Source organism: Rhyacophila brunnea, unplaced genomic scaffold, assembly GCF_057557595.1.
Source record: "Rhyacophila brunnea isolate RB1 unplaced genomic scaffold, BYU_Rbru_1.0 scaffold_6, whole genome shotgun sequence".
NCBI classification, from domain to species: domain Eukaryota; kingdom Metazoa; phylum Arthropoda; class Insecta; order Trichoptera; family Rhyacophilidae; genus Rhyacophila; species Rhyacophila brunnea.
In genome coordinates this window covers 766,523-1,049,408 of record NW_028233276.1, presented here as the reverse complement: position 1 = coordinate 1,049,408, position 282,886 = coordinate 766,523, and the positions used below count along the sequence as shown (strand labels likewise).

At 31.8% G+C, this 282,886-nt stretch overlaps 3 protein-coding genes across 5 annotated transcripts; 2 read left to right on the top strand and 1 right to left on the bottom strand.

The window, feature by feature from the left end:
• Positions 1-2,671: 2,671 nt before the first annotated feature.
• Positions 2,672-21,386, bottom strand: Brca2 (BRCA2, DNA repair associated). Its single transcript, XM_085956621.1, has 7 exons — positions 21,178-21,386; positions 12,071-19,961; positions 10,666-10,855; positions 10,020-10,218; positions 9,124-9,353; positions 6,365-6,669; positions 2,672-4,319 (listed from the first exon to the last, which is right to left on the bottom strand). The coding sequence occupies exons 2-7, from the start codon at positions 19,861-19,863 to the stop codon at positions 3,107-3,109; spliced, it is 9,930 nt and encodes a 3,309-aa protein (XP_085812747.1). The 5' UTR covers positions 19,864-19,961; positions 21,178-21,386; the 3' UTR covers positions 2,672-3,106.
• A 2,791-nt stretch (positions 21,387-24,177) lies between these two features.
• snsl (snustorr snarlik) lies at positions 24,178-44,216 on the top strand. The gene is made up of 5 exons (XM_085956620.1): positions 24,178-24,484; positions 39,044-39,124; positions 40,686-40,784; positions 41,608-41,678; positions 43,116-44,216. Exons 1-5 carry the CDS (start codon positions 24,451-24,453, stop codon positions 43,587-43,589), a joined length of 759 nt encoding a protein of 252 aa, XP_085812746.1. The 5' UTR covers positions 24,178-24,450; the 3' UTR covers positions 43,590-44,216.
• Positions 44,217-89,397: 45,181 nt separating this feature from the next.
• Positions 89,398-269,403, top strand: LOC147065069 (scavenger receptor class B member 1-like). Of its 3 annotated transcripts, none has more exons than XM_085956271.1 (11): positions 89,398-89,594; positions 137,678-137,779; positions 139,640-139,875; positions 186,849-186,940; positions 207,750-207,910; positions 209,470-209,614; positions 246,529-246,729; positions 251,729-251,965; positions 265,287-265,401; positions 266,439-266,734; positions 268,452-269,403. In XM_085956271.1, the coding sequence occupies exons 3-11, from the start codon at positions 139,731-139,733 to the stop codon at positions 269,262-269,264; spliced, it is 2,205 nt and encodes a 734-aa protein (XP_085812397.1). In that variant the 5' UTR covers positions 89,398-89,594; positions 137,678-137,779; positions 139,640-139,730; the 3' UTR covers positions 269,265-269,403. The 3 variants fall into 3 exon arrangements, with proteins under 3 accessions (XP_085812397.1, XP_085812398.1, XP_085812396.1); XM_085956272.1 differs by having other exon boundaries at positions 89,566-89,594; positions 137,678-137,757; XM_085956270.1 differs by lacking the exon at positions 89,398-89,594 and adding an exon at positions 91,756-91,878 and having other exon boundaries at positions 137,678-137,757.
• Positions 269,404-282,886: the final 13,483 nt, after the last annotated feature.

Below are 282,886 nucleotides of genomic sequence, written 5' to 3'. Positions count from 1 at the left end.
TTATTATTTTGTCCTGAAACCGTAAATTTCATAAAGTTATATAATATTGGCGTGTAAAAAATAGGTCAAATAGATTGTCCATAACTATTTCAAGAATATATTGCATACACGGGTTGTATCGTATCAAAGGTTTCTACTATCCCATACATATATAAGATAGTTCCAACTTTGATACCAGATGACTCGATTATAAATGTTCTGACTTTTGTATTATTATATTGTATTTCCAAGACCGCAAAATATAGTTTGTTTGATAAGTTATGCACGTTATCGATAAGATAGAAATTTAAAAGAGATTTTCAAAAAAGGATACGGTAGAACCTCGATTAGCCTGATTTGACCATGATCATTAGAAAAGGATATCTATGATGGTTGGAGCTTCCAAACATAATATGAAAAAAAAAGTTTTTAGATTTACGGTCTAACTATAATATAACCAGCAGACTGACAGATTTGACAACTCACATCGATCGTTGTGAACCTTGAATAACAATTACGCAAAACGATTCAGCTACCAATATGTGATATAAAAATATTGACATGAGTAATTGTACTCGTTTTATTTGAATGGTTTTTCACCAGAATGAGTCTTTTCATATTGCTTGTAAAGTAAACCAAAAATATGAATTGGTCAGATTGGTGGCAACACTAAACAATTTCCCTCATATGTTGCTGATTTTATTAATTAGCATGTTATTTTTGATTCGTATTGTCTGTTTAAATAATAAATAAAGTCTGGCAATTGTCATTACGTAAATGTCAAACTTGCGTTCTGTCGAAATTCGTACGCAAAAAATAGGAATTTATTCTGCCCCAGTCGACTTGTTAAAACAATTCAAAATAACATTTGAGTCTGCTCGTGTCATTTGCGCTTTAGGTAATTGAGGTTGTACTGTACTTAATATTAAACTCCGATATAAACACTATTTATAGCTAAATCCAGGTTCCATTTAATTACATAATTATATTAAATTAATATTTTACTAGATTTTATTCTAAGACTTACTGAGGTGCTACCTTTTTTCTTTGAAAACATTTATTTTTGTTACTATTTTTTCACTGTTAATCACTAAGTATAGAATTAGGGGGCGATGTATTGTCGTGTGTCAATCTCCCCCTTTAGAAAGATTGTTGCCAACACTTATTTATATTATGCAAACTGTACCTATATAATGATGAGAAAATTATCTTCGTTAGGGCTCATTTCGATGGAAGAGCATCAGAAGATGTATTTGGTTTCTGATATTCATGTAGTAATGTGTTTTGCCCTCTTCCCCATCTCTTGTGCACATTATAATTATTGATCATTGGATCTAAGTGATTCATTATAGGCATTCAAAATATAACTTGACACTTGGTTTTTAGAATACTGTCTCCCGGATAATAATTTGTTTATGGTTAATGATATATTTTTAACGGACAAGGTACCTTTGAATTATGGAGCATGGCTGCTAGATTAAAGCTAAATTTATTATAATAGGCACCGATTTCATTTACTAAGTAAGAAAAAATTGTCAATTGACGGTGCTCATAACTTTATGTGAATAAAAAAAATATATAAGTAGTACAAAAAATATAGTTTCGTTTGAAATATAACTAACTATCTCTCCATATTGTAGTTTGTTGAGAGAGGTTATGACCATCATTGTTATAGGTACAGATTTATAGATAGAGTATAAATTTTGTCCATTGTAAATTAATAGGTAGAATAAAACTAATTATTATAATGTATGTTAAGTTAAAAGAATAATAAAGTGGAAATTTCCTAAAACCAATACATTTTGTTATTTATTAAAACTACACCACCGTTTGTCCTTATAGAAAAAAAATGGTATTTAAATGACATTTTTCTGTGTCAAGTGTAACTACTTCGTTTCAGCGTTAGTTTCTTTTTTTTGTTCAAATTAGAGCAATAATATTATCTACCTTGAACTGCATGTAATCGTATCAGAAGAGGCAGGCCAAAATTCACTGGCCATGTGGAGGTACTGACAATTACCATATCCTTATGGTATCAAATTGGAAATGTCAGGTTTTCACGCTCCTGTTGATAATTAGAATGTAAAATTAATTCCATTCCTTCCATTTTCTACAGTTATTAATACTGAGATAAGTGCTATTCCTGACTACGTAATTTGTGGCTGTGCAAGCAGAAGTCGTTAACTCCAATTTTGCTTAAATTGAGATTTTAATGTCAGTATATAAAGTAAAACCTCTTAACTGGCAGAAGTCACTAATTTTACTTATTTACCATTTTTAAAATATCTCTGATTTTATTTTATGAGGTAACGATTTTTATTTGTTTAAAATTGTTAATATCAAGATTAAAGTTTAATGTACATATTAAAACACAAACTAGATAAATAACTCGAAAAATTAATATTTTACAACTATTTTAAGAATACAAAAATCACAAAACATCGATTATCTCAGAACGGTGTTTTGGGAGTTAGTGATTTCTGCTTGCATGCCCACAGTATATCTTCTGAGATCATACACAGTTCATTAACTGGTCTGTTTTCCCACGGTATTAATGTAGGGATATTTTTGTTGGTACCTGTGTCACTAGCATAACCTGTATGTAACCTACCTAGTTTAATCTCGGTAATTTTATGAAAATAGGGAGTTTCTAATCACTCTAGTATTGGCGATAAAAAATAAGTATTTATTTCATGGTATTTAAATAACTTTATTTAAAATTGGTAACAATAATTATTATAAATGTAGTAATGAATAATTTTTATTAAGACATACAAATTCTTATCAAACACAGTATGTATTAGGATTAACATTGAAGACACAATAGAAAGTATTTACAATTTTCTTATAACAAAAGGCACACTTGGACAATTTTATTTGTTAGAATCGAAATAATATGTAAATGTAAATAATTATGTATATTCTACATTGCTTTGTAACAATGTCATATGGTATATACTTGTAAATATAAAATAATACTTTTCTATGACTTTGAATGTTGGACAGTAATATTTTATTAAAAACATATAGATAACAATATTTCCAATGTTAATAAATCTCTTGAATTGTTGTTGTTAATAATTAATAATACAATAAAATAAGTTTGTTGGTATTCACTGCGCACGACCTAATCCAAACTTAGAGGAGGACTATACACAAAATCTTCTTTAAAATGACTTTCTTTATCTTTAGCGTTATCACAATTGTCAAAAAAGTCATCTTGGGTAAAATCATTTATACCTTTTACCGTAGAAACCTGTTCTTTGGCACATACATTATTACTATATACAGGGTTTTCTTCAATACTTGGATCAAATTTTGGAACTACAAAATCTTTTTTTAAGCCCTTTGAAACATTTAAAACTAGTGGAGATAATTTTGGAGGTTCGCCATAGTTTTTAAGGCGGTCGATCCTCGTTTCTACAGCGGTTGACGGACTATCACAATTATTATTTCTGGCATCATAATCAACATTAGTAACATAAGAATTGACGTTATTTTGCAATTTTAACGACATACTAACAGAGCTATTATTGTAACTATTTAGCGTTGATTCTACAAATGTACTTTCAAAGTCTAAACCCGATAGAGAATTATCATTTATATTTTCTTTTCTATTACTTATCTTATTGAAATTATTAACAGACATCATCATTTTATTCCAAGGTCTATTTTGATCGAATATTCTGTTAATATCCGATTTAAAAAAGACATTATTACTACAAGAGCTATCGTTTTTAAATGAATTCGTTGTATTATAAGTTTGTCTATGAAAACTTTCATTCAAATTAGAACAACATTCGTCAATATAATTTGCAATACCTCTCAGTTTTACAATTTCTTCTAAACTTCTTAAATTCTCGACAAAATGAGTTTTTCTGGGGCATTGAGAAAAAAGTGAAAATTCAGTTGCATACAGATGTCTCATTCGTTTCCTTGAAGTTTTCGGTCTGTGCTGTAAATTCGAACAGGCCAGAAACGCTCCGACTTCGATGACTTTCTCATAGCCAAATTTGTGTATACCACCCCAAAAATTTACAGCCATAAAATTTCTATTTTCGTCAGCCACATAAACAGTTTGAATGTTGGAAGGCACTTTGACGGGATCAGTTGTCGTGTCGGCAACATTGAATTCTAAACTAGAAGGAACAATTTTAAAAACAAATCCCACAGTGTCTACTTCGTTGAAGTCTGGAGAAAAATCCATTTGGTTCATTTCCTGGATAAAAGTACATTTTCTTTTTAATCTTTCCAATTCAGGAAACTTTTCCAAGTAATTGCGGTTTGTGACTTCTCTAAAAACGGTTCGTTTGTTTGCTGATATATGTAGTTCATCCAATCTAGAATGAAAATAAAATTAAATGTGTTATTAGTTTTACAAATTTTAAATTACTGTATATAAAAAATATAGTAACACGGGTTATCGCCGAGGTAGATGAAATGTCACACATCGCAAGTGGTAAATATGAGTTTGTCAATATCCATAGTAAAATAAACATTTTTAGCTGATGCATGCTTGTTGTAGCTATTTTTTGGGTATCATTGGAAACATTCCCCTTTTGTAATGAGTAGGGAATCCAATCCTGGCCAAAATTTTGATCCCGGGATTACAATTTGATGATCCCAGGATTGCCGTTTTTTTCGATAGTTAATATTATTATTTTTTTTATTGAAATAGCATTGATAAAATTGGTCAATGTCTAGTATAATTTATACTATTATTTAAGACATTAAATTTAATGTTAATATTGTGTATGTTCAATCTTGGAAATATATGGGTTTAAGGCGAAGTCTTCATTGAGCCTTTTTTAAAGAGGCACCTAGCGGAAAAATACGAAGCTTGCAATTTGAGACATTTTTTTGGTAATTTACAATTTCAACTGTATTAATGAATAAATATGTATCTGAAAACATTAAAAATAAAAATATTTTTTATTTTAAGTCAAAGACAAACTTACAATTGTAAAAAATGTAATAAAATGTGAATTTGTTCTATCGATCCGCACCCTATTATTACATATATTTTATGGTCATATTTATTATTAATATTTAGTTTATTAAATTTTCTAAGCATCACCTAAGCGATTTTTGACAAATTCATAGTTTTAATATTTTTTATATCTATTTTAAAAAACATCGATTTTTATAAAAAATATAAATGTGTATAACTTGAAATCCTTTTTATTTATATCAAATCAATTATTTTTATAAATATAAATAAAATATTTATATTAATATAAATAAAAAGGATTTCAAGTTATACACATTTATATTTTTTATAAAAATCAATGTTTTTTAAAATAGATATAAAAAATATTAAAACTATGAATTTGACAAAAATCGCTTAGGTGATGCTTAGAAAACTTAATAAACTAAATTTTAATAATAAATATGACCATAAAATACATGTAATAATAGGGTGCGGATCGATAGAACAAATTCACATTTTATTACATTTTTTACAATTGTAAGTTTGTCTTTGACTTAAAATAAAAAATATTTTTATTTTTAATGTTTTCAGATACATATTTATTCATTAATACAGTTGAAATTGTAAATTATCAAAAAAATGTCTCAAATTGCAAGCTTCGTATTTTTCCGCTAGGTGCCTCTTTAAAAAAGGCTCAGTGAAGACTTCGCCTTAATGGAGTAAATAATATTGTAATATAGATAATAATGTGAAAGTAAAACAGTTTTTTTTATTTATTTAAAAAAGATAACATTCATAAAATTTAGCGTAGAAACAAGTGCCTGCCTGCACGTCCTTGGCACTGGCGGCTAACCGTTCGTGTGCCAGAACGTCAGTAGCGTCTAGCTGGGTAAATGAACAAATTTATTATTTTTCTCATGTTCTCGCGATTGCGTATGACAAAAAAAATAGTTATTTATTATCCTCGAGCATCCGGCACTTCCCATGACATGTGCAGGTACATACACGTCACTAACATAATTTTGTACACATACTAATTGATTGTGATTGATAAAAAAATCAATCCCGAAGGTTTCGGTATTATGTTTACAAATCCCGGGATTCATAGGTATCAAAAATTGTCCGGGATCCCGGGATTAGATTCCCTAGTAATGAGCCACTCTAGTCTCTTCACTCTTTCCCAGCTTAGATAATATAAACTTTAATGCATGGTGTCTAACAATAAATTTAAAAAGTATACATGTATGAAGTATACATCTGTGTACATTGTACACATATGTTTATTATGTTTAGGTTTATTAACATTTCTTCAATAATTTTTATTCATTATTATTGAATCTCGCTTTTAACAAACAATAATCCGTATATAAAATACTTTATATTTATCTATAATTCACAAAAGCAGACTTAGTTCACTGCGATCATGTAAATACAGTTAAAAGATACAAAACTAACCTAATTCCAGTAGGTGTAGCCCCGTACACATCCAGATAAGCCCCTTCCCGCACCACGTGAGTAATGCCTTCATCAGGCCGCCAGAGAGTGAGCATGCTTATAACCGTTTCTTTCTTCAGCCTCGACTTGTCCGGCTTTAGAATGACAGCCCTGGCTTTGTGCACTGCGACAACCTTACGTGAGGACGTGACTCCGAGGTCGTCCATCATGGTCCGGACACGCGTGTCGATTTGATCGCGTAATTCAGCCGATCGCCGGGACATTGCGTCTCGGAGAGATTCATTCTGGGTATTTGTGAGGGAACTCTGAAAACAAAGCATTGTTGAAGTACACTTTTTTACATTATTAGTGTACTGTCTCTTCAGCTTAATTGAATAAACAAATGTAGTGTTTCTATATAGACATCGCTTTCCAAAGAGTTTAAGTTAATTCTAAGAATTGAAAATCTTAAGCAGAAGGTCCAAATAGATTGAATCTTCTATATAGACATAGTCTAAATATATAAAAGAAAAGCTGAAAGAAATACTACTAACACTAATGATTAAATTAGCTGTAAGTCATATCAAATTACACAGTACTATTGCAGTAGATTCCATACATCTTTAAATGTGAAGATATTGGCAAAATAATTCCTGAAACTTGGATTTGTTATGAATGGATGATGAATCATTATTATTTACATGAACAATCATACAAAATTGCAATACCTACATCGTAATAAAACGACAAAACAGATCAACATCGTTCAATGACCAAACATACAGAATATAATTTTTACTATGGCTACAATACCAATTTTTCAAAGGGGACAAACTGTCCAATGATTGTGCCATGAACTTGATACCGCCTAAACCATGGCATCCTCAGAGGATCCAAGGCCATGAGGCCTGAATCATCATTGGGCTGATTCATGCAAACATGAACAGATCGACTGCGAGGCAAATTTCTAGCCCGTAAGCTTAGATGTATGGAAATTTATAGTCACCCTTTTGCAAGTTCTACAAAATTTAATAGAATCAGTCTAGCCCTTAACTCTTTTACTCCTAGCTGATTTAGCCTAGCATATGCGAAAACTCCCAAGCGTTTTTTGACAACAAATCGTCGATTTAGTTTTTTTTAAATAACTAATTCTACACATGTTTTAAAAATTTGAAACTTTTTTTGTGTGTTCTCAATGGTGTATAAAGCAATAATAAGTAATAATATTGATAGTTTACATCAATAAAACAAAAGAAAAAAATAATGTATCAATATTTATTTAGAAATGAACGGATAAAACTATGTTTGAACAACAAAACAAGTGTGACAACATTTTTTTATTTATAATTGATATATCAAATTTTATAATATAATCTATCCTTATGTAGTAACAGAAAAAAAAATAAACATATTATTATTTCTCTATGAAATAGAATTTTTATAAAGTAATCAAAAAAAATCGTATAGTGTCAAGGTATTCAAGAATATTATTCAATTCACGAAATCGCAAGAGAATTCGATACAGTATCGACGACTAACTGATATGGAATGAAGTAATTTCAAAAAATAAGTCTCAAAGCACTAAATCATTTATAATATTATTTATATTCATGTATTTTTTCACCATCTTACCAAAAATACAGTGGCATCCATTGTTAGTTCAAAAATTACAAATTTCATTTTGTAATGTGATATATGAATCATAAAACAACTAAAAGAAATATCAGAATTTAAAATGTGTCATAAAAATAATGTTTTATTATTTTTATGACCCTCTTTGGTCTCAAGTTCGACAGCAGAGCAATTATGACTTGTGAGTTATTAGGGTATGGCATAATTATAAACAATGCCGACACTAAAATAAATGTTAGTCACCACCCAACACACAGTGAATATAATGCTTCGTCTACATGAACGAAATATGACGGGAAAAAATTTGGAATAAATCGTAAATTTGGTTCCAAACTTTCGGCCGATGGATCGGCCCAGATGGAGTTTTCGCATAGGTATGGTGGGCCGAAATATCGGCCCCGTGGGAGTAAAAGGGTTAATATAAATAAAATCCTGCATTTTTTTATACCTACATTAATTCTATAAGCAAGCCAAGTAAAACCTAGCGTCATTATAAATTCTATACTTAGTCAATTTAAAAAATACTTAGAAGCAAGCTGTAATTTTAAAGCCAATCAATAGCAAACGATTTTGTAGTTACCTATATAACTTAAAACAATTGTCAGCACAATATTTTAGATGCCAAAAATAGTAATTATTAAAACCTATCATTTTTAATATTATTACCTACATTTCATCCAATTTTGACCAATATTGGAAGCAAAGTTCCCAGCCATACAATGTACCTAATACCTAGAATATCTGATTTGGAATATTTTGAAAAAAAAATGTATTTGTATACCTAGTTCAAATATTTCAAAATATGTAGCTAACAAGCAAAGAAATGCAGAAGGTAATAATAATTCCAAGAAATTCACAGCCCCTTTCCAAAGCATGTACCTAGAAAAGGTCTGAAATATGAGACCTGAGGTACCTACTTACAAGCCAGGTACATATGCCAGAGGCTGTTTTTGTCATTTTTCAGAGATAGAATAATTGTGAATTGTTTGTTGTGTATTAATTATTACTACCTACTCTGCCCTACCAGCCCCTAATAGGGTCAGTCGGTTTTCGAACTCTCGAGGAGCGTGACGTCTTGCAACTTGTTATGCGCAAATCAAATCAGGGATCAATGCTAAACATAGATAGTATCTCAAAAATAATATTACCATAAAGTCCTGTGGGTCCATAGCTGATTCCATCATCATTGCCAGTTCTTCACCGGTTGCAGTGGCCTTCTTAACAACTCCTTTAGGATTCAGTATCCTTCTCTTACCTTGTCTGTATGACTGTTTAGAAATGTCTTTCTCCGCCTGGCTGTACAGTATTTCTACTCTGCTTTGAATTTCTGATTCTATTTTGGTGGAGTGAATTAGTTCTAGTTTATCGGACCGGGTTACTGAAAGTAAGAAGATCAGAATTAAGGTCACTGAAGAGAAAATAAGAGGAAATCGTATTGTAGTTAGAAGTAGAGCTTGTGATTTCTCGACTTTTATCTTTTCTCGATATTTGAGATTTCTTGAATTCAAGAATATTTCTTTTCTTGAGAATTCGACGTTGGTTTATTGATTACTCGACTTTTTTAACTTGTCCGGCTATTCTGCGAGATGAGATTTCTCAATTACAGCCTCTAGTTAGAAGGCTAGAATACGTAGGTAAATTTTGTATGATTAGTTGTGGCGATTAGGTGATTTCAAAAACAGAGAAGGTTTTGGTTATCAACTGGCGATTTTATCAGTACATTGTGTTATGACAAGACACGCTCAGTAGCTTTATAATGAGTAAAAATCGCTCTTCTAAAAATAGACAGATACCAGTGATGCAGAGCATCTCAAAAAATGATTGTACAAGTACAGTGTAATAATATTTTATATTTATAGAACTATGCATAGTCAGACTTATGTAAATAAGTGGGCTTATGCGTTGTGCATTACTTAAAATGGGAATTATTATGGAATGTTACTTAAAATCCTATGTAATGAGTATATAATGCATTTTTTCAACAGAATATCTACAAGCAAAAGTCATCACACACGACTGATGGATAAATAAGTCATATTAATACCTGTGTCGCCAGATGGCAGTTTTTCGATGTGCAATGGAGGATATACTTTTAAAATGGCGAGCGACAGGATCGGCGCTGGACCGGCAGCGGGCGTCGGATAAAATGGTGGAGGCCTTGAAGTCAAGGCACCCAATTTTTCAAAATAGCGAACTCTTCTGCATCCGTTGGCGTGGATTTTTAAACGAACCAAACTCAGATCCTGAAAGAAACGGTTATTATTTAGTATTGTGTTAATTTTCTACTTCACTCTGCAGCGATGATACAACAGTGATATACGCATCAAAATTATAAAATTGAGACCGAAGATTAAGCAACATTAAGATGGATCGTAACAAGGTGCGGTAAGTATGTTAAAAAGTTGCAACCTAGTATTTCATTCATTCAGTCAATTTGAGTGTGAAATATTCTGTACAACTGCAGGTGATTTTATTACCAACTTAACAATAGCAAAAATTCATGTCAATCTTTCAATAAGATCGCATGGGAATTCAAGGCAGGTGTGCCTCTATACACTCTACCCAATCCCCCCAAAATAGAGAATATATCAGTAAGGTTTCTCAAGAAATTATTAAATTACATTATTGGTGACAATATTATTTAATTCATGATGATATTATTCATTTACAAAAGTTTATTATATGATTACCTCAAGTGGTGATTTTCCATCCTGGCAATTCGTAAGCTCCGCACCATAGACAAGAAGTTTCGTTCCAACTTGGATCTTTTTATTTGTTACAGCTGTACATAGAACCCTGTCTATGGTGGCAATGACACAATACCAACCGTCCGTTAGTTCGATTTCAAACTGACAACCGTTTGAGGCATTCTTGGCGTCGCTGCAAAGCAATAAACAAAATGATATGGCTTTGAATTTTTTTGTAAGTTAAGATTTTCTAGTTATCATTTAAATATAGAATGTTTCGATATTGACCTGTTAAAACCTGTAATGTGCGTTTGTTCTTTTTATTTTAAAATATTTCTTCAAACACAACAAATTTTCCCACATATAAAAAGATAATTAAAATTTGATATATTTCAATAACTAGGTACCTACACAATTTTAAAAGAAATGTTGAAATTAGACAAATTATAATAAAAAGGTGTACCAGTTTTAGTAAACTATTGCAAAATTTACTTCAAAATTAAATCTGGTTGTTGGTCCATCTTTTTTTCTTTTTAAATCAATCCCCAATGGGTTTACTTATTTTACATCTTTTGAGGGTTACATGATTTATTTGTTGGAAATTAAAGTTATTTACAAATGTGAAATTCCGTCGTTATAAAACTTCTAAGTAATTAATTGTCAATAAAATGATAAAATCATTTAAACACACGAAATAGACCATTAGTGATATCCTAATATAATAAAATCAAAATATAAAGACATAACGTAGTCAAGAGTAAATAATCTAAGGTTATCGGCAATTATCAAATCAATATAACGATCGAAATTATACATTGGGAAATTTATTTTCAACTTTAGTCAGTACCACTGACAAAACCATTAGAATGACCCGTGTCGTAAACTTTCAAAGTCAACCAATGAAAAAAATGTGTTTGTGACAAATTAAAAAAAAAAACAACACATGTGTGAACAATGGAATGTAGATTCATCTACCATTAATTGGAAAGTTTTCGGACAATTACGCAACCCTCTATTCAATCAAATAGTACCGCATGATCTAATACTATTTTAAAGCAATATTTCATTAAAAAATTATCCATGTTGTGTGAATAATTATTGTTCATTGAGTGTTTAATTATTGTGATGGTTTGTAAACGGATAAAAACATTGAAGCTGAAACACTTTAAAATGGGTTCTATTTGTATTACTAGTGTTTTTGGTATTAAAGATTTTAAATAATGCCTAAATTTTATCAAAAAAAAAAATCATCAAAGGTAAGGATAAATGAACAGACATTTTGACAAGATTGTTTCATCAGAGGTTTTAATAGGTCGGTGACAATTTGCTACTTATGTACAGATACAAATTATGGATATAATGTAAATTATCTACTTGTATCAATAAAAAATAAATAAATATTTCTTACCTAATCATTTGCTCTAATGGAATTTTTATAATCCTCGATACGCATAGAATCATTCTTCTATTGGCAACATCGTCCTTTTCCAGAATTCTACGCAAGATTGGTCTTTCAGTTTTAAACAGCTCTCTGTCATATCTGTATTTTAATTGTTTTAGAACATTCGAAACTGTCAGGATTCCGTTTTTTATACAATCCAACGATCTTTCGTACGAAGCCAATTTCCAAATTATCCATTTGATATGGTTTAAGATCCAACCGTCCGGTATCAATTTCTTATCAACGCTGACGTGATTTTGAAATAAATCTTCAACAAAACCGACAGATACTTTTGTATTTGAAGAATCTAAATTTATATCAATTCGAAATCCTTCAAATATGAAATCGACACAATTTTCAGGTTTCAAATAAAGAACATCATTAGAAAGTGTGTTGTTCAATTTTTCACACACCTTTAGATGATTACATTTTAAATCTTTTAGAAGGGTTTTCTTATTTCCTCTATTTAGTTTTTCTTTTAATAAATCTCCTAACGTGACATCAATGGATAAACTTTCAGTGGTGGTTAATATCTTACATAAATTTGATGTTTCTTCAAAATTAGTTTTACTTTTTTCTTGTTGTGTAGATGATTTTTGTGATAACATCAGTTCAAAGTCCACATCGGTGTCTTCTACATTTCCAATTTTTCTGTAGGGCACTTTAAAAGTCTGTTTTTTCTTTACCGAACTGCGTTTAAATTGCAATATAGGACTGGTGGATGTTTCAGAAGAGGCATCGGTAACTTTTACTGGAGAATTTGACCCGGCTTCTACTTTAAAAGCAGTATCTTCATCCGCAAGGAATGCCATAGCACAATCAGATATCTCTTGAGTTAATCCAACAAAAGAAGAAGACATACATTGTTTTTTTGCCGGCTTTTCAATTTCTGAACCAGAATTAATCTGTCCATGTTTAGAATATTTTCTTTTGCCTAAAGTCGGACGTAAAAAGTCATTTTCACATTCAATTATGGCATCAATTGATTGGTCTTTCAAAGGGATGTATGTCTGTTTAAATTTTTCTGTTCTTAATCTTCTAGTATCAATTGCATCAGAAAATATATCAGTGGAGTCGAAAATTTGCTCAGGAGAATTTATAACTCCTGACAAAAAGTCATCATATGTTTTCATGGTTTTCTTAGCCAATGAACCTAAACTTGGCACAGCTGCTTTATTATTTTTGGGGGATTCATGAGATATTTTGACCTTTTTCCTATCGGGTATTGTAAAATCATTATCAAAGTCACTACTTTTAATCTTCTGCGTACGGGATTTAGTCAAGACATCGCTGCTATTTTTAAAATTTGACTTTGATTCATCAATACATTGTCGGTCATTATTGGCATCTTGGAATACGATTCTTGCCTTTGACATAGCTTGTTCAGATACAGTGACTTTTTTTGAACTGGCTGTCATGAATCCACAAAAGGACCCTTTTGCCATTATATCTTCAACTTCTCTACTCGACTGTTTTACAGGTACTTCTCCGCAATCAATATTATCAAAAATATTTGTTACTGCACTGAGTGCTTTCTTAGACACCTCAATTTTTTTATTATTAGCTGTTTGGAATCCAGCAAATATATTATTAGAAACTGTTTCATCTATTGTATCTGAAGCAAAAATGTCTTCAGGATCAAGATTAGATTGAGGCATTATGCTGTCACCTTTATCACCATTAGCAATATCTTTGAAGATACTCTTGGCTGCACTGATGGCTTCACTCGATACTGCAATCGTTTTGTTATTTGCAGTTTGAAATCCCACATATCTATTTGTGAATTTTTCTCCATTGTCAACCGATTTGAAACCAAATATATCATCATCTCCAAGAATTTTACCTTTTTCGATATCTCGTGGACCATAAATATCGTTAAATATACTTTTTGCTGCAGTAATTGCTTCACTTGAGACTGGAATAGTTTTGTTACTCGCAGTTTGAAATCCTTCAAATTTATTGTTGGGAATGACTTCTTTCATAGGCAATTTAAAACCAAATATTTCATCATCTACTTCATCATCGATATCCTTTGTACAATCGATATCGTTAAATATACTTCTTGCTGCATTAATTGCTTTATTTGAGACACAAATAGTTTTGTTACTCGCAGTCTGAAATCCTTGAAATTTTTGAGGAGGAAATTCTTCATTCTTCAAAGATTTCATTTGACATAGATTATCATCATCCACATAAGATTGTGGCACCATGTTTTCCCCATTATCAATATCTTTAAAAATACTTTTTGCTGCATTGATTGCTTTATTCGAGACACTAATAGTTTTGTTACTCGCAGTCTGAAATCCTTCAAATTTTCGAGGAAGGCATTCTTCATTCTTTGAAGATTTCATTTGATATGGATCATCACCATCTGAATCAGGCTGTTTTATCACGATGTTATCACTATTATCAAGATCTTTAAAAATAATTTTTGCTGCATTGATTGCTTTATTCGAGACACTAATAGTTTTGTTACTCGCAGTCTGAAATCCTTGAAATTTATGAGGAGGAACTTCTTCACTCTTCAAAGATTTCGTTTGACATAGATTATCATCATCCACATGAGATTGTGGCACCATGTTTTCAGAATTATCAATATCTTTAAAAATAATTTTTGCTGCATTGATTGCTTTATTCGAGACACTAATATTTTTGTTACTCGCAGTCTGAAATCCTTGAAATTTTCGAGGAAGGCATTCTTCATTCTTCAAAGATTTCATTTTACATAGACTGTCATCTTCCACATAAAATTGTGGAACCATGTTTTCCCCATTATCAATATCTTTAAAAATACTTTTTGCTGCATTGATTGCTTTATTCGAGACACTAATAGTTTTGTTACTCGCAGTCTGAAATGCTTCAAATTTTCGAGGAAGGCATTCTTCATTCTTTGAAGATTTCATTTGATATGGATCATCACCATCTGAATCAGGCTGTTTTATCACAATGTTATCACTATTATCAAGATCTTTAAAAATAAGTTTTGCTGTATTGATTGCTTTATTCGAGATATGAATAGTTTTGTTACCTGCTGTTTGAAATCCCTCTAATTTGTCAGTGGGAAAGATTTTTTTTTCAGTAGAGCTATTACCAAATATGTTATAATCTTTCACAACAGTGTCCTTTTCAATATCTGTTTTATCACTAATACCTTTAAATATACTTTGAGCGGCATTAATTGCTTTACTTGAAACTGGAATATTTTTATTACTTGCAGTCAGGAATCCGTCAAATTTACTAATCTGAAATTCTTCTCTTGTGACACGGCTCATTGCAAATATTTCTTGGTCAGCAATAGTATTCGGTACAGTACTTCTCCCAATATCCGTATTTTCTTTATTATTAGCTGTCAGAAGTCCCTGACAATTATTCACGGGTAAAGCAATTCTCTCGGCAGAATTCATCCCAAATATGTCATCATCTTCAAAAGCATTGTCTTCTGAAACATCTTTTGTGACGTCAATATCTTTAAAGATAGTTTTTGCAAAATTTACTGCTTTACTTGAGACTAGAATAGATTTATTACTGGCAGTTTGGAAACCCTCAAATTTTTTTGAACGGAGAACTTCTTTTTCAGTGACATTAATATATAAAATGTCATTGTTTCCAACAACGTTTCTGTCAATATTTTTAAATATACTTGCAGCATTTATTGCTTTATCGGGGATCGTTATAGTTTTATTACTCAGCATATTTTTATTAGGAATCGGATCATCATTCTGAAAATTCATTCCAAATATGTCATCATCTTCAGGAAAAAGGTCTTCTTCGGCATCTTTTCGAGTGTCAATATCTTTAAACACATTTTTAGCCGTATTTATGGCTTCGGCCGATACTTGAATCGTTTTATTACTTGCAGTTTGAAATCCTTCAAACTTTTTCATGGGAAATTTTGATTTCATTTCAAAAATCTTATCATTTCCTAAATCTTCAACAGCTTTTGCTTTCCCATCAATATTTTTATTACTGACAGTTTGAAATCCTTTAAAATTATTTGATGAACTAGTTTGAGTTGTATCTGTGTTCTTCTCAATTGACAGTTTATCTCCTGAAACATCTCTGTTGCAAATATCTCCAACTAACTTACTAGCAGATGCAACAGTTATAATGTTTTCATCTCTATTTACATCTACAATTCCACTAAATTGTTTTGCCAGACAATTATTATCATCCCATTGACTAGTTCCAAAAATATCTTCATTGAAATCAAATTCATTTGACCTGTTTTGAACAGTATCAATATCATTAAATATATTTCTTGCAGAATTTATAGATTTTTTGGAAATTGGTATCGGCTTCTTACTAGCTGTATAGAAGCCTAAAAATTTGTCTGTTGATTTTTCATGAATTTTAAAACTGTTCCCATGACAAGATATATTTGGCTGCTTTGCTCTATAGTTGCTAATACTTTGATTATCACTCTTCTCATCTGTTATTTTAAGTTTTTCTTCATTAGACATTTCAGAAACTTTATTATTCAACTGCATTGTATTAAATGTCGGACTGTTGACAACATTCATAATTTCTGGGTTACTAAGAGATTTTTTAAATATTTTTTTGGCTGCTTCAATATCCACATTAAAATCTGTACTTGTAGTATTAATAATTCCACAATTTGACGTTGATAATTGATTATTTGTAAAACTTGATTCAAATAAGCTATCATCGATAAAATCCACATTTTTATTGTCATTGTTAGAATTTTGGAAGACATTCTTTACTTTATTCATATTGTCATTTATCATTTGTATTTTTTTATTGCTTGGAAAACCATCATTACTAACAGGCAAAGACTTCTCGAGGATTGAATCCGACTCAAAAAGTTCTATCGCCTGATTCAAAATGCCTTTTTGTTTATTTTTCCTCTTGAGCTCAGCTACATCAAAGGTATCACTAGATCTGTTTTGTTCAGTTTGCGATATAGCTTCATTAAATTTCAACATTTTATCTTCAAAGGGAATCTCCTTATTTAAATCTTTAAAAATACCAACAGCTGCTTTCAAAGCTTTGTCAGAAACGGGTATCACTTTGTTACTGGCAGTACAAAACCCTTTAAAGTTGTTCACAGATGATTGTTTCTTGTTAAAGTCATTTCTTGCAGTATTGACACCTTTGGTGGAATTAGACATAACTTCATTGTCAGGAGTATTACACTCTTGGATATTATTTTCAAGCAGCAAGTTGTCGAAATTACTTCCAAACAATTCATCTTCTGAAAAGAGACTATTTATTTTACCTTTTTCTTCTTCGTCAATGTTTTGAAACACAGCTTTGGCAGCATTCATTGCCATATTTGATATTTTAATGTCTTTATTACTGGCAGTTTGAAACCCTTTAAAATTTATAATGCGTAATTTATTTTCTTCGGTTTCAGAATGTATCCTTAAAGCACTTTCATTATCCCTTTTCAAATCTGGTGTTAGTTCACTTTCATTTTTGTTATTTAAAAAATTACTGCCATTTTTTAAATTTTCCGAAATATCCACAGTTTCATGAAAACTGTTCATGTCTTTGTCTTTTAAAGAAGTGCCTGTATTACAGTCGAAGACTTCTTCTTCAAAATCGCATGTTGCAGTTGTGCAAAGAGACGTAATACTAACAGATAGATAACTTGAGTCAACACTGTTAACTACTTCTTTTTCATTGCAAACGGTGGCTTCGGGTGGACCAACTTTAGTTAAATTTTCATTCGAATTTTTGTCATTGATTTGTGACAAAAATATCGGACTGAGAGTGATATTTTCATCACTAAATACACTTGATTTGTCATCTAGTCTTCCTTCACATAGGTCTGATGGAATCCTTTCATGTATGGCTACATTCTTTAACTCCTCAATGAACAGATTCCGAGACGGTCTGACTCGTTTCTTGGATTTGAATCCGGGAGTATTAGAACCTTCTAACGTATTGTCATCTTTCGGCACAGTTACAGTCTGCTCAAAATTACTTCTTTGCAGATTTTTATTCTTGTAACTTAACATTGATTTCATAGACGCTGCCTGTGAAACAATTATAGGACTCGGAGGACGGTCATCGTCATCAGAAAAATGTTCCAGATCCAGTAAATTAATAAAACCAGAGTTACTAGTTTCTTCTTCATTAACTTTTTTTTCTTTGTAAGCCAAAGCATCACATTTGTCTTCTTGAATTTGACTAGTTCCACTGTTGATACTAGAGCAAAAGCTTTCCCAATCATCAGCATTCACCACAGCAATCGGTGAAATAATTAGGATATCATCAATATCTTCTTTCGAAGACGATTCAGTTACAATATCCATCCCGACATTTTTATTTGGAGGTGTGTTAATATTTAACAAATCTGTCAAATACATTTTTTTTTCCATTGTTTCCTTGGGTGGGATTTGATGAATATTTTCATCTATATCCTTTAAGTTGTCATTTGTATTTTTAGGAATTTGAGACATTGAATCACTCTCTGAAGGCATATATTCTGTCAATGGTTCCTCTTCTTCGGAATATAATTTGTAGGGATCTTTTTTGTTATCTATAACAGTCATTAATGGACTAAAATCTTGATTAACTGTGTGAAAGATATTGAGAGCATTCTTTGCAGCATCATCAGATATATTTATTCTTTTATTTCTAGCTGTTGTAAAACCACCGAAAGAAACGTCACTCTTATGGATAATTGATAGTTTATCATTACTGTGTGCATTTATTTGACTGGTAAAAGCATTATTCAATTCATTACATATTATAATATTAGCTTTTTTGTTAATGGGAATTTTTTGTATTGGGTTATGAATTTCATACAACTCTGATTCACCAATATTACTTTGGGTCATAGTTCTGTCAGGTATAATAACATTTCCAATGGAAGGTTTAAGAACTTTTCCAATTATGTTTATATTAGATTGCGGTTTATTAATGACGGAATTATTGGCATGACATTTTTTCCTAACTCTTGGTGATTTTATAACTAATGTTGGCATTTTAAATATTGTTTTATCATTTAAGCTTTCCGCGCTATCGAGTGTTGAAGCATTATTAATTAATCCTGAGTTTTTATGAACCACTGAAGAATCAGTCTCTAAGACATTGTCCGTGACTTCCTTGTTATGAAATAATTCTCTTCGATCATCAGGTATCTCAGTAAATGGCTCATGAAATGAATCATTTAAATCACACGTCTGTGTCATTTCGTTGCAGCTCATCAAATTCAAAATGGCATCTGCGTTATCAGCTAACGTCGCCAATTGCGTATTACAGCCCCACTGCGATTCAAACTTATGCACATTATCAGTAACATATGGATTGTCTTGACCAACATCTTCTTTATAGTCACAGAATTCTTGACTAAGTGTATTAAATGTCACAAAATCTTGTTCTCTTTTACTATGCGATAGAACTGCTTCCATTTTTCTTTTATCGACTTTTATAGAAGAAGTGTTACATTCTAATAAACTGACTTTGTCAACTAATTCTTTCATAATAAAAGTTACATTTTTTTTGGCGGCCAAATTACTTTTAGAACTCTTTTTATTTTGTATTGACTGCGTAGATTCTTGTTCCTTAAAGAGATACTTCAATTTCGCGTATTTTGAAATAGTTTCATCATCTTTTACCATCGATTCGTCTATGGAAAGATCTTGTTTTAATTTTGAAATATTTAAAACTTGCGCTGAGTGACTGTGTGAGGTCTGTGCATTTTCTATGGTTAAAGTTTCATCAAATTTCGAACAGCTTGGAAAAGATTCATTGTCACTGATATCTGAACAAATTAAATTATCTTCATCCATTGTGAACACAACTAAGTATCACAATCTGAATAATTTATTTTTAGAATTTTATTCTACAATTAAATTTTATGTATCTATACATCAATTGCATTTGTATCCTGAAATAAAAAAGAAACATTAGTGATATTGTGGGAATAGAAAGCCCTCAAAAGTTAACGAATAAGTATCGCTATGCTATAATTTGGGTTTTGGTACTTGTGTATTTTATGGTCTGATTAACTTCAGCATATATGCATGGGTAATTTATTGGACCAGCTACACGATAACATGGACACGCTACCAGTTACAGAGACTCAAAACTCAGACTGCAGACCCGGTGTTTGTTGAGTGGACTGTTTGGACATGAGTAAGTGATGCAGTGAAATACGGAACATCCACTGCAGCAGCAACGAGGCGTGATAAGATGATTGTCGTACTGGGGACAAGCTGTATATATGTACATCACCCGACAAAAAGAATGTGCAATGAGATGGGCTACATGCTGCGTACCTCATATTCCCTGTTCATGTACCGCCCACGCAGTGTACCACTCACTGTGCCCTGCCAATTACCTCACTGCGGTTCTTACTTCCGCAGCAGGATACTCGCATTGATTTCTCATGTTTGGTCTGCAAGTGGTTGTTGTGTGCATGCAGTTCAGTCGGAAGTGTTAGAGTTTGGTTTTTTTTTATGTTTCATGTTTTGACATTTCACTAAGAATATCAAATTCTGTTTTTGCAGTCGATAGTATGATTATTTGGACATATAACAAATCCATTATGTTAGCTATACAAACAGGGCTATAGAGCGCGCACTTGGTTTTTATGTATACATTCGAACATTATATTATTTGGACTATGTTTACTAGGAAATACAAAACAATTCTATGATAATGTTTAAACATTAGAAAAATCAAAACATCGAACATGTTTATAGTTCGTATTTTGGTGGGAAATAGAAGTAAATCATGCAATGCTTGTACACTTTATTTATTCTAAACCATTACTCAAATTATGTTTAAAAACAGACCAAATCAATATTTTTTTAGTCTGAAAAACAGTTCCTTAATTGGTGTGGTACAAATGCTATTAATTTATTACCTAATATTTTGGAACAGAATTAATATATAATCCAAATAATAAATTTGTGGAGATGTCCGCTATATTCAACAATTACTACACCATGCTATTTAACAATATACCTAGTTTGATTTGAATAAGAATATGGTATACTGTCAATGGTATTCTTGAAGGTTTACGAGAACTTAAAACATAATACATTTAACATTGTTATTATTGCTTGCTATAAAACTAGAAGAAAAATAACAGAACTAACCTTATCTTTTCGATACAGAAAACATAGAACACACAGAATGGACGAAACACTTATTTAATTGAATATACTTGGCACTTGTCAAAAAAATATCGTAATATTTCAATAGTTAAACATCCCAGATCTAAACAAGCAGAATATATTATTATCAACAATAAACAAACACAAAACTAAATAATAGCTATGTTATGACTTATGACGTACTTATGGCTGACAGTTGTTTGAGTGTTGCCATAGACTAATATACATTAGTGTTGCTATCACTAATTTAACAATAAGTGCGGGATTCAAAATTGTATTGTCTGGCTTATTTGAACACATTTCCTAAGCTTTCGATCCTCAGTTAGAAATGTTGAAGTAATAATTTATTATCGATAATAAAAAGATTAAAGCACCATTAAAACCATTGATTAATACAAAGAAAAGTCATCAGAAATATTTATATCGAATACAAGCAAATAAAAAAATAATATGTATCTTAGTTTATTACTTGCATTCAAGTAAATTAATATAGGTACCTATACCTACTTACTAAATCTTATTTTAAGCTTATAGAAAGTAATTATTTGACTTTATAGATTTTTGAAACACTGATAAAATAGTTCAGATGTAAGAATTTAGTGTATTGTCCGATAAAATAGGTAACAATAGGCCATGGGTTGTGGAACCAAAGATTCTAATAATAATAATAATAATAATATTGGTAATACTAATAAAATGAATAGGTAGTAGGTATTATGGTATTATGACGATGACTGTTTCTGTAGGGGTATCTACTTAATATTCCTGCAAAATAATTTAAATAAAACATAGCTAAATATAAGATTTACTGCACCAAAGAGATTGGAGACTTTTACTGCACCAACTTTTTTTAGATGTTAATAATGATAATAATTTAGATTTCTATAATAACGATCACGCTAATTAGCAGGAATATAAGTATATTGATAGTACCTAACAATAAATACCTACATACCTACCTAATAAAATAATTTTGGAGATGCAGAACATAAAATACTGCATAAATTTAATAAAATCATTATTTTCGCACAAGAGAGAGCTAACCGGCCCGTAAAGAGGTCAACAGCTAGCTTCACAGACTAAAACGACCCAGTACCAAAACGTCATATGTCTAAATACATGTTCACCTTGACCGCCTTAAAGTAATGTATACCTAGCGATCATCTTGCATGCAGGTATTATTCTTTGAAAACACTGAGGCACGGTACAAAGAGAAAGTGAATTTAATGCACGTCCGCTTTAGTATGGAAATCGATACGACTATCAATATGCTGTAAAGTTTATTTTCGTTTGCGCAATTTTTGAATGAAAAGTGAAGTTTTCTTAGTGATGTATAAAATACCAGTTACATTTCAAAGTCGTTAGTTACTAAAGGCCCGACGAAGACACAAGCCGATTCGATTCATAACTAAGAAATATACAATCATAAATCGGCCGGTGTTCAAATTTAGAACTAAGGTCATCACAGAATAAGTATTGAATGATAATAATATGTCAAATATTAGCATGTGGCGCCCCCACTCAGCGGACAACTTATACTGGTGGATCTATAATCATGAATTTATACCATGATGATAATATTATGTAAGCGTACTTCGTAATTTAGGAAATTTCACACTCGAATTATATCAGCCTACTTTACTTATCAGTTCTATATAAAATTTGACTATTTATTATTTGACGATTTATGATTAAATTATTTAATTACCCATACCTATAAAAAATAAAGTATCTTTGACAATTATTATTAATGTATGCTATATCCTAAACGATATATTCTCGATTATGACCAAAGAGTTCATCCAGCGCTCGAAATGGAAAATTAAGCGAACCGGAGTGTTCGATAATTTTCAGAAAATATTAACACAATTACTTATCTAATTTTATGTAGGTATATTGTGTACAAATAAGACGTGGTTTAGATTTTTCGTTATATATCTACCTGGCTAAGATGGTTATATTATTATGGAATAAAAATCTTTAGACTTGTGGCATGCGAAAGTAATTAGCGCCGTAGGTGAAAAACGGGGTTTACGATACGTCATAAATACTATTTTCACCATGAGCTCGATAAGTTTCGTATTCAATTTTAAATATGTAAGTACCTATATAATATCATAAAGTATCTAAGTGACTTTAATTCATTTTTAACAAATCACGTACCGGGACGCAATATTTTTTCCATGAGATGAAGCGATAATTTCATAAATTTCATGAACTGAAGCTGAGTTTCGGTACGCTCTGGTCATTTCGAGCGCTGAGTTGATCATGTTGTTTAAAAGTAAACTAAGCGATTCAAGGAAAATACAGTTTTAAAATAAAAGTCTATAATGAGAGAAAAATTGGCAATACGTGCATCAATTGCCATTAATGATGTTAATAGATTGTGAATAAATTAAACCTATATTAGTTACTTATGCGATTATTTCGCGCACCTAGTGGATAACTAATTGCTGGAAAAATACCGCCATACAGTGGTGCTACCAAAGGAGTGGTGCGAAACATAATAATATGTATATTGGCGGAAATACGTAGCCACGAAGAGCGAAAGATAAATAATTAGAAGATGCTGGGTAAGGCCTTCATCTAGTAATACATTTACCCTTGCTGATGAAAACCATCAGTTTTAAACTCGAACGACAAAAAAATATGCATCTATTAATGATTTCATTATCAATAGGTGGGTATGTAACAATAATATTATAATATTGGTAATGGGTCTATAGTAAGTTATATTCGATTGTTTACTTATGAACGTGAACTGCCCATCCCTAACTAGGCAGTATTGGACATGCCAACCAAATGTGCCTTTTATTTTACAGACTTAGTCAACAAAATTTAAACTCTCAGCATTGGACTATACGCACCATTATTGTTTGACAAAATATCCGATCGATGTATGAATATTCAATGTGTAAACTTCAATCTCCCGCCAAACTTAATTTGATTTTCAAAATTTATTCTTCATTAAAACTGAGGTTTAGTTCTCGAAGAAATTCGCAAACGGTAGTCGTTTGTAATTTATCTACAAATGCGTTTTTGACACATTTGAATTTAATTGGCTTTCGATTGTCATTCTCTGTCAATAAAATTGATCTGTTCTTTTATTATTATTTTATTTATTTTTTAAGAGTGAAGTAGGCATTAAAAGAGAAAGTGTAATTATACATAGTGTTTATTTTATTGTGAGATTTTAAATTCTTTTCTTTGTACAGTTTTTTTACAAGTTTAGTTTTTTTATGAAAGTTTTTCAAAATGTTCGTTAAATATGTTTTATTGCTGGCAACATGTAAGTACATACAAAGTATCAATCAATTAATTTTTACTATTAAGTACCATTTTTAAGCCATAATATTTTTTTAAAATAGGAAAATAATACAATACTCGGGGTGGATTAAATCAGCCGGGACACCAAAATAATCCCACGTCGAATAGAAAAATATTTATTTTTATTTTAGAGATCATTTAGTTACCTACCTAAGATGGCAAATGATACGAAAAATCGAATTTCATAATTTTATTAATGGCACCATTTATTAATTATATACTTACTTAATGTTTAATATCTAAGCTAAAAATACGAACTATGATAGCTGTATCTACTCGTACAAGGATATTATGAGATTATCATAAAATTATATTTTTTATCAGCAAATGAAAAAGTTTGATATCTGTGATTTAGGTATAGCAAATCAGTCCCTGCAAAATATTATTACATTATAATTAGTAGGTATCTACGTCATATTATTGATTACAAAAAGGTTCAGAGACTTCAACGATAGGTAAGACAAAAAGCCGCGTGTCGTAATCATGATTGTTGGTGTTTTTTTTCTTCATCATTTTTCCCTATGTAGAATTTATTAAAATCTCATCCTTTTGAATGTTTGGTCTTAAATCGTGTGTAGATTCGATGGATAAATGCAATACAAATCTTTATCTTTCCGACACGCATTATATCTAGTATGTAAGTATTGATGGGTGCATTGTAAGCGCAGCAGGCGAATAAATCTTCTTTCCATGAAGACCCTCAAAATTTGTATGATTTTCTTTCTTCCTTGATTTATCGCATATATAATATGTAGTAATATTATAATCTGCCGGCCTGCATATAATATTATGATGAGCTGTCTACCCCCACGAGACGTCAATGGTATACAGCGCTCGAAATGGAAAATTTTACGAACCGGAGCGCTCGATAATTTTACGAAAATATTAACTTAGTTAACTAATTTTATGTGTATTTTCCAAAAATAGTATGTTATGATATGTTTATATATTATATTATGTTTTTGTTATTATGGCCTATCTAGATCAAACGGTCAAATTAATTTTTAAACAAGACGGAGCGATAATTTTGGGGATTTTATGAACCAGAATGGCGCTCCGGTCCATTTCGAGCCCTGAATATACAAAATGACATTTCAATAATTTTATTGTATTGTTTCACAAAGAAAACTGTGTAGAGGAAGAACAGATTCTTCTGGCATTTTGGCCACGACGAAATCACCTTGAAATGGTGTTAGTGTCATTTGAAACTAAAGATACCATCACCTAAATGAATCGGCTGCACTACCATAAGAATCTGACAATATTCTACCTAGTACCTACCTACCTATTTCCAAAATAAAGTAGGTATGGTATTTATAGAAAGATGTTGGCTTATTTAAGTTTGGAGAACTTACGTATTATAAAGACAATTCCTCGTGGCTGTAGGTACCTATTTATCACCACAGAATTTGTAAAAGGCATTCAATTATGATTTGACATGTATATAGCACTACCTAACACGTAAGAATATGCGCAATAATTCATTGCTTCATTGATCACACTAATATAATGAAAAGTCTATCTGTAAGTAACGTAAGTAGATAGACGGTTAGCTAACCTCAAGTTACTCGTTTTTAGCTGCAAGATTTGACAGTCAAATATAATATATTTGAAACAATGAAATAACTCAAACGTATTAAGCAAAACTTATAAAATTAGATAATCACACGTTGCTTTATGCATTTAACCGAAAGGACAATTGACCGAAAATTCAATTTAGGTACCATAGGGACGATTCACTGCTAGAAAAAATCACTATCCATGAGCATAATTCGTCGAGAGACGTATTAAATTATTTTTTACTTTTATTACAGTCTTATTCTTAATAATTATAATACAGTCCGCCAAATTGAAATTATATGCAGTTTTAGTTAAAAAAAAACCTTTATTAAGCCATTTTTACAAATAAAAGCGGAGAAAAGTTTAATGTTATTTTGATATATTTATTATAAATATTGACACTCGTATAATACAAATTTAAAATATATTTCGTTGAATTTTTGTCCTCACACTGAATTGGGCATGGTGAATCGACTGTGCTGAATTGTCCTTAGTCGCTTTATTTCATACTATAGTCAGGCATGTCCAACTGCAAGTAGACTAAGATCTACTATCCAATATCAAAACTGGAAGTGATCTACCACACTACCCCATTGCCATTTTTAGACTTAAACAGAGGTGTTATAAATTAAACAACACCAGTCGTTTATCGTCACAACTTTTGGTCTTCTTTTAGGCACTCGTTCACTGAACTCGTTGTCAAACTGTTATCCTACTCTGCAAAGAGCCTATTCCGCGATTGCAAGATGAAACTATGCATCAGTTTAATGCCCCTTAAGAAAAGATCTTCTTTATCTTTTACTTCTGTGGGAGGCAGTTAGTGATGCAATACGAACTTCACGTAATAATTCTTTCCATTCAAAATTTTTATTAAATCATATTATTTTATTACAAGGAACTGAAAGAATACGGTTTCTACATTTTCAAGACTCAAATCCTAGTATAGTGTGATCCACCAAAATCCATCCCGCGATCGATGCGTTGGACATGTCCGCTATAATTTAAAAAAAAAATGTAACACAGGAACACATTTCGATTAGGAACGTAATCTGCAAACCGGCTAACTGTTCAGGAAGGAGAAAAAACTTAATAATTTAACTATCGAGCGGAATTTAACAATTCTAAAAGTACGCTTGGATTTTTTACACACAAATTGCACTATAATTAATACACTATTTTAACTTCCCTTTTATATATAAATATAATTTATATAAAGAGCGGAGTTGTTCCATTTACGATATTGGAAACGAACGATAACGCATTTATTTATAGGTTTAGAAGTTTGAAATTTTGTGTGAGCATAGAAAACATGCTTTATAACAAAATGCTATCAAAATCTAATTTTTTGTCAAAAAATGCAGTTAGCTGGTTCGCAGATTATGCAGTCGATTTGTCATATGATATTTGACGCAAAGGATACCTAGCATACTTTGTTCAGACAATCCGAGAAGTATCAACATCTGTATCTTATTATTCAAGGCAATATTTTTGGTAGGCGAGCTCTGGCGGAAAAATAACGTCATGCCTCAAAAGTTTCAGAGACTGGATTGAGCTCAGTACACGATCTCTATTCAGTGCAGCGACAGACATGAAAACTATTGCCGAAATCTTCGCTGACACTCACACGGTTATGGCACAGAAAGAAGAAGTGTCCCACATAATTACCATTTTGTATAAAATGACCACCGACATAATACTGTCAAAATTGATTTTCTTAAATCGTGATATTAAAACTATATAAAGGAAGTTGTAGAATATGCATTAATCACGTGGAATACCTAATCCAAATATATTGAATCGTCATTCAAATTGAGTGATATATTGTTTTTCCATAAATACCTATCACTGAAGCAAGTTTCAATTTAAATTTGTACGATAATTTGTTGTTTTAGAGGTCTTTTTTGCCTAATTTTCATATTATAATAATTGATTCAAGGCATTCATTGACATAACATGAAAGTACTTCAAGTAGACCCTTTTTAAGAATTTATAAAACAATTTTCATCATCATCATCAGGGGCGCGACAACCCGGTGCGGGTCCTGGTCTCCTCCAACAGCTCCCTCCACCTGTCCCTATCCAGTATGGCCGCTTTCCAGCTTGGTACCTCCAGAATACGGCAGTCACTGGCAGCTCCATCCAACCAGCGAATCTTTGGCCTCCCTCTTCTTCTACATTCTATTGGATTGCTGGACATAACTCTCTTTACCGGTTCATTGTCATTCATACGGTGCACACGACCTAGCCATCGCAGTCTCCCAATCTTAATTGATTGAACTGCGCTGAAATCTTCGTACAGCGCGTAGAGCTCAGCATTATATCTTCGCCCCCAATTGGTGCCATCCCTGATCGTCCATATATACGGCGGAGAATTTTTCTTTCAAAGATGTTCAGGGCTCGTTCATTTCGCAGAGTTAATGTCCAGGTCTCCGATACGTAGGTGAGCACTGGCTTTACAAATGTCTTGTAAAGAGTGCTTTTAGTTCGGCGAGATAGTATGCGGGACTTAAAATGTCTTAGTAGTCTATGTAACAGGCCAAAGTAGCATTTATTCGCAGACATGATTCTCTCGTTGATTTCTTCTGTAATATCATTATGTCGAGTTACAAGAGATACAAGGTATATGAAACTGTCGACCGTATCAAACTTGTATGCACCAATATCTAACTTTGGTGCGACTTCTCGTGGTGTGACATAGACAGGCAATAAAAATAAAACAATGTTCACCAAAACTTAACTTGCGGAAGTAGAATATATTAATATTTGAAGCGGTTTGGTTGAACACATTTGTTGCCAATGGTAGGTTAGTTTCGTAAAATGAAATTTCAGTTCAATATTGCCTAGAAGGAGTAATAAAATATAGTGAAGTTAGGCGTTTAAATTCCAGTTACCAGTGGCACTTTCCCTATATACGTCACAGTAGTCATCATCCATTAAAGTTTCAATTGAAATCGATTAGTCCTAGAAATAGTATTCAAAATGCGTTATCTATTGCGGAATAATTTTATAAAGTAGGTAGGTATCGACCAGTAGCGAAGGGTGGATGTAGGCTGTTAAAATCCGCCATACATAATGCACATTAAATTTAGTTAGTTCTTACGTATTTGTTTTTATTGAACTAAGACTATAATTTATAGATGGTGTTAATTTAAAAAAATCAATTAAGCCCTGCCTAAACCTTACCATACTAGTTTTTGTATACTTCGGGCGATACGATAAAATTCTGCATACTTTTTCATTCATACTTATTTGTTTTCGTTGGATTAAAATACAATATATCTATTACATATATTGTTGGTTCATTTTTTAAATTGATTAAACCCTGCGTAAACCAAGCTATAATAAATAAAAAATATTATTCGATCTATAAAATATCCAAAGTTATATATGATTTAATTGCATAATATTATAAGATATTCTAAATATAGATGAGTATTTTTTTGGTATTGTCTATTATGGCTTCGTTTTTGCGGGGCTTAATTGAATTTTAAAAACTAACCAACACCATCTGTAAATTGTAGTCTTATTTCAATGAAAACAATAACGTATGACAGACAAAATTATGTGTGGACTATTTATGGCGGATCTTAACAGCCTACCTCCACCATTCGCCGCTGGTATCGAGTTCTTGGTAAACCCAAAATATTAAAATATCCATTTCCTGCGTAAAAATATCAGGCTGAATCACAGGAAGTCATTTAAGATTCTATAAAATGATAACTTTAACGTTTATTGCAAAACCACAGGGACTGATTCATGTACCTATGTATGTGGATGCATATATTATTATCGATTATTATTACGATCGCTGCCGGTGTTCAAAATATTTATTGGGTACCTATGTAATTCTTCACGGTCAAGTAGTGAAAGTATATTTTAAATATTTAAATATTTCAAGGTCCCATAATAAATGAACAAAAGAGGTTTTAAAATCCAGTTCCGGCAGATTATTGCTCCAGTTAACCCTTCATCTCCGTTTATACAATGTAGAAACTATAAAGTAAACACAGAAATAACTCAAAAATCTGGAATTACAAAACATACTTTTTTCTGCTTTCAATTTTTCGGGTAGATACACACGGTGACATCTACTTACTTATATTATTTGTTCATATTATCGTAAAGATTTTCTGTCAGGTTTTTCTGTCTCTTCGGGGGTCGAAAGTGGACAGGGGGCGGATCCTTACTAGTTTTACTATAAGCCAATAATAATATGACAAAGTTACTATAGTTGTAGTATGTATAATTTACACTTATTGCATAAGTTTCAGATATTAATTTTCTTTATTATTTATTTTGATGTAGCATAGGTACATAAGAATTGAGTTAACGGGGTTAACATATCCGCCGCTTAGTTGGAGCATATGAACACCATGCGGAGCCTCCAAGAATCTCTGTCGCTAGCCAGTATTCTTGCATCGTTCCAAGACCTCGATTTAATACCTAAACAAATACCGATAGCCAACATTAACGCAATTTGATAGTCATTTCACGTAAGAACGAAAACTTTCGTCGTAATTAAGTAGAATACCAGTAGTTAATTTAGAAAAGCACATTGGCGCGAATTCAGTGGGTACAGGTTTAATTTCCGTCGGGTGTCGTAATTTTTTCAAAAATATTTTTTTCTAGTGGGTATTTATATATTTTGATTACTTACTTTTGAATATTTCGTTGAAGCATGAAGTTCCACAGTTGCAGCTGATCCTCTAGTTGGGATGTCTAAACAGTCACATCTCCCGTCTCCGACTTTTCTTCTTATATATATTTTCTTTCATATTTTCTTTCATTTCATTATAATAACTAGTTTCTACCTGAGTATATGCCGTTCTTGAAATTATATATGTAGTTTTATTTTAACAAGAAGAATATGTACTTCAATTAGAATTAAAATATCCACGTAATGAATAATTTTTCAATTTGAAGAATTATTTTGTTATTATTTTAACCCTTTAGTGTCCTGATTATCATGTATGAAAATGTGACTGTTATTATGTATTATTGCGTACCTATAAATTGTATCTAAAAAATATTATCTGATCGTTTAGTTTAGATCCAATATGTTAATCGATACAAGTTGTTACTAAGTTGTTACGCAATTTTTTGTTATGGCAGTGGAGCAACTTTTTGGGGGTGTTTTTTTATTGTTGTTTATTTATCAATATAAATAACCAATCAAAACGAGAATAATAGAGACTTTATAGTCAAGTCTTGATGTATCAAAAAACTAGATTAAATAACCGCCAACCAGTTTGATTTACAAAAACTTCACAAAGAAATTCTTAACTGACAATTGGCCAAAAAGATAAAAAAAATACAATACTTAGGTTATGATATTTTTATTTTGTTCTTTTTAAAAAAACATACAAATATTATTCATTGTAGCTGAAAAATACTGCACGGTAAATACGCATTGTTGGTACGTACACAGAAGGCGATTTTATTTGACACAGATGATGCAATCGATTCATCATAATATTTAAAAGTAGGCATCGAAAAAGTTCACACCTGTCATACAATTATTAAATTATACCAAAATCTTAAAAATATGCATATTTCTCATAAAATTAGTACAAAATCTTATTGAAATCAGGGCTCGAAATGGACCGGAACGCACCGGAGCGCCGTTCCGGTTCATAAAATCCTCAAAATTGCGTGGAAAAAATAATTTGACCGTCTGAGCGAAATTGGCCATATCCAAAATCTAACGCACTTATTTTTATAAAATATCTACTCATAAAGTTAGATACGTATGTAAATATTTTCGTAAAATTTTCCATTTCGAGCGCTGATTGAAAGCATAAAAAATCCTTGCGACTAATATGAAACAGGCTATAACATAAACACTCAAACAAATTCGTACATGCACACAACACTATTAAGTGTTATCATTGTCCTTTTCAATAATAATCAATTTTACTTAGAGGATTGTGATTGTAGGAATGAGGTAAATTATTAATATTTTTACTTGGTGCGTTGGTAGTTGGAGTTTATGGTTTTAATTAAATTTTTTATAGCGCCGAGCTTAAAATCGGTCAGTACCTCGGGCCTCCACGCTCGTAAACCTGCAACTGTTGGTATTGATTAAAAATTGTAATCCTCAATGGAAATAACTGTTAATGCAAGGTTTTTAAAGACAATTATTATTAATATGCTATTCATATTATGACAAAACTCTCAGCAGGCCTACATGGATTTGTGGACTGGAAACTGAAATACTGAGCCTTATCAAGAAAAGTTAAAACAAAGCTAGATTTAATTGAAAGGATGATATTGAGAAAACTCTTCTGAGCTATATTATATGAAGTTGACATGACGTGACGAGGAAAGTACAATAAAAACATATATTATACGCGTTGCAAGACAAGTGTTACATGATAAAATATAAAGCCTTGTTTAAATGAATAATTTTATTGTTGATGTATTACTATTTATTTCAATAAGAAACAATAATTATTTTCTACAAACAGTTGCATTCGAAGTATGAGCGATAACTAGCACTACGATCGAAATGTACAGTTTCTTGCCACGATCTGACTATATAATATCCAGTTAGTCCAAATCATATGAGATACATTCTTGTCTTTCCGTCCACCACACTACGTCTCCTCACCCGTTATTCAAACGTATATAATAGCGTAACAAACGTTAAGCGCACTTAACGATCGTACTGGAAGTATCACAGGAACAACTTCCATGACCATTGTTTGCGTGCACTATTAAATATTATATATATATATATATATATATATATATATTATGGTACATCCTCGATGAGAAAATACCTTATCGCTCGTCGTGAAATGCCACAAACTTTTTGAAAGCTGAAAATGTTTCCCTCCTAGATAACATGTCGTAGTGGACGACCGGTCCAACTGAGGGTCGGATCGAAGCTCTTCCCTTTCAAAGGATATATAGGGATACTCACAGAGAATGTGATCGGCATCCTGAAATTCGCAATGAAACCCATGCTTATTACTTACGTACCAGGGAATAAAGAATTAATAGGAACCGAAATACCTAACCGGTGTGGAGTAACAGGCAACCGATCTAGCGTGTGGAAGAATATGGGATAAACTTAAACACGTGCCAAGAATATGTCATTATTAATATATTCTTCGTTCTGACAACTGTCTCGGTTTATGCACTGACGCTAATTCAATATTGGTGTATTTGAAGATTGCAATACACACTATTGCACAGCTATAAATATTGTGTGTTTTATTTTCGTAGGACACTCACACATTCAAAACTCTGCTTAAAAATGTAGTGTATTGTATAGCTAACGTGACCACACATCCCGATTTTAGTTAGCTTATGCCCTATTCCTATCCATGGTAGCAATTTCAAAAAAAGGCGCGAAAAATCAAAAAATCGATAGAAAAGCACCGGTAGAAAGGGTCTTTTCTCTTATTTAAGAAAAACACGGTTGCAAGTCGCAGTTCTTAAAGCAATGTTAATTACCAAATAAATTTTAAGAAGTCCTGCCAAGAATTTCATTTATATTTGAAATCTAAACCAAATATACTTTGTTCTTCAGAAAAATATAAGACTAGATAATTATATAATTATTTGCACGTGTTCATTCTTGTTCTTTTCATTAATAAATAAAAACTATGAAGAAATTTAATATGCGTTTCCTTGAATACACAGAAGTACTATTACACAAGAATTAGTAGATGTCCTGTTTTGAGGAAAAATAATTACAAGATAAAATGAACTTTTTATATACTTACAACTTTTTAAAATTTTATGTTGAATTATTATACTCAATATGCTCAAACTTGTACTTGATATGAAGTAAATAACAAACAAACAAACAAACAAGCAAATATAGAATAGGTACTGAAATGTCATTTGGATTTCCATAGTAACGCACGTATACATTAATAATTTAGTTGCTAGGACCACCCACTTAGCAACCAATAATAGTGGATTGGATTGATTAGACGGACCGGACTTACTCAGTTAGTAAATGAGTGTGATCAAAAAGTTTGACTATAACTAGAGGGAGTCTTATGAAATTGCAGTATTAAAACACTCAATGTCATTTCTGGAATGTTTTTGTGTGGTAGTTTTACAGTCAGAGCAAATTTTATACTTTGTAAGTTGACAGATTGGAATTGAAACATGACTACATGTTTATAGCCGACGTCTTTATTTTCACTTTGCCATAAGAGTGATATACAAAATGATTGACAGTTTGCCAAGCATTTGATTGAAAATTCATACATGATGGTTAACCCATCACCAAGAGTGTCTTCATTTTTGTACTAGGGGCTGAAGTCGAATTCTATTCAGCTTAAAATTAATAAATAATTATCCAAAAATAATATTAAGATAATAAATGAAAATCTCATTACCCACACCCAGCGTTGCAAACTTAGCGTTTTAAGAAAAAAACACCCGGTGGCAGTGCAACCTGTCAAAATTATTATCGATGGATTTCTTCCGAAATAACTTTCCATACAAAACAGAATTAACTGAAAATGAATTCAATTCTACTTAAAGATGGCTAAAAGTATTAAAAGAATGCATTGGCATCGTGTTATGATATATTTTAAAAGTTTTAAATGTCTAGCTAGTCGGGAAGTTAGTTAAAAATCGATTGCAAGATTTGTACCGGACAAACAACCACTGGACAAATAAGAATACGAGCTAATAAAAATGTTGTAAAATAAATGGTCACGTTAGGTATAGCCTATCTGAATTCTTTTTATTAATCTGTGTTGTGTTACGTATATTATCCAAAAATAATTTACAGCTATTAATATAACACATATTAGGCTTTCTGGTAACCACTAAATAAGTGCCCATTATTAGTTGTCAAACTAGTAATAATTTTAGTCACACATATTACTCAAAGTCGAAGGCTTTAAACTCACTTATATTATTATTTTCTAATTTCCTTGAACTCTCGTATAAATAATATTGTCGAGATACCCGTGTAAACGACCTCCTAGAAATGTATTGGTTCGACAGCAAGAGTGTAATGAAAGAGAAGTAACAAAACTGTTTGACAATTAATATTCATTCACGATTGACCAACTTAGGCCCGTTTCAGACGGGATACCGGTGTCGCGCTCGATATAATATAGGAGGCTCGATATAATATAATTGGCTCTGGGGCGTTCGTAAACATAATACAAAGGCCCCTTTATTCGAATCCAATGGCCTCCTTATTATATATGAGCGCGACACCGGTGTCCCGTCTGAAACGGGCCTTATAGTCACTCTTCATATTATTCCATTAATATACATTTGTGTTGTACCGATTTGGGGCTCAGTATTTCAAAACTTTTCATCAATGAATATCAACATTAATTGTTTTTAATTAACCATTTTTTTATTCAACGAACAATTCACAAGATTTAAGAATGTAGCATTCTAATTATTGAACATACATAATTTCGAAAACACTTCTGAGAAAATATATTATAACCAATAGAAAAAATCTTTTTGAATAAAAGTAAGACCCCGCAGCAATCGAACCTGCATCTCTCGGATATCGCGCCCATGCACAAAGACCACTATAATACTAAATGAGTCATACTTAATTGCGACAAATTTTAACTAATTGCTTTTAATACTCATCGCTTTCCAAATTGAGCTACTATTGGCGATCGGTTTTTGTATTTTAAATCAAAGTAGGTATTACTTTAATTAACTAACCTAACCTAACCGACGTCAAGGATCACTCCAAGATTTTTTGTTGTAACTTACTTGAACTTGCTAATAATATTTTATTAACGTTTTTTTTATTCAACGAATAATTCACAAGATTCCGTATAGTTGAATGTGATTATGAAACTACACGACAGTATTGAATAATATAATGGTTATGACATGACTTTATGACTTATGAGTAGGTATTGAGTATGATTGTCTTTATTTTAATCTTATATTACTATCGAACATATCTTACAAAGGAAGCTCTAGGTAAGTGCATACGACGTAATATGTGTAATAAAGCACTTGTCATGTTGTTATATAAATAGACGTAGGTATGACCAGGGCTTCGAACCGTTATTTTTTTTCGTTTCGGTTTTCGTTCCTGTTCGAGTAATATATATATCAGTTCGGTTCTTGTTTTCGGTCCGAAAAAAATAACGATTTTTCCGGTTTTCGATTCAGCTCCGAGTGATAATGTAATGTTTTATTTTGTAAAAAATGTTTTTATTTGTATTCAAAATGTACTTTCTACCATTATTTAGAACATTGTATGGTACTACTTGTATGATAGCCGTAGCCATATATTTAAAAAATAGTATAATGTATATACAAGTATAGTATTATCAGTGGGGAGTAAGATCATGTTAACGCGCGTGTTTGAACGTGTACCGAACCAAAAATTAAATATTTTTTTTCGGTTCCGTTCCAATTTTTTTTCTAACAAAAATAACGGTTTTTCCGGTTTTCGGTTCAGTTCTGGTTTGAAGTCCTGCATAACACCATAAAAAATGTAACATCGTTTAATTTATTAGTGACATTACAAGTTTCACAAAATCACAAGTTCCGTAACGAAATAACCCGCGATTCCATTTATTACTTTTGTTATTCCATAGCAATATGAAAATATCGTTAGCAAGGTAATTAATTCTAAAGTATCACAAAAGCGGTAACGATCGGTTTCGATTCTCAGAGTAGGTATTGTCTACGTTTCTCGAATTGAACTAAGTAAAGTAATAATTATGATCGCCCATTATGTTTTTAATTGTCAATGGTTGTTAAAAAAAAGTTTTAACTGCAACAGACTGTCGACTGTTGCCATCAGCTAGTTTCATTACCGAGCTTTATTTTCTTGTAGTATAGTATTTATAGACATTTTACATGCATATTTTATAATTCATATTATATCCTATTATTAAAGCATATTTTTAAGTTTAGTGTTCACAATAATTCATAAGTATTTTTTTAGAATGATACTTTTTTTTATAAACTTTTGTATTTTTGTGATATTAATTTATCGTTATTATGAATCACCTAAGTATATAATTAGATGTAGAAAAACCAATACACTGCCAGTGATAATAGATAGCATCATAAAATATTAATATCTACCTACCGATTCACAGTTTTCCAACTAAAAACCTTGCATATTGCAACGTGGTTCCCACATAATATTTATTTATAAATAGTTATTTTTTCAATTATTTCGCATCTTATTATTTGAGGCTTCAGAAATAATGATTGTAATCTGTACTCAATGACAAACTAGTATTATCATAATTTGTTAAATAAGTGTTGAGTAAGATCTTTCAACACAAAATGAAATAATAGGTTACTCACATAATAAAAAAGGAACGTGTGCAAGATTTGAAGAAATGAAAATACTTCTCATTTTTTTATATCTTGCCGACAATTTATTATTATTAAATGCATCTATGCGGTTTTTTTGCCTATAGTCCAGGGTTTCATAAACTGTGAGCGTGAATAGGTGTTCCGCGAATTTATCAGAAGTGTACCCCAGTATATCAAAACAAACCATTATTGTTTTACTTCCGTTAAATACGACATATTTATGCGAAGCAAGATTTTCTTATTATGCTGCAACGAATTCAAAGTCCAGGAACAGGCTCGATGTCACACCAGATAGTTAGAATTCAACTTTCTATTATTGTGACTGCTGTCAAGAAAATCATCGATATCATTAAAATCTTCATTATTTCTATGCATTATGCCGTGACCACACTGGCAACAAGTTGCTGGGAACCTCGAATTACGAAATAAATCGAAATCATTGTTTTTTTTTTTAATTATCGATTATGTATTATTTATTTACCCTACAAAATAAACAAGGTGTCCCATTAAATTGTCATGATTTCCAAAGTATTGCATTGCAAGAAGAGTTTGGGAAATCCATACAACACACGTATAGTTTGAAAGAACTATCATGTCTCTTCGGAAGGGAAGAAATATTTGAGAAAAAATATTATAATATACATAATTAAGTAAAGGGACATAATTTGAAAAAAGTGCCGACCTTCAGCATGTTTCAATTGCTTTATTAAAATATGTCACCCTTAAGCAATACATTACATGACTTTCCCAATGTCACTAATCTAACATACATAATTTGAAAACACATAGAAAACTACTAGAAATTATTAGAAAAAAAAGTTAATTTCGTCGTAATTAAATGCTACCTACGTACATGGATTAGTTGTTAAGTTAGTTAAGAATCCAGTAGACGCGGGTTTGAACCACGCTGGGCATCGTATATTTTTTGAAAAAAATAATTTTAGTTAAATCATTCAATTCAATAAAGAATATTGTGAATTATTCGTTGAATAAAAAAGTCTGTATTTATTAATGTTTTTGATTTTATAAAAAAAAACATAAGTACTGGATTAATATTTTATAATGTAATTTATAAATAAATTGTAAATTAATTTCAATATGTATCAAACTTTAAAAATAAAATATATATATAAACCTAGAAAAGATAGGTACTGCAATGGTAAATTACACACATACAACTATCGAATACTAAACGGAAGGGCACAAAAAACTTATATATATATATATATATAGTATAGACTATAGATAGATTGTATAGTTATAGATTGGTACCTATTTCAAAATTACTAACACAGTTTTACCGAAGACCACAGACATGTAAATTCTGAAAGTATTGGTCACGGAAAATTGCTTAGTTCTTTTTCATTTGATTTTTTATGTAGTGAATTTTATTTGATTATTTAAATAAAATCAGGGCTCAAAATGACCGGAGCGCCGTTCCGGTTCGTAAAATCCCCAAAATTATCGCTCCGTCTCGTGGATATATCAATTTCACCGTCTCAGCTAGATTTCCCATATAATGTAAAAATCTAACACACTTATTTTTATAAATCCACATCAATTAGATAACTATGTTAATATTTTCGTAAAATTATTGAACGCTCCGGTTCGTAAAATATTCCATTTCGAGCGCTGAATAAAATAATATTTTCTATTGATTTCAGGTGCTGGAGCAGCCATTGTCCCTGAAGAGTTACCGTCACTGTTATCAGTGGCTTATTCAAATATACCCCCGATAAAGAAAGGTATTAACTTTTATCAACAATTTATACATAAATTATTATTAAGACAGAGCTATAATTTAATTAAGTATTTATATTTATTACTCTCCAAATTTTATAAGACTAAAGAATCTAATTGATGCTGTTCTGACCATACCAAATCTAGATTCGATATAAATATAAAGAATTTCAAGTTACAGACATAATTATTTTAATTTTTCGAAAAATCGATGTTTTTTTTAAAATTAAATAGGTATATAATAATTGTTTCAATCTATAAATTATTCAACAAAAAATGACACTGAGTAGAGAACTTAATAAAGTAAATTTTAATGATAAACATACCTATAAAATTATATGTGACAATAGGGTAAGACACTGTATTATATTTTAACGTTAAAATATTTAATTTTCTATTTAATGGATTTTAGATTTTTTCATTAAATTGCAAGCTTCACCTTTTACACTAGGTGTCGCTGATAAGCTGAGCATTCGCCTTAAAACGTGGACTCAACTCACACATAAAGAAAGACAAACACATTAACAAGGGGTATCAGCAACTTTTGAAGCACTTACCCCATGTGACAATACTGTACTTAATAATTCATTTAGGTTTTAAAATCGACAAATAATATAATATATAATTTTCTATGCCTAAACATACCTACGATGTACATATAAGTCTTAACTTTTATATTATTTCATGAAACATATTTAAATATTATTCTAAGCTCATTCTTCTTCATGCTGCCTCTTATGGAAGGTCAGCCACCATCAGGGCGATTTTTACTTTATCATCTGCAACCAGGAACAGTTCGATGAAGCTGCACTCTGTCGATCTTTCCTTGGATAGTGAGCTGGTGAATGCTGTACTTTTGTTCTCCTATACTGCAGTCGAGGTACTGTAGTTGTTTAGTTTTGATGTTACGTAGAATTCCCTAGCTCTCTTCATTTGAAGACACCACATTAGTCACACTGCCAGTCCAAGGTATTTTTAATATTAGTTTATTTTATACTCTAATCTCGTTGATACTTTTTCTTGTTGATAAAAATCTCGTAATTGGATAATCGACGTATTAAACCTTCAGCGAGTTTTCTCGAGACAGGCCGCACATACAAATTTTGCGAGATATCTAGTCCGAATTTCAACTAAAATTACTAGCCACTGTCAATTGATTTGCACAATCTAAATAAATTAACACACAGTGACATCTGTTTGAATAATTATGAAATACTAAGCCAAAAATAATTATCGGTCTACATTCTAATTGTGTCGTTAAAAATCTGCGGCCTGTGAGATGCTGCCATAGTAATATCGCGAGGCATGGAAAAGGTTAAACATAAAATATTTCTTCACCTGGCATAGTTTTAGACTGATGTAAATTATTAGGTAATTGACCAATTAAAAAAAATATACTTTCCATAAAAAAGATTGTTTTGAACTGCGGTTTCCGGTATTCAATATTGGAAAATTTGAAAAAAGAAATGCACCGCCAAAAACATCAAAAAACATCGATCGATGAGAAATGTTGATGGTATTTGAATTACTGTAAGTACCTATGTAAATCTATTTTTTTAATTTCAGGAACGGATTCAAGAGTGGGCTTCGGTTTCAGTCTGGGAAACCATGCAGACTTTCAAGTTGTCTTTGAATTAGGACCACAGAGTAATACAAATCCTTACGGTAATGCTCATTAACATTGTATTAAATTGTTAATTCTAATTTTATATGTACATATTTTAAATTGTTTAGAATATTAATAAAGAAATATTATTAAAGACAGGTAACATAGGCAAGTTTAAAATGTATTTAAATAAAACTGTATGTATGTATTATCAATATAACAGTAATTTTCCAATGCGATACAAAACATATTATACATATCGAAAGTTAAAAAAATAATGATTCATTATAAACAGCAGAGAAGAGTAAATTCGACAGTAAAATAATTGATCGAGAATAATTGAGAAATAGATGATAGATCCATACTCTGACTCCAAGCACAAATTAAAAATCAATATGTGTAATTGCCAGACTCAGGATTTGAACCTGGGACTTGTGACCTGGGAATCTGGAGATATTATAAACCGACGCATAAGCCGCTTGGCCATCGTGTACGAGACAATATGATAGATTAATAGATATTAAATCATACATAATTTTAAATATTTCATAGATAAAATAATATTTTTTATCTTTTTTGGTTTGGATTAGGTTGGGGTTACAATACAATTTCAATTAATACAAATAAGTATGAATTATTTTATTTCCGATCTCCACAGCGTATTTCCAATATTATGGTTTAGTCTAAGTAGGGTTTAATTGAATTTTAAAAACTAGTCAATACAACCTGCAATTTATATTCAATGTTGAATGAAAACAAATAAATATGACTGACTAAGTTTAGTGTGCACTACTTATGTTGAATCTCTTCAACGTACCCCCACCCTTCGCCACTGGTGTGTTGTGTATGATAAATAATTATGTTATGATTTCAATTTTTCAGGTCAAGCCTACCCTACTAGCAGTAAGAGACAGGCGAACAACAAAATCAATAAAACGCAAAAGAGACAAAAGGTGAAAATCAATTTCTCATAAAATAGTACATAATAATTGTTATAGTCAAGATATCTGTCAGTTAATTTGTTAGGATTTTTTTAATGTTGTATGTATTAATCCTAATCAAGCAATGTGCATGAATAATACATTATGAAACATAGTATTGGTTTTCTTAGAAGCGTAATTGAGGCTCGCTTAATTGGGAACATAATATATTTTCAAAGGGGCTTTAAGTAGGTATTAAATATCATTACAACACAACTACATTGCAATATTTTTAACAATTTAGGTTTATCCACTGACTTCTGTATTTCTATAGAAGGCCGTAGTTTATCGGATCTATGTATTGTTTCAGTACAATACGCAATCGCGAAGAATATTGAAAAATGTATTGAATATAAAATTTAGAAAAAGTGAAAAAAAACTATACAAGTTTTGCATTACCTTAGGCCTTAGGGCACAGACCGTCCACTGCAATGCCATGTGTCTGCAGCCTTAGAGTCGCAGTTCTTCTTACTGCCTCGAGCGCCAAAACACATAAACCTTCCCTTATAACAAATACTTCTTTATCATTGTCTGCTGATTTTATCATTTCAAAATTTTTATCAAAATGTAAAGTATAAAAATCATAAATTAAATTAAGTATAAAATAGATTTGTTTTGCGACCAGGATAAATGCCATCAACCGGTATGTTGACATACCGATATAACATATTATATTATCAAAATATTTTTATTAATTTTCCAACTTTTGGGGACTTACATAAGTTTGTGTTTTCAATATGCGGTATGGATGTCTGTGATGTAACACATCTTATCACTTTTCTTAGCTAATATAGAATTATGTACTTATATACATGTAACTAGCAGTCTTTGAAAACATATTGAAGCATCCATGTAATCTATGTAGGTGTAGATATTATAAAAACGTCATTAGTAGGTAATTATCACAATTATACTTTGGCTATTTAAGCTGGTGTTCCAGGCCGACTGCATAGTTATCTTATAGTAATCTCTATTATGATCTCTCTCTCTCTCACCAGTCCCTCACTCTGCGCTCCTCTTGACGTCTGGCAGGAGCGCTACAGAGGCTGAATGCCTACAGTAGTTTCTTTATAAGCACTATGGATACGTCTGGATATAGCGCATATAACTACGTAACAGACCCATATGAGTCTTCAACCTGTCAATCCATGGACTATATCGGGTTTAAACGCGTGCGTCATCTTCGGTTTATTTTAACCGGTCAAGAACCGGAAAAAATGTTTTCGATTACTTGAATACCCTTGAATAGCCTTTTCTTATTTCTCAGCTAGGTGCAAGATTTCACAACCACACATTATAGTGGTATCACAATCATGTTGTACAATACTCGGAGTTTTACACGATTATAGAAAGTATTGAAATTATAGATAAGTAATATGAAAAATTAATTCATAATATTGACATTTTTAGGTGGTGCCAGCCGAAACTGACGCTGGAAACTACCTCAGCAACTGGTCAAATAGCATGAAACAGCAGAAAAAACCAGCAAAACCTTTCGAACCTCTTCCGATACCTTCAGAACCTACAGCATCAGAGTCAATCGGCACCATTGATCTCAGGCAAGCCCTCGTCCAAGATGCCGGAGAAGTCGTATTGAAGCAGCCGATTCCTCAAGGAATGGAATCATATGTCATGACAAGACTGCAACAGCTGTACGGAGAAAAAGCAACCGATGGTTTGATCTCTGCACCAACAGGTGGCAGTGCGGATTTGCCACAACAAAATGGCGGAGATTCGAAACCACAAAATGGAGCAGTTATTCCAGTTGCTCCCACATTTGAAAGACTCGCTCAGTTTAATGTGGAGGAAGATAAGAGAAGCGAAGTTGTAAAGAGAAAGATCACAGAAGAACTTTCTGATGTCAGTTTGGATGATGACGAATAAATGAATATTCTTTAAGGCGAAGTGTAGTACCTACACTACCTACCTACTATGGTATTTCTACTAGAGGCATCTAGCAACAGATTATGAAGCATGCAGTTTAATACAGTTTACTGATAATTATTTACATTATAAAGTATTTTAATTAATCAATACTATAGATGTACCATCATAAATCGTCAGGTGTTCGAATTTAGAACTAAAGTCATTACAGTATAAAATGTATTGAATGATTATTATGTCAAATGATGGCATGTGGCGCCCTCACTCAGCAGACAACTTTTACTGGTGGATATATACCCAAAAATCAAAAAATATTAATATTATATATTCGACGATGTCCGATCCTAATAGGATCATATGGGCCTCCACATAGTGGAGGTTTTTGTTGACAGATTTTATTTTTACGAGAAACGGATGTCAGCCACTTACTCAACCTATTAGGTCCATACTCTGACTCATACACAAATTGAAAAACAATATGTGTACTTGCCAGACCCAGGATTCGAGCCTGGGACCCTCGACACTATAGGCCGTCGACCATCGTGAGTGTTAATATTATTAATTAGATAAATTTCCAAGTAAAAAAAAAACTTGTGCAATGTGCAATAATTTGTTAAAAGGTTTCCCCTCAATGTTATTTAATGAGTATTTTTATTAGTGTCATTTTTTAGAAACATCGGTTAATACAAAATATCTACATAAAAACGATGAATTATTAAAAAATCTTATTCGGTTTAAACTCCTTAAAGTGGAGAATTTATACAGTGACGTCCCGTGGGGGTAGGTAGATTGAGCGTCGCTTGGGGGCGGCAGTTACTTGAAGGGCGGCAAATCGAAGATAATCATTTAGAATATATAGAAATAGCTATCTAAGCTTAGTAATAACGAAAATATCTTTTCATTAAGAAAATCAGCTCACTGGTTTTATCGAGTTCGCGATATCTAGCTTACTTCCATTGCCCTTCAGCGTCCTTGGTGACCAGAGACGACACGTGCAGATTTGCGAATAATTAGTCTGATATTTTGTTAGTAATATATTCATACAACACATTTCTTAGATATTGGACTCATGAAAGGATGATACAAATACTGTATTAAAAAATGAGGCGGCATTATGGCGCTGCCTAGGGGCGGCATTTTATCTAGGGACATCACTGAATTTATACATTTTATAATGGTTATTTTTAAATTGTAAGTTTATTATTGGATTTTATTATTTTTAAATACGTACGTATAGAATAATTAAAATTATCAGTGACATGAATTAAATTGAATATCTCATTTCTATTGCCAGATGCACTTAGTAGCATTACACTTCCCGTTAATTATTTAGTTTTAATTTTAATAAAGTTTGTGAATTGTGATGGTTTTTTAGGGAATTATTATTGTTGTACCAAACAGTATGTGGGAATTGTTTCAATGTTATGTGATGGGCAAGTTCGTCCAAGAACTTCGAAATTAATTTATTTAAAATATGTATTTGGTATTTTAAAGGTATTATAAGTGTACCTACTGTGGTAATATTATTTAGTGATAAAGTTCCTAGGATACCTACATAGATTGTTTTATTGTTAAAACCAGTGGCGTGGTTTTCTTTGAGGGTATTTAGGTTTGTCAGAAAGCTCCAAATTTTTAAAACATGTGCGTATTTTTCCACAATCTAATTTTTTATGTAGAAAATGTAAGAATGCTCTGCAGTTTTGTATTAGCTCTTGTTACTTACTACAATTTTTAATATTGCCCCTACGTGCTCATCTCTCTCATGGGTACTCTCATTTTAAAGTCATGTGAATTCAGTCAAAGCACATTTGAGTGCATGGTGACTTGTAATTTGGGTAATTGCTCCTGAGACATTCCCAGTCATAAAAAAAATTATGCTTCACATACAAACGTAGGGTCCCGTGATACGGCCGATTAATACCGGGTGTGGTTTGGTGGGGCCATTATCTTCAACGTGTAAAAATCCTTGCAGCACAACTCTATTACTGTAGTTAATACTAGGTGGAGGTTTTAAAATCTGCAGTCTAAATTTTGCAGGGAGACTAAATTTGTCATAAAAACGAACAAAATATTGAATGAGACCGACAACCAATATGTGCGCAGGTACGTCAGATAGTTTTTAATGTAATTATTCCTTCGATATTGAAGAAAATCTTTTTTATATAGAGATATTGCATAATATACCTATATATAAGAATGAGACAAGAAATAAATTTTTAAGACTAGTTTGCATGCAATATAAAAATAATGCTTGCATCAAACTTGCCTTGCTGATTTTTTACGAAACCACAGAAGGCTTCATCTTTGAGGTAAACTGAATTTGTAAATTTAACAAAGAATAAAAAATGTATTCTCAATTTATATGCATGGGGTGGGGGGGGGGGTTACTGCCAAAATTTTGTAAGTCTCTAAATCATGTTATGGAGTAATTGCAATTTGAAGTGGGGCATGTCCTCTAAAATCAGGCAAAATGCTAGTTTCTTCGTGCTTTATGTGCATGTTCTATCGGATGACCTTGAATATTTTTTATAGCATACATATTTACACACATAATCTGCTGTTATCTCTAAATACCTAAATTATCGACTTACCAACTTTTGGCAGCAACCGTTTCTACGAAATGTTGTTATAATTTATAACATAAGGAAGGGGGCAGATGCGTTCAAACGCCACAGGTTTTATCCCTTCTATTTTGAATAATAAAAATATATAATTCAAAGAGGTGGTAAGATATATAATATAGTTTCTCTTTTGGTAAGGACTGTTTATGGAAAAAGTTGTACCCACATAATAACATTATTATAATAATTAATATATTTTCCCAAATAATGTATATAAACCCAATATATAGGCTTCCAGATTTTATTTTGTTTGAAAAGTTTTAATATATTAAATCTATATAATTGTAAATAATTTATGAATGAACTATTTTATATTGAAGCAATAAAGAGATTTTATAATGAAAAAGTTGATCATATGTTTGTTATTTTTAATATAAGCTTCATCTATAGAACGCGTTGAGAAATATTTCAGAATATAATATACACAATAATAATATAAACATAAACACTGCTTATGTTTACATATTATTATTTTTAGCAGGGTGTTTAATATGTTGGTAAGTCTGTCGCTGGATGGCAGTGTTTTAAAGATCGTTGGTTTGTGTCTTTGATTGAAAATAATTTGAATAATAGTATAACAATAATTATGACGAGAGAACATATATAATTATAGTATTATCAATTATAATATGTAATATCAATAATGAAATAAAATTACCTAATACCTTCAGAAGTTAATAACTAATATGCTGTATGTCTTGCGTGCGGGTAGGTATGCATGTGGATCCATTGTAGAACCCACATCCATATTATTATTATATTATATTTTATAGGCCAATGCTTAGCCCACTGGAAACACCCAACGGGAAAATATTATGAAGATTGCGATGCAATGCAATTTATTGAAAATGTACTTATATTTAAACAGTGATAATGTTATTACGTACTTATCTAAAAACACTAGAAAGAAAAGTTATATTTTTAAATTCAAACAATTAAAATAATGATATAAAAATTGAACTCGTTGAAGCACCTCTCATTGTATTATTACAAAATAATTATTATCCATTCTTCTACTTCTGAATCCGTTTGAGATGAATATCGAGACCTTGCTTTAGTTTTTCTAGCCCAAAATATTGTTTACCGGCTAATTTAAGAAATTCCGTTTCTAACCAAAGTCAGCAGCTTTTTCCGTTTAAGTTCTCTTTTAAAATAAAATTGTACTTATTTTTTCCTGGTAACAATTACTCCAATTCACGTGATTATCATTAATAATTTCTCGAGAAATATCTGGAAAATTATTTCTCGAAATAATCATCTTTACCCGTTATTTCTGGAGAAATTCGATCACAACTTCACTTTTGAATTTATTCATAACAGAAACCTGAAATTTATAAAACCAAAAACCCTATCGTCGATATATATAAATAAGTAGGTACATTAAGCGGCTGAAAAATCTTAACTTTCGTTTTCGCAAAAGTGTTCTTTTTGGCATATTATGTATTACGATGCAAGCATTGACTCAATGTATTGCTGATATAAAATTGATTTTTACGCGAATCAATGTTACGTGGTCCTATTATTTCTTGTGGATATACTCTTTATTATTATTGAAATGTCCAGAACAGATAGAGAAGAAAATATAATAGATAACACCATCACCAGAGTATTAAATTGCTTGTTACATCACTAGATATTTTTAGTGCCTATTACATCACGTACACATTTATTGGCAAGTATTTATGAAAGTTGTATGTATCTACTCAAGAACTATGATTAAAAATGTTTAATACACTATCATTATAATGGACACAATGATGTAGAACAGGGGTTTCAAAATCTTTTTCAACTAATGGACCACATTCAACTTTTGGTTGTAAGAGAAGACATCGATTGTAGAGAATATATTTTTATTATTTAAATCTACCAAAATACGTCAATTTAAAACTGAAATAAACGAAACAAACAGCATTATTTGTAAAAACAAAACCCAATGAAAAAACATTATTGAGTATAACATGGCCTCCACAAGGGGGGGGGGGCTGACATGGCCCTAGCCTTGTGGCCCGGGCTCGGGGGTGGGGGGCAGTATGGCGGGTCGATCAGATATGTGAGATTAACACACATAACAAATTTGTTATAATACTCGTAGTAAAACTACTCCATAATTCAAGAAGATGTATTAAAACTAAGTACTTACATAAAATCGCTAAAAATAAACCGAAGGCCCTTAATTTTACGTCTAACACAATTTTGAAAACGCTTCTGTTGTGCGTCACACATGCCATTAAGCTAAGCGATACGTAGGGGGGGGGGCTGTTTTTAGGATGTGGGAGACATGGAGTAAAAACAAAAAAAAAATAGATTGAATGTAACAAGCATAACGTTTGCGCATTCACTGTTCCTGAATGTCAAATTTCTTAATTGCAGATGATGCAATCGATTCGTCAGACGATTTAAAAGGGGCCTCGAAACAGCTTAAAGCAGTCATATAATTATTAAATTATACCAAATTTTTTCATGTTATTTTAACATGATTAATCAGTGCACCTGGCTTCTGCGTTTTTAAATGCGGTATTGGTTGGTTGGGTACACATTAAAAGGGTTCAAACTAATTAATATTTCACTATTTTTTATTACTAAATTCCATAAATCAACGAAAGAGCCTTTTTGTGTCTGCCTATCATTTATCGGTTATCGGTTGCTGGCCCCTGATGTAATATGTAACATGAGAGTTTATACACCCATGCCTATTTGACATTTAGAAAATAACTGAGATTTAAATAACATTTAGTTTCCAAAAATAGTGGGAGAAAGTGAAAAAATTTGTTTCGTAAGGAATTAGGACGTATTACAAAGCTGTCTTCTCTCTTATTATTTTAGTTGTCCAGTGACTTTGTTGTGATGTGTTGTTCTAAGTTTTTAAAATTAGAGAAATATTAATTCATTTTTAGCAGTTAGGATAATTAAGCGAAACATGTGTTTGATTTACTTAAATTGTTTAACATTCGTTTTAGTATTATTAGCATGTGAGTATTTTAATTTATTACTTTAAAAATATTTCAAAAACTACAATATAAATAAGTATATTAAAATGTATGCATATTTTAGGCATCGAAGCGGCCGTCGTTCCTCAAGAACTCCCATCAATACTATCAGAGGTGTACTTCGAAATTCCTCAAATTAAGAAAGGTGAAGTAACAGAATATAAAATTTAATAACATTGTATTTTTGGAAAATAGCAAATGAATCAAGTATTCACCAATAGATAAACAAAGTATATGGGAAGCTTTATCTCACCACATATCTAACTTTGTTTTTAATTTTTATTTATAAAAAAATTATGTGTATTCTAAATTTAAAAATTACAAGATAAAAAGAACTGTTTATACACAACGTTTTTAAATTTTCTGTTGAATCATATAAACTTGAATTGACTAGCTTAAACGATCAAAAAAATTTGTACTTGATAGAAATAATACTGAAATGTCATTTTGACATTTCATATTGATTTCCATAGTAACGCACGTATATATTATTTAATAATTTAGTTGCTAGAACCCCCTAGCAACCAATAATGGTATCGAAATAACTTTTCATACAAAACAGAATTAACTAAAAATGAATTGAATTCTACTTAAAGATGGCTAAAAGCTAAAAGTATTACAGAAATGCATTGGCATCGTGTTCTGATATATTCTAAAAGTTTCAAATCTCTAGCTAGTCGGGAAGTTAGTTAAAAATCGATTTCAAGATTTGTACCGGACAAACCGGAGATGACAGAGATGGTGCTTATTGAAATATGGGAAAAGATCGTAAAATTATGACAATTATACGATTGATGTCTTTGGGCATATTGAATATATTATTATTTGATATTATATAAATACGTAAATATGAAAATAAAAATTATTTTTCTTAAGAAGGTAGGCTTTAAATAATCGCCTAGTATGGAGTATTCGCCACTGCTATATAGTGATTTACCTAAACGCATTCTTTGATTACATCAAGCGGCTTCACGAGAGGTATCAATTTCTGTAACTTATCATTCAAGGGAAGATCTCTGGTAAACGAAGCAGAAGACGACAAAAAAAACGACAGCGACAGACAGAGAAAAGATACCCGAAATAATCGCCGATGTCCAATAACGGATATGGCATAGAACGAAGAAGATTTATTATGAATATTAAATTATATTTTCAGGCACTGATTCCCGACTCGGATTTGGCTTCAGTTTGGGAAATCATGCAGACTTTCAAATCGTATATGAAATCGGACCACAAAAATATTCTGTACCATACGGTAAGAATTGAAAACTTTTATATTGGTATATTATAATAGGATCTATAATATTTTACCAAACGAATGAATTCATATAGCGCCAGTTTTCTAACGACACAAGTAACAGAAAGACGAGCAAATTAGAAATATGTGATAATAATCAAGGTATAAAAAATACATGACTAATAATAAATGTTTTTTTATTTATTTTCTTAAAAGCATGTCTAGCAACCAAGACATATAAATATGACAAAAAATAATAATCTAAAAACAATATGTTACAAAGCACACACTACGTCACGCCAGTTAAGCTTTGTAGAACAGTCTCATAGTGTCTATCATTTACACCACAGATTCCTAAACTTTTCAAACAAAAAACCCGATCGAGCAAAAACACGTATGTATTACTTTTCAATGTGTGTTTGGATCCACAGTATGGACCTTATAGATTGAGCAAGTAGCTAAAATCATTTTTTTCATAAAAAAAATTGTTATTATAACCTCCACTCTGTAGAGATCCATATTAATATAATCCTCTTAAGATTGGACATGATGATGTAATGTAATATAAGTAATAACCATATATATTGGAGGAATAATGGAAAAAACTTAGAGAAGCTTTCCTCTATCAAGGGATCAACGATGGGTGCTGATAATGCTATTATTATAATACCGTACCTATCAGTGTTGCCATGTTTTTCTATGTTTATTACAGTACAACAAGGATAAATTTATAGTATTTTTGAAAAACATATAGTATAGGAACATTTTTTGTCTCAAATCCTTCAAAATTATAGTATTTTTGGCATATTTGCGTAAAATTATTGTATTTTACATTTTTGCGGATTCAAAATTATAAGATTGTACTATAATTATTATAGTAAAGTTGGCAACTCTGGTACCTATCCAAAAATCAATATATTGTACACATTTCAGGTGAAGAATATTCAGACAGCAGTAGGCGTCAAATAAAAAACAAGATGAAGTCGCGCAAAAGACAACCGGTAATTTCATTATCATTTCAATAATAAATTTTGTTTATTAATAATTATTTATCTATATCAACTAAGGGTTATCCAGTTTTGTGAGGTAGGTATATTTTTCACAAAAAGAGATTGAAGAAACTAGCCAGAAATATTTTAATCACACTTAAATTGATGCCAGACGAAGCCTGGCAAGCCTGGAAGCGATCCAGATTATTAATATTATTTTAATTCGACCATCAATTTGCGGTTAATTAAAAATACATATAACACATGAACATGTGGGAAACCACCTAGGGGCAGCAGGTTATGTGAGAGTATGGTGAAGCAGGAATGTACGGTGAAAATGTCAGAAGCATTTTGATCTGGAAAAAGCTCATCAAATTTCATTTTCAATAATGAATTTGTTTTTAAACCAATCAGTTCTATTTGCGTGTTACTAGGCATCTGTATTACATTTTGTTCACTAAGTGAACATGGATTTATATATGCGATCATGCAGTTTTCTTCTTTAGCAAAATCATGAAAACGACTTTCAAATAACTCTTTCAATATCTTGATTTTTTCAATGTATTTGGTCAAATTGCTATTATCCACAGCACATTCATTCTGCTCTTGAAAGTGTGGAAATTGACTCAAATCCTCATTTTCTAACTGAGGGATGAACAGTTTGAATTACATTTTAAATGAACTGATGCTATTTACTAATCTGGGAAATAATTTAACAGCCCACGTGCTCGTCGTAGGTCAAAATTGAGTTTTTATTGTATTTTCAAACCATGATCCTGGACACTCCTTAAACGTTGTAGATAATCTATTTATATAATTTTGAAGCCTTATTATCCTTTATAGTTATTTTAAACATTTGATGACTGCATAAAGTATTTTTGTTACATAAAATAGTATTCTTTTAAACCTCTCGCTCTAATGTTTTAGAATATAGTCATATTTAGGTACATAACTGTGCAGTGCTGTTAAGATTTATTACGTTTATTAATTTTTAAACACATTTATGAAACCATTAGTATAATTTATTACGAGATAATTTTTGTAAAATATTCACGATATAAACATAACATGTACCGTTTAAAAAAAATAAAAAAAAATTCGGTTAGGTACATGTTCAAACACGCGCGTTAACATAATTTTACTCCCTACTTTAATTATAGTTTGTCAATTTATGGCTACGGCCGTATGTTGTAGCTTAACCACTAGGGAATGACAAAAGAAATGGCGTATTTCAAAAAAACACTACCTTATTCTTATGTCAATAATTATTATAAAGCAATCATTATTCATAAGATGTTTATCACACTTGAATGGTCAAAGACATAGCTTATAATAAATATCTTTAGAATCATCTTCAAATGTGTTAATCTTGCCGATTTTTTGAATAATAAAATGTCTAATTCTTGTCAAATTTGGGATCACAGAGATTATCAATAAAAAAATTTATCGTGAATATTTTACAAAAATTATCTCGTAATAAATTATACTAATGGTTTCATAAATGCCTGGTAACAAAAATACTTTATGCAGTCATCAAATGTTTAAAATAACTATAAAGGATAATAAGGCTTCAAAATTATATAAATAGATTATCTACAACGTTTAAGGAGTGTCCGGGATCATGGTTTAAAAATATAATAAAAACTCAATTTTGACCTTCGACGATCATGTCCCCCCTTAATAATTTTATACTGATGAGTAAGAAGGCTGTCTAATTTGAACTGAGAGCACCCAGGTGTTGAAAATAAGAAGATGGATTCAGTTGTGGCGCATACTTCAAAAGAATAAGTAGGCGCAAAGATGCAATGCGTCACTTGTAATCATGTCACGTTTGGCGCATGCGCCACGGTTTGGCCACCATTGCTCCTAATATAATTGTGATTATTGTACCATAAATGTACTGCATGGTACCTAAACTTTATACATTATATTTTATGAGATCTTTTGAATTTTTAGATCCACCCTGAATCGAACCTTGGAAAAATCGTCAAAAATCGGTATAACAGAATGAGAAGAAAAAAGAAATCAGAAAAAAAATTGTCTATTCCTATTTCAATGCCATCGAAATTGACATTGTTAAATAATACCAATATTCAAAATGATCACCATTTGAATAAAACATCAATAAATTAAAACCATCTTTTATTATTTTAGAATATTTCGCCTTTTGATGTTTCCGTATTTTGGAATAATATTTATGTATTCCGTTGTGTGGTTAATTTTTTCAATCATAGAAGGTAACTTTGAATAAAAAGAGACTTTATTATCAGTTTGATTGTTTATATTATATTTAATTATAAATACATGATTTACAATAAAATTATGTTCGCCACCATTATTACTCCTCTAAGTTGATTTGAAACGAACTAACTATTAGCTAATAAGTACATACAGATTATATTAAAAAAATGTAGACATCTACTGTTGATAAAAATAAATTAAAACTTCTTGGCAATAATTTATGTAGTCAGTATCCACAGAACAGATGAGTTCCCTGTCAGTATCTAATAAGTTATATTATTCGTAATCATGGCCCCCACAAGGGGAGGCTGACAGGGCTCTACCCTAGGGGCTCAAGCTCATGCCAAGGAGGGGCTTGGCGTGGTGCGTCAACCAGATAAATGAGATACACATTGACCCTTATAGTAAAGAAGTCGCCTGCGGCGCTAATCTACTTCTAATGTTAATGTTGATTATGGTTTTAAAACATGTTGTTATGCGATTAAATTTTTGATTTGTGTCGATACTTGACAATTCAATAATTCAAGTGGATGTATTAAAAAAATACTAAAAATCGCTAAAATTTGGAAAACGTTGCTGTAGAGAGCCATATTGCCTTTAATCTTAGTGATAGGTAGGGGGGGTACCAAAGATCCAGGCTTGGGTGCCCGCTTCAGGGTGTGGGTGCCATGTTCGTAATACATATTGACTAAAACTATGAAATTTATGAATTAATTACTTACGTCATTTTCAAAAACTTCTAAAGTTTAATTGCAATCAACAGTCTTCCTATTTTTTACTTTTTTTACAATTCATAATAATTTATTGAATCCTATATCCAATATGTGTATTATATTTTCAATTGAAATATAAAAATGCTGACATCTACATATAGAATCTAAAAAAAGTTAATAATATATTGAAATTTCATGAGATATTTTTAATGACTAATGAGTTTGTCAATAATTATTCTATTATTAATCAGGTTCGATTCCCTACTAATAATATAGTATTTTATTATTTAAACACACAGCTTAGTTTAGTACACAACAGATGGTACTATACAGTATTTATGCAAATGTAAGTAAAAAATCTTTTACATCTTCGGAAAATATAAAAGTTTGCATTTTTACAGGAAAACCAGCCATAAATAATAAAAAATTAGTACATGTTTTATTTATTAAGGTGATGTCTTTAACTACCAGAGGCACCTCGCGGAAAAATACGAATCTTGCAATTTGAGACATTTTTTGATAATTTACAATTTCAACGGTGTTAATTAATAAATATATATCTGAAAACATTAAAAAGAAAAATAATTTTTATTTAAATCAAAGATAAACGTAAAATTGTAAAAAATTGTAATAAAATGTGATTTAATAAAATGTGTAAAAATTGTTGATCTGGGTATATTTTATGGTTAAATTTATTATTAAAATTTAGTTTATTAAGTTTTCTAAGCATCGCCTAAGAGATTTTTGACAAATTTATAGTTTTAATATTTTTTATATCTATTTTTAAAAACATCGATTTTTATAAAAATATAAATGTGTATAACTTGAAATCCTTTTTATTTATATGCTTAGAAAACTAAAACAGTTGAAATTTTAAATTATCAAAAAAATGTCTCAAATTGAAAGATTCTTATTTTTCCGCTACGTGCCTCTGGTAGGTAAAGACATCGCTTTAAACCATCGATAAAATAAATCATTTTATGTCCGTAATTATAATGGATAAAGAAATAACAATATGTAAATCAAGTGACCAATGTTAAAAAACATAATAAATAATTATAAAGTTTAGTAGATACCTAACGAATCCACAATTATTCGTGTTACTTACATAGACCTACGATTGATCACGTATTACATCAGTAAACATTTCCATTGACAATCTACAGCTGGAAGTGAGTGGAATTAAATATTATATGATCTTCGTACCTATCCATAAAAGCAATGTACCTACATAGCAAGCATAGTAAGTAGGGATTACAATACCGAATGAAAATACCAATACCGGTATTTCGGTATTTCCTATTGAATACCGGTATTAATACCGGTATTCGTGAAATATATGAAAAAAAGACGTATCTACCAATAAATTTAATATTTTATCTATACATGTATATAAATATCTCTTTAAAATATGAATATTCTATAGCAAAAATATCTAAATAGCAGTGGCGAAGGGTGGATGTAAGCTGTTTAGATCCGCCATAAATAGTGCACATTAAACTTTGTCATTCATACGTATTTGTTGTCATTGAAAGTAGACTACAATTTTTGGTGTTGGTTAGTTTTCAAAATTCAATTAAGCCCTGTGAAACCAAGCCATAATAGATAATAGTCAAAAAATACTCATCTATCTATAAAATATTTAAGATTATGCAATTAAATCATACATATCTTTAAATATTTATAGATAGAATAATATGTTTTATCTATTCTAGTTTGGTTTAGGCAGGGCTTAATGAATAAAAAAGGTGAATCAAAAATATGGGTAATATGTAATCATAATCCAACGAAAACAAATAAGTTTGAATGAAAAAGTGTGCACAATTTTGTCGTAGCACCCAAAATATACCAAAACTATTATGGTTTGGCTTAGGCAGGGCTTAATTGATATTTTTAAACTAACCAATTCCATCTGTGAGTTGTAGTCTTAGTTCAATAAAAACAAATACGTATGACTAACAAAGTTTAATGTGCACTATTTATGACGGATCTTAACAGCCTACCTTCACCATTCGCTACTGCTAAATAGTTACATATAAGTAAATCTTTAAAAATATGTAAAGGTCAGATACGGAAGAGATACTGGTGTTCGCTAATACCCAGTAATTGATACTTTCTTCTTCGAATGATCTTTCAATAAATTTATAAATTATGAAGTTGTACTTAGATGTGTATTTTCCCTTCTAGTAATTTCACCTACTCAACGTTTTATTAGTTTATTGCACTTTTTGCAATTTCTTTATTTTTATCCCGTAATAAGTAAAACCAAATACAATTTAGCTCACTATTTCATCAAAATTATATTTCTTCATAATTGTATAAGCTACTCTTTAGTAGATAAACATCAAAAAATTTGGTATAGATAAGTCCATTACATATAGTGTATAATTATTATTCAATCATGAAATATTCGCCACTAGGGCTGATTATACAAACGAACGACGTAATCCGACAAAAAAAAATACAGTCCTCTTAAACCTTTCATGTTAATTAATACATTTTATATCCACTTTTAATACCAAAAATATCGGTATTGTCATATTTTTAAAACCGGTATTTCGGTATCGAAAAATACTGGAATACCGGTTTTGAAATACCGGTTTTGAAATACCGGTTTTGAAATACCGGTATTGTAATCCCTAATAGCAAGCAAGTGAGGTACTAGGGATTGCGATCTCGGACAATATTTTCAATTCCGGAAATGCGGGATTAGACATTTTTGTCAATTCTGGGATTAGACAAAAACCACTTATCCGGTACCGACATTACAAAGTGTGCTACCAGTACTCACGTGTGCATGTAAAACATGGACCCTCAATATAAGAGAAAGCCACAAATTATGAGTAGCTCAACGTGGCATGGAAACGCAGTGACGTCCCGTGGAGGTAGGCAGGTCATGCGTTGCACAGGGATGGCATACATCATAAGAGGTAGCTAATGAAGGAACGAATTCAAATATTCAATTTTTTTCACAAATATTGACACCTTCGTTTAAAAAATGATCGAAGCACACAAAATCCTCAGAACATAACTATCGTTGTATTTTATACAAGGGTGCATCGAAACTTGTCAATGCCACACAGACCTCCATTTACCTGGAACCACCACTCTTTGAGAGTCGGTTTCGTGGAAATTCTCTAATTTTCAGTAAATGGCCTGTATGCTTATATATGTAACTTAGAAGATTTTTGGTCTATAGATAAATAATAAATAAGAAAATAGATAAGTAGGCACCTAACGAATTTTCGGACAATTTAAAACAGTATTCTGAGTCTGCTTTAGGACGGCATTTCGCCTAGGGACGTCACTGTGGAAAGGTGTATGTTGGGCATAACATGGTAAGAACACAAAATAAACTAATGGATAAGGAGCCATATGATAGAGATCGTCAAACTGATGAAATGGCAATGGACCGAAACATATCACACGGTGAGTGGATATAAAACCCAAAACACTAGGGACCAATACGGGTGGAAAGAGCTAGGGGAGGCCTTCATCCAGCAGTGGATCAAAGTTGTCTAATGATGATGATTTAAAATGGTTTATAAAATGCATGTGTTTCGTTTCTGTAATCCCATGAATGTCTTGGAAGATTTTCATTGGTTATAAACTAACAGTAAAGTTTTCTATAAATTACACTAATTCTTAGAATAATCCAATCTAAAATTAAAAACGTGATTTTTTTTTTTGAAAAACTAATCTCCAAATACAATGATTTTAACACCCCGCTCGGGATTCCAAATCTTACTACCTAACTACATTTTTATACCGATTTGTCAATTAATTTTTTTTTCTTAGAAAATGACGTGCTCTCACGAGTTACGTTTGTTCATAGATTCTTCAGATATCACTATAATTAATAATATTTACATAACGAATCTGCCATAAATAATTATTTTTATTATTGCTATAAAAAATAAATTAATGTACTTATTTATTTTTAATTATTTATTAATTACATAAATAAATAATATGAAATATAACAAAATCAAAGTCGATTCTTTACAAAATAAATCTTCCGTTTTTACTAGCGTATCCCAAACTGTGCTGCGTGCGATCTGACAAGCGAAGAGAACTCGACTGAGTTTCTTATCATTGTGTTGAAGCCACCCTAGTATATTCTACTTTCAATGCTACTCTTATCCGATTCATCAAGCAAAAATTACGACTCTCGAAATCATTTTAGAAATATGAGAAAAATTGTAAGTATCTATGTCATTTTTTAAGTATGTAGATTGGTATTTATTACTATGGCAAATTGCAGTTTTCTATCTTTCTATCTAACTTTAGTTTTATTCGAGATCGGTTTTTTGATTCTCGAGAATTTGGAGAAATCACCATTATAATAAGATTACCTCTTGCCATTTTTTAGCTATTCGGGACAAAAAATGTTTTTACCAGAAAAATTAAGAAATACCATTTAGAATCAAAGTCGACAGCTTTTTTAGCTTTTTTGTCCATTTTTTTAACCGACAAATTTAGGTACTATTTTTACCCTTTGTTATTTTACCTAGTAACAACTTCTCGAATTCTTCAGAACCTCATGGATGATTTCCGGACAAATTAGAATTCTTCAAATTTCGGAAAATTCATTTCTCGAGATTCGATTCGATCGCAACCATTACTTCTAGATAAACACAAGGCATGTTTCAGTACGCACATGCATATTTTGTTTAATTATCTCACAAAATATAGCTGGAATGTTAATAGCAAAATAGGTTTGAAGGATTTTTTTTAAAGATTTTGGTACTGTTCGGTTATCAGGAATACAGCGGAAAACACATTTTGAAAACAGCCGATAAACTGTATTATTTGTTAGGTTAACCTAACCAAACCTAACCTAACCTAACCTAAACTAACCCAAACTAACAAATAATCCCGTATATTGGGTATTTTCAAAATGCGTTTTCCGCTGTATTCCTGTTAACCGAACAGTACCAAAATTTTTATTTTACTCAGAAATTTGGATTGGACGGATGGACATTAAAACGCTAAAAAGACGCTTTTCTTTAAAACCAGGAATATGTGAAAAAAATTATGTTTAGTGCTGTCAACAAAATTATTCTTCATTCAATGTGCCCCATCTGCGGTCTTTGTGAAACAACATTTTTTCATCTTGAAACACGTTAGGGGTACCTCTATAATAAGCAGCGTAGGTATATCTATATTTTTAAACTTCATTCCTGCGGTTACTGTTCGGTTAAGTAAATTACTATTAATCTGCTGAATGCTTCACATTATTCGAAAAATGAAGCTTATAGGTATATTGGAACAGACTGTGACTACTTATTGGAGATTTTTTATCGAGTATCATCACAATGATGGCGTAGGTAGTTTAAGAAATATTACTTTTTTACAAATTAACAGACTTGGTATTCATAATAAGATTAATGAAGCTAGTAGGTAGTGACTTATAATAAATTGTTGTTTTATATAACCAGCGTTGCCAACTTGGCATTTTTCTTGCCTGATCTACTATATTTCAAGAAAAATCAATTCTGGAATGTGGCGCTAAATCTAGCGTTTTTCTCATATCACCAATAGTTTTAACGCTTTTACAAAAAAAATCCCTCATGTTAAGTATCTTGATATTAAAATATTTTATAAATTCAGTTAAGTTGGTAGAATGCCATTTGAAAAAAAAAACGGTAAAAGAAGTTAGGTAGGTATTAAACATGTTGGTTTATTAATCGATAGTTATTCCGGTTGCCACACTATTATCAAGATAATGATATGATAAACAGTTACTGACTAATAAACCAGCATTTTGAATTTAATATTAGGTATCATTTAGCCTTTATCACAGTTTTCTTCCCGATACACCTAACAACGCTCATCTTTTTCATTATCGGCGTAAAACGATTATATTCTTTTATTGTCAGAAAAATTTGCATTCATTTTCCTGTCAAATAGTTTATTTTCTTACCATTTCTAGCATCTGTTTGTCGACGAGAAATGGCAACATTGCCTGAAAGGAATGATTCGACAGTTGAGATTGATGACGAGAGGGATTTACCACCATGACGAATTATTATGTACCTACAAGAAGAAAAAGGATGCATCAAAAAGGACTAATGAAAATACGACAAAAAAATTAACCTTATAATAAAAATATGGCTACATTACTAAGAAAAACTCAATCAACAAATCGTTAAGGTAGGTCAACATAGAACAAACAACAAATCATGTATATCCTTGTGCATTATAATTTAAAAAAAACCATTAAATTTGAATGCAATTAGTGGAATACTTTTAACATAAACTGTTTCTTCTCATCTTCGACGATGATTTTGGTTATATTTCTCAATGCACTAAACAGGGACGGAGTGCTGAGCTCTATCAGTCTATGACGTGATGTTGAGACTCTTGAGCCAAGTCATTCTATTTTCCCTGGACCCTGGGTATCCTTTGAATGATTAAATGCAAAAGAAGTTGATATCTTCGTCTCCAAGTAAACTTTCTAGTTTTTTCTTGGTTGATTATTTCTTTGACCTTTTTCATCCTAGACATCATCTCGGGTTTAGGGTGATTTGGCACTGCTGAATAGGCGCACGTCTACTGGGCGCCGGGTCAATTGGGCGCTGGAACAACTTTGCACCGGGTCAATTAGAGGCTGGGCCAACTAGGTGCCGATACAAGTGGGCGTCACACAGATGAGTGAAATACGCAAAGGAATAGACTTACATTGCGATTTGATACTGCACATAGACAAGGACGATTAAATTGGTTATAATACATTTTACGTTTTACGTTTTTTTAGGTATTAATAATTTGTTATTTTACTATCTCGACATTCGTAAATTTTCCCTTTTAAATGTTATAGATCATGGATCAGTACACCCATATTTCAAAAACTTCAATCATTGTTTCTGTAAGTGTGCACGTCTTCACTCCATATAGTAAGACCGAAGATACATTTATTATCATCTTACCATTTTTGTTTTGACTCCCAGGATTTGGTCGTGGCAACATAGTATTTTCCTTAGTCGTGTAAGACCCACTACAGCTTTCTCAACATGGCATTTCAATTCAATAACATATTTCAGTTATCATCCAGAGCGTAAAATATGTATAATATAACTATTGAACTCGCATTGACTACATTATTTTATACTCACGCATTTTATCTTTTTAGTAAATATTTAGGTTTAAGTAATATTTGACTATTTGATACTGGTTTCTGTTATCCTATTTATAGATGTTTGCAAACCTACCTCTCTGTAATTAGTAGCATGTCATTCATATAACGCAAGTTCCTGAGAATATCATATCAAAATATGTGTTAATCCTTTCTATGCCGCAATTAGTTAATTGATAGTAATTAACATAAGAATTGGTGTAATTAGGGCTTCCAAAGACGCTTTGGGCACTTAACCGGTTAAATATCATTAGAGATAAGAGGCAACCCTGACGCACTCATTTTTGAATTTATATTCTTGCAGTGATTTTGTTTCTGAATTAAATACTATTATTTTTTCCAATATAAAGTTGTCGTTATCGTAAATTTCTGCCTGTGTAAATACTTCAAACATTGTAGGTATGCATTTTTAAAATCAATGAAGTACTATAATTTTAATAATATAATGCTTTACGTCTTGAAACAATGATTTTTTTATCTTCCTAATACATAATTACTTATTAAAAGACATAAAATTCCTGAGTATTTTAATAATGATACTTACATATAGGTAATCTTTATTTATCAGGCCATTTTTTTGTCAAACATCAACAGCATAATTTTCAACACTGGAAACCCAAGACCTGTGCGAGGTTATAGTAGGTACCAACTTAATCTATTAATAATGATATAAGTAGGTGGTATAAAAATAATTATTGAAACTGTGTTTGATAATTATTATTGTTTTTAGAACTGCAACCCTGGAAAAAATATGATATCATTTAATAAAGCATAATTATATAACAAAAACTAGAAAGATTAGTTTTTTTTTTAAATTATCTCTGTATTTGACTATCGCCATAATATAGGTCACCTTTATATTTTAGGTTAGATGTGTTTATTATTTTTAAATTGAAATATAGCGAATTAAAATTAATGTTATTGTGTAAAAAATTTGCATGCAGAAAGTCCAAGGCAGTTGTTATCTTTTTTTTGTTGTTCTGAAAGAATTTATGAATTCAATTTTAGTAATTAAAATATTAGATTATCTATGTCAACGCTTACAATTTCAATAACAACTGAATGCAACATATCTACTCGGGATTTATAGCTGAAATTTGCTTTTAATATTCTGAGATGTTTCAAAATTACATTTTAATAAAATATAAGTAATGTATTATGAAATAATGTCATCAACAAAATGATAAGTACATATTAAATAATACGAAAACAAAAGAAAGCTGATTTGAAAAAAAGAACAAAAAAAGTTTTGTATTCTTCAGGGCAGTATTGCCAACCGTATAACTAATGATTTATATTTATTTATTTTTGAAGTGAATACTCCAACCATCATTAATTTTTGTTTCAATGATTAACCAATCGCCTCGATTTTTTAATGTGAGAAAATGGAAGCCAAATAATTTGTTCACTAAAAACCACGAAGTTTCAGTTCTGTCAAGTGTGCTAGCCGTACACGCATTTTTATGTGCCTTTCCTAATTGCAAGCGGACAATACAGGCAGAGGAAAATATATAATATACTTTCGTTTATTATCAAATGTGTTACAGTAGGCAAATGCTGAAGGTGTTTATTGTACACTATACAGCCAAAATAGAAAAAAAATCGCTGTTTGTGCACGGCTTCACAGCCGTTGGGATTTGTCGTAGAACTACTGATGTGATCGGAGTAGAGAATGAAAGTACAAACGATTACATGATTTGTTGTAAGGTGTTTTTGATTTGTTTTATAGCTGTATTTGGCCAAGGTCGATGGCTGTAGTGATGTAATGTCGTCGCTGTTGTCGCGAGCGGCTTCCTTTTTCGTTCTCTGTCTATAAAGTCTAAAGATTCTAGAACATTCTTTAGCAGTGAGTGGCACAGTTTGTATTCTGTAAAGTCGTCTCTTTTTTATATGTTTATTATCAAATGTGTTACAGTAGGCAAATGCTGAAGGAATATTTATTATCACTATACAGCCAAAATAGAAAAAAAATCGCTGTTTGTGCTCGGCTTCACAGCCATTGGGATTTGCCGTAGAACTACAGATGGGATCGGAGTAGAGAATAAATGTACAAACGATTACATTATTTGTTGTAAGGGGATTTTAATTTGTTTTGTAACTGCATTCAACCCTTTAATTAGCCAACATACACCCATATAACTACCGGCCAAGCATGGATTATCAATCCTAAGTAACTTTAATTTGTTATCTATATTATAATGTTATGTCACTCATTTCGATATCTCGAATAGTTCTCAAAATTATAAAGGTTTCAAATTACGTCCAATTTCGTGATCTGGCCTCGTCGGTTATGACGTCTCATACGTACGACATAGAAAGAGGTAGTTTTACTTAAAAAAATGAGTCCACCATTATCAATCTAGATTCGATATTCCCGACAATACCTGCTCGGTTTATCTGCACCATACATTTTAAAATTTAGTCAAATGGCGAAAATACAATCGGTCGATAAATCTAGTTGTACCCAAGAAAGTTAAATCTGTCCGAAAGGTAGAGGTTGTAGAATAAAATTGACAAATTAGTTGAGTTCTGTAAAAGTACGAGTACATGGTAACGCAATGCAGCGGACCGTTGCGTTGCATACAACAGTTTATAAATCCAGCATAATGATTATGGTATTTAATAATTTAATATAATGCCATTCCAGTTAGAATATACCTCTCAAATAATGACATTATTTTTTGGTCATGCTATTTGATGCCGACAACCACATCACAAAAAGAAACTTAAAGAAGCTTATTCAGCAGGGGTAGGCAAACATATTTTGTAGATGCCAAATAGTAATAGTAGTTTGTGAATAAAGCCAATTATGTTAAAAAAAACTCAACATAATTAACTCAACACTCAAATAAATAACAGTTTCAGTAACATCTACGTTTATTTAATTACACATTGGTGTTGCTCCCAATGTCCTCAATTATTTGAGCAACTGTTCTCACGGAAAGGTTGAGAGATTAAATGAATCCATTTTCCCTTGAAACATTTCTATGGGTGGTAAACTCAAACACAAATTAATTAACTCGCCATCAGTAAAAGCCAAGCCACGCGGTACTGTAAATTTTACCAAAATCTCCGTTCTGGCACATATTATGAGCTACAGACTCATAAACTTGATTTAGTTGTTTTAGACTGAATTGCATTGCGATGAAATATTTCACATTAAAGTTTACGTGGGCCGTAGTTTTCCGATCTCTGATTAGTTGTTGTACAAACAAATGTTTATTATATATTATGAATATGCATTGCATACACACACTGTGAAGTAGTAACAGAGGGTTCATTTTGTAAAACCGTGTATCATGATTTGTGTTGATATACTTTTGGTTCGGCGGAGGATAGGTATTGCAGATGAAAGACGGTAGTAGGTAGGTAATTGTTCTTGATGATGGAAGAGGCGAAAATTTATTTACTGTTTCAAATAACTACAAGGATATCTACAATCGATGCAATACAATAAATATAACGGTAGTTCGTCGCGATCAGAGTTGGGTATTTCCCGAAAAAATCTCAATCTCGAGATTCGGTATTTCCCGAAATGATGAAATTTTGAATTATTGAGATTACGGATTTCTAGAAAAGAATTCTCGAGATATCAAGAAAATTAAAAGAAAACCCGTAAAAATCTTAAAATCAGTGTAAAAACAGACAAATTCCAAAAAATATGAAAACATTAGACAAATATCAAACAAAATATTAGTAGGAAAACATAAATAATTCAAAACATTACTTATTAAAATAGAATTTCAAAAAAACACAGACTGTCAATCGCTGCGTCTGACAATCGCGTACGCTTTTGAGACACAAAATTCCCTGATGTTGAAAAATTGTGCTCAATTTGAGTCGAGGTTGGCTTAATTGTGTTAAATGATCAGTCTTTGCACGTTTTGTATTTTCTGTTCACTTTTTTCATATTATATAAAAATCGTTTTTTCAGTCAATATTTGATAATAAAGAAATCCCGAATCCCGAGAAAAGATTCTCGAGATCCAGGATTTCCCGAAATGTTAAAAATTTCAATTCTCGAGATTCGGGATGGAGAATCTAGAAAATTTCTCGAGAATTCCCGTCGGGAAATTCCCGAAACCCAACTCTAGTCGCGATGTGTCTTTAACAGAAAGTTATAATCGAGTGAGACCTCAAATCGATTCTGACCCGCTATTTATACATAATATTTACACTATGAAATAATATTTCGAAATTATGATGTTAGTAATAAGTAACATTAATTCGTAATGTTATGAAATTGCAGATCCGCTATCTCATAACATGAACATAACACGAAATCATATGATATATAGTTAATGACCGATTGTACGTGAAAAATTAATATTTAATTAACAATATTATAATTGATATCTGGGAATCCGATGACAGCCACACAATATGTTCTAATCACAAAATTCAACATTTAATGTGAGTTTTATCCAATGCAACGAAACCATGGGGGTGTATTAGAAAGCGAACCCAACGTTGCCTTACCCCTGATTATAGACAGGACTTAACAATTACTATAGTATTTATAATATGTAGCTATAAATAAATTATTTCAAAAAAGTCAATGTTAAGAATACTTTAGACATTCCTATAAGTATTCCATCGGCACATAACTTTAAAATTAGAAGTATAAAACACAGGTATTAATCACACATTATAAAAATAATGATATAAGTATCTTTTAAAACTATATTATTATTACAATAAAATGTCACCGATCATACAAGTGCATTGATACTACTTGTTCTTGATGAAGGTCTTCCAGAAGGTTTCGAGCAAGCGGAACCAGTTAAGGCAACTTTACGTGCATTTTGTGGCATCTCGGTAATATTATTATCAACTTGATCACATCAATTAATCGGTCATTATTTTTATACCAGTTTCATGTAAACTTTACAAGGTTAAATTTACACCAGTATTAATTTCAATATAATATATCTGTACTCAGAGAGCCAGTATAATGTTAAGTTCATAAAAGAACATTTTCGATAAAGCGCAATTTTACCCTTGAGTACCATTAATATGAGCATCTATCCAGGGCATGTCCGCTTGCCAAGTGACATAAAGATTGTGGAATTTCATTGAAAAATAGTATAATGATAATTATTAAATTCCACAAAAAATAATTTAAAAAAAAAAAACGTTTCTAATGCCGCGATCTAACTTGGCTATTTTTATCGTTCAACTATCTGTTGAATGTTGAATAAGAAATTGAAATTAATGTTCCCACACATAGATTTAAGTTCAATCAATAGTCTTAATATTGCGGACGTTAAAATCTATTCAAATAGTTTAATATGTATATATTAATGTAAATTAATTATAAAGAATCATTTTTTTTGTTAATTTTTCGTGATCTTCTCTCCCATGGGCATTTTGATTAGATTATGTCTCAGTAAACTCAGTCAAAGCATACTTGAGAGCGTGAAGACCTCAGTCTTGGGCAATTTCTTCTGAGACATTCCCAGGCATAAACAACTGCTTATGCTGCACATCCAAACTTAGGGCCTCGTAATACGGTTGATTAAGATCGAGTATGGTACGAGGCGGGTTGGTTTTGAGGGAACTATTCGATAGTCGTAATCAAGATGGTGTCAAGTAATTTCTGATATTTTAAGTGACGACCTAAAGAAAATATTGTTGATAAAGCATAAAAGCACCGTTTACAAGCTAAAACATTGTCAAACAATGTATGTAAATCGATTTATTATCACCTCGATTTGTTGCCTAGGTAACCAGTTGACTCCAATGTTGAGAGACTAAAAGTAGAAAGCATGTCAACTTCGTTTAATTCAAATTGAAAGTTGATCAACTTTGTTGAAATGTGGTTCCCACTTATCAATTGGCATTTAACTGTCATTCAACACGCCGTTGAACAACAAAAATTGTCAAGTGAGAACACGGCATAATTGACGCCACGTTTACATTATATTCATTATGCTAATATACTTAAAAATGATCTTTGAAATATTATGTTGGAGATGCATGCTAAGAATTCAGTGGACCGCAAAAAGTAGCAATATCTCCGTTCTGGAAGATATAATATAAGTGAAAGGCCGGCTCTCTGAAATATACTCACCACAGAGGTTAGCAGTTCTTAGGTTACATAGCCAGTAGGGAAAATAAGAATTCAGAAAGTGTTGTTGTCAGTGGAAACTTCGAGGGTCAATGCAGAAAAGGGATGTCAATTAAAGGATGGTACACACCAGTGGCGAACGGTGGAGGTAGGCTGTTAAGATAAGACATAAATAGTCCACAATAAACTTTGTTAGTAATATGTATTTGTTTTCATTGAACTAAGTCGACAATTTACAGATGGTGTTGGTTAGTTTTTAAAAATTAATTAAACCCTGCCTAAACCAAACCATAATAGTTTTGGTACATGCACACTTTTTCATTCATACTTATTTGTTTTCGTTGGATTAAGAATATGTATTACACATATTGTTGGTTAATTTTTTTAAATTCATTAAGCCCTGTCTAAATCAAACTATAATAGACAAAAAAAATATTATTCTATCTATAAAATATCCAAAGTTATCTATGATTTAATTGTATATTTTTAGATAATTTATAGACAGACGAGTATATTTTTAATATTATCTATTATGGCATGGTTTCCGCAGGGATTAATTGAATTAAAAAAAAACTGATAACGACTATCTACGCATTGTAGTATTAGTTTAATGAACACAAATATGTTTGACTGACAAAGTTTAGTGTGCACCACTATTTATGTCGGATCTTAACAGCCTACCTTCACCCTTCGCCACTTGTACACACCTCTCAATACAATCAGTTATGCTGATGGCATTTTAAAAAAGTCGCGATTCTCAACATTATGGAGTAGAATAATTTTATATTACAATCCACAATGATAAACCATCCGATATCAATATTTATCGTCAAAACAATACTGTGACATCTGTCTTCAGATAGTATTCAATATAATATAATGTGTAGTATTAAACCAGTCGTTAGTTAATTTAAATAATTGATAGAATTACCTTCCTTGTATTAAATACGTAATCTGAGCCAACGCAATACTTCTTTTTTTATAAAGGAAGGCCGTACAGGTGATCTGATTGAGTCACTTATCTATCTAGTATCTACACAGGTAGGTATGTACTTATTTCTATAACTGGACATTGTTTATTTAAAAGAAAAATAAACTGTAATGATCTTTTACTAGTATCTCTATGGATACTTCAACCACCCAGCGTTGCCAATCATCGTTCTTATCAAAAGTAGTACTTTTTAAATATGCATCTGATGGCGCTACAGCTCTGGTCGAGCCCTGGCCTCCTCCACCGCCGTCCTCCAGCCGGAACGGTCCTCCGCACGTCTTTTCTAGTTCACGATTTTTAGCAGCTGGTTGGCATCTTTTGTAATGTTGTCACCCCATCGTGTGCGTGGCTTTCCCACTGGCTTTTTCCCCCCTGGATTTCCTTCGAGGATCTTCTTCGGTATCCGAATATATATAATATAATATATCCGATAAATATGCATCTAGCTTACAAAATATACATTTGAGTTATGAAGTTAAATGTCAATGAACTCGGCGACCTTGCAAATGAGGAAAATCAACAAGAGTTTTTTTAATTACATATTATAGGATGCATAGGTACCTTCTTATGATATCAACAATAATTAATATATCAAATTAATTACTATTAAGATCTGCTTATATACGAACTGATTAATACCCAGATAATTGAAAATGACCTTAAAGCCCTTATAGGTTACAGATTTCTGTAGCTGAGGGTATTACCTACTAACTATAAGAGACTAAACCGCGAACCAAATTGAGGTGCATGGCGCCCACTGTCACGCCGCCGCGGCGACAAATTTAGTCTATGGTTTCGTCATTTTGAACGATCAGCATCTCCGTAAATTCACTGAAAATGACACCGATGAAGAGTGCCAACTATAATGTATTAGTAATATGAATTATTATTAATTATTAATTATTCATGTTAATTTCAATTATTTTAACAGTTTCTACGTGTGCGTACGTTAAAATTACTTGCGACATGACATCTATAGATAATATTTTGAGCAGAACCCAACGTGCAGACCATAGATAATAGACAACATTCTTATAGAAAATACATAGTGCCAATTGTTAAATGCAAAAAAACGTGATTTTGACATAAGTCGAAAAAGTGTAGACATGTAGAAGATGATAAAAACATTCATTGAGTCATGCAGGTGTCAATGCAGAGCAGTTCAACGTGAGGTGACTTCATTGTTGTTCTGGTGATTTTGCCAACTGACAATGTTAGTTTAAAGGTTCAAATGTGCTACGGGATGGGAGCACCAGTCTGATAACATTTTAAACACCAATAACAACGACATTACACACTTCGTAGCGGCAGCTTACTGTGACGTCACGTGATAGTAGGCGATATGCACCTCAATTTGATCAGAACTTTAAGCCCTCATATCTTACAGATTTCTGTAGCTGAGGGTAGTGCCTACTGTAAGAGACTAATTGTAGACGTGGTATGTAAACACCAAGTAAATATGGAAGATTTAATCTTGTATATTGGCATTAGCTGAGAAGTTGGAATACGATTGGCGAACGACAGTGAAGTTCTCGGAAACACCACATGGTGTATATATTATGATCCACATAAGAGAGTGAACATCAATAATTATGTTGTGATGATATATAATATTATGTAGGTAAATGAATGAAAACTCCACGAATGAGATTTATCTTCAGTTGTAATAAAGTTAAATAAACTTGTCAATCAATTTCTCGTAAATAACTATAAAATTACATCAGCACATCTATTCTATACACAAGGCTGCTATCGGCGGCTATCGAGGATAGTTTATCATATTTATGTATTGAGGTATTATAGTTCAGACTTGCTTAAAAATAAATAACATGCTGGCCTTAAAAGCTTATTGAACATACATCATTTGGAAACATTTCATAAATATATATATATATAGGAAAAAACCTTGAAACAATAATATGACGTCAGGCAGGACTCAAACCAGCATCCATCGAATTCCGGTCAATATACTTCATCAATTTAGCCACCTGTCTCTTACCCAATTACAACGAAACAAGCGATGACAACCCAAAAGTGTATCATGATAACAAATTGCCGTGAAAGTCTCAAACATTGTAAATACGGTTAACATAATTGCAGTAGAAGTGAACAAAGAACATTTGGTGAAAAGTTTTGATTTGTTATATTTTCCCTACTGATGTAGATACATCATTAATGTCTCATTTTTGTGGTTTAGTAGTTTACTTATAATAATGATTTTTCTTATAACTAAGAAAATATATTTCAATCAGAGAACTATTTTTATATTCGAGTAATATTCCAGTATTTTTACATTGGGTAGATAGGAATTACTGACGTGCATATATCCAATAATTTAATCTAAGTCTAAGGCGTCAGCTAGACGGCAGCGACTTGCCTGCGCGGTATAGTTTGTGCAAAAAATAAGAAACACTTTTACAGCGCTTTTCGGTTTTCGTGAGCCACAGTTTTCCCGTCCATATACACAGGCTTCCCGATACAAACCGGTTTGCACAGGTAAGCTTGTGGTAAAGCATGAGCGTCTAGCCGGCGTTTAAAAACAACCATTTACAAAAATGACACATCGCATTATATCGAAAAACCAAACAAAACATGACGTTTTGGATAATTAATTATTTTGGTAACCGGAAAGAAGTAAAACACATTACAGAATGTATATGTATGGAAATCCATTTTCTATGTCAGCGATGAGCTAACCACATACATTTATTTTTGGATGGGATGAGATGAGCATCTTGGCCGCATCACGAAGAGGTTTCTTAACAGATTTTTTAATGAGAAATGGATGTTACAGACCTACAAACTTATCTGAAGATTGGAATGGGGGAGCCACTGTCGAAAACTACCCAATCAAGACTCGTAACTGGACAAAATCTGACATTCGAATGAATTTTTCAAAATGGCGTCCTATGGTTGTTTGTAGTTCCATTTTTGGCCATTCTACAGATAAATTTGTAGGTCTGTAGTCACTTGTTCAACCAACTAGGTCTTGTTTTGAAAAACATGCAAATTTTACAGACTGGGGATTTTAACCGTTACTGCTCGATCGTCGCAGGTGCCTCCAATTTGATTTTGGGGAGAATATAAATGGGATTTAAAGAATGAATAAGATTTTATGGATTTGTAAATGCTGCCCCGAAAAAGCCTTTGATAAGTAGGTAGTCACTTAATTCGACTCTCGTAAAAAGAAAGATTGCTCACCACTGATCTATGTCATTGAACTGATTCATTTAATAAAGTAATACGTCACAATATATTATTTTCTTTACGCTTTCCTGTCTCGAAGATAGACATCGCGAAAAGATTATTTCTATTGCAAAATCCATATTACTCAGTTAGGTTTTCCGCTTATTGCACTGCGATTGTAACGTTCACCGGGTACAAATTTGCAATAATTTCAAAAAGATTAACATACTGTAGAATGTAATTCTTTTGTTTGGCAAGTCCCCATTTACAGATAATTCAAAAGTGATTTCCTTGTATAGTTTAATTTCCTTGCAAGTGAATATTATTATGACAAATCAATTTAAATTTCGAAAACAAAGCACGTCGTTTATTCAGTTAACCGCCAAAAATGTGTATTTACTATTTCGATTTTATGCGTGGTTGCTAATATCAATTTTGTAGGAAAACAATATTTCCACGAAACGAATTATTACTGCTGTCACTGGTTATTCTAGAAGAGTTTTAAGACTGCCAATGTTAATATCTGTTCCGGGGGGGGGGGACTGTAGACATAATATTATTACAAAGATTTTTTATATTGGCTATAATATAATTTCTCAGAAGTGTTTTCAAAATTATGTAAGTACGAGTATGTTCAATAATTATAATGTTACATTCTTAAATCTTGTGAATTATTCGTTGAATAAAAAAATTGTTAATTAAAAATTATTAGCAAGTTCAAGTAAGTTACAACAAAAAACCTTGGAGTTATCCGTGACGTCGGTTAATAATTAAAGTAAAACCTACTTTGATTTAAAATACAAAAGCCGATCGCCAATAGTAACTCAATTTGGAAAGCGCTTCATAGAGTATTAAGAGCATTTAGTTAAAATTTGTCGCAATTCAGTATGACGCATATAGCATAGTGGTATATGTGCATGGGCGCGAAACCCGAGAGATGCAGGTTCGATTCCTGCTGGGTGTCTTATTTTGTTCAAAAAAAGATTGGTTGTAATATAATTTCTTATAAGTGTTTTCAAAATTATGTATGTTTAATGATAATAAAAATAACACATGATTTGGAGAAAATTTCATCCGCGAGGATATGCACTCAGTTAAACATTATAATAAAACTCAAAGTTACACAGAAATTTGACAGAAGAATTTATTTGTTAGATAGCTAAGTATTATTTAGATTGTATCGTTAATTCATTATATTTGGCTTAATAGCGAGAAAATGTGTACTATATATAAATATATAAAAAATATTAAAAATATATAAAAATATATATATAAAATGTGTGCTACCCGTGCTCACATATGGCTGCGAGACGTGGACCCTCAACACGAGAGATGTCCAAAGGCTAAGAGTCGCACGGCGAGGCATGGAGAGGTGTATGTTGGGCATCACGTGAAAGGATCGTAAGAGAAACGAATGGGTTAGGAAGCAGACATGAGGAGTACGCGATGTAATAGACGTTGCCAAACAGCTGAAATGGAGATGGGCGGGGCACATTACTCGCCGAAAGGACGGCCGCTGGACAAATATCGTCATCCAGTGGTACCCAAGGGGCACGAAACGGCCACAAAGTAGCTGGATTGACGAACTGATTAAGTTCGGCGGAAATACGTGGCAGCGAATGACACAGGATAAAGAGAGTTGGAAGAAGCTTGGGGAGGCCTTCATCCAGCAGTGGATTGACCACGGCTGATGATGAATAGCGGGAGGAGAAAGTCCCGCCACGACAGAATCTACCCGAGTACACTTGAAGAAAGAAATAAGTATATACTAAGAGATAAAATTACATCTATGATCAAAACCGGGGATATCAAAATTAAAATAAATAATTGAAATTGGAAATTGATATGATTGGAAAATTTGTAGGTTACTCCAGATGCAGTGAAACAACTTAAATGAAAATGTTGGCAATATATTAAATGGTGGTAACAGTTGGCGGTCATTAATTTTACGACACATGTCATGTAAACCATTCATGGAGTAAACAAGTAAATAAGTGTCAATGACATTTAATTTTCTAAATTGGTCTCAACACCAACTCTTAAGACAAGGAGGAATAGATATTATGTCGACTATTTGTACCTAAGAATTCCGCTCACTAACATATGAACACAATATCATTTGTGTTCCATGCAGATCGATTAATAAGTACTGAGCTATCATAAATCATTTAAATAAAAATAAGTTATATTACTTAAACCACGGGTTTAAGTATATTAACCATCGAATATTTTGGCTTCACCTATTAAAATACGAAATATAGTCAATAAAGGTATAATATAAATAATACAACCTTGATTTTTAAATAAGTTGTATGAAAAATCACTAAAAATCTTATGCTAAGGATAAATTATACATACCTACCTGTCTTTTTATTTTATGTATTTTTAAATTTATTTTCCTTCGTTTGTAAAGTTTATTTATATCATCTTTTTCAATTGTAAAAGCTTTCTAAAAATACCTGTCGCTCGCTAATCTTCCCGCGTCTTCCCAGATCATATCAAAATCCTGTCCGCAGTACAAAAGGTATTTAGCTGCTTTCCAGGACGGTTACGTCGTGTAACGTGTTGTACACAGTGTGGTACAGTTCGCTGTGAGCTTTCTTATAGAAAAGAGGTGACCGTAACGGTCTCCAATTTTATTAGATTCAATATGAACATTAATTTATTTTTCATAGCTGATTTTGGCAAAATTCATTAATTCAAGAATAAAAACCTAACCTAACAAATAATTCAGTAGATATGCTATTTTCAAAATTTGTCTGTTGCTGGCTTCCAGTAAAGTGTAAACCGACAAGAACCGTGTTTTATTTATACACGAATTTGATGTCAGTATTATACGACTCAAAGAGGTTGGACGGTCTTTAATATATGGCCATATATTTCCGATACAACATTTCACGGTGAGGTGTGATATGGCGAACTGCATACGTACAAGTTTCTGGACACGTTCCGCACAACCTAATCCGGCTGACTTGAAGAACATGTAGGCCAGGTTGAAGGTTCTATTGAGTCAACCGTAGATCATGGCTGAATCAGGTCCAACGTCGCTTGTTCACTCTCAACATGATGAAAAGTTCCATTTTTTTTTAGAATTATTAATAATCATGTCCTTACTTTTTCGTACAAGGTGGATGTTAGTAAATTTGAACAATCACAAACACCCAGGCTTTGAGAAGAACACATAAAATATTGTGTGTCCTGACCGGGAATCGAACCCAGGAAATCTCGGGTGGAAGGCAAGCGCTTTACGCACTGCATCATGAGAGCCGCATAAAAGTTCCATTGTCCACTCTATTATTTCCTCGTTACTTCTAAAATAATACTCTCACACATACTGTGTTCGTCGCAAGCATCTGCTCTCGAAGCCTAGAATACGGTTGTTCTAAACTTTCATAAGATACCGATATAACCACAAAACGTTGCGTTTCTACCCTCTACCCCGAGCAAGCATCCCTAACTCACTAACTGGCTGTCTCTCATACTTCTTACAGAGAACAAACTTAACAGTCAGACATTGTAATGGGCAGAGGCCGTAAAACAGCATCGATATAATGCAAGCGTCAAATAGATGGCATATATAGTAACATGCTTCATGATATTTTTATGTAATATATATTAGATATTATAACAGAATTTTCTAATCAACAGAGGAATCATATCTTGAAACAGACTTGCAGACTGCCAATAATATTATATTATAATACAATGTACCTCTCATATAAATGTTTTTTTTGTTGCAATAACAAGGTTAATCTTTTGGCGTGTAAAACCCACTACTGGAAGAAGACCTTCCAATGCCTCCTACTTATTACAACTTGAACTCTTGGACAATATTGTTATCGTAGGTAACTAAAAAATCAATGAGGTCATTCAACCTAGGGCTGCATCTGCAATAACAGTCGCATACAATTTTGCGATTATCAATATTGCTATCTCAAAATCATTTTCGTGGAAATATTATATTGTATTATACAGGTTTTCAATTTTTACAATACAGATACAACGCTTATATCGTAAAAGTAGCTAATATACGATAAGTGACTATATATAAATACGCCCACGCCCACGATGGCCGATCGGCATAAGCGTCGACCTATAATGTCGTGGGTCCCAGGTTTACAAAAAAACATGTTGTTATCCCATCCTTAATTATAATAATCAAAAACATATTCTAATAATGTTAATACTATCAAATGGATTAGTACCAAAACTTCAATCCATTAGAATTTATATTCTAATAACTATAAAACCCGTTTTATTTATTCTTATAATATTGATACATTGACACCGCATGATGGAAGTAACTAACTTCCGATTTAAATCCAATTATATTAGTGTAGAGACAGTGGCGGGTTTAGTAACGTGGGGACTCAATGAAGTGACTAATTTTGAGTTTTGACTTCCATTTTGACTCCCACGATAAAAAATACATCATTTTAACCAAAATTAATTATTATGTGATGGCACATACAAAGATTATTGGTTTATTTTGTATGTATCTGAATATATTTTGGGTGCTTATGTTATTGGCTCATTTGATACTATAAACATACCACATAGTTTTGACAGAAATATGTCGTAGTTAGAACGACGCCGAGCGAGAGAAAACGCTGCAGTAGGCTTCATCATTCTAAGTGCCCATACGCACTTGCGGCAGGCCGCCTATCGTTTTTTGTATGCCGGCTAACCGCAGCGGCCTGCCGCATATCGCACTTTGCATACAAAAAATGATAGGCGGCCTGCCGCAAGTGCGTATGGGCACTTAGAGTAGTCGGAAATAATGATGGTAACAATAATTAAATTTATCCAGTGTAATACGTGAGCAGTAAAAGAAATGGCAATCCGCGCAATTTCAGGGTTAAGTTGTTCCACTTTGGTTAATATTATTGTATACTCTGTTTCAGAGAAATATGCATCTTTAAAAATTATAATTAACTATTTCTTTTATTCAACGAATAATTCACAAGATTTAAGAATATATCATTCTGATTATTGAACATATATAATTTTGAAAAACACTTTCTGAGAAAATATATAAGCAATAGAAAAAATCTTTTTTGAAAAAAAGTAAGCCAACCCGACGGGGAAACGAACCCCGTATCTCCCAGGTTTACACCCTATCCGTACATTACCACTATGCTACGAGGTGACATACTAATTGCGACAAATTTTAACTATTGGTCAATTTTAGTACCTACTCATCAGTGCTCTTCCAAATCAAGTATGTCACCTCGTAGCATAGTGGTAATGCACGGATAGGGCGTAAACCTGGGAGATAAGGGGTTCGATTCCCCGTCGGGTTGGCTTACTTTTTTTCAAAAAAGATTTTTTCTATTGGTTATAATATATTCTCTCAGAAAGTGTTTTTAAAAAATTTTATATGTTGTAAGATTATGGTGAAACTTTATAAATGTATGGCTGGTTTAAACTGTTTAAAGACCCCTTTTTAAATTTTTCTGGTAGATTTATTGGGTCATCTGCGTAAAAAAATCTTTGTAGAGAACTTGGTTTAATAGGTGTTACTGAACTAACACATGGTGGTACCTACTTATATAAAAAATGTTAACAATTTATTAAAACGCAATAAAAAGTGGAAATAATTGACTTTGCTACTAATACTCTCGTTTTTTTAATTTTACAGCTCATTAAATTTGACAGTTTCACTTCACGAGTTATATATTATTATTTAGTCAGTAGGTAATACTTGTATGACATTGGCATAATAACATAATGATTTTTTTACATACTTATATGAAGTATTCTAAGATATATTATTACTTTACAAACGGGAATCAAACCTTGAACTCATCAGTGCACTCAACCAACTGTTTAAAATGCTTTCACTAAACTGCCGATAATAACATAATTTTGACAGCTAGCCTTCGTCCAATGAAGGTACATATTGCTTTTGATTGATAAAATAACATTTTTTTTAAAATTTATTTACTCACTAATCAGTGAGCTAATCATATTTATTTTGTATGTACACTGCGATATTTATAATTAATTAAATGGCTCATCATAAGTGTGAATAAAACTAAATTGTATTTACTGTGATCACAATTTTTCATATTTTGTTTACAAAATAACATCGTAAGTCAATTATTATGGATTGCACGCGTGGGAAGGATGGTCAAAACTACATAGGATCCCATACATCGTGAGGACCCACTGGATGCGGTCTAGAATGAGTCACCGCTGTTAATTGGATAACGCTGACTGGCTGCGATGACATGACGGACATAATATGTGCATCGCATAGGCCATAGATGAATGAAATGCGTAATGAAATAATTTGACTACTTAATCTGCAAACCGGCTAACTCTATTTGGGCAAATTTCGAGCGGAATTTAACAATTCCAATAACACACTTGCAAACTTTTTTCTTTACAAATAAGCTAAAATTATAAATAATTAATTATTAGTTCTTTTTAACTTCACTTTTATAAGTATATAAAAAAATACAAAGAGCGGAGTTTTTCCATTTATGATATTGGAAATTTGGCACATGAAGTTGGTTGTTTTGTGTGAAGAACGATAACGCATTAGTTATAGGTTTAGGAGTCGGAAACTTTGTGTGAGTATAGAAAATATGGTTTATAACAGAATACCATCGAAATCTCATTGTTGGTCAAAATTGCAGTTAGCTGGTTTGCAGATATATTGTAATATGATATAATATGTACGTTATGATATTAATCAGCAAGTAAACGTGGAAGTTTAAACATTTACAGTATGTATATAATCAAGTGGGGTTTATGGTTGTTGAAAATACCACCAATGGTATAGGTATTCCATTCTAATGCTGCATTCAGCTGCAGCGACATTGTGCAATAATACTATCCATTTAGCAACATTTAATACAATTTCGATTAAACAATATATTGCACAAACCTTCAGCATATCGGCTAAACCCGCTAAACGATCAATAATATAACGCAATAACATTGTAATTAAATATTGTTATCATTGACCAATGTCAAATAGTTCGAGATCTCGTATTATTGATAGGTTGGTCGTTATATTTTTGAAGTTCGTGCGTTGTACATATTAAAATACATTGCGCAATATTTTTGTTGCAAAGGAATGTGAAAGTAGATACACCATCGACACGAGTCGTTGTAACAAAAATAACCTCCACTTTACTCTTTATTAATCTGTAGCGACGCCCAGTTGTCCCATCGTCCAGTTGGCGTAATCCATTCAGCAGTGTCTAGCCGATGGCGTCCTATCGCTAACGTTGAATAGTTCCATTCACCCCTCTCCCCGGCAGACATATTATATAGCTGAGATAATAAAAATAAAATTATGTTATTTAACTATAGGGTAGTGTTATTTTGCTTAATTTACATACTATATTATTGTCACAAACTTAATTTCTTTCAAGAATTTCATGACGATATTATAAAACGTCACGAACGTGAAGACAAAACTTTTCTAAAATAACGCACTTGCAACAATTTATCACGGATGGATAAAGCGGCCTGCGCATCTATTCTATACACAAGACTGCTGTCGGCGGCTATCGAGGGTAGTTTTTCATATTTTTGTATTGAGGTATTATAATTGTTACAATAAGTTAGCCGTCTAAACAGTCAAAACTGTCTATCTCGCTCTAAAAGTTAGCACAGCCAAGAGAGATGCTGTTAATTATGATAATTATGATAATGATGCTGAAAATTAAAATACCTTAATACTAAAATATGAAAAACTTCCCTCAATAGCCACCGATAGCAGTATTGTGTATAGAATAGATTCGTAGGTAACAGTGCAGTGACTTACAAGTAGAGGAGCGCCCGCCTTGACCCAACTGTGATTTGAGAAAATTTAAACTGAATTAGTATATTCCTTCATTCAATAATATATCTGTTCGTATTTCTCAAAGAATAAGTCGAAAGCTATCGCTAGATGACGTGATCATGTATGGTATTCATCACGCTATAATCACCATTCATTAATATATGTAATGAGTGTAATGTAATGACATTAATATTTATGGTGTATGTATCCTTCAGTGTCAATCGATTTTATGCATTAAAAATTTTGACTGCAATTTCGAATACCTGTATCATTACCAATGGAAGGTCAGGTGGTACCTAATTATATAATATTATAATGTGCAATATAATATAATATTAGTAGCAAATGGTGGAGGTATGCTGTTAAAATCCGACATAAGTAGTGCACACTAAACTTTGTCAGTCAAACGTATTTGTTTTCATTTAACTAAGACTACAATGTATAGATTTAGATTCAGTAGTTCTGAATATAATTTAGTTCGATGAGCTTAAATCTCAAACGTGTGAATAAATCAACTCAATATTTCCAACAGTATAGTTTTAATAATATAAAATTCCAATTAAACCCTGCCTAATCCAAGTCACAATAGATAATAGTCAAAAAATCGTATAAGTACCTATAAAATATCTAAAATTATACCATTAAGGGGGGACATGCTCAGCGTAGGTCAAAATGAAGCATTTATTGAATTTTCAAAGCATGATCCTGGACATTCCTTAAACGTTGTAGATAATCTATTTATCTCATTTTGAAGCCTTATTATCCTTTATATTTATTTTAAACATTTGATGACTGCATAAAGTATTTTTATTACATAAAATAGTATTTTTTAAACCTCTCGCTCTAATGTTTTAGAAATAGTCATATTTCAGTACATGCATGTGCAGTGGTGTTAAGATTTTTTACATTTATTAATTTTTAAACGCATTTATAAAACCATTAGTAAAATTTATGTCGACATTATTATAGTGAAATATTTACGATAAAAATTATATTGATAATCTGTCATCTGATAGTCATCAAATGTTTAAAATAAATGTTTAAAAAAATAAAATAAAAAAAAATAAATAAAAGAGTTCTGGGTTCGATTCCCGGTCAAGACACAATATTTATGTGTTTTTATCAAAACATGGGTGTTTGTGACTGTTCAAAATTACTAACAACCAACGTGTACGAAAAAGCAAGGACATCGTTAATAATAATTCTAAAAAAAAAACTATATTCCAGAGACAAAGTTAAACAATTGTTCACGTTTGTATAAAAGCATGAACTTTGTTACTAAATTTACCGACGAGTCCTAAATTGTACAATCGTGAAAAAAATCAATCGTCTATAATTGCCAGGGAACACATAATTGATGGGGACTGAAATACCTAACGGGTGTGGAGTAACAGGCGACCGATCTCGAGTGTGGAAGAATATGAGATAAACTTAAACACGTGTCAAGAATACACTTGTCTTTCGTTCTGAACTCTACTATCGGTTTATGCACTGACGCTCATTCAATATTGATCTATTTGAAAGTTGCAACACACTATTGCACCTCTATAATGTGTGGTTAATTTTAGTAGGACACTCATACAATCAAAACCCTGCTTCAAAATGTAGTTTATTGGGGTATAGCGTGTCTGAATTATATTTATTAATCTGTTTTGTGATAATTACCGTCTAATTTGATTGATTTTTAGCTTGGACGATGTATTGGCTGAATACTAATTTAAAGTTAACTTAAAAATATTCAAGTTGTTATATTATATTTTCTCTGCGGTGTTTTCAGATTATTTATGTTCAATAAAGAATATTATATCCTTATATCTTGTAAAAAAAATAGCGTATTTATAATTTGATATTTCATATTTGAAAAAAATAAATTGAATGAATGAATTATTTAAAATAAAACATAACCATATACAAATATTGTTTATTGAGTTGGTTACGGAAAGCCTTCAATAAACTGAAAACCATATTATAACGTAACCGAGACAATTGGTGAAATAGGGGGCTATTTGATAATCAAGTTTCCAAGCAAAGCAAAATGCAAAGCATAAAACACATATTATTTTCATGCAAGGCTGTATTGCAATTTCAACGGGACTGAGGAAAATGGTGTTACTTTTGCTAATTTTTTTCGCACACAGAACATCGACTCGACTGGGACGTGGTCATAATTCAAAACCACCGATAATGTTGCAATTTTCTCCCGCGAGCACACGCTACCAGTGGTTCTCATGTGCGGCCCTGGTGGCCAGAGGATTTTGCTGCGGCCACCAATATCATTTTCAGTATTTAATTTAATTAAATGGGCTAACTTTAAATATGCGTTATTGGAAATGAGTCATGACCAAGTACTTAAAAATCATTTTAATAATACCACGGTTGAAAAATTTTGGTCCAAGTTATACGTTAACCAAGAATCAAGTCAATTCAAAGAACTGGCAACAATTGCTTTATTAATATTATCGATTTTTCTCACTACTGTATACTGTGAAAGATCATTCAGTGTAAAGTGTAATGCACTTCACAAAAAACAAATATCGAAAACAGTTGACGGTGATATATACTTAGAAGTAGCCATACGGCTCGCATTGGAAAAAAATAACTATTGAGGAATTTCCATTTGCATTATTTTTAAATAAATAGATATGTACTAAAATGTTCAAATGTCTTTTATTAAATGGACTTGTCTATAAATAAATTGATGCATTTTCTTAGTAAATAAAATTTAGCTTTAATTTTTTCAATCACGACAAAAGTGAAATTTGGTGCGGCCACCAGACGTTTCCATAGAACTGTCAATGGCAATTGTGCGGCCACAGCTAAATTTCACGTGAAAACCACTGCTACTAGACTATGGCAGACCGGGGCAGTGACGGCACGAAACAAATAAAATATCGTCATTTTCACATGCATCGAGGCAACATTTTGCTTTTCTACCTGCGATACATGTCGAGTAAAAGTCTCTATGTGCGTCAAGCGTTTTAGTCTACCAAAAATGTTGAACGGTACATTAATTAACATGTGTTTTGTGAATGACAAAAAAAATCACATCGACAAATCCGACGTATTTCAGTCAAGACAAAACATCTATGTGCGACCAGGTTAATAATATACTTAACTGCATTATGTATTGATAACGCTACCCGTAATAAATGTTTGGGGTTTTCCGAATTTGGCAAGTATTTGTATGAATTAAATACACAAGGTTGCTGGTAAGTATTATTACTTTTTTTTATAACTTTAATATTAATTAATTTCAAAGCAGTTGCTTTTTTAAATTCGGCATGGTCAAGTGACAATATTTTGATGGGTGCCAGCGGCAAAATCGTGTCAGTTTACCATGTCAACAGTTTTACTATAACCAAGTCAACTTTATAATACGGATGTACCATTTTAGATCGGATATTGATTTTGTAATCACAATATTATTAAACGACATGTATATGCGTATGGAAGTAGAGTAAATGCCCTGATAACAAGTAGGTGCGACAATTTAAATTACTACGTGCAAAAAAAAATAAGTTCAACATACTAGCAGGCATGTTCAACTTCAAGAACGCTCTGATCTACTTTCCGGTAGGTATTAAAACAAGCGGTGATCTACCATTAGTGCAAGAACGTAGTGGTCGCGCGGGGGCGGCGCGGCGGCGTTTTGCGAAGCTCAAACGTATAACCGCGTGTAAAATGATCGTAGACAGTGTCTTTTTTGGGGCATAATACACACGGTTATACGTTTGAGTTTCGCAAGACGCCGCCGCGCCGCGCCCGCCAAATCACTACGGCCGAGCACTTATAGTTCTTCAACTTGAACAGTGTTGCCAATTTAGCGTTTTTCTAGCATCTAGCTTACAAAATACTGATCTGGCTTGTGGCGTTTTTACTGGCGTTTATTGATGCCTCCAACAGCTTTAAATGTGTTTGCGCTAACCAAATTGAGGTGCATGTCGCCCACTGTCACGACGTCGCGGCGACAAATTTAATCTATGCTTTCGTCATTTTACAGAATATTTTGACGAAGAGCATCTCCGTAAACTCACTGAAGAATGACATTGATGAAGAGTGCCAACTATAATGCTGTAGTTATTTGAATTATTATTTATTATTCATGCTAATTTCAATTAATTTTAACAGTTTCTACATGTGCGTACGTTAAAATTACTTCCGACATGACATCCATAGATAATATTTTGAACAGAACCCAACCTGCAGACCATAAATAATAATAGACAACATTCTTATAAAAAAAACATAGTGCCGACCGCTAAAAACAAAAAAAAACGTGATTTTGACACGACACTTGCTTTTCGCTCCACCACCCGCCACGTCTCCACACCCGTTATGCACTCTTCAAATTTGTGCGAAAAGTGTCCGAGGAGCAACTTCCCAAGACCTTGGTTGGCGTGCACTAGAGTACACCTGATCCCTACTTCCATATAAAGTTTGCGGCGTTTTATGGCGAGCGAGAAGGTCTTTTCTCATCGAGAATCGACCGTAATTTTGACATGACAGTCGAAAAATGTAGGCATGTAGAAGATGATAAAAACATTCATTGAGTCATGCAGGTGTCGATGCATTGCAGTTCAACGTGATGTGACCTCATTATTGTTCTGGTGATTTCGGCAGATTTTTCCAACTGACAATGTTAGCTCAAAGGTTCAAAATGTGCCACGGGATGGGAGCATCAGTCGTATAACATTTTAAACACCAAGATAAACGACGTTAGCAGCTTGCTGTGACGTCACGTGATAGTCAGAGACATGCACCATAATAATATAATTCGGGCTTTAGTTTATTTATTTTCATGCGCATCAAATTTCTGACTATCAGATACTTAATACTTTGGACGCTGAAGACGCACCAGGAAGGTCGGTACCTATTTTAGTGAGAAATAAAACACGATGAAACAATTTTATGCATTATTTAATGTTTTTGTAATATAATAATTTAACAATAATTATTCATCTAAACATTCTAAACAATATGGGTGGTTCTCAATAATTATGGATCTAGTCCAATTTTAATAAATCGTTTCAGTGACTAGATAAAACAGATATTACAATTTTTCGCATAAATGGCAATACTAGTATTGATAAGACATCAAATTGAATGTGAATCATGTCCATTTTGACAGGTTCCTTCAGCAGTATAAAAAGGTATTTGGTACATTAATTCGCTAATATTAATAAAGCCTGAATACACTTTGTTTCGACTATTTATTTAAATTGATCCATGTAGGTACTATCAAAATATGGTAAGTAGGTATATACAGTCAAAACATTCCTGAATTTTACAAAAGGAGTTTTAACTTTAGGACTAAATATTTCAGGATCTATTTTGATGGACTTGATCCATAATTATTATGAACCATCCATATGTTCTTTAATTCCCTATGTCTGTACTACAAGAAAGAAGCTCTCGTTCTCAAACATGAAACGAAACTTGAACGCGGTCGACACAATATAGGTATCTGTTATCAAATTTTAAATATATTTCTTAAAATGTTTGGTTTTTACACGTACCGACATTTTTTCGATTTGTGCCTTTTTTCGATACGCAAAAGCAAAGGTAGTGGCTAATGGGCCTCATCACACTAACTGGGTTTTGCAGTATTAGATCAAGATTGATACAATTTTACTTACATGAAAATGAATTTAGGCGGATATTTTTGAAGTTATACTTCTTTTGGCACATTTGGGAAATCAGATCAGAGTGTATTTTTGGCGTGGCCTATGTAACACATAATTTATGTTTTTCACACGAAAAAAAACGCACTCGATTGGATTCGAACCACCGATTGTTCGGTTATCAGCCGAACGCACTACCTTTACGCCACAGTATGATACTGCAATCGTGACGATTATACAGTATAATATTATAGTTTAGAATTGTTCCGTTGCCTAGGCAGTGAATTTATTATTGTCGGCCATTTGCAATTCCTTACGTAAACAAACGATTAAACGTCATTAAAAGTGATAGTTGGTCAAAAACAACGAGAAACCATTATATAATTTAGTAATATAAGTTAAAGTGTAAATAAACCAACGGCGTTCCAATATGCGGTCCTTTTTCTTGAGTGTCTAATTTAACAAGATAATTAAGAGCTAGTCAAAGAATCCAGTTTATCATAAGTTTTGTTTTTGTTGTGTTACGCCAAAGAAGAATAACTTCTAACGCGCGTACATAAGTACACACATAGATTTTTTTTATTAATTCTTAAAATAGGGTTTACGTTATGTTGAGTTAGCATTTGGCGTACTTCCGTGTGCTACAGTTTTTTTTTATTTTCATGCCATGCTTTGAATGTCTTGAATTTGTAATTTGTAAATCACATCATATTTTTGGTTGAGTAGTTCGCTACTCATAAAATTAACGTATGCGCCGTCATCTCATTTACTAAATTGGAAGCACATGTCTTCGCCCCGCCGTATTATGTGGGCTTTGCCCCTAAGGGGAATTCGGGGAAATTAAAGGAATGTAAATTTGGGTAAAATTTCATCAGATAAACGTATACCACGTGTTAGCAGATGTAGTATAAATACGCAAAGTGCATATAATTATTATCCTGCACTCATGGTTAGATCAACAGATGAATCATGGAAATTTTATAGTCAATATATACGTATTATGCCTCACGAGTTTCACCATGTCAATTACAATATAATTCAATATTATCGTACGGACGATGACTTGCCAATACAATATTTGTTTTATTGTAATGGAAAATATTAACGCTGGAAATTGATATATTGTGACAAAAGATACATCTGGAAACAGCCGGCTTGATTGTAATATTTTACCATCTAACCATATGCATACATGGAGATAGACGAAATACTCACCTCGATATAACGGACAAAATATCCGGTCAAATGTGAAAATTGTTAAAAACATGCTGTTAATGTTGTACATGTTTAAATCCAAGTATCACCGCTTGTAAACAATGTTCTGCGCATGATAATCTAATAACATTTATTGACTGATGAAATTAAACTGTATTACACGGATTTTTGTAATTTTAGAGAGTTGACAAGCAGGATTACCGAAAGCAAGCGGGTTACATGTAAATTGTACGTAGAACATTTCACCGTGGCATAGTTCGCCGTGAGCTTTCTTATCGGAAAGAGATGACCGTATACTATACGGTCGCCAATTTTATGAACTTAATTCAATTTTCATAGCTGATTTTAGCAATTTTTTTTAGACATGAATTTTATGTCAGTACTATACGACCCAAAGAGGTTGGTCGGTCTTTAATATACGGCCATATACTTCCGATGGAATATTTCACGGTGTAGTGTGATACGGCGAACTGCATACGTACAAGCTTCCGGACACGAAGCAAGAGTGTCGATATTGAAAATTAACGTCACTCCATAATGTGTGTGTCTTGATGTATCATCCGATATCTCAATACACAGGCTTGTGTTTTTATTGTTTTTATTTATATTTATTTTTATGTTTACAGACTTTCGGCTTTTACGGACACCCCGTGACCCGCATTAGTTCGTTATATCGAGGTTCTACTGTATGTTATTTTTTTTTAGAAAACAGTAGCGTCAGAATTCATATGCCTTAATAATGACTGACTATAACCCTCGTGATGGACGCGTGGTAAAGTATCCGCTTGTGAAGTCTTGGGTCTCGAATTAAAATTCCGGGTCTGGCGAAAGTGTTTTAAGAATGTTATTTTTAAATATGTGTTTATAATGTTTATATATTATATATACCACGTTTGGCCAGCGATGACGTTGCTTCAATAGCAAAATTGACATGAATATTTTTATTTATATTTCAATTGAATGTTTTTACAATAGGTTAATATTAATGAAACACGAAGAAGTTATAAGATGATTAAAAAAAAATCATTCTTCGTTGATCAATAAGTACGAGTACAATATATTTACCGATATGTTGTGAGGATTGCAATACCGAATGAAAATGTCAATACCAGTTTTTCGGTATTTCTTAAACATTTAAAAAAACAGAAGTAGGTGTTTATCAATAAATATAGCTGTTAAAATCTTTTAAAAATATTGTTTTATAGCAAAAAGCTGCATACCTATAGTTATTATGTTGACACTTAAAAATATGTATTGATCATAATTGTAGAACTAGTGATTTTTTACAAATGATTTGTATATATTGATAGTTTTAACTAAAGCCCGCAAAAGTTCAAATAAATTCGGCTGCGGGGAAAAGCTTCTTAAATTCAAATTATTTTAGAATAATTGAACGTTTTTGTCTCAGATGTTTTCTATTTCGAAAGAATATTATGATAATTCATCGCGACAATCATTACTTATATAAATATATTTGATGAACTTTGTTTTATTATTTTTTTATCTGTGATGGATTCACTCACTGCATTTTAGCAGCACATAACTTATAATTCATTTTCAAAAACGTAAACGAGTGTGCTTTCTTAATACCGAAAATTCCGGTATTTTGGATTTTTAAAACCGGTATTTCGGTATTGATAAATACTGGAATACCGGTTTTGAAAAACCGGTATTTCAATCCCTAGTACCTACGGGGGGATATTTAAATTGCCTTTGACTAAATTGAATTGAAGTGAAACAGAAAAAATATTAAATATTCCAATGTGGAAAATGGTAACATAAATTTAATTATAATATTAAATTATAGAATTTGTTTTTAGTCGATAGCTATCTAGGTTGACACCATTGTAAAAACTACACAGTTAAAGATTACCTGCTGAATGGGATCATCTCTATTAATCACCCCAGAAAGGATGTCAGATATAATACTTTAATAATAAGTATTTTTGGAAACCGTATTAACATAACAGTGTGTTTTATTTAGGTATTTCATGGTGTTACTATAATTAACTGGTAGGTAATATAGTAAATGGAATTATGTACAACGTTACGTTGACCCACTCGTGACCTACCCTAATCAGGTTACAATAATTAAGTCTCTATACACTAACACTACATAACAGATTAATAATATATAAATGTTAAAGCCAGTCAAATGTTTGAAGTGCGATTTGGTTTATAATTTAATGACGGTTAAATCATAGAATCCGAGAAATACAAAGCCTCTGGAATGTTCTCAAATATTACCAATAATGAATGAGCGTCTCGTTTACGTGACAAACTATAATGTATATTATGACGCATAACTACGGGCGTAAGTGTTTAAGTCTATTCCACATTTCTCGAGAATTCTACACTCGAGAATTAAACCTTGTTATCGCTCACCCAGAAGGCAACTCACTTTATACTATTTGTATATTCTCTGGTGTGTACTTACTAACGCTTGGTTTATTATCTGAAAAATACTAGAGTAACGTCATAACATCGATCATTGACAAATCAATGAATAATAAATAAACATCTGCTAGAGTTTTTCCATATTTTTTTAATTCTTTCATAATAAACAGATAAATACAAATGAAAGTGATAGAAAAATAAACTCCACCTGCATTTTAGTTAGGGTAAATTTTGAAACTTCGTTAATTTATATATATATGTCAATTATTATTATATTTAAATAAAATAAAGTAATTAACTTTTATGGGATACATGAGCTGTTATAAATTTATATTTTATGTAAGTATTTAAAGCTGAACTCTAACCACACAGTAATAAGGTAATTCTTACAGATTATTGTCAGTTGTTTTCTGAAAAAAGTACCGATTTTACTGTCTAGATATTGTATGTAGTTTATATCAATGCCATTGGTAAGACAGTTTATTGTGAGAAAATTCGTAATCGGTGGTCAGGTAAAGTGTAGGTATGTGATAATTAATTTCTCGAATTTCCATCTCCACCGCCCGTAACATGTTGTCAGTTATCACAACAGACTTACTTTAGTTCATCGCGAACCACATATGCGTGCGGGTGTCTTTCTTTATAAACGACAATTTCTAATAAGTGCATCTTGAAAATACTAAGTGAACAACATTACGAAAGCTTCTAAACATTTTTTTTTATTTCAAAGAAATTTATTGGATTATCTATAATTCGTGATTAATAATTATATTTTACTACGCGAACCTGGATTTTATTGTGAGTGCTGAATATAGTTAATTAATTATAAAAGGATTGTGCAATTATATTATACATTTTTGTAAATTTCTAAACTTAGTTTAGAAAAATTTAAGAAAATTTTTTTTTCAATGTATGCATAAATTCTTTACTAAGGAAAATGTATAGTCACATTTTTTTAAACACTTATGTTAAGTTAGTACACAAACCACAAACAGTAAGTAAATATATGTTGTATAAGTTATATGTAACGATTGGTGAGTGTGCATAGTGCTTAAAACGAAAATGAAAAATAACATTTTTTAATAACAATTTTGTTTTATGGATTCATAATATTTCCAGTTATTCAATGGGGTAGTGATTTATCAGCTATATAATAATTTACACATTTCTTGAAATAAATAATAATTGAAGAAATTATCTTTGTACTCTAAAAAAGATTACGTACTATATTATTTTGTACATTTTCTCGGCATGAGATTAAATAATATTCTTAAGAATGGGATGTAATTAGAGTGCAACTATTATATTAGCATAGTTGTGTCGCTTGATTTCAAAATCAGCCTAGTCCACCTTTAGGTATTTTTGACTTGTTTAAGAACTATTGCTTACTAACATTGCTGCATTATCGAAATGTGGAACTTATTAATTTTAAATATTCTATAATCAAAATAATATAAACTTTCACCCTTGTGACTATGCACTTGAGAAAACAAAAAGCTGTTTTTCTTCTATTATTCATCCATTATGGACTACTTTACAACTTATATCAGTGATCGAGCGATGATAACTCAAAATAATAATTCAATAATTTCATTTTAATTGAATTTGTTTACTTTTATTATTTATTACATATACTATGTGATTAAAAAGAGATAGTTAATGGTAAAAGAGAGGGGGTTGCAATAGGATACTAAAAACTGTTTATTATCTTAGCATATTTATTAGTTAAGAGGATGATATATTAAGTAGGTCATCTGTGGGCGTTTTGCAGTGATGTTTTGATTTTTTATTATTATTACAACGTTTTAATTAGCTCGCATTCTTGTTTGTCCGGTGGTGGTTTGTCCAGTACAAATCTTGCAATCGATTTTTAACTAACTTCCCGACTAGCTAGACATTTCAACTTTTAGAATATATCAGAAAACGATGCTAATGCATTCTTTTAATACTTTTAGCCATCTTTAAGCAGAATTGAATTAATTTTCAGTTACTTAATTCTGTTTTGTATGGAAAGTTATTTCAGAAAAATCCGTAAAAAGTAATCGACTATTATTGGTTGCCAAGAGGGTGGTCCTATCAACTTAATTATTAATGTATACGTGGGTTACTATGGAAATCAAAATGAAATGTCAAAATGACATTTCAGTATTCTATATTTGTTTGTTTGTTTGTTTTTTATTTACTACATATATTATCAAGTACAAGTTTGAGCATATTGAGCATAATAATTCAACAGAAAATTTAAAAACGTTGTACATAAAAAGTTCTTTTTATCTTGTAATTATTATTTAATACTGAATTAACAAAATTTAAAAAGAGAATTTGTTCAATCTGTTATGATATTATTTTTTTTATTTCGTAAAAATGTAAATATAGGTACTAAAAAGTAGGTAGTAAAATAATGTCATAATATACCTACTAGGAAAAAAATCACTGCCCTTTAAAATTTTGTTTGTACACTGAAACTGAAATAGTACTGTTTTGAACATTATGTAACCGAAATATATTAATTATTAAGTAGCTAACTATTATATTAGTAAAACATGAAGAGAATCACTACGAACTGACTGACGGTGTAGTTATGAGTATCAGTTCCAATGTTGATTGATTGGTTCATGAAATTTGTGGCTTGCTATGAGAGGGGTATTTATATTATTGTTAAAGGGAGGTGGAAAGCATTACTTGCTAGATTTTCCGAGCGGTCAGTGCGTCGCGAAACACGAATACGTATAGACGTCGCGTGGGTTACGCAATGATAGTATGCCAATTCGACTGTCGGGAAACTGTCGCGTAAATACGGAAAATTTATTTTGTAAAACTTTCTATCTTTTATTAATATTATTAAAAAATCATTAAAATATGTACAATATACTTTAGTATTTTATACAAATACTTAAAAACAATATTATAAAATTAAAAAAACTGATGATATTATAAAATTTTCCATGCTTGAATTTGAGTAGTAATTTATAGTGAGTTTTCGAGTTATTTTCACATCTAAATTGAAAGACATTAAAATACCGATTTGTGTGACAGTGTGGACATTAATTTAATAAATTTGGTGTATAATTTCGTTAAAAAGGTTAGTATTTTTTTAATACATTTTATTTTAATTATAGATAGATTTAATAAATATAGCCATGTTTAAATATAGATATTAATATGTTTTGTGTTTTATCTATTTTTTTGCAAATTAATTTAAAAGTTTTAAAAGAATAGAAGAATTTGTCAAAATACTTTTATTTATTTACATTGCACAAAAGTATACTTTTAGACAGTACTTAATTAAAAAATAGAAGAAACAGATCAATGTTATATAGGTATTTAGTCGATTAATTTATATAAGAAGCTTTGTGAGCTTTTTTAAGATCACAGTCGTATGAAGCTATTTAAATAACTATCATTTCATGTTGTGACGGCTATTTGAAAATATGTATAAATTTCGTTATTACAATATTATTTTGAAAGTTTTTTATGCTAGAATTTCAGTGATATAGAAGATGCATAATAAATGTAAACTAAATTATATGAAATGTCATTAAAAGCTATTATTCAGTCATTTTACGTTTAAATTAAGGGGGGACATGCTCGTCGAAGGTCAAAATTGAGTTTTTATTGTATATTCAAACCATGATCCTGGACACTCCTTAAACGTTGTAGATGATCTATTTATATAATTTTGAAGCCTTATTATCCTTTATACTTATTTTAAACATTTGATGACTGCATGAAGTATTTTTGTTACATAAAATAGTATTCTTTTAAACCTCTCGCTCTAATGTATTAGAATATAGTCATATTTCGGTACATAACTGTGCAGTGGTGTTAAGATTTTTTACATGTATTAATTTTTAAACGTATTTATAAAACCATTAGCATAATTTATTACGAGATAATTTTTGTAAAATATTCACGATAAAAAATTATATTGATAATCTCTGTGATCCCAAATTTGACAAGAATTAGGCATTTTATTATTCAAAAAATCGGCAAGATTAACACATTTCAAGATGATTCTAAAGATCTTTATTATAAACTATGTCTTTGACCATTCAAGTGTGATAAACATCTTATGAATAATGATTGCTTTATAATAATTATTGACCTAAGAATAAGGTAGTGTTTTTTTGAAATACGCCATTTCTTTTGTCATTCCCTAGTGGTTAAGCTACAACATACGGCGTTCACGCGCGTTAACATCATTTTACTCCCTACTTTAATTATAGTTTGTCATTTTATGGCTACGGCCGTATGTTGTAGCTTAACCACTAGGGAATGACAAAAGAAATGGCGTATTTCAAAAAAACACTACCTTATTCTTAGGTCAATAATTATTATAAAGCAATCATTATTCATAAGATTTTTATCACACTTGAATGGTCAAAGACATAGCTTATAATAAATATCTTTAAAATCATCTTCAAATGTGTTAATCTTGCCGATTTTTTGAATAATAAAATGCCTAATTCTTGTCAAATTTGGGATCACAGAGATTATCAAAATAATTTTTTATCGTGAATATTTTACAAAAATTATCTCGTAATAAATTATACTAATGGTTTTACAAATGCGTTTAAAAATTAATAAATGTAAAAAATTTTAACACCACTGCACAGTTCTGTACCGAAATATGACTATATTCTAAAACATTAGAGCGAGAGGTTTAAAAGAATACTATTTTATGTAACAAAAATACTTCATGCAGTCATCAAATGTTTAAAATAACTATAAAGGATAATAAGGCTTCAAAATTATATAAATAGATTATCTACAACGTTTAAGGAGTGTCCAGGATCATGGTTTGAAAATACAATAAAAACTCAATTTTGACCTTCGACGAGCATGTCCCCCCTTAACGTCAAATATAAGCTGATAATTATGTCGTCTAACATTTGTATTTAAACGAAAAAATGTTTTAAAAACCAGCATTATTACACATTATTGTACCATTCGAGTAAAAATGCGGTCCTATTATATTATATAGTATCTCTACAGTTACACAATCATTAGATTTAAATTATAGTATCATAATAGTGCCATAATATAAATTTGAATTAAAATTTTCTGAATGTTATGTTGTATTGGTGACATACAGTCCATCGACTCAATACTACAACTAAATAACTCTGATTTGGTCATTGTTGGGAAAATGTAGTTTAAAATTTACATAAATCTAGGCTATAATTATTATTTAAAATATAAATGGAAAATTGCGCTTTGTCTAATTGGGAACAATTATATAATGTTCACTTACATGAAAAAAATATTGTAGATATTTTATTGTAAGTATTTATTTAATGCATTTATGGTTTTAAAGTTATCTAATATTTTCAAATACAAAACTAATACAGATTTCATTAACTTCTGACTTACCTAGTTTTATCATTTCGTACAGAAGGAAATATATAATCATATTCAATAGCTATCTCAAAAACAGTGAAAATCAAGTTATCTAGTTGTAGTATTGAAGTGACGAGCTGATAAATGTGAAATTGAAATATTGTTATAAGTGTCGAACGTTAAGCTCTATACATTTTTTATCAAGTAAAAAGCTTTATTTTATGTAATTAATTACCCATTAAATATGATATAATTTATTCTGAAATAAAAATCGAGAAAAAACACTTAAAATTCTTTTTAATGTTATATAAAAAAAATGATAACATACTGATTAGAAATATTTGACTTTGTAAACAATAAATATTTTTTGGTAAACATATTATTCGCTTTCCAAGGGCAGCTGGTTACATCTTGCAATTTATCATGATGTGTTTTATCTCGTAAAAAGCTTTATTTTATGTAATAGGTACACAATTAATATGATTTATATTATTATTCAAAGATAAAAAAATGATTATTTAAATTTTTCATTTTACAACAATCAATAATTCCAAGGGCGGCTGGGTGCGCCTTTGTAATTCATCATATTATTTATGTATCTTCTTAAAAGGTTTCATTTCCTTACTAATACTTATTGTATTGAATATGATTTAAATTATTATTTTGCATACAAATAAATATATATAAACTTAATCTTCGATTACTTTCATAAAAAATTACAAATTTTTACTTTTCAAGGGCTGATGGGTGCGCCTCGCGATTTATCATTTTTTTTTATCTTGTGCAAAGCTTTATTACCAAGTTTTTATTAGCTCGTATTCTTGTTTGTCTAGTACAAATTTTTTCTTGTTTGTCCAAATCTTGCAATCGATTTTTAACTAATTTCTCGACTAGATAGACATTTGAAACTTTTAGAATATATCAGAACACGATGAAAATGCATTCTTTTAATAGTTTTAGCCATCTTTGAGCAGAATTGAATTCATTTTCAGTTAATTCTGTTTTGTATGGAAAGTTATTTCGGAAAAAATTCGTAAAAAGTAAAACACTATTATTGGTTGCTAAAGGGGTCCTAGCAACTAAATTATTAATATATACGTACGTTACTATGGAAATCAATATTAATGTCAAAATGACATTTCAGTATTCTATATTTATTCAATATTTCTATCAAATACAAAAAAAAAGTATTTAATAATACATATGATTGTTAAGTTTATATGATTCAACAAAAAATTTAAAAACGTGGTATATAAAAAGTTCTTTTTATCTTGTAATTATTTTATGTAATATGCACTGCCTATGATTTCAATTATTTTTCTGAGATAAAAATCTGGAAAGAAAACTTGAAATTTAAATTAATTTTTCATAGAAAATATATCGATACCATCTTAATCTTTAAATTATTGTAAACAACAAATATATTTTGGTAAACATAATATTCAATTTCCAAGGGCGGGTGGGTGTGCCTTATGATTCACAATAACGCATTTTTAATCCTTTAGATATTATCACATTTATGTATGGGAGATAATAGCTTTAATAATTATTAATTATTAATAATTAAATATATCGCTCATCATTTTTTTAATTGATTCTTACCGAAATTGGTTGCTATCTAAATAATTCCGGAAATATAATTTAATATTTAAATCGTATGATCACTGATTATTTCAATCAATGTCGCTTTTATTATTTAATCTTAGATTAGCACACCTTATTGGTAATTCAATATAATTAATCTAAGATAACAAGGCAGGCTAATTATTCTCTTAACGATATTTTTTTAATTTATTGACTTAAATTGTGGCATATATTTTTCTCATTTTTCCACATACTATAACATAATATACCAAAAATATAATAAATATTATATCGTCACCTCAATACTACAAGTAGATAACTCTGATTTGGTAATTGTTGGGAAAATGATATTTAAACTTTACTTGATTAACATAAATCTAGGCTATAATTATTATTGGAAAATTGTGCTTGTCTAACTTTGGAAACAATTAAATAATGTTCAATTGTATGATAAAATATTGTACACATATTATTTAATTTATTTAATGCATTTATGGTTTTAAAGTTATCTAATATTTTCAAACACAAAATTAATACAGTTTCCATTAACTTCTGACTTACATATTTCTATCATTGTGTAGAGAAGGAAATGTAGAATCGTATTCAATAGCTATCTCAAAAAAATAGTGAAAATCAAGTTATCTAATTGTAGTATTGGGGTGACGATATGCAAGTTAACAAAAAATAGAAAATTCCTTTTTTATGGGGACGAAATCAGAATGCTAAAAGTTTCTAAGATACTCGTAATGTATACTTATTTGATTTGAAAATACGCATAGTTTTGGGTAAGTACATTTTAAACGTAAATCGATGGTATGTACACATTCGTAAAAACGGCATCGTTGTAGATGAGTACATTTCTCCACTCATTTGATCAGCGTCGACTGAATAATATAACAGCTATATTAGGATGGAATTATTTATTTATGTATTTATTTGAGATAACAAAACATTTTAGAAATAACAAATGAAAATTCAGGACGTTCACAATATGAGATTTACATTATAACAAATATTACTCTCACAAGAGAGAATAATAAAATAATAATAAAACATAAACAAATTTTATACAATGAATTAAATTTTCAAAAACAAAATGCAAGTACATTATTGAAAATGTATATTTCTTTAAGGAGCGCATTTCCTAATCTTGCTCCCCTCGCTAATGGTGCCTGATACGCTTGATTTGTGAAAACAGTTCTGAGCCAGAATAGACCATGGCTGTACGTAGGTAATTTATTTACACATAAATTTAAATTCTTTAGGACGCCAGGATTAGAAATCATACCTCGCAGGTAAAAATGTTTCAAGAGCAGAAGTGACCTACGAGATTCAAGAGAGTGAACAGTGAGCATGCCTTCTAGAAAAGTAATCGTTTGGCAAATTTTATTAACCGCATAATGGATGAAGCTAATATTAGATGGCATTTTTACATAGAAAAACTTTTATTTTAATTTCTGTCTGTTCTGTTTGTCACAGCAGAATGCGATAACGCCATCTCTTCCTTGGTCTATCTCTAGTTGGAAAAATCGTGGATTAACTTTTGCTACATAACCTTTATGTTGATTTTACTTGGAGGTGTTTGGCGTACTATTTTATCTCAAAATACGATAACGCACGGTATTAGACTGTTTGCACAAGAAATATGACAGGGTAAATTCGCGTTTGAAGCAGCATTTATAGAAATTAAAAAAATCATTGATAACGTCAAATCTGTAAGCGTCTAGTTCTGTTTATTTTTGGTGGAAATTATTAATTTTATTCAAAATAAAAGAGAGAATTATACAAAAAAGATGAATGCAGGAGCTGTATCCTGAAAGCTTATTGCTTACAGATTATTGCTTTTAACAATATAAATTTAAATATTTTTTAAAACTGTTATACGCCGGCTAGACGGCAGCGACTTGCCTGCGCGGTATAAAAATACGGAACCCTTTTACAGCGCATTTCGTTTTTCGCGTACAGTTTTCCCGTTCATACACACGGGCTTTCTGATACAAACTGGTTTGCGCAGGTAAGCTTGTCGTAAAGCATGACCGTCTAGCTGGCGCTTTAGGTTAAATATACATAATTTGAAAACATCTCATGCATATACACACTATAAAAAAACATTTTGTAGAAAAAAATACGACAGCCGACTAGACTTGAACCTGTATCTGCTGGGTTCGTGCTAGTATGCTTTTCCAATTAAGCTACGGGCACCTTACTAAATTACGACGATTTAAATTAGTAGTTGTTACATGAAATGCTTATCGAATTGCGTTATTATCGGTTTACGTATATTAAATTTAATATATTATTTAAGTTAATTATTCAACATATAGAATGTTACATTCTCAAATCTTGTGTCTTATTCGTTGAATAAAATAATTAGTTTACTGTTAGGTTATGTTGGTCATCGAACCCTATGTATTTTTTTATAATATAAGTATTCCACACTTAATTAATAATGACTAATTATATATTTAATGGTGCTTAATTGCCATTATCTTCTTATTCTTCTTCTTCTTCTTCTTCTTCCACCCTGTCACGTCCCAACATTGGGGCATAGGGCAAGCACAAGTTGGCGCCACTTCCTTCGGTCCATCGCCAACTCTTGCACCTCCCGCCTTGTCAGACCTGCAGCACGTAGGTCGCTCTTGTAGCACCGCTGCAGGGTGAGGGAGGGCCGGCCACAGCAACGTAACCCTTGATGCTGTGCCACAAGGGTACGAAGTGCCGCACTCGTTGGCGGTATCCGGAATACGTGTCCCAGCCACGTAAAGCGTCTCGTCGTGATAACTTCAATCACCGAAGGCTGTTGTGTCTGCTCACGAACTCGGATGTTTGTAACGCGGTCGTACCAATGTACCCCTAAGATTCGGCGGAGACATCGATTCTCAAAGCTCAAAAGCCGAGACTCTTGAAGCTTAGTAAGATGCCATGTCTCACAGCCATACAGGGGCACAGGTAGTACGCACGCATGCCATCATCTACTATATTATAAAAACCTGTAACGTAAAAAAAAAATTTGACTCTAAAAATCGTCACTGATCTGGAAGAAGACACTAATTCGAAAAAATGACATACTGAGTTAGTTACGACCAAAATGTTCCTTATTTCAAACTTTAGCGTCTGGAAACCTTCTTAATAAATAAACATTCTTTATTTTAAAGTCATCCTTTTTACGATTACTTAATAAACTCACATGATAGACCATTTCAAACATTTTAACAACTAGTCAAATTACTCAAAACTAGTATTCTCCAGTTAGTGTGTTCTGCCAGAACAGAGACGAAATATTACATGCCCAGATCTAAGCATATTAGAGAGCAGTATAAACATTTTGTAGTAGGTACATATTATATTTAAATAAATTATTTAATATTCTGAATAATGCGCGGCATTTATATTAAATAAGTAATTGTAATCTATTTAACCTTCCACGTATTAAATGTTGGTTAAATGATGGACCAAATCGCCGCACCATATCATTATAGCGTGTTTCACAGCTGTTGACATTGAATACTCTTATTGAAGTCATTGCAATATTTACTATCACTTGTCACAGGCAAAATATTTTTTACTCAACTTATTATCATGGTGACGGTTATAGTATTCCAGTACTTTAACATCATTATTTTAAATCTCTTAAGCGCTGAAAAAATCGTCTAAATTCAAGGTTTACACGCCTCGATACATAATATTAATAATAAACTCTTTGGCTATTGCGGTTACATTTTAGACATTATGGATTACAAACGTGAACAAAATACATTGAATATGTAATAAATTCGCGGGATAAGTATTTTATCAATATCAGGATTGCCAGTAACAAAAATATTGCAACAATGTACCAAAATAATATGAACAAGTAATACCAAGAGAAATGCATAACATTTCACATTTATATTATTTATTATGATAGAACAGGAAGAGATTTGAAAGTCATTTAAAAAAATGTCGATACCGTAACCCCAAAGAATGAAAGAAAATGCTAGTTTCTACATGTTTTCTTTTTAATTTTTAAACAATCGTCAACAAACTATAATTCCAATTATTATTACATACTTACATTATTTTATATAATAATTGTATTATGTATTTGTTAGTGGGTACAATTCAATTTTATGTATATGTATTTTTTTAAACATGATCACGTTTTTTGCCTTACCTACATATTAAATTATTAAGATGTAACACCCACGGTGGCCGCGCGGCTTAAGCGTTGGACTATCACGCCGTGGGTCCCAGGTTCGAATCCTGGGTCTGGCAAGTGCACATATTGTTTTTCAATTTGTGTGTGAGTCAGGGTACCTAATAGGTTGAGCAAGTGGCTGGCATCCATTTCTCGTAAAAACACAATCTGTTAATACAAACCTCTACTCTGTGGAGGCCCATATGATCTATTAGGATCGGACATTGTTTAAAAAAAATATTAATAATACACATAATTCTTGATAATTGACAGTTAATACCATAAAAGACCTAATTTATAATTACCTGGTCATTTTTATCCTTTTTACAGGCATAGTCAACTACTCCGTCGAGTTGGTGGTGTCTATCTAAGCAAACGAAACTGATAATAATTATAAAACTTTGTGGATTAAGTACATATATTTACTATATATTGAGTTTTATCTATTTTTTATATCATTCTACCAAGAATTGATAGTTTACCTTTTAAGTGTATACGAAAATTAATCCATTATTTAAAATATATTTTTAATATTCAGAAACTGGCGATTTCTTCAGTGGTGAGTCGTACATTACATAAAAAAATTCCGTACTTTCGGTGTCTGAATTTTTTGATAAATATATCGATCGGGATCTCGGAAATTGAAACGCTAATACCTACACTTAAATGTATCCAAAAGTTAGGAAGAATATCATTTAAAATAGATAAACAAGTGTTATAATATTCTTTTGATTAGTATTTCGTATTGCCAAGGTTGAAATTATTTGCACTGAAAGATTTGAAGTATTTATTTACGTCGAATCTAAAAATAATAAACCTAATAGCGAGTCGCTTCTTGAATTTTTTCGCTCAGGATATTAGACTATTTTTAATTAGACGGGAAGACTCTCTGCCGATGAAATGATATATCTTCAGTAAAATTAACCACGCCCAGTTAAAATATTTTTTGTGGCAGATGATTTGCGGCCATTTTTACTCTTTTCATGGTAAGTATAAATATTAAATATATACTTACACAAATGTCGTTACAGTCACATCTCACACATAACTATTTTCTTTTCGGTTATTCTTCAAACGAGTATATGCTAAGGTATTTTCGCTTTTTACTCTGTTGATGCTCGTTGGTTAGATCATGTCTATTTCTTCTTCTTCAGTTTTTATTAGCTCCATGTGACATGGTTTTCAATACAGGTGTTTAGAAAAATATGAATATATTTATACACTACTCAGAAGCTCTATTGTAATAATTATAAAAATCAACTTCGAAATCAATAAAAATAATTACAAGATAAAAAGAACTTTTTATATACAACGTTTTTAAATTTTCTGTTGAATTATTATGCTCAATATGCTCAAACTTGTACTTGATATGAAATAAATAAAAAACAAACAAACAAACAAACAAATATAGAATACTGAAATGTCATTTTGACATTTCATTTTGATTACCATAGTAACGCACTATATATAAATGATTTAGTTGCTGGGACCACCACCTTAGCAATCAATAATAGTCTTTTACTATTTACGGATTTTTCTGAAATAACTTTCCATACAAAACAGAATTAACTGAAAATTAATTCAATTCTGCTTAAAGATGGCTAAAAGTATTTAAAAAATGCATTGGCATCGTGTTCTGACATATTCAAACAAAGTTTCAAATGTCTAGCTAGTCGGGAAGTTAGTTTATAATCGATTGCAAGATCTGTACTGGACAAACAACCACCGGACAAACAAGAATACGAGCTAATAAAAACGTTGTAAAAAAAACGATGCATTCTAAGATTTACTCTTTAAACTTTACTTTTCTAAGATTATCTTGAGACATGAACTGAAAACTTAAGATTCTTAGGGCTTGCGCAGACAGAGAGCGGTCAGGCGGTCTGCGTTCCGCGTTCGGAGTTCGGTGTTATTTGTACTGTACGGACTTCATACTGTATGGGTACACAGCCGGCGGTCAGACCGCGCCGGTTAATTGGAACGCTAGCGTTCTAGAGTTCTATTCCCGCAATTACAAAGAACTCCGTACCTCTCAACCGTTGCACGGGGGAGTGAGTACGCAACAGCGGTGCGTTCTCACTTCCACTCGCAGTCGGAATATAGCGGTCTCGTATTATGCAGCGCCTGTGTCACTACAACGTTTGTGTACAAATGGAACGCACATTGTTGACCGCCACCTGTCTGCTGTCCCTGAACGCTAGCGGTCAACGGTCGGTTAAACGCAGAACTCTGACCGCTCTCTGTCTGCGCAAGCCCTAATTGTCGCCAACTACATAATATATATAACTTGAATTACAGTGATTTCAAAAATGAATACACAAACCGCGACATTAACGTCACCGCGTCGCGCTTCAAATTATAGTTGTCGTTTTACACGCCCTCAAGCTGTCAAATGCCATGAAATATTTTCAACAAATTAAAAAGGAAATATACTTTTATACATTATATAATATTCAATGTGATACATAATACAGAAAACGTCAAGTATATTATAAACGTAGTATTATATTTATATTGTAATACAACTATAATAAATACTATTGCGTTAGAGTATGCATAATGCCAGTTCGACGAGATTTTTTTTTAGATTAATCTGACGTCAAAGTGACATAAGAAGAAATAATGTCCATGGCATTTCACACGTGCAACTATCTGGGTGTTAGCTTGAAGCTTAGTTAACCGCCCAATATATAGAATTGATTCAAATTTTTTTTCAGTTATCTTAGATCAAGAAAAATAATGCAACAATACTACGGATTTAACTAGTTTCCTGGAACTCGTACACCGGACTAATTAAGGCTTTATGACCATACTTTAAAAGAAAACTAATTCATAAATCTGCAGATTACGCTGCCTGTTCCACCAAAGTTTAAAAAAAAATCCGCCAAAACTATAATATGAAACGTTATTTTTGAAGTGTTAAAAGAAACAATTTTTTACACAACTAACGTTTTATTTACACGTCTATGCCAAGATTTTTTTTTTGGTTATCTCTTTAAAAGTTGGCATAGTATATTGAATGCGATATTTCTTTTTTTAAAAGTCATTGATTCCATTACATTTTAAATAACATAAAAAATATTATATTTTGACCTAGTTACATATTTATTTTTCGTTTGTAATTATTAAGATAAAAGTTATTTGTTTTTTTTTTAAATTATGTAATATTATTTTTAGTTTGATTATTTACAATCAAAAATGTAGTACAAGGCGTATATCTAGAGATGTCATCGCCATACGACTAGTATTGGTCAAAAAGAATCGACACTTGCAAATACCATGATCAACTTACTGATCATTATCCGCAAAAGCTTTTTTTCGAAGTATTGAAGTATCGGTTAAAACGTATAGATACTTTAGACATCACTACGCTATTAGTTGTCGGTCAAGATCGCGGTCAGTTCGTATAAGAAATGACATAATGGTTTTTTTATAATACTTTAATTCATCCGCTTTATCTTAATGTGCGACGAAATTAATAATTAATAATAGGTATATATTAATATTTATGTTTCATGCGAAGCTTTGATGGTAGTTTATCATATTTATGTATTGAGACAGTTAATTGTTATAATAAGTTAACCGACTAAACCAGGGGTCGGCAAACTCTTGAACCGAAAGAGCCAAATATGAGTGGCACAACGGTTAAAAAAAAAATCGAGAGCCATACGTATATTTTTATAAATATGATTTATTTAAATGAATTAATTACATTTCATAATTGTTTATTTATTAAGTGAAGAATATTTCCCGAATAAAACTAACGTAAATACTAAATATTATATGTTTTTATTGTTGACATTATACATATAAGTTTTACAGAATATGAATTACATAAAAAAATTTACGCATTCCTTAAAACTAATGTGAACAATGACCTGCCTTGCATTTCTATGGAGAGTGTGTATGTTTGGTATGTAACTTGTAGTTTTTAATTTCAATAATAGTTAATTAAAAATTATTAGCAAGTACAAGAAGTTGCTTAAAAAATATTGGAGAAATTCCTAGACGTCGGTTAGTAATCGTTGTAATAGTAAAATAACTACCTACTTTGATTTAATAAACAAAAATCGATTGCCGAAGTAACATGATTTCGAAGAGCGCTGAGTGGTAGGTATTTAATAGCCAATGGCTTAAATATATGTCGTCATTAGTATGTCTTCCGTAGCATAATGGCTGAATGCGACGAGTTTGGGGCGTTTACCCGTTGGAGATGCCGGTTCGATTCCCGACCGGTTGGCTTACTTTTTTCAAAAAAGTTTTTTCTATTGGTTGTGATATACTCTCTCAGTTAGTGTTTTTCTAAATTATATAATGTTCAATAATCAGAATGATATATTCTTAAATCTTGTGAATTATTCGTTTGAATAAAAGAAATAGTTAATTAAAAATAAAATTGGGGTTCTACTGTTCGTATAGCTGAACAATTAATACACACTCTCTTTATATTATTATTACTCTGAGGTCTAAACTGTCAAAAAGTGATATGTTTTAACAGCCCTTCTCTTGGCTATGTTGACTTTTAGAGCGAGATAGACAGTTTTGGCTGTTTTTAGACTGTTAACTTATTGTAACAATAACAATAAACAACCGCCTCGATACAAAAATATGATAAAGTGATAAAATTTATCACTTTAGTCAACAATAGCCGCCTTGTGTGTATAGAATAGACCCAATGGTGTTACTGAAAAATCGCGACAACGTTTATATTTATTATGCACAGTGTACACAAACGCAGAAAAAATGATAAACTCATAAAATATAGTTTTTCAATTTTCATAATTACATATTTTATCATAAATTGAATGGTTTTTCGTGCTACCAACAGAATCCTTTATATTGTTTTATTCCTAGATTTAATGGACAAGTTGAGTCGAGTTTATATTTTTTTTGATGTTGCCAACTTCATTATGAACACGACTTTAGATATATGCCAGATGTGATTAGATTTTTTTAATGTTAGGTATTAGGTCCTTGAGAGTTCACAAAATTAGTATCTAGGTATATGCTTAGTAAACAAGTTGATTATCTCTTTGGTAACGTATTACAATTAATGTGGCATTACATAATATTTTCCATCAATCTGCAGTTGGCGTAAGATTAGAGAGAAATGTTTCTCGTTATTATACCAAAATTGACCAACACCTGCCCATATCTAATAAGTAGATTTACTATTCCAGAAGTGTATATATTATTTCTACTCGTAATATCCTTGGTTGAGTTTAACATGTCATAATAATAAAGTGTTAGTCAAAATATTTTTTGTCGACATCCTTTCCAAGTACATTTGATTTACAACCTTTTTTGATTGAATGAAGTAGGTATTAGTACAATAGTTTGTAAAATATCGATGAACTAATTGATAATATCGATTGATATTATGTATGAGGTTCGATAGGGATAGAAAATAACAACTTTTTTCGTATTACTATATGTATATTTGATTTTAAACAAGCATTGAGTAGGTAAAGTAGCAGTTACTTCAACCATTTTTTTTTTTTAAATAAAAAACACTTTACCATGTTATAAATAGGTAAATATATAGTTTTGTAACCAGCAAAGTTTATACAAATATTAGATAATATTATAATAATAGATATAACCAAACATGTGAATAAAACTATTTAAATCATAACGATAAAATAATAAGAATATCAATAAAAACAGAATCAAATAGAATATCTAAACAAGCTAACATTCAAAGCGTTGTTTTATCAATATGAAACGTCAAACACATGATTGTATTTTTATTAAATTAGGTACCTACCTAAATGTTGAAAATAGTAAATTTTAATTGATAAGTTTTATACTATAGATCCACCAATATAAGTTGTCCCTTGAGTGAGGGCGCCACATTCTAACATTTGACATATATTATCATTAAATACTTTTTATACTGTGTTGTGCTTAGTTCTAAATTCGTACACCAGACGATTCATGATGTTATATCTATATTTAGAGTTAAACTTTTGTGCTTAAAGTGTTGACGATTTCTCGCGGAATCCTTGTTGGAAATCACTGTATGCGTTATGAGTCATACTTACTATATTAAAATAGTCAATCGATTAAATATAGGAAGGAATAATAAAAAAATATGGTACCACTGAACAATACGACGTGCACATCACTAAATCACACTATAACGCCTTTTATTTTGAATAAATTAATATGACACCTAACTTTGCCCGAAATGGAGAATATTTAAAAATTACTGATAATTTCTTACTGAAAGACTGTAGTGATAGTCCAGTCAAATTAGGCCGAAAAATACGTTATGGTTGCAAAAGGTCGGGTAGAAGATTTTTTTTTTTAATTTGTTTATATGGTTATGAGTGACAAGAAAACGAGTTTTGCCAATTCGGATGACTTTGGCACAACTTTTGGCGGGCAAAAAACCGCAAAATTTTGGGTGTTTTTTTGGTTTTTCGCTTATATCTCAAAAACGGTTGGTCGTAGAAAAATATTGTTTTATACAAAATTAAAGTTTATTAGATTTCCTAAAATGTTTATACAAAACATTTTTTTTTATCTCTGACCGTTTATGAGATACTTGCTGTTGAAAACAGTATATCGTCGCTCTAGGATTATATTGTCCAAAGCAACAATATGTGAAATGTTCAGGACACGAAAAACAAAGTTCACTACCTTATATTTCAATATTATTATTTTATTTTTACATTTAATAAATAGGTTGGGTAGGTAATGGTGGGTTTATTACATTCATGGAATTTGGGCCACAGGTAATGGAGTGACTAGTTAGATAAAGTCCATTAATTTCGCTGGGGTTTTTCAGTTAATATGCTATTGATTTTAAATATTTTGTTATTGTTATTTGAAATTATCCTATAATTACCTTTTATTGGTTTAAGAATATCTTTCTGATTCAAAATATGGTCAGTAATATTAAAATTATTAAGAATTGAAATTATTAGGGTACCTACTTATATAACAATAAAATATTAGTTACCTATTAAAAAAAATATTTGGGATTTATTAATTAGTTAATGTGTTTGGGTTTACAAACTAGTCTTTATTGTCAATGGGCGCAATGTTCCAGATGGTGCGTGGGGATGGGGGGAGAGTTAGTGGGAGTGGTAGAAAGGGCCACATTCTAATTTCTACTTTCACCAGCATTGAGACTCACAGCACCAACATTAACAATCAGTTTATTGTGGTTGACGGAGGACATCTCATACATAAAGTAGTTTGGCCCCGAAATTCATGCTTTGATGACATTGCGAAGATGTATTCGGATTATTTGACAAAACATTATAAGTTACAAATTGAAGTTGTATTTGACGGATATCCATCCAATGCTGCATCCAGTGGGACAAAGTTTGTAGAAAGATTACGCCGTATAAATTTAAAACCATGCCCTGAAATTATGTTTCAATGAAACACTGTCAATCAGGTGGACCAGGAACTTTTTTTGAGCATCGGAAGTAATAAAAATCACTTGATAACACTACTTAAAACACATTTCTCACGGGTTGGCATAAAAGTGAACCAGGCAGAAGAGGATGCCGATGTTTTAATTGTAACTACTGCCATTTCAAAATCAAATGAATTTAAAAGCATAGTAATAATAGGTGAAGATATTGACCTTCTTGTACTGATGTCGGCAAGAAGACAATTCTTGAACAACTTATTCTTTCGAAAACCTGGAAAGGGAAGTAAACCAGATGTGTTGTTCTCGACAAAATCGTTTAAATATGACGCACGTACCATTCTTTTCACACACGCGTTCAGTGGGTGTGATACAACATCCTCTCTATTTGGCCATGGAAAGATTAAATTGTGTGGTATTTTGGAGAAGAATATTCAGTTGAAGGAAGTGGTCACAGTATTCAACAATCCAGATGCCAGCACTGATGAAATATCTGTAGCAGGAGAACAGGTACTTATGAGGTTGTACAGTGATGCCTGTAGACCTGAGGAAACACTGGACACTGCGTTATCAGCTATTCATGAAATCGGACAAACAGATTAAATTTAATCTTTCAAGACTACCACCAACTCGAGACGCAGCGCGACACCATTCACCTAAGATCCTACTACCAAATTCAAACTTGGCTTGGCAATGTTAAAAAACCAGAATATTGGGGGTGGCAGCGAACCAGCAATGGCCTAATACCCGTGGAGATCATTAAAGATCCAGCGCCTAAAAAAATACTGAAAGTACTTTCTTGTGCATGCAAGAAGGGGTGCAGTAAAGCATGTACCTGTCGAAAATCAGCGATGAACTGTTCGTCAATTTGAAAGAACTGCAGTGGAGTAAATTGTGAAAATGTAGCAGATATTTCTGGATTGGAGGAAGAGGACGCTGAAGAAGATGACTTTTATATTCAAGCAGAACTTCCCAGTAATGAACAGGTAATGGATGATATGAAATTAATATATATATATATTTATATATATAATATCTCTCCATTCTTTTCAAATTAACGGAATATACCTATATAGTTTTGTAGGATAATGATCCCGACATGGGAGCTGCATTGCAAGACTTTGACGACGTAAAACCTTTGCCTACTCCACCTCACCAAAGCGGCAGAAATGGTTAAAAAGTTAAGATATTTGGTGAATATTATTATTCTGTACATATTAACATTTGTTTTTCAATCATTACTAAAACTATGAATATACTTTATTTGTAAGATCTTAAGTTTAGATTAGTATTTCTTCTCATTAAAGTTTGATTTTTACTAAAACGCGTGTTTTCAACAGCAAATATCTCATAAACGGTTAAAGATATAAAAAAACGTTTTATATAAATATTTTTAGGAAATTTAATAAGCTTTAATTCTATGTAAAACAATATTTTTCTACGACCAACCGTTTTTGAGATATAAGCGAAAAACCAAAAAAACACCCAAAATTTTGCGGTTTTTTGCCCGCCAAAAGTTGTGCCGAAGTCATCCGAATTGGCAAAATTCGTTTTCTTATCACTCATTACCATATATACAAATTAAAAAAAAAAATCTTCTACCCGACCTTTTGCAACCATAAAGTACAGATTGACTGGACTATGACATCAATTGGTGAAAATAACCAACGAAAGCTCGAGCGGTAATGCAGTTTACTGCATTTTCATCTGTTTTAAAAACAAAGAGTCATGCTTTCACTTTTTATTATTTTCATTTTTTTTAAGAAGTGAGTAATTTTTTCACTTGCTTCTTTTGATTCCAACATTTAGAAGAAATAGTTCTGTGTTTTTATTATTTGCGAATATTCTACCACACAATAAAAGTTTGAATTAGTAGTAACTAAAGAACACTACAATTGGTGACCCTAGAAAGTGAATATACAGCCTTCACAAGACAATTAATGAATTAATTTAGAGAAGTAATTTTTAGTTGAATATTAATTTTTAAGACGTAATATTTATTTTAGTGACTAAGTGCTTAGCAAGAAAAATTCTTATTTCCAGACACGATAATGGATACATATATGTTCTGACAATAATACAATCAAATATTTAGTATTATTGTGACGCATTATTATTTACTAGTAAATAAAAATAATATGCCGGCCAATTCGTATTAAAAAAATAACCATAGTTTTATCTTTCTTATCGTGTACAGGTCAGAGAGCAACTGTTATTATAAAATGTGTTATTAATAAAATATTAATAAAATTACAATTTGACTTTTATGTCTCTTGAACCGTGTATTGAAATAATAAATTACACATATTTTTTTATAAATTAGATACTTATTTCAGTATTTTAAATTTAGTACATTTTTTTTATAAATTTATATAGTTGCCTCAATTTTACAACTAAATATCTTTGATTTTGACATTATTCGGAAATTGAATTTAAAATTAGTACAGAATACAAAAATGCATTGAATTGGGTCTTCTATCACTTCATCTTATAATTAATATTCAGCAAGTTATCTTGTAATTGTCAAAAAAAGTAAGTGACACTTAGGCCCTTATGCAAAGATGTTGACGTTTAGTAAAAATAACAGCCTATACATAGTCCACAGCATAGAAATAACCCAAAATCACTTGGCAACGTCGCTTTTCTCTTTTTTATATTTAGATTATCCGTAAATTTTAAAAATATTTTTAACTTGACACGCATACATGGTAAAAGTATAAAAACTGCACAAAATAAATTGTATAATTATAAATTAATTAATAGTTACTAATATAAAATTAAAATATATAAATGGTTGCTATATCAGTGGTTTATTTTAATAAATTCACCATCTACGGAAAACACGGTCTCAGTATGTATTGCATTTATTATTGAAATAGCAATACGCTCTACGTGTTCATTACTCACAAATCCGGTCTCGTAAGCAAATTATTTATTCCAATGGTGTTTGAGTAGATAATCGGTACTCGATACAATTCATATATGTACATAACTTGTAAATGATATTCAATACTATATTTACTTGATTTCTGTTTACTAATCATATTTATTTGACAGCTGTCACTTTCGTTTCAATATTGCCACTAGGTGAGCCACCCGTTTGGTTCATTACGCGTTGTAATGCACCTTAAAATCGGCTGTATAACATAAATACGCTTAGGTATTTATTTACAAAACTATGACTACATGACCCTTAGATATCCCAAACTATTGCTGTTTTATCACTATGTAACTGAAGATTTATGGAATGGGGAGTTATGAAGATATTTACTTTTTTAAACAATTATTTACATGGCTCCTATTGAGTTATTTGGTAGTTAGATTATGTAGAGATGTTACATTATGGGAATGGGACAACTGGGCGCTAGGACAATTGGGCGCCACACTGTCGAATGAAATAAATATACGTTCGTTACGGTTTTATACAGAAAGTAAACGAGGAATTTTAATCAGTTTCTATCTACTGCTTTGTAGTTTTAATTCATTCTGCTCTTAATAATATAATACTTTAATAAAAATAAAAGAAGTTTCTTCTCGTTGTAAATTAAACATATTATTCACAATTAAATCATTATTTACGTGTGCATATTTGATTTCTCACAACATATTAAATAATAATTTATATATAAATAATAATATTAAATATACTTATATTTTTAAGTACGTATAATTCACGAACGTCTATTTATTTTCGAATTTCATTCGATTGCGAGGCGCTCAGTTGTCCCGGCGCCGAATGGTTCTAGACCCTACATAATGTAGGTACCCATAAGTTTCAGTAATGTTCTAAAAACAGCCATAATTAAGTTAGCTAGTAATATTATTGAAGTGAGATTATTATAAATAAATATAGTACGCATTATTTATATTTTGTTGCAGATAATTATATTATAATTAGTACTTAATAATTAAAAATAAAATAAATTATATATATGTTACTTTACAAAGCGGACATGTGCTGTACTCCAAAGGAACCGATGAAGGACGCACGAGCGGTGTTGGATTTGTTGTCAACAAAGCCTGGAGGGACCGCATAGTCGAGTTCAACTGCATTTCTGACAGGGTCGCAAGCGTGATACTTAAAATCAATGCTAGGTACCGCATTCAGATTTTGCAAGTATATGCTCCGACACAGAGCTATCCTGATGAAAAAGTGGAAGAGTTTTACGAGGAAATAACATCCTTGAAAAATAAAAGTAAATGCCACTTCAACATCATAATGGGAGATTTCAATGCACGTATTGGATCATACCAAAGAGATGACGTAGCGGTCGGACATTTCGGACATGGCTCAAGGGATGGTAGAGGGGACATGCTTGTGGAGTTTGCTGAAACCAACAATCTTCACATCATGAATTCCTTTTTTCAACATAAACCTACACGTAAATGGACGTGGAGAAGCCCGACAGGAAGGACCAGCGAAATCGATTACATCCTCACTGACAGAAAATATACATTTTTAAACTGTAAGGTGATCAATCAGTTTAACACCGGCAGTGATCACCGGATGGTGAGATGTAAGATAAGATTGAACGTCAAATCAGAAAGATCCAAACTGCAGAAGAAGTCAAATGCTCGCGTATACCTGCAGAACAATACTGAATTCCAAAATGAACTCAAAAATGCACTATCGGCTTTCTTAGATGAGAACGAAACCGTTTCCCTATCCAACGCGGAGGATATAACGAATATTATTCTACAATGTGCAGAAAAAACAGGCGTAAAAAGCTCAGAAGTTACACCTTCCACCAAGCTTTCGAAGGCAACATTGAATCTTATGGAGCAGAGAAGGAAAACCAAGAGCGATAGACAGGCGCAAAACGATATGGAGTTTTCATCACTTTGCAAAACCCTCCGAAGGAAGATTAGAGAAGACCTTCGTAAATTCAATGTAAACCTCATACAAGCAATTGTGAAAGCAGGCAGAAGTTTAAACAAAAACAAGCAATGCTTGTCGATAGGAAAACGTCAAATCACAGCACTAAAAGCAAAAGATGGTTCTATCGTCAGAAATTGGGAACACTTGTTAAGCCGAGTTGAAGAGTTCTACAGCGATCTCTACAGTGATGACACTGACAATACGACTATAGACTTAGATCTTCAGAGAAATGGAAATTCGGAAGACCATACTCCCGAAATTACATCCTGGGAAGTAACCCATGCTTTAAATTACATGAAAAGTGGGAAAGCCCCCGGGGAAGACGGTTTAACGACAGATATCCTCAAAAAAGCAGGAAAGGATGCAAATGAAGTACTTGCACAATTGTTCACAGCCTGCATATGCAAAGAGGATGTCCCAGAGGTATGGAAAAATGCCAGCATTGTCATTCTTCACAAAAAAGGTGACAGAGAAGACCTAGCAAATTATCGTCCAATAAGTCTACTCCCTATTCTCTACAAGACGTTCACAAAAATTCTCTCAAACCGTCTGCAAAATGTACTAGACGAGAACCAACCGAGAGAACAAGCCGGATTTAGAGGAGGATACAGCACTATGGACCATATCCAAGTCGTCAGAGAAATCATAGAGCGGTACCAGGAATACAAACTGCCACTATGCATGGGTTTTATAGACTATGAGAAGGCGTTTGATTCGATAAAGAAATGTTCAATACTCGAGGCACTCAGAAAACAAGGAATCCCTGGACGCTATATAAATATTTTCAATAATATATACAGTAGCGCAACAGCATCTGTAAATCTCCATAAACCATCGCGCAGATTTCCTATCAGCAAAGGAGTCCGACAAGGTGATACAATCTCACCTAAACTATTTACAGCTACCCTTGAAGACTTATTCAGGCAACTTGACTGGAATGACAAAGGGATCCCCATAAATGGAGAATACCTGAGTCATCTGCGCTTTGCCGATGACATAGTAATTTTCTCGCAAGACTCAGAAGACCTCCAAAGCAGAATGCAGGAACTCGCTGAAGTAAGCAACAAAGTAGGTTTGAAAATAAATGTAACAAAGACGAAAGTCATGTTCAACTGCTTTGCAGGCCAAAAAGAGATCCTCATCAATGGCACTCAGCTCGAACAGGTGAAAAGCTACATCTATCTGGGACAACAAGTATCTATAGATGGATGTATATTTGATGAAATTGTTCGCAGAGTAAAGCTAGGCTGGAGTGCTTTTGGCCGCCTGAATAATGTCTTCAAAAGTGACCTTCCACTGTGCCTAAAGCGCAAAGTGTTCAACCAGTGTGTGCTTCCCGTGATGACATATGCGTGTGAAACATGGACCCTAAGTAAAAGAGAGATCCAGAAACTTAGAGTAGCACAACGTGGTATGGAGAGGTGCATGCTGGGCATAACGCGAAAGGACAAAAAGAGGAATGAGTGGATAAGGAAGCAGACAAGGGTTTGCGATGTAATAGAGTTTATTAAAAGCCTTAAATGGAGATGGGCTGGACACATAGCTCGAAGAAGAGACAATCGTTGGACAAATCTAGTCATCCAGTGGTATCCAAGAAGTACAAAACGTCCACAAGGTAGACCTAGAGGCCGCTGGATCGATGAAATGATAAAGTTCTGCGGAAGTACGTGGCAACGCAATGCACAGGACCGAGAGAAGTGGAAGCAACTTGAAGAGGCCTTCATCCAGCAGTGGATAGATTCAGGCTGATGATGATGATATGTAAATGAGATACGATCGCTTCCTATTACTAAATATACATTGATTAATCCATATACTTAAAAACATATTTAGATAATTTTATATGAATAGACAATAGAGATTCAATGTTTATTTAAGGCTATACCTCAGTTGAGGCATGGTCTTAAAAGATCGTGGCTAGGCGATGCGTGGATTGTGCAAATGACGCGTGCCGAACGAAATATAATTTTTCATATAAATCCAACATGCATCCAATTAATGTTCTGTTTATTGTTCTATTAGTAACAATAATAATATATTCATTGACATGTTTTCTTTTTCAAGTAAATGGGTAAAGTTTTTTAGTCATCTTTACACGATTTAAGAATTAATACCCCCGTCGCCATCACGAAACAAATTGACGTGTTCACAGCTCGATCTTCGCTCTCCGATTGCCAGCGAGTCCAAAATTTCGTTGCTCCTATAGTTGAAAATTATTTGCCGTCTCACTGAAGTAACCGTCTTACGGGCTGCACAAAATTGTGTTTTTGCTAATTACTTTTCAAATGCAAATTAACACGTTAATTACAAAATTAATTAAAAGGGCCCGTAAGCATTGTGTTATCCACTATATTATATAGATATTTTTTCTAAAACACTTAAACTACCTTATTGAAAAAGCTTACTAAGTGAGTGAAACACTTGTAGAAACAATATTTTTGTATACCGTGATGAATACCATGTGATAATCCATTTTATATACTTATATTAATAATGTACAGATATATTTCACAAAGGGCAGTTAAAACCCAAGATAGAGTATACAGTCCCCTAATATTTCTTATATACCATGCTGCTATATGCTGGGTGAATGTTTTAATTAATCAAGAAACATAAATATGTCCTAGCCATTGAGGCATAATGATAAATTACATACTTTCTTTCGCCAATTCACAAATTAGGCCACCTGGTAAGCACTATATTGCGTCATTCTTCTATGGACTATTACGTTACAAAAATTAGTCGATTGAACTGTGTATAAAAGAGACAGCATCGTCGAGGCTAATGCTGTGAAGAAGACTCGTGGCAGACATAAGGGGTGTAAATTTTCTATCGTTATACATTCTCAGTAAAATCTGCATTCGGCTATCTATCTGCATAATGCCAATAACCTGGTCGACCTTCTTATGCTACATTGACCCGTGATATTTCCTCTGAAGATATATCATTTCGAATTGACGTTGTATGTTTGTTTTTTGTTAGTTACGCTCCTCTCTTCCAATTTTTTTTTTTATTAGATTGAGGCTTTGTAAACTCAGTCAAAGCTCACTGGAGCGGGTAGCGATGTCATCATTGGGTAACTGCTCCTAAGAAATTCACATGCGTAAACAACTGCTGATGATTCAGCCTCGTGATACGTTTGATTAAGACCGAGTGTGGTGCAGGGGTTGGTTTGGAGGATTTATGTTTGTCTTGCAGTTGTCTCTTTGACTATATGTATGGCTGAATAAATAAATATACATATTTTGTTGTGCTGATCCTATTAAACATAATATATACACTTCATTTTGTATTAATAAGCAATCAATCGGGGATATCCCTGGTTTCTTTAAGTATTAAAATTCAAGTCAATTCCAAGTCATTTGTTGACCATAACCAGTTGCTCATTTTTTCGAGCATGTCCGATCCTAATAAGATCATATGGCCACAGAGTGGAGGTTTGTATTGACATATTTTGTTTTTACGAGAAATAGATGTCTTGCTCAACGTATTAGGTCCATACTCTGACTCGTACACAATTTGAAAAACAATATGTGTACTTGTCAGACCCAGGATTCGAGCCACGACGCTATAGGCCGACGCTTACCGCGCGGCCATTATAGTGGGACAATTTTGATATTTTTTATTATGTTAGGGTCTTAAAATTTCTCGTGATTTCGTGGTTCCACACTCTATTTTCATGCTGCAAATTTTGGTCTTATCTTTCGAATATTAGAACTCTTTTTAAACTTGTTACTGATGACCCAAAAATATGACCTATATCTGAGAACTGGCCACAACAGTGTTTTGTATATCAGGATTTTAATGTACCGAGATAGCATTTTAGATACGAGTATTATAAGGTTAAAGATTTCAATATAACAGTGTGATTGGCTGTTTGCATTGTTTTCTGATTTCTGCTAAGTGCCTACTTAGTCGGTTTTCTCGAATGAGTCATTTCCAATGGTAAGCAATACACAAAATAAACATAAATTTTGATGTGTAATATAATATATAGTACCTTTTCGACTGAGTGATAAAATGATATATTATGGCCGATTGTGTTATCGATTGGTCTGTTGTCACATTCGTAGTTACGGTTACAACAAAAAAAACACAACCTCAAAATCAATTATTGAATTCGAGCACTGACGTGTTAAAAATTCACTACCAATCGCTTCAAAGATTGATTACCCTCCTACTTATTTATTATACCTATAGAGGTAAATACAGATAACTGCTATCAGCCATTAATTTTAATTCAAATATAATTAAATTGACGATTTATTAATAATGCATTTGTTTATGTCTGTGATTTGTACAATAATAAATCACGTTATTTTTGGAACTTTATATATCATTTTTTTACTTGCAAATTTGACAGGTGTGCGATTCTTTGTTTATTTAGAGATATCGAGAGTACCTATATTAATTTAATGAAATATTCAGAGTTAATTATATCGAAAAATAAATCGACGACGTCCATATATTTTTTGCATTTATACCTAGAAACTGGTCAAGAAGAATATAGGTATATGCAAACGTTGTAGATTGATTGCATTATTTAAAAAGCATTTTTTTGGAAAAAAAATTGTATGGAGATACCATATTTGCTACACCAATAGAAGATTATTTTGAGATATTCACAGTTGATTATTTCGAAATATAAATCGACGACGTCTATGTTTTTTGCATTGCTAACTGGAAACTGGCTATGATGAATAAATAAATATAACGGTGAGGGTTGTAGATTGATTGCATTATTAAAAACATAGTTTTTGGAATTAATTTGTATGGAGATATCATTTTTGCTACACTGATGGTGAGTAAATCCAAATCACACCTTATAATGAATTTTATTATTACAGGTGCGTAATTTTCTATAAGTTTTATGTTATGACTTTAGATGAAAGTCTACTAAAAAACTGCTACCAACATTTTTTTTATATAATCTGTGTAAGTTTCATCAATATTGTTGGTTGTAACCGAACGAATGTAAACGGACTGACCGACATTTATGCACGGTTTTTTTCCGTCACAAGCTCAGTTTGTGGTTGAGTGTTGTGCTGTTTGTACGATTTAAAACCGTTTAATGTGAAAGCGTGTATTAGGTCACGTACACGACTGAGTCATCAGTGGCCGTCCGGGCGCCGTGAATACAGTGAAAATGGACGGAATGGAATGGCTACTATACGGCGCCGTTTCGGTTTTTAACCGTTGCCGTGTAATGTGAAAAGGGCCATGCTCTTCTTTATTCACTAAAAGAATGTCGCCGTTCGATTTTTGCCGTACGGTCAAAACCGTATAATTTGAAAGGAGCGTAAGATTACATTTTAAAGTAAATGAATTAATTTTCAGTTCATTCAAATAATTTATTATGTCTGTCACTGTACTGTATAAAATAAGCGTTCCTTGAAGTGTACGTCGTTCGGTTATTAATAAATTTTCATTAATTTATTTTTACATATATTATTTTTAGATTTGTTTTAATTTGATTTCAATATTTTTTTCTGTAAATTACGTTTAATTACATATCTCGTTATTAAACTATTAAATGTTTCCAAATACTATTTATTACACTACTCTTAAGTATATTCTAAAGCTGTTTCTGAATGATCAAAACTCATGAGTTTTTATTGCAAAGTGGATTTTCTTGTTGTCTCTTGTTTTGTTGATGTCATTTCCTTTGATATTCTTGTTGTTTATTATATTGTCTGTGGTCTGCGTTTAAAAATGTATTTATATTTGAAAAATCTTGGCAACAATACGTGACATGTCGCACATTTTTGTTTAATTGTTTTTACATTGCATTTGGATGAGGTTACAAAAAGTAAGTCATTCGGTTTTACTCTTACATTATATTGACGAATATACAGTAAATAAATTGAGCCATCGAGTAAATAATTTTATTATTCAATATCAAATAGAAACAAGATTAATTTATGAATGTGATTTTTGAAGTTATACTTCTTTAGACGCGTTTGGAAAATCAGATCATAGTGTATTTTTGGCGTGTGACATGTAACACATAATTAATTTTTCACACTAAAAAAATCGCACTCGGTTGGATTCGAACCATGATTGTTCGGTTATCAGTCGAACGCACTGCCTTTACGCCACAGTATGATTATACAATCGTGACGATTATACTCCGACCATGTCCGATCCTGATAGGATCATATGGGCCTCCACAGAGTGGAGGTTTGTATTGACAGATTTTGTTTTTTTTTTTACGAAAAATGGATGTCAGCCACTTGCTCAACCTATTAGGTCCATACCCTGACACACACAAATTGAAAAACAATATGTGTACTTGCCAGACCCAGGATTCGAACTTGGGACCCACGGCTTTATAGTCCAACGCTTAAGCCGCGCGGCCACCGTGGGTGACGATTATACAGTATAAAATTATAGTTTATTACGTTGCCTAGGCAGCGAATTTATTATTATATGTACGAAGAATTGTTCCGTTGCCTAGGAAACGAATTTATTTTGCTTGGTGAAAAATATTCTTTCGCGTTGTGAATTGTAGCTACTCCTTTTTATATGTGATTAGCTGTCAAACTAAGATTAATATTTTGAATTGTGATAGGTACGTTACTTTTGTTTGGTATTACATATTTAGTTTATGTGAAAACTATTTTCTAACTGTTTGAATATTTTTGGTTGATGTGAATTTTGACTAACGCGGTGTGCGATTATTTTATTTTGTTACGTCAAAGAAGTATAACTTCTAACGCGCGTACATAAGTACACACACCGATTTTTTTTTATTGAAATTACATACTTACAGGTAAATCAGTCACCTAAATAATGAAAAAACTCTCATCTAACCTTTTTAAAATGTGTATTTTGTTTGGTGTATTTAAAAAAACATGCAATTTAAAGTCATCTTAATGGGGGAGTGTCAATGTCACGACATAAAACAAATGATGTTTACATGGTTCAACGAAAAAAATATAATAATCTACAAATTATATGTTGTAGGTAGTATTTTTGAAACTGTTCTGAAGTCGCGCATCCACATAAAAATCAAAATGATTAAAATTAGTTTGTCATTTATAGCGGAAACATAATTAAATGTTAGTTATGTTGAGGCTGACAGTGTGTAATTTTGTCAGAAAATATTGATCAGTACAGATTTTGCACTTAAATAATCAATTCACCCTTTACGTATATTTACAACAGAAACCTAAATTCCTTCCAGCAATAATGTCGTCATTAAATTAAAGTTAAGAACATGAAAATTTTTAATTGGACATACTGAAATTTTGATGTTGTAATTGTGTGTGGTGTGTTGTTTGTGGTAATTGTGTGTGGTGTGTGTTGATGTGTGTGGTGCATTAATATTGTAAAAAGAACTGGCATTTTTTCTAATATGTCAGTTCTTTTGTATAAAGCAACCGTCTCACCTGCTTCATAGAAAGCATTTATTGTTGATTATACCCTATTAATAGAAGCGATATCAATAATGGAATATATTTTTTCACCATCAATCAGGGCTAGAACTAGAACTGAAACGAAAACCGGAAAACCGTTATTTTAAAAATAATCAAATATCGGTTTTTTCAGTTCGGTACATGTTCAAATACGCACGTTAACATGATCGTACTTTTCACTTCAGTTGTCGTTCAGTTGTCGCAGGCGCATCACGTCTTACATCTTGAATCTTTGAAACATTAAAAAACACAACAATGAATCACTCGGAGTTGAACCTCTGAAACTGAAAACCGAAACCAAACCGATTTTTTTTTTTTAATTGAACCGACACAAAAAAAAAATAACGGTTCGAAGCCCTGTTATCAATACTAAACGGAGAAACATAGTTATATAAGAAACAAACACTCTACTATCTTAAAATAAGTATTTTTCGTACTTTCTCCACATTTATCATCGTCATTTATGGTACTACAACCCTTGGTGAGTCTTGGCCTCCTTCAAAAACTTCGTCCATCCAGAACGATCCAGCGCCGACACTCTCCAATTGCTTTAACCAAGCATTTTTAAGTCTCCCGTGGCACAGTCCGTCGGCCGTCCAAGTCTTCTCTTGCCATCGGGGTTTGCGTACATAGCCATTATCCTCCGGCATTATAATATGCACGTGGCCAATCCAGCGTAGTCTCTGTATTTTCATATGTCACGTGATCTTTTCGCCCCCATAAAGTGTGTATAGCTCCTCATTATACCTTCACATCCAAATACCACTTTTTTGAACAGCCCCAAAGACTCTTCTCAAAACTCTCCTATCAAAGACAGCCATACTTCTCTCATCCTGTTTGAGTGTCCAGCATTCTGATCCATTTCCACATTTGTATCCAAATCAAAATCTCGGCTTGCGACATGTGTTGAATTAAAATAAAAACTGTGAAAAAAGTAAGAAAAATAAAATATAAAACATCGACTCTAGAAAGGGAAAAGCGCGTAACCCTCAGTTTTTCAAAATAGGTTTTATTGCATAATAACGTTTTACTCAACTAAATACACGTTGTGTCCAAAGAATGTAAGCTGAAAATGCCGATTTATTATCATAATTTAGCAATCATTTTTTTTTAAGAGAAGGAATTGATCTGGGAAAAACGACTTAACCATCATTTTTGTTGGTGTTTTTTTATTAATTCAATAATTAATATAATATTAAGTATATAAAAAACCAAATTATTAATTATCATGCACTTCTATGTTATATTAATTTATTTTTACTTTGACTGAAAACCATAACAAAACAAACACAAATTTGAGTTGTGTGGATTATGCCCTTTTTCCTCCCACAGTCGATAATATAAAGAGTTTATTTTTTAGAATATAATTTATTGCTGTTATTAAATTTATTTATTGACATTTTAACTTGTACACAGTATAAACTTTGTAAATAAGTGTCGTCCATACAATACTATCGAAGGTTTAGATTTTAGACTTTATTGTAATCCATTTATGGTAGTATTGTTATGATGATGGATTTAAAAATTGACAATAAATTGTAAATATCTTTTGATAAACAAGTGACTAAAATATGTACCAAAAATGTTATTTTTCTATCTATCTAACCTTGATTTTAATAACACGTAATATTACTCGTTACAAAACAGTATCAAAGATAACATAGCACTTCACATATTTTTAAGAAATGAGATAATATTTTGTTGTGATTAGATCAAAAGGGTATCATTATTTTTGATTCGATTAAATAATTAGTAAGGCCTTGAAGATTTTTACACGACTAACCAAGACTCACTATTGATGGTCAGACCGTGGCACGAAACTGTAACCTTCGATGGTAGCAGGGGCGAGGTGTGGAGGTAGGCGGTTAAGATTCGACTTAAATTAATAGTGCACACTAAGATGGTGCTGGTTAGTTTTGAAAAATCAATTAAACCCTGCTTAAACTAAACCATAATAGTTAAGGTGTGCTATGGGTGATCCGACAAAAATAGTGCATACTTTGCAGTCATACTTATTTGTTTTCGTTGAATTAAGAATACATACTACAGATGGTGTAGGATAGTTTTTTTAATTTCATTAAGCCCTGTTTAAACCAAACCATGATCGATAAAAATATTCTTCTATCTATAAAGCGAATATTTCTTGACAATTATCTATTATAGCTTGGATTAAGCAGGGTTTAATTGAATTTTAGAAACTAACAAATACTATCCACATAGCAATAAAAGCAAATATGTTTGACTGACTGAAGTTTAGTGTGCACTATTATTTATATTAGATCTTAACAGCCTACCTCCACCCTTCACCATTGGATGGTAGTGCTAGGTATTGCTTATTTTGAATGAGTAAGAAATGATGGTAGTAACTATGGTAATATTTTCAACAAAATATGCAATCGAAAATCTTCATTTATTCCAAACGGGTTACCACATTGAATTAAAAAAATAATCAATAATTAGCACTACCATCGTCATTCACAATTCATAGCCATGACCTGAATATAGTTGGCCATGTCGACTAAAGAAATTACTATGTGGCCACAACGTTAACATGGGACTGAAAACGGTAAGATACTATGTCCTATAGATGAATAATAGAATAATACCCCCAAGGGCGAAAACTCTTCGGGCATTAATCCCCCCCTTCTCAATAATCCTTTGTATAAAAATAAAAAAACAAATTGAATACAAAAAAATATTTGTCAAAATAAATGTTTGGGATAAATTAAAAATTATGCCAATGTATATAGAGAGGATTTAATTTGTGCCAGACGTTGTATTTGAACTCACACCTACGGTTTTACAGACATGCATTCTGGTTTTATTCTACCGCAAAATACTGTAAGCCATCTATACCAATAACAACATAGTAGTACCTATATGTATGTCTGTTTAGACGGTTATAAGTTAAAAAAAAAACTACTGGATCAATACTTGCAAACTTGCAAAAGTTATATACTTACTACATTTTTAGTACCAATTGAGGAAAGTTTCATTGTGATTCTCGATGTTTTGGAAGAAACTTAAAAAAAAATAACGCACTTGCAACAATATAAGACGTGGCGCGGGTTAAAAATAACGCGTCTAGAAATCGAACATTTTTATAATACGAATAAAATCAGTTTATCATTAATACCAATAATATCGACAGAAGGTACTCGATTTCTTCCTTTCTTAACTTTCTTCTTTAAGCACTACGGTGCATGGTTGTAGTATCAGTCCCGTGCGGCTCCGTTTCGGGACGGAATGAGCACTTAAAATCACTTCTTTCAGACACGTTTATAGCGTCATAGAAGGAGGCCGTGCAAATCCATGGCTGTACATACATGGCGGGTGGTGGTGGGAAAACAAAGAGGGTACTTGATGGAATTTGAATTTGAATTTAAAATCAAATGGATTTAAATTGTGTACTATTCCATTTGAGTCGTTTCTTGCGTCTCGGATTTCGCCTTTCGGCATCTTCAGACACTGTGCGCACTGACCAATGGTAAATAAACACATACTGACAACTGCAATGGTGAGTGCGCATAGTGCCTGTGAGAACTCTGCTATTCTTGGTAATATTGACTTGTGTGTCCCTGATAACTATCTTAGAAATCGGGAGCATCAGTTGTTTGTTCTCCCGAGGAGCAGAACTAACCTGCCATTGGTGATGCCAATTGGGAGGGCAATAAATTTGTTTAACCAAATTGTTTCGGATGTTGATATATTCCATCTACGTGAGAATGAGTATAGGTGGACGTTATTTTATAAATTCTTAAAATAGGGTCTGCTTAACTCATCCGGTGTACTTCCTTGTACCTATATAGTTCATATTTTTTGTATTTACACATTTATACTGTAGAATAACTTAATATTGCATAATTACAGTATTACATAATACTGTTTTAATAATATTTATTTGTTTCTAAATGTCATGTTGTGAACTTCTTAAACTTATAATTTGTAATGTCCACAATATGTAAAATAAATTTAAATTAAAATTGAAATTGAAATTATGCCGAAAGGCGAAACCCGAGTCACCACAAACGACTCAAATGGAAAAGTACAAAACTCAAATCAATTAGAGTATTTACCTTTTGTATTTAGTATAAAAGTCGTCGGTTATCGCTAATAGTAGATAAAAACAGTTTACCTGTCAAATTATAATATAATATGAAACAACACAATAAATAAAAAAACGGAAAACATTTTTTTTATTCTATTAGAATTACTGTTTTTTTTAAATTAATTAAACATTGTCGGAAACATGTGGAGGAAAATGGTAGAGAAAGCTCAGGAAGGTTTTCTACTGTAACATACATAATTATTTTGAAAATACTTCTGAGAGAATATAATAGGTATTATAACCAATAGAAAAAATATTTTTGAAAAAAGTAAGACACCCCACAGGTCGAACCTGCATCTCTCGGGTTTCGCGACGACGCACATAGACCAATGTGATAAAGGTACTTGCTAGGTCCTGCTTACTGTGTTTTGTTTTTTTTTACAAATTTATGTGATGTAACTAATATAATATTATTTTTACTTATTATCTACACGTAAAGATTCTTGTTCTAATAATGTTATCGCACATTTTTCAATGACAATTTTTATCAATCGCAATCGCAATTCGTAGCAAAAGTAAATAATTTAGTAATTCTTTGTTAGTTTTAATTGTGGACAATCTAGATAAGAAAATTGATAAAGAATAGTAACATGTGATGCCGTATTTTTTCTGTAATTCATTTTTTTCTTTCGGCAAGTATTACGAAAACAATATATTATATTACGTTACATACCATATTATTCATCTTTTTACAACACCTATTGATAAGAGTTACACAATTTATCTTTTTGTCGCAATAATTCAATGTCAATTATTTAATTGATTTGATTTGAAAGATTATTATAGGATTATTTTGACATTATCAAGGCTATTGGAGAAGATTATTTAAACACGTAATCATTATTGATTGATAAAATACTTTAATACAATTTTGTAAGTAAATAAAACGGTAAAAATAACTTTAAACATTTATTTTAAATTTTGCAATTCATCAGTTATGTCTGATCGAAGCAGATGGTAATGATCTATTAAATTATATGAAATAACTACTACACAATATTTTGGTTTATTTTAATCTATAAAATATCTTTCTACCAAGAATATTTACAGTTAACACCAGTAACTTCATTATTTTTGTCTCTGTTATGGTACGTTATTTTATGCTAATTCACTATTTTTCAGTCATAATTAAATGAATGGATACATACAATTTATAACTTTAAAGTTTTTCCAAACACACTGACAACATTCACAACTTTTTCATATTTGCCTGAAAAAGTGTTATGCTCTATTGCTCCTCTTTCACAATGGGCCAAACAAGGCGAATATAAGCAGTAACCATTGTGAAGAGAATGATTTTCGCATTGTATTATTTTGCATGGCCGGCAAATGTTTGCCATACTTCAACACAGTATCGGTATTTTGACATACCTCTAACAACTTTTATACTTCATTGTGAAATAGATCATAAAGGAAGCTATGAATTAAATGTGTGGAATAAAACATGTCATTCATAAGCCATGCAGTTTTTAGTCTCGTAGAAAATATATAATTTTAAGGCAATTAGATTTTTTTAAATGTTGATTGAAATATTTTTATAAAATAATGTATATCATACAATATAGATTCACAGTAAATCCATTACCACAATTATTATGAAATCTGACAAAATTAAAGTGTTTCTCTATCAGAGCGAAGGAATAACGCAAAGTCCGGTCTTGGGATTCCAATCCCGGGATCCCGAACTATTTTCAATACTTATGAATCCCGGGATTGGTAAACATAATCCCGAAACTTTCGGGATTGATTTTTTTATCAATATTTATGGACAATAAATTAAAAACGAAAATATAACAGAAAAAATACTTTTAATAACAAATAACTACATTAGAAACAAACTGAGTTTGAATGACGTTTGATTTATTACCCATGTAACATACACATAGAAACATTAGATATAAATTAGAAAAAATATTTATTTAATTGGATGTATTTACTTTTACAGTTTACTCAGAGAATTAAACAGAAGGTGCTATCAATATGATGAGATTTTAACGTTTCAGTTTAGGTACTCTTAATGTTTTCTAGTTTATTATCATTTATGAATTATTATTGCCATATTAAATTTTCAAATTCAGAGTTTTTTCTATTGATTGCATGTAAATGTCGCTATCAATATTCGCACGATTGTTGTCGTAGCGATCTCATTAAAATATAGTAGTAGGTTTAATTACATTATTAATTAATTAATGATATTCAAACTTGAATGAATCAAAGTCAAGTTTACCTGCGTCGGCTTAATAAATCAAACCTTCTCCACATTTACATTAACTATCGTTTTAGCAACATTACTTCAATATACTGATTTGTATTAAATTAATAATTCTGTCGTTTTAAAGATAAAATAATTACAAGATAAAAAGAATTTTTTATATACAACGTTTTTAAATTTTCTGTTGAATCATATAAACTTGACTTGAGTAGCTTAAACGATCAAAAAATTGTACTTGTGGAAATAATACTGAAATGTCATTTTGAGATTCATATTGATTTCCACAGTAACGCACGTATATATTAATAATTTAGTTGCTAGGACCCAAGACCCCTAACAACCAAAAATAGTGGATTGGATTACGGATTTCTTCCGAAATAACTTTTCATACAAAACAGAATTAACTAAAAATGAATTCAATTCTACTTAAAGATGGCTAAAAGTATTAAAAAAAATGCATTGGCATCGTGTTCTGATATATTCTAAAAGTTTCAAATATCTAGCTAGTCGGGAAGTTAGTTAAAAATCGATTGCAAGATTTGTACTGGACAAACAACAACCGGACAAACAAGAATACGAGCTAAGAAAACGTGGTAAAATACATTAAAACTATCAATTATTCAAAAATATTTCTAACACATTCGAGAGTAGGTACTCCATAAATAATATTTTATTGGTATACCTAATAACCATAATATAAAATTTAAGGTTTATTTGTTATACGAATGCTAATTCTATATTACACAATTTGAAGAACATACATAATTTGAAAAGATCTCATTATAAAAACCTAATTTTTGAAAAAAAAACTACACCTGACGGGACATAAACCTGTATTAACCCAAATTAAGCTACGGCCATTCTACTTATTTACGAAGAATTTAACTAGTAGTTATTACATGAAATGCTATCGGTTTTTGTATATTAATTTAATGTAAGAACTACTAGTTAAATTCGTCTGAATTAAGTAGGATGCCCATACATGAGATGTTTTCAAATTATTTATGTTCACTACATATTATTATTGATTTACTCTTATTTGTGGGTATCTGAAATAAAAAAAATATTTATTTTTGTTATATAGTAACTTTATTCCACATTTTATATAATCTCATGACTTATTTTGATCGTACAATATTATCTCATTGGTATTGGAATCGTATTTTAGTATTACTTTAATTTAATAAAACGCAATTTTTGTAGTACTTTTTCCACTTTCATTGATTATATGTGGACCGGTTTCGGCCGCCTCAGATGGACATTTTCAACTGTAAAAAGGCTACTAAAACAATCGTACTTAACTAACATGATTATTAAATAGTCATTTTTATTTTCTTCCAATTCAACTTTTTATAGTGTATTTGAAATCGAGATTTCATTTCTTTGTTCGTATATTATATTAAATTTAATATATGCATTCATAGTTTTCTACGAGAACAGTGCATTAAGACTTCTATAAGTATATGTGTAAGTAGATCAATAAATTATTCATGAAGTACAATATCTTTAATTCAATTTCAATTGTATTAATTATCATTAACATAAAAACTGTCATTTATAATGTGTAATTTTAATAAATATACGATATTTACTACTTATTTTTAATGCAATATTGATATACATTAAAATTATTGTATTGATCATAAAAAATATAATAAATTCTCGAGTGGAAAGACAGAGTCTATAAAAGAATAAAATAAGTCACTTTATTCATATTCATGACAATTTTTTGATATCTTTGGAAGAATTAATTGTTGTTTATTGTATACAAAAATCTCGTTATTTAAAATAGTAACGATTCATTACTTAATCATACTTACGCACAGAACAGAATAATAAATATAATTGAGATAGGCTATACCTCAATACACTACATTTGAAGCATGGTTTTGAATGTGTGAGTGCCCTACGAAAATCCAACACACATTATACACGTGCAAAAGTGTGTTTCAACCTTCAAATACACCAACATTAAGTGAGCATCAGTGCATAAAGCGAGTGCAGTTGTCATAACAATGGAATGACATATTATTGACACGTGTTTAAGTTTATCACATATTCTTCCACACTCATGATCGGTTGGCTGTTACTCCACACTAGTTAAGTATTTCAGTTCCCATTAATTATGTATTCCCTGAACTTACGTAAAAGTTACTAGAGGATTTAATGTCAGTAAAAACCGTTATTTTGATATATGGACCGCAAGTTCGGAACGGCTCTTTCATTGTCAGCGAATAATTTTACGCTATTTATAGATATTGCTCGTCTTTCATGATATATTTTAAATGACTACGAATGAAAAAATAAATCAATTCGCACAATTAAGTAATATTTTAGTATGTTAAAGAAATTATTGTAATATTATATTAACTATAGATGTTAAATAATCACTTAGCATCGAGCATTGGCCACTGCCATTGATGACCGTGAACGCTACTGTTTGAGAAACATATGTTTCTGGTTTGCGAAATACGCGCGACACTGAATCTGCTTTAAGATCATGGCCTTTAAAGCTATGCGGCAGTGCAGTTCTCAACATTTTCAATAACTATTATGCCTCACATTAACCACATATTATTTATGGTCGCATTCAAGGGAAATTGTTTCACAATAAATTCTACTTATTATGTCTTAATTACACATCGTTTTTATGACATTAAGCCATCTTAAAGAAATAAGACAATAAATTTGATATTACGCTGTGTTCAATATTTCCAAGTTTGTAAATAAAATAAACGAGTCTCCATAAGCGGACGCCCACGGAGGGAGCTATATAGTTTCAACCTTGAACAATTGTATAATGATAATATACAGACTGCGTTGAGGAAAGGTGCGATATTGTATACGATCATTGGTACAATATATATATGAAAACACTTGTACGATTACATTATGGTCGAAAACATGGATAACGGAAGAGCATTGAGAATGAATAACATTTTCATTGACTAGCATTTCGCCAATTAGTAATTTGTACGAATTTTATAAATAAGTATAAGTACCAAATTTATTTCAGATACGATTTTTCAAGACATTGATGTATTTATTAGATTAAAATAAAAGATTTATACAAATATTTGACCATAATATAAATAAAAGCCTATGGTTATTTTACCCATTCACTGCGTCCAACGCAACCGGTGCGTTGCCCATCAGGTGGTCATTAGATATAATTGGCATGTTATTTAAATGTGGTTAGTCATTATAGATCCACCAGTATAAGTTTTCTGCTGAGTGAGGGTGTCACATACTAACATTTGACATATAATTCAATATTTTTTATACTGTGATGAGCTTAGTTCTAAATTCAAACACTGGACAATTTATGATTGGTAGGTATTACCTTTAGTAAAAATAACTAATGTTACACTCTTGAGAATCTAAAGAAATTCAGGAGTTTATAAACAATATAATATAATATATAAATACATATATGTGTATTTAAATTTTATTTAGAATATTAACATCGACTTAGGCCAAGCATTCCAAACCAAAGTACCACGCGTTAGTCAGCATCATTATCTGCCGTAGGTCTATTATAAATTATTATAACACATTTATTACTGTATAATTATGTAGTGGCATCATTTTATCGTTTTTCGCAAATCACCCCTGTCCATGTCATTGTTTTTCTCCAACCAACAGGTAGTGTTCGCCCAAGAAAAGACGTAATATTATTATCTTTACATAATTTTTGTCTAATGTAAGAAACTTTTTAATAGTATTTTTTAATTATTTTTTTTATTTATTTTTGTTAAAATTTTGAACGTTACAATATAACATATATTATAAAATCCTGTTCTTAACAGATATGGTAAAATCGCTGGGGTTTGGGGCATTGTATGCAATATTATTATGAAACACAGTAAATATTTTAAAATGCGATTAGCTTACTATTTTTGCAATACATATTTGGCATGTACTTTTACTTTGTATATCCCAAATACCTTGAAATATTACGCAATATAATAATTTCACACATCAAAATATTTTTATAGTAATTTAAAATGCATCACAACATCATTGATATTTTAATATTATGTGTCTAGTTATGCACGGTTGCCAATATAACAATTAAAACCTCATTATGACATAAACTTTATTATTGTAAAATAAATAAAATTCTATAAATTTTCCACACTCCAACAATAAAATAATTCATTAATTGCGCATAATATATCAATATTAATTCTTTTATGGAAGTAAGACAGAAAAATAATAATTCAGGACAGTTTATTGACAGTATATTATAGTATTATACTATCCATAATTATTATTATCACGTCTTGGTATCCCCATCACAATAAAATAATGTGCATCTTAATTGACCAAGTGGTCTAAATAAACCGTAACTGTAACCACAGTCCCACGATGGCCGCGCGGCTTTAGCGTCGGCCTATAGCGTCGTGGATCCAGGTACGAATTCTGGGTCTGGCAAGTACGAGTACACAGTTTCTTTTCAAATTGTGTATGAGTCAGAGTATGAAATGGACATAATAAGTTGAGCAAGTGGCTGACATCCATTTCTCGTAAAAACAAAGTCTGTTAATACAAACCTTCACTCCGTGGAGGCACATACGATCTTATTAGGATCGGACATGGTCGGAAGAACTGCAGATACAGTAACCAGTATGGATGCCTAATAATTAGTTCGCGATCCTAATAAATAACTATTTTGCATCTAGAGGTGGTTACAGTATCTGAAATGGTAAAGTTACGGTTTGCTCATGAGTACCCGGCTTTACATTGTTAAATATTGTAAGTTATCTGTTGAATAAAAAAATATTTAATCTGTAAAAATATGGGAAAAATGAAATCTTGGAATTTCGTCCAAATTACGGATCAATTATAAACTCAAATAAAAAAAATAAGAAACGAAAAGCGCTGCCGCGATCATGAAAAAATTTCATTTAATTATAGTTACAGTTAAAATATATCTATGATGTTAATAGGTAGTTACAGTCAGACATGCACATAGGGGAGGGGGGAAGGGGTCCTCGGGTCCGGAACGAAAAAAAACAAAATATTTAGGTGAATAGAATATTACGTCTTCTTCTTCTTCGTCTCCGCTGACGCGACCTCATCACTGAGGATCGTGACCCTTGATAATTTGGTCGTCGAACAGCCTTTGTTGCATAGTAAGTAGGTGTGTCTTCCTAAAATTTATTATACGCAGTGATGCAACTGTTATTTATACTTACTATGTAGAATGAAGGGAATGGAATTTTATTTAACTAGCGTTCATCGCCAAAATGGTTGGACATCACTGCTTCATATCGTGCTATATAATGTAGAATGTGTAGGAAGACAGATTATTGAAAATAACATTTCTTGTATCCTTTAGTGGCGAAATCGCTAAACTCAAACTTTTAGAATGTCTGGGTATGTAGAATGTACTCGAAAGTCAGTGTCAGTAGCACCGGCTGTATTTCGTTAACTCTTCTCTATCCGCCGCCGTTAAAAAAAACAATAATAAATTATATTATTGATACTTTTTCGTAATGGACCCCGTTCGAATTATTTTTTGTGCACGCCCGGGAACAGTGTATATATAGCAATGGTAATTCTATATTGGTAATATTTTTTTAGTCTTTTGCCATATTCTATCTTTGCTTAGAGCATATGGATACCATACGTGACACACGTCATCTCCAAAAATTCATGTCGCTCGACAGTCTACTTGCATATTATAACGATATATGTATTCTCCAGAAAATATGAAACATGTTTGTTATTTTTAATGTAATCTGGTACTAATCCCATCTCGGTAAATTTTTTTCCCAGATTGGATTTGAGCACATATAAATAATTCGGGTTCGACACAAATTACACAATTATTTCGCTAGGTTTGAATAAAAAATAATATTAGTCTTATTTTCTCTACCACATAATTTCATCAACAACGGTAAACGCAATTGGCACTTTTCGATGTTAATTATAACAGAAAACAACTTTTGTAATAGCATGTTCATTAAATACAGATAATATTAATTTAAACAAGTTTACTTATTACAATTATATAAATGTAACATACCTAAGTAATTGTTTGATGAGAAGCTGTGTTAAAGATTGTTTGAGTAACGATATTTGTAATTACTAAATGATACCATTATTTATTTTATTCAAAAGTGATTTCTACATTTAGATGATACTTTATAAGTAGTATTATTAATTGTTTTTACTTTCAATAATATCTAAGAAAAACATTTAAAGCACACAAAAGGTTATAACTGAAATTAATAAGAAATGTTATATTTTGCAAGTATATTCTTTATTGATATTATTACATAATAAAAAGAATCATACAATCATTGTTTTTTTTACAAGATTTGAAGATACATATCTTTTATCCAAACCTCTTTTCTACTCTTTTAATTTTATTGTTATAGCATACTTTTGAAAAATCGTACATAAATTGTTTTAATACAATAGTTAACAATGTAATGTTAATAAACTATTTTTTATGCAATGAATACTTCACAAGATTAATTCGAATCCACTGGGTATCGATTTTTTCAAAAAGATTTTTTTTCTACTGATTGTATATTTTTACGGGTGTTTTTAAATTATGTATAATCTGTAATGTAAGTTTAAATAAATTAAGAATACTGACATTGTAACTAATGTTTCCTATGATAATAATTTATTGATGTAGGTTAAGTTTAAATGGTTGTGTGATTGTTTTATGCAAATAACTTAGTAATTAATGTTTACAATTGTATAATAATGATAAAAATGTATTCTCTCATTGCATCAACGTCGATTAAATATATAATATGTTCACATATAATTCATTCAAAAACACGCTATAAAAAATCTTGACAAATCTGAACAAATATGCCGGACGCGACTTGATCTTTAGGAGTGGTCGATGGTGTGGTAGACGAAAGACGATCGTGGTTATTCGTGATGATGGCGAAGTGAGAGTTTATTTACGGTTACATAAGTACAAGGGTACAATCGGTACAATATAATAGAGGTAGGTGTTATTTTCCAAGGCACTAAGTTCTCAAGTAAGGTACAAGTTTATCAAGTGAATATTACGGAGAGACTTACTTGTTTCCTCCCGGCAACCTTTTGTTGAACCTATCACGAAGGAAAATGCGTACAGTATCTCAGCCATTTGGTGAGAAAATACAATAAACGTTTAGTGAATATCACTGAGGTAAACAAATTGCTTACTAAGTAGTAATTCGATTGTGAGAAAAATCTATACAAAGAAATTACAAATGCTAAACAATAATCAATTTAACTAATTTATTAATTAACATTGATTTCAAAGCGATTCATATGTCATGGATTATGATTATACTGACACTGCTTGGTTCTCACAGAAACATTGATAGCCACATATCCATATCTAATTACGAGGAAATTAACTAATAACTACACGACTGAAGTGTTTTTAAAATCTGCTTAAGATAATATGCCGTTTATATATTTTTTTAAAAATCTATAATATTAGCATATTATGTGTACTGAATGTCAAGTAAACGAGAAACGGGCAAAAAGACCGTTAATAGTTTAAATAAAAATACATAATATTATATTACGTATGTAGAACCCAAGTGAAGTTAAGAGAAAGTCAATAAAACGCTTGTATGAATTTATTTAAACGTAAAGTCACGGTCATACATCAATGTACTCGTATATGACCGTGACCGTATCGTGATATACATTACCTTCGCGGAAACACCTCAATATTTTAATCCACACTAGGTGTTATCGACCTTGGTTTACCATGAAAGATTATTTCGTTTTTTTAAGTCAATACAATAGGTTTGTAAATAACATTATAATGGGAAACATAAGGGCACTGAATAGCTGAGGGTTTTACAGTCGTTGGTAAATCATCTAACGGAGACTTAAAAGTCAACCCAAGATTAATAATTATTTGTCGAAGTGCATTTCCAGTAGAATTACATTGTGATATAATCATTTTTTATCACAATGTCTTATAACAGATAATAAAATATTACAATCAGTACGAAGCTTCAGTGTCATTTCTGAAAATGAAGTAATATAAAATCAATTATTCAATAAATTTCCAATTTGGTTTTCAAAAAAATTAATGTCTTGCACTTAACCACAGAATTGCCTCAGTATAAAATAGATGTTAAAAAAATATGTATTTAATAAATTATGTGTGAATACATTTGCAACGAAAATATAATGATTTTCAAATAGATCAGTAATATCTACTTGTGCACAGAATGTCAATAAGAAGACTAAATATGTCTGCAACAAAAATAAAATGTATATGAAACACTTTTCATTGGAATTTTTATATTTCTGTGTAAATTTTGATAATTCATCGATTATTTTTCATTCTTTACGCATATTATATGAATTATGATTAATTTGGTATATTATAAAACATTTTTAAATCACCCTATTTTCGCAAGCAATATTATAATACAAGATTTTTCACGAGGATTGTTTGTTATCCACTCAATAAACATAATAGTGTATGATTTTGTTTCCGTTATTGCTTAATAAACTATTTCTTTTATTCAACAAATAAGTCACAAGATTTGAGAACGTAATATTCTATAAATTGAACATACATGTACCACTTTTCTACAATCAAATTTCTACAAAAAGTTTTTTTCTAGTGTGTATATATATATCCATCAGATGTTTTCAAATTGTGTATGTTGCTTTTATAACGTTAGGCAGAGGCGAAGAGTGGATGTAGGCTGTTAATATCCGCCATAAATAGTGCACATTAAACTTTGTTATTCATACGTATTTGTTTTCGTTGAATTAAGAATACTTTATTTTTTTAAATTCATTAAGCCCTGCCTAAATCAAACTATAATAGATAAATAAATAAATAAATAATAAGGCAGGGATCAGGGGAAATAAGCAGTTTAATTAAATTTTAAAAACTAACCATCTGTAAATTGTAGTATTATTTCAATAAAAACGAACTGACAAAGTTTAGTGTGCACTATTTGTGGCAGATCTGAAAACCCTTCGCCACTGACGTTAGGTTTTAATATTATTTTCTTTTGGGAAGATAATTCCCATCTCGACATGTCAATAACGCTAACAATTTTTGGTTTAATTTTAATTATCTCTATATATTATATTATAGTATATTATTTATAATACCTACGTTATTTCCTAGAGTCTTTCAATAAAAAGAAATAATTATTCATAATCATAAATCTTGGGTAGTAATATCGAATAAATATTTATAATAATAAATTTTCATTAATGAATATTACCGTGAAAAATCATGCATGGTATGTATACACTGTAACAGCTAAGCCAAGAAGCTTAATTACCTAATGACAAGGAAATAATAAAATATGTAATAATGATACGTCATCGTAGAAAACAATAATTATAATTATTTCAAGTTCACAGGTACTTTGATGCACGTAAAATCATTATTTATGTGCATTACGGTAGTAAGTACGTAATAAAGTCAATTATCACCAGTTTTAATGTAATCAATCGATTATTCTCAAATCAACTTTACAAGCCGCGGGTCACTGTTTGACCTTTGGCGTTAGTTATGGTAGCCATTATTAGCGCTACACGTTGTTTTAATGCGTCGTTTTGTTATCGCTCAATCGGATTACTTTATTAGACGTTTGACAAACCAAACGTGGGCCCCATAGTCACGTGTTGATTTTTCGGATATACTACCAGACCAAATATTTTCGGCGTGGTGTCTTCACTATATTTTACAATACAACCGCGAAGATGTGGTTGGTCAATTAATAATATCGCCAAAATAATTTTCAATTTCAATCTATTTTTTTAACATATTGTGGACATTACAAATTATAAGTTTAATACGTTTACAATATGACATGAAACATTATTATAAAGAAAAAAGTAATAAAAACGATACAAATGAAAATATAAAAAGAGAACATAATATAAACATATAAAAGCAGTGAAAATAAAATTATACACATATAGAAGTTCAAAGAAGTACTTTACTTAAGTATAATTTATAAAATAGCGTCCACCTAAGCTCACTCTCACGCAAGTGGAATATATCAACACCCGAAGCAATTTGGTTGAACATAGTTATTGCCCTCCCAATCGGCATTATCAGTGGCAGGTTGATTCTGCACCTTAGGAGAATAAACAATCGATGCTCTCTATTTCTAACATAGTTATCAGGGACACACAGGTCAACTCTGCCCAGAATGGCAGAGTTCTCATTTTATACCTCGTATAAGTAGAAAAAAAAATTTTTTAAAAAAAGAAAAAAGCTAAATAAAGATTTTTTCTAAATTGCAGACTGCAGTATGTAAGAATACCTAAGAGAAAGTCAGTTGGATAAAGCCAGGTGTAGTATCCAAACAACTCAAGTAAAGGAGTCTCAATAATCTCTTCTGAACCCTCTCCACCATAAGGCCATACTTCAACTGATGTGATGCCAAAAAATAGACCCATTCTCAAGCTTGCTTCGAACCAAAGAATTAAACAAAAGTTCTAATACCGAAAGACCCGGGAAGTACGCATGACAAATCCTAACATTATGCTATCATATAAATATTAATACTAAGCACATGTTCATGCTTTAAAAAACTTCATTATGTACAAATAATTAATCCAGTGGTCTAGTGTTAAATAAAATATTGCCGGCAATCACAACCTCCCCTATTCTTCATAGGGGTGCGAAAGATCGAATTTATTATTATTAATTGGACTGAATAATCGCTTCTCGAATTTTCACACAGTTTACTGAGCATAAAATTATTACCTACTTATTTATGATAAAAATTTAAAAATAATAACGAGGATTTTTTTAGATTCGCTTGATATTATGTATAACACAATATTGACAAGGAATGTCGGTTTGAAGAAGTGCCAGAGAACACACCCGGGGCGCCTGACACTACACCTGTTAATTATTATCATCGCTCTTAAGCAGAACAGAAAAAATGGGCCTACACATACTTTTTACGAGGATTGGTAATTAATAATTCGCCCAATCCATGTGGGTCTTTGGAATGGATTTAATACACATAATATATTGACAAACAATACGTATTTTTTACCTGTGCTCTCGAAACTGTTATCCGCGGCTTCGTATTTATACAAAGACTGCCGCTTTACCAATTAGACTAACGTACGTGCATATGTGTAATTAGCTGGCAAGAATGTACTTCTAATCAGATGATATATGTTGTGGTGGTTAACAAATCTTGTGAATCAAGTATATTATACTCCATATTGGATTTATATAATATTTCTAAATCAATTTAATTATTTATGGATTTACTATGCATATTTAAAACTTTACAGGCTAATATTTTAATAAAATATTGAATACGAATATAAGCAAATATCAAAAATATAACATTCTTCTATAGAGATGGGACCTAAACATAAGTCGTATCGCACATTAGTGTGTCCACGGATACTAAGATGGCAATCGCCCAGTTGACCTGAAGTTCAGATGGCGTGCCCAAGTTGGCGAAAAATCCTCCGGTCGATACCGCTCCTAATAGTGAATTATATTAAATTATATTTAATGCGTACCTATATTATAGTTAACCTTGTTGTTGTCTTTTAAATAATAATTTTATAATATTATCACCATAATATTATCACCGTGCAGATTTTTTGTTGTTGGTCATATTCATAGGCAAATTATTTGATAATGACCAACCATAAAATACTCCAGTTAGGGTGTCGCGAATATTTATTCACAAAAAATATGTTAAAATGTATAAATATATATTCAACCACACCACGTCTATGTGCAATAAAATATACAATGATTTTTTCTTTTTGTTCACAGGTATCGCTCGAGTTCATGGAAAAGGAAGAACTTTACTGTCACAGTGATTCTTTTAAATAAACTTCTAAACATTATAAGAGGTGAACATAAAATTCAACTCCTGTAAGTTTATCCAATTTTATGCAATTTCTCTGCATTGCTTGGATTTGTATTGACGAGTAGAATTTAATCAATATTCAGGGGAGCGTTTTACACTGTAAAACAGGTTGATATATTGTTAAATTATCTGATTCAGAGGTTCCCAACTAGTCAGGAGTACAGTATTATTATTCATTTGGGGAGCTGTGAGCACATATTTCCGTAGTTAAATTTCAATAATTTTATAGAATGGAATCAATATACCTACTAACACACCAGTTGTTAATTTTTTTTTATCAGACTACTATGGTTTTTTAAAGATTACTAAGGAATAAAATAAATTGCGCCGCAGACCATTATTGTATGAAACAGAAATGTGGAAAAGATTTTTATAGGAATTTATATGATTTATGAGAGAAATAACCTGAGATTCTACGGAAGTTCTTATCTCTATAACTTGATCATTTTATGATATATTTTTTTTGTTTTTGTTTATTTCACTTTTACGACGAATCACACTAATTTGAACACTTGTAGACAGAAACCGATAATAAAACTGACTAACCATAACCGTGGTAACCATATTATCAAATTTCGATAAACAAATACAGACTTATTAAATATATTTAATACAAAATTGGGATTTTTATATTTTTTTAAAATCATGCGTTTATCTACACTTTGCTGCGAGCACATATGGTGGGAACCTCTTGTCTATATTCAAAATGCCATTAAATTTCATTAATAAAAATTGTAAACGTATAACTTATAACATATATTAAGCTTTAAACACTTGAGAAAGACGTATTTAAAGATCATACTATTCAATTAATTGTCTATTATAAACTCACACCATATTATATAATACAATAAATGCTTCATTTTATGACATTATGTAGATATGTTAATTAACTCTATGATTAACAACTGACATTGTTAAAAATAAGTGCTACTATATTATGTGTACTAAAGGCATCTAGCGACAAAACACAAAGCATGTAATTTAATATGATTTACTTATGATTTACATTGTATAGTATTTTATAACGCGTTTATTTTAATAAATAGTTACATAGGTACATAGAATCATTAAAAAGAAAAATAGAATTTAACAATTAAAAAAAACTATTGCAAAATCTACTAGATCATTATATAATTACATACATATTATTTTACTGTTATTTTTATATATTATTAAGTATAACATATTATTAAATAATTTGTTTCAGATGTAGGTACCGTTGAGATTTTTAAAATTCATTGTTTTTTATTTTAAAAACGTTGACTTTCTAGAGAAACAAATCGTCGTAATTTTTTAGAAAAAATATTTATAAAAAAAACATGAATTATTAGAAAACATTTTGCCCAAATCCAAAAGAACAAACACTAGGTATAAACTACATTTTATGATGAAAATAACCACAAAATATTACTCATTTAAAATTTGTCATTTACGTAATTCGATAAGCATTTCATGTAACAACTACTAGTTTTAATCACCGTAATTTAGTAAGATGTCTGTAGCTTAATTGGAAAAGCATATTAGCGCAAACCCAAAAGATACAGGTTAAAGTCCCGTCGGGTGTCGTATTTTTTTCTAAATAATGATTTTTGCTAGTGTGCATATGCATGAGATGTTTTCAAATTATGTGTATTTTACGTAAGTATTGATCATTTAAAAGACTTGAAAATGTAAACTATCAGTAAAATCTTACATTTTTCGAATTCTGTTGCTAATAGCCCTTAGTGGCATCATACTTCCTCTCTCTTATAATACGGTTATGTTATTTTAAACCTCTATTACGTCAACCTATATTTTGTACAACACCTCATGTTAGTAATTAGTATACAAATCATAATACTTATTAACTGTACTATTCTTAGATTTGTCAGAAGCTAAGTAGCAGTAATTGAATTAAACCTTAAATTGTGGATGGCGTAACAGTTATTTCCAAGAAGTGCAAATAAATTATTCATGAAGATGAAAGAACTCTTGCAAGTGTGGAGTAGAGTTGCGGGGAAGACGTACAGCGCTGTTGGCAGGAGCGAAGGAGAATCATCATTGCAGAATGCTGACCAGCCAAGCCCCAGGAAAATCGCCAAAAGAAAACACCGTAAAAGTAAGAAACTTTATCAAAATATTTTTATTATATTTAACTTTTATGAGGCTTTCTTTACCCGAGAGCTGCGACTGCTATGCAGTGCCATTCATAAGTAAACTCTTCAGCGTAAATGTCGCACATTTCATATTGTAGGTATGGCTATTCAATTAAATTATGTAGGTACATCCTAATTAAAGGAATTTAATAAAAAAAATATACTATATATATTATCTTTATTAATGTTTGGAGCCTTCACGAATCCTTATCGTATAATTAAAATAAAATTTACACAAAAACTAAGTTTTTTTTATAATTCCATGATATTTGAGTTATTTATGTTGAAAGCTATTTTGGCTATGAATCTTTCAAATGACACTTTAAAACCGGTATAATGTAGTTCTACGTTTAACGTACACAAAATAATCATGCAAATATATTTCCTATTGTCATGAGTCAATTAGCCTACACAGTCTGATAGTCATATTTTGTATGTCCACATACTTACCATGTTTCTTATCTATTAGCTTAGTATTGGGTAATGAATTCGCGGAGCATAGGTGTTTGACTGACCAAGACACACATTTTTTTCATAATTTTTCTAGAATCCGATTACACAGTTTTTAAAATAATTCTACATACTTAGTGAACAAATAAATATATTTACATTAGATAGTATGCAATATTAGTATTGCTCAAAAAATCTTCTTGCAATTAAAAAGAACATTTACACTCACTTGAAATATAACCGAAATTTCGCCAGATAAAAAAATTAAGACTAATAAAATTCAAATTATTTTTTAAATCGGCGTTGCTATTAGTAACTACTAATTAATGCAGTCATTTTTGTGCTAATTATACAATGTAATATGCACATATATAATAGGTATTATCATGGCCCCCACATCCTGAAGTGGGCCTCCAGGCCAGGATCTATAGTGAGCCCCCCCGCCTATCGCTAAGGTTAAGGGTAGTGTAATGATTTTCTACAGTACCTAGTGTTCCTCAAGTAGGTAGTTTATACGGAACCGTATGGTTAAGGGTATTCCGTGTACTTTTAGCGATTTTTTAATAAATCCAGTTGATTTATTGAGTTGTCAGCACTTAGCATTTTATGAAGCACTGATCGCGACCTCCTTTGTGGTAACCAATTAATATGCAACCCTTCGCCACATTCGATAAAAAGTCATTTTGTAAGTCAATAAACACAATTAAATAAATTATAAAATAAAATTCTACAAGTGAATTGTCATTTAATTATATCGCACAGCCACATATTTTTAAATGTTAACAATTATTAAGGAACATTTTTTACAATTAGATCGATCGATTGGTTAGGTTAACCTAACAAATAATCCAGTATATCGGGTATTTTCAAAATGTGTTTTCCGCTGTATTCCTGATAACCTAACAGTACCAAAAATTTAATTAAAGGTTATTTAATTTAAACAAAATTAAAATTTTCTTGTTCGTTTTTTATCATTGGATGTCTCAAAATCAGTCATTGCGTCGAGCCTCTACGTCACTAAACGCGCCAGTTTGAAGAAATGAAAGAGTTGCATGTATATAATAAAATAGTAACATTGTCCGAAGATGGAAAGTAAATTTTATAAAAAGTTTTTGAACATAATAATTTTAAAAGCATATTTCCTTTAAATATTGTAATATGATATTTATAAAATTGATAACAAAGACGAATACACACGTCTTTGAAATACTTCTCATCATTAATATGATTTAATTATTTCTCATTGATGTATATAATGTCGCTTTTAATTATTATGTGATGTTATATTAAAATTATGTGAAAATGCGACGTATTGGTTGGAACTTATTGACTTTTATAATAATTTGTCGTGAAGTTATGCGATAAATTAATAACGATTGAAATCAGGCGCATCTAACTGGAATATGAATTTATTTTCACACATAACCGACTGCAACGTGAATTCTGTAATGATAATTTATGTTTCATTGAATTTCTACGAACAATATATAGGTACTTATTAATAGTACCTATATATAGCAGTGATGTGCATATTTTTTACGAAGGACTACTTTGACAAGATAAAATATCTAATGTACTATTAAAAAATGTTATATTTTTAACCGTCATTCTATTTAAAATTTCTTTTTTTTTTAAATAACATTAGAATAATCATACGTTTCTAATTCTATTCGATACGACGCTCGATCTGGATATTTTGAAAACTTAGGACTTTGAAGTGGTCTCTAAATCCAGACCGAAAATAATTAATATGACACATATTTTTATCAATAATTGTAGACAAACTAACAGTTCGTCTATATTAGCATGTCTAATACCATTGCTAAGACACTGAAATATTACAACGCACATTTTGTAACGTGTACACAAATCTGCGAGGCTATTCTAACATATTATCACAAAATATCCAAAAAGAACTAAACGTGATAAATATATCACATTTATCACTTTACGTATTCTGGAAGTTAATTATTATAATAAGTAAACCGTCTGAACTATCAAAAAGTGCTATTTCTTAACAGCCCCTCTTTTGGCTGCTTTAACTTTTAGAGCGAGATAGAGATCAATCTCATATTAAGAATAGAGATGCAAGATGCAACTGTTTTAAATATAATTACATCACGCCCGCCGCTTTAATGCAAAGATCCCCGCGTGCTGTCAAATATCGAGTGACTGGCAGTAACATAATATTTGTTTTTACTACGTGCTGCAATCGCATTGACATGACTAATAAAATTGTAGGTTATCTTGATATTATGTTTGCCGTTTTAATATAAAATTTTGGGGTTCGGGTGGTTGCGCCAGCACGAACATACCCGAATTTGACCGACACGTCTACCAACCTAAATTTTCGTCGTATTAAGAATTTACCAATTATTGGAGATATCCGCCGATTGTATATAGAATGTCTTCCGTGTTATTTTGGACCAATGTAAATAACGGAAACGTGATATAGTGATGGCGTCGGTGGTATCTTGATATAATTTTTATAGTTAATTAAGTATTGCAATTGTTCATTGTAGTTTTATATGCCTGGTCGTGTTAAGTATTGCTTATATCTAATTGATAGTAATAATTATATTATTTTTATACTATGCATCTCTATAATTACAATTATTTCTTACGCCATTACCTTTACTTTATAACCTATAAGTATTAAATTATTATTCTTATATATATGTGCAATAATAAATAAATAAACCTCTTTAGTATTCTTGCTCAGGGGTACCAAGCTTTAAATTAAAATAATGACGATACATCATCCAACGTATTTCAGTGTTACCGTGATTTCAACACTCTTTATAACATCGTCCAAATTGCCAGTATAAAATTTGACGTAATTGAATTTTAAATATTATACAAACTTGTGAAGTAATATTTTATTACTTTGGTATATTTAAATCTGTACGCTAGCATTGCTTTATTTGAACACACGCAATGAAATTTAATATTATTATCATTACGTTGAAAAAAACTGCAGGCATATAATTATTGCGGAATATAATACCAATTGGGCTATTGCTAAATGCTGCCTACACCTGACTTTTTGATCTTGACAACGACATATCATCAGCTTCAGCTTAGATCAGTGCTTCTCATTCTGGAGGCCGTGGTCCGAAGCTACTTCCTGGGGATCACGAAATATATCAGTTTTTCTAAATAGAAAATATACTATTTTTTTATATATTATGCAAATTATATGAAAAAAAATAACACAGTAAGTATGTAAGTTGTGCATTTAGTGTTTATGTTCTTTTTTAACTTCTATGAGATTCTTTAGCAAATAAATTCTAATAAATTGGGCTTCTTTTTTATATAAAGTGAAAAATATTTAGGTATTTGCGTGAGGAATAAGTTTTATATTGCTACATCCACTTATATTCTGAGAATTCCATCACGTTGGTGGAATTATATATCCAAAAAAAATCGACAGAAGTATTATTATTTTATGAAAAATATCAGGACTCAAAAATGGAAAAAAAAATATATCTTCAAATGACTAAATTATGAGAATAATTATACATTTTAAGATTTCATCCCTTTTGTCTTATAAAAATCTTGTAAATTCACATACAAAGTAATTATTTTTGTACACCTTTTAACAAAATTGTTTTTTATTATAGTAAAAGATTAATCATTTGGTGTTTTATAACATTAGCAAAATGTACTTCAATATTAGTTATTAGAAATAATTGGCATGAATAATGGACTAATTGATAGCTTAAAGGCTTACTCGCTTAAAGTAGAGTTGCCACTTAATAATTTTGCACTCCGGCTCTAGGATGAAAATGATGTAGGTATTTGATATATTCTAAAAATATTTTTTTGACATACTATATTATGTATTTGTTTTCTTAGTACTACATATATTAATACAATTGCATATCATTTGATCCATTTCTATGCGAGGTAATCAGGCAAAGAGGCGTTATTAGTGTAGTAAAAAGTGCAAAGTTATAAAGCGCATCTCTACTTACACGCAAAACGAAATACCTATGTGAATTTGAGTGAGTCCTACTCGTTCCATATTTTTTTTTCTAGCACTCTTTTTATTAGGTATGCTCCTAAGGTTTTTCAAAATTATTTCTTTCCAAGAATCTAGCATTATTAATCCTTGAAAAATTCTATATCGGAAATTAGCTTTGCTACTGCAAGTTGATAAACATAATGCCGGGTACTCATTGGCGAACCGTAACTGTGACCGTTGCAGATACAGTAACCAGGATCGACGCCAAATAATTAGTTCGCGAGCCTAATAAATAATTATTTCGCATCTAGAGTTGGTTACAGTACCTGGAACGGTTACAGTTACGGCTCGCTAATGAGTACCCGGCTTAATATTATGATGTATTCTATTATTTTAATATTATAAAAATGTACCTTTAACAATAATCGTAAATAAAGTACACACACACACATTTTTTGTTTAAATCGTGGAGCTTTGAAATTACCTTATTAATTTTTTTAAATACGAAAAAGTTTTAAAAGCACTGTATTATATAATAATTTTATTGTTGTCACATAAAATTGTTAGTGTATTATAGTGTTATGTCATATAATGACATTACTACGGTTTTTTCTTCTTATGCTTTAATCACTAATGCATTGCGGCGAAGACATCCCATTGGATAAAGGTAAACAGCAAGTAAAACAATAATGATTCATTTTTGAACAGTGAATCACTCCGGTATACATAGACAATATAACAGTAACGCCAAGTAACGGATAGTAATTATTGTGGGATTTAGGTATAAAGGGGGTAGTTTATGTTAAATAGTGTGTTGACAAATAAAAATCTTTAATTCTTAAAAGCCTTTCAGGAAAAATATAACATTTAATATTGAAATTGTCTTATCTCTATTTAAGCAAAAAAAAATGATAACACAGGTTTTTAATACGCTGTAAAAAAGTCAAATTATATAATTTTCTGCATTCCTAATCGCTGGAAAGCCTCAATTAAACGGGACTCAACTCGATGTTGCCAGCAAGCTAGGTATATATTATCTTAATCAATCTAATATATTGTTCAAAGTGCTTGGATGACTATCAGTGACGTCCCGTGGGGGTAGGTAGATTGAGCGTCGTTTGGGGGCGGCAGTTACTCGAAGGGCGGCAAATCGAGGAGAATCATTTGGAATATATAGAAATAGCTATCTAAATTTAATAATAACGAAATTATCTTTCCATTAAAAAATTTAGCTCACTGGTTTTGTCAGGTTCGCGATGTCTAGTTTACTTCCGTTGCCCTTCGACGTCCTTGGTGACCAGAAACGACACATGCAGATTTGCAAATAATTACAGTCTGATACTTTGTTAGTAATTTATCCATACAACACATTTCTTAGATATTGGACTCGTGAAAGGATGATAAAAATACTGTATAAAAAAATGGGGCGGCATTTTATCTAAGGACGTCAATGGTGACTTGGTACAGCGAAATAATGAGTTTAATAATTCTGTGGAGCTGTGCATGATTATCATAACCATTCACATAGATTGCGCTGTCTGATTTATAAGTTGTTCTATGTCACTTTCAGTAAAATTCTCAGGAGAGATATTTGAAAGTTCACATGGCCAACATGCAGTGATTATATTATATAATAAATATTTATATATTTCGTTTATAAACGTAAATTTTATAAGTATTTAATTATTAGTACGACAAAAATTAATGTCTTATTTTTCCCCTGGCTGTTCTGTTTTGTTACGTTCTGTTTTATCCGATTACCATTCTCTTCAACGTTTTAGTTAATGTTAAATGTTTAGTAATGAAAAATAGTTATTAGGGTTACCTACGCAATACATATATTGTGGATTTAATAAACACATTAAAAGTTACACGTTAAATTTACGATCGTACCAGTAAAGATCAAAATATATTATCAAACGAGAATTGTTTGCAACATTTCTTTTACCTTGACCAACAACATTTTTATGAACGTACTCATTTTAAACTACTTTTATTTTCATTTCTAAACGAACCAGTTTTAACATTAATGTTATCGACACTCCTTGGTTGCCTACCGGCATTTAACCCACAAATTACCACATTACATAATGTGGTAGAACCATTTTTAAATTAATACTCAAAATAATGTACGAGTATGTTACAAGTTAGTAATCTGAATAATTTATTCGAATATTTTTTAATATTTAGTAACTGTTATATATTGAGACATAAACCTTTCCTTTTGCATTAAAAAATTATAAAATAACTGTACACACATACATTGATTTAGTATTTTTTATCATTTAGTATGCAATTATAATACAATTCCGAACAACTTTGGCCCAATTCATCAAAAAGACATTGTTGACCATAAATGTACAATATACTTGTTTCCATCTCCTCTTTCCTTAATAAGACAATCAAAAGAAATTTCACATGCGTGTTTATTCAGAGTATGCTGTCAACACAATCTTTGTCCACCTGTGAAACTATTCTATATAGAAGGCGGCTATCGACGGTATATTATAATACAACAATAATTAGTGTTAACCGTCTGAACTCTGAAAAGGGCTATATTTTAACAGCCCTTCTAATGTCTGTGTTAACTTTTAGAGCGAGATAGAAAGTTTTGACAGTTTATACGGTTAACTTATTGTAAAAATAATTACAAGATAAAAAGAACCTTTTATATACCACGTTTTTAAATTTTCTGTTGAATCATATAAATTTGACTATTCTATATATTAATAAATACTTTTTTTTGTACTTGATAGAAATACTGAATAAATATTATAGAATACTGAAATGTCATTTTGACATTTCATATTGATTTCCATAGTAACGCACAACGTATATATTAATAATTTAGTTGCTAGGACCCCCTTAGCAACCAATAATAGTGAGTAGTAAATATTACTTTTAACGATTGTTTTCCGAAACATAGAAAACAGAATAAACTGAAAATGAATTCAATTCTGCTTAAAGATGGCCAAACGTAATAAAAGAATGCATTGTCGTCGTGTTCTGGTATATTCTAAAAGTTTCAAATGTCTAGCTAGTCGGGAAATTAGTTAAAAATCTTCAATCGTCCAATAAAAATCTTGGACAAACAAGAAAAAATTTGTACTGTACAAACAAGAATACGAGTACGATAATTAACCACCTCAATACATAAATATGATAAAGTGATAATATTATTCATTTTAGCCACCGACAACCGCCTTGTGGATAGAATTAATAGATCCACTGAACAGCGAATTTCCTTTTAACTTATTTTTACATGTTTTTTTTGATTGATTTATATACGTGTAAGTATTACGTTTAATATTCCCACCAACATCACTCGTAAATCTGGGGTTTTCATATTAAATACTCTATCGTAGGAAAGTGGTGATGTTTCATGGTGCTGAATATCGTGCGGTTAACGTATTTGATTGTATCAAGGTTGTATTGAGGTTGATCGAGTTGAATTTTTTTTATGAACGTATTAAATAATTCAAATTAATAATTATTTTTATTAATTGAACTTGACTTGCGTCAGCATTTCCTTTTGCTCTTTTATATATTTTGTATATTATTTTATTATTCTATCATTTTTCTTGTTATTGTTTATACAACCCAATGTGAATCGTGACTGGAACATGCAAGGAAATTTATTCGATCCCTTATGTCTCCAATCCACCAACCACCTTAGTTTTGGGGATATTATATCTCTCCGTACATAGTTCAATCACCGCATACTAGGTCTAACGAATTACTTTACCATCCGGTCTATAAAAGAACTCATGGATATCATTGTATAACACACGTTTTGGTAACTTTATCTTATAGTATAACTTTGGTTATAATTGCAGCAATAAATTAGTAAAACAGTTTGGCCTACTATTTACGTAATAAAATACGATGACGCATCAAAATTATACCAATGGAAGTTATCCTGTGGAGCATAAAAAGATTATTATCGATAGCAAACCAAATATTTTACATAAATGTAAACAATAAAAAGGCTCACCATGTTTATAGCAATTTTTTATGTAGTGAGTGTATTCTCACCAATAAAGCAAAATATCGCAAAATATCAAAGATCAACGAACGCTTTTTGCGTGCTTAATAATTTACACTGCTAACCAATTTTGTGTATAAGTTTTTTTTATAAACTCTGTTCAAATTGTAACAGACCATATGAAAGAAAATTTATCACAGTGATTCACAAACCGTGTAGCTCGCTGCTTTATTATATCGCGAAAGTGGGCGAGATGTGTTGTAAATAATATTAAATGTTTATGTGTCGCTAGACACTTTATGCTAATTAATTCTTAATTTTTCCACTTCATAATGAAAGACTTAAAGTAGCCTTTCAGAAGAAAGCAAGTGACGTGTGAGCAGGCCGACGTTTGAAAATGAAAAGGTTTACATTTTTTTTGTATTAAAGTTTAGTACTTAGCTGGAACAGCGCGTACATGGGAAATATTATGTAGTTGCGGATAATGTTTTATTGTTGTTACTGCGGACTTTGTCAAGATCTTCCCTTTTGTATCCGCATATCACATTTTGTCGCCTTTCCCAGCTTCTTTTGTTTCTTGCCAAAGTATTGAGCAACACTGGTTTTGTGGTACGTTTATACGAAAATTTTTGTAAATTTTATCACTATACCATAATAATAATTATTACATACTATATTTTTATCAATCTTAAAATACTTGTTCTAATATATATGATATAATATTGGAAGGGGATAAAGATTGGAAACACGCCACGCGTGTGGAGTGACATATTCTCTCTTACCATTTTACATTGTGTATTATGATATTATGAAACAGAAACAACACTTACTAGTAAATACCTAATAATATAATAATCATTATACAATAATAATTCATTATGACGTCACTCCACACGCGTGGCGTGTTCCCAATTTGTTCCATTTGAAATGTTTGAGGAACACTGGTAATATGTTAATAAAAATAAAACACAATATGTAGTACTTATTCAATATAATTGAATAATCATCAGGACCTGTTTCTTCCGCTACAATAAAAAAATTGTAAACTTACAATTATTTAAGCATATTAACAAATTTAAATTCAAAGTTATTTAATAAACTATTTTTTTATTCAACGAATAATTTACAAGATTTAAGAATGCTACATTCTTTATTGAACATACGTAATTCAAAAACACCTCAGAAATATCGCAGTCCGTAAGAAAATTGACCGGAATCCGACTGATCCGTGTTCGAGTCCCGCCTGGCACTATATTTTTTTATTATTAAGTAAGTACATTATGTGTTTCCGAATTATGTATGTTCAATGTATATTGAAGATGTGAACAATTAGTAGTAAGTTAGCTATAACTAAGAGTGATTTATACAAAGTATGAAATATTACAAAATAAAGCTTTTGCGGAGAATAACAATAATTATATTGTGTACGTATGATTCAAGTTACCAGTGGTATACGTCTATGGTATATTATTATCGTTCTTTAATAACACTATGACAATAAATGTGAACATTTCCTTTATAAATTATCGTGTTTACATCTAAAACCAAAAAAGATCAGTAATAGATAATAATTATTGTTTATGCTAACTAGTGTTTTCAAATGTGCCGACAAGACTATTAATAACATAATAATATATATTATATTTGCATAATTATATAAATTTAAGTATTTATTATTATGTCTTATCATAAAATAATACAATTATTTGAGTGAAGGGCTTATTTTGTGATTTACATATTTAAGAAAACCAATGTGTAACAATATAGTGATATTCGTGTAATAAAGATAAGTTGTGTGCGAAATCAATTTACTGCTTAATTAACGTTAAATGGACGCAAAGGGGAATAATGCATAGAATGTGAACGTTGTGTAAAACTATTTACGAGTACAAACGGTATGCATCAATAATTAGTGAAGTGACTACTTATTAGCAAAACAATCAGTTGCATGGCAACGCCACTTTCGATGATAAAGCATTATAGCGCCTGTACACGTAAATGGATTTACTGCCGGCAATAGTTGTGACAATAACTGTTTACACGTAAAAGTGCTGACTGTCTCTCCAATCTCATTCATCAAGAGTAAGCGAGACGCGATGTTGTAATTCTATGGTACTATTTGACAGCTAGTGAAAATCGGTCAACCTGAAAATTCGTTTTTTTTGCCAGAAGGGTCGCCACTATCGTTCTACTGCGCTGGCGCAGATCGAAATAATCCTACTGTCGCATGAAAATTTAGCAGCTTCAAAACTTGCTTGAGTCATGCATGCAATCTTGCCAACTACCGCAGGATAATACAGTATGTTTACCCATACATTTTCCTAATGTCAACAGTGAATCCATGCACGTTTAAACGGGGTATTAGGCTTTTTTCTTAAATTATGGCATACACGACGTACAGTGTTAAATATATAAAAATTAATTGTGCTTTATCAGCGGTTACTTGAAGAAATGCATGCATCGCAGATACAAGTATCCTTAATATTTGGGCAATATTTCCTGAATTACAAATATTGCAACACTACACACGTCGGTTGCAGCGTTCCCAACCATACTATAATTATATTATTTGTACTATAATTATTTAGGCTCGCGTACTATGTACGATATAAAAGACCGAGACGTTTAGAGACGAGGCTCTGTACTACGATTCCACTTTGAAAATATGGCAACACTGGTCAGTTGACGCATGCGCATACAGTGTAATGTTATTATGTCAAACTGATTTCAGTCGTTTGAATAATATAATAATACTAATATGTACATGCACCGTATTGTGTCGTACGTACATAATCCATACTCAAAACAATTTCACTTTTGTTGTAAATAAGTAAACGACATTAAAAATATATATTTAAGTAGGTACTTGCTTCTGTTTAAAAATGCATTATCTCATTTATTTAAATAAATTTTAGTATGTATTAGGCACTGGTCGTCATAGTGTGTATCACAAAATTTGCCGTATTGGTACCTACACGTGGTATCTTGCAATAGACGTTCAACTGAAATCTACCACAAAACCTATAAAATCATATATTTAGCTCGCAGATCATTGAAAATACAAATAAAACACATAATTTAACGTGTTGCCATAAATGAATATTTTAATAAGTCAGTATTAAATAACATTATATTATATCCATTGAAAGAATACGTTTGTATGGCATCATCGGAATAATAATATAATAATAAATTTATCGAGCTGTGCAAAAGGTTTACATTCTGCGCTGCTATATGCTCTTGACCTTCGTAAAAAGTAGTTTTCCGAGTAGTTTTCGTTTTTTGCTCCTACATTTAATAATATGTATGCACATACAATGAATCCGAGCGTCATTTAGAAAACGTACGAGAAGTGAGCGATTAAACACCAGCAATAATAATTATTATACTTTTCTGAAATACTGACAAGTGGTTTGAATTACACGGTACATAACCGGACAAAAGAGAACATGATATAACAGAACATGAATAAACAGAACATGAAGAAACAGAACGGTGACAAAGCAGATCATGAAAAAACAGAACAGTGACAAAACAGAACAGCCGGGGGGGGGGGGGGAAATAAAACATTCATTTTTGTCGTATCTATTTATTAATTAAATACTTAAGTTTATAAACGAAATATATATACGTATTTAATTATTATGTAATCACTGCATATTGAAATTCGACAATATAGAGATACGACAATAATTATCGCTGTTCTGTTTTGTCATCGTTCTGTTTCTTAATGTTATGTTTATCCATGTTCTGTTTATTCATGGAATCGAATTACACATGATTTTGAATGAATATACATAGTATTATCACAAATAAAATTTGTAATCAATATAGCATTGAAATAATATAATCTTTTGAAAAATATCTGAAAAAAATCTAGCAAAAAAATTTGAACCGAATGGGATTCGAATTCACACGTTTTACTCCCTGCGTTCTGAGATTTTATGAATTCCACGAATAGAAAGCAACCAGTTTTGTAATTAATCAACATAACGATATTATTAACATGATTATAGATGGCGTCCGGTGTAGAAAAATCATTAATGACGTACTTAAAATTATGTACCTATCTTCAAGAATAAGCATCTGATATTCTAAATGTCATATTGAAAAAAATAGTATTGCATGCATTTAGATCCAGTACATTTGTATCGCATTGTGTGTCTCTACAAAATAATAACTAACAATTATTCATAGTAAATAAAAAACTGTTTAACTACTTTAACATTGACTTTAGTTGTATGATAATTTACCTTTTTTGGAGCGAAAATGATAATTTACCTTTTATAGCATGTTAGCTATTTTATTTGTCTACTTCTTTAATATTCTTATGAAATAGTTGTGTCAGTCGTAATCTTCGAGAACTTTTTTTATAAATCCATCTTTTTTTTAAGAGTTACGCGTTTATCTAAAAACTTTCTGGAAACTTCAAGCTTCCTGCATTAACGGACGAAGTGAGGCGATGATGTCCTATATATGGATAAAAGTGAAGCTAGAAGGAGAATACAATTGGTATTTGAGTTGCTTTATCTTCATTTAACTAAAATTGCAAAAGAAAATTATTGTACCTACTGTTGAGTCATTTTTTATATTATGTATTTCAGTTTTTTTTATTTTAAATTCTAATGAATAAAATTCTCGTTTTTATTTTGTGACAGTTGGGAGAAGAATTGAGAAAAATAAATAATCAGATAATTTTAATACAATATTATATTTCAATTTTCTTTCATACTGAAATTATAACTGAGTGTAAGATTTAAAAAATAACAATCCATCACCAGTATTTTAGATATTTTAACTTTGAAATGAATCGCTCAGCTTCTTTATAAATTATTACGAGGTTGATTAATTTTATACTTGGATAGTCTTTTTTTTAAATTAATTAAGGGAGCGAATGGCATAAGAAACAAACGAATGATATATTAAGAATCTGAGCCTGGACAATCTGTAAACTTTCTAGGATACATTATTTCATGATCACATACACTATGTTAATATCATAAAAATAACACCCCAAGCGATATCGTTCCAAAATTTAGAATAAAACCATATTTATTTCATCTGTGCTAGACACTCACGCTCACATACTACTACTCACCAATGTTTATTAAATAAATAAGCATAATATATAACTAGTACGTATACCATATATTCTATAAATTCAAAAACTGCGAGTAGCGCCACATGACATGGAAATGTGCATGTTGGGCATAACGCGTAAAGATCACAAAATAACCCAATGGATAAGAAAGCAAACAATAGTACGCGATGTGATAGAGATGAAAAAATGACAATGGGCTGGACATGTCGCTTGGCGAGTGGACAACCGGTGGACAAATCCCTTCGTATAGTGGTACCCAAGGGGCACTAAACACCACAGGGATGCCCCAAAATCTACTGGATAGACGAACTCTTGGAGGATGTACGTAGCAGCAATGATCTATGGGCAGAAAAGAGTGAAGGGAGCTAGGGGAAGCTTTCATCCAGCAGTGGATCGATAAAGATGATAGATGAATTGGTTACATGTAAATTGTATAACAATTCACTGTAGCACAGTCATCTGTATAGCATCGAGATGAAAAAATACGCATTGTTCTGTATTTCTAATTTAATTATATACCTATTCTCTACTGTCTTTCCCTTGTATTTTGGTAGATTTTATTGAATTCATGAATGAAAACCTAACCGAATTTAACCTAACATAACCAAACAAATAATCCAATATATCTTCTATTTTAAAAGTTTTTTTGCCGCTGGCTTCCTGTAAACTGACAAAACCCGTGTTTTATTTAGACATGAATTTTATATCAGTACTATATGGCCCAAATAAGTTGGACGGTCTTTAATATACGACCATAATAATATTATAAAATATAATATATTTCCGATACATCATTTAACGGTGAAGTGTAGTAATACGGCATACGTACAAATTTACGGACACAGGACGAATTAGTGGAAAAATCGGTTTTTAGCCTTATTTAATTATGTGATATACATACTACATATTGTGTTTTATTTCAATAAAAACAATTTAATTATGTCAATCAAGAATAATTGATATAACCATTAAATTAAAGTTTTCCATAATATTAAGTACACACAAATCTTAATTTTTGACCGGTTCATTGGGTCTATTCTATACTTATCGACCGCTAAAGTGATAGATATTATCAAACTTAGGGTAGGTTTGTATCTAAGTATTAGCACTTATTGTAACAATTACAATAAGTTGGTTGTTTTGTTGCGAAGTGCTATATTTTAACAGCAGCAAGAGAGGCGCTGTTAAAATGTTACGCTTATTGCAACAATTACAACCAACGTATTGTAATTGTTACAATAAGTGCTAATACTTTGATATAAACCTACCCTAAGTTTGATAACATCTATCACTTTATCACTTTAGCGGTCGATAAATACAGAATAAACCCACAGAGCGTGTTCTCTGTTGGTCACTATTTTTCGATTGCAATTAGGTATAGCAATAATAATAAATGGACAATTATTATTATTATCAATTTTAATAATAAATAGATCTCCACCTATACTGACAAATTTATTCAACATAAAAAATATATAATTTGCTAATAACATGCGCTGCTGTGAAATAATCGATTGTTACGTTGTAGTATTTCTGGTTTGATTTACTATGTTATATCGGGTAATTTAAATGTTGACGATTAACACTGTAGCCGTATAAGATCATTAAAGATAATAATTATTGATGTATGTTCTTAGTAAAGTGACAGATATTTGCCATAATAGTTGTATAATACGTAGATAAATAAAAATACTATACTACTATGTACATGATTACGATGAGATTGATTTGATAAATCTACAGGATTCCCCGAACACATATCTGGCGTATGTATGTATCACAGAACCCTGCGTTTGGGTGTTAACAGGGAACACAGAATTAATGGGAATTGAAATACCTAACGGGTGTGAAGTAACAGGCAACTGATCTCGAGTGTGGAAGAATATGGGATAAACTTAAACTTCTTCTTCTTTCCGTGTCCGATCCTAATAGGATCATATGGGCCTCTACAGGGTGGAGGTTTGTATTAACAGATTTTTGCTTTTACGAGAAATAGATGTTAGCCACTAAACTTGTCCAACCTATTAGATCCATACTCTGACTCCAAACACAAATTGAAAAACAATATGTGTATTTGCCAGACTCAGGATTTGAACCTAAGACCCATGACATGATAGGCCGACGCTTAAGCCACTCGGCTATTGTGGCACACGTGTCAAAAATACATCATTCTGCGCTTGTCCTTCGTTCTGACAACTGCTTTCGGTTTATACACTGACGGTTATTTGAAGGTTACAACACACACTAATGCACGTCTATAATGTGTGTTTCATTTTTGTAGGACACTCACACATTCACAACCCTGCTTCAAAATGTACTGTATTGGGGCATAGCCGATCTGAATTATATTTATTAATCTGTTCTGCGGGTGTGCAGCATCGTTTTTTATGACGGGGATTCTCAGGAGAAGTTACCCAAGACCTACGAAGAAGACTGTCGTAATAAATCGATTCTTTGGTCAAATGACTTGCTGATATTTTGCAAAGGATGCGCGCAAAGATAATGATTCGTTGCACTGACCAGGTGAATGACGCAATGAGCTTCCCTCTCCCCATCACTTTCAGACATGTGGAGGGCAAAACAGCGACGGAGGTTCCACAAGAGTGATATTGCTGAGAGTTTTCTACTATTTATTCCACAGTAATTTGTATTTAGATTCATATAATACAAAACTCATGTTGACAGTATAATTGGTTATTCAATTATTTTAATCATTCACGCCAAAATTATGAGGACTGTGTGTTATCAATTTCATTTATTTATTACTTCGTAATAATACGCAACCCGCGTGAAATACGAAAATACAGAATAAAGATTTAATTTTTTTACAATATAGTCTATAATTTGTGCAAGTTTAATGAATATTGACGTAGTTTTTTAGATATAACGGAACAAAAATAGAGAGACATACAAACATTTATATAATAGTCAAATCACTGATCACAGGGCAAATATTTCTACATCAGAGATACTTTAATTTCAGAGATAATAAAGAGTTTATTTAATAAATTTAGAATTCTGGTTTAATCTAATTTAGCCTGGAATAATAAATAATCAATGTTTATATTACAAAACTTTAAAGTTTACATTAATTTGTTCATCCTGAGACATCGTATTTTGATGTTTTTCAACGCAAGATATCGATTATTAAGACGGTACTTCAGTGAAACGGCAAATATTTTCAACTATAGGTGCGACGAAATTTTGGACTCGCTGGCAATCGGAGAGCAAACATCGAGTTGTGAACACGTCAATTTGTTTCGTGATGGCGACGGGGGTAATAATTCTTAAATCGTGTAAAGATGACTAAAAAACGTTACCCATTTACTTGAAAAAGAAAACATATCAATGAATATGATATTATTATTGTTACTAATAGAACAATAAACAGAACATTAAATGGACGCATGTTAGATTTATATGACAAAAATATATTTCGTTCGGCACGCGTCATTTCCACAATCCGTGCATCGCCTAGCCACGATATTTTTAGACCATGCCTCAACTGAGGTATAGCCTTAATTCAGCATTTCTACGCTAAAGTTGTACTAATAGTGATAGTGAAACAAGGATTACTTAGTTTACCGGTTGTTGAATAAATGACGTGTATTTTGATACAATACAGTGGCGTAGTTAACCCATCACAATCGTATGCAAATCATTAGGGCCCAATCGAAGTAGGCGCCTTAAATCTAATTCAGATATTTGTTGTTAATTAATTAAATTATACATGGTGTCATATTATTCACAAGGGAATATTGTATAGGTTTAAAAAATATTGAGAAATTTAAAAAATCATCATCAAAGGGTACATATTTTTACCAGATTACACTGACCATTGAATACATTGGCGTATTATATGGACTATGCATGTAAAAAATAAAATGACACCGAGTTGACTAAACCGCTAACATTCTAGTCTGTCAGAGTCGTCTCATACCAATGATACTCTTTCATAATAAAAATATAAATACATAATGTTAAAGTGGCGGAAAAATGAACTAAACCTGCATCGTAAAAAGAGTCAATTTTCGATTTACGTTAATTTATATAAGTACGTCATTTTGATTTTCTTCTTCCCAACATGTTAGTATTTTAACGCTAGATAGAGTATACGCTTCATAACTTTGCACTCCGGCTCTAGGATGAAAATGATGTAATATATTCTAAAAATATATTTTTCCCATATATTATCTATTTATTTATTTATTACTACAAATATTAATTACGATTGATTATCATTCGATCTAATTTTTTGCGAGGTAATCAGGCAAAGAGGCGTATAATTTTAGTAAAAAGTGCAAATTTGTAAAACGTATATAAGTGCTCTACTATTGAGATAAGAGTGATTTTTACAGATTTTTTAACCTTAATTGGAAAGAGTAATTACCCATTTTTTTTTTGTATGGAATTGTGTATTTTGTAAATATACCAATGAATGAACTTAAAACAATACTTCAGTGAAACGGCAAATAATTTTCAACTATAGGCGCGACAAAATTTTGGACTCGCTGGCAATCGGAGAGCGAACGACGAGGTGTGAATACGTCAATTTGTTTCGTGATGGCGAAGGGGGTATTAACTCTTAAATCGTGTAAAGATAACTAAAAACGTTACCCATTTACTTGAAAAAGAAAACATGTCAATGAATATATTATTATTGTTACTAATAGAGCAATAAACAGAACATTAAATGGACGCATGTTGAATTTATATGACAAATTATATTTCGTTCAGCATGCGTCATTTGCACCCGCGACCCGCAATCCGCGCATCGCCTATCCACGATCTTTTTAAACCATGCCTCAACTGAGGTATAGCTTTAAATTATTATCGACAATGGAGCTTATTAGTGATTTTATCAAATAATCAATAAGACAAGAAAATTACTATGTAATATATTAATACCTTCATGTTTAAGTGGAGACATTGACAAACACATGTATACATTCATATTGGTCTTGGAATATCCGAAAAATCTCGATGGTTTTCAGAATATTGTCTTTTTAGTTATGACTTTCTGTTCTTCCTTTAGTCCGGTGGCTTTCAACAGGATTGTCTAATAGCATTTATTGCAGTATCTAGTATTTTTTCTGACGTAGCATGTTTCCAGTGCTGTAATATCATTATTTGATATTTGTGAGCAATCTTCCACTGGCTTTGTTTTACGTACTTAATATTTCAGGGGTGGTTAATCTCTTGATCGAAGACACTCGAACCCTTATTCTGTAGAGTGAAGACCCATACTTTGAATGTTTCAAATAGCTTCCTTCCATTGTCTTTCATTTAAATATCCGTTTCCAAACCTCATAGAGTAAAACAGATTACACATAATATCGAATGTAGAAAGAAAAAGGGCATAATCAACATAAATCAAATTTTGCAGGAGGTACAAATGATTTTCGGTCAAAGTTAAAATTCAAAATAGACATAACTTTGAAGTGCATTATAATTAATAATTTGATTTTTATATCCTAATTTGATATTAATTAAAAAAAAAACAACAAAAATGATGGTTAAGTCGTTTTTCCCATGTCACTTCCTTCTTTTTTGAATATTGTTAGCTAAATTTAGATAATGAATTGGCATTTGTAGCCTACATCATTCGGACACCATGTACAATTATTGTGCAATAAAACCTATTTTGAAAAAACTGAGGGTTACGCCCTTTTCCTTTCTAGAGTCGATATGTTTTAATCATTATTTTCTGTAGTTTACACTATCATTACATAATAATAATTGTCTCTGTTTGTTGAAAGCAACTAGAGTTATTGCAATAATTCTGCATAGGTATTAACTCTGTATCCAGATATTGTGTAAATAAGCTAAATAGGTCCTGAAAATACGTACATGAAGAAAAATTATAGTGCAGTGTACAATATTATGTACAAAAACAATTAGGTGAGAGAGTTTGCATGATTTTTGCATAAATTTTCAATAATTCTAGATACGCCACTGGACATAAAACATAACCTTTAAATAATTCTCACAAACGGTGTATTATGCTATAACATATATAAGTTTATTGATGAGATAATATGACTAACTAACGAGTTGCAAATGCAAATAGTAAGATATGTTTTAAAATAATACAAAAACGTGAGATTTACTATATAACGTCATAAAAATAGTACTTACTAATATTAATTTTACTACAAATATGGAAAATTTTCACTTCAGTAAAAAAAAAAAAACCACTGGGCGGATAGCAGAGAGGGTATCGGAGTATATAATTGAAATTTAGTAAAAGTGTACGTGATACCTTAAAAGCCCAGGGAACACATAATTAATCGGAACTGCGCATCTATTTTATACACAAGTCTACAATCGGCGGCAATCGAGTGTAGTTTATCATATGTATGTATTAAGGTATTATAATTGTTTCAATAGGTTATCTGTCTAAACTGTCAAAACTGTCTATCTCGCTCTAAAAATTAACACAGCCAAGAGAGGTGCTGTTAAAATATAGCACTTATTGACAGCTCAGGCGGTTAACTTATTATAACAATTAACCGCCTCAATTCATGAATATAATAATATACACTGTATAGCCACCGATAGCAGCCTTATGTATAGAATAGATTCGCTGAAATATCTAATGGGTGTGGAGAAACCGGGAACCGATCTCGAGTGTGGAAGAATATGGGATAAACTTAAACCCTTGTCAATTATACATCATTCTAAGCTTGTTCTTCGTTCTGACAACTGCTCTCGGTTTATGCACTGACGCTCATTCACTATTTGTATATTTGAAGGTTGCAACACACATACTATTTTACGTCTATAGTGTGTATTTCATTTTCTTAGGACACTCATACATTCAAAAGCCTGCTTCAAAATGTAGTGTATTGGGGTATATATCTGAATTATATGTATTAATCTATTTTATGCTTAAGCCTTTTGAATGGATGACAAAGACTCAGAGGTAGGATTATTTTATTCTTGCAACACTAAAGCAATGCCAGTGTCAATAGTGTCAGTGGATCTCTTGAAAATAAATATCAGAGAAAAAATTGTAAATAGGTAATTCAAATTAATCTACAATTCGAAGTGACTTGTAGATAATTTTACCATAAACATTAGTATTCTTACGTTATATTTGATATAACATGGTTTTTATCAACATCTTTGGATATTATCAATATTTTTGTTGAACTGGTATAAACCATAATACAAATTGAAGGTTATAAAGCTCCATCTGGTTGATCATATTATGAAGAAAAATATGTGCTCAGCTTTACACGATGATATATTTTCCTCGTATCTATATTGATATGATATGTCATCAACGTAAAGAAAAATAATACAATTATTAGTGTGGTTATACATAATTGTCATTTTAATAAACACTTTTTAATGAGCCGTGATGGAAATGTAATTATAGTTTTAATACAAAGTAACTTCATCGGATATTATTCCAGATAATCAATTAAAATATTTATATGATTAATATTAATAGCAACCATTTATAAATTCCCTACAATGAAATTGCTAATATTCTTCGAGTTATGTAATTACAACAAGGTACTTATAATTATTATTAATATTAGTTTTTTTTATTTTTATAACAATTTAATATTTTTTTTTTTACTTTTAATGAATAAACACAAAATTTTATAACGAAAAATTATTCATTGTCTTTCTATAAATTAAGAACAACTCCAGAAAGATTCATATTTTAAAAAATAGGCCCGATTGATGGAAAATCAACGTGAGTATTGTTCAATACGAAATATATTGAAGAAAACCTTGTTATATATTATAGAGATGGGGTTTATACGAAGAATGGTTCTGGTACCTCTTATTTTCATACAAATTTCGAGTACGATTTAGTATATTTTGTTAATTCCATACAAACGTGGCAACTATATCAGGCTATAACATTCTTCAGCATTTTTTTATAAGAAAATCACAGAAGGTTTCATTTAAGAATTAAAGAATATACAATATCTTTGATTAAAACCATGATTTAAAACCATAGTAAATGTTTGATAAACTTTGCGGAATTAAAATCAACAGTTCAGATTTAATACATAATATATATATTTAGGAAATTGTATACAATGGATGTTTATAAAGATTTCTAAACATGTAGGTATACATACATTGTTGAACATAATTAAAAGTAGATCAATTAACAAGAACTTCCACAGTGGATCTTTCCGTAATGCTGTATTGTTTCCATTGAATAAATTAACGATCCAGTAAATATATTGACGCATATCAGTTAATTTTTAGATATTTGACTTAATCATCCCTTAAATGGAATATTATTCTGATATGTAATTATGGAAAATTGTATTATATTGCAAACTCAGATGTAATTATAAATCACAATACATACATTATTATAAAACCAAAATGCATTATTGAAACAATCTTTATAGTTGTCCCCACTATTACTTGAAAGGGAGTGGATTGATTATATGGAAGTAAGGGATGATAGAGTGAAGAAGAAATCAGAAATACTCACATAAATATAGGACGTGAATCGGTTTAAGCGTTAGTTTAATTTTTTTCATAGTATTGTATTTTAAAATTGGAACAATACCTATGAATGCCTATTCGCATAAAAACAAACCCTTTATTTAGCAACATTTTATATTATCAAGTTATAAACAATTTTATTTTAAAGAAAAATTAATGTTTCTTTTTAAATAAATATAAAATCGGTACATCCAAATTTTCTATATATATCAGATAAAACTGAATTTTAATGATAAACATTGGCATGCCATAAAATAGTATGATTAAATCTTTTAACGAATTCAACTGTTATAATGTTTTTTTTTTAATTTGTAAGTTTATCATTCACTTTTAATGTTTTTAGACACGTATTAATTGATTAAAATACTTTAAAATGTAAATATATAATAATTTATAGTATATTGCAACCTTCATCTTCTTTCCGCTAAAAGCCTCCAGTAAACAAAATGCATTGATGTACTTACAATGTAACTCAAATCAATGGCGCTACTATCTTCACAACGGCGACCAAATAATTCTAGTAAATGACATTACAACCAAATATTTTTATTATTTGGTGGTATATGGTTATTTTTAACACACGGAAATCGTAAAATCTTATAAAATAGTTATATACATACTTGCACTATTTAAATGTCAACTTATTTAGTATGAAAATGTCAAAATTCCCAAGAGACCCATTTCGTATGCCGTCATATAGTTGGTTTGAATGACAACTCTTCATTAAAAAACATGTTAATAATGTTATTATGTTATGATGAAAATATGTCACCCAAGTGATTATACAAAAAATATGAAATATCGTTAAGACTTGACTGCAAATCCGCACCGTTTCACATAATAATCAATCTGAATCTTTTAACTACCAGATGAAAGCCTGTTCAAGCTAATTTCACTCACTTTGGTTCTGTGCGTTGCATTACCATGCACTTCCACGAAATGTAACTATGTCGTTGATCCAGCAGTTTTTTAAGTCTATCTTACGCTGGCTTTTTATCCCTTGGGTACTACTGGATGACTAGATTTGATTTTTCGAGTTCTGTCCCGAACCCATTTTCATTTATAGTTTTTAGCAAACTCCATTACATAGTATACTTATTACTTTGTTCTCTTTTTCCACCATTATTTTTTTGTATTCGATTTACGCGTCATGCCAAATATGCACTTCTTATTACTACGCCATCATAGGTACAAGACAGTATTTAGTACGGTTAAATTGGTACGTAACTATATAAGGTTGCTTTATTGGTAAAATGGTGACACGCTGATGACGTCATGCTTTGGTTACTTAGTTACACATTGTTATTTGTCATATTATGTAAACGTTCATTAAAAATAATGATTCAATGTAAATATTAAAAAATGCATTGCATTTTCATCTCAGTACGTCCTTGGCAAATAAATCAAAGATCACGCACGTAACACTTACTACAAAATGATTTTAATTATGTAATTAATTATTTATGTAACCACTTATCTTTGTAACAATATTTTTAACTTCACTTTCATAACAATAAAAAAGCTCCTTCCTGTCAATGAAGCTTTTTTTCAGCACACACATTTGGGGTGAAGACGGAGATGCAATAATAAGCTGTAGGTTTTATACATAGGCCCATAGATTGTGCAATCATGTTTACTCTTTTTAGATGGCTGGGTCATTCACACGGAATGGAAGAATTCACTGACACGTAATCCACACATGGCAAATATACTGACTTTCGGAAACCCGGAAGGAAAACAAACACTTTCTCGACCTTGTGCATTATTAAAGAATAGTTTCAAGTTAGATTTAAATATTTTGTGCATTCAAGACCGAAAGAAAGTGGCTTTGACTTTGGCCTAGAGAATATATTAATAAATGATGAATTGTGGCGCTCAACAAAAAAAGATGACGTTTCTAGAATATTTTCATAAAGTCACCAATATTGTGTTCAGTATTATATAATATAGAATAATACTTAACTCTATATGGAAATCTTCTATTCATTTATTTTCCAATAGTTTAAAACTTCCGTCCGGAACATAGATCGATTGAAAACTTGGTAAATGTTAACAAACATATCACTGCCTCAGTACAAGGGTGCACTATTTGACTAAATGTCAGTTTTGACTGATGAATTACAAAATATGGAGAATCGGTTGAAGTTTCTGGGCAAGGCTGTACTATTTTAAAAAAATATATTTTACCATAATATTTTAGATAAATTTGTATGACATCAACATGAATATGAAAGGAGTATAAAATTATTTTAGTGCAATACCTACTACACTTCATTACATAAATTGATTTAATTTAAATATGGGAGGGAATTTAAGGTGGTTCTTTATAATTTTAGACAAAATTTTCATTTTCTTAGGATATTTACATAATAATAATATATAAATACCATTATCTCCGAACAAGTTTTTGACACATAGTGTACCCTTGTACAGAGGGGGGCGATACGTACTAGTATTGGCAAAAAATCTCTGGCGAACTATTTAGTAGTATTTCTGTATATAAATAGTGCGTATGTGTATTTACTAAATCAATGGCAAAACTGCAACGTAATCGTGGCTCTAATAGTGATATAATGTGTAATAACAAGGCATAATAGTAATTATCACCTTGTCTCTATCGACCGTATTACGAGTTTTGCAATACCGGATATAACGATAATTTTATATACTTAGTATTAATAATTGTTACAGTTCAGGGTATTTCCCCGGGGGGCTTCACCATGCGATTGTCAGCCATTTCCCACGGCTGCATGTCGCTTGTGTCCGGTTACACTCGTAGACGGTAGCTGACCGTGACGCGGTGTGACGTATTCAGTTTGATAGACTGCGTCATACGGTTTACGCCGTAGGCCTACGGTTCGTAGCACATATACAATTTAAAAGTACATATTAAACTAGTAACACTTCTCATTTCGCAATCGAAAAATGTAATAGCATTATAAAGAATAGAACAATTCAATACTTTGTCGGAAAATTTAATAAATAATATCATCATATACATAATTTTGAAAACTATTCTCAGCTATAACCAATAGAAAAAATCTTTTTAAAGAAAGTAAGACACGCCGCAGGAATCAAACCTGCATCTCTCGGGTATCGCACTCACTATATTCTACCTACCTCTAGCCCACACTATTCCTACCTTAGAAAAATCTATTGGTTATAATAATATAGTAATATCTTTTCATTTCTAAGTGTTTTCAGAATTATGTATATGATGATATTATTAAGAGTATTAAGAGATATTACTTAAAATTTGTCGCAATTAAGTATGCCACCTATAGATAGTAGTCTATGTGCATGGGCGCGAAACCCAAAAGATGCAGGTTCGATCCTGCTAGGTCTTACTTTTTTCAAAAAAAAAAAATTTCAATTGCTTATAATATATTTTCTCTCAAGTGTTTTCAAAATTATGTACTTATGTTCAATAGTTAGAATGTGACATTCTTAAATCTTCTGAATTATTCGTTGAATAAAATAAATAGTTAATTAAAAATTATTATCAAGTTCAAGTAAGTTACAACAAAAAATCTTGGAGTGATCCGTGACGTCGGTTAGTAATTAAAGTAATACCTACTTTGTTTTAAAATACAAAAGCCGATCGCAAATATTAGCTCAATTTGAAAAGCGCTTCAGTGAGTATTAAAAAGGTCAATAGTTAAAATTAGTCGTAATTAAGTATGACTCATTTAGCATAGTGGACTACGTGAGATGCAGGTTCGATTCCTGCGGGGTGTCTTACTTTTTTCAAAAAGATTTTATTAGGTTACAATATATTTTCTCAGAAGCGTTTTCAAAATTATGTATGTTCAATAATTAGAATGTTACAATCTTGTGAATTATTCGTTTAAAAAAATAGTTATATGCTAAATATCATCATATGCTGAGATCGATCTATCTCTGGATGAAGGCCTCCACAAGCTCTTTAACTCCTTCCACTCATCGCGGTCTCTAGTTATATCCTGCGACGTACATCTACTAAACTTTATGAATTCGTCTATCCAGCGGGTTTAAGGGCTTCCGTGAGTTTGTTTAGTATCCCATGTGAAATATTGTCTATTCACCATACCTTGGAGTCAATCTACTGATAAATGAAGGCCTCTGCTCTTCTCTGTATTTATTTATTTGTTACTACGTAAATTCGCCAAACTTGATAAATGTTGTTCATTCAGCGTGTTTTAGTAATCGTTTAGTACCCCTGGAGTCCTTCTGTGTGAGTACGTTTATTCGGCAGTTATCCACTCGCCGAGCGACATTTCCGGACCATTACTATTTCATCAGCTTGGCATCTTTATCTACACCGCGTACTTTTGTCCGCTTCAGTAATCATTGGTTTATATTGAGATATTTCCACGTTATGCCCAACATGCAACTTTCTTTACCACGTTGCGTAGTTATTGTATTTCTTTTTCATATCGTTCTTATCGATAGCTTAGAGGCGAAAGCACTCACGCGGATAGTGAAAGATATGAGGTCCAGCCAAACTCGATCCAATTCATAATCCAGATTTTTATATTTCTGAGGTTTATCAGTTCAGTCATGTTTTTTTCTATAATTTAGAATCTAACTTTCCTAGACCTTACGTATAATATACGTATTATGTATTCAGTATTGAATAAAACGATAATAATTCTATTTATTAATTATATGATGATTTATTGTTTTTTGTATAAAATTACTTACCAACCTTAAATAATTATTATAGTTTTTTGACTTTTTCATCTGTTTCCATAATACATGATAATCAACTGCCAAGCAAAAAAATAGTATAGCGTTGAAATGTATGTGCGAGCAGTTGTTTGAAAGAAACAATAATATGACAATTAGTTAAACTTAAGTAAACACTTGCATATTTTTCCATGAATGAATATATTATTTTACAATTCATATATTCAGTCATTGTTAAACATTTAGTGTGTGGCAATAAAACCATTTGAATAGGTATATAATAATATAAGTACATACTTTTTAATTAAAGTCTTTAGCGGTATTATTCATACTAGCCTAAACTCAATAATATATTCAGTAATTTTCTTAAATTCTGAGGATTTCAATTTCCACGAACGTTCTGTAATTTTGAAACAACCTTGTTTTTCTTGCATTCTTGACTCTCGGATATCTTTTTTTACGCTCCTTTATTCAGGGTTCAGAGAAAAATAAATACATATTGTGTTTTTAGACGCCTTTTGTTGCATTATTATGCTGAAGATCACGAGCACGGACCAGCCTTTCCTACAGCTTAGATCCACCCCTCTTGACATTGCAGCTCGCAGTGTCGGAGCAAAACTCATGACACCATTTTGTTTTTATTTATTATATTATAATATTTCAGGACTTTGATATGAGAATTTCTGTTCACCTAGACTGGTATAAGAACATTTTTATGATACGACTTAGCCCATAATTACCTCTCATTTCACTGTTGATCGTACGCCATTATCATGAAATTTGTCCGAATACAATTATTCTATTAGGTAATATTTATTCATATAAAAACGGTTCTTAATATCTGACAATAGAGAAAAATGCAAATTAATATTGACTCAAAGAAAAATATATTTTTCTCTTGTATTTACGTCAAACAGTTAGAAACTAATTAGGTAAGCACTTAGTTTTTCAAATCGATCATATTCAACAGTGATTTTAATTTTAATTAGGTACTAAATCACACATCGCCTGTTAGTAATGTCTCTTTGCAACTCTGAATTATTTTGCTTATTGTCTGCATAGATGGCAAAACATAATAGACCATAATTTAACGGCGAATAGCAGATGATAGTTCGTCAATTTTATTTGTCTCGAGAAGTCAGGTCATAAGTCGTCTAAGTTGCTGTAAATGGTTGGATATAGACCGGGTACTCAATGGACTTTTGAATAGGTACATGATATTTATTTATGAATTTATTTAAAAAAAAAACACATTGAGCACATAATATATTATCAATTCAAGACGTTCACAACATCACATTTACAATAAAAAGTACAGGTAAATCGACTTAGTAAAGAAAAAAAACAATAATTCAAAAAAGTACAAATTAAGCAATAAAATAGAATTTTAAAAACAACATACATGATGCATCGCTAAAAATGTCTACATCTCTAGAGAGTGCATTGAGCAGCCGCACAGCCCTCGCTATTGGTGCCTGGTAAACCTGACATGAAGAAATAGCTTTCATCCAAAATAGGTCAAAATATGAGAGACGCAGTTTCTTTTTTCCCATATTATTTACAAAAGTCTATACCACGCTAAACCTCGCCCATGTTTAGATAAAAATATGACGGGCAGAACGGTGGCGATGACAATTATTTGACAACACAATGCATTAAATATTATATATTATTCAAAACGCCTGAAAAGCATACATCATACCTTATAAAAAATGTAGTGGGTCCCGGGTTCATATCTAGGTTCTCGTAAATTCGTAAAATATGGACCTAATAAGTTGAGCAAGTTGCTATCATTAATTTCTTGTAGAAAAAACTGTTAATAAAATTAATTAAAAAAAATAATAAAATAAATATGGTATATATATAAAACTGGTACCTTCATTATGTCGAGACAAATATTATGATCATTTTAGGATCGAACATGGTGGCGATGTAAAATATAAAATATAAAATGATTCTTACGTGTTATTTATAGCCGATAACGAAATTAAATTAATTAAATTAATTAAATTTTGTTGGGTATTTATTGAATAAAAAACAGTTTAATGAAACAATTCATTTATTACGAATTGTGATAATTAATTTTTTATTCCTTAACTCATTCTCTGCAGACTAGATAATGATTTTTAATTACCACCTTTAAAATGCTCGTTAATTACATCGATCGATCGCCTGGTCATTACGCGCCAGGTGCGTCTTCAGCGTCCAAAGTATTAAGAACAATAAAAAACGAGTATCATTTATAAATAGTATGAAAGTATTGGTACATAATGGTATAAAATCGTAACTAAAAAAGTTTCTATACGAAATAATATTTAAAATAAACATAAATCCACTGTTTTATGACATTTTCAGATTAAGCCATCAAACGTCAACACGGTAGCTAATTTGACTTTACTTTTTTTCCACTTTCGTTCTAAAAAGATCATATGGGGCTCCACGGGATGGAGGTTGTATTGACAGATTTTTTTACGAGAAATGGAAGTTAGCCACTTTGCTCATTCTATTAGGTGCACACTTCACAGTATGGGTCCAAACAAAAAAAAAACAACTGAGTATTATTTTCGTTAATTATGATCATTTTCAATGGGCAGTTTATGCACAGTGTTTTATAATGATGTTTTCACAATTTATAAAGCAATTTATTAAAACAACAACAAAAAACCTTACAATCATATTTTGTATATATTTAAATTATTGTAACTTTTTTGATTCCAAGTAGGCACCCAAAATGAATTCCAAGACGTCAGTGTGAATAATGGTTTCAAGAAACCCAACGCTGAAATAATATGGGTCATGAAAGGAGTTTTCACAGCATGCCGTATTTTCTATTTATCATGCTATATGACACACATCACATTGTTAAACATGAGACGTCATTGTTGGTGGGCTTCATTTTATATAAAAAAGGCATAGGTCAGAATGAATCTTTCATATTTAAAAAGGAAAAACTAAAATACCACACACTGAATTGCAACCCACTTTATGGTTTATAATCTTTCTAATGATGATGCTTTGCTCATCAAAAAAGATTCGTAAAAATAAAACATGACATTGTTATATTCAATAAGAAAATAACGCTTTAAGAACCAAGTTTAGACTCCTTCGTTTGTGTCTATGTACATTTTTTTTTAAATACATAAGACTTATTCAACTGCTCTGCTGAGTGAGATGGGTTGCAATCAACGATAGTCAGCTCGAACAGACTGATAACTGGGTGCCGGAATATATCCCAAAAGATAGGCCAAAATCTTGAATGCCGAAATCACAACAAAATACACATCTTTTGTAACAAAGTAAAATTCATTAAATTATTAAATTGAGTAAAGTACTCAAAAATGGTTATCTAGTTAATTATATAATTTTCCCTTTATATCTTTTGCCTCTTTATTGAAGTGATTACTTGCTTTTCCATCCACCATCCTCTACGTCTCCATACCCGTTATGCAAGCTATTCAAAGTTGTGCCAAAAGTATCCCAGGAGCTACTTCCCAAGACCTTGGTTGGCGTGCACTGGAGTGTGCGTGATTCCTACTTTGATATAATGTATTACGGTCAATTCTCTATGAGAAAAGACCTGAGGTGATTAATGAGTTAAGTACTGAGCAAGTCTCTTAACATCATATTATTAATAAGCCCGGTCGCACATACAAAATCATCTCGACTATAATATGGCTGACCGCCTCGAGCTCATTTAGTTGCATGCGCTAACAGATGTTTTATAAAAAAAATGTTTTGTCGGTGCTATTTTTAAGGGCAGGAAGAATGGTGTCAGATCTTCTATCAGTGCAGGTAATTCATTTAGGTGATGGTATCGTTACTTTCAAATGACACTAACACCGTTACAAAGTGATTTCGTCGTAGCCACAATGCCAGAAGTATCTAACCCTTCCTATACAATAAGCTATAAACATGTGTTATGTCATTTGTGAACGCCAATAGAATCACGTCGACAAATTTGACGTGACGCAATAGAGACGAATTTGTATGTGCAACCAGGCTAAGTACATATTAGGATGTTAGAATGAACATCCTTAATATTGTGTTTGTTTGCAATATTACAAACTAAGCGGGTAGCAGCAAGTTATCTTAAACACGTTTTTATAAGCCTTGCATTAAAGAGTACAAAAAACTAGAATCCATCATCGTAAAATTGTTTATCAATTTACGACAAATCATAAAAATATTTTTTCAATTTTCCGTTAAATACTTAAACGAGAACGGGTTATGTATATACATAGTTTATTATTGTAAGTTTCCATGGAAAATTATGCATGATTGATTTTTATAGCGTTTTTTGTTGCATGAAAACTTAGAAGTCAAAACGGATGTGGTTTTTTATATGATTGCAGTGATTAATTTTCCATAGGTGATAAATCATACAGAATTTTCTCTATAAAAACTTTCATTAAATTCCATGGAAAACGGTTTTCAAGGTTAATAATGCAAGTTATACAATTTACTGCGTCACTGGATTATTAATTATAAGTTTCCACCACACATTTCATTAAATGACAATATTGAATGTATCTTCTATACCTTCATACCCCGATGGCTATTGATATTGATTGGAGAAGTTTCATAGTTCCTATAACACTTGATAATACGGTTTCGTTATATTTCCAAGATTTGCAGCCTTATTCTATCCTACCGCGAGTTTGTTGCCTTGCGATACAATAAATTTAGAGATCGCATTACCGAATGAAAATACTATTTTAATTTTCTATTAAATACCGGTATTCGTGAAATAGGTATAAGAAGTATTTACCAATAAATATATATAATACATAAATCCCTTTAAAATATTAACATTTTATAGCACGTGCCATTGCTGGTCTTCAAGGGCTTTGAAGATCGACGGAGGTAAAACAGACATCGCGTGACCCGACAAAATACAGTCATGTACCTTTTCTTCTTATTATTGTGCCATCCCTTAGCGGAGGTCGGCCACCATCAAGGCGATCTTAGATTTGTCGCCTGCTACCAAAAACAGTTCAGTATAGCTGCACTCGTACCAATCACGGAGGTTATTAAGCCACGAAATGCGGCGCCGTTCTCTGCTACGCTTACCATTGATCTTTCCTTGAATGACAAGTTGGGGAATGCTGTACTTGTGTCCTCTTATAATGTGGCCGAGGTACTGTAGTTTCCTGGTTTTTATACTACGTAGAACTTCTCTGTCGTTCCCCATTCGATTGATAACTTCAAAATTTTGTCACCCGGTCAGTCCAAGAAATTTTGAGGATCTGTCTATACAGCCACATCTCGAAAGCTTCAAGTCTCCATCACATCTCTTGGTTTAGCGTCCATACTTCCATACCATAGAAAAGAATTGATAGAACATAACATATATTTTGTTCCACTTTCAATGCCGAAAATATCGGCATTGTCTGATTTTTAAAACCGGTATTTCGGTATTCAAAAATACTGGGATACCGGTATTGCAATAGGGTTACGAGTGAATAAGAAGCTTTGCATAAATAAATCCTACTACGCCCTTCAGACGGTGCAAAAGGTTCATGTTCTGCCAGTATAAATTGATCCACATTGTACTAGTTGTCTACTTAACGATAACAATCATAAAACCACGGCGTCATTAATTGTTTGTGCGATTTTATTAAAACCCTATTAAATCGCATCGTAATAGGTCCTCATCGATTAGCAAAACCGCAGAAAATAATCGTTTCTTACTTGATCATTGATGAATTGACTAAATCGAGGTTGTTTCATAGTAAGCCATAATTAATTATAAAACTATTATAGTTAATATTGTCATTTGCGACACCGTGAATTATCTTCTAGGAATCAATACATATTTTAATCGTAATAAAAATACATATACAACGTTTTAAGACGACAAACCTCCAAAAAGAACGTAACATTTCAAATTCCAATCTTTAGAAATATGGCGTACTATTTTTGACCTTATTTTTATCTTCAAATTAATTAATAACCATTCAAATTCCCCACAATTACTGTTTGTACCCAGAGTCAATATTTGTCCTTACATTTTCTGACTTTTATATTTCATACATTTAAAACCAATCTTGGTTACAATAAATTGTCCAGTAGCCCGACTCTGCAGAACCTTGAATCTTCACAGTGATTGAGTAAATCTGTTTTGTTCTCTTGTCTCTTTCAAATTAAGTTTCTCCAAAATCGACGATTAATTGTATCTGGGCGACTTTTTTTTTATTGTATTTTTTAAAATTGCATTTTTCTTTTCATATAATATTACCTTCTCATTTACATATTATATAAATAGAATTATATTATTTGATTAATTATTTGTACTTAATTAAATAAAACACATTTTTTTTTAGTACTTATTCTACTTTTTAATTATTTTTTTATACCGGTTTCATCCTCTTCAAGGATAATGTCCCCTTGAAGAGGACGAAACCTATTCAAAAAAATAATTGAAAAGTGGAATAAGTAAGTACTAAAAAAATGTGTTTCATTTAATTACAAATAATTAATCAAATAATACAATGCAGTTCCACCATAAATTGACTGTTAACGGCCCACATGCTCAGCGTACGTCAAAATGGAGCTTTATGCTATCAAACCATGATCCTGGACATTCCTTTAACGTTGTAGATAATCTATTTACATAATTTTGAAGCTTTATTATCCTTTATATTTATTTTAAACATTTGATGACTGCATAAAGTATTTTTATTACATAAAATAGTATTCTTTTAAACCTCTCGCTCTAATGTTTTAGAATATAGTCATATTTCAGTACGTCCATGTGAAGTGATGTTAAGATTTTTTATATTTATTAATTTTTAAAAGCATTCATAAAACCATTAGTAAAATGTATGTCGACATTATTATAGTGAAATATTTTCAATAAAAATTATATTGATAATCTCTGTGATCCCAAATTTGACAAGAATTAGGCATTTTATTATTCAAAAAATGAGCAAGATACAAATTTAAAAATAATTTTAAAGATACTGATTATAAGCTATGTTTTTGACCATTCAAATGTGATAAACACTCTACGAATAATGTTTGCTTTATAATAATTATTGACCTAAGAATAAAGTAGTATTTTTTTTAAATACGCCATTTCTATCGGCATTTCCCAGTGGCTAAGCTACAACACACGGCCGTAGCCATAAATTGACAAACGATAAATGAAGCAGGGAGTAAGATCACGTTAACGCGCGTGTTTGAACATGTACCGTTTTAAAAAAAATCGGTTAGGTACATGTTCAAACACGCGCGTTAACATGTCCCCCCTTAACACTATAAAAGAAATATAATTCTAAACTTTTTATGATTTTCTGTTTTTTTTCTATTTTCTATTTTTCTTATGAATACTACTAAATTTGTTTTTCTTTTTTAACCATTTTCAATAACTCTCCAATTAAATAATGATGCATATTCATTACAGCTCTACCAAATATTTGATCTAATTTAATTTGATTTATTATGTTTTTTGTGTCCCAGTGTTATTGGGACCATCACATATTATTTTATTCTATATTATAATTTATTATGCCTACGTATTCTCTGTGATTTATCCTGTTGTTTGACCTAAATAAAAAATATATAAAAAAGAGTGATTTCGCTAGACGCTAGCGTTATTTTTAAAGAAATGTTTCAAATATGTATATAATGAAACTCAGAGATCAGCGCATCTATTTTATACATAATACTGATTTCGGCCGCTATCTAGGGTAGGAAAGTATCCAAGTATTAGCACTTATTGTAACAATTACAATAAGTTTGTTGTAATTGTTACAATAAGTGCTATTTGTTAACAGCACCTCTCTTGGCTGTGATAAATGTTAGAGTAAGATAGACAGTTATGATAGTTTAGACGGCTAACTTATTGTAATTGTTACTATAAGTGTTAATATTTCGATACTTTCCTACCCTATTTAACTGCCGTAAAGGCTGAAAGCAGTATCGTGTGTAGAATAGTAATGCAGCGTATCCAGAATTTTTGACGTATGCAATTGTCCGTATCGCAGTTTATCATGAGCTGCTGTATTGGAAATAGTTAACCGTATAGTATTTAAATGAAATTCATGTATGAATAAAACACTTAAAAATACGTCAAGAAACCACCGGAATACAAGGGAAAGAACATGTTGTCAAATAAATTATAAATACAATCATATCGTACATGTTTATATGAAATTCTGGTAGGTGCTTATAAGCATCAAGTTCTACCTAATAGGTAATGACTAATAATGACTAATGACAGTCGCAAGTATTTATTCCCTCACGTCATAACAATAGTAGGTAAGCAATTGTTGTGATAGCCAAATGATTTACTTCAAAAAGAGACTCATCGATGTCATGATATTTGTGAATTTTCAGAATTGCGGTAGGTATAGAAAAATATAATATTGTATTATTTACCCAATCATTTTTAAAAAACAATCATGAAAAAAATATTTTTAAAAGTGCAAATATTAATAATAATAAAAACTGGTAAAAATTCTATTTTTATATATAAAAGTATCGCAATTAAAAATATTAAACCCGAAATCTCGGGATTCTAATCTTTTAAGTATACTACTCAAAAACTGGGTAATTAAGCTTATGGATTTTATTCTTTGTGGGGAAACAGATTTTCGAATTACTCTGTTTATCTTTAGTATTAAAACCAATATTCCACACAAGTTTTGCATACTTTTTGAAAAAAAATACAATAAAATATTGTTTGTCTATTAATTTGTTCTAGAGATATTTTATGAAAGTAGTAGTTTAATCTTTTACCGAATGTTTTCAAACGTCTGGTTTTTTAATTATCAGAGCCTATCAACTATATCAAAGCGTACATATAATTAATCAAGCAATATATTTTAAACTTAAATAAGAGATTAACAATTAAATTCACAAACGATTGGTTTGTTTGTTTTTGATTCTAAATCAAAACTATCTTTCAATATAATCATGAAACGTGGACTGTTTATTGCCCCCTTTAATCAAATTGTTGATAATGTTATCTATTCCAGAATGTCTCTTGTCTATAAATATGTATGCTAAAACTATGCTCTTTATTTTCAATATTAATTAAATTGTTAAATCAAGGAAGTTAATTGTACAAGTTCCATTAGTAATATTGAAATGACATCTTTACATTTGTATCAAATAAATTGGTTATGGTTATATTCAAATTAAGAAGATTTAAGGAATTTATGTCATTATACGCAATCCCCGAGAGCAAGATAAGACGGGAATGGGACAACTGGACCCCGGGACAATTGGACGCCGCACTGTCGTAGACACGTATACACAATGTAGACGAGGAATTTTAATCACTTTATATCTACTACTTAGTAGTTTTAATTCATTTTACTCTTAACATAATGTTTTTTTTTATTGCGGATTGAGAATTACCATGCCTAAATCTTTATATAAAATAAAAAAACTCTTTTTTAAAAAACAATTAAATCATTATTTATGTGTGCATATTTGAATTCTCGCCAACTATTAAATCATTATATAATAATTTAAATATAAATAATGATATTAAATATTTTTTAATGTACCTATAAGTACCTAACGTCTATTTAATTTCGAATTGCGTGGCGTCCAGTAATCCCGGCGCCAAATCGTCCTAGACCCGATAAGACTGTACGGCCGAAATTGGATGACTAGATTGCGTCACAGGAGATTAATTAAGAATGTTCAGTCAAAACAACTGGAGAGTGTCGGCGTTGAATTGTCTAGGGTGGAAGAAGTGTCAGGAAGAGGCGAACACCCTCCAAGGGTTATAACACCTGCAAATAATGGAAATTTAAAATTATCTTTCCAAAAAAAAATCAAAAAAATATATTTCAATACCTATGATATTAAATTATAGTAGATTGGAAACTCTTTTCCAATTATAAACTGTTGTAACATATTTGGAGTGATCCGAGAAGTCAGTTAGTAATTAGGGCATTTAATTGATACAACAACCGATGGCCAAAATTATTAACACAATGTGATAAGCATTATATGTAATAACTACTAGCTAAATTTATCGTAATTAAGTAGCATGGCCGTAGCTCAATTGGAAAAATACATAGGCACGAATCTAGCAATTAGATGTTCAAGTCCCGTCGGGTGTCGTAGGTATATGCATGAGATGTTTTCAAATAATGTATGTTTAACGAATAATTTACAAGATTTTCGAGTATATATATATAATTTGGAAACACCTCAGAATTACATTGATTCAAACCACAAATCAGATTTTAAATATTTACGTAATTTGCGAAATACTTCAGTTGCATGACTATTAGTTAATTTCATTATAATTATGTAGGGTATATGTGGCTACATTAGTACAGCACATTGGCAGGATTCCGGTGGACGCGGATTCAAGTCCCACCCGGCACCATTTGTTTCTAATATGTTTCTGGGGCATTTCTAGTGTATGTAAAACAAGTTAATTGTTACTATGTTATATAATAATAATTATTACCCAGTAAAGAGTGAATATTTGTGACTAACTAATTACTCGTGTCCATAATACGTTTAATATTATTGTTGTTTACCTCGCGAGCAACTTTATTCTTTCTTCATTTTTCTTTATATTGCTGATGAATTTAATTAGCTATTACAAAGTGTTATACATGACACAGCATTTATGCAGCATAATACTTTGTTTTATCGTTGTCTTGCACATTCACCCAGTTGTTAGTGTTGTTATAAACAAATCATTTGAGTTAAGTGAGTTTTTGGAATAGTGAACTGCCATGATGCATATCTAATAAAATAATTATATATTATTATTTATTGAAACCATTGGATGTGGTATTGAAAACAATATTAATTGGACGTATTTTCCGGAAATATAACAATTTTTCTACACAATATTACTACCTACGTGTCCCCAACAATACAATTAAAATATTTAACTCTGACCTCTATGGTAATTATCCAGGTGCTTATAGATATGCTCGCTTTGAAGCCAATAATTGTATTATAAATTATTTAACGCAATCGTAGGCTAATGAAAAAAAACGACGTATTTATTGTAAGTACATATAAAGAATTTATACATCAGTGACATGGCCAAAGCAGAGTTACTTTTTAGAGCCGATATAAACAATACAGCGATTATAAATATATTATATAATATGGTAATATAAACACCTAATTTCATTTTTTTCTTGGGTTATACATGATTTTGGAGAGATAACCGTATATTATAACTACAGGATGAAAACCATATCCTCTGCAGGGTTCGAAATTGACCGGAGCGCACCGGAGCGCCGCTCCATTTGACCGTCTGAGTTAGATATGCCATATAGTAAAAATCAAACACACTTATTATTATAAAATACAATATATACGATTAGATAACTAGGTATGTTAATATTTTCGTTAAATTATCGAACGCTCCAGTTCTTGAAATTTTCCAATTAGAGCGCCGATCCTCTGGGAATGTCCGAGAATGTGTTTCGAAATGAAAGAGTTGCTCAAGTTGGCCCAACCAGCTGTTGGGCCCATCGGGCCGTCCAACCTGGTCGCCACAAAGGCTAACTATAATGCTTTTATAAAAATTGCGACGTCTTATTGCGGACGTGAAGATCTCTTCTCATAATTTAGTATGTCCATATTGTTTTAGATTTTTTTTTACATATATGTAAATTAATTAGAATCGTGTATTTTTGTTAATTCTTCGAGCTCCTCTCTCCCGTGGGCTCTTTTATTAGAAAGTATCTGTAAACTCAGTCAAAGCACACTTGAGTGCAAGACTTAGACATTTGCTCCTGAGACATTCCTAGGTGTAAACAACTGGTGATGCTTCACATCCAAACGTATGGACTTCGTGATCGCTCGATTAAGACCGAATGTGGCGCGGGTGGATTGATTTGGAGGGAACTAATAAGTAGTATCTTATTTATTTTTGGAGTGTATTTGGACACCTGAATAGTATCTTCAAAAGTGACCTACCACTTATTCAACCCCTCAATGTAAGAGAGCTCAAAAAACTAGCGCAACATGATGCGGAAGGGTGCATTTTAGTCATAGCTCAGAAATACTCTTGGATATGAAGGCAGCTAAGAGTGTGCGATATAATAGAGGTTGACAAGCTGATCATATCGCAATGGGCCGAACATGTGGCTCAGCAATTGGATAACCGTCAGAAAAATCCAGTTATATAGTGGCTCCCAAAAGCCTCATAAAACCGTCTGGTTTGACGAATTTACCAAGTTCGGCGAATGTAGATGACAGGTAAAAGATCTACGACCTTCATCTCGGCTGTTAGAGCATACAATCTGTAACCATATTTTTCCTATTACGTCTTTTCGTTTGTATCCGTAAATATGATATCTGAATCGCGATCCTAGATTAACCTTAAGGTCAATGTCGTGAACATAATTACCTATCATCAGAGGTAAAAAAAATCAATAAAATTGTCGTAAAGCTTGACTTACGAAGGTCTGGTAGTAGGTAAAATTACAAATATGGTATACAAACAGTAATTATAAATTACTGAAAATGTGTGTAATCTAGGTAGGAAATGATATAAAAGCAGTAATTTTATTTTTTAAAGCAACAAGTTACATTGAGATACATAGTTAATTTATGCAGGTAATGAAACTGTCCGAAAGTATGCCACGACTTTTTCGAGATGGTGCAATCAGATGATAATAATTTTATTGTAATAAGTAAATATATTTAACCGTTATTTTCACTAAAATTTGATACAAACTTAGAAGAATAATATACTTGAAAAACCAATTTAAATACCTAAATATTTTCACTTTTATTTCAGATAATTGAAAACACTATGACATTGGACTTATTGCATACTTCTTACACGAACTGGCCAAGTATCAGAAATCCCAAAAATTATTTCATATCAAAAGAATTCAAAACTATTTTTAACCCGTTCTTAGCCCTCTAAACGTAAGTCACTGATGTGTCGATGAAAGAAAATACTCAATTTTGTAATAAAATAATAAATAAATGGTAGATATAAATAAATCCAATGCCTACAGTTTTTTCACTTCCTGAACAATTTAATATTTGAGGGTAACGAAAATTGGCTTGGACAGTGACCTTATGCCAATTGGGAGGCCAATAATTATGTTTAATCAAATCGCTTCGGATATTGATATATTCCACTTACGTGAGAATGAATTTAGGTGGGCGTTGTTTTAAGAAATGGTCTATCAACCTAGTACACTCTGTGTGCTTCCATGTATTTTTATTTTTCTTATTTTATTATTGAATTATTTACTCACATTACCCTGTATTTTTATTTGAAAATAAAATTGTTAGCACTTACTTTATGTCGTGCCGCGAACGCTTTGAATTTATAATTTGTCATGTTCATTATGTGTAAAATAAATAAATTTGAAATTGAAATTTTAATTAAATCGGTATTAAACTTTAATATCCAATGGCATATTATACAACATGACTGTTTTCAACATTCTGTAAATGAAGTATTTTACTGTCCCAAAAAAAAAAATATGTCGCAATATGCGTTTAGGGTTTGAAGTGTCATGCCATTTTTTTTAAATACGCCTTGCTGAAATAAAAACAATAGCAACATTGTATACAGCATGTACATCAGTGGCATGCGGTTACTTCTATTTGTAGGGATGCTGTTGAAAAACAAATATATTATACTTACCTTTATTCACCAATTGCTACATAATCATTTAATTTTCAACAAATTTATTGGACATATTTTTGTAATATTACTAATAGTACTTATATAACATTTAGCTTCATACAATTGCAAAATAAACAAATAAAACTATTAAAATATAGTACGTAATCGAAAATTGCAGCGCATCAATAGCATCTATAGACCGCACCTACGCCACTGATGTCCATGGTATATTACAATACAATCTTAGAAATAAAATGCTTATAACTTTTCATACAAAGTTGTCACATGTTTAAACGTATAAATACGGAGATATTTGTTGATGTAAAAACTTTTTTTACGTAACATATTATTTGTAGTCAATATTTAGTCCTGTGGGTCTATTCTATGCTTATCGACCGCTAAAGTGATAAAGTGATAAATATTATCAAACTTGGGGTAGGTTTGTATCAAAATATTAGCACTTATTGTAACAATTACACGAAGCTAGTTTTTATTGTTGCAATAAGTGCAATATTTTAACAGCAGCAAGATAGGTGCTGTTAAAATATAGCACTTATTCCAACAATAAAATCCAACTTCGTGTAATTGTTACAATAAGTGCTAATATTTTGATACAAACCTACCCTAAGTTTGATACTATTTATCAATTTAGTGTTCGATATGTATAGAATAGACCCACTGAGCACATAATTATATTTTATTTTATAATTACTCGTATATAATGGTTTTTCATCAAAGTGAGTAATGTTTTCTTGTAGATTTATTACTTATTATGAATATCATTAATTATAATTACATATACCTACTACTGTAATACATGATATTATTGAAACATTGTTGTGTTACTTTATATAATTATATAGACGTGAAATGAATTTTATCTAATGGCCAATCATTACAATGCATCAGCAATAGGTGCATGATTCCATCAACTAGTACTCACATCTGATTCACATCACGTATTTTGTGCAGAATGCCGTTCCACGGACAGTTCTCCATACTGGTTTCACCGGATAGAATCTAAGACCTCCAAAATACCGAATCATGAGCGTGGTTTGTCTCTTCAAAACAAAGACGTCAAACAAACCCTCCCCTATATAGATGGTAGATAAATATATAAAAATGAAGCTGAAAATTTTTTACTAAGACCGATATTAAATCAACTACAAGTTGTTTTACATTGCAGATTCATTTACACTATTCTCGATCGAAACTGACAAAAACCGCAAGCAACGCAATCATTATTGAGAATAATTATATGATCAATCACAAAAAATATCAACCAACATTACAACACAACCCCAAAGCGGAACAAAGGTTTATAAGTTTATTGTCGCCATCTTTCAATGCGTCAACGTATAAAATATAGATTGTTTTTACTACCGATTCGATCACACTAAAACCGACGTGGAATTACCATCAAGTGTTGTAATAAAAGTGTATTTAAAATTATTTATCAGTGGAACAAAGTGAACGGTTATATTGCAAGCTTGTATCACTAAGATATTAAAAGACTTTATTATTTTTATCATCTTCCGAACGAAAAAATAATTATAACTCAGTATTTTGGAACGCTTAAAATTGCATGCTAAATAATGTAACCTCATAAATAGTACTAATTTTTGACAACACGTCGATTACACACTTTTGTTTTAGCATCCTCGATAGTAATAAATTATTTTTGAAAGTAGCAATGCATTAAAAACTGACACGCGATAATATCTTTGAGAAATTAAATATTTAAACATAAAAATTATATAGTGTAAAATATGTATTATTGAAATCAACACGGAAGTGTGAATAAAAATTATTAAGTAAAAAAACTATGTAATCTCTGTTAAATAATATTTTTGAACTTGACACAAATTTAGGTTCGTTTTATTTTAGAAATTTTATCCGATGATATAACAGTAAGTATATTAATAAAATTTATTGTTCTTAGGCAAGTTTCTTGCTTTTTGTAACTCATTTGTTAATTACGTATGCATGTTTGATTATTGACTATTCACTTAACACGATAATAATTTAAGTATAAGAAACGGGCGCATTTATTTAATGCGGTGTTTCCCAACCTGCGGCACGCGTACGACACGTGGTGATACACGTGAAAGATTTGACGTGGTATGCGGTGGGATTTTTTTATTTATCAGTGATTTGAATAGTACTCGTATTACCGACCGTATTCGATAAAAGAAAATTTCTTCCCAAACACCTGATCGGGTTATATAGTGTACAATTTAAGTCAAGTAAATGGATGAATTCTACTGTCGAATATTAAAACTGTCTAAGGGTGATAAACACTTAATTAAACACAATAACTACATAGTAAAAGATCACCATGAATCATTACGTATAGATGTTATTCGTACGAGAGAAAAAAAAATCCTTGCATCTGAATCGGCAAGGAAAATTGTTTATTGACAGGTTAAAAAAACAAAAAAATATATATAAAGGGTTACATGTAAATTGTACGTAAAACATTTCACGGTGGCACAGTTCGCCGTGAGCTTTCTTATCGTAAAGAGATGACCGTATACTATACGGTCTCCAATTTTATTAGATTCAATATGAACATTACTTCAATTTGCATAGATGATTTTGGCAAAATTCATAATTTCAAGAATGATAACCTAACCTAACCTAATTTAACCTAACAGATAATCCAGTATAGAACCGTGTTTTATTTCGATATGAATTTTATGTCAGTATAGGTAAATCGTTTTACAGTGGCACCATGGGTACGGCAAATGCGTCTTGCAGTTGTAGTGGTATTGTTTGCTAGCATTGAAAAAGGCATTGTCGCAAGCAATTCAATACACGCGCGAATCGTCTATGGTGCCACTGTAGAATGATTTACCTATACTATACTTACGACCCAAAGAGGTTGGCCGGTCTTTAATATACGGTCATATAATTCCGAAACAACATTTCACGGTGAAGTGTGATACGGAGAACTGCATCCGTACAAGTTTCCGAACACGCATATAAATAGGTGCCAATATATTGTATGTTTGAGAAACACTGAATTTTCATACATATTTTAGTATAATATCTTCTTACCATGCTAATCTATTTGTTTTATCTTACACGTAAAATAATAAGTATTTATTTTTTCTTCAATAACCATTAAAATACTCATAAAAAAATAAATCTAAAAACATGCGTTTTAACCTATAAGTCGTGGCCCAAAATGGGTTGCATATAAAGAGGGTCGTGAAATATTTTGAAAAATAATAATAACATACACTACAATAATACAGATATACAAAAAATGTTGTAAATAGTTGTTGAATAATTATCCCCTAAACAAAAATCCCTAAGCAATATCCATTATGCGATATCACGCATCGGGAATTTATCGCAATATCACCTTTATTGTAATGGCGTTAGAACAGTGTTTCTAGTATCAATGTTCGTTTGAGCGAACCCGTTCAAACCGAACCATTCGGCAGACCCAACAAAAAGCATCGGGAATTTATAGTAATATCACCTTTATTGTAATGGCGTTAGAACAGATTATGCCATTCGGCAGACCCGACAAAAAAGTGAGTGTCATTTTTTCCAGATGCTTCGTCCATATTAATGTCATTGGCTGATACGTACTTAAAAATATTTGACAATATAATGAACTTGTATGCATTCTGGCTGAAACGAAAATAAACTAAATACCGACATTCACAAACGAAGCACTGATTATACAATATACATACGTATACGAGTGAGGGGTTTCAACTCGAACTATAAGAAACTCGAACTATAAGAAACTCGAACTATAAGAAACTCGAACTATAAGAAACTCGAACTATAAGAAACTCGAACTATAAGAAACTCGAACTATAAGAAACTCGAACTATAAGAAACTCGAACTATAAGAAACTCGAACTATAAGAAACTCGAACTATAAGAAACTCGAACTATAAGAAAACCCAAATTCTGAATCAGGCTGTATCCTGAAGATATCATAAGATGCGATCTATTTAATAGAATACCATTTATTTTTAAATTTTATAATACTCATACAAAGCCAAGATTCACATTAATAAGGTGCAATGTTGTTACAAATATAAATATGTACTGCATTTTGTATTATTAAATAATATATAAACTGTATGTGTTATTTTATTAATCTTTTCATGGATCGCAAAACCAAAACTATTACCTTAAACTGGGTCACGGCTCAAAAAGGTTAAAACAGCCTGTTTTAAAAGAATAAAAAAAATAGATTTAAGATAGCATTATCATGTTAGCCTGGTAAACAACCGATTATTAAAAAATGTACATCCATGTGTAATTATACTCTACTGAAAATTAGTTTGAACACACAATTCTCTTCCTTCAATTAAGTTTCACCCGAACAGTGCAAATTAAGTATCTATGTAGTCAATGTTTTAGCTTCAATTTTAGTTTTTTGTAAATAAGTAATAATGTTATTTATTATCTCAGAATAGTTTTTAAGTTAATAAATATGTACATACATTATAAGCTATTTCCCGGTATATTAATAAAACTGCTACTTGGATATCATCATCAGCCGGGATCAATCCACTGCTGGATAAATGCCTCCCCAAACTTCTTCAAACTCTCTCGGTCCTGTGTCTTTCGCTGCCACGTATTTCCGCCAGACTTTACCAGTTCGCCAATCCAGCGGCTTTTAGGGCGACCCTGTAGCCGTTTCGTGCCCCTTGGGTACCACTGGATGACGGCATTTGTCCAGCGGCCGTCCTTTCAGCGAGCAATGTGCCCCGCCCATCTTCATTTCAGATGTTTGACAACGTCTATTACATCGCGTACTCCTGTCTGCTTCCTAACCCATTCGTTTCTCTTACGGTCCTTTCGCGTGATGCCCAACATACACTTCTCCATGCCTCGCTGTGCGACTCTCAGCTTTTGGACATCTCTCGTGTTGAGGTTCCACGTCTCGCAACCATACGTGAGCACGGGTAGCACACATTGGTTGAACACCTTACGCTTACGACATAATGGTAGGTCACTCTTGAAGATACTATTCAGACGTCTGAAAGCACTCCATCCCAGCTTTGTTCTTCGAACAATTTCATCGTCCATGCTTCCGTCTATGGGCACCTGCTGTCCGAGATAGACGTAGCTGCTGACTTGCTCCAGTTGGGTGCCATTAATACAGATAATCGCAGGGTCCGAAATACAGTTCCTCATCACTTTTGTCTTTGAGACATTTATCTTTAGGCCGACCGTTTGACTGACATCCGCGAGTTCTTGCATTCTACCTTGGAGGTCTTTCGGGTCTTGTGAGAGTATAACAATATCATCTGCAAAACGCAGGTGACTAAAGTGCTCCCCATTAATTGGAACACCCTTTTCCTCCCAATCAAGTTTCCTGAATAAGTCCTCAAGAGTAGCGGTGAATAGTTTAGGTGAAATGGTATCACCTTGCCAGCTTGCGGCCTTGCTTGGATATAATATGGTTGAATTAGCATTTTTACTTAGACTCAGAGCTTATGAGGAGGTTACCCTTCAAAGGGTAAGTGGTACCATGACAGATGAAATAAAAATAATACAATAGTTGTTAGATATAATATGGAAAACCAATTGGACCTTTATCTTACCTTTATCTGAATTGGAATATATATAATAAAAAAACAGTAGCGAACGTTGTGCTACCCCTCTATTGTGGGTCCGTCTTTTATTTTTTTCTCTCGTATGGTGTCAGGTTATAAATAATAGAAAGATGGAAACAGAACCGTAGCACATAGGCACATTATTGGTCAGTGGCGAAGGGTGGAGATAAGCCGTTAAGATCCGACATAAGTAGTGCACATTAAACTTTGTCAGTCATTCGTATTTGTTTTTATTCAACTAAAACTACAATTTACATATGGTTTTAGTTAGTTTTTAAAATTAAATTAAGCGTTGCCACAACCATTGAACGCTGAATTAAGAATACATATTATTAGAGATGGTGTTAATTAGTTTTTAAAAATTACAACCACCAAATCAAGCCTTGAATGGATTAAAAATATTCTTCTATCTGCTACTGAGCTACACAAATTAGCTACAAAAAAAAAATCTGCGCGAGCTGTCAGTGTCACTTTAATATACGTCTAAAATCAGTTTATCACAAGAAGCGTTTAGTAGGAGACTTGAAACGTGCCGTTGTGCTATAATCGGATTCATGATGATGCTTATGATGCTAAATGCTTGTAAAAATGTATACAGATTGTGGATCGATGGAGATGTATGTAATATAGTAAATGTGTCCGCGAAGCTGTATTGCCATATTATGGAAATATTTACTGGGTATACCATTTTGTGCATTAAGAAGTATAAAATAAATATGATTTTATAACAAATAAATTATTTAAAGTTCATGGTAATTATTATTCATTTATAATTATTAAATTTATATGGTACCGTTTGCACATTTTTACACCTATTCACAATTTCAAAATTTTAAATTAATTATCGGGAAATTTAAATTTAAAAGTTGGTAACATTAGCCACGGCATGACGCGTATTACGTCAGCGACGTGACGTCACTATTCGACAGATTCAAATTATGTTTATGCATGCAAATTTGCAGTAAATAGCTTGTATGCAGTTTGCTGTTATATGCATATGCCATGTAGTCTCATATTCATCATGCCAATTTAAATAAATAAATAACAAAAAGTATTCAATAAACATTGGTAATAATATTATGTTTTTTTTCAGGGCTCATCGCTTTGTTTTCTCTGAGTATAACAAGCTTAGCAGTTGGACTCTTCATACTCTTGGCCAATCCTTATGACTTCTTCTTCAGATTGGTAAGTCAGATTACATTATTATCTGAATATTTCATGCAATCGACATATTCGAATTAAATATAGCTCGACAGCATATCACTGCCTCAGTTTAATATAAATACACCGTCAAAATCACATGTAGGTAGTGATGGAACTTGTAACAATCAGTTACTCGTAGTTTTAAAAATAAGATGTAAAATAATTTCAAACGGATTTATTTTATAATTTTGTAGGAATCGTAAATTTCATTTTATTTTAAAATACATATATAAAAGGTACCTATGTATTTATTTATTTTTCAGTGGCAATTAAAGTAAATGGAGTGAAATTAAAATAATATTAAGTACAAATTTAATAAATATTGATACAATAATTTGAATAATGTAATAAGGTGTATTTAATGTTGCAAGTCTTTTGTGTTTGTGTATATAATCGAAATTTCCTTTGTCGGAAACATGTAAAGGATATTCATTTTATTTACATAAATATGACAGGAATTAGATTTTTTCACTCTTTACGTTATCTGTCATGTGCGTGTGCACACACTGTATACACTAAACGCTAGTTAATTGAAAATGAGTGTGTCCAGCGATTTCGACCTATATGGGAGACCGAGGTGGGTTGACACAAAGGTCAGTTGACACAATGACGATATCTCAAAATGTATAACTATTCATAATATAGGAATATTGCGATTTGAACTCTTTTGAGAAGTGCACTGACTTGTTGGTACATACCAAAGCTGTCTTACAAGCGGCTGTGATGATATAACCTATCTGCTGCAAAATTAAGTAAAAGTAAATTTTCGGCCACTTTTTTGATAAACTTTATTTATTTTTCTGTAAAATATTTAGTAATATGAATTCTGTGGCTATTTGGCAGAAGCAGATATGACCATTTAACCTACTTTTCAGGGGAGCAATTTGAATGTTGTGTGTCTTGTGATAAATCCTATGTATTTAATTATGAAAGAAAGTTAATGAAATATTATGACGACATGAACTGAGTTTTAATTACTTATAAGCATTTGTATTTAAATAGTACAGTTTTTCTTAAAAATCACTTTAAAGAACATATCAGGTTTTGGCAAATTCAATATTAAAAATAATGTACCATATCTCACACATATCTAGGTTAGGCATATTATTATTTTAAAGTTACGGGTAGCTTAAAAACAACATCCAAGTTTTAATCGTCTTCGCTGGTTTCAGCATCACCATAATTGGGTACAGAAGAATGCGTTTCAAGTAAATTATAGAAAGTATGATACACGGGATCTATCAAATACATCATGCTAAGTCCTTCTTTTTTTGAGGATTTATTGGGGCAGGTGCCATATGAGTCCTCGATATTATAGGAATATGTGGACGCCATCTAGAATTCCTTAATAACTGCATTGTTCTGAAGGGCTCCTCATTATTCAGAGAGTATTTGAATTTTATATCACCGACTTTTTTTTCATACCCTAGCCACTTTATACTGTGCCAATTGATCTGTTGCCCTTCAACACACTTTAACTTTTTAATGAAAGTGGTTTTCAGTAAGTCTGAATAAGAGAGAAAAGTTTCTGCTGACATTTCCACCACATTAAACGGATGTTTGCCTCGTACAGTTCGTACAAATTGGTACCAGTCTTGTGGGATATTAATGTTAAGTTCAATAGATTTTTTAGCTTTTTCTATGCGGGCATGATCCGTATCGCATTCCATTCTGGTGTGTCCCACTTCCAAGATTTGTGGTCTATAGAATGCACGTGTTCAGATTCACTGACAAAATAAGACAATGCTGAAGAAAAGTTTATGTTTTTGTTTTGCCCTGGACAGGAGTCTGAATAGGCTATTATATTAGTTACTGTTTCTGGAATATTCTGCAAATGCTGTACGAAGCACGATGCTATTTGATCAGAACCCCGACCAGCAATCCCTTCATGCCACATGTAACAGCTTGCGGTATCTGTTTTACAATCTATAATTGTAAAATTATAAGTCCACAGTTGCCTTTTATAGTAAACTATGTTGGTATTCAGGGAAGGCGTTGGCAGGCCTTGTTGCAAATCAAAAACTAGCATTCGAGTGGACTGACTAGTTTTAGATAACAATTTGTCGTGTTCTTTCTTCTTATGTGATTCATCAGCCTTAGCCAAGTGTTCGTATTTTTTTCATTAAGTTCAGCTTTCCTTTCTAAATCATTAGCACACTTAATCTAAATGTTATATGTATCACATACTTTACAAGTATCTATACTAGGACTTTTAAATGTGTAGCCTAGTTCACGAAAAATTGAAGCATATTTAGAATATGTAAAAGGTATTTTCTGTTGAGAAGTCCATTCATTTTTATACATATCATACATCTTTGCAATATTAAGTTGCGGAGATAAATAAAGCTTGCTTGTATGTCTTCGGGAGTAGTGACTTTGGTATTTCGGAAACCTGTTAATATGATTAGTTACTTAAATTTCTTCAATGTTATTTTTATTGTGTGGTTCGTGACGCCCTCTTTGGTCACCGTCTATGATTCCTGTTTCCGAGCTGCGTTTTTTCACAATTGCGACATCAATTTTATTTCGGGATACGCCAAAAACATTCTGAAACATCTTCTTGCAAACTTTTTCTGAATTTACTTTATAAATAGCTGTAATCATGCGTTCTTTTACTTGACCACCTTTGCCTCTTCCTTTCCTCTCTATTAATTTGTCATTAATGTTGTCTGCGAGGAATTGGTCAGCCGTGTCTTTACTATTCATTCCCAGAATTTTTGCGAACATATCCTTCTGATTGTAACTAAGCCACTAAGCATGCTAAAACATTTATAACAGCAACAGGACTCTAATGGAATAAACAGCTTTTCAGGTTTAGCCACACCACCACGAGTTTTATACTCTTTGCCGCAGTCTTTCAAGTTCTTCATGTACCTTCTTTTATTCTTGATTTTTTCTTGAGATGAATTCGTGCTTCGAGATGTAGATGTACACGGATTATAAGAGCTGTTAGCAGAATTTCTTCTAATCTGTTGAGCAAGGGGTTCGTCATGCGACGAGGCAAAGTTTTGTTGAGGTTCGGTAATTTGAATATCATGACCTGCTTACGACACAGACAGTACTGCATTTTCGCTGCGCCATGTTGAGGATAGAATATCAGAGTTGTCAATTTCAGTTATTATAAGACATTATAATAAAAAAACTGTTCCTACAAATAACAGTAACTACCAAAACAGCAGCCATATCTTGTTTTGGCAAATAGAATACATTGATTATATTCAATACTTATTATTTTGCCAGAAGCAGATATGGTACCATATCTTGTTTTGGCAAATATGACTTGCTTAATTTTAAACATATCTGAAACTTGTTTCGTTGATTATGAAGTCAGTAGAAGAGATAAGCCATATCTGATTTTGGCAAATAAAAATATAGACATAGAAGAACAAATCTGCATTTAAACCTCAAAACACCAAAAATCGACATATCTGCTTCTGCCAAATAGCCACAGAATTTAATATTTTTGTAGAATTTTTATTCCAGTTTTATAATTAAACATCATTTTATCACAAATTGCAATGTTTTAGGATATAATTTGATTAATTTTAAATTCAAAATCGTTAATTTTATAACCGAGGTGAGTTCAAACACTCTGTTTCAACCAATGACATTGGTTTCAACTCACCCCGGGAATATTACATGCAATTTATTTATATTATGCGAGATAGTCATTAAACATGTAGGTATTCTGGTATCAGATTCTTGTGGCAGTGCAGGCGACTCATTTAGGTCTTGGTATACTATGACCAGACCAGATTTTAATTTGAACTAGAAATAAATTTTGTTCATTTTTTTAGAATTTATTGATCGCATTGAATTGTTTTACTGTTATGTTAATTGATTTATGTACTACGGCAATGGATGTCAAAGAAGTGCAGAAAAATAATTAAAACAATATTTCTTGTTAAAAAGCCTTTTATTATTATGTAAATCTCTATAAAATTTAATGATTAAACCCACCTTACTTTCTGTTTCAATTTACCTCGGTACTAGATGGGATGAAACGGTTGGAACGCTTCCCTTAAAATGGGTTTTTCACTAATAGGTAATTAATTGCTACTGTACTGGTTTTAAATGCAAGTAAAGGATGAAATATGCTATCCAAAAAATCCATTTCCATTTCCACAATTTATACTTAGTATTGAAACTCGTATAAATTGTGTCAACTCACCCCGGTCTCCCCTACTCACTACACGAGGACAGTGTTACTACAGATAATTATTAAGTTGTGTGCGTATTGTTAAATTACACAAACGGTTATTTTTGAAAATGGAAAAATCAATAAATACTACATCCCAAAGAACCATTTCATTCAATGATAATACATAAGGAACCTACTCATTCTTATGGAACGCGGAAGTTTTTTAATCGTAATTTTGTCCAATACAAATATACCCACGTATGTACATAATACTGTTTAATTAGACTTATTTGCTTAGATACTATGTTAAGTTCATGCATACCAGGTTACGTGATAAAAATCATCTTGTTTGAAGAACTTTCGACAATGTTTGAAAAAACAATTAAATCTTAACGTTTACCCACGTAGGTACTTTATATTTGCACGTGATGTAATTTCACTAAACTGCGAGTTAACCAAACCTGTACTTGTAACCAATCTTAAAGCCGGCCGCACACGGGCATAAAACACGGCTGCGGTCCAATGTACGCACTGCGTTGTAAGCCAGCCATAAAGCAAATAATACCGGTTGCCGCGAGCTACATTACTGCGGCTCGCAAAAAATTTTACTTTTTAAAATATCTTTACAATTTATTTGTGTACTCGTACTGTATTATTTTGAATTGTACCCAACAAATTGAGACTCCACTAGTTCATTTAATTTGTGTGTAGGCTAATTTTACTCAAAAGATATGCTCCAATCTACATTAACTAACTAACTGCACCCCTGCCAATGCTAAAATTGGAGCATATAATAATATATGCTATGTTAATCACAAAGTTGAGCCACTTATTTTGTTCCATCGCCACATCCCTCACGGATCTGCAGTTTGAATAAAGTTATACGCGGTGAAACAAAATAGTCATTACACAATTGTTTTGTATTGTTATGGCGATTATTAACCAGTTAAGTGCCCAAAGCGTCTTTGGACGCCCTAATTACACCAATTCTTATGTTAATTACTATCAATTAACTAATTGCGGCATAGAAAGGATTAATATTCCTCAACACCATCGTGAGTATGTAATAGTTTTCGAATAAGCTTTTGAATTTATTAACGCTGTCAATTGTTCACGTGGCCGTATTCGCGGTTGCTTATCGTTAGACTTATAGTGTGTATTTGAAGTTCTCCTGATAGCATGTTCAAATGCATGTATATAGGGAATGGGACGACTGGACTCCGGACAATAATTGTACGCCGCACTGTCGTAGACACGTATACAAAATGTAGACGAGGTACTTTAATCAGTTTCTATCTACTACTTAGTAGTTTTAATTCATTTTACTCTTAACATAATGTATTCTTTATTGCGGATTGAGAATTACCATGCTTAAGGCTTTATATAAAATAAAAAACTCTTTTTTCGTTCGAACTTAAACATATACACGATAAAATCATTATTTACGTCTGCATATTTACATTCTCACCAACTATTAAATCATAGTATAATCATTTAAATATAAATAATAATATTAAATATTTTTTTTAAATGTACCTATAAGTACCTAACATCTATTTATTTTCGAATTCCATAGCACCCAGTTGTCCCGGTGCCAAATCGTCCTAGACCCTGTATATATTTAGTCTTATTTACTTCAAACTATTGCAGTATTACCAAATTATATATTATATGACTAGTGATCAGTTATCATAAATATACAAATCCCAGATGTCCGACGTCTAGTTTTCTTGTCGTGCAATTGTCCTGGCGGAAAATTGACGTCGCGTCGCGTAACAAATCGTTTCTGTACACCAGTCTTCCTCATTATAAAAGCGCTTCAAAAAATTTGGTTATTCAATAAATGTAATTAATTAAATATGTAATTAAAATATACAAATGGGGCCCAATGACAATAATTGTATAGTGAAACTGTAGTGAAGTAACACCCATGCTTAGAGAAAACTATATAAATGTATTGTGACCTCACCGGATAAAGAACCAGTATCTCAGTCACACAGTGAACTATGGGGGTCTTTATATCTTTTTATTTTTGAGCTGTATAAATAAATCATTTATGATAAACCGAATAAAAAAGCGTTTAAAATTATGCAATTTGCAGTTTCTTTGTGTAATTTATAACAATAATTAGTTATTTGTTGTTAAATATTTATAAATGCCTACGCAAAAACTAATAAAATTGAATACGCAAAATGCCCATTTATTATACTGTCGAATGACGTTTGACATTTAACCGTACTGTGTGTATGGGGTATTAAATTGGAAACATCACGTGGAGGAATATAGCGATAATATCATGATTTGTATACAGATTCGCAGTTATAAGTTGTATTATAAATTAATAAAGTTCTATTAAATTCCATACAATTTGAATTATTAATTTCTAAAGATGTGTACACACAAGCTCAAAGTTGGCTTCATGATATAAATATTTTTTTGGTTGATAGAAATATAAAAAAGGTTCATAACAAGAAAATATTTATTAGTACACAAATTAATTTTGAGCGCACAAATCCGCCTCAGATCGTTATTAAAGTAATATTGTGTTTTATTTTAAATAAATAATTAATTATCTCAGTTTCACAATAGGTACCTAACCTAACCGTTAGTGGTTCGCATATCTTTTCGACGGAGCCTTAGAAGCGTTCTGTAAAATCAAGAGTAATCTTTATCTAGGTGACACATGGGTACAGAAGATTAAACAACAAAATGGATGTGTAATACAGTTGACAGTGATACATATTGGCATATTGCAACTCTTAAAGAATCAAAGTGCCACCCAATAATATTTTACTAACACATTGTATGTAAATACATTATGTACTATATTTTAATATTTCTGCATAGTTAACGTAACTACTTATATACATATATGCAAAGAAAACTATTTTCTATACTTAGCCACAATAGTTGATCATCCTTTAGCGATGTAGGTGAAAAATGTGTCATCTTTACGAAATATAGTTTGAAAAGTTGTAGTTTTCGCATTCCTTCTTTAATTTACCGCAGCCTTAGAATATTCCGCTCCTAAGCAACAAATGACTTGCCCACTTACAAGAGATATCACTGCCATGTTAACTAATTTATTTGAAAACCAAATATTAAAACAGGATCATGCCGTACCTACAGTTTGGATACACGAATTTTCTTGGCATATTTCGATGATTTTTGTTCTGTTAACTAACACTTCTTTTATTTCATGTACCTATAGCCAAAAACTTGTAATATGTATGTATTTTAGCAATATTTCTAGAATTATCACGGAAACCCTAACACGGCTCTTGGACCCCAATGATCCCCGAAATTTTAGTTGAAAATCACTGAAAAAGAATCTGAGACCTATTATCTTCATTCCTTCCTTAATTTACTGCTCACTTAGAATGGGCCACTCAATAGCAGCTCATGTCCTGCCTATCTATTTAGGACGTGGTTGCTAGTAGGGTAAGTAAATAATACTCAACTATAAACATACCACATATGCATGAAGTTCGATAGTTTTGACAGAAAATATGACGTAGTAGTTAGAGCGACGCCGAGTGAGAGAAAGCGTTGCAGTAGGCTTTATGTAAGATCAGTCAAAAATAATAATGGTAACAATAATAAGTAACACAAATAGGGACACCAGACACCAACACAAATTTTGTCATTAACAGCGAACCAATAGAGCGTGTGACCCATTATAAATATTTAGGTACATGGGTCAATGAGAAATGGGACCAGTCTCAGGAAATAAAAACTAGAATTGAGATCGCAAGGAGCGCCTTTCTCAAAATGAGACGCCTCCTTAGCAATCGAGATCTTAACTTAGGTCTGAGACTGCGTATGGTACGTTGTTATGTTCTCTCAATAATTCTTTTCTATGGTATGGAAGTATGGACGCAAGGTTTTAATAGAATCGCACAAATAATTAATGACGCCGTGGTTTTATGATTGTTATCGGTTAGTAGACAACTATTATAATGTGGATCAATTTATACTGGAAGCACATGAACCTTTTGCACTACCAGAAAGGCGTAGTAGGATTTGTTTATGCAAAGTTTCTTATTCACCCGTCACCAAATTGCTACGTTATGACTAAGGATTGCAATAATACCGGTATCCCAGTATTTTTCAATACTGAAATTCGGCATTGAAAGAGGAACAAAATACATGTTATTTTCTATCAATTCTTTTCTATGGTATGGAAGTATGGACGCTAAACCAAGAGATGTCACGGAGACTTGAAGCTTTCGAAATTTGTTCAAAATTCCTTGGACTGACCGGGTGACAAATGTTGAAGTTCTCAATCGAATGGGGAAGGACCGAGAAGTTCTACGTAGTATCAAAACCAGGAAACTACAGTACCTCGGCCACATTATGAGAGGACAAAAATACAGCATTCCCCAACTTGTCATTCAAGGAAAGATCAATGGGAAACGTAGCAAAGGACAGCGCCGCATTTCGTGGCTTAAGAACCTCCGTGATTGGTACGAGTGCAGCTCCACTGAACTATTCCGGGTAACAGATGACAAAGATAAGATCGCCCTGATGGTGACCGACCTCCGCTAGGGGATGGCACAATAAGAAGAACAATAATCGTGCGCAGTGCAAGAAAATTTCCAATGTGCGCAATTCCAATTTTAAGTTGTTCCACTATAATATTTGTATTTGAAAAAAATAGTGTTATTCAGTGTTTACACATCGGAACTTGGTTGGGAATCACTGCAATAAGTCTGAAACGTTAATTTGAAAACGTATACCTACTCCAGTAATTATAGAGTATTACATTGTAAGAATGAAAGATACATTGATTTAGGTGTGATAATTTTCTTGTTTAGGTATCTACATGCACTGGGTAGTTACATCCTTTCAAAAAATTAACACATGCGATCCACACAAATTATGTTTGCTAATAAAAATGTTAGTCTACGACTCCTACAATAGGTAACCCATTACACGTGTGCAAGAATAAGTTGTTTGCGTTTCATTATAAGACCAGATAAGTGTCAAACATCGACTAGATACACACACCTTATTTAAAACAATAACTGCAGAATTATTAAACAGTTGTCGTTTCATCAGAGAAGAAAATGAAATCTTTAGAAACCTAATGACAATATTTTTATCATCTATTATCACTATTCACGACCATTATTTACATAATATTATAAATTATTGTGTTATTAGTATTTATTTTATGTTAAAATGGTAACTATGTGGTTATGCTTCCTTGATTATGTTGGTAGACGTTGAATATACTGTCAGCTCATTGAATTAATAAGTAGTATTACTAATACGTATTATTATATTATGAATTGCAATATCGTATAGATAAAATTTGACCAAAATCACATAACAGTTCACATCTATTAAATATATTACTCAAAAAATAAAAATATTGCACATAAATAAAACTATGTAGCTACTTACATCCGATTCAAATTAGGATGGCATATAGCTGCAATATACGTGCTGTCCCGATTTGAAGTTTCTTTCGTGCAGTACAGTTCCACGTGGTATCTAAACTCGCTTCGTCTGCCATACACACATTAATCAAACCTTCGAGGAACGTCGATCCGGCATTGCATTTGAAGACCGCACACACCTACCTAGAGACAGTCGCACGTAACCTCTCGAAACGTATAGATATTTGGATGCGGCGATCGGCGAGCCAGTATAGGATTGATCAATCCGTAGGTGGTCGTATGCGTTCTTGCGTCTTCGACTCGCAGCCCGGGAAGCATGCGATTTGTTGATAGCAGCACTAGATATTTTTTCAAATTAAAAAGTCGCATTCGACCAATCTGCAGAGCTCGATTTGGCAACGTGTGTTTTGTGAATAACGATAACGTCATATCGACGTATTCGACACGTTGCAGACAAGGCGAGTTTAGACGTGAGAGCCGGCTAATATTAACACTCGTCAATACGATGTAAAATTTTACAAACGTCATGGTATTTCATTTTATCAATTTAAACGATTGTCCCTGCGGTACGTTCTTTAAATACAGCAACTAAGAAGAGGGAGAAAGTTATTAAAGGACATTTTCATGAATTCATAGTTAAACAACGCGATTAACTGATTAATGAATGTTTCGTATTACGTCAAACATACGTAAGTATAATGTAATACAAAAGACAATAAATCTAACCTTGAACTTGCGCAGATGCGATTTATTCTAGGGCGCACGAAGTATACAAGGCATATGCATACATATAATTATTATTAGCGACACTATTTCCGACATCTCTTACGTAAAGCTTATTGCATCGTTTTCTTTCACTCGGCATCGCACCAACTACGTCGTATTTTCCGTGAAAACTATCGAGCTTCACGCTTATCGCTTATGTGGTATGTTTATTACACGAGTTGACGCCGTCATACAATAGTAGTAGCTAGGGATTGCAATGCCGGTATTTAATTATTTATCAATACCGAAATACCGGTTTCAAAAATCCAAAATACCGGTATTTTCGGTTTAATAAAAATTAATTAAGCTTGTTTTCATTACTTACTACTATACTGTACTTACATTAAATTCAGTGTAAATATTAATGCTGCCAAACCGAAAATATATTGTCTGAAACCAACAAAAGGTAAATAATAATAAAACAAAATCCCTCTAATATACTTATTGAATTGTCGGGATGAATTAACATATTTCGAAAAGAAAACATTCGTGGCAAATATTTCCAAATAATTATGCTATAACTTTACTAACTATTGATTGAAATTGAAACATTGATAGCGCATCTAAAAAACGTTGAATTTGAGAGTGATTTTCCTGTATCTGGACTTTGTAAAAATTAGTAGTTCTAAAATACGAGGGTGGGTCAATAATTCCTTAGAAAAAAGCATTAAAACAGTTTTTATTTTTGTATTTTTTTTTTATTTCTCAACATAATCTCCTTGGAGCTCAATACACTTGGTTAGACGTTTCTCATTTTTTTTAAACCGTCAGAAAAATAAGTTTTCGGAAGGTCCTCAAAATAAGCATTTGTCCGATCGATGACTTCTTCATTTGAAAAAAAACGTTGTCCACTTAGCCATTTTTTTAAGTTTGGGAAAAGGAAAAAGTCACTGGGGGCTAAATCTGGCGAATACGGTGGGTGGTCGACCAATTCGAACTTCAATTCTTCAATTTTAGCCATTGATCGTAAACATGTGTGAACACGGGCATTGTCCTGATGAAAGAGGATTTTTTTCCTGTTTAAATGAGGCCGTTTTTCTTCAATTTCGTTTTTTAGCTGGTCCAATAAAAATGCATAATAATCCCGTGTTATTGTTTTTCCTTTTTCCAAATAGTCAACGAAAATAATTCCACGTGCATCCCAAAATACAGTAGCCATAACCTTACCAGCTGATTTTATGGTTTTCGCCTTCTTTGGACATGGTTCGCCTTTCGCAATCCACTGCTTTGACTGTTCTTTCGTCTCGGGAGTATAGTTGTGTATCCATGTTTCATCTACAGTCACAAAGCGACGAAAAAATTCATCCGGATTGCGTTGCATGAGCGACAACAGGGCTTTAGAGGCCACCACCCTATTTCGTTTATTGTCGACTGTGAGCAAACGCGGCACCCATCTTGCAGAAACTTTTTTCATGCCCAATTTGTCATGTAAAATAGAAATGACGCTACCTTTTGAGATCCCTGTAACCTCAATTATCTCACTCAACTTTAATCTTTGGTCACTTAACACCATATCGTGGATTTTATTGATCATTTCTGGTGTAGTCACCTCTACAGGACGTTCTGAGCGTGGTTCATCCTTTGTTGATGTACGACCACGTTTAAATTCATTTAACCAGTTATAAATAGTTGCAAGTGAAGGAGCAGATATGCCGTGAACTAAATCCAACTCATTTTTTTATTTCCTTTGCTGTTAACCCTTTTATATTAAAATGTTTAATAACAGCTCTAAACTCAATTTTCTCCATTTTTGTAAACAAGCAAATTTTTTTTTAAATGTACGAAAATAAAAAACAACAACCCGACCAATCTGATTGAAACTTCGCAGCATACTGAATCGGTAGTGCCGCTGCATGAAAACAAACCGCTTACAGTACTAGTCGCGCCACCTGTCGGCTTTTCTAAGGACTTATTGACCCACCCTCGTATTATGATCCATACATATTTATAAAGGTCAATAAGGTAGGTTCTTTAGGTTGCTATAAAATAGTGTTTTCGATAGATTTTAATAGCTACATTTATTTATAGAAACTTATTTTTGTTTTAACGAATACCGGTATTTAATAAGAAATACCGGTATTAGTTCATAGTAAGCCTTGTTAATAAAATATGTAGCCTAGCTATTTTTTTGTTATTATTAGCGGCTAACGCGTCTGCTTTTTGCGTTTTGCCCAACATACAACTTTCAATGCCACGTTGCGTTAGTCGTAGTCATTGTATTTCTTTTTTATATCGTAGTTATCGATAGCTTAGAGGCAAACGCAAGACGAAAGTTCGACGCAAAATCGGTACAAACTTTTTTTCCAGATTTCTTTGTTATACGTATACTCACGATGGCCGTGTGGCTAACGCGTCGACTTATGATGGCGTGGGTTCAAATCTTGAGTCTGGCAAAAATACATATTGTTTTTCAATGTTTGTTTGGAGTCAGAATATGGACATATTGGTTGAGCAAATAGAAAACATGCATTTCTCGTAAATACAAAAATCTGTTAATACAAACCTCTACTCTGTGGAGGTCCATATTATGATCTTTTAAGGATTGGACATGACCCAAAAAAATCTTAAGTAATTCATGTACAGAAAGTGAAAAAATTTGATACATTAATTAGGTTAAGGGGGGACATGCTCGTCGAAGGTCAAAATTGAGTTTTTATTGTATATTCAAACCATGATCCTGGACACTCCTTAAACGTTGTAGATGATCTATTTATATAATTTTGAAGCCTTATTATCCTTTATACTTATTTTAAACATTTGATAACTGCATGAAGTATTTTTGTTACATAAAATAGTATTCTTTTAAACCTCTCGCTCTAATGTTTTAGAATATAGTCATATTTCGGTACATAACTGTGCAGTGGTGTTAAGATTTTTTACATTTATTATTTTTTAAACGCATTTATAAAACCATTAGCATAATTTATTACGAGATAATTTTTGTAAAATATTCACGATAAAAAATTATATTGATAATCTCTGTGATCCCAAATTTGACAAGAATTAGGCATTTTATTATTCAAAAAATCGGCAAGATTAACACATTTGAAGATAATTCTAAAGATATTTATTATAAGCTATGTCCTTGACCATTCAAGTGTGATAAACATCTTATGAATAATGATTGCTTTATAATAATTATTGACCTAAGAATAAGGTAGTGTTTTTTTGAAATACGCCATTTCTTTTGTCATTCCCTAGTGGTTAAGCTACAATATACGGCCGTAGCCATAAATTGACAAACTCTAATTAAAGTAGGGAGTAAAATGATATTGACGCGCGTGTTTGAACATGTACCGTTTAAAAAAAAATAAAAAAAAATTCGGTTAGGTACATGTTCAAACACGCGCGTTAACATAATTTTACTTCCTACTTTAATTATAGTTTGTCATTTTATGGCTACGGCCGTATGTTGTAGTTTAACCACTAGGGAATGACAAAAGAAATGGCGTATTTCAAAAAAACACCACCTTCTTCTTAGGTCAATAATTATTATAAAGCAATCATTATTCATAAGATTTTTATCACACTTGAATGGTCAAGGACATAGCTTATAATAAATATCTTTAGAATTATCTTCAAATGTGTTAATCTTGCCGATTTTTTGAATAATAAAATGCCTAATTCTTGTCAAATTTGGGATCACAGAGATTATCAATATAATTTTTTATCGTGAATATTTTACAAAAATTATCTCGTAATAAATTATACTAATGATTTTATAAATGCGTTTAAAAATTAATAAATGTAAAAAATCTTAACACCGCTGCACAGTTCTGTACCGAAATATGACTATATTCTAAAACATTAGAGCGAGAGGTTTAAAAGAATACTATTTTATGTAACAAAAATACTTCATGCAGTCATCAAATGTTTAAAATAACTATAAAGAATAATAAGGCTTTAAAATTATATAAATAGATTATCTACAACGTTTAAGGAGTGTCCAGGATCATGGTTTGAAAATACAATAAAAACTCAATTTTTACCTTCGACGAGCATGTCCCCCCTTAAATGTTCGTTATTAATAAAAATATAAATAATGGGTGAACGAAATATTAAAATAGGTAGGTTGTAATCTGTGCAAATATTGTTTTCTATGTTTGCAGTGGTTTGTAAAAATTATACCTTTATTTAATGTGCAAATACTGATTAAAATAAAATAATTATTACATTTTTAATAATTCTAGGACTCAATAGACAAAAGTTGATCCAAGCCATATTTTTTTCGAACTAATTTATACTCGAATTTTGAATATTAAATAACGAATTCATTAATTTATAATGGAACAATACAACTTTAATTGATTGCCATTTTTTATTATTATTATTATTATTATATATATAGTAAATACGTTTGTGAGTGTGGATAAAGTCAATTCTAATTAATTATTTTAGTATAATTAATCTCGACTTAAGCAGCAAATGTTTACTTTGTGTACTATTAAATTTATTAACTATTTATATATTATTTCATTCATTTACTATACGGAATAATAAACAGATAATATAAATCTCATCTCAATCTATAATCAGATATCTTATATTAATTTATTGTGAACCACACATTTTTCGTACAAGGTGGTTTATAATAGAATTAATTACATATTAGTATTTTTGAAAGCTTAACGTATTTAAAGTTTAGATGATGTCTGTCGTGAGTTATGTTTCTCCATTTATTTCTTTAAATGTTTAATGGCCTGAATTAGATTTTGTGTAGTGTTCTTGTGTTATTTTGTTGTTTAGTAATTCGTGAGGTGTTTAGAGGTAAATTTCGTGTGATCATATTAATATTGTCTGCACAGAGTTCCGAAAGCCCATCGCTCCATTTTTAATATTGGGCAGTCGTTGGAGTGATCCGTGACGTCGTTTAGTCAAAGGTAATTATAACTTAGGTACTTTGATTTAAAATACAAAAACCGATTTACAATAGTAATTCAATTAAGAAAGCGCCTCAGAGTGCATTTTAAGAGCCATTACCTAAAATTTGTCGCAATTAGATAAAATGTATACAGCATTGTTGACGTAGAGACGTAGGTTTGATTCCTGCTGAGTGTCGTATTTTTTTCAAAAAAGGATTTTTTTTATTGGTTATATGTTTTCTCAGAAGTTTTTTCAAATTATGTAGTAGTTTAGAAGTTTTCTATTAGGTTTAATTGTTGTATATTTGTTAAATAAAAATTCAACTTGAAGGTGTGAGATAATAATAATATGCAAAAACTGGTGTTATTGACAAACCGTCAATATCATGACATATTTATGATGATCTGCTAATATATTAAAATAAGTCTGGTTTCCAAGATACGTTGCTAGTGTGCTTCATTTTTATTATTTTTCTATCAATCTTGAAAAGTCATACAAACGTCAAGTTTCAATTTGGATTTTAATGAGTATCGTAAAATAAATTATCTATGACAGCACTTTCTCACGACAAAGAGGAATAAAATCTATGATATTAAAAGAAAGAAAACATCAGAGTTAATTTATTGAAATAATCAAATCATAAAATAATAGTTTTAATACGTTAATAATAAATAAGTTAATACCTTCCATAATCTTTTATTCCTACGCAATTGGAAGATAAAACTGTTATACTTATATTCTTCTTCCTTTTGAGATATAATGTCCTATATTGGACGTCGGTGATGATTCTCTGCTCTAAATAAGAAAGGAGTGCTTAGCTCAAACCAATCGCTAGGATTCTTGAGTCAGGACTTTTGTCTTCTTCCAGAGCCTTGCTTACCGATTATCTTCCCTTGAAAGGATTAATAAATGTCATACTATTAAATAAATACAAATAAAAAATAGAATGACCTATAATAATAGAAAACCAAATTGAAAATCAATTGCAATAAAATGTATATTACTATATTAATATAATAGCGCCTCTACATGTGTATGGATTTACTTGCACCAATAGTGTGTATTTTAAATGATCGCCATTTCGCCAATTTCGCCAATCTCATTCTTCAAGAGTAAGCCAGCGGCCCTATGTTAGAACTTGCGAGTGCAAGCTTCCCGGTCGACATGACGTCATATGACATCATTGTGATGTACTACAGGAGTGATAATAGCACTCGAGAAAATAACGCTGGTCAGACAGCGGCGTTATTCATTGTCACCATACACAATAGGTGTTTCATCATAATATTATCTACGGTGAGCACTGTGCGCTGGGCGGCATGCCTCGAGCGTGTATTGGCTGACGTCACAATTACGTCATGTCGTCTGGTGACACACGAGTCGATAGTTAGGAAATCGCGGTGCAGAGATGCGATGCTTTCACTCTCACTATCGTTCTGCTGCGCAGGCGCAAATATCGAACAAATCCCAACTTCCGAACGTTTTTGATTCATGCATGTAATCTTGTAACTTGCACGATAATACATGTTTACAAGTAGTGCATTTTCTTGGTATGGCTGCCATAATATGTACTGTCAGCAGTAAATCCATGTACATGTAAACGGGGTATAATATAGTTATATTAATACCAGCTAATTGATGTCACAGACATTGTAACTTGTAACTCATTTCTAATATTAATCCAAGTTTACTAGAGGAAAAGGGTGGGTTTAGCAGTTCATTAACTAAGAGATGATAGACAAGTGTATATATTATACAGAATAATATTCTTAAAAAATAAGCTAAGTAACTGATTTTGCAACTAATGCCCTCAGTTGTCGTCAACAATAAGAGCCATATTTTATTACATATTTGTATTTTTCATGTAGGGATATTAACTTTGCAGACTGCTTTGTTAAACTGATAAATAATAATGTATTTTGCAAATAATAAAGTCCGTGTGGGAAAATTTACAAACTCTGTTTGGTCAGTACCAAAGTTCACTAACTTTAATTCACAACTTTTTTCAATTTGCTTTCCAAACAATCAATGTTTGCCGATCAATTTTCCATTCAAAGTACTTTAGCGGGGATCTATCGGAATCATTGTAATAGAGCAGTGTTTCTCAAAATGGGCGATAACGCCCCTTTTTGGGCGTTGGAGGCTTTCAGGGGTTCAGTAGAATGCTCAAAGAAAACTAGGGTCGTTAAGGAAATCTAGAGAGGCGATGGCAGACAAATTCTATCTATAAAAATCTGACGGAATCAAGGTTAACCCTGGATTACGGTCGGTTGTTCAACGATTTCTGATAGCAATAAATTCGAGCCTGATATTAACAAACTCGTCGAAATGCACCAGATTCATCCTTCACAGATACGTTTTAAATTCAAAGTCTTCTTTTAATGTTAATAAAAATACTTCTAAATATTATATGATTAAGTTTGAGTTTTATTTCCTCTCATTGAAACATTCTTTGATCTCAGAAATAGGATATGGGTCACACCATATCTATCCTATCCATATAATGATGCATGTTTAAATATTATATTTGCAATAATAGAAGAATAATAGATTATTAATATTATTAATATTAATAGAATTGCAATAATAGAAGAAATAAGATACGCAACAGATGGCAATGTAAAGAGGTGATTAAAAAAATATGGGGGGCACTAGATTTTTTTTAAATCTCAAGGTGGGCGGTGGTCAAAATAAGTTTGAGAACCTGTGTAAAATAGAGTATTAGTACATACCTGTATTAATGTAGGTATCAAACACCGACATCATCATCAGCCGAGAAAAGCCTCCCCTACATGTGGTTTGGATTTCTCCTAAATTATTTAGATTTAATTTCTACGTATACATTATATAGGTACACCAGTGGCTAAGGGTGAAAGTAGGCTGTTAAAATTCGACATAAATAGTGCAGACTAAACTTTGTCAATCATACTTATTCGTTTTCATTGAACTAAGAATGCAATTTGCAGATGGTGCTGGTTTTTTTTAAGTAGGCGAACCCTGCTTAAACCAAATCATAATAGTTTAGGTATGCAATGGGCGATCCGACTAAATAATGCAAACTTGTCCAGTCATACCTATTTGTTTTTATCATATTACAGATGGTGTTGGTTAGTTGTTTTTAAATTCATTAAGCCCTGCCTAAACCAAACCATAATCGATCAACTCTTCTATCTATAAAATATTTAAAAGTATGTATAGTTTAATGGCATAATTTTAGATATTTTATACATAAACAAATATTTTTTGACCATTATCTACTATGACTTGGATTAGACAGGATATAATTGATTTTTAAAAATTAACAAACACTATCTACACAGTGTTGTCTTAGTTCAAAGTTTAGTGTCAACTATTTATGTAGGACCCTAATAGCCTACTTCCACGTTTCGCCACTGAGGTGCACACATTATTTAGACCATTGATTCATCAAATAGCTTTTAGCTAAATTCACATAGATTTGATAAATTTTAACAATTCTTTAGGTATTCGTCGCCGTTCATTAGTCGGTGTATTGATATTATATGGTATGCAGCCAATAAGGTTTCGATTGATTAGTATCGAGCGGTTTTCATACAAAGACATTTTATATTGCTATTATGCAGTTGAACCCATACTGAAGGTGATTTTCGTTTGTAAAGGTGCCTCCATGAGTGCAGCGAAAAAATCTAACATCATTGGTTTAGACTTGAGACATATTTTTTTATGATGATAACGTTTTAATGGGTCTAGGACGATTTGGCACCGCGAACTGGCCTCCGCCGATTGGCCTCCGGTAATTGGCCGCCGGTACAATCGGACGCCGGCCCAATTGGACGCCGACCCAATTCGACGCCGACCCAATTGGCCTCCGGGAGGATTGGACGCCGCACAGTTGAATTAAATGCGCAAAGGAATAGACGTACGTTACGATTTGTTGGAGTAAGTAAGCAAGTCAGTTTAATATGCTTCTATCTTCTCAGTAGTTGTACCTTATACATTTCGCGCTTGACACATTTTTAATATAGATTGAGAATAATTATTATGCCTTATGATGTTTATTAAAAGAAAATAAGTCTTCCCTCGCTAAAACTTAAAGATGTGCATAATCAATTAATTTATTGTCTATACACGGGTACTTATTTATATTTACAACAAATATTAAAAATAATGTTAGATGTTAGAATGAAAATTACATTATATTTCAGCGTTTTATCGACTTAATATTATAATAAAGCTTAAACATGTATATTATTATGCATAAATGCGTATTTTAAGATAGTATGAAATTAAAAACAAAATATTAAGTAAGTTATCTGCTAAATATAAATGTTTCAGTACTTTGATTGATAAACTACTTAGGTACTGAGTGCTGGACAAAATCCCGAAGGCCGAAATCCCGAATGCTGAAATCCCGAATGGCCGAAATCCCGAAAGCCTAAATCCCGAAAGCCGAAATCCCGAAAACCGATATCCCGAACGCTGAAATCCCGAATGGCCGGAATCCCGAAGGCCGAAATCCCGAAAAATAAAAATAATACAAACATCAATAATTGCGCAATTTTTGCAAGAGACACAAAAACCCATTTTTTGTGGAAATATAAAAAAAATGTAAAATACAAACATCAATAATTGCGCAATCGTGAATTGCGCAATTTTTACAAGAGACACGAAATCCATTCGTTCTATAAAATGGTCTCTCCTGAAAAAAAATTGCGCAATCGGAAAACCCATTTTCCGCAAAAATGAAATTTGTCTCTCTTACAAAAATTGCGCACACGATTGCGCAATTATTGATGTGTGTATTTTACATTTTTTTTATATTTCCACAAAAAATGGGTTTTTGTCTGTCTTGCAAAAATTGCGCAATTATTGATGTTTGTATTTTTTTATTTTTCGGGATTTCGGCCATTCGGGATTTCAGCATTCGGGATTTCGGCCTTCGGGATTTCGTCCAGCACCCAGTACCTAAGTAGTTTATCAATCAAACTACTGAAACATTTATACTTAGCAGATAACTTACTTAATATTTTGTTTTTAATTTCATACTATCTTAAAATACGCATTTATGCATAATAATATACATGTTTAAGCTTTATTATAATATTAAGTCGATAAAACGCTGAAATATAATGTAATTTTCATTCTAACATCTAACATTATTTTTAATATTTGTTGTAAATATAAATAAGTACCCGTGTATAGACAATAAATTAATTGATTATACACATCTTTAAGTTTTAGCGAGGGAAGACTTATTTTCTTTTAATAAACATCATAAGGCATAATAATTATTCTCAATATATATTAAAAATGTGTCAAGCGCGAAATGTATAAGGTACAACTACTGAGAAGATAGAAGCATATTAAACTGACTTGCTTACTTACTCCAACAAATCGTAACGTACGTCTATTCCTTTGCGCATTTAATTCAACTGTGCGGCGTCCAATCCTCCCGGAGGCCAATTGGGTCGGCGTCGAATTGGGTCGGCGTCCAATTGGGCTGGCGTCCGATTGTACCGGCGGCCAATTACCGGAGGCCAATCGGCGGAGGCCAGTTCGCGGTGTCAAATCGTCCCATTCCCCGTTTTAATAGAAATACTATTCTAATATGTAAATATAAAATTTTTATTTTTTTCAGAAAGTCATATTCTCTCCTGGTGGTGAGATCTTCGAGATGTGGAGAAAGCCAGAGATTGACCTCTACATAAAGATATACCTGTTCAATGTCACCAACTCTGAAGCTTTCCTTGCTGGGCGAGAGAAGATTAAGGTGGAACAAGTCGGCCCCTATATTTACAAGTAAGATATCATCATTATTATTTATATTTATTTTAGTTTTTTATCACATAGACAAAGTAACTCTATAACTTCACGGTTACCTTCCAGTCGACAGAGAGCCACGTAACGAGATTTAAAATTGTGGGTTAGAGTTTTTCAGATTAGCAAACAAATACTGCATTGTTCTCAACCCGACAAACGTATTTATTTTTATAGAGGCTTTACTTTACTAATACACTCTTAGGTATATTAAATTAAAATACAAACTTAAAACTTTCGAGTGCTTGTTTCTCCTAGTTTTCAAAAATGGTGAGGTATAAAACTTTAGAATGCTAAGCAAATAAATTATTTATTAGCATTTGAAGGGGTTATTGCAAGACAATGATATGCCACAGAAACACAGCTTGGAGATATGGGCAATATAATGTTCTTGTTCGTTGTTCACACATTATTGATGAACATGACTAGCGTAACAAGAAAAATCACTATCCACATTTAAAATGTTAGATATATCGTACAAATAATTATTTTGTTTGGAACAAGGCATACCATGTTATAACCATGTTTAGGGCAAAGTTTGAATTTGCAAGAATTACACAATATAGATCATATTGAGACACTTGTATTTTTTTTTTAAAGTGTCTTTAAAAAAACATGAGTGTGTGCCCTGGGAATTAGTTTTATTCAAAATCATGAAATCCATAATTATGTGGCATATCATTGTCTTGTATTAACCCCTTCATTATGCTAATAATGAAAACGTTTAGAGCCCTTGAAAATTGTAAAATGTATTTTCGATTCTCACTCTGTCTAATACCAATATAATAGAACATAGAATAAAGACTTCAATAGAGTTTCAGCCTAAACATAATTTGAAAATCAAACAAAAAAAGACAATGTCTACTAATTTCCATACGTGGTAGACGTTGCATAGAAATATTATACTTACGTCAAACTGGCACTTAATTTAGTTATTTTATGAGAGGGAAATCACATAAAGCTCTATTTGGTAGAAAGAAACGTTTTTCTGACATCGTTGGTCCATAAGTTATCCTAAGAGTATTTTCTAATATGTACATTTCTAATGTTTATTCAAGTTGTTTAATTCAATAGACTAAAGCCCTTCTGCACGATTTTTTGTATTCATATAAATGATTGTTTAAAAATAAATCACACACAAAAATATTTATGTAATATTTAACATATTATATTGACAGTATAAAGTATATGAAAAATTATAGCATGTATAAAGACAAATATTGAAATAAGGTATTAAAAATATAAATGCAAATATCAGAAAATCACTTTAATATTTAAATAAGTAATTTGACTATATTTTAATACTGAAAAATTCCATACGTCCGTGGTATAAATGTTCACTGTCAGAATAAATTATTACGTACTTGACTTTCACGAGGTTAATATTATTTTTATGGGAGTAAATCGAAAGATCTTTTAATTTTATATTATAATATTTTCGTACGTACAGCATGTGTAATCTTTATAGAAACCTGCTTTCATAATACCTTAGATCGTTTTTATATTGCGGTTATGATAGTTAAGACATTTTTGACTTTCAGAGAAATCTTGGAGCATTCGAACGTGACCTTCAATGATAATAATACGCTCAGCAGCATTCCTCTCCATCCATTGGAATGGCAGCCTGAATTGTCTGCACCATTCACAGAAGACGACGTCCTTATCCTTCCAAATATTGCAATGCTGGTGAGTGCACTTTGTTTGTTATTTAAGTATGTATACAGGTGCCTGCAGATATGCAAAATTGAAATAAAGGCCATTTTTTCCAGAATCGTTACTTACTGTTGTATGTATTTAATCTCGTGAGTATTATGGTTTCCGGAAATTGATACAAGGTGAACCAAAAAACTATTACAATGTTGTCAAACATTACGATACGTCCACATATAATACATCATTTTTACAGGTGGTAGAGTATACGTTTTATAACTATGCACTTTTTAGCACTTTTTACTACACTGATACGCATCTTTGCTTGATCATCTCGCATAAAATTAGATCAAATGATATTCAATTGTAATAATATTTCTAGTAATAAATAAATAAATAGATAATATTATATGTAAAAATATATTTTTAGAATATATTACATCATTTTCATCCTAGCGCCGGAGTGCAAAGTTATGAAGCATATTATAAACACTCTACTACACTTCAGGTCTTTTTCAACTTCTCGCATGGCGGCATAGAATTAAAACCACTAACATTTCTCTTGACTATTATTATATTGGCATTGACATTGTCAATTTAAATTTTATTTCTAATAAAACATGTTATGTTTTATGTTTATATTACTTGCAATTAATAATCCTACCAACACCAGGAGATCTAATAATCTTCTATTCCATACTTAGCGACATTACTTACTTAATACTTACTTCACCATGTTCGATCCTGAGAGAATCATATGAACCTCCACAGAGAGGAGGTTGTATTAACAGTTTTTTTTAACCAAGTAACAACATGTGACACTTTCATTAGTCAGAAAACACACTAAAAGTAATCATAAAATTCATTTAATTCATTCAATCATTTAATTATACCAATCATAATATCACCGCAAATTTCATCGCATAGCCACATATTTTAAGATGTTAAAACTCTTTAAAGAAAATGACGACTTTTATTTACTATTAGAGCAATATGTTGGTGTATGTTTCTCTCGCTTAACTATTCGACCCACCACGCTGGGCCCCACCAAATACCGGAACCCCAGGATAGAGCCTTGTTAACCTTCTCCCCCTGCTTATGGAGGCCATGCCAGAGATTCTTTGCGATGGAAATTTATTAACATGTGTTGCACATTTTTTTTTACCTTGTTCCAGTATAAGTATTCTGAGATTAATTTATATGGTGTGCGTTAATGGCCAACTTTTCTGCCAGATAAATATAGTATACACCAAAATTATTGTATTATAAATTAGTATGGAGAGTTTTCTCAGTGTGTATATTATAAAAACGGATAAAAAATTGCGAATACGAATCAGAAAGTTACCGCGAAACAATATGCATACCTATTATAATGTTGTTAATATAATCGGTTTAAGGCAATTAGAACTTAATCTCTCGCTTGCCATATCTTCAACTATACCAAAGAATCCATAGTAATGAATAAGTAAGAAGTCTGTCAATACAACAATGCTTTATAATACGTGAAACCATTTTTTTTAAATTAAATAAATTCGCAATGCTTTTTTATAATGATTATTTCATACTTGCGGCAACCAATGCAGCAATTAAAAAATATTATGAGTAATATAAACAGGCTCGCATTGAGAATTATCAGGCCTAATATTTAATTATAAAGCTCCTTGAATTACACGTCTTATCATATATCACAATATAGTACAAGGGTACAGGTTCTGTGTGATTAAGGGAGGCATTTTGAAAGAATTCATTTTTCTATGTTTTTACGTTACTTAGCATCTATTTTTTTAATGCGGCCTTCCTATACGAAAAGTTTTCTCATCCCCGATATTAACATATCATTTGTATAGGCAAATTATTCTACAGTAGCACTGTAGGCACCACAACTATACCACAACTGCAAGTATATTCAATTCATTTTTTTTTTACATATTGTGAACATTACAAATTAAAAGTTTAAGACGCTTACAACATGACATGAAAAATTATAATAAAAAAGAAAGAAAAAAGGAATAAAAGGGATAAAAATGAAAATATAAAAAGAGAACATAATATAAACATACAAACGCAGTGAAAATACAATTATACATCTATATAAGTTCAAAGAAGTACACCGAGTTTGCTAAGGAGACCCTATTTTAAGAATTTCTAAAATAGCATCCACCTAAACTCACCTCTCGCAAGTGGAATATATCAACAACCGAAGCAATTTGGTTGAATATAGTTATTGCCCTCCTAATTGGCATTACCAGTGGCAGGTTGGTGATGCACCTTGGGAGAATAAACAACTGACGCTCCCTATTTCTAAGATAGTTATCAGCCTGTAATGCCTGAAAATGTCAAATACAAAACTCGAATCACAAAAACGATTAAAATTGATAACTTCAACTTTTTAATAATTATGTAGGTATGTTCTCAAGGTAAGGTATTTTTGGGATTTGTTTTGCTACCTACAGTAATAATTGATGCTCTCTGGTATATTGTAGTGTAGAGATATGTAGGTATATAAAATATCATAAGGTCAAAGCTTCTAAAGCCCATATCTTAATCCGTACCTGAATATAATCCATACAAAAATTTCACGCCGATTTTGTATTACGTTGCAACTGTTAAATAATAACAAATTAATAATTATTGTCAAACGTAATAGTAAAAATCCCAAGTGAGGTAAGAATTAGCAAGTTAACTTGCTTTTCTTCTAAGCCTGCAATCGCTTCCTCATATTTGACCTCATTCACAACGTATGCATTAAAATGGCTGACAAGACCAAAATAATATAACACTTTCATCGATTGTAATGCAATGTCGCACCTTTTCCAGAGAACAGGCTCAAAGATAAAACTCTCTTATGTAAAAAAAAATATATGTTGCGTAATTACTTGTTGTGTACCTATCTATGTGTATGTAGATATAATTGTCGTAGGTACCTACTGTATTAACTATCGCAGGGTCTGCTATCATCGGGAATCATTTAATCTTTACACGGTCTTTTATCCCGGAAATGAATTGAACTTAGTACTTAGTTTGAGAAGCACTGATTTTGGAGTTAAAGTATGTAGCGTATGATATATTGTTATAACAGAATTTCTTTCTATTTATAATTGACGGTGTTTTGAATCTATGCACATTCTTTCTAAAAAGTGAATATATATAACCGAAGAGAATTTAGTTTGAAAGAATATACATATTTGATAGTTGTATATGTGGTGATCATTGGTCCGTATAAAACTTTGTTACTCGTATTTTTGTAAACATTACAGTGTTTTAAGAGTGTTTACATTTAAAGAAAAAATAAACAGAATAAAACTCCTAGTGAAGGTAATTAATAGAGGGTATAAAGCCCACAATGGCCGAGCGGCTTACGCGTCTGTTTATAATGTCGTGAGGTCCCAGGTTCGAATCCTGGGCCTGGTAAATTTACATCATATTGTTTTTTCAGTTTGTGTTTGAAGTCAGAGTAAGGACCCAATAGGTCGAACAAGTGGCTAACATTCATCTATATTATATATATAAAACAAAGTCGGGTTAGTTACACCATTTATAACTCAAGAACGGCTGGACAGATTTTTATAATCTGTGTTTTGTTGGATTTGTCTCCGCCCGGAATAGCAGAATAACTATTGAAATATCGGATAAATCACGGAAAAAATAAATTATGAAGAAAATTAATTTTCTCATACATTTTGACATTTTGAACAATGAACCTCGCGCATTCTAAAATAAAAGAAAATCACAAAACAATTTAATCCATATACAACGCCATCTCTGATACATGACAGAAACAATAAAAAAGAAACAAACAAACAAAAGAAAGAATGATAGTCGAAATGTCTAACTGTCAATGGTGTAGTGTGCCCAACATTTCGTGCTTCATGTCAACAGCTCAATTTGCTTGAAACGATACTCATTGGGATAAGATAATCGCTGAAGCAATTGTTTCTGCATCTCCAAGTCAGATACGCACATTATTTGATATCATTATTTCGACATGCTTCCCATCGAATCCACCTGAACTGTAAAACAAGTGAAATGATGACATGTCAGAAGACATTTTACATCGAATTTGTGTCAGTTCAGGGAATCCCGATCTCGAGGTGAATGAGGAGATACATAACCAGGCTTTGCTTTTGATCGAATACATGTGTTACCTCATGTGCGGCAGTTTTTTAGTCAAGTTAGGAATGCCAACGCCACATCGTGGAATGAACGACGCTTTCAATCGAGAATTGGAACGTGATCGTGAATATGATCGAGATGCATTGAACTAATCAGTTCGAACGACAGAAGGAAGTGTACGTACAGAAGGAAGTGTACGATACGCTAATGAAGGCAATTGATGATGGAAATGGTGGCTTATTTTTCCTCGACGCGCCCGATGGAACGGGGAAGACATTCCTCATGTCATTGATTTTGGCTACTGTTCGTGTGAGATCCGGAAATGCTGTAGCAGTTGCTTCTTCTGGGATAGCGGCCACGTTGTTAGAAGGATGCCGAACGCCTCATTCAACGTTGAAATTGCCGACTGAAAAACCGACATGCAACATTGCGAAATACTCAACAATGGCCAAAATTTTGTTAGCAAGTAAAATCATCACTTGGGATGGATGCACAATGGCGCACAAACGCGCATTGAAAGCACTCAATCGAACTATGAAAGATCTGCGTTCAAAGAAGTTTTGGAGGCGCAATGATTCTACTATCTGGCGATTTTCACCAAACACTCCACTTTCAAGATCGACCGCTGCTGATGAAATAAATGCTTGCCTCAAATCATCGACTCTGTAGTACTATGTGAAGACACTTCAGCTGACGACAAACATGCGAGTTGCATTGCTAAACGATCCATCTGCCGAAGATTTCTCCAAACAATTGCTGAGTATCGGTAACGGCCGTGTTCCTGTCGTCGAATCGAGCGGATTGATTTCGTTTCCGCTGAATTTTTCCAATTTCTTCTCAACTAAGAACGAACTCATCAACAAAATGTTACCGAACATCATTGCTAATCACAAACATGACAATTGGTTGAGTGAACGAGCATTCTTGCGGTAAAGAACAAAGATGTGGATCACTTAAACTTCACAATTCATAATCAAATCGTTGGTCCACTGCATTCCTTCAAATCTATCGACTGTGTAACAAACGAAGACGAAGCAACCAACTAGCCAACTGAATTTTTAAACTCATTGGATCTGCTTGGCTTGCCACCGCACAATTTACGACTGAAGGTTGGCTCGGTAGTCATCATTGAATTGAAATTGAATTACAATATGTGAACTTACCAGACCCAGGATTCGAACATGGGACCCTCGACACTATAGACCGGCGCTTAATCCACGCGGTCATCGTGTGTGTACAGTGTGTACAGTTCAATATAATTAAAATACTTTTCATTTTGATTTGATTTTTGCACATTTATTGAACTTATTCATTTTGAGTATTCATTTTAACTTAATAAAAAAACTGAATTTAATTCAGCTAATAAGTTAACACAAGCTTATTGATTCTGAGGCGGTATGAAGTTTGCCGGGTCAGCTAGTATCTCATAAAAATAAAATCTGTTAATACAAACGCCCATAATATGGTCTTATTAGAATCGGACATGCTCAAAAGAAAAATAATATAGGGTATAATATAATACATATTATTACTTCTGCGGGTTTTCGAGAATAAACCAGTTTCCCCTAACTCAGAGATGCAAAATACTTATCGAGTGATTTTAATGCTGTCTGGGATTGAAATCCTTGATGGGAATCGACACAGATATTTGCAGACGGCCCGAATAAATGTATTAGTCATTTTAAAATAATTCAAAATAAGATAAAAAAAAACTTTTTATATACCTCGTTTTTAAAATTTCTGTTGAATCATATAAACTCTATGTATTAATAAATACTTTTTTTGTACTTGATAGAAATACTGAATAAATATAGAATACTGAAATGTCATTTTGACATTTCATATTGATTTCTATAGTAACGCACGTATATAATAATAATTTAGTTGCTAGGACCCCTTAGCAACCAATAATAGTGTTTAACTTTTTATTTTTTTTCTGCTTAAAGATGGCTAAACGTATTAAAAGAATGCATAGTCATCGTGTTCTGATATATTCTAAAAGTTTCAAATGTCTAGCTAGTCGGGAAGTTAGTTAAAAATCTTCAATCGTCCAAAACAAATAAAACAAAACAAGAAAAAAAATGTACTGGACAAACAAAAATACGAGCTAATAAAAACGTGGTAAAATACTGTGGGTCAAGCAAGTCAATATCATCAATTTTAATCTTGACTGATGCCAGTGGCGCACCCAGGGGGGGCAGGGGGCCCTGGCACCCCCCAAAATAAAAATTATCAGAATGTAATTCACCAGCACCTTTAAAGAAAAATTTCTTAGATTTTAATTTCTAACACAAAATTTCGAAAATGTCGGTTTTTTAGAAACCCGATCCCTAATGGAACTGTCAAAAAATTTTCCGTGTCCACCCGAATTCCGGAGTGGTATAGGTCATAGCTTGGGAGGGCTGACAGGGCTCTAGCCTGGGGGCCCGGCGTGTCGGGTTGACCAGATAAGTGAGATAAACACACATCATAAATTAGCTTTAATAGTAAAAAAAGTCGCCTGCGGCGCTATTATAATTCATGGCCATGAACATTTTCAATTACTTATATAATTGTGCAATATATTTTTTGATTATTATGTGTCGATACTCGACAACTCCATTATTAAAGTAGATTTTAATTTAATTAATTACTTAATTTGAACTAAAACACAATTTGGAAAACATTAATTTAGTGTTTCACACTGCCTTTAATCTTAGCGATAGGTAGGGGGGCCGCCAAATATCCTAGCATGAGGGCCCGTTTCAGGATGTGGGGACCATGGTGTAGGTACACCGAGTGCAATAGACAAAAGACCGATAAACGAGAAATTAGGCTATGAAGAAGAAAAAGAGCCTATGGGACTAATTTACATTCTCCTCCTTGGGCCCCCCCCCCCCAATATTAAATCCTGGGTGCGCCACTGACTGATGCACTAATCATTTTATAATTTATTACTTTTGCACTGGGCATTCATATGTAGGAATATCGAGACGCGAGTTGGCATGTTGTCCCTTTTGCTTGTCCAATCGGGATGCACTTAAAGGGAAATTACACGGCAGACTCGCAGACTTAACGACTGGCGCCAACCATCTGCCACGATCGTGAAATATTTTTCTAATTGTAGGCATAGTATAACAATTGCTAACCCAACGCAGACGATAGGGCTGATAAATTGGCTTGAAACCATCAGCTTTTCAGTAGGGCCGGGCCATAAGCAGCGCACCCTGTCAATACAGTCAATTCATTATTTTAACAGCATTCGATACAAAAACAATATGTTAGTAAATACAATCAGCAATTTGTTATTACAACGTTTTTATTAGGTCGTATTCTTATTTTTCCGGTGGTTGTTTATCCGGTACAAATATTGCAATCGATTTTTAACTAACTTCCCGACTAGTTAGACATTTGAAACTTTTAGAATATATCAGAACACGATGCCAATGCATTATTTTAATACTTATAGCCATCTTTGAGTAGAATTGAATTCATTTTCAGTTAATTCTGTTTTGTATGAAAAGTTATTTCGGAAGAAATCCGTAATCCAATCCACTATTATTGGTTGCTAGGGGTCTGGGGTCCTAGCAACTAAATTATTAATATATACGTGTGTTACTATGTAAATCGATATGAATGAAAAATGACATTTCAGTATTATTTCTATCAAGTACAATTTTTTTTGATCGTTTAAGCTAGTCAAGTTTATATGATTCAACAGAAAATTTAAAAACGTTATATATAAAAAGTTCTTTTTATCTTGTAATTATTTATATAAACGCAAACACTAATAGCATGCAATGACATTTAAAGTAAGAATATACGAGGTAGAACTGTTTAGTGTGGTCACCAGGCTGACCGATAGATATTTTTTTGTGTACTCATAATTTTTATCTCTGGCGACACAACGCATGTTTATTAATCAATCAAATCAAGCGTCAACATGATCGAATTGTATTAATGTACATAATTGCTATTGAAGACAATTAATGATCGTTCACGATAATCATCATGTCATCGAAACGATCGTTGATCGTGTAATTTTCACTTTATTAACATCGTCTTTGCGAGTTAAAAGCATTGATTGAATTTACGAATTACAAGTAAACTGTGGGATTACGGGTGACTTATACATTCACAATATTATTGTAACAGCTTTTGCACTGAGCATACAAGTAATTATCATTATATCGTATTACCATGTTATTTATTATCTCAATAACTTGATAGCCAGGTGAATTATGGTAGAAGATGACCTTCATAAATACCAAACCTCCACTAAAAGTCACAATAAAAAAACAAACTTTCTGCGCTGTAAATCGAAAAATAAAAATGTTTTTTTTGTGCGAGATAAATCTTTTCATTAAATCAATGAATGATAACTCGATTTCAGTATTATGTTACGTATGTCTAGATTAAACAAAACATATTTTACAACGTTTTTATCAGGTCGTATTCTTATTTTTCCGGTGGTTGTTTATCCGGTACAAATCTTGCAATCGATTTTTAACTAACTTCACATTTGAAACTTTTAGAATATATCAGAACACGATGTCAATGCATTTTTTTTAATACTTTTTGCCATCTTCAAGTAGAATTGATTTCATTTTCAGTTAATTCTGTTTTGTATGAAAAGTTATTTCGGAAGAAATCCGTAATTCAATCCACTATTATTGGTTGCTAGGGGTCTGGAGTCCTAGCAACTAAATTAATAATTTATACGTGCGTTACTATGGAAATCAATATAAATGTCAAAATGACATTTCAGTATTATTTCTATCAAGTACAATTTTTTTGATCGTTTAAGCTAGTCAAGTCAAGTTTATATGATTCAACAGAAAATGTAAAAACGTTGTATATAAAAAGTTCTTTTTATCTTGTAATTATTTCTTTTCATTTTATCACTGCAAAAGGCCATGAAATCCAATGATAACTAGTATAGTACAAACAGTAGTGAATCTGTAGTACCAGTAAAAGAACCGCAGTAACACTCAGGCTTTGAGAAAATCACATATTATAACAATATAATAATGTATATTATGACTTCATAAAGAGTTCAAATCCGATACTGTACGCATTAGGCTACCATATAATACAATACCACTACAATACTGCTATCGACAGCTATCGAGGGTAGTTTTTCATATGTTTGTACCGAAGTATTATAATTTTTACAATAAGTTCGCCGTCTAAATAGACAAAACTGTCTATCTCGCTCTAACATAGCTAAGAGAGGTGCTGTTAAAACATAGCACTTATTGTAATAATTACAAATTGTACCTAATTGTTACTATGAAAAACTAGCCTAGATAGCTGCCGATAGCGGCCAATAGCAGCTTGTGTGTAGAATAGATGCGCAGGACTGCATAAGTATAAGTCGATTAACACGGGTGTAAAGTGTCCGCTTATATAGTTGTGAGTCTGACAAATTCACATGTTGTCATTCGATGTGTATTTGAACCCATAATATCGGCCTTATAACTCTAATATGTAAAACTATAAAGTGGCTAACGTCCATTTCTCGTAGAAAATTCGTAAGAAACCTCTTCGTTAGGCGGCCAAGATGCACATTGGGGTATAGGCCAATGAATCACTATCAGAATAACTACCAAACATGTTACATTAATTTTCCCACCATCAGGGTGATCTTCGCTTTGCCATATATTACCTTTATCAGCTCATTATTAATGTATCAGTTTGGTGACAACTGACACCATACCACACCCATTTCTGTTTTTTCATACATTAATTTCTTCGGTGGTCTTTCCGTGCTAAGCCCAACCTGCATCATTCCATACCACGGCACTCTTAGGTTTGAAAATAAAGGTTTATCATTGATTTGGATGAACAATCACGCAAAATCCTGAAAAAAGTATGCAGTATATACCTACCTACTTAAGTACAAAATCAAAATATAGTATGCTGCCAAAAGGGTGATTATTATGTCCTTAGTTACTTTAATATATACCATTAATAGTTACAAATTCAAGCATAGTATTATTACAATGATATGGAATTGCTGTTTAGTGTTATAATAAAAGAATTAATTCGTTTGATATGGTACCTTTTTATAAGTCCAATTTCTTAACCAATAGATACATATTATATCCATAGCTACCTGTAAGTATATCGTTGCCCTCCAGTGTACACTTAATTGCCTCAAAGCCAATGCCACCAAGATGCAGACAGATTACCGCCACAGGTGATGTTTAGTTTACCTGTGTATTATTTTATTAATACGAGAGTCTTCGAGTTGTTTAAAGTGAAATGTTATTAAACAACATTACGATAAAGATAGGTTTATCTTAACATTTCACGCGGTAAAAAAATACCACTATTAAAATATTGAATGTCGAAGGGCAGACACGCAATAAAAGGTACGGTGCATATATATGCTGCAATAAGCGGTGCAATATTATAAAATATTATTTAAAGTTCTTTTAATAATCGTATAACTAATCACTACCGTAATATTATGATAGTAAACATAACCATCTATGACGATGACGTAGGTATGTCAGGACTTAGATCGGGTGGATCGATCAAGTCATCAGCTTCATCAACCTGCGTCGATCCACTGTGAACTTTATTAGTTCGCCTCTCCAGCGGATTTTATGGCGTTCTCGTGGTTACTTAGGCTAGGCCTCTTAGTCATTGCACTAATCTCCAGCAATCAAGTTGACAGTAACCACGAGGCAGATGAAAGAAAATCAATGTTTACGCACATACTTGCGGCAACTAGCCACACTTTCTGGTTGTCGGAGACGAGTCGACAATGCATACGAGGCCTTAGTGCCCCTTGAGTACCACTGCATGATGGCTTTTTTTCAGCGGTTGACCACTCGCCGAGCAACATTCCAGCCCTCTGCCATTTCATATGCTCAGTGACCTCTACCACATCGCTTAGTCTTTTTTACATCCTTATTCATTACTTTATTTTGTAGTCTTTCCGCTTTATGCCCAACTTGCACCTATCCATTTCAAGTTGCGCTTGCTGCTCGTAATTTTTTGATTTCTCTTGTATTAGAGGACATTTTTCAAATACCATACGTGAGTAGGTACTTGTAGGACGACAAATAAAGGGTAGGTCACTTTCGAAGATACAAATAATGCATTCCATCCCTGTTTGGTTCTGCGAGCAAACTTGTCATACATACCACATTTATTGTCCGAGATCAGATATCTCTAACAAATTACTGTAGTCAGTGGATTTAACTTGAATATCAAGTTAAACAAAAAATGAGGTTTATACTTTGTAGTTAGTTTAGGTTTTAAAACTTATCGGTTGTAAAGAGACAAACGGAATAATTAAGTGTTACCAAGAATATTATGTCTTACACATTTTTTTAATAGCAGAGCTAAAATAATATAAAAATATGATTGCCTTTTCAAATCTATTAAATTGTGGTTTTTTTTCTTTAATTGCTTGCAGCACCGACTTACGTTGTTAAATATAATAATTTATTTCATGTACTACCTGTGGAGCACCTTCATTTGATTATATCAATTAATTACGTAGGTATATTTTACCTTCACTTAAAGAATAACAAGTTATAACACTGCATAATCTGCATAAATACTGCAATTCAATAAAAAAAAGCATCGATCGTTTTTGTGATTAATATTAGTTCATAGATTAGAATCAAAGTATTCATATTTTTATACTACTAATACGTATAGTGGTATTTCCCATTAAAATATAGACTTCTTGGTTAAAACTTTTTGAAACAAAGTTAATTAGGCATTTTGTGTCATTAACATGTCTCGTAAATAATTTTGATGTTCCATTTTTAACCAGCTGTCTAAATACGTGCTGAATTTAAATATCATTATTTTTAAATTTGCATATAACCTGAATGAGAATGGGACAACCGGACGCCAGGACAATATTGGGCGCCGCACTATCGAATGAAATAAATGTGTCGCTAGATTTCAAAATCAGCCAAGTCCATAATGGATGAATAGGAGCAAAACAGTTTTGTGTTTTCTCAAGTACACAGTCACAAGGGTGAAAGTTTACATTATTTTGAGCATATAATATTTAAAATTAATAAGTTTCACATTTCGACAATGCAGAAATGTTAGAAAGCAGTAGTTCTTCAGCAATTCACAAAAAAGTCAAAAATACCTGAAGGTGGACTTGGCTGATTTTGAAATCTAGCGACACAAATGTATTTTCGTTACGATTTTATACATAAAGTAGAAAGTAGGAATTTCAGTCACTTTCTATCCACTAAGTAGTTTTAATTAACTCATTTAGTGCTAACACCGCGACTGGCGCGTTTGGAACAGTTGGCCATTAGATGTAATTAACATGTTATTCAAATGTGGTAATTAAAATTAATTAACTAATTAATTTAATAAAAAATTCATGTTGTTTTTTCAATTTGATCGAAGGGTTCGTTAGAAGGGAAGTTAACAACTATTCATTATAAAAAAGTTTGTTAATATAACTTCAATTCTGTGGAAGCCCATATTGCTCAATACCAAATATGCTCTTAACATAATGTTTTTATTGCGGATTGAGAACTATCTCTTCTCATTGGAATTTAAACATATGAACAATTAAATCATTTACGTGTGCATATTTAAATTATCACCATGTATTAAATGTAATCATAATATAATAATTTTAATATAAATAATGATATTAAATATATATTTTAATATCATTATTTATATAATAAAGTACCTATAATTTACGAAAATCTATGTTTTATCTATGTTTACTGGTGATTGAAGGGGGATAAAGGATAAAGGGAAGACGCGAATCAGGAAGTTTTCTATTATTTAGGTACATACGTATGTGCGATAGTAGGTATACAGTCGATGTATCTAATGTGTATATTCTGAATAGAAATTATAAATGCAATTTAGTACCTTAACCTACATAAGTTGTCTCATCCGCTAGATACAGACTCACCACATAACAAATTAATAAATATATATGTGAAGCCAGTCGCCATAGACAAAGAATTTGAAGCAAGATACAATATTATACTAATCGCGCCGAGCGTCTTCGAATATTCGAATGTGCGTTTCGTTTGTGTGACAAACTTTTCTAGAAGTGTAAATATTGAAAATACCAAATTCTGTAATAGGTGATTAAGTTTATTCCATATTTTACCACACTCGGGAATTAAATCTTGTTTCAGCTTCACTCAGAAGGTAACCCACTTCCTAATATTTTTGTGTTCCCTAGAATATTTATTTTGTGGGACTCTTAATTTTACGTGGCGGAATCTCATTTGGAAAACTCTGCGATACACATTTATTGATGATAACGTCATTTTATGTTTATAAAAATCAGTGATATTTTCTTATTTTCACAGTTCGGTTGAAATAAATTCATTTTGTTTCACCTATTGCGTACAAATAAACTGAAGACTTATGAGAAACAGCTGTACGTTTTGCGTTCTATTTTTGAAATCGGGTTTTTTTAATTCATGCTACCAACCATGGTTGGCTAGCATATTGCTTGAATCTTTTACTGATTTCATTCACCAGTTATTGGGCTATTCTTTGTTCTTAATATTATGTTCTTTCTACTTTCGCGACATCTATAACTCATTACAGAAACCATTCTTACCTGTCAATGTGGAAAAGTGAATGAAGATGAACGCTGCATGAACGAAAACTAAATTGGCTTTCATTTACATTATTTTTTATTCAAGATAAGCAAGCTGGTAGTATAATTGAAACAACTCTTCGCCCAGATTAATAGACGTGGGTTCAAGTTACATTCAATTTTTAAAAAATCTAAGATTTTTCTAATGACTATCTATGAGGTTGTTCTCTTTCTACCTCTGATTTTTACAAAAATATTTCATATCTATAAACGAAGAAAAGTACATGTCGATAGCTATATTTTTTCAGTAGCCTAAAAGGCGGGTGTCGATATTATAATGGCTCTTTGAGTACGCGCGGACTGTTTTTTAAGAAATGTTTAATGTCAAAATAAAATTGGTATTTCTTTCAATTATAAAAGATGTATCACACACTGCCTAATTTTTTTGATTACAATATAAAAAAATCATGTTTTCGCTATAATAATGAAATTGGTAATGAAGATTATCAGAATTACAGCAAAATGGCTGATCCACGCTCAATAATTTCAAAGAAAAGCTGAAAAGAAGCTTTCGACTTCAATTCTGGAGAGTTTTTTTTCGAAAGAATAGCCTAAATTTGTGGCTCTTTAAAAATTTCGGGCCTTCTGTATCAAAAGTTTACCGATCCATGGTATAATGTGATTAAACTCCGCGACTACACTTGACTGTTGAGTCCAACATTGACGAAGGGTGGAGATAGGCCGATCCGGCATAAATAGTACTCTTTGTCAGATAATAATAAAAACTACAGATAGTGTATGTAAAAATCAATTAAAACCTGCCTAAACGAAACCATAATATACGAATATTATTAAGTGTTTATATAATATATATATTATATAGCTTGGTTACGCAGGCTTTATTTGAATTTTAAAAACTAACCAACACTACAATGTATAGTCTTCGTTCAATTAAAACAAGGAAAATGCGATGGATTAGAGATAGAGCTCTTCATAAAGTTTATGAAGGAACCCATGGGCCGCCCCCGGAGGAGCCCTACGAGGAACGTAGATAGGGTAAGTGTGACCGACTGGAGAGAGAGAGCTCGGGACAGAGATTCCTCGAGGACGATTGTGCTGTCTGCTATGGACCTTAATGGTCTATAGCGCAATCTTAAGTAAGTAAGTAATTAAGTAAGAAGCAGATTTGCTAAATTGATAAAGCATATTGGCCGGAATACGATGGTTGCAAGTTCAAGTCCTGTCCGGCGTCATATTTTTTTCTAATATGTATGTTTCTGAGGTATTTCGCACCAAACTTTTTACTTACCAAATGTCAATGAAAAATGGCAATACTAGTTAATGATTTTTTTGTTAATTTACATTACGTAGACGGTACAAACACGTAAAACGTAAAAAAATGACAAGATTCTGGATGATTTCTCCAATCCCAAGATTCTTGTACCTGATGATTCCGATATTTTTAATTAAATAAACTTTTCTGTATTGCAATCCTTAATTTGAACAGAAAAAATATCTCTTATACCTAAATAATATACCTACGTCCGAAAAGATGCAACAAGTTTGGGGGCATTACTCTGCATATATTTTACACCAAGTTCAACGGTAATCCTTGAACATGATTACGACTTCGTATTAGGTCACAAGCTATCTTCTAGATTATTTATTACTAATATAACAAATTTCAATTCTGTATGAAAATCATATGCAAGGACTTTTTATTGCTTTTCTGAACACCTACGCATCGATCGGCATTTCCGGTGAAATAATTAATTATACGTAACGCCATTTTGTATCCTTGCTTTCTCCCAAACATGTGATTCGACACAATTTTTTTTTGGCAAGGTGAGAAAATTGGCAAACAGGTTAATTTTAAAATAGTAATAACGTGACGTTTATTCATCAATATGTCAAAATAGAACCACGTATATTTTATTAATCATCGTATGATATTTTTTTATCTAACCTTGTTTTATATAAAAAAATAATTAGGTAATAATATTTTGCATTAAAATACATTACACGCAACAACACGCCATGCTATTTGACGCACCTTTTTTTATAATTTGCCCTAAATCAGGTGTGGATCTTAACCGCCCCCTAAAGAGGTTTTATAATAGTTCATTTTACGAGAAATAGTTGTTAGCTATTTGCTCTGAACCCTTATCCGAATCCTGTTTGGATTCGAATAGATAGGTATATAAGTAGGGTACTGAAAAAAATGTGAATTTGCCAGACGCAGGGGTTCTGGTCTGCGACTCACAGCTTCATTCCGACCCCTGAGAATAACAAGGTTCCATCCAAAAATGTACTTTTTTAGTAGAAAAGTTTCCAAATACAGTAAGTATACTTTATTTCGTTTTTACATACCAATGCCATCTAGCTTTTAAATACGGAGATAAAGATTGCACAAAGTTCCAACAAATAAGGTTTCAACCCTACTTGGAACCTTGTTACTCTGCATTGAAAACGAGATTGTATTTAACTTCACACTTAAGTTCATAATACAAGGTTCCATCTGACTAGGTGCCAAAGATCATTATTCGGCAGTGGAGAGTTTGTTACCACTTTGGGTGCTGATACACCTAAAAATATTAAATTATTGTCTGTTATTATAGGTTTATTAATTTGTTATGTAACCTGATATTTACTTAGTGACAATCTGCACTTACTGTTGGTGAGTGTGTGCAATTCAGTGTCGAAGACTCCATACTGGGCAATTATTTAAAACGTACTTTCTTAAAAATATATATTATTTAATTGCATATTAACGTAAGTATTTAAATAATAACATGATTTGTTTATATTCTACTCAAATAATTTATTTTGCCAACGACATCTGTCGTACATATATAAATGTATTATAAATATATACAGAACCATCTATCAAAGGTTAAAAGAAATATGCCACAGCGACATCTCTCTTCAACTATAGTATCGGATTATCGTGCGACGAATGTCATATTTTTTATGGACTTTACCTCGCGGACTTCCACCCTGTCTACTGCAATGTATGCAATACGGAAGGCTCGAAAGGCGAATCCTAAAACATTTGCGCATAACATTAGTATGTCTATGACTACAGCTTTGTCCAAAATAATTAATAATAAGATAATTTTTAAAACAATTTCTATGGCAATCAATGACATATTATGCATAATTAAATTTAGATTGTTTTTTTAAATAAAAAATAATTTTATTTAATGATTTTTATAATTTAAACTCATCGCTCAATTTTATATCGTCAGTGAGCTATTTAAATTTCATAGATTTAGTTTGTCGTTGTCAATGTGTTCCTATACATCAGTAGTAATATCGTAGTATCTTCTTATTTACCATAAGTAAACCTGACAAGTATGCTCTTTTTATCTGATCTCCACAGTCTATATCTTTCCACCCGTCGTCACTGGTGCTCATAGTGCATGAATATGCCAATAGGCGAAACCCAGATCGTAAAAAGGACTCAAATAGAATATGTATTACAAAACTTAGATTGATCATGATTTTAATTATTGACCGTTTATCAACTTGAAAAGCATCATATTATTATATAATCTATAGTATTGTATGTCATTGATTTTATTTGTCATTCCAAAAGTTGTAAAAAAAATAGAAATTGGTGAAAAAAATGCATAATTGAAAATCAAGCAAGTCAAAAGTTCGCGGCGCGGCTTCCCCCGCTGCCTGGTGAGGCTAGTGCGATAATATTAAACCATAAATTGGTGAAAAAAATCATAATTGTAACATAAAAACAGTACCATTCAATATGTAGGCCGGCCCATAATTATTATTAACATAAACTCCTTTGTGAGTCATATTATAACGATCACTTTACTGTCAAGGTAAATAAATAAATTTTTGACGGTGCCAGTATGTCTGAGGAAATTTTATAATGGCCAGGTTAAATATTTTGTTGTTGCTGTATATGTTTTTTTATATTAGCAATGTATTTACACTCAATGTCATGCAAATGTTATCTTAGTACTGGTTTTGGATGAAACATATTTTATATTATATTATCTTGATATTTATAGAAACGTTTATGGTGGCATAGTAAGGTCAAAATGTCTAATGTATCTAAAATTAAATTATTCATAATTGGCAATAAAAGTATTACACACTTTATAAAGGTATTACTCACGTATCGTAATTGTTTTGTGGTTTTAAATTAAAAATGGTGATGAAAATGAATCGCTGCGTTATTATTGCAATACCAATTTACTCGGTCGATGTAATTGATAATGGCGGCGAGTGCTTAAGGCGATACTTTAGTGAAACGGCAAATAATTTTCAACTATAGGCGCGACGAAATTTTGGACTCGCTGGCCGTCTGAGAGCGAACGTCGAGGTGTCAATACGTCATTTTGTTTCGTGATGGCGACGGGGGTATTATTTCTTAAATCGTGTAAAGATGACTAAAAACGTTACCCATTTACTTTAAAAAGAAAACACGTCAATGAATATTATATTATTGTTACTAATAGAACAATAAACAGAACATTAAATGGACACATGTTGGATTTATATGACAAATTATATTTCGGTCAGCATGCGTCATTTGCACCCGCGACCTGCAATCCGCGCATCGCCTAGCCACTTGCCTCAGCTGAGGTATAGCCTTAATGAAAATATTACGAAAATATGGAGGAATTAAAGTTCGTATCACATGGACCATTTGTTGCGTTGTTGTTCAACCCCAAAAATCGAGCATTGGATCAATAGTATAATGCTGTCCCTGGAAAATGACTCGAGCTTGTCCAAATGACGCGTGTCTCGCCGCAATATTCTGCTAGTGCACGTGGACAGCTTAATGAGGTCAGATGTATCTCGACTGCGCGCAATAAGTGACACGCGGCGATTACATGTGGAAGTTATGATTTAATTGCATAATTTTATTGCATAACGAGTATTTTTTGACTATTATCTATTACGGCTTGGTTTTCGCTGGGTTTAATTGAATTTTAAAAATTGACCAACACCATCTGTAAATTGTAGTCTTATTTCAATGAAAATAAATACGTATGACTGACAAAGTTAAGTGTGAAAATGATTGGCGGATCTTAACAGCTTCCCTCCATCCTTAACCACTGGTTTATATAATACCAAATATTTACCGTAAGACATTTACAATATAATAAAACAAAAATTAATAAAACGAATGAGTCAATGTTTGTTGCTCAATTTTCCGACTGCATCATGCGGGTCCACATACTTAATGGATATGTATTAACTGTACCTATTACAGTACCTTAGTAATGTGCATACAAAGATGATAGACAGTAATTTATTTTTTGCCGGTGTACTTATTTAAGTGACATGTGCAATTGTGAAAATCATCATCTAATTACGGTCAAGGATCTACAGTCCATTCAACCCATCAAATAACCACATTTTTACAAGTAATTATAAACGTTTATGGTGTCCTACACCAGGGCATGGAGCGAGGCCCACTAGCTGTCAATCAATAGTCCTAAAAGTATGTCGTGGATATTTTTTTATTATAAATTAGCATAAATCATTGTAAAAATCTTGATTTTTCAAAGTTTTTTATTACAGTAAACCTAATGAAATAGTATTTTATATTATACATATTTCCACTATAAAAACGGAGAGAAAAGTTAAAAAAAAATATTACTATTATAATTGCACAGGAATCGCTTTTAGGAGCTCGGGCTTCAACTTTCGTAGCATCTGCACGCTGTATTTACAATAATGATGCCACTTGTATACATACTTTACCATCTGACGCAGTAGCAAAGGGTGGAGGTAGGCTGTTAAGATACGCAATAAATTCTTCTTCTTCTTTTACCTTAAGTATTCAAATTCACTTTCACATGGATGTCAGCCACTTGCTCTACCTATTAGATCCATACCCTGGCACCCACAAATTGAAGAACAATATGTGTACTTGCCAGACTCAGGATTCGAACCTGGGATCCACGGCGTTATAGTCCAACGCATAAGCCGCGTGGCCACCGTGGGCCATAAATAGTACACATTAAACTTTGTTAGACATACGTATTTGTTTTTATTGAACTAATACTACAATTATTTACAGATGGTGTGGTTAGTCTTTAAAAATCAATTAAATCCTACCTAAACCAAACCATAGTAGTTTTGTGTATATTTTAAACGATGCGACAAAATTGTGCACACTTTTTCATTCATACTTTTTTGTTTCCGTTGGATAAATAATACCATATTAGACATATTGTTCATTCATTTTTTTTAATTCATCAAGCCTTGCCTAAACCAAACTATAATAGACAAAAATTATTATTCTATCTATAAAATATCCAAAGTTATGTATTATTTAATTGCATAATTGTAGATATTTTATAGATAGACGAGTATTTTTTTAATATTATCTATGGTATGGTTTTCGCAGGGTTTAATTGAATTTTAAAAACTGTCTGCAAATTGTAGTCTCATTTCAATGAAAACAAATACGTATGACTGACAAAGTTTAGTGTTCACTATTAAAGGCGGAACTTAGCAGCTTACCTCAACCCTTCGTCACTGCTGTGGGGTAAGGTAGGGTCGGTCAAGTTGACGGAATCATTGAGATTGTACCACAAGGCAAGTTAGGTTTAAATATAGCCTAAATATGTTAAAAGGTTAAACCGCAGTCGCATAAACAAATTCGTATTGATTAATTGAATGGAACAAATATTAATCAATTATAAATATAACTTCTTTGTAATGTTGTGTATCTTAAAAATATGTTTTTGGAAAAATAGGGCTTAAAATTTTCTTCACAGGCAGTTCTTGGTCCAAGAGAATGAATATTTATTACTGCTATGTTTATAGTGTATTTATAAAAAAATGAGTTTGCCTAAGTTATGGTGCATGATTAAAATATAATATAATATTAATAAAATAAAATTCACATTAATTTATGGAAAAAAAAATGCCTACGTGTAGACAATAAAATGATTGAGTAATATTCTTAATGCTGGTAATAACGTATTTAAGAGGTCATTCCTTGACCATAGAGTTGAATCCGCCCATCTACACAATAACGAATATCTACTTTCGAATTTATCAACTAGTTAACTAGTTTGGTTTGGTTTTTAACCAAAATTATAAATGTACCTACATTATTACATAACGAGACAGTAATAAGGGAACTGAAATACCTAACGGGTGTGGAGTAACAGGCGACCGATCTCGAGTGTGTAAGAAGATGGGATTAAGAATACGTCATTCTAAGCTTGTCCTTCGTTCTGACAACTGTTCTCGGTTTATGTACTGATGCTCATTCGATATCGGTATATTTAAAGGTTACAACACACACCATGGCCCCCACAAGGGGGGGGGGGCGACAGGGCTCTAGCCTGGGGGCCCGGCGTGACGAGTCGACATAATAGTGAGATAAACACACATCATAAATTTGCTCCAATGGTAAAAAAGTCTTAAAAATGTTAACATTTTAAAACATGTGGTTATGTGATACAAATTTTGATTATTGTGTGTTGATATTCAAATAATCCATAATTCAAGTGGATTATTCAAAAATATAAAAAAAGTGCTAAAAATATACTGCATACTATTAATTTTACCTGATACACCATTTGGAAAACGCTTCTGTGGAGCATCACACTACTTTTAACCCTTACGATATGTAGGGGGGCCGCCAACGATCCTGGCCTGGGGGCCCGCTTCAGGATGTGGGGGCCATGACACATACTAGTGCACGTCTATAATGTGTGTTTCATTTTCGTAGAACACACACACACTCAAAACCCTGCGTAAAAATGTATAATATTCGGGTATAGCTTACCGGAATTTTATTTATCAATCTGTTCTGTGGCCTACCTTTATTATGGTTCGGTCCAGGTAAGGTTTAATTTAATTTTAAAAACTAACCGATACCGTCTGCAATTTGTATTCTTAGTTCAAACTCTGACAAAATTTTGTATGCACTATTTATTTCGAATCTCCACAGCCTACCTCCACCCTCCGTCTGTAGTACCCATTAACTTTTCATACATTCAACACCCTGCTTCAAAATGTAGTGTATTGGGGTATAGCCTATCTGAATTATATTTATTAATCTGTTCTGTATGTACAATCTTATTCAATGGTAGTTTTATTGTGAAATACAAAATAACCGTAAATCAAATTCTAGGTAGGTTTTATTTTAAAGGGTTGTAGATTATGTATGTATTTATATCATAAAAATAAAAACCATTCTCATTTGATCGATTCTCAGTTTTTAACTGCAAGTGGTGATAACTGATAACTATGAATGAAATAATAACATGCAAGTACCGCATCTGAGGAGTCATCGCCCGCGCATTCACCTGTTGCCTGAAATCACTAATAACTCTCTTGTCGATTAACTGTGTGTATCGCCACCAGGGCCGAATTAATACATAGGCTTCCGCTAACTGAAAAGCTTTGAATGAACGTCACTCTACTATGGAAGGTAGAAAAAATAGAGAAAAAAGAAATATGTGAAATATAATATAATAATATATTACCCTAAAATAAATGTTTTCAATGCAGATATTTTCTTCTTTTGGCGCCATCTTCTATCGAAGGTTGTCAAATAATTTAAAGTGCACATCCGCATCCTGTGCCTATCGTATCAAATCCCCAATGCCTTGAACATTGATCCATTTACGGATGTTGCATAGACAGGAAAATCTCCTTATAAGTACAGTTCTGAAATCACATTTCTCATTGCGGAGAATATTATGATTGAGTTGTGAGCTTTTCTGCTCTCGATAGTAGCTATAAGTTCTCTTATTGACTTGTCTAAACACGTGACCAGCCCAGGATATTTTAATAGTATGCTGATACAGCCACAGCTCATTTTTTAATATTATATCTTCCTCTTCCACGGCGCTACATCCCGGGGTGGGATTTGGCCTCCTCCACAACCGACCTCCACTCACTCCGGTCTCTCGCCACACTTCTCCAGTTATCGGGTCTTCCTATATGAAGCCAGTTCACTTCTACGGCGTCAGCCCATCTCCTTCTTGGACGGCCTCTGGGTCTCTTCCGTTGGGGTAGCCACTTCGTCATGATCCTTGGCGCTCTAACTTCAGGCATTCTCTCAACATGTCCCGCCCATCGTAGTCTTTGGGACTTACAGTATCTTATGATTGTTTGCTGTTCAATCAGCTCTTCCAACTCGTGGTTCATTTTTATTCTGTAGTTCCCATTTTCCAATGTGGGTCCAATGATTTTGCGGAGTATTTTGCGCTCGAAGACAGCTAATTTGTTTTCCTCGTTTTGAGTTAAGCCCCAAGTTTCACAGCCATAAGTGACCACTGGCCTTATATTTTAATATTATATACCTATTTAATATATTTATTTGTACGTAAAAAAATGTTTAAAAAAATTTATAATTATTATAAAAGTATCTATTTTTTTTCGTTTCGTTTGATGTTATTGACGATTTTGAAATTCTCGGTTGTTTATATTTTTCAGTGTCTAAGCCGCCTCTGTATATTTCTGTTTGTTGTGTCAGCAATCTCGAATTGTCAAGTCATTTGGCACACTAAATGTCCAAAATAAACAGTTATTTTATTGCACAATACACCCGCTTTCTTATGTAATTAATTTATTCATCTAGTGGTCACAGCGACTGCATTCCGTCGAAAGGGCCACGAAATTGTATGTGGTAATTTCCATTAACCATTTTTTTTCTATGCGATAACAGAAACCTATGAATACCAGTCTGGTCTGGATTACTGTGTGGGTGCCGAAAACGAAAAAAACTAATTTTAGGTATATATTGTCCGTAAATAAAAATTCTTATACTTATAGTTGAAAATAAGTAGGTACATAATTTTGTTACTTTAAAAAAAATCAGAAAAATTTTGTACCGAGTGCGATTCGAATTCACCACTTTCACTATCTGGATGAGTGTCATTATCCTTTGAGTTATTGATCCATCCAGTAGCAAAGAGTGGAGGTAGGCTGTTAAGATCCGCAATGAATAGTGCACACTAAACTTTGTCAGTTATACCTACGTATTTGGTTTCATGAAAATAAGACTACAATTTACGGATGGTGTTAGTTAATTTTAAGAAACCAATATAACCCTGCAAAGCCAAGCCATAATAGATAATAGTCAAAAAATACTCGTCTATCTATAAAATATCTAAAATTATGCAATTAAATTATGCATAAATTTAGATATTTTATATATAGAATAATATTTTGTATCTATTACTTAGACAATACGTAATGAATTTAAAAAAACGAACCAACAATTTGTGTAATATGTATTCTTAATCCAACGAAAACAAATAATTATGAATGAAAATGTGTTCACAAATGTATCGTATTGGTTAAAGTATACTAAAACTATTATTGGTTTGGTTTAGGCAGGGCTTAATTGATTTTTTTTAAACTAATTAACGCGATCCGTAAATTGTAGTCTTAGTTCAATAAAAACAAATACGTATGACTAACAAAGTTTAATGTGCGCTACTTATGGCGGATCTTAACAGCCTGCCTCTACCCTTCACCACAGGATCCATCTGATGCATGCCAATTATTTCACATAACTACGCTTACCTAATAAGACGATTAGCTTTATAATTAATTAAGGTAGATGATACTAACTTAATTTTACCTAACATCTGATGTTTACAACAAAAAATTATTAACATTTTTTTACTTGCAAACATCATTATTTTGTATTCAATTCAAAATCCGTAATCACCATATTACCATATTATTCGTGGCCTTAAATATTGAGAAAAATAAAATAGAAAATGAGATATTTTATCAAGTATTTCAAATTTGTTTCGGCGTTTACTTAAAAGCCGAAGATCATGATGTAGCATACAAATAAGTTTAATCAACGCCATCTTTAGATTAATTAAGCCTGCGCATATATTTTTGCACAAGCAACGAGTGGTCCACTGTTCAGCTGTCAAAATCAGATCGCAGATTGCTTGACATATCGATTCGCCCTTTCTCGTTTTAAATTGAATTATCAGTGTTATTTATAAATAATATACATTCCTGTTACTCATCAACTGTCAAAGTTAGACTAGTCCTTCACACAAAAACCGGTGGTAATATCGATTTTCAAAAAATATGTAGCATTGATCTATCCATTACATTTTGTAAAAGGTGTGTTAATGCTGGTGTATTATTCATCGTGTAACTCATCTATCCAAATCAAACTATTCCCTGTGTGAACACGATAAACGCGTCAGTATGAGCACTCTATATAACAATGACAGGTCATCCATAGATAACAACGGGAGGGGCGGAAAAATTAGGACCAGTCGTTGTGAATGTATCGGCTTTCTACTTGAGTCGGCAATGGTTTAATTCATTGAAACGAATATAATACTTTTCACTTTTTTGCGTTATAAGTTATAAGGTTTGGCTCCTCGAGGTTTAAGCGTCGTTAATACACGTAATAATTATTGCACCACGTCTCTGTCAAACCGGTAACCTCCTGTTATGGAAACGAGTATGTTCCTTCATCACTGAGGTATCACACCAGTTAATAATAAATTTTGAAGTTGAAAACATAACATATAACTATTACCCAAGTGCTGGGCGAGGCTATACGATTTTTCCATACTAAAATGTGGTAGAAGACACTTAGTATTTGGTAAAATGTTAGTGATACAACTTAGTTACGATCTGGCGTCCTTGATTCCAATTTCGTATGCTTTCTTGCGATACACCTTAGTTAATATTAACTACACTAATGTAGATAGGTAATTAATAACGTATATTATATATTGCGTGTTATTAAAAATAGCTATAAATCTTATCAGGTGTTGAAATGAGTATTTTCTTCATAGTCGTGTATTATAAAATACAAACCATGGTATAACTAATATACCATCTTACATCGTTCTTATTAGCCTCAACTAACTGTTCAAAAATGCCTTGAGTCTGAGAAAAATGGGGATGAATGAATTCCTCCAATATTTATTTATTTATTTAAGAAAACAAAACATTGTGGACATAACAAATCTTAATTCAAGACGTTAAAAACGTGAGATTTACATTATGACAAATATTACCCTCAAAAAAGAGAAGAATAAAATATATTTAAAAAAAAACACACACACAATTTTATACAGAAAATAAAATACATATCACGTCACTGAAAATGTATTTGGGGAGTTCATTTACTAATCGTCGCCCTAGAATTGGTTTTGTGAATTTCCATTTTTGGCGAAATTGATTTTTTAGTGCAGTTACAGTTGTTCAATGCACGATACAAAACAATCATTCGGTATTGGTTTGTGCAATGTATGGACCAAAAGGTGCCGGTTGTTATGTGGATACAGCCCCCTCTACTACGTGATTCGACCAACGTAACCAATTATAATATCCAAATACATAAATATGATAAACTACTCTCGATAGCCGCCGATAGCGGTCGATAGTAGCCGTATATATAGAATAGATACGCTGGATTTGATAAACGTTATGATAATGAACAAGCACACCCATTCCATTAAAAAAAACTATTATAAAAATGTATATAATTTATATTTTTTAAACCTTATTATTATTCTGTCAATTACATTTTTTGTACTAATATATTTTTTACCATTTAAAATTTTACGAAATAAAAGGGGTGTGGCGCCAAGATTAGATTTTTTAAAGGGGTGCGTAGTAACATAATGTTTGAAAACCACACTGCCTTACACTGACAGGTTATTTTCTCTAAAACTTATTTTTAATTATTGACAACAAGTAGACAGTTGTGATAGAATCTTACAATAGTGGTTAAATTATTTACATTGTCAAATTAAAAGCAAATATTTTTACAAAGAGAGACTTTCTCAATGCCAAAATAATTTCAAAGTCATGCAATTATTTGTGTATAGGTACATTATAATATTTAAATAATCTATTGGATTTGGGGGACAAATGTCGATTATTCTCAAGTTACTGACCCCCTTAAGAATGAATTACAAGACTATCTACTTTTTATGCGTTAGCTGTAGTATTAAGTCTATGAATGAATGACCCAGGGCTATGTGTTTCGATATTAATTTATGTGTACGCACTTTTTTTGTAATAATATATTAACAATCAAAATATAGGTGGGTTCATGTCCACATAGTACCTCGTGATATGTTATAATAACTACAAGATAAAAATAACTTTTTATATACCTACAACGTTTTCAAATTTTCAGTTGAATCATATAAACTTGACTTGACTAGCTTAAACGATCAAAAAAATGTACTTTATAGAAATACTGAATAATTATAGAATACTGAAATGTCATTTTGACATTTCATATTGATTTCCATAGTAACGCACGTGTACACTAATAATTTAGTTGTTAGGACCCCAGACACCTAGCAACCAATAATAGTGTTTTACTTTTAACGGATTTCTTCCGTAATAACTTTTTATACAAAACAGAATTAACTGAAAATGAATTCAATTCTACTTAAAGATGGCTAAAAGTGTTAAAATAATGCATTGGCATCGTGTTCTGGTATATTCTAAAAGTTTCAAATGTCTAGCTAGTCGGAAAGTTAGTTAAAAATCGATTGCAAGATTTGTACTGGATAAACAACCACCGGACAAATAAGAATACGACCTAATAAAAACGTTGTAATAGTAATATGATTTTTTGCAATCACCGCGGTTGTGTACCATAATGTTCATTTGCCAGCAGGTCTTAGGTTTGAATCCCGCTTCTGACAAAATTCAAGTTTGCCTTTTTAATGTATGATCTTAGACGAGCCTTTCTACGTTGTAGTTACAAAATTTCCCAAATATTATTTTTCGACTATCAAGTGTGTGACGTTTCAAGCAGTTTTTCATGATGAAAATAAGTTAAGAATTCTATTGAAAAGGTTTGAATATTACAATTAATTTCTTGAGATTTTATATTATTTCATCGTATTTATAGCCGAAGGCATATCTTTTATTCTTCGAATATTTTTTTCTTGTTTTCAAAATTTACAAAAAGATAGTACGAACATTATTTTAACCACATTTCTTCTATGTGTTCCCCATCACTAAACGGTGCAATTTTTTTTTCACTGAGATTACTTACTCGTGTGTAGTTGTCTAAAGTTTTAGACAAATTATACGAATTTTTTTAACTAAATAATAATGTCGAAGTATAGTATTACTGTTTGTCATTTTATACGCCTTACAAATTTGTATATTAATCTCATAACAGTAGTATGAGTTTATCTGCAAATTAACATACAATGCGATGCTATATGTAACTAACTTAATCAGTAGACCATTCCTTTTTTTTTTGCTTCAATTTTATACATTAAAGCTTCATCTGAAGAAGGCTTATTTCGACATCTTTAAAAAAAGCGGTGTGCGTACTTATGTACGCGCATTAGAAGTTATACTTCTTTGGCGTAACAAAACAAACACAAAACTTGTGATAAACTAGAATCTTTGACTAGCTCTTAATTATCTTGTAAATTACACACTCAAGAAAAAGGACGGCTTATTGGAACGCCGTTGGTTTATTTCTATACACTTTAACTTATATTACTAAATTATATAATTATTTATGGTTGTTTTTATTTTTTAAGTATTAACTGCCACTGTGGCGTTTAATAGTTTGTTTACGTAAGGAATTGAAAATGGCCGACAATAATAAATTCGCTGCCTGGCAACGGAACAATTCTAAATTATAATATTATACTGTATAATCGTCACGATTGCAGTATCATTCTGTGGCGTAATGATTGTGCGTTCGGCTGATAACCGAACAATCGTTGGTTCGAATTCAATCGAGTGTGTTTTTTTGTGTGAAATAACAAATTATGTGTTACATGTCACACGCCAAAAATACGCTCTGATCTGATTTTCCAAACACGCCTTAAGAATTATAACTTCAAAAATCACATTGTGTAGTAATTATCTCTTCTTGGTCGTTCCCTCAGTTCCCACCTTGAAAGTCCGTCATCTTTTGAGTGACCAAGACTTCCACACTCCTCGATCCGATAGTGATTGTACGGTGTTATTATTTGTAACTGGTTCTCGTAATGAAATTCTTTTTTACATATCAAGGCAAATGTTCCGTATCTTCGCCACTTGTATATATTATATTTAAGTATTTCTATATTATGAAATATGATTGATTTACCACATGTCGTATAGTAACAGTTGTGCAAGTTTTAATAAATATTTCGATAATTATTATATTAATACTATCGACCTCGCGGATGGTTCGATCATTCAGTGTCCATAACCTAGTCATTTAAAAATTAAGCTTCCTATCTTTATAACTTGCATTATTTATTATTACTACTATTAATACCTCAATATATGAGTGTCCTTGTATTTTAAATAACAAGTTATAATATAGGTACAGTCATAAATTATAAAGAATATAATATGCCATTAATAATTTTAATTAAATAATAGAGGTATGTTATTTTATTTTATTAAGATATAATGATTAAATGTAATAAAAAGATTTATGGTGCTTTAATTGATAAATATATAAATGTTAATAAAGTGATAACACTGATAACTATGAACTTAGTATTTTTAACAAAATAGTATCAGATTTGTCTTATGAAAGAGTGAATTAAATTTAGATTAATGTTGATTTATAAACTGTCAAAAAGGTAACCCGTTTAGCACACTGGGTATATTTTTGTATGTTTAGTGATCAATGCAAATGTAGCACCATCTAACCTCTTTAAATCAGTAACTGGAAAAAATATATGTTGTTTTTCAATGTCTTCCAATGTCTTCCAATGTTCCATACCATACAATATCTGAAAATAAAAAAGGGTATTTTTTCCAGAAAAAGTTATATGCAACTGACGTAAACTTGTAAAAATCACCCTTATTGCAATGTATGTAGAGTTTAAGTACATACAATACGTATTAATCTAATCTAATTTAGGGTGAAGGCAGACGCATTGGTGATGAAAAAACATATTGACGGTTTTAAATTAACGCACTTAAGAAATTCGCCCTTATTACAATGCAGGTAGAATTAATTTGTATGTTACTGTTATCTGTGTTTATCCACTTATTTAGAAATAATAAAATTTTGAATCGATCACTCTGGCAGACCAATCTTTAGGGAAAAATAAAATTTTAGTGCAATTTTATTTTCGCACTCTTTATCAATGTAATAATACGTCAATGATCAATACTATGCTGTGATATGCGTCAATGATAATACTGTGCTGATTGCTGATAGTTTAAAGAGTTTACATCAACTGGTAGAAAAGGTTAATGAGGTCAGTAATTCTTATGGTTTAAAAATGAACCTCAAGAAAACAAAACTATTAATAGTATCAAAAACAGCGACACCAGACACCAACACAAATTTTGTCATTAACAGCGAACCAGTCGAACGTGTGACCCATTATAAATATTTAGGTACATGGGTCGATGAGAAATGGGACCTGTCTCAGGAAATAAAAACTAGAATTGAGATCGCAAGAAGCGCCTTTCTCAAAATGAGACGCCTCCTTAGCAATCGAGATCTTAACCTAGGTCTGAGACTGCGTATGGTACGTTGTTATGTGCTCTCAATTCTTTTCTATGGTATGGAAGTATGGACGCTAAACCAAGAGATGTCACGGAGACTTGAAGCTTTCGAGATGTGGCTGTATAGACGCATCCTCAAAATTCCTTGGACTGACCGGGTGACAAATGTTGAAGTTCTCAATCGAATGGGGAAGGACCGAGAAGTTCTACGTAGTATCAAAACCAAGAAACTGACATGACCCGGCTCACGGCTAGCTCAATAATGCTACCGGGCCGTCACTGAGGAGACTAGTGATGAACTAGGAGAGGTGGATCTCCTTTGTAGTATCACAACTTTTGAATTCCCGAATAAAACTCTCAGCTGGTGTGGTGCCGAATTTATCCAGGTACCAGAGTTCACGGTCACACAATAAGGTTAACTGTCATTGTTCCCGTAATTAAATCTCATTAAAGTATCAGTAAACTATTTATTTGTTCACTATAGGATCTCTGTGAAATCTTTCACAAATTCCCAAAAAGTCACACCTAATTCAGAGAATGTATACGCAGATATTCTTTGGATATTTTTAATTCATGAATTATATTTTCCCATAAGAAAGAAAATATAATTTATTCTTTTTTCACACAGTATTAGGTTTATAAAAAGAATAGAATTTATTTTATTGTTGTTTATAAAGTTTATTTATGTTCACAGCATGTTTACAAATATTTATTTGTGTTTACAAACTTGTTTACAAAAGGTTTGCTTAATGTTTACAAATTTATTTACTAAAATTTGTTTTTATGTTTACAAATTTATTTACCAAAACTTGTTTTATAATTATGTTTACTTAATAAAGTTTCAAAAATTTATTTTATAATCCCGAAAAGATTTGTAAAATTTATTATTACAGACTGAGTTTATTAATTTGTTTTTATAAAACAAATCCGATCGCGTAATTTATCCCGATTACGTCACCTCGTATGATGAGTAATGAAAAATAAAATTACTCCGCGAGCGCGTCACTATCGACAGATACGTGGTATTCGTGCTACGTTTTAGCGGCCGACGTCACTACCGACAGATACGAGATATTCGCGCTACGTTTTGCCCGCCGAAGGGGACTTACTGGTACGTATGAATCGCGAATGTACTGAGAACCATGTCTCACAAGCTTGCAGTGAGGACTGCTGCTTGCTGAAGATCGCTGGTGAAGAGTGTGAAACTAATGATTTTACGGGAAAAGTGGTCGCCTTTTATACCCTTCGGATAGATGTTTAACAGGAAACAGTCCGTAAGGGATAGCAGATCTATATCTTTCTCTCACGGGATGAATTTACGTATATCTCCCGTTCCTGGCAACTTTCTAATAGAGATATCTTCTAATTTAGTCGGGTTAAATTTACTCTACTTTATTTTCGCAAAATTAAGACTCAATAAAGGTGTTTCAAGCACCCTCTAGAACATGTCCCTTAAATGCGCAGTTAGGATGACGTAAGCAAAATAGTTGATTTTATATGATTTTTCGTGTTCAAACGAAGAGGAAAGTTTCTAGCTTTCCATCGAGGTATCGGAATAAGTATTCGGGTACTAAATAAGGGAGTGGCAGTCTTTAAATTTAAAATGTCAAAACGAAAGGTTGACACCCATGTACTAGTCCTTTCCACCACTCTTGGCCTTTTTAGGCCAATAGAATTTTACTAAGTTTTAATAAAACTGTTTGGAGCCGCAGAAACTTTCTCATTCGATATTTACCTTTCGGACGAACATTATTACGTGAAAATACTATAATATTATACTTAACATTTCCACTTAAGTATATAAATGCTTAATTCTAACAAGATGTTATACATGAGCAGTTACTAACTTATTTAATCTTGTATGGTAGCTTTTATGTAGTAATTTGAATGCAACCTTGAATCTATTTTTGTCTCGCGACGTGAACCAGCTGGTCAGTACTTTTGACTGAAATAGATTTTCTTTAAAGTTCAAGGTTGAGCGATAATTCGTATTTTTAGTTGTGATTTTTGATTCTTTTATTACTTAGGATGCGATTAAGATTTATTATTGTTTATGGGTAGAAACCCATCTATACCAGAATCTTAAGTTTTTCCAATTGTTACTTTTACAATATTCATTATAGTCAGCAAGTTATAGCATTAACAAAATCTATAATTATAATTACGCGCCTATAGATATAGGTACGCGTTTACAGTATTTTTATAACGGTAGTTAGCTTCTATCTTGTATTGATAGAATTAGTATTAAAATTCTTTATTCATAATTATACAGTATCATCATCATCATCATCATCAGCCTGAATCTATCCACTGCTGGATGAAGGCCTCTTCAAGTTGCTTCCACTTCTCTCGGTCCTGTGCATTGCGTTGCCACGTACTTCCGCAGAACTTTATCATTTCATCGATCCAGCGGCCTCTAGGTCTACCTTGTGGACGTTTTGTACTTCTTGGATACCACTGGATGACTAGATTTGTCCAACGATTGTCTCTTCTTCGAGCTATGTGTCCAGCCCATCTCCATTTAAGGCTTTTAATAAACTCTATTACATCGCAAACCCTTGTCTGCTTCCTTATCCACTCATTCCTCTTTTTGTCCTTTCGCGTTATGCCCAGCATGCACCTCTCCATACCACGTTGTGCTACTCTAAGTTTCTGGATCTCTCTTTTACTTAGGGTCCATGTTTCACACGCATATGTCATCACGGGAAGCACACACTGGTTGAACACTTTGCGCTTTAGGCACAGTGGAAGGTCACTTTTGAAGACATTATTCAGGCGGCCAAAAGCACTCCAGCCTAGCTTTACTCTGCGAACAATTTCATCAAATATACATCCATCTATAGATACTTGTTGTCCCAGATAGATGTAGCTTTTCACCTGTTCGAGCTGAGTGCCATTGATGAGGATCTCTTTTTGGCCTGCAAAGCAGTTGAACATGACTTTCGTCTTTGTTACATTTATTTTCAAACCTACTTTGTTGCTTACTTCAGCGAGTTCCTGCATTCTGCTTTGGAGGTCTTCTCTCGTCGTCTAAATTTATAAATATTCAATTTTCTTTTTCAATTTTCATACATTTCCATTATTGCTATAAAAGTTATTGAAGCATGTACTTGCTAAATTTTACGTAAACAATCTCTTCCATAACTTATTTTCTAAGTTTAATGGAGATTTCCCGGAAATTATTTCCAAATTAGATCGCGCCGAATCTACGTGACGTGTCATTTCGAGGCCTGTGGTCACAGCGCTCTAATTACACTTTAGCAGTCTCGATTTTCGGAGGCGAAATTTTTTTACGTAAAATTTTATTACATTTACAAAGAAAAGGTTAACAACATACATTTTACTTCCTATTACTAAACGATTACGTTACTGGTTACCTGTTCAAGGTCTCTTTCGACCATTTCTTCTCTGCTTCTTCCATAATTTAGAACCATGGGACTTATATATCCTGTCTGAACCGTGTCGTGAGGTTGTCGCAAGGCTATTGAGAAGTAGAATTGACTACAAGGCTAGATTTGTATAGTTATTGACACGAGCAGAAACGCCGACCTTCAGTTAGTGTTTGTGGCAGAGTATGGTTTAACGACATAACTATACAAATCTAGCCTTGTAGTCAATTCTACTTCTCAATAGCCTTGCGACAACCTCACGACACGGTTCAGACAGGATATATAAGTCCCATGGTTCTAAATTATGGAAGAAGCAGAGAAGAAATGGTCGAAAGAGACCTTGAACAGGTAACCAGTAACGTAATCGTTTAGTAATAGGAAGTAAAATGTATGTTGTTAACCTTTTCTTTGTAAATGTAATAAAATTTTACGTAAAAAATTTCGCCTCCAAAAATCGAGACTGCTAAAGTGTAATTGGAGCGCTGTGACCACAGGCCTCGAAATGACACGTCGCGTAGATTCGGCGCGATCTAATTTGGAAATAATTTCCGGGAAATCTCCATTAAACTTAGAAAATAAGTTATGGAAGAGATTGTTTACGTAAAATTTAGCAAGTACATGCTTCAATAACTTTTATAGCAATAATGGAAATGTATGAGAATTGAAAAAGAAAATTGAATATTTATAAATTTATATACTGTATAATTATAAATAAAGAATTTTAATAATAATTTTATCAATACAAGATAAAAGCTAACTACCGTTATAAAAATACTGTAAACGCGTACCTATACTTATAGACGCGTAATTATAATTATAGATTTTGTTAATGCTATAACTTGCTGACTATAATGAATATTGTAAAAGTAACAATTGGAAAAACTTAAGATTCTGGTATAGATGGGTTTCTATTCATAAACAATAACAAATCTTAATCGCATCCTAAGTAATAAAAGAATCAAAAATCACAACTAAAAATACGAATTATCGCTCAACCTTAAACTTTAAAGAAAATCTATTTCAGTCAAAAGTACCGACCAGCTGGTTCACGTCGCGAGACAAAAATAGATTCAAGGTTGCATTCAAATTACTACATAAAAGCTACCATACAAGATTAAATAAGTTAGTAACTGCTCATGTATAACATCTTGTTAGAATTAAGCATTTATATACTTAAGTGGAAATGTTAAGTATAATATTATAGTATTTTCACGTAATAATGTTCGTCCGAAAGGTAAATATCGAATGAGAAAGTTTCTGCGGCTCCAAACAGTTTTATTAAAACTTAGTAAAATTCTATTGGCCTAAAAAGGCCAAGAGTAGTGGAAAGGACTAGTACATGGGTGTCAACCTTTCGTTTTGACATTTTAAATTTAAAGACTGCCATTCCCTTATTTAGTACCCGAATACTTATTCCGATACCTCGATGGAAAGCTAGAAACTTTCCCCTTCGTTTGAACACAAAAAATCATATAAAATCAACTATTTTGCTTACGTCATCCTAACTGCGCATTTAAGGGACATGTTCTAGAGGGTACTTGAAACACCCCTATTAAGTCTTAATTTTGCGAAAATAAAGTAGAGTAAATTTAACCCGACTAAATTAGAAGATATCTCTATTAGAAAGTTGCCAGGAACGGGAGATATACGTAAATTTATCCCGTGAGAGAAAGATATACATCTGCTATCCCTTACGGACTGTTTCCTGTTAAACCTCTATCCGAAGGGTATAAAAGGCGACCACTTTTCCCGTAAAATCATTAGTTTCACACTCTTCACCAGCGATCTTCAGCAAGCAGCAGTCCTCACTGCAAAGTTGTGAGACATGGTTCTCAGTACATTCGCGATTCATACGTACCAGTAAGTCCCCTTCGGCGGGCAAAACGTAGCGCGAATAACACGTATCTGTCGGTAGTGACGTCGGCCGCTAGAACGTAGCACGAATACCACGTATCTGTCGATAGTGACGCGCTCGCGGAGTAATTTTATTTTTCATTACTCATCATACGAGGTGACGTAATCGGGATAAATTACGCGATCGGATTTGTTTTATAAAAACAAATTAATAAACTCAGTCTGTAATAATAAATTTTACAAATCTTTTCGGGATTATAAAATAAATTTTTGAAACTTTATTAAGTAAACATAATTATAAAACAAGTTTTGATAAATAAATTTGTAAACATAAAAACAAATTTTAGTAAATAAATTTGTAAACATTAAGCAAACCTTTTGTAAACAAGTTTGTAAACACAAATAAATATTTGTAAACATGCTGTGAACATAAATAAACTTTATAAACAACAATAAAATAAATTCTATTCTTTTTATAAACCTAATACTGTGTGACCAAAGAATAAATTATATTTTCTTTCTTATGGGAAAATATTTCATGAATTAAAAATATCCAAAGAATATCTGCGTATACATTCTCTGAATTAGGTGTGACTTTTTGGGAATTTGTGAAAGATTTCACAGAGATCCTATAGTGAACAAATAAATAGTTTACTGATACTTTAATGAGATTTAATTACGGGAACAATGACAGTTAACCTTATTGTGTGACCGTGAACTCTGGTACCTGGATAAATTCGGCACCACACCAGCTGAGAGTTTTATTCGGGAATTCAAAAGTTGTGATACTACAAAGGAGATCCACCTCTCCTAGTTCATCACTAGTCTCCTCAGTGACGGCCCGGTAGCATTATTGAGCTAGCCGTGAGCCGGGTCATGTCATTATGTCGTTAAACCATACTCTGCCACAAACACTAACTGAAGGTCGGCGTTTCTGCTCGTGTCAAAACTACAATACCTCGGCCACATTATGAGAGGACAAAAATACAGCATTCCCCAACTTGTCATTCAAGGAAAGATCAATGGGAAGCGTAGCAGAGGACGGCGCCGCATTTCGTGGCTTAAGAACCTCCGTGATTGGTACGAGTGCAGCTCCACCGAACTGTTCCGGGTAGCAGACGACAAATATAAGATCGCCTTGATGGTGGCCGACCTCCGCTAGGGGATGGCACAATAAGAAGAAGATCAATACTATTATTGACTAATAGTAAGCACTCAGAGGATTAAGCAAATAGATAACAAAATCATTTGTCGTGAAGAGGTCTACTAATATAACCTCTACTCTGCATCTGAATAATTCGCGGGGTTACTGTCAAAAGTTTGTTGTGGAGTAATTGCTATTTGAAACTTTGACATGCCCTATAAAATCAAGCATAATGCTATTTTTTGTGCTTTATGTGCATGTTCTATATATCGGATAGCCTTAAATTTTTTTCTAGCATACACATTTATATATAGACACATGACCCTATAGGGTCCCTATAAATACCTAAATTATCGACTTACCAATTTTTGGCAGCGACCCCACAAATGTCAATCTTCCTTTTCTTTACATTTAAAATACTACAACTTATATATTATATTTCATATTCATGTTTCAGAGTATCTCACATGTGGCTTCGGAACGAGGATATCTAGCGCGCCTTGCTTTGAGCGGACTGCTGAGGACAACGGGCGCCAAGCCCTTGGAGTCCATGACAGCCAAGGCTTTCATGTTTGGGCATACCTCCACACTCGTCACGCTTGGTAACAGTTTCCTGCCTGGTTGGATCAAGTTTGATAAACTGGGGCTAATCGATCGGGTGAGTACAGTTTTTCTATACAAAATAATTTTTTATAGTGTATCTATGCATGATATGTTTTTAAATTATATATATTCAATTTATAGAATGTTGCATTCTCAAATCTTGTGTCTTATTTGTTGAACAAAAAGATTGTTTATTGAATTTCATCAAATTGATCATTTTTTTTCATTTTGAATGAGTAAAGATTGTTCATAGACTTATGTACGTACTAAGTACATATATATATATACTATTATATCTGAATATAGGGTCGTATGCATGAGATTCCCAAATACTTTATAGGCTATAAACTGCTCATTTGTATGCATGAGTGAAAATGTAATTCGTTGTTTAGCGACGTCACGATGTGACGTCATAATATGTCATAGCGTCCAAATAATGGCAAACTTATAAAAATTCGTTCCCCAGCCATTAATTTAAAATTTTGAAAATGTAAATGTGTCTGAAAGTGTGCGAACGGTACCATATAAATTCAATAATTATACATGAATAATTATTATGAACTTTAAATAATTTATCAGTTTTTTTATCTCATTTATTTTATAATTCTACTGTACGAAAGGATAGCACGACTAAGAACTGTTTTTAAAGTTCGCAAATGTTTTACAGAGTCTACAAAATGAACGAGGGTCTCAAGCAAACGTTTGTTGTAATGAATGCATTATTAAAATGACATTTGAAAGTGACAGATGAAGCAGTCATTTTGAATGGCGTGTGACGTCAGATTCCTTACGTCACAAACAGTGCTATACGCTATATGGTGGAACATCGGTTAAATAGCTTATAAAGAATTTGGTAATCTCATACATACGGCCCATAGAATGTACAAAAGTATACTCATGTTAAAATATTCTTTTAATTAATTTAACCATAAAGAAGAGCAAAACGTATTTTTCGTCGATACACCTATTCATTTTTGAGTTTTACAATAATCTATTGTCAAGTAAGAATTATTTCTTTCCATAGTGATAATCTATCATTTGACAGTTGTTGTTCATTTGTAAATAAACATCCATTTCCTATTTGAATTTCATATTTTTCAATGTTGTCGGCACTTTGTGAAAACATTCTATTTTATCGTGCTAATATAATATATTCCCCAAAGGTAACCAGCAGTCTTAAGGTTACACTGTATACATTTCCAATACAACATATTGAATTAGTTTTTTTGTCGTATTCTTTTTGTGTCACCATACCGGAAACTATCAAGGTCTGCTTAATACTGAATGCACTTTGATTGCATTGATACGAATAAAGGCTTAATATACAAATGACTTACAATTTAAACGATATAGGACTTAGAAATTGTCAACTAAACGAATGAAAAAAAATACATATTACTTTAATATTATAAAATCAAATACGTACTATAAAATAGATGACTAGAGATTTAGACATTAGAGACATTAGAAAGGCATAGTATGTGACTATACACAATCAAAAGCAAACTTTTTGAAGATTTTTACAATTTTCGGCGATAAAAACAAATACTGATGTGCCAAAGTGCCAAAGATCCTGATGTGACATAGTGCCATAAGTGCCAAATATTCTCTATTCTGAATGAATCTAAAAGAAAATGTCTTTCCGAGAATATAAGATGACAATAATTCCAAAAACTGTGATCTAATATAAATACTATCGACCGGAGGTACTTGATGGAATTTGAATTTAAATTCTAATGGATTTAAGTTTTGTACTATTCCATTTGAGCTGTTTTTTTGCGACCCGGGTTTCGCCTTTCGGCATCTTCAGGCACTATGTGCACTCACCAACAGGTAAATACACAATGACGACAAATATAATTAATTCTAACTTATATAATAAATCACTTAAAACGTAATAACACAATCAATATGCGTATCTATACATCGTCAAACCCTAATAGTAGATCATTAAATAATAATCAACAAATACTACATTCAAGATGTGTAAAATCGTCAATACTGGGGAACAATAGCAAGCAACGTATTGGGAATTTAATGGAGTTAACTAATGAGATATATCAATAATACCTATCAGTCTGTAAAAAGTTATATTAGTTACAAATATTCTTACATACTAGGTACCTGTGATCTAGATTCTAGATGGATTATTGGCATCAGCTGGGTGTGATTGCAATTTGAATAAAAATCTCTTCGTAATTACTAAGTATTGGGAACTCCTCCTGGCCGGATGTGGCGTGGTGGTGCTGAGGAGTCCTTCATCTCAGGGTTAGAGTATATGAGGGAGAAGGGAGGGTGTTTGCAGAGACTTGGAACACAGAGAAAAATCTAAACTACACAAAAATAATAAATATTTCATAGAATAAGGATTTCTTTAAAATATTGCTTGCTGCTTTGCTAGACCAAAAGCATCTTCATTAATAGAACTCAAATTAAACGGATCAACAACTACGTCCATACCAGACAACAGATAATGTAAATTAACAGTGGTAGTATAATTAGATGACTCGAAGAACGAAACTAGTATTGATCATATTTGGGTGGCTGGATAGTCATCTTCAAAAGTAACCTAGTATTGTATCTTAAGTGTAAAGTATTCAACCAATGTATGCTACCAGTGTTCACGTATATATTTTTACATGGATCCTTATTCCTTAATGTTAGATAAATCCAAAAATTATAAGTAGCTCAACATGGCATAGAAATATGGTTGTTGGAAACAGAAAGCAATTGATAAGATGGCTGACTTGAGTACCTACGCAATGACAGATGAAATAGCAGTGAGTTGGGTATGTCATTTGGCGAATAAACAACCAATTTGATACATGCCCAAGGGCACGAAGCGACCACAAGAATGGATTAAAACCCGCTGGATGGATTTTCGGTGGATGTGTATAGCAGTGAAGAACTAAGGGCCTAAAAGAGTGCATGGAGTTAGTGTATCGACCCCGGCTGATGATGATTTCCTAACTTGATCAAATCTTGAATCAGTGTTTTTGGTTGAATTACATGACAGTTTATCTCATATGACATTATTACACGTCGTAATAACCTAAAAACTTCTTTATAATATAATTATTTAATACGATTATTAGAGTGTTACTACAATCTTCAAGTTAATATTTTACTATCTCTCTCACGTGGAGGTCATCTGCCAAGGTTGGATGAAATATAATTACACGTGTTGGTACAATCCATTCATTTTTTCGTTACCCAAATAGGTACTTATTTTAACACACAACCTGTTGAAAATGTCAAACCATAAAGCATCGCCGTTTAATTTTAAAAGTTCAGATCTCCGCCTCAATTTTGCAACTAGGCAACTATTTGAAAATATTACCGAATTTGATACACGCATGTTTTGTCTTTTCTTCGTCACGTATCCATACACTTTCGGGTGTATACAATGTCATTTGGTGTATACCGTAATTTTCTTCAAAATTGCGCTGGGAGCGTCTTAGGCAATCTTCTCTTTCAGGTTGTAATTCAAGTCACCTTAAAATTCTTCTATCATACTGCCGAGTTTTTTTAGGATTTACTTTCCGACTTAGTTTGAACTTTTAAAGTCAACAAAGTCAATCTTGTTTTCAGTTTACAATTTAATAGTGCCCCTTTGCAGCTCATGAGTTGGGAACCCGTGATATAAATTCAACCCAACAGGAACTATTATTATAATGAAACTATTTTATTTATTCAACTAATATTTGGAAACACCTTGGAAACATACCGTAAGCAGTAGTTTACAGTGGAGTAGGATGCAAGTGGCTAAATAATTAGTATAGCACATTGACATTTTGTGATTTTTTTCAAGACTATGTATGTTTTTGATGAGTTTCCAAATTGTATTGATTATTATATATAAAGCTTTCAAAAAGTGAATAATATTTAGTTAATAAGACCAACTATCAAAATTCTGCAACTAAGTATAGCAGTTGCCTTCGAAACAATAATAATACTTAATATATTATCCAAATGATTTTTATTATATATGAGATGACTGAATATCTTATTAATTCAATTTAATAAAACGCAATTATTTTTTTATCATTTATGTATCCTATTTAATAATATTTTTATGTCAATAACACTTAGTAATTAAAATGAATAAAATTGCATATTAAAATTTCATAATATCTCATTAAAATACTATACTTTACATTCTATAAATAAATACTAAATCTAAACATTCTTAATAATTAACATAAAACAAAAATATAAAGCAATAAACACACACAAAACAACAACACATATTATAATATTTTTTTTATCATGATACATTTGATTGATAATTCTTTTACAAACTTTAAAATATTATAATGATACGTTATTACCACTTGATGGACAATCGAGCAAATAGTAGCTGTATTAACTTTAACGAAATTGTGTAAAAAATGAATATAATGACATATTAATATTTTATAATAAGTACCTCATTAAAAGGATAATTAAACCAAACATTCTTAAATATTATTAATTATTAGTAGAATGAAAATATTTGCGTTTTATTAAATTAAATTAATAATACAATGCATTTCCACCATGAATAAACTGAATGTCTGACGGAATACATAATGCCACGATGAAATGACAGGAGAACTAACTCTACCCAATTATATGTATTTTTCCAAATTTTGCAACTATATTAAAAATCGAAGTTGTCTAGCTGTAGTCTTGAGGTGACGATATATTGTTGTAGGAAAAGCACGATTTTTCTACTTTCAATTACCTGTCAAGTTTGGTGTCAGATACGTTAATAACGTAATACCTTGGCCTTATTAAAAATGGGTACAATATTTTGAATTAATCAATAAACACATCTCCGTATAAATGCATTGATAATAGTAAATATTATAAAGTCGAACAATTGTTCAGGGAAGAATACTAGAATGACTAAGTATCGGAAAAAAAGACTTCTATGCTGGATAACCTCCGATAATGATTTAACAGCTATGTACAGAGATATAATCGAGGCAATGATGTCCATCTTCCAATAAGAAGATAAGTGTATTTATATAAGCACTCACGATAATAATATGTATGGCTTTCGTTTTCAGATGTACGATTTTGAGAGTGATTTCGAGACAGTATTCACCGGCGCCGACGATGCCAGTAAGGCTGGATTGATGGACACTTGGCGAGGAGAGAGAAACCTTCCTCACTGGAAATCAGAGACCACGGACCATTGCTCCAACGTCCACATGGCTTCCGATGGCACCAAGTTCAAGGGAGGCATACAGAAGAATGACACGTTGCTGTTTTACAGAAAATCCCTTTGCAGAGCCGCTGAAATGGTAAGCAAAATTGATAGTTTTAATATGTCATAAAATGAGATATTTTTTATAAAGTTGTTCATCATTTTCCGTTGGGATCGCCAGTTATAGTTAGTAGCTCGTTATTTTAATACGGTATAAAGACCAACTGCATGCTAAGTTTAGTTGTTTTTTTAAATGAATACATAATTTACAAATAAACTTTATTATGGTTGTTTGTTGTTTCATATAGATTACGTCATGATAGTATGGCTTTATTATTTTGATACTTAATTGCGGACAAACACAGTATGCGAGTAACAATTATTCAATTGAGAGATTCTTTGTGGACTGCTTGATTGAAAGGTCTGATATCGACTACTTGTTATATTTAATACAATATAATATTATAAGCTCGAGTGACGAGTACTTCATTATCGACTGAGATCGTTAGTTTTATTTTATGTCGATAGATGTTACTATAGGATTAGGTGATCGATCACCTATGACAACTCATCTCGGTATTGGGCTCAGGAACAATTCCTATGTACCACGTGTTCTAGTCAAATCTTCAACGTTTACTTCTTTCCTTTACTTCAATGCCCCCCCCCCTCAATCATCTCATACAATATGCATATAATCGTCTTTGCCTAATTATAAAACAATTAATAAACCCACAAATCAATATTAGTGGCAATTGACGTGGGTTTATTTTTTCTATCAAATTATATTTTAAAATTAGAACAATCTACCCATTTCAACTCACTTAAAATTGGATATAATATCAACAGATATTATTCATATCACTTTAATTTATAAGTTTTTTTTAAATTGTTAAGTTTCAAACATCTTTTTTGTATGATTTTGGCGCGTTTTAGAAGTTTTAGACTATGACACATTGTGTAAAAATACACATAGAATAATGTATTTTTTTTAATAGATTTTTACTTCGTGTTCGGGTTTTTTTTATAACGCAGCATATGCCCGTGATATACAATTGAATGGCTTGATATACTCGATATACTTGGCGAACACTATGAATACTTTCGCTGTTTTAAAAATCTTTATCTGATGAATAAAGATTAAAAGAAACATTTATAATAGTAATACATTGACATGGCATTAAATTAATTTATTTGAAGTATTTTTTCTTCTTTGGAATACAACGTGAATGAATTAACGTAATAAATAATTCGTACAATTTACATCTAAAATTATTGAAAGATGTTCCGGAACAGTTTTCACATTTTTTTTAATAAGACCTTGAAAGAAAACTATCAACTAAACTTTCCGGAAATAATTTTTTGCCTGTTTGACATCAAAAGTATAAAGAAAATTGGTGATAAGTTATGGCAGCAGTTTTATTATTATATCGTCTATAAAACTATCACAATTTTGTAAATTCAACTTCCTTAATTAATAGATGATTGTGTTAAAAAATAAAATCTTATTATCACGATGTCGTATCACTATAACATAAAACAATTACTTACCGTAAACTGACCATATATTAAACTCAATTAATTCTGTCACTACAAAGTTACACTGGCAATCATGTGTGCCAAATAAATTAAACAAAATTGCATCACAGTATCGAATAAAAATATTACCGATTGCTTTATGTTAAAACCGGAAAGAGCACAAATTGCTCAGTTGCTAAATGACCCCCCGGCTGTCAAAATCGCGCCACAAGTTTTATTTCCTCGGCTCATATGAATGTGCAAAAAAATATTTATTTATTATCTTAAATGATTTTTTTGAAATGGCAATTGCATGTAAAAAAAAAAATAGCTAAGTCAATAACATTAGGTACCTATACTAATTTAATTTCACTCGGGCGGCTTTTTGTCCACTCAATATGTATCTAGATTGTTATAGTGTAACCACCTCTAGTGAGTACATTGACCATTTGCGGTGGGTACATTGGAATTAGGGATTGCAATACTGAATGAAAATACCAATACCGGCATTTCATATTGAATACCGGTATTAATACAGGAATTCGTGAAATATATTATGAAACTAAAAGAAGTAAGTATCTACTAATAAATGTAGATATAAAAATCTCTTAAACATATTAATATTCTATCGCAAAAATATCTATACAGGTGTTAACCTTTGTAAATAAGTAAAGGTAAAATATGGTAGAGATGTTTGTCCTGTTTAACTTTTAATTAATACATTTTGTTTCCACGTTTAATAAAGAATATAACAGTACTGTCTGATTTTTAAAATCGGTATCGAAAAAAAACTGGGAAACCGGTTTTGCAATACCGGTGTTGCTGTCCCTAATTGGAATAAAGGTGGTGCTTTTTTAATGCAATGCCGTGTTATTGTATTAAAATTGTAAACTTAGAGATTTACAGAGAACAGTCCCCTTATAATGAACATCCTGAAGAAGAAAAAACTAACAAACATATTGTTATCAATAAAGCTATATATCCGTAACTGTTCGCCGATTGCATTTTAACAATCATGAAATTTAATGAAAATACCACAATTAATATTATTGTGCATTAAATTAATATTGGTGCAATAAAAAGCCATCATCTATAAGAAGTGAAGTGTTTACGATGGGTATATAGTTGGTTTTCGTTTAAACTTTTATGTGTCTGCTAATCTGATATTGTATATTGTAACCTCATCTACTGATTCATCGACTAAAGACGTTTCTTATCATATAAACTTTTCAGTGGTATATTTAGAAGGATTTTTTTTAGGACCCTAATTATACTTATCTTTTAATATATTTTTATACTATTCGATTCTAGACTAAACCTTTGGTTCAAGAAACAATTGTCAAAATAGTTTGAGCAGTGGCTGACATCCATTTCTCATAAAAACAAAAAAATCTGTTAATACAAACCTCCACCCTTAAAATTATTGACTTTATTATTCTTCCCAAACGCAAAATAATTAGTCGTACTATTGTTGTATTAACACAGCGCTTGTGCAACTTTGTGGTTTTAAATATTATTGATAGTGACCTAGTGCTTTAGCAAAGAATTTAATATACAGCTGTTGATTTTCAGCACATAATTTAGTAATTGAGTAGATCGTACGATAGTTGTTTGACATTATCTGTTGCAGAGGCTTGTCAAAACATTTATAACTAAATTAACGCAATAACGAATTGCTTAATATGTAAAGTATGCATATAATTATATATTTGTCTGTAAAAATTAATTAATTTATATCGATATATATTTTTTTATTCACTTAGCTGTCAATTTTTGATGGAAAGACATTGCATTAATTAAAATAATACACAATATACAGTACTTACTACACTTAAAAATAATCAGAACAGGACCGAATGGCAGATATACGACTCATTATTATTATTCAAAATGCACTTATCTTGATAGATATATTTTTTAAATATATAAATAAAATGGTTTATTAAATAATTAACAAATGCGAGGACGTTATAACTAAAATATGGAGAGATCCCGACACCGGTTAGTAGCTAATTACGGTAACTATTAATTCGTTGATTTAAAGTACAAAAGCTGGCTGTCAACAATAACGAAATTTAGAAAGTGTTTCAGTGACAAAATTCTAAAAAGACACTAGTTAACTTCGTCGCAATCATATAAGACACACATAGTTTAGTAGTTAGAACACATGCGCGCGAATCCCAGGGGGGCAGGTTTAAATCTAGCTCTGTGTCGTATTTTTTTTTCAAAAAGTGATTATATATTTCTCAGAAGTGTTTTCTAATTATGTATGATATTTCTCTAATGACATACATAATACATTGTATGATAAGCGATACGTCATATTAATTCTACTCCTTTGTATTATAATTATAAATTTGAATATACTGCCAATGTAGATGGAGTTATGGATTTTCAGACAACATTTAAATAAAATTATTTAGCTACTTACAATTTGATACAATTAAAAAAAACAACTTGTTGGATATGCGACATGTATATTAATTATTATTCTTAAATTAGATTTTAAAATAAACATAGATAACTTGATTAAATTAATATATCATTGATTGTACTGGTGAGTTTGCTTCATCTATGCTTGTTCGAAATTTAAATAATATTTTCCTAGGTAACAGTACAGCATTTTAATACTAGGCCCACGCTAGTAGAAATTAATAGTAGGTACCCCAATGAATATTTAGGGTCCACGAAACGTTATTTCGTTATTAATTATTTACTAGTTAATTATTTATTATCAGTATGTCCAACGCATTTTTTAAATGACCGTTAGTGTATAGGTACACGAGAGTTATATCATGACATTTCAGGGGTGATAAAAATAAGGTCGCACAATCATTATGAAAAATAATATAATTTTCAATACCCGCTAATAATTTCTGTCAATTCTGGTGATGTTACCTGGGTTACCGTACGAGATTGATAATATTACAGTAAGTAAAAAGGAAATGCCTGTTTGGTAACATAGATAATTAATCACAATAAGTTTTCATCGTCACTTTTTTTATATTTGTTCAAAACTTAATTATAATCATATGAGTTTTTCTATACATTCTTACAGCCTACAAGCCATAAAACTATCTTGATCTCACCCATTAATTTTATATCTCTTTCTCACAATTGAGTGTGTCTCTCTTTGTCGCATATACTTTTAGGATCTAATAAGAATTACATTATTTTAATAAATTTTAACCTTAGTCCGCCGGCATTCTAATATATTTATATCCATCTAGTCTAGTTGGTGGGTCTTCCAATACTTTGATACCTCTTTCTTTCATTGAAAGAATATTATCGCACGGCACAAATTCACGCGATAATATTCGCTGTATATAAAACGTGGGTAAGGTTCGTTAGGTTATAGATACCTTTGTTTCTGATTTTATACCGGAGCTAAATTTTCAACATTGATCGTTATGTGTTACTGTGTTACTCTTAATTTATGTCCTAGGCCGGCTGTCAGATTTTAAGACGATCCTATTTTGATTTTCCTTGACCACCCCTGACATAAGTCAAACGTCACGTCATAATCACAATATAATATGTATTCGCGTGCTGTATTTTAACGCAGCCGAAAAACCGCATTTAAAATGGAAAACAATTAAAAGCGCACTTCTTTGATTGATTGTTTTCGAAATGCAGTTTGCTCAACTGCATTTTATGTAAGATGATTATTTAATACAAAATACTGCGTGTACCGTCGGAATTTTAATTAATAAATTGGTCGATAGGGTCCTCATGGCGTGACAAGAGGCACTTCATGATAATATGATTATTATGTCAGTTTCTTACATATTTCGAAGATTTTTAAAAAAATTGTAATAAGTACCACTTTTATAACATTCAAACTATAAACGAAAATCCATTAATAGCGTACTTCAGTGAAACGGCAAATAATTTTCAACAGTAGGTGCAACGAAATTTCTCACTCGTTGCCTGGACTCGCCAATCGGAGACCGGCAGTCGAAGTGTGCGCACGTCGATTTGTTTTGTCATGGCGTCGAATGAAAATATTCTTAAATCGTGTAAAGATGACTAAAAACTTTACGTATGTATTTAAAAATGAAAACATGTCAATGAATATACTATTATTATTAGTAATATATCAATACACATAACATTAAATGGACGCATGTAGGATTTTTAAGACAAATTATACAGTATAACCCCTATTTTACGTTTTTTAAGGGACTGAAGAAAAAAAACCTAATTGGAGGGAAAATGTAAAAGGGGGGTATTGAAATAAAGAACATTTAAATTTTATGTTTCTAAAAAAATAACGTTTTATTAAAAAACAACATTCAATTAAATTTTTTATTGAAAAATCGTTCGAATGTCACGACCCAATCCATTGTCAATTGCGCGTAACTCGCATATTTTGAATATTTCCGACGTAAATCGCGGGAAAGAAAAACGTAAATGCGGGTATTAAATGTACTGAAATACACCGGGACTGAAAAAAATACACGCAATTGCCGGGAAAACGTGAATTCCGGGCACGTAAAAACGAGGTTATACTGTAGTTCGTTTGGCACGCGTCATTTGCACAATCCGCGCATCGCCTAGCCACGATCTTTTTAGATTTAGACCATGCCTCAACTGAAGTATAGTCTTAAACAAAAAGCGACAACTTTGAATTTTAAAGGCAACCTATTAGAGAAATCTTCAAAGGAAAAAGATAAAATTATGTCGTAGGTTGTGTTGGACCAAAATCTAGTTAATTATATTTACACCTCGAATTATGCGAATGGGTTAACAACAAAAACGTAAGTTTACTTTAATAAATTTATGGGATAATTTAGTAAAATTAAAAATAAAATAAAAAATGTTTCTAAAAACGAATTTTATAATATGGAAACCCAGAATAACTTCAATAAAAAGATTTAATGTCCATATTCAAAAAAAACTATGTGATATCAAATTTCGGCCAATTCCGAGAATTATAAGCGGTGAACACGTTATAACGCGTAATGGTGATATTTTTTTTATAACGGACAATTATTCGTCAAATTTCATACTAAAAGTTACCTTATTTTCAATCGATGCTCCATACTTATATGGAGTCTGATTAGTTAGAGTGGTAATCGTTTTGAATTGGAGTAGATCTAAGAGAAGCAAAAGGTTATGCCTCATCTATATGTCCATCGTCACCGCTGTATGATGCGGCAACATCTACGCGATTACAACTATCATAGAGAGCTGATGTGTGAACTCACAAACTTGGTGTTTTGACCGAACTAAATTTAATATAATAAAAATATATCTCATTCAGCGGATAATCATTCTATAACGATGGCATACGATATGTTTATCAACGTTTTAAATTTTAAGATTCTCATGTAATGTTTTTTAAATATAAAACAAAAATTTACACTTATTTACCCCAACAATCTTTCAGTAGTAAACAGTATATTTTAATACATATTGATGTATCAAAACTTATCGTCATAACTTGTAGATATCTATCAGTGGCGAAGGGTGGAGGTATGTTATTAAGATCCGACATAAATAGTACACACTACGCTTTGTCAGTCAAACGTATTTGTTTTCATTGCACTAAAACTACAATTATTAATATGTAGATAGTGTTTATTAGTTTTTAAAATTCAATTTCAACTTTGACCTATCCTAGCCATATTAGATAATAGTCCAAAAAATTGTTAATAAAATATTTAAAGTTATGCCATTAGACCACACATAATTTTAGATATACGAATAAAAAATATCGATTATGGTTTGGTTAGGCAGGGCTTAATGAATTTTGAAAAACTGACCAACACCATCTGTATTATTATGTATTCTTAATTCAATGAAAACAAATAAGTATGACTGAAAAAGTGTGCACAATTTTTGCCGGATCGCCCATAGCATAATATTCTATTATGAGTTTGATTAGGCAGGGTTTAATTGAATTTTAAAAACTAACCAGCACATAATATGCAAATTATTGTGTTCTTAGTTCAATGAAAACAAATAAGTATGACTGACAAAGTTTAGTGTACACTTTTTATGTAGAATCTTAATAGCCTACCTCCACCCTTCACCAATGATGTCTATAAATGGTGATTACAAGCATACGAAAATTCTATAATAACAATAATATACCTTTATTTCGTATTAGGTATATGCACAAGTAGATAAAAGTGTGTCAGTGACTTGTTCGAATTATATTTCAGTCCCCTTGAACTCAGTATAAAAAAAATGATTTAATTGTAGGTCTTGTCTTGTATTTTTTTTTGTCTTCACAACTTGACCAAATATAATATCATGACTATATGAGGAATAGTTAATAAGTTTTTATTAGGTGGACTTATATTAAAAACAATAATTGACATTGTATTAAGGTATGAAATTAATTACATTGTGGGTGCATACTTCTTTTATAAAGGGTGTAACTAGGTATTGTAATACCGGATAAAAATACAAATGCCGTTATTTCGGTATTTCCTTTTGAATATCGGTATTCGTGAAACATTAAGGCGATACATCAGTGAAACGGCAAATAATTTTCAACTATAGGCGCGACGAAATTTTGGACGGAGAGAGAACATCGAGATGGGAACACGTCAATTTGTTTCGTGATGGCGACGGGGGTATTAATTTTTAAATCGTGTAAAGATGACTAAAAACGTTACTCATTTACTTTAAAAAGAAAACATATCAATGAATATATTATTATTGTTACTGATAGAACAATGAATATATTATTATTGTTACTGATAGAACAATAAACAGAACATTAAATGGACGCATGTTGGATTTATATGACAAATTATATTTCGTTTGGCATGCGTCATTTGCACCCGCGACCCGCAATCCGCGCATCGCCTAGCCATGATCTTTTTAAACCGTGCCTCAACTGAGGTATAGCCCTAAACAAAAATATTAATATAGCAAAAATATCGATACAAGTCGTTTTACCGTAAGCCAGGCGGGAACCGTGCTAATTTTCATAGCCGATTTTGGCAACATTCATGAATTAAAGAATGAAAACCTAACCTAATCTAACAAATAACCCATTCGGTAAATCGGCTATTTTCAAAATTTGTTTGCTGCTGGCTTCCCGTAACTTACTTATGGCGATCGATAAAATACGATAATTTATACTGAAGTGAGACCAAAACTACATAGATACTGTTACATTCCCAAATGGCCCCCATTTGGGGATGTCTCTGTGAATCTGGAAAGGCCCAAATCGGTATCAAACCAACAAATAGTAAGGGTTGATCACGAAAATAAATAATAATAAAGCCGGCAATGCTGTAAATCACGGCCATTTAAAAATATCTGCAACGTCGCAATTGTCGCCGTTTTTCGACAACGCTTCTCGCTGAAAGCGAAACACCAAAATGGCGGGGAATACGCGGCCGACTGCCAGACAGTAAACATTGTTAACTCGCACTACGTATAAAAGAAATTATAAAAAATGTAACCATTAGTATATATTAACCTAAATAAAACTTGTCATTTCTGATCACAATTCCGGTGTGTTATGTGTCCACCTCCAAGTCCTGAATCCAGACGAAAATCCATACAAAGAAACAAAGTGACAGCGTGCTCACCACTTTCGAAAATGGAGGGAAATGACAGTACCTACATATTTTGTGATAACTGTTTAAATTATTGAAAAGGGTTAGTTTTCACTTTTTAAAAGTTTGTTACTAGACGACGATATATAAATAAAATAATAAAACCTAATATAAGTATATACGACTTATAGGAATACAATATATACTATTTGACACATACTTTATTTTTATTTAAAAAAAAAAACATATCGCTAGTTCTTAGACTGCTCCTCGTCGAATGAACGAAACTGGTTTTTTATAAACTTTCTGAACTCTCAAAATAAAATCGAAACCTGTTGACTGCAACAGTTATTTACGTATGAGATATTTGTTAGTTATTTATTATTGGTAAGTTATCGGTTATTATCACATCTTACCCAATTAACTTGTGCTTGGGAATTGTTGCATAATGGTTTTTGATAGATTATTTTTGATAGGTAGTACCTACATATAAGTTAGCCTCAATTCGAAAAAAATACCGAGTCAAATGCGTGTGTAGCTTTTGACGTGTAAATATTATGTTATTCATAAACAACTCTGTAAAGGTACTGAATAATAAAAAAAACGTACAACTGTTAATTAATTTTTACATGCTAGAATGGGTCATATCCTTTTAGGGGTTTCGATTTTTCTCTTTTGACTTATCTTTTTCACAATGTATAAATCACCACTTTAATATAATGGCTCTAAACAGTGAAACACTTCATATTAAGTAATTATTATTAGTTGTTTCCTGATCAATTATGTTTTTGCTCTAGACCAAATACACATTCAAAAAATGACATGTTAATTTTGTCAATTGTGGCACTTGAACCCGCGAATCACGACTTAAGGGTGGATACTCTCCAGGCGTAGAATTAAATCGTCTAAAACAACATTGTACTTACTAATTATTTCGGTTATTGGGGTTGGTAAGAACACCGCCATAAAAGCTGATAATATTATATAATAGTATATTACAGTAAAGTGGCGTGTTCATTGTTTTAAATCCATAAAACCAATGAAACTCGGGTGGGTATATAGAAATCATGTGCATTTATATCCCTTTCCATAGCCCCCACATCCTAAAACGGGCCCCCCTACCTATATCTATAAGTTTAATGGCATGTGTGACACACAACAGAAGCGTTTTCAAAATTGTGTTAGAGGTAAAGGTAAGGGCCTTCAGTTTTTTAAGCGATTTTTTGTAGTTTTAATACATCTACTTGAATTATGGAGTTGTTGAGCATCAACACAAAACAATCAAAATTTGCATCTTACAACATCATTATGATGTATTTATCTCGCATATTTCATCGACTCCCCACGTCAGCCCCTCCCCCCTCAGAGGAAGCCATGGCCTTTTTATTAACATATTAAATCAAATCAAATTTATTTATTTTACATATAATGAACATAACAAATTATAAATTCAAAGCGTTCACGACATGACATAAAATAAGTGTTAATAAATTTAAAAATAAAAATACAGAGAATAAGTAATAAAATAAGAAATAAAATAAGTAACAAAATAAAAGTAGATGGAAGCACACAGAGTGAACTTTGATAGATCATATCTTAAAAACTTATAAAACAACGTCCACCTAAATTCAACCTCACGTAATTGGAATATATCAATATCCAAAGCGATTTCATTAAACATGGTCACTGCCCTCCCAATTGGCATTACTAATGGCAGGTTAGCTCTGCGCAGTGGGAGAACAAACAACGGATGCCCTCGATTCCTAAGGTAATTAGAGACACACAAGCCAACACCACCAAGAATGGCAGAGTTCACATTTACGCCGCGTATAAGTCTGAAAAAAATATGTAGCTAAATAAAGATCCCTTCTAAATTTTAAGCTACAGTATGTAAGCATCCCTAAGAGAAAATCAGTCGGATAGAGCCACGGATAATATCCATACAGCCGAAAGTAAAGGAGTCTTAAAAAGAAAAGTAAAGGAGTCTTAAAATTAAGTTCTTACTCTGGATCAATCACATATTGAAAAGATATTATGTCTCTATGTGTTTTTACCAGACGTGTGATTCGGACTCGCACTCGCGACAGGCCGACAATCTTCTATTAGTCAACCGTGTGTGATACCACCATCATGTCCCTAATAAGTATGTACTTATAAAAAATTTATATCCATCAAAATTGTCTTGTTTCATGTAAACGTATATAAATGGAGCTGCCTCATCATATCGTCACACTTTACAAAAGCAAGCAATCCCTTGGCTCGTACCTACAATACGAATACGATTTATCCTGATATTACCGACTTTATTATCTAACATCACTCCGGGTGCCTTCTTTCATTGCGAGGAGACAGACAGTCACGGCACACCATCAATGCGTCCCACCATATTAGGCCTAGCATAAAAATATTATAATTGTAGCGGCGTGACTTCGAAAAGAGACCCATAGATGGTGTGGCCCATTGACTGGACGCCTGGTATTTAATCTAGGACGTATTTACTCCGTAATTGATATCTCTCACAGTCTTACAGCCAGATTCTGATTAGCTCTGACCCTTTTGATCTTACGGGTCCTCTATTTTGAAACTAAGCACCTTACACTATCGAGATTCATTTCTAGTGATAAGTTTGGTTTCTAATTGTCAAATGTGATACCTACCTGAACTGAACTAATCTTTTGGGAAGTTCATCTGGTTATTTGGTCTAGCGAGTCATCTTATCATGTTAATCTATTTTCGTGTACCGTTTGAAGTATTCTCTGTTATTATTGATTAAATCTCTGTGAACTTTGAATAAATACTATCACCGGAAGTGTTTCTATTTTATAAATAAAACCATTCTATAACTGGCGCCCAACGTGGGGCCAAGGTATTTCTATTTTATAAATAAAACCATCCTATACAATGTAATTTAAATTACATCATCGCCATGTAAAAGTTAATTGTTTAGATTACATATGTGTTTGATTAAATAACATGTGTGACTTTTTCAATAGTAAATTCTATTGATGGTTGTCTTTCCTGACAAAGATATTGCCATCGTCAGACGGCGACCTCCTCATCAAGGAGTGTCCGGAAAAAAGTTTTAAGTAGTGACTGCATCGCACAAGTAAAATTACTGCCATTTAAATGTGCGTATACATTTTAATTCATTTACAATCATCGCATAAGTAAAATCACATCATTAGGGTTAAAAAAACAAGTCCACCATAATTAACTATTTTGATTAATTACGTAATTAAAATTGTGGCAGTTTTGTTTGACATATTACGATTATGTTACTCAATAAAGTAGGCTAAACTACAAATGCATACATAATGTTAAAAAAATAAGTCAGATTAGGCAAGCATCTGCATATTTATTTAAAGTTGTATAATCTTAAATTCGGATGGAGGAACTCATGCCTCTACACTTAGTTATTCATATTATGTAAAGTTAATCTACTCAAACACAGTGCATACCAAATAAACACGATTTTTTTAATGCAATGCGTATATTATTATGTACAATTTATTTAATTTCGTAACACTTTTATGACCTTGCTCTGAAAAAGCTTTGAACTTTTTATGGATAGGAATCGAATTCCTTACATATATGCCGGTGACAATTTATTTTAATGTAGGTATACATTATCAATATTATCATTATCACTACTTGTATATTACAAAAACAGGCTCCCATTTTATTTATTATATACATACGCTATACGGCAGTGGCGAAAGGTGAAGGTAGGCTGTTAGGATCCGACATAAAAAGTGCACACTAAACTTTGTCAGTCAAACGTATTTGTTTTCATTGAATTAAGACTACGGTGTGTCGGTAATATTTATTCAACCCTGCCTAATCCAAGCCATAGTAGATAATAGTCAAAAAATATTCGTTTATCTATAAAATTTCGCTATTAAACCGTATGTCATTTTAGATATTTTATAGATATAAGAATATTTTTTTATCGATTATAGTTTAGTTTAGGCAGAGCTTAATGAATTTAAAAAAAAAACTAACCATCACCATCTGTAATATGTATGATTAATTCAACGAAAACAAATAATTGTGACTGAAAAGTGTGCACTATTTTTGTCGGATCCCCCATAGCATACCTAAACTATTGTGGTTTGGTTTAGTCAGGGTTTAATTGAATTTCAAAAACTAACTAGCACCATCTGCATATTGTTTTATTAGTTTAACGAAAACAAATAATTGTGACTGACAAAGTTTAGTGTGCACTATTTATGTCGAATCTTAACAGCCTATCTCTACCCCTCGCCACTGATATACGGTTACCAATTCAACCATGATTCCCTAAAAATATAGATATAACTACACTGATGTGCTAATAAAAGTAACAAAGTATAATATATGTATATTTTGTTTTTTTTCCAGGTGTACGACGATGAAGCATCCGTCGGTGGTCTCCACGCCTATAAGTATGTATTCGAAAAAGATTCTCTGGACAATGGATACAAGGACTCCCGGAACAAGTGCTACTGCAGACAGGGTAAATAAACCATTAAGATTATTTTAAAGTTCATTATAATACCATCCCAAAACACTTTTAAAGATTCTTTTAAAACTAAGTGATGGGACCGTCATATCGCGTATGAAAGACCTTGGCATAAAAACAACAAAAATGTCCACTTTTTCAAATTTCATTTTATTGCATTTCCCTATTCCCTGTGTATGATACTGTGCAAAGGTATTATATTATTATGTAGGTATAGGTAGCACAACCAGAGTTGAGGCTACCAGAATTCTCACATAGACGCATTGTTTACAAACAGGATGTTTCAATTTTTTAAATCGACTTTTAAAAAAGGAGATTCTTTGTTTTGATTTAGGAAAAATAAATCGAACTTATCAAAAAATGAACAGCCTGTAAAAGAATACTGTATTATTCAAAAATACACCAATACACACAATCTTTCGTATCTGTGATTACCTCAACTTTCGATAACAGGCCTATACCTTTATGAATTCTTCAGTTTACAAACCTATGGACTTCCTATAGAAAACAAATAGATTCTGATGAACTCTGATTACCTTTAATAAGACCAAATTGTGGGGTTGCTGCCAAAACTTGGTATGTCGATAATTTAGGTATTTAGAGTTAACAACGGATTATTTGTCTATGTATATAAATATGTATGCTAGAAAAAATTAAATGTCACCGATATAATAGAATATGCACCTAAAAACACAAAAAATGCCTGATTTGAGATGGCATAACTTCAATATGATTTCGAGACTTACCAAATTTTGGCAGTAACCCCACGAATGACACAACACCCACGATGGCTGAGCGGTTTATAATGTCAGGTTTATAAGGTACGGCTTATAATATCGCGGGTCCCGGGTTACAATCTCGGACCTGGAAAATTCACATGTTGTTTTTTAATGTTTGTTTGCATATATCCATTTCTCGTATAAACAAAAATCTTTTAATACAACCTCCACCCTGTGGAAGCCCATATTATGATCTTCTTAGGATTGAACATACTTAAAAATTTTAAAAATACTTGTTCGCTTTGATTTCAGGAAAGTGTCTCCCAGCCGGATTGATCGATGTGACTGACTGCTACTATGGTTTTCCGATCGCCCTCAGCTACCCTCACTTCTTGAACACTAACGAATCGCTTATTGAGAAGGTGGAAGGTCTATCCCCTGACCCAAAACTCCACGGCTCCGAGATGTGGATCCAGCCTGATTCGGGTCTGCCGCTGGATGTCACAGCCAGGTTCCAGATCAACATGGCCTTGAGCTCAAATTTGAAGTCGGTTAGAGATGCGGCTGTATTCTCTGGACTAGTTTTACCGTTGCTATGGTTTGAAATTGTAAGTACCTGTCTTATAGCAATCAGTGTTTTTTCAAATTTTGCAGTCTTAAAATAAAAGTCTCCCCTCCGACAAGGATGGCAATCCACTCCGGAAGAAAATGCTTAGATAACTACACTGCTGTTAAAATCGGAGTTTTTTTTGAATTTCGCAAACATTAAATAAAAGTCTCCCCTCCAACCAAGGATAGCAACCCACTCCAGAAGAAAATGCTTAGATAACTACGCTGCTGATCGAAGGTTTAGGGTCACAGGGCCTATCTACAATAACATATTTAAGGGATAAACGCAAATAAATACGATATAGAGTATAGACTATAGAACTTTTTGTGACCAATAAATATGATTACGGCATTATCGAAACCGAGATTTACTCAAAACATGCATTTTTCGTGATCCTAAACTCTAAAAATTTCAAAATGAATCATACAATAATTTTAATAACATAAAAAAATTAATTCTTTATACCAAGCCATAGCCAAGGTGTTGCCTACTTACAAATTCTAATTGTGTAATTCTTTATGCAACGTCTCTAGAGTCTTTGTTCGAGAGACATTGTGCTCTCCGAAAACATAATAGGTAATAAAACATCCAAACTTGATTTTTTTTATTCTCATCCATCAATCCCAATCCTAATCCATTATCATCATCTGCTGGATGAAGACCCTTCCAGGCCTACTAAACTCCTTTCGATCCGATGCATTGTGTTATCAAAATTAGTTATATTATATACCTATCTACATTGTCATTATCATCATCAACCTTAATCAATCCACTGTTGGATCATGTTATATACCTATCCATTTCATTATTAGTATCATTTTAGTATGGATCAACTGCACCGCACTATAGAATAAAGGCCTAACCAAGTTGACTCCATTCCTCTCAATCATATGCATTGCTATATTTATAAGTTTTATTATCATCAGCCTGAATAAATCCATCGCTAGATGAAGGCCTCTACAAACTAATATTCCTCTCAGGACCATGCATTGATCCAATAATCATAATAATCAATGAGTGAACATAATAATCATATTTTAAGGGGGATCCTTATACCAACAGAGGCACCAGGCGGAAAAATACGAAGCTTTCAATTTCAGACATTTTTTTGATAATATAATAAATATGTATCTGAAAACATTAAAAAGATTTTTTTTAAGTTTATTTAAAATAAAAAAGATTTCAAGTTATACACATTTATATTTTTAAAATAATCGATGAATTTTAAAATAAATATAAAAAATATTAAAACGATGAATTAGTCAAAATTCTAAACGTAGAAAAATTGAAAACTTAATGAACTAAATTTTAATAATAAATATGATCATAAAATACAATGTAATAATAAGATGGGACCCTGCAAGAAATTCACATTTTATTACATTTTTTTACAATTGTAAGTTTATCTTTGACTATAAAAGAAAAAATCTTTTTAATGTTTTCAGATACATCTTTATTAATTAATACAGTTGAAATTGTAAATTATCAAAAAAATGTCTCAAGTTGCAAGCTTCGTATTTTTCTGTTAGGTGCCTCTGTTGGTATAAGGATCCCTTTTCATTCAAAATTATTTCAAAAACTGTTTCCAAATTCAAAAAAATATTCCCGAATTTCTGAAACCTGACCACACTATTCTATTTTGTTTGCTGTAGATAAACAATTTTAATTTTTTATTTCATGGTAAAATAAATAATGTATATTTTTTATTATTTCAGCGTTTGTACAGTCTACCTGAACACCTATCAAACCGTTTCAAACTTTACCTCAATATCTTACCAAAGATGGAAAGCGCCATAATGTGGATAGAGTTCATAGCTGCTCCGCTGCTTTTACTGGTTGCATTCTACTTCCTGTTCCGAGGATATCGCACCAATCGACACTCCAAGAGCCACAGCATTCCAAATAACTACGTCAGATCGCTCAGAAAATTATCCATGGACATTGAAGCCAAAATACAAGGAGTTTATGCACCATGTGAGATTCCTTTGACTGAAGGAAGTGACAGTGCTTCTCCGTTCCTTGATACTTCTGATCAAAACGGTTCAGATACCAGTGACGGTGAACATGACCAAGTCGAACAACCTCCCGTAACAGATGAAAGACGACCATCTTTAATCAAAATCCATGCAGATAAAATAATGGAATTGGGTGTTAGTCTTGGTAATAAGCTCCAAGAAAATATTGAAGGAATCAGTAAGAATATTAAAAGTCTAACGAACAAATTAAACGACACCAGAAGCTCGAGCGAATCCAACGAAGATGCAAATCATAACGAAGGCTTTAATACAGAGTCCTGCACATCGAGTAATGAAGAATGTGATGGAATTGTCGGTGAATATTCGAGAGTGAACGCTTCCGACGATGAGGATTGTTGTCATTTAGAAGTAGTCGATGATGGAAGCCAATTTGATGGACCAAGAGACGAGACCGCAAGGAGGAAATCTCTCGATTTAGCTCGACGAATGAGTTTAATGGAAGGATGGGATCCGTTATCCAGACTAGCCGAACTACCAGAAGAACAAGTTTAGCTATTTTTCTATATACTATAAAAGCTTGAGTGATTATATTTTAAAACGAATTTAGACAATGCTTTTAAAATACACCATTAATATAATTTAATTATTTTGTCACCAAATAGTAGATAGTTTTGCCTGTAATATGGTTATGTTAAAGTGAATATCCAATGTGTGCTTTAAAATTGCTGAGATACTTGTCAATCTAATGCAGATAAAAATAAGTAAAGTGCAGTGATAATGTATTATAAACTAGAGGCACCTAGAGACAGAATATAGAATGTACAATTTAATACAATTTACTGATAATTTATTGACATTTAATAATGTTTTAATTGTGCCCTTCTCTGGAAAATGAGCATTATCACGATAACGCTTTTTTACGGTAAATCTGTTGAAATGACACCATAAATTTGGTCCACATTCTACATACCAACTAAAAATCGTTATTTAATCTTCCCTTATATAAAACGCATCAGAGTGATGACATGCATTACGTATTGCATTATTTTTTTTAACTATTGTGTCCTGTACAAAATGCTATTATCTGAAAACGAAGATTTTAGAATAACGCTAACTTTTCCAGAGACGGGCACAATTAATCTACAGGTATCTAAAAACATTAAATAAATATTTTTTATTCAAACAGAAAATGGTCACAATTCCGAGGTTGGATTTGATATAATTCAAAAGATTTCAAGTTATACACATAAAATACTTTAAAACTAACAATTATTCAAAAATCTCTTTGTCATCTTCGAAAGAAGTGTCTATATATCAAAATAACCATAGAATAATTACGTAATAATATGAGGAAACTATTCTACGAACGCATGTTTTATATGAGTACATCTTTAAATTTAATAATACATTTGTGATGTTTTTAGGCAGTTACGTATTGATTAATTAAAATACTACAAATTATAAATGGTCATCAATTTGTATTAAATTGTATGCTTTTATTCTGTGGTCAGATGCTCCTACTAGCACTCCTACTACTAGTGTTGTATGCTTTCTTATGAGGCTGTCATTTATCTGGTGTAGAGATAACACCTTCAATAAAATAATAAAATATATTTGCGAGAATAGAGGGCATGGTGAGCAAAATGGACAGATGTAACTAATAGAATGTCATTCCATTTTTGGGCTATTAAAATATGTCAGAGACTTTTCTTACTCAACGTGCAGTTGTGAATGATTAGTCATTTTCAGGGTCTATAATATTGAATTATTATAATTAATATGTGCCTTATATTACGACATTATTCTAAATAAACTGTCTTGTGCCTTTAAGAAAAATGCTCAATTATGAAAACATTCAACTTATCCTTAATATTAGCCGTACATGAATTGTGTCAATCAATAAACTAGTTGTAAGATATAAATTTTAATAATATTTTATTGTAAGTACAGCGTATGCTTTTTGGCGGGATATTTTTACAATCCAAATGCAACACAACATCCTATTTACTAGTTATCTATAGATTTTTCAACCATATTAAACATAATTTTATTTTAAACTACTATTATTTTCAAAATCAAAATTAGACAAGCGACCATCTGTTGAAAATTTTATAAACATAAATATATTAACTTAACCTTTGTTAAATAATAAATAGAGGCCACTGCTCTTTCAAATTTCCAATATTATATTATTGTTTGTAAATAACTTGTATTATTATTTTATCTTATTATTATATTTATTCGAAAATGAGCTTAAAATTATACTAAGCAGGTGTCATTAAAAAATATGTAGATATATAAAATCTTTTATACATAATTAACTACGTATTCCATATTCTTGAGAATATAATAAGTTTCTGCGATATGCCAAATATAATAACATTGTTATTTTTAAGTATTCTATATTATTATTATATTGTCAGCTTAGTGTTTTTATTTTTAATATGAATGTGGGCAATGGTAGATAATGTAGAATATTTTTAGGGATTATTATTAGATAAATTGCAAGATTTTTTTGTGATCAAGTACATTTCATTCTGTGATATGAAAAGTTTATTTTATTGGGTATTTTTAGTGTAATATTTTAGAAATAGTAAGTATTTAATTTAAAATAGAAATTAATTTAATGCTTTACTTAGTAAAAGTTTGTAAAATATTTACATTGATTTTTTTCGAGCGTGGCGGTTTTTATATAAAGCTTAATTTTAATAGTTGGCAGGTAGATTTGGTACATTTCGTCGTTGAAACTAGAAAATTGTGTAACTCCAATAACACTACTTTACAGGAGAGACAAAAAATATTTTAGTTTTGCGCACAGATCCATGGCTATGGAATAAAATCAGCCATGATTTAATAATGTCATTATTAAATTACATTATTTGCAAGACGGGTAGATATTAATACCAGCCACTAGATGGCATTCAAAATCAATTTTTGTTATTAATTAACGGAGTTACACATTTTTCTAGTTTCGTCAGTGATTTGGTAATTCTAAGTAATCTATAAAAAATGTTACATTAGATGTTATGATACTATAAAGTCAATGTTAAACACCTATGATTATTACAAACATTTTAAATGCATATTACACATGAGGTCATTACAAATGTAATATGATCTCACATCAAACGAAAAACAATCGCTATCAATTACATGTAACGACCCTTGTCCATGAGAGCTTCTTTTTTCCATACACCATTAAACATTCAAACAGTAGGTATGTTGTCTATAATTATGATGTAGGAAAGTAGTTAGCTGGAATAAACACGCTGTTGTACTTTGAAATTTCCTTCGCGCAACAGCCAATAATAATTTGGCACATAAACAGATGGTATCTAATAAATATCAACCATTTGTCAGTACGATGTAACTTTTACAAGCGTCGGTGGTATATTAATTTTAATAGTTTTTATTTTTAATTTGTAGTGTTCTTGTGCTGCATTCTGATAATTTCATCAATTGAGAAAAAAATATGTTATTAAATTATCATTTATCATTTATGACACTACAACCCTTGCCGGGTCTTGACCTCCTTCAAAAACTTCCTCCATTTTGGAGGATCTAGTGCCAACACTCTCCAGTTGCTTTGACCGAACATTCTTAAATCTCCTAAGGCGCAATCCAGCCATCTCAATTTCAGCTGTCCAAGTCTTTTCTTGCCCTCAGCGGTTCCGTACATACCCCGCCTTGCTGGTATATCCTCAGGCATTCTATGCACGTATACGGTCCAGCGCAGTCTCTGCATTTTCATATGCCACATAATCTTTTCTCCTCTATAAAGTATGTAGAGCTCCTCATTATACTTTGATCCCCAAATGCCACTTTCTTGAAGAGCCGCAAAGATTCTTTTCAAAAATCTGTTCTCAAAGTTATGTATATTTCTCTCATCCTATATTCTGAGTGCCCAGCATTTTGATCCATATGTTTTTCAGGAGAGTTTTATATACCTAAGGTTGTTTTGGTTTTCCTTGAGAGTGCCTTGTTATGTATATATAAAATAGCACCTGTTGGCGAAGGTGATCTGGTGACTTATTTCGTCGCAGATAAACAAATGAATCCACAGTTCCAAAAGTATCGCTGCCAATGATAAAGATGTTATTATCATCTGTTGTATTGTGAAGAACTGGCATGTATTTTGTGTTACTTTTGTTTATTAAAGGATAGTGTTATGAATTTATAGTTAAACTGCGTGATTGCCTGATTTGTAGATGTTACATACATCAAAGATACATTAGGTACAATGATACATACATCAAACGACAGGGACAGTATGTCTGACATAGCTAACTGACTTCTTATAGCGGATAGACTGTAATTCTTGTAACAGTATATTGAGGATTAAGACAACAATATTAAATTGTCATCCTTATACTTTTATTATTACTGAATTCAGTCAGTGGCTTTGTAAATTATTTTATAGATTAGAAGGTATCAATTCTGTGTGCGAAAGGAAGAAGGCGTTAAGTCTCAAATCGCTTCTTTCCAGGACAGCCAAAAGAAGATTGATATTTGGACCATTTTATAAGGGAATTCCAATATTTCTGTATGGAATTAAGTAATTCAGAGGTGTTGATTTGACTTATACTTTATCTCATTTGTGCATATGTGTATTATGGTTCATTTGCCATCTTCATGACTTACCGCCCTCTTCTTTTTGCCCACAGAATTTATTCTTAATTGTTTGTGTTTTATATTTCTGAATATATTTGTTATGACCATAATAATATGAGGCTTTTGTAGTTCTAATCTAATTCTATAATGCAATTTTGTAAAAACTAGTAACAAAAACCTAATTCATTTGCTCAATTATAATATGCTTTGTTAAATAATAGAATGGATTCAAAAGACGTCTAACAATATTATGAAATTCGTCTTTCGGTTATTAGACATCGACAGTTGAACAATCAAATTTTGAAAAGTATTAGTATAGTTTTGTAAATGAGAGGGACTAATTGAATTTAATGAATTGTAAATATTAATTATACATAGTGATTTCATTAATTATTTATTGTTTATGGCTATTGAATTCTAGAAAGGAAAATTCTTCAAATTCATTTGTTCATATAAAGATTTATAATATACTTACGATAATATTATGATAAACCATCACCAGGCTACTCTAACGAATCACTTAATAAACCCAAACGGAGCTAAATTAAATATATCACATATAACTTGAATTCAGTTTAGTTAATCAGGTTATTCAGGCAGTTAATTATTGCAATAAGCTAACTGTCTAAACTGTCAAAAAGTGCTATCTTTTAACTCTTGGCTGTGTTAACTTTTAGAGCGAGATAGAGTATATCAATTACATATTGAAAATTGAGACACAAGATGCATCTATTTTGAAAAATAATCTATATTGTCACGGATCACATTTTCCACCTCAATTTATTGTTACCTGCGAGCTGTCAAAATGTCGAGTGGCTAGTAGTAACATAATATTTGTTTTATTACGTCATGCTGCAAATTCCGTGTTAATTTGGATCAATGAAAATAACGGAAACATGCTAAAGTGTTAACTGTTAAGAATAGATGCGCAGGTATAACAATAATAAAAGATTGGTTGAGAAATGATTTAGTTATTAATTTTACAATATTAATGACCACCATCTATGGTCTGAATTATAAAGTTTTTTCACAAACCATGTTTTTCAATTTTTCCTTTCTAGATTTTAGATAAATTTTGAAGTAATTAGGTGGAGATCTGATCAAATAATGTTTAGAATTCACTACAATAAATTGTGTAATAATAACTATATTAGATCAGATTATATTTAGGTAACTACAATTAAGTCTGTATATTTCTGTAATTTTTGTTGACCAAGTAATAATTAAATAAAATAATATAATAATTACATCATTCTGTGTATGCATTTACTTATTGGACCCTTCTTCTATCTTTTACTCCTTTACTTGAGGTTGTATGGATACTATCCGTGGCTTTATCCAACTGACTTTCTCTTAGGCATGCTTACATACTGCAGTCTGCAACTTAGAAGAAATCTTTATTTAGCTACGTATTTTTTTCGACTTATACGAGGTATAAGTCGAGGTAGGCATTTTTCCCTGCTCTCACGTGGTATCATTTTCAATCCCAATATTCTAGAAAATTTAAATTTTTACGCACCCATCAATTACATGCGTGGTCGCAGCCATGACCTATTTTGGGTGAAAGCTGTTTCCTCATGTCAGGCTCACCAAGCACCAATAGCGAGGGCTGTGCGGTTGGTCAATGCACTCCCTAGAGATGTAGATATTTTTGGCGATCCATTATATATTCTGTTTTTTAAATTCTATTTTATTGTTTAATTTGTACTTTTTGAATCATTGTTGTTTTTTTAAATTTTATTTCTTTTGTATAAAAATATTTTTTGCTTTCTTTTTTTTCCTCCACTTTGTTTTTTCTGATTTTCTGAACTGATTACTTATAATTTTTATTCTAAATGTCATGTTGTGAACGTCCTGAATTAATAATTTGTTATGTACTCAACGTGTCTTTTTCAAATAAATAAAATAAAATAAATAAATGAGAGCTCTGCCATTCTGGGCAGTGTTGACCTGTGTGTCCCTGATAACTATCTTAGAAATAGAGACCATCAGTTGTTTATTCTCCCAAGGTGCAGAACCAACCTGCCACTGGTAATACCAATTGGGAGAGCGATAACTATGTTCAACGAAATTGCTTCGGGTGTTGATATATTCCACCTACGTGATAATGAGTTTAAGCGGATGTTGTTTTATAAATTCTTAAAATAGGGTCTGCTTAACTCATCCGGTGTACTATCTTGTACCTATCTAATTTATCTACTGATATATCTCTTTTTTATGTAACACTGTTATATTTATATATCTTTGTTTCTAAATGTCATGTTGTGAACGTCTTAAACTTATAATTTATAATGTCCACAATATGTTAAAAAAATAAATAAATTGAAAATTGAAAATCTTCACGCTCACTCCCTAGATGGAACATATGGACACCATATATTATTGTCGTTAAAACTAGAAAAATGTGTACTTAACTCCGTTTTAATCGAAAATTGACTTTGAATGCCATCTAGTGGCCGTTGTTAATATCTACCCATCTTCCAAATGATGTCATTCCAGAAAAATTGCAGGATTGTTAATTTCATAGACGATTTAACTCAATAGCCATAGATTTGTATAGGAAACTATAATGTTTTTTGTCTCTCCTGTAAAGTAGTATTTTTGAAGTTACACAATTTTCTAGTTTCAACGACGATACGGCGATTCTAAAAATGCCTATTGTTCGCCAACCTTTATGACTCAGTCGAATGCACCACAGGCATATTGATGGACCAGTAACTGAGGATGTTTTCTACAATTTCATGGTCAGTCATCTGCAATAATTAATTATACAATGTTTAAAAATACATCAGTTACAAAAAGAATTTTTTTTTACCATGTCAGATCCTAAGTAGATCACAAAGTGAAGGTTTGTATTAACAGATTTTTGTGTTTTTTACTTTAGAAACGGATGTTAGCCACTTGCTCCACTTATTACATCCATACTCTGACTCGTAACACATTGTAAAACAATATGTATATTTGCGAGACTCAGGATTTCAAACCTGGGACCCACTAAAGCCGACTCGTCGTTAAAAATAAAATAGTTACTATTAATTAAGCCTAAAATGCTATTTTTATTCCTAAGAGGAGCATCCTGCCTCACCACACAGAGGGGGATATTTTTACAGGTTACTTTACAAGGATTTGCTGATGGCCATTCACTCAACCCATTGAGTTTTGGCTCTGGATTCTTGAAACTTCTCCACCACTGTAATAATACCCATATATCACAATATAATAGTATGCTGATATTTTGCTTTTTATTATGTGGTTATTTATGACGAGAAAAAAAACATTTATAAACATATTGAGACATATAATATTTTTCATGTTTCCTTTGTATTTTGTATTCATGTATTTACTTAGTATTTTCAAAGACACCCGCCTATTTTTCCTACTGTCTTCGACCAGTGGCAGTCAAAATAGAAATTTGAGGGAGGATCACATTTATCAAGCATTCGTTGACCATAAGCTACAATGAGATCAGGAATCTGGAAGCACCTTGCCATTCATGTGGTAATTATTTTACTCGTAGATAAAACACAATGAGTAAATTTTGTAGGAAATACGTGTCAGCAGTGACGTCTCTTGACAAAATGCCGCCCCTAGGCAGTGCCAAAATGCCGCACCATTTTTTATACAGTATTTTTTATCATCCTTTCATGACTCCAATATCTAAGAAATGTGTTGTATGGATACATACTAACAAAATAATTATATATTTACCACTAAAATATACAAAATCAAATTTAGATATAAAAAGCGAATAATTATACTCATATATAGTCACAGTCTGAGGTCCTATTTGATTCATATTTCTGACACATTTGGTTTGTACCATTTAGCAATAAGTAGGTACATAGATTTGTTACTTTCACACCATTTTTACTATACTTTTATTTTACATGTAATACAAATAATTTTCCTTAGTATTTATTTTATAGTATAATATAATATACTATTTTTAATATACTATTACATATCGGTACGTAATGATTTTCCTCGATTTTCCGCCCTTGGAATACCTGCCGCCCCCAAGCGACGCTCAATCTGCCTACCCCCACGAGACATCACTGCGTGTCAGGATTGAGAATCATTTCAATATTTATACCTACACCCTCATGAAAGTAGTCTAGATTCTACATCTTTCTGTAGAAGAAAACATTCTTCCATATTTTGAACATCTCTGTAACGTTTTAGATTACTGATGTTTAATCAATATTTTGGTACTGAGAACATTTCTGCCACTCATGAAAATAGAGAAAATTAATGGACCAAGGTGAGAGCCTTGTGGTACACTAAATGGAACAGAGTAAGCGTCTGGCAAATGAACATTAATTATGACAGCAGCTATTCTTGGAGCAGGCCTTTCAAATTCAAATAAATTTTAAATACAGGGAATTTTACAAATTATTAATCCAAGCCATTCACAACATGACATGGGGGGGGGGTATAGGAAACAAAGAACAATATTTATATAAAAAAATAGAAGTGTGTGTAATTAGAAAAGTAATCAGAAACAAGTATGTACACTGAATTAGCTAACCTTATTCTAAGAAGTTATAAAACAATGTCAACCTAAATTCATACTCACGCAAGTGGAATATATGATTTAGGTATCATCCTGTACAGCAGCGGTTTCCAAACTTTATGTTACTACGCCTCCCTGTAATCTTGGCGCCTCCCCTCTTTTTGAGTAGTCAACAATGTACTACTTAATAGAAAAATGAAAAAAATATAAAAATAAACAAGATTTTACTAAGGTATATATATATTCATTTTTAAATTAATTTGTTTTTCATGCGATGAACGTGCTTACACAATCAATTTCAATAGTAGTCAATCCAAATTCATCATCGATTATTGACAAATGGATTCTATCATGGGCCCCACATCCTGAAGCGGGTCCCTAGGCCAGGATCTTTGGTGGGCTCACCTACTTATTGCTGAGATTATGGGCAGTGTGGAGCTCTAAAGTAGTGTTTCCTAAATCATACACGGGAGTTATCATTTAAATATATGAAGCGCCTAGTTTCAAAAGCCCCTAAAACGATTTTAGGTAGTTCTGAGAAAATGAGAAAAACTATTTTAGGTAGTTTTGAAAAAAACGAGATAAAATCATATCTATTAAAACTGTGAACTTTATGTATTTATTTTTTAATTCGTTAAATTCTAAGAAGTATGTTGGCTTTCCATTTTAGGGGTATTTGAAAAGCACACCCAACCATTTTAGCACGTTAGAAATTTACCCTAATTTTTGATCACATGTATTGACGGTTTTTGACGGTTTTTAAAGTTCAATCTGTGGCCATCATATTGGTAACAAAAATATCCATTTAAATACACTTTAAACCTAACTCAAAAATTTTCAAAAACCGTTTTAGGGGCTTTTGAAACTAGGCGCTTCATATCAATCATTATATAGGTATCACATCAAATTGCAACGCACAACCACATAATATGTATTTAAAATATTTAATAGTTCCGAAACAAAGCAGCGCCGCAGGCGTCTTTTTTTACTGTTAATAAAATACTGTGAAAAGTGCATTAGCAAACTAACCAATAACTCAGTAAATGGATTTTTGTTTGCTTTAATATATCTGGCGCAGAAATCATTTAAAAGTGGAAACATGGCGAACTTATTTTTTTTGTAATTTTGATTTCCAAAGCTCCAATTTTTTATGAATGGCTTCACTTTGTTAAATTTCAACCAAATAGATAAGTTTAACAACAAAATTATCGTTCCTAAAAAAATTTGCCTCAAATTTCATCATTATGATTTGACCCTTTCATTTCATTTTTTCACGAGATAGCCAGTGGGCTACACAATAGTATAGAAGCAGTAGAATTGAGACTCCATATTTTCAGACAGGTTTGCAAACAACCTTTTATATGACTGTTTTTTATGTAGTTTATAACTAGCGGCCGTTTTATAAAATGTGCATTTGCAAACTGCAAACCTTTAGCTAGATACATTAATTGTTTTAAACTTTTCGCGCGTCCCTTTGCAACACTCCGCGCCTCCCCAGGGAGGCGCGCCACCAAGTTTGGAAATCGCTGCTGTACGGTGTACATCAGTGGTTCTCATGTGCGGCCACCAGAGGATTTTGCTGCGGCCACCAGCACTTTACAGAATAATGTTTCAAAAATTTATTTTTAAAATTATGAAATTGGTTGAATACACATGACTTGTCTTGAATTTCTTTCCACGCTCAAATGATCCATAATGTGTTTTTGTGATGAGATCGTGTGTGCAAGATCATTCAGTGCAATGCACTTCATAAAAAACAAATATCGAAGCCAGTTGACAGATGTAAGCTTAAAGCAGCCATGCAGCTCACATTGGAAAAAATGAGTATTGAGGAATTTCCATTTGCATTATTTTTAAATAAATAGATCTACTTATACTAACATGTTCAAATGTCTTTTATTAAATGGACTTGTTTACTGCTGACCAGTTAATTACTAATTAATTACCACATTTAATTAGCATGCAAATAATATCCAATGGCCACACGCCTAGCGCGTCTTTAACGCTGAAAGATCCATTTTTTTAGTAAATAAAATTTAACTTTAATTTTTTCAGTCACAACAAAAGTGAAATTTGGTGCAGCCACCAGATGTTTCCATAGAACTGTCAATGTCAATTATGCGGCCCCAGTAAAATTTAACCTGAGAACCACTGATGTATATTATGCATATTGCCTTAAGTTACCAAAAGTAGAAACTCAGGTCGCTAAAAACTTATATTCATATCGAATAGGGAATTAGAAGATAAAGTGCTATGAACTAATAATGTAGGTATATTGGAAAAAAATTCTAGATTTATGAAGGTTTACCAAGCAAGTAATTAAATCTGAAACCTTCTAATCCCCCGGTGAGTGTACAGGTGACAGGCTACAAGAAAAAATATTCACATTTTCACCCCACGCAATTATATTCCTAGGCGCGCCCCTGTAGACTGCGGTCCGTTTTTTTTTGCTTTTTTTTGCTTTCCGTAAAGAAGAAGCAATTTCCTACCGCTTGGCCCGCGGCAGAATCTCTAGCTCGCTCTTTTCGAGCGTAAACAATGAATATTACATTAAAAAATTGCATGTGTTTTTGACGTAAGATAATGGAATCGCCCCAAGGCGGCTCTGTATGGATTTTTGGTGGTCCCGCGAGACAATGCGATGAAAAAAACGGAACGTCTCTATAAAATAACACGCGGGAATGTGAACTATATTCAAATAATCATATGCGAGGTAAGGTGTAAGTGAATAGTGGCGGATCCAGGTATTATCTGAGGCATATTCAGATTCAACCTGTTGCGGGTGGATTAAAAAAAAATTCCATAAAATAATACGTTAAAATATTTAATGTGTCTTATAATATAAAATCTATGGCGAAGACTATTTATTATAAACGCGAATACTGAACAGCAAACAATTATTATTTTACATTGATTTGCATAAAAATCATTTTTCTATGAGAGTTTATTTGCATGTGCATATAAAACAGGCCAAGATGCCCAATGACAGTAGTTTAGTGAAACAGTAGTGTATTTAGTAATATACTTAACGGCCCACATGCTCAGCGTAGGTCAAAATGGAGCTTTTATGGTATTTTCATAGCATAACCCTGGAAATTTTTTAAACGTTGTAGATAATCTATTTATATAATTTTGAAGCCAGATTATCCTATATATTTATTTTAAACATTTGATGACTGCATAAAGTATTTTTATTACATAAAATAGTATTCTTTTAAACCTCTCGCTCTAATGTTTTAGAATATAGTCATATTTCAGTACATCCACGTGCAGTGGTGTTAAGATTTTTAAGATGTATTAATTTTTAAACGCATTTAAAAAACCATTAGTAAAGTTAATGTTAACATTATATAGCATATTTACGATAAAAAATTATATTTTATAACCTTTGTGATCCTAAATTTGACAAGAATTAGGCATTTTATTATTCAAAAAATGGGCACGATTTACACATTTGAAGATAATTATAAAGATACTGATTATAAGCTATGTCTTTGGCCATTCAAATGTGATAAACAACCTACGAATAATGATTGCTTTATAATAATTATTGACCTAAGAATAAGGTACTATTTTTTTGTACTGAAATATGACTATATTCTAAAACAGGGGAGGGCAAACTTTTTGGATGGAGGGCCAAATTCAAGAATTCAAAATGAGCGGCGGGCCGCAAGTAAAATACAATTTTTAGATATACACTATTTATTATCACGAAAAATAAACATTACAAAAAAATTAATGAGAAGAATGAAAGTGTTGTACATTTTTTCAAATTCAGGTGTTAATTTTGTGGTTGATATTTTCAAAACTGCTTGTAAATGGGCATCGGAGATATTTGATCGTAAAGAATTTTTATTGAGGTTCATGATCGAAAATGTTTGTTCACATATATAGGTTGATCCAAAAACAACGAACATTTTTCTTGCATAATCTTTAAGTTGTTCGAATTTTTCTGAATTAAGGGCATTGTAAAATTTGGATATATCTTCACGACGATGCAATTCTCTTAAATCAGTGTCACACTGCAGACCAATAATCTCAAGTTGTAGCTCTGTCAGTACACTATCAATATCTATTGAAAATGGATCGCGTACTGTTGCTAAGCTTGTCTCAATCACCAAGTCACCAAATCTTTGTAAAAAATCGTCATTTAGAGCTTTAATAATTTTACCATATTCTTCAAATTTATATTCTGGTATATTCAGCAACTTCAAAGTTGGAAAGTGGTCCACGTTCTTATTCGATATTTGTCGAAGGAACAACTTGAGTTTTAATTGAAATCCATTCAAACTCTTCACTATATCGTGGGCATATATTTTTTTTCCTTGCAACGCAGAGTTAAAAGTATTTAAATATGTCACGATATTCAACATAGAAAATAGTGGTTACATAGTTTCATAGAGACGCAAGGAAGACGTACTGAGATAATACATTAACGAAACAACAAATTCTTCAAATTTTAATCTATTGTCAATATTTTTTAAAAAATATATAAAAAAAGTTATTCGTAATCAGAAGTACAATTAATGATGGCGGGCCGCAAAAAAATACCCGGCGGGCCGCAGTTTGCCCTCCCCTGTTCTAAAACATTAGAGCGAGAAGTTTAAAAGAATACTATTTTATTTAATAAAAATACTTTATGCAGTCATCAAATGTTTAATATAAATATAAAGGATAATAAGGCTTCAAAATTATATAAATAGATTATCTACAACGTTTAAGGAATGTCCAGGGTTATGCAATCTTTTATCGTTTACCAGAGCCTCAAAAGTGTTGTTTTTCCAATACTCGATGCATGGCACAGTTCTGTCACGAATGTCTTCTGTAAGGGATCTTGGCATTACGTTTGAGAGTAAACTGACATTTATTAGCCATATAGTTACCATTTGTAACAAAGCGCTTAAAATGTTGGGCTTCGTCATGCGTACTTCCCGGGTCTTTTCAGATGTTACGGTATTAAAACTTTTATTTAATTCTTTAGTTCGAAGCAGACTTGAGAGTGGGTCTATTGTTTGGGCACCGCACCAGTTGAAGTATGGCCTTATGGTGG

Bases quoted from the DNA above. Each gene is read 5' to 3' on its own strand.
- Brca2 (XM_085956621.1), bottom strand. From the start codon at position 19,863: ATGGATGAAGATAATTTAATTTGTTCAGATATCAGTGACAATGAATCT. The intron at 10,219-10,665 runs GTAATCATATAA...CGTTTCTTTCAG, and splicing joins ATGGAAAATCACCACTTGAG to GATCTGAGTTTGGTTCGTTT. The intron at 6,670-9,123 runs GTAATATTATTT...CTTTGTTTTCAG, and splicing joins TGGACCCACAGGACTTTATG to AGTTCCCTCACAAATACCCA.
- LOC147065069 (XM_085956271.1), top strand. From the start codon at position 139,731: ATGAAGATGAAAGAACTCTTGCAAGTGTGGAGTAGAGTTGCGGGGAAG. The intron at 265,402-266,438 runs GTAAATAAACCA...CTTTGATTTCAG, and splicing joins CAAGTGCTACTGCAGACAGG to GAAAGTGTCTCCCAGCCGGA. The intron at 266,735-268,451 runs GTAAGTACCTGT...TTATTATTTCAG, and splicing joins CGTTGCTATGGTTTGAAATT to CGTTTGTACAGTCTACCTGA.
- snsl (XM_085956620.1), top strand. From the start codon at position 24,451: ATGTTCGTTAAATATGTTTTATTGCTGGCAACAT. The intron at 24,485-39,043 runs GTAAGTACATAC...TATTGATTTCAG, and splicing joins TGTTTTATTGCTGGCAACAT to GTGCTGGAGCAGCCATTGTC. The intron at 41,679-43,115 runs GTGAAAATCAAT...TGACATTTTTAG, and splicing joins AAACGCAAAAGAGACAAAAG to GTGGTGCCAGCCGAAACTGA.